Consider the following 225,292-nt stretch of genomic DNA (forward strand, 5'->3'; position numbering starts at 1 on the left):
ATTCATTTGATGTTTGACTTTCTCTAGTACGTTTATTAATAATAAATTAACTTAAGACAATTTTTTGTTACATCTGATATTACGTTTGGTATGCAGCTTCCTTAAAAACTACCTAGTTGAAACGTGGATTAAAAATCGAGTAAATTGTAATAAATTGTTCTTTGCAAACTACAGTAAAGTTTTCAACAAAAAAAAAAAAAAAATTATGGAATCTACCAAGATGAATAAATTTATATTTTAAAAAATCTCATGTAGACACTATATGACTTCCTTGAACGCCTATTAAATTATATACACACATTTTTTTTTTTTTTTTTTTTAATGAAAAGTGCATAAAATTTTATTTCATTAATAACTTCTGATAATTTTCCATTTTTTTTTTTTTTTTAATTATTGAATTATTATTTATCTTATTTTTTTTTTTTACAATCAGATTAATTATTAATAAATAAATATATTTAAATTTAAAAAGTTAAAAAAAAAGAAAAGGAAATTAAGTCTGATTCCAACCGATCCCCTTATAAGGTCCAGATATTTCATTAATTAAAATTTCATTTGGCTATAACTCTGGAACCAATGAAAATAAGTATCACTTATGATACACCGTTGAAAGGATCTCAACGAGGGCTTATTACTGCAGTTAAGAAAAAGTCCAAAATCCAATTTTTTTGTTTTTTGGACTTTTTTGGACACTTTTGTTTCAGTCGATTGCAATCAAAAGGGAAGGTGCGTAACTAGTTGTTGCAACAGTCCTAAACCAAATTTCAGCATTCTACGGCTAATCATTTTTGAGTTATGCGAGATACAGATGTCACGCCGAAACTAGTCAAAATGGATTCAGGGATGGTCAAAATTGATATTTCCGTTGAAATCAGAAAACCGAAATGTTTTGCGATCACAATACTTCTTTGGGTACTTTTTGTACAAGGAAGTAAAAATCATTATAAAAGTTGTAATAAAACTTTTATTAATTTCCTATAATGGTGTATATATTTTAAAAGCTAGGTTTCATTTATTTTTTTCTACGCAAAGGATATATTGTTTTAAAAAATTCATTTGTGTTGAGCATAAGTACAATATTATTATTGTTTCTTGCATAGCAACATAAAAAATCAGAATACTCGTAAATATAGGCTACATTCATAAGAATCACGTAAAAATATGTATTTATAATACAATAAGTATACTGATTAAAAAAATAACCAGATTAAGTAGCTGTGCTTCTTTTAATATTAGCCTCGATCTCTTTAGAGGACTGTACCATACTTCGCCTTACTTTAATCACCATACTGCAAATAAAAAAATTTATAAAATTCTAGTACATAAATAGTTTCGAATGATTTATGAACACATTGGCTTTTAAGTGTCATTCATTTTATAATTTATTCATTCTGGAACAGACTCAGGTCGATCACTCCTCAGATGTGTTGTTAATTGAAACCCAAAGAACCAAAGAACATCGGTATCCACAGTTTAGCATCCAAATCAATATAAAAGCAACTGCCTTTACAAGGACTCGAACCTTACCAACAATAGGATTAAAACAAGAATAATGAAATAAACAGTTCCGAACATCAAAATATAAATATTTACCAATTCATTTTATTCGTTTTATTTCATTGCTTGTGTATTTCTTTGAAAAAAAATTTGAACGAGAACTAAGCATTAGTAACGCCAACAAATCGCTCTCACATCACGGAACAAGAATGTTAATTAATAAAAGTTTATTTATTTGAGACTACATAGTTATGTATTAATGACTCAGAAAGTGTCACTGAGGTTTTTATTATTATTAATAACGAGAATTTATTATATATACTGGTTAACCTAAGTAAAGCGGAATTCATTTTAATCTCATAAACAACGCTTTATTTGAATAAAGGTATTTATTCGAAAATTTTTTTTTTTTTAATAAAAAACGACACCAATATTTTTCTTTTATTTAGAAGATTTTTTCAAGTTCACTGCAAGATTAACTTTTTTTTAATAAAAACCTATATTTTATTTTGTTACTTATTCTATGAAAAAAAACTTTTTTAAAAAGTTTAGATAAAATTATTTATAAGATCTTTTGTTTTGTCTCCCGTATTGAACATATTTTTGTAAAAATATAGCATGTATTAATGTATTACGAGCATACAATGATCATTAATGATAAGTAATATTTTCTGAAATTTTCTATTTGATGTAGAAAAATTCATAAGTTCTCTAAAAGAAAGTTCTTCTTTTATTATTGGAAGTATTTCACATAAAATAAATAAATCTGTAAAATTATTGTTATTAAGATAATAATTATTATATTTTCTGCTAAGAACACTATGATTTTCAGTAGAGTACTGTTTATATTTCTTAGCTTAATTCTTTTATTATACGTTGACGCGTTTCGGAGTAACTGCATTGCCAAAACTTATTGTTCCCTAAATCTTCATTTAAGTTCTTTTAAGTTTTTAATTATATGAATACATAAGTTTTGACAATGAAGTTATTCCGAAAAGTATCAATATATAATAAAAGAATGAAGTTATGAAAGGTAAACAGTACTCAACATAGAGATCTAGAAAGACTTTTATATCTAAACCGTTGGCACGTATTTTTAATTTATTAGTTAGTCTGAGAGTTTTCCTTCAATTTTTAAGAAATCTCTATAGACCCTTTTTTTAATAGCAGTGATAATGAAACATAACTGCTAATTATGTCAATAATTAGTTATGAGTAAGTAAGTGTTAAATAAGTCGTTAAGTAATGGTGTAAACATTGAAGGTAAAGTTCTATTATGTGTAATTTTCTTAGGTTATAAATAATTATTATATGAATCATTGTGTTTTTATTAGAGAAACTTGTTAGCATCCGACTCAAATGATTATTTCAAGAACTGATGCTGACCTCAACACAGATATGCGCTAAGGAGGCATCTATCCTTAGTACATATACTTTTATTTTTTAAGTAATTAACGATAATAAATAATAAAGCATTAATCTAAGTTTTTTGTTAGTCTCTTAAACTGTGTTATTTTGTTTTTCGATTTTTTTTATTAGATCAAATCTAAGAATTTAATGTTAATTTTTAAGAATTAATTTTTTTTTTTTTTTAATGAAAATTCATTTAACGCTACGTTTAATTAATTAAATTAGTTTAAATGTAGTAGTAATTAAAAACAAAATTAATGATATTATGATTAACTTAAGAGAAATTTTGTAAATTACTTTATTAATGTTAATTTTATATTTTTCAGTTATCATAGATATATGTTACTGTATATTGTAAAAAAATTCTTTTTTGTATATGTATTATGGAATAAAGAATTATTATTATTATTATTGTTCAATCATTTCGACATGTTCTTTTGTTAAGATTTTGTATAAACGTCATAAGAAAAGGTGAAATTTTTTAATTTGAATAATGTAATAATTTTAAATCAGTTTGGTTTTCGGAATGGTACAAGTACTGGAAATTCTCTCTTTAATTTCAAAACATGTTCTGAAATCTAGATTAAAAAATTTTTTTCCAGTATTTTTCCCATATTAATAAAAAAGTTTTTTATGTCTTAATCATTAGCTGAAAAAGTTAGAAAATTATTTTTATTTTTTATTTTTTTGAAAAAATTAGAAAATTATAAATTGATGGCTTTCTTTGCGTCCTCTTTAGTTTTATGATAATTGATAGTGTAAACACTGTGACAGTTAATGGTAAGCGTCATTTTTCTCAGAGTGTTTGATTCAATATGCCTCACATAACTGTCCTGGATCAGTTTTATTTTTATTGTACACAATGGATTATGCATAACAAAATTTTAAAAAAATGACATGTCGATAAAATACTGTTAGGTGAACAATTTGACTTAAGGAAATGGAAAGGAACCAGACTTGCTATTTGGCTACTAAGGATGATTGGAAAGAGATATTTAAAGAGAAGAAGAGGAATGAGTCTGTTTGTGTTTCATTGACATAGAGAAGTTATTTGAAATAGGAGTATCTAAGTCGAGATGTAATGCAAGGACATTGCCTCTCGCAGACACGTTCAATATTTGAATTGAAGATATGTGTTACGTTTTCACCCCTCTTGCCGTCAGGTACTGAAACCTAGTGGTGGTTAGGGTGCCCACAGCAAACTATGGTCACCAGACCATCACGCGACTCTACGTCACTAGCTGCTCCCTCGAGCACTGTACGTAGCGTCTTAAGCCAGTCTACACTCATACCTGACCCAAGGTGGTCGTGTTCGGATGGGCTCCTCAATTCTTGTTCGGATGAACATTATTTTAAGTTTTATTTAGCTTATGTTGCTATCTTTAAAGTTAAGTTATAAGTTACAAATATTATGTTACAAAATTATTTTAAACCGCCCAGATGGTGTACAATTAAACAATCCTTCAGTAATCAACAAGGTATTGTCTTCGTTCAACACCCATGAGCACATGGGTACTCTAAACTCTACCTCAATGCTGTTGACCAATGGCATCCCGTCGACGTCGCAACAATATGACAAGGGATACATTACAAGAAATAAGTATATGAGAACAAAAAATAAGATTTATACAGAGGAAGAAGTAAAAGAGTATGAATGGAGTACATAGGAAAACTAAAATAATAGAATTAAACAACAAATAGGATTTAGTGGTAAGAACAAATGACAGAAAAATAAAAAAATTAAAAAATTAGATACGTTTGGCTACTATGGTGACAGAGAACTCGAAGTACTCAATGGAAATAAAAGGAAGGATAGCGGTGGCAAAGGAAGCATTCACTAGGAAGGGGGATTTACTAATAGTAAAAGTCAGTATTTAAGAGTTAAGCAAAAAGTTAGAGATACGCTACATATGAAGTGTCTTTTATGAAAGTGAAGCATGGAGGATGAACAAGTGGAAATGGATTGAGGATTTTGAGATATGGATATGGAAAAGGATGGAGAAAGTAAGATGAATGGATAAAGTGTGCAATTAAGAGACGAGGAGGATTAAAGAATAAAGAGCACTTACGAAGAAAGTGCACTGAAGAAAAGAAACTGGTTAAGACAAGCGTTTCGAGGAAATGGGATCTTGTCAACTAGATTGGAAGGATCAGAAGAAGGAGAAAGTAAGCGAGAAAGAAGAAGGTTGAAGTTATTACTTAAGATGAAAATTCAAAACTTTGAGGGAACAAAAAAGAAAGCTTAGGACAGAGATGGATGAAGGTAGTGGTGGCCTAAGGGACCTGCCACTAGATAGAAAACCAGATGATGATGATGATGGTGATGAACTACTGCAAAAATTTATACGAGAAATTTTGTTGTTTAAAATCTTAAAATAGTTTTAATTAATAAATTAATATTATTTTGTATTTTTATTGCTATTATAATTTTTTATGTGTGACTATTTTTACCTTTATTCCAAACACAGCACTATTATTTTAAGTTTTTTCTTGTTGGCCGCTAGATTTAAGTTTAGTATCTTTAAGATTTAATCAATGATACTTGCAAATAATAATAATATGTGAGCGAGGGAAGCAGGCAAGTCAGTTTTCATGAATTACAAGAAATTTGGGTATAATAAATATATTCACTTCTTAAATATACTCAGATAATTTCAGATAAATGTACTCAAGATAACTTAGATAATTAATATAAACCTGCGCGCTAAATATATATTATATATATAATTATATATTATAATTATATTATAATTATTATATATTATAATTATTATATATTATAATTATATTATAATTATTATATATTATGTATTATAATTATATTTAATTGATTAAAAATAAATTATAAAGCAATTTCTTATTATTACTTATAAGTAATTGTGCATAAACTATTTGTGTGTGTGTGTGTGTGTGTGTGTGTGTGTGTGTGTGTGTGTGTGTGTGTGTGTGTGTGTGTGTGTGTGTGTATGTATGTGTGTGTAACGTGCGTTTACATGTTTGTAAATGTGAATGTATGAGAAATATGAAAAAAAACATGGAACGAGAATGAGAGAATATATATATATATATATATATACATTATATATATAAAACTTCTACGTACAACTTAAAATTTACATCAAAATTCATCAGTTGAAAATATTTCATTAGTTAGTGTTTATCACAAAAAATCAAATTCTTCACAAATTTTAAGGAAAATATTTTACTCTAATTATTTTTTTTTCAGATTAGTAATAAATATTCAGCAGTCGGAGATGACTACATCAATATCAATAGTTTCGCATTGGTTATGCTACGCAAATAGTGCAGTTAATCCTGTAATCTATAACTTCATGAGCGGTAAGTAGCATTTAAAATCAATTATTCTTTTAATTACTTTTTTTTGCATTTCAGAGAAATAATATTCATGCAATTTAAAAATATATTATGAATAGGCTTACCATATTTTTTTTGGGTCCAACCCAGATCATATTTTTTAAATTACTTAAAAATCTTAAGTTTACTGAAACATTAAACTTTATTTAATCAGATGTATTTTTCACTAGACATGACTTCTTTCAGAAACGGTTTGTTTGTTTTAATTACATCATAAAATTCACGTGTTCTGAATTAATTTTAACATTTAAAATATTTTTTTCAAATTTCATTTAAAATATTTCACATTTCAAATATGCTACAGTATTCCTCTGGTAAAATTGGTTCTAACCCAAAATACAGCACTTCCATTTGTTTTTTTTTTTTTAGTTAAATCTTTTTTTTAATTCAAGAATAAGGTGAATTTTATTGAGTATTAAAAATGTCATGCCAGATCAGAATATGAACCCGGAATCTTCCTGATAGGAAGAAGAAGCAACCTCAAAAACAGAAATCGATTTTTATACATTTTTCCCTCATGGTTGATGCTTCTATATTGAATATTATTCTAAGAGAAAATATGAATTCCATAAAAATTAACATAAAGATTGTAATAATCTCGACAGCTGTCTGAAACCCATGACTTTTCTTTGAAATTTAAAGTGGCTATGTATTTTCTTGCTCTATAATCTTAATTATTATTATTGTTCAGATGTTGAATATATTAACTGATATAAAAGATTTTTTTGGAGAAATAATGTTTCTTAATAATTAATATATATTCCAGTAATCTTTTAGGCTATGCCTCATTTCCCACTTCAGTAATATTTCGTAGTCAGCTCGATCTCTAAATAAGACCATAATTGTTTATTTTTGTTTATTTCTTTGATTCTCGGAAGTTATTTTTGTTTCAACAATGTAAATGAAAGTAAGCTGAGGATAATAACAAAAATATATTTTAAAATTTATGAATCATCAGAAGTCTTTGGTACAAGCACGGTCCAAATATGAAAAATTATTTTAAATAAAATAATTATTATAAAACAAATCCGACTACTTTATTTATATTTTCTGTTTAATATAAGCATAAAGTTACACTATTAAACTACATGGCAAACATAAACTCAGGAAGATGCTTGGAGTGATCGCATTCGATATTTCGAAAACTATTTTATTTATTGGTTTTTTTTTCATTATTTTATCCCTAACAAAAAAAAATTAATTAATCGATAATCAAGAACCCTTGTTTCAGTTGCAAATTGATTCCGCCAATTATTTACAATTCAAAATCCATTATATAATTACTCACTGGTAATTATTATACATTGATAATTATTTAACCGTATTAATAATTTTATTGTAGCATTGCACAAGATTGATTCAGATAAACAAGTCTAAAAATGTTATTTTTTAAATTGCAAAGATTGTCAGTAGATATTTTAAATTAAATACTCTTACTTTAAAAAATTCGTCATATAATCAAAATGACTATAAAGATATATCCAATAAATATTCAGTTCGTATCATTAATCTACAATTTTAGGGTTTAACGAACAAGTCTCGGTTTCGTCATATACTGCGAAATGTAATAATTTGAGCATCGTATTTATGTTATATACGGATTTTTTTCTTTATACTTGGGTAATACTAATATTGGAACAACTGCTTATTATGCAGGAAGTTCCTAGATTCCACCCTCGTCTGTAGACAGGAATTCTTTCATTATCACATATGGACAAATGAATTATTCGCATAGGTATAACTGAATATTTTTTTAAAGAAAATATACTTAAAATTCTTTTCATTTGTTAATATTTACGAAATTCTAATTTCATAAGTATGTTTTGGTCGAAGGGATGAAATTAAAAAAGTTTATAAATTCAAATTTTTTTTTCATCTAATTTGTTTATTTAATGAACTATTCAAAAATCAAAATTTATTACTTGCTTTATTTTAACTTACAATGTTTTTTCTGTTTTTTCCACGTTTGTCCTCAAATCTTGCATCCTTAATTTAACATACTTTCTGACATTGCCGATTGATGAAATTTTGCACAGTTACTAAGGTCGGGTGACAATACAATATTACACCATTACTTTTACAAACATCTCCCAGTACGGGGGTAAATTAAAGATGGAAATTAAGGGTGCGGGTGTAAATAATTGCAAAATCTGCAAAACGGCTATGCGGAGTTTTAAATCCAAATTAACCTACTAATTAAACTCGCGCGATATATGATAATAATTTGATTAAAGTATGACTAAAAAGTATAGAGCAAGTTTTTAAAATTTTTCTTAAATTTTGTAATATTATTTTTGTTGTATTATCACTTAAACAAACTAAAATTTATTAACTATTAAATATCGAGATACTTCTTTTAGAAAGGCAATCTATTTGTTGTAATACCATACTCCTAATCGTTTCGTGAAAAATAAAATAACATTTAAGAATTTCTTTATTACTGTGATCGTCACATTATAGATTATGAACCCTATTAATTATTAAATAAATGTCCTGTTATCTACCTTTACGTAAATTAACGTTGTTCAAAAATTAGTAGATACACTTTTGTCAAATATACATTTTCTAAACAACGTAATGCGACTAATTTAACATACGTATACGCTAATATCTGGTTTTTTATCAACCTACCTACATATCTTAATAATTTATTAATTTTTTGCATCTCCTTTACAGAAATAAAGAACATGCGATAAAAAAATGTAATATACAATTAATGTAACTTATACTTTGGTATTATTTACTCTAGAAACTAGAAAAATCTATTTCTGGATATGCAAATAGTAAAAATTCATGTTAAATAGAATCAGATTGAATTCTATATAAAATTTCTCATCTTTTGGTATGTTTGACATATTGATATCGGTCTGAGATGACAACAAGAAAAATAAATTTAACAATTTAACTAAGCACTCATAGTTAGTTATATAAACTTCTTATTTAATTTTTATTGACACAGATAATAAATGATGATTATAATTATACAAAAAAATAATTAAAATAATTTTTATTTAAAAAAATTAGAATTATGATATTCGAAATAAATAATTTATTAATATATCACAGTAGAAATTATGATATACGTATATAAACATACAAATACATATGTGTATTATATAGCAACTATCTTATATTGTACGAAATTTTCATTTAAGAATCGCTTTAATCAATTTTAAATGCCGCTACGTACCTTCAGTTACATGAAATATTAAGCTGCAACTGTTTCTCTATTTTCCTTTGTCAGTTTTAATTAAAATAATTTATCCCTTCGTTTTGGTTATCAGTTAATTAAATATATAATAATTTAAAAATTACATTTAAACTACATTTAGCAATAGAACAGTAGAACAGTAAACAGAATATAAAGCAGTTAACGTAGAACAGTTAACCAAAATATAAATTATTAGAGACTAGGCTTAAGAAAAAACAAAATTACTGTCACCTTCAGAAAAATATTACTACAGACCTAGGAAGAAAAATTGATAATTAATTAATACAATAAATATTCATCAAGAAGAAAATATTACTTTGTTTCAGATTAGAAGTAATTAATGAAGGATCAATTTTTTTCCCAAACAACATAAAATATGTTTTACTGGAAATTACATATCGTAATAACACCGTGCAGTAAAGAGTACGCTTAATCTGCAACTACTAATATAGAAAAGTTGGCAACACAGTTGTAGGGCTTCCCTTCACGCGGCTTTCTTCTGATGCACGGCTTATACACACAAGTTAATTAAAAATATTTATCATTTTATTTAAATATAACATTTTTTGTTTATTTAATTCAATGAATCTAACTAAAGCGCGCGCGCATGTCTTATTTCATTCACCCGAGGGTGGCGGTACTATCGGCCACTTTAAATACTTTTTGACACTTTAAATATTATTCATTTAATTCTACCACTTACCTGTGACGTCACAACATAGCAGTCGACTGCAAAAACTGTAGCTCAGTGCTACACTAGCGCTCCTTGTGGTGAGAGGGGGTACTAATGACACACTATTCCCACTTAGCCATTAATTTATTTAGAGCATTTTGGGGTGGGTATACGATTTTGCAAAAGTTTTTTTTGGGAATATTTTTTTTTTAATTGTTTTTTTTAATTGTCGCTAAGAGAAATGAGACCTTAATTAGGCAAAATATCGAAATACTGAGGGTGACTTTGAATTGGTTTCACCTATTTGATCTTTTAGGGTGAACATTTAACGGCATCAATACCCCATATATAGAAGTAATTTTCCTAAGTTTGGTCAAATTCGGTCCAGTAGTTCTGGAGATATAAGGTGATTTAGAGTGCGTCACCGAACACACTCATGCATACGAACATCCGGAAAATTTCCATCCGGCATCAAAACGTCAAGTTCCGGTGGAAAACCGCATATACTCAAATTGGACCGATTACAATACTTTACCCTCTAACGCTACATTTCTGCTGTAGCGCTAGACGGGAAAATAGAATGTTATTACATGCATCGTTTCCATAACAGTATTTCATTCAGAAATCAAACATTCTACAATTGTAATCCTAATTTTCCTTTAGAAACTAGCCAAAAGCTTATTCAATACTTGAAATTACTGAGCAATCTTTTCCATTGAAAAAAATACTTCTATTAGATTTGAGGTCATTTTTTTTTAAGTAGATTTTTGCATGATACGAATATTGAGAATAGATTTTTCCATTGTATTCATAGTAAACGTCGTTTAGATATTCCATTGTTATTGCAAGTTATATCTGATTATACTGGTAAACTCTTCTTATAAAAGTTGAAAAAATCATATTTATTATTTTTTTGGATCAGTTGTTTTTTATTTACACCTAGCAGACCTGGCAATGCTTCGCTATTGCTATATGTATATATATATATATATATATATATATAGAGAGAGAGAGAGAGAGAGAGAGAGATTGAGTGAGGGACAGTGGGAGAGAGAGAGTTTAAATGAACACAATTGAAAATTTGATAAAAGAATTAAAAAACTGAACTTCACAAATTTTACCTTTCACTTATTCTTCTTCCCCTTTTCCCTTTCCAACTTCTCCCTTTCACCCTTCTCCTTCACCCCTCTACCGGTTTCTTCTTACCCTTTCCCGTTTTCCCCTCTTCTCTTTCCACCTTTTCCCCCTTTTCCCTGCCCGCCCGTAAATCGGTCCATCAATTTTTTAGTCTTTATCGGACACACATACGAACATGCCTTTTATATATATATATATATATATATATATATATATAGAATAAAAAAGTCTGTTTGTATATTTGTTTGTTTCGTAAACATTTCGACACCGGTCCCGCCTAGCGGGTATAGTTTTTTGCAAAAATATTTATTTTCACGTAACTAATATTCATATTCTGAATATGAACCAAATCGATCCATAAATATAATTTTTCTAAATATCTCAACCCAAGCGCCATCTAGCCGGTTCACTTTTTGCAGAGATAATTCTTTCCATGTAATTAACATGTATTCTGAATATGAGGCAAATCGGACCATAAATACAATTTTTTCGAAATATCTCTACGCCAGCGCCATCTAGCGGGTCCAAACTAATTCAGAAACATTCCCTGGCATGCACCCAACCATTCCCCAAAGTTTCATCGCTATCGGATGAACGGTTTAGGAAGGCATAAGAGACATACAGATAGACAAACATTCATTTTTATATATATAGATTACTAACGGTTGAAAAATAATTCTATTTTTCAATTTTATGATTTATATAATTTTATATAAAAATTTATTTTTATATAAAATTCAATTTTATATTTTTATATAAAAATAGCGAATGTAAAATAAAAATAGCTTGCTTATTATATGTTTGATTAAAAAAAAATAATAAATACATTTTTTTTAATCACTTTAACTTCCATTTGGCGGTTTGAATTGTGATAAAATTTTGAGTAAATGATAAAAAAATATCGTTCTAACAAAACATTCTGTTTCATCTAAACAGTATTTTGTATTATATTATTATTTATACACCTTTATAAAACCAGACTGGGTTTGCTTTCCATAACATCATATTGAATAAATATAATCAAACAGGAGATTTTATTTAGTTTCTAAAATACTAATATATAGTATAGTATATAATTACTAATAATCAGAATGTGCACGACGAATGCACAAAAATCGAGTAAACAAGTAATATTGTATATCAAACGCACGCTATCTGATTAATCTTCAGAATTGTAAATCGAGTGAATAGTTCGTGTCTATTTATTTATTTTTACGTTTTTTATTTATTTTTTTTCTTAGCAGTAATAATAATAAAATGAACTTTTCAGTAACATTGATTACGCTTAGCAACATATTCAGAAAAAAAAGCAAAAATATAATATGTTTTCCGTACAAATAGACTGTTAAACAGCAGATTGCTGTATAATAATTTCAGAATTGTAAAAATTACTTTTTATAGGTTTGTCAATTTCAAAATATTGTTTTCATCACTACTTCCTTAAGATTCCAATATTCTAGACTATAATTTTTTGGTTTATTGATGTGCCTGTATAAATCAGATACATGTAACAGTACAAGTATGTTACAATATAGTAATCTATTACATTAATGTAAACAAATATGTTTTACCTTCTTCAATCATACGTACTTCAAATCAAAGCTACTTTTTTACTCTTTTTAAAGAAAAAACCGGATGTATGCACCAGTTAAAGATATTGTGTATTGTGAGAAATTTAGTCTGGTAATCAATACAAGTTTTCCGAAAAGCGAGGATTACACAATTCTACCCCTTTTTCATCATTTACATGGTCCTGGTTGTATTTATTCTTTCCCTTCTTTCACTGTTTTGATTAACAAATGTATGTTTGCGTTTCAATCTCAGTCATTCATTTGAGAATTTTCCAGTCCTCCATTGTGTTTAATTCACTGCCTTTGTCCATATTCAGTTTATTTCCATATCTTCGACGGACATAGTAAAAAAACTTCCAATCTTGTTCGTTGGGTACGTGCGCAGTAGGTTTTTGGAATGAACATCGATGTAGTCCATCAACCAACGTAACGCTTCGAACACTCTTGTAGGAGATATCGAAAATTCGCGTATTATATTTGCTCCCGTAAATATTTAAACATCGTACTAATAAAAAATATAAAATTAAAAACATAGATCTGTTTAAAAGCGTGTATTTTTTAGTCATATCTTGCTTCAGGAGCTATTGGGAGTTTTTGTAACTCCATCTCGCAAGTTACCCGTTGCATTTATAATGTAAGAATCTTAGTTTTTTGATACTCTTTAGTATTTCTTAAATAAATATGTATTTGCCAGAAAATTACAACTTTGTTTATTTAGAATTATGGCTGTAACTTTCTATTTTTAAACGATTAATTTTTTTTAAATTTATTATACCACAAGAATTATTTTCTTAAAAATAAATTTTACCAGAATGCTTCCCCTTGAATATGGAAGCCCCATAAACGAAATGTACTTACTAACATATATAATTATGTATCATAAAATTAGAAATAAATATTTTTATATAAAAATATGAAAGAAAGGATTCATAATTTTGGTTATTGTTTTTAAAAAAATTATGCAATCCATTGACGGTTTTTAAGCATACATTATTATAATAAAAAAAGTAATTACTACTGATAAAATATGCAATATTTTTTTTATTAAAAAAATAATGGAACACAAACAGTTGAAATGTATCAAAGTGTATTTATTTTTAATAAAGACTGACTAATTAATACTAAGAAGAATGTAATTTATAATCATTAAATTTCATTTATTTTTTATAAAAGGTTTATAAACCGAGATATGTTATCATGAATGTGCGTATTAATCTAAAATCGCTAATATATTGCTGCTCTTAGCATCATAGTTTAGGTATAATTGAAATAAATGAATATAAACTTTACGCGAATTACATTTAATTATTTTTGCCGGATTAAGTAGATTTAATATAAACATCACTATTACCCTTAAAATAAATCTAATTAACAGACTTCTTACTGGGATTTACTGAATTGTGTACAGTAATACTTAAATTAAAAGTACCCTACCTTTTATTCAACGGTGAATTAATTCTATGTGGGTAGGGTATACAGAGATTAATGATTATAATGTTGATCCCATGTAAGTCAATACGTTGAAAGTTAGTTGTACAACATTTGTTAACGAATTATAATTTTTTTTGTTTTGTTGTTTTTTCCTTAGTTTTACTCCTAACATACTCTAGGCATTATTACTTATTCTACTGGAGAGATTAAATCTTTATTTATGTCTGATTTTTTTAATTGTAATGTATTAATTTAGCGCATAATTTTGTTTAACTTATTTTGGATTCTGAATTTTATGCTATACCGAATCATTTGTGTCGTAATTTGTATCTTTCGTCATGGAAAATAAAAATTATTATTATATTTCTTCCACACAGAAAAATTAATTCTATAATATCACGATATGAATAAGTTTGGATAATTATAAAACTCGTAGCTATGCGTATATTCAATATAAATAAATAAATAAATAATAATAATAATAATAATAATAATAATAATAATAATAATAATAATAATAATAATAATAATAATAATAATAATAATAATAATAATAATAATAATAATAATAATAATAATAATAATAATAATAATAATAATAATAATAATAATAATAATAATAATAATAATAATAATAATAATAATAATAATAATAATAATAATAATAATAATAATAATAATAATAATAATAATAATAATAATAATAATAATAATAATAATAATAATAATAATAATAATAATAATAATAATAATAATAATAATAATAATAATAATAATAATAATAATAATAATAATAATAATAATAATAATAATAATAATAATAATAATAATAATAATAATAATAATAATAATAATAATAATAATAATAATAATAATAATAATAATAATAATAATAATAATAATAATAATAATAATAATAATAATAATAATAATAATAATAATAATAATAATAATAATAATAATAATAATAATAATAATAATAATAATAATAATAATAATAATAATAATAATAATAATAATAATAATAATAATAATAATAATAATAATAATAATAATAATAATAATAATAATAATAATAATAATAATAATAATAATAATAATAATAATAATAATAATAATAATAATAATAATAATAATAATAATAATAATAATAATAATAATAATAATAATAATAATAATAATAATAATAATAATAATAATAATAATAATAATAATAATAATAATAATAATAATAATAATAATAATAATAATAATAATAATAATAATAATAATAATAATAATAATAATAATAATAATAATAATAATAATAATAATAATAATAATAATAATAATAATAATAATAATAATAATAATAATAATAATAATAATAATAATAATAATAATAATAATAATAATAATAATAATGCCCTGAGGTAGATATTCCCCACGTCCGGAACACAACATCTACGTTCCACGTCCAGGGCGGTAACAGCTGTACTCAAGTACATTACATATAGCTGGCTAACGGGGTTCCGAGTGTTGTTTCTCGGATATACTTTTTTCGGTCGATTTACATCTATAGGCCGAATTACAGGACTGGACTTTACGGCCACCTGCAGATATGACATTATTAACGATTACGGAAATGGATTAATACCGCCGTTAGAGCTGGCGATGTGGCGGCCACGGTCAAAGTTATTTGCAGGTGTAACGGAGACCTTTCGTCGTCCACATGCCCCCTGCGATGGCAAGCATGTAGTTAAGGTGCCCATGTTCGGAGCATGGGAGCCCTGAAAGCTTCGGTGTGTAGGGGCCTGGAGTCAGTGCAGAGACTGCGCATCCGCTCTCTGCCAGGACATATGCCGGTTCCACCGGAGTACCGGAACGGACCTCCAGGGTTGGTAGCCCTGGAGTGGGGGTGTACCCCGGCGGCTAGCCTTACTACAGAAGGGATTACTTGTTCATGAATTTTCCTGAACAAACCAACGTGGCAGAGGGTGCACGTAAACACCCTCGTTTAGAGCCGGCTGTTTCGCCTGAAGCGAAACGCCGAAAGAGTACGGAGAGTAAGAAGATAGAAATTGAGGCTAGAAAAAGCTTACAAAAGGCTTTTTTTAAAAGTAGTAATGTACCGAAACCTAAATATTTGGTCATTACAAAGGAGGATGGAAATTTCTCGAGGGTGAGTCCTTTTCTCATCGCTCGAGAAATAAACAAATGTGCTGGAGGCCCTGTAAAGGAAATACGGAAAACTTTTACGGGACTCCATGTAGAGACTGTTAATGATATACAGTCTCAGAAGATTTTAGGGCTGAAGAAAATTGGAGAGCTAGCGGTACGCGTTGATCCCCACGGCACGCTCAACACCTCAAGGGGTGTTGTGGTCTGTCGGGATCTTTTAAACTGTTCGGAGCAAGAGATTGTAGAGGAGCTGGCAGCACAAGGAGTAATAGAGTGCCGTCGGTTGAACATGAGAAGGAACGGTGAGGTCTTACCCTCGGCTTCTCATGTCCTTACTTTCAACCGGCCTACTTTGCCAGAAAAGATAAGAGCGGGGATTCACCGTTTGGATGTGCGGGCATTTGTCCCACAGCCGATGAGGTGCTTCAAGTGCCAACGCTTTGGCCACACCGCTGTTAGATGCGAAAGACCGCAAATATGCGTGTGCGGTGAAGAGGTGCATGAGGGAGAGCCATGTAAAGAGCCTCCTACATGTATAAACTGCAAAGGAGCGCATTCTTGTAGATCAAGGAATTGTCCTGTCTACAAAGATGAGGTAGCTGTGCAGGAAGTAAAAACCCTGCAAAAAGTCAGCTACTTCGATGCAAAAAAAATAGTTAACGCCCGTAAGCCTAGAGCAGCAACATCTTATGCTCAGGCTGCGGCTACTGTTCCTGCTCCTGCTCCGATTGCTGTAGATGAGGTACAAATTATAAATAAACTTGCTCCCACTTTGGCTAACATGATTGAGAGGATCATAGAAAACAAGATGAAACCTCTTGGCAATAAAGAACTTGTTAAGCCAAAGATAGTGATACAGCCTGCTGAAGATAAGTCGATAAAAGTGAAAGTTGCTCCTCCAGAAAAGAAAACGGACAACAAACCTGAATGTCAAGTCCGTCTCAGCGAGATCCTCGATGAAAAGAAAAAGGCGATACCTACAGAGTCTGTTATGGAGGCTCCCAAGCCTCCTGTAACTGAAGTGGCCTCTAAGCCTCAGAGGCCACAAAAAATCACACAGGGGGGGCGAGTGTCCCCCCTCCCACAGGCGGTGACCGGTGCGACCCCCGTGTTGGGGAGCGGGCAGGTTGTCGCCTCTCAATCGGCGCCTGAAACCGGCGCCGATCCATGCCCGTCGTCGTCGGCGGCTTCGGTGGTCTCCGATACGGAGACCGGAAGCCTTACAGGCGACGACCTTCTCCGCGAACACGATGCTGTTCGCAGGATGGAGAAGAAAAGGAAAAAGGGATGGCCGAAAGGAAAACCCAGGCAATAATTTAATTAAAAATTAAAAATTAGCGAGTCGATTGTACAATGGAACATCAATGGATGTTTTTCAAACATCCATGAGCTCCAACGCTTGGTACATGACGTAGACCCGATTTGTATATGTCTGCAAGAAACGCATTTCCGCCGAAATGAAAATTTTAAATTAAAAGGATTTGATATATTTCGGCGAGATCAACCGCCAAATGTAAGAGTTAGAGGTGGAGTAGCTATATTAACATCGACTAGAGCTACCACCGAAGCGGTTGTTCTAAACACCAACCTACAAGCGGTCGCCGTTAGAATGAAGCGACCGCTTAAGATCACTGTGTGCAGCATATACTTACCGAATTACGATTGGAATAAGGATGACATAGAAAGATTAATTTCCGAGCTTCCCCCACCTGTTTTACTGGTGGGTGATTTTAACGCTCATAATTCTCTCTGGGGATCGGATCGAGTAGATCCCCGTGGAAGAGAACTGGAAGGGTTCCTGATGAATTCTGAACTTATTATTTTAAATGACGGATCAGGAACCTTTTTCAATGCCAGAGATGGATCGACGTCCTGTATAGATCTTGCACTTATAAGCGGATCGATAGCACCGAGGTACAGCTTCCATGTTATAGACGATCTGCATGGAAGCGATCATTTCCCGGTGCAAATTGTAACTGATGTTACTAGAACAATATATCCCATCCCTAAAAGATGGTTATTTGAAAAGGCAGACTGGACGAGCTTCACAGCTAGAACGATGCTCCCAGAAACAACCGGAGTTATCGGAGACGATGTCGACGCCATAACAAATGCAATAATCGAGTCGGCATCGAGATATATTCCCAAAACATCTGGGAAACTTACAAAGAAACCCGTTCCATGGTGGAACGATGAAATAAGTGAAGCTATAAAAAGAAAGAAAAGGGCGTATAATGCCTTTAAGAAGCGTCCTAGTATAGAAAATCTTGTTGCCTTTAAGAAATACAGGGCGTATGCAAAACGTCTTATGATAGATTCAAAGAAACGATCCTGGCAGCAATACGTGTCATCCATCGACAAAACCACTACTGTAGCAGATGTTTGGAGGAAAGTGAAGGCGATTTGTGGGCGTAATGATTTTGCTCCCATAACTAGCCTTCAAGATGAAGATGAAATAAAAGATACTCCATATGAAATTGCAGAGCTCTTATCCAATCATTTCGAAAAGGCCAGCAAAACGGCCAACTACGAGGAAGGTTTTCGAACCAAAAAAGAAGAACACGAAGGTCTACTAAATTTTGGAACTGAGTATAATTACTCATATAATGTACCATTTAAAATGGAAGAATTCACGAAAGCGTTGGAAAAATCAGGTAACACAGCTGCTGGTCCGGATGAAATCCACTACAATATGATCAGGCAGCTGAATACCACTGCAAAGTGTAGATTATTAGAACTTTATAATAAAATATGGCGGGATGGAACGTACCCGCAGCAGTGGAAAAAAGCTTATGTTGTTCCAGTACCTAAGAAAAATAAAAATTTAAGAGACCCCAATAGCTACCGTCCTATCTCTTTGACGTGTGCTATGGGAAAAATACTCGAAAAAATGATTAATAATCGACTCGTCTGGGTTTTGGAAAAAGAAAACTTGATATCACCGAATCAAGCAGGTTTTCGACAATACCATTCTACCACTGATCAAATGATCAGCTTAGAGGACATTATATATAACAGCTTTATTACAAGGAAACATTGTGTCGGAGTCTTCTTTGATCTTCAGAAGGCTTTCGATATGACCTGGCGTCATGGTATAATGCTCCAGTTACATGAATGGGGCATTCGTGGCAATTTTCCTACACTGCTCAGCAACTACATGAATGACCGTACCTTCCAAGTACGCGTCAACAACGAATATTCACGTGAAAGAATCATGGAAAATGGCATACCGCAAGGTTCGCCGTTGAGCGGTACCTTGTTTACCATTGCCATTAATAAATTGATATTAGCCATTCCGGTAGAAATCAGCAAAAGCGTCTATGTTGATGATCTGGCAATCATATATGCCAGCAACAAGACAGCTATAGTGAGGTACAAATTGCAACGAGCGATCAATGATCTAAATGAAGTTGCAAGGAATACAGGATTCCAATTTTCACCAGAAAAAACGTGCTGTGTACACTTTTGTAGGAAGAGAATTCCTCATCAAAGTCCTGCTCTGACAATTGATGATAATCCAATACAATATAAAGACAGCGTAAGGTATTTAGGACTAGTATTGGATAAATCCCTCACATGGGGATTACATATACAGGACTTGAGTGATAGATGCAAAAGAGCCCTAAACATTATAAAATGTTTATCGAACCTAAATTGGGGCTCAGAAAAAGAGACATTATTGAGATTGTATAAAGCATTGGTTCAATCTAAACTAGACTACGGATGTATCGTATATTCATCCGCTAGAAAGTCGCACTTAAGAAAGTTAGACGTAGTTCATAATAGCGGAATAAGATACGCAACAGGTGCTTTCCGCACAAGTCCGGCGGCTAGTCTGATGTCTGAAGCCGGAATAATGCCACTACATTATAGAAGAGAGATCCTCTTGTTAAGATATGCAGCAAATATATGGGCTTTCCCTGCCCATATAAATAATAAATTGTTTATGAATCATCCCATGGCTGCATTATACGAACGTCGTGCTACCTATTCCAGACCAGCCGGAATTAGGTACCACGAATTAAGAAGGAAATATGAAATTGCTATACCAGAGACACTAGCAATTTCTACTAGAGAAATACCGCCATGGCTCTTGCCAGCGGTAAATACAAGTTTGGATCTCTCTCAAGGAGAAATAAAAAAGAAACCAGCAGTGATCATCCAGCAAGATTTTTTAGCAACCGTCAGTAATTACGAAGAACATATTAGAATTTATACTGACGGTTCTAAAACTGAACATGGTGTTGGATGCTCGATATATGTAAATGAAGAAGCCCACTCTTGGAGACTGCCAGATGTGGCCAGTGTCTACACGGCAGAACTCACTGCGATTCAGCAAGCTCTTCGCTACACTGAACACTATTGCGAAGAGAGAGTGCTAATATGTTCCGATTCATTAAGTGCACTCGTTGCAATTCGGAACAAGAACATTAAGGATGTCCTAATTGCAAACATCCTGTCCATTTTATACGTTCTAAAACAACGAGGACAGCGATGCGTATTTGTATGGACTCCAGGGCATGCTGGTATTACAGGTAATGAAATCGCAGACGAAGCTGCCAGAAAGGCAACAGTCTGCGATGATTTGGATGCATTTCCTGTAAGAGTGGCAGATATTAAAAACCGTCTAACAAATATAGTAAGAAACAAGTGGAACGCTGAATGGAGGAGTTTAAATACAAAATTAAACTCAGTTAAAACTTCTCCTTATAAATGGAAAAGCGACTTTAAATTGACTCGCCGTGAACAAGTAGCGGTGACCAGACTTAGAATCGGTCACACGCGATTAACAAATTTATATTTGTTAACCGGCGAAGTGAGACCAATGTGCGGTGTTTGCAATAAAACACTGACAATCAAGCATCTAATAGAAGAGTGTACCATATATGAGGACCTCAGAAAGAGGTTCTGTTTTACAAATAATATTAGTGCTGATCTGGATAATGGAAATGAAGAAAATATAGTTGCATTTTTATACGCCAGTGGACTTCTTAAAAGTCTGTAAAATGGAAGTTTAAAGCTGTGGAAAAAGATACTCTAAGCGGTAGTTATATATATATATACATATAGAAGAAAGAGGAAAGATATGGTATTGAGAAGATTAATTATAATTTTAAGTTCATGGTCTTTTGAGAACCTATCTCAAATTTTAATATTGGGGCCCTTTACACCCCGTAAGTGTTTGTGATTGTCCTTGTCTTTCATGTTTTAATGTTTAATGTGAAGTTTGTGTTTTTAAATAAAATGTAAGGGCCCTTTACACCCTTACATATGACGATCCTGATGGAGATAATAATTTCTTTTAAAGAATGTGACGAGGGCTAATGACCTTAGCAGTCGATGCCCGTAAAAATTCAGATAAAAAAAAAAAAAAAAAAAAAAAAAAAATAATAATAATAATAATAATAATAATAATAATAATAATAATAATAATAATAATAATAATAATAATAATAACAATAATATAATAATAATAATAATAATAATAATAATAATAATAATAATAATAATAATAATAATAATAATAATAATAATAATAATAATAATAATAATAATAATAATAATAATAATAATAATAATAATAATAATAATAATAATAATAATAATAATAATAATAATAATAATAATAATAATAATTATAATAATAATTATAATAATAATAATAATAATAATAATAATAATAATAATAATAATAATAATAATAATAATAATAATAATAATAATAATAATAATAATAATACGCGACACCGCTCCCATCACCCGCTCAGCTCTGTCGAGCGGTTTCACCTGTCCAGGAATAGAGGAGGAAGAGGTGTTGTGGATTTGCGGGAGGTTCATGCAAAACAACTGCTGAATCTCCGGAAATACTTCCTAGAGAAGAGCCAATCCAGCTTGCTCCACGGGGTTATTGTAAAAAGTGACAGTAATCTAACCCCATTGCGCCTCGGGGATGAGAAATTTCAGCCCCTTGAGGATACCTTCTCCGAGATTAGTGTGATGGATAGGTGGCGTTCGAGGGAGTTGCATGGGAGGTACTATGCGGCGCTTATGGATGAAGCGGTTGATCGAGATGCGTCTGTGGCCTGGCTGAAGTATGCCGAGTTGTTTGCTGAGACGGAGGGCCTTGTATTTGCTATACAGGACAGGGTCATCAGCACACTCAGCTACAGAAAGCATGTCGTCAAGGATCCTGCTGTAACCGTTGACCTGTGCCGTCTCTGTGGATCGACCAACGAGTCCATCGAACATGTCGTTAGCGGGTGTCAGTTTTTAGCTCCAAGGGAATATACAGTCCGACATAACAACGTGGCGAAGATACTTCATCAGAGACTGGCTTTGGACCTGGGTCTTCTCTCCGTTTCAGTCCCGTATTTTAAGTATGCTCCTCAGTCTGTATTAGAGGACGATCAGTATAAACTGTACTACGATCGTACTGTTCTGACGGACAGGACAGTGGAGCATAATAGGCCAGACATCGTTCTGACCAAGAAGCAGGAAAAAATCACCTTCCTGATTGATGTCACAATCCCATTGTCCACCAACATAGTGAAGAAGTACACGGAAAAACTAGTGAAGTATAGGGATCTTGCAGAACAAGTCAGGGAGATTTGGGACCAGGAGAGCGTAACAGTGGTCCCGGTGGTTTTGGGCGCGATGGGAGAGATTCCACGTTCTCTGCATAGTTCATTAAGATCCGTTGGAGCACCAGCAAATCTGTTCCGACCAATGCAGAAGGCTGTGTTGCTGGATACATGCCGCTTGGTCCGTCGGTACATCACAAGCTCGAGCGATAAGATAACGCCTGTTCTTGAGGGGCCACCTGATCGTCATCAGATGGAACTGCAGACGGGGGACAATGGCCGTTAACATCTGGCAGTTCATAAGTTGTTATGTCTGGTATTTTATCTTTCATTCTTACATTTTACCCATAGTTTTTTTTTTTTTTTTTTTTCAATAGTTCATTCTACCATATACAATGCACGTCAGAACAATAGTTATAGCTCCTGCGCCTTGCCTATGGGCCGGACAGGATGCTTTTCACTGGGCTTGCCCAAGAGAATGATAATAATAATAATAATAATAATAATAATAATAATAATAATAATAATAATAATGCTGCCCTGAGGTAGATAATCCCCACGTCCGGAACACAACATCTATGTTCCACGTCCAGGGCGGCAACAGCTGTACCTTTGTACATCACATATAGCTGGCTAACGGGGTTCCGAGTAAATTCCTCGGTTATGCTTTGCTAAGTTTGACCTGGTTCCAACTTCAGGTCACTAAACGGACTGGATTTTTGGCTACCTGCAGGAAATGAAATAACAAACGATTTTGGAAATGGATTCATACCATTCTTAGAGCTGGCGATGTGGCGGCCAGGGTCAATGTTATTGCAGGTGTAACGGAGACCCTTCCGTTGTCCACATGCCCCCTGCGATGGCAAGCATGTAGTTAAGGTGCCCATGTTCGGAGCATGGGAGCCCTGAAAGCTTCGGTGTGTAGGGGCCTGGAGTCAGTGCAGAGACTGCGCATCCGCTCTCTGCCAGGACATATGCCGGTTCCACCGGAGTACCGGATAGGACCTCCAAGGTTAGTAGCCCTGGAGTGGGGGTGTACCCCGGCGGCTAGCCTTGCTACAGAAGGGATCCACTGTTCATGAACATTGAACATTCAAACGTGGCAGAGGGTGCACGTAAACACCCTCGTTTAGAAACCGCCGATTCGCCACAAGCGAAGCGGAAAAAAAGTAAGGAGAGTGATAAGATTAGAAAAGATGCTGATAAAATCAGTAAAGATTTGAGAAAAGCTTTGTTTGGTAATAATGTTCCCAAACCAAGATTTTTGGTCATTACAAAAGAGAATGGTAACTTCCAAAAGGTAAGTCCATTCTTAATTGCTAGAGAGATTACAAATTGTGCTGGTGGTCCTGTCAAGGAAATCCGTAAGAGGTTTAACGGATTACATGTCGAAACTATAAACGACATGCAAAGCCAGAAAGTCCAGGCGTTGAAGAAGATCGGTGAATTTGCGGTTACTGTCCAACCGCACAGTACACTTAATTCATCTAGAGGAGTTGTTGTTTGCCTTGATCTTCTTAACTGTACTGAAGAAGAAATAGTGCAGGAAATGTCTAGTCAGGGAGTGACACATTGTCGCAGACTTTCTATGAGACGAAATGGTGAGATTCTTCCTTCGGCCTCTCATGTATTGACATTCAATAGGCCAAGTCTTCCTGAAAAGGTACGAGCTGGCATCCATCGGCTTGATGTACGGGCATTTATTCCGCAGCCGATGAGATGTTTTAGATGTCAACGTTTCGGACACACTGCCGCTAGATGTGAAGCGCAGGAAATTTGTATATGCGGATTGAAGATACATGAGGGTGATCCATGTAAAAGACCCCCCAGTCTGCATTAACTGTAAAGGGCACCATAACTGTCGATCCAGGAACTGCCCAGTATACAAATCAGAAACAGCCATTCAGGAGGTTAAAACGCTTCAAAAAGTCAGCTACCCTGAAGCGAAGAAGATTGTAAACCTACGTACACCTAGACCAACGACTACATACGCAGAAGCAGCTGCTGCTCCCCCCACACATAAAATCAACGTGGAGCAGTTGCTTAATACGATGGCACCAAGTCTCGCGACAATGATAGAAAGAATCATTGATTCCAAGATCGAGTCAACTCATCAGATACAACAAAGTAAACATGAGAAGGCTCATTCCCGGACTGACGTCGCCGACAGAAGACCCGTACCAGCTCAGTTTAAAAAACCGGCAAAATCTTCGATTATAACTCCAGCAATAGACGTAATGAAGAAAAATCTTGATTTATCCGACAAAGATCTAAAGATCATCCCGACGACGAGTCATATAGCTAAGGATACTGTGACAAGAGTACAGGAAAAATCTGCGTCAACCAAAATGGAGGTGCAAGTAACTATCGAAAAAGCACCGGACACAGACGATATTAAAACTGTACCTACAGAGGCCCCAAAAGCTCAGAGAACAACTGTGGCGAGAGCATCTGTATCAGCCGGCCCAAGCACAGCCTTAGACATAGAATCGAGTTCATCAGCCGCCGAAAGTGCATCGGTTGCAAGTTTAGACTCAATTGCAACGATGCTCACAGCTCCATTGAAGCTTTCATCACCTGATGTAAGCCGGCGAACGTCATTGGCGTCAGAAAGAGAAGACGATGCCATGTCCGAAGCCTCAGACACTTTGTCGTCGGAAGTTGAGGCCGTTCGCAGAATGGAAAAACGGTGTAAAAAGGGTTGGCCGAAAGGAAAGCCTAGGCGGTAATTTGTGGATTTTAAATTAGAAGATTGAAATTTTGCTCACTTATTTTCTTCATGGAAATATGAATTAAAGAACCTTTTTTTTTATTTTTTTTTTTTGAAGTGGGATGGGGCTAATGACCAAAGTAGTCGATGCCCCTAAAAACCTCAAAAAAAAAAATAAAATAAAAAAAAAATAATAATAATAATAATAATAATAATAATGCTGCCCTGAGGTAGATAATCCCCACGTCCAGAACACAACATCTATGTTCCACGTCCAGGGCGGCAACAGCTGTACCTTTGTACATCACATATAGCTGGCTAACGGGGTTCCGAGTAAATTCCTCGGTTATGCTTTGCTAAGTTTGACCTGGTTCCAACTTCAGGTCACTAAACGGACTGGATTTTTGGCTACCTGCAGGAAATGGAATAACAAACGATTTTGGAAGAGAACTGGAAGGGTTCCTGATGAATTCAGAACTTATTATTTTAAACGACGGATCAGGAACCTTTTTCAATGCCAGAGATGGATCGACGTCCTGTATAGATCTTGCATTTATAAGCGGATCGATAGCACCGAGGTACATCTTCCATGTCATAGACGATCTGCATGGAAGCGATCATTTCCCGGTGCAAATTGTAACTGATGTTACAAGAAAAACATACCCCATCTCTAAAAGATGGTTATTTGAAAAGGCAGACTGGACGAGCTTCACAGCTAGAACGATACTCCCGGAAACAACTGGATTTATCGGAGACGATGTCGACGCCATAACAAATGCAATAATTGAGTCGGCATCGAGATATATTCCCAAAACATCTGGGAAACTTACAAAGAAACCCGTTCCATGGTGGAACGATGAAATAAGTGAAGCTATAAAAAGAAAGAAAAGGGCGTATAACGCCTTTAAGAAGCGTCCTAGTATAGAAAATCTTGTTGCCTTTAAGAAATACAGGGCGTATGCAAACCGTCTTATGATAGATTCGAAAAAACGATCCTGGCAGCAATACGTGTCATCCATCGACAAAACTACTACTGCAACAGATGTTTGGAGGAAAGTGAAGGCGATTTGTGGGCGTAATGATTTTGCTCCCATAACTAGCCTTCAAGATGAAGATGAAATAAAAGATACTCCATATGAAATTGCAGAGCTGTTATCCAATCATTTCGAAAAGGCCAGCAAAACGGCCAACTACGAGGAAGGTTTTCGAACCAAAAAAGAAGAACTCGAAGGTCTACTAAATTTTAGAACTGAGTATAATTACTCATATAATGTACCATTTAAAATGGAAGAATTCGCGAAAGCGTTGGAAAAAGCAGGTAACACAGCTGCTGGTCCGGATGGAATCCACTATAATATGATCAGGCAGCTGAATACCACTGCAAAGTGTAGATTATTAGAACTTTATAATAAAATATGGCGGGATGGAACGTACCCGCAGCAGTGGAAAAAGCTCATGTTGTTCCAGTACCAAAGAAAAATAAAAATTTAACAGACCCCAATAGCTACCGTCCTATATCTTTGACGTGTGCTATGGGGAAAATATTGGAAAAAATGATTAATAATCGACTCGTCTGGGTTTTGGAAAAAGAAAACCTGATATCACCGTATCAAGCAGGTTTTCGACAATACCATTCTACTACTGATTAAATGATCAGCTTAGAGGACATTATATATAACAGCTTTATTACAAGGAAACATTGTGTCGGAGTCTTCTTTGATCTTCAGAAGGCTTTCGATATGACCTGGCGTCATGGTATAATGCTCCAGTTACATGAATGGGGCATTCGTGGCAATCTGCCTATACTGCTCAGCAACTACATGAATGACCGTACCTTCCAAGTACGCGTCAACAATGAATATTCATGTGAAAGAATTTTGGAAAATGGCATACCGCAAGGTTCGCCGTTGAGCGGTACCTTGTTTACCATTGCCATTAATAAATTGATATTAGCCATTCCAGTAGAAATCAGCAAAAGCGTCTATGTTGATGATCTGGCAATCGTATATGCCAGCAACAAGACTGCTATGGTGAGGTACAAATTGCAACGAGCGATCAATGCTCTAAATGAAGTTGCAAGGAATAATGGATTCCAATTCTCACCAGAAAAAACGTGCTGTGTACACTTTTGTAGGAAGAGAATTCCTCATCAAAGTCCTGCGTTGACAATTGATGATATTCCAATACAATATAAAGACAGCGTAAGGTATTTAGAACTAGTATTGGATAAATCCCTTACATGGGGATTACATATACAGGACTTGAGTGATAGATGCAAAAGAGCCCTAAACATTATAAAATGTTTATCGAACTTAAATTGGGGCTCAGAAAAAGAGACATTATTGAGATTGTATAAAGCATTGGTTCAATCTAAACTAGACTACGGATGTATCGTATATTCATCCGCTAGAAAGTCGCCATTAAGAAAGTTAGACGTAGTTCATAATACCGGAATAAGATACGCAACAGGTGCTTTCCGCACAAGTCCGGCGGCTAGTCTGATGTCTGAAGCCGGAATAATGCCACTACATTATAGAAGAGAGATCATCTTGTTAAGATATGCAGCAAATATATGGGCTTTCCCTGCTCATATAAATAATAAATTGTTTACGAATCATCCCATGGCTGCATTATACGAACGTCGTGCTACCTATTCCAGACCAGCCGGAATTAGGTACCACGAATTAAGAAGAAAATATGAAATTGCTATACCAGAGACTCTAGCAATTTCTACTAGAGAAATACCGCCATGGCTCTTGCCAGCGGTAAATATAAGTTTGGATCTCTCTCAAGGAGAAATAAAAAAGAAACCAGCAGTGATCATCCAGCAGGAATTTTTGGCAACCGTCAGTAATTACGAAGAACAAATTAGAATTTATACTGACGGTTCTAAAACCGAACATGGTGTTGGATGCTCGATATATGTAAATGAAGAAGCCCACTTTTGGAGACTGCCAGATGTGGCCAGTGTCTACACGGCAGAACTCACTGCAATTCAGCAAGCTCTTCACTACACTGAACACTATTGCGAAGAGAGAGTGCTAATATGTTCCGATTCATTAAGTGCACTCGTTGCAATTCGGAACAAGAACATTAAGGATGTCCTAATTGCAAACATCCTGTCCATTTTATACGTACTAAAACAACGAGGACAGCGATGCGTATTTGTATGGACTCCGGGGCATGCTGGTATTACAGGTAATGAAATCGCAGACGAAGCTGCCAGAAAGGCAACAGTCTGCGATGATTTGGATGCATTTCCTGTAAGAGTGGCAGATGTTAAAAAACGTCTAACAAACATAGTAAGAAACAAGTGGAACTCTGAATGGAGGAGTTTAAATACAAAATTAAACTCGGTTAAAACTTCTCCTTATAAATGGAAAAGCGACTTTAAGTTGACTCGCCGTGAACAAGTAGCGGTGACCAGACTTAGAATCGGTCACACGCGATTAACAAATTTATATTTGTTAACCGGCGAAGTGAGACCAATGTGCGGTGTTTGTAATAAAACACTGACAATCAAGCATCTAATAGAAGAGTGTACCATATATGAGGACCTCAGAAAGAGGTTCCGTCTTACAAATAATATTAGTGCTGATCTGGATAATGGAAATGAAGAAAATATAGTTGCATTTTTACACGCCAGTGGACTTCTTAAAAGTCTATAAAATGGAAGTTTAAAGCTGTGGTAAAAGATACTCTAAGCGGTAGTTTTATATATACATATAAGGGAGTCTCGAAGCGTGGCACGTATAGTGACGGGAGGTAGCCCTCTTGCCTAGGCCATTTTGGCTCACATGTATTCAAGAGCAGTGAGTCGGGGTGTGTCCGATGATGGCATGGGGGACCCTCAAGGGTGGATTCAGGGCGCGAGGCTATGGGTGTACGCCGTGCATGCCTATAGCCTGATATAAGAAGGATTCAACTGCCACGGCACCCTGGCACGACTGATATACTGCCCAACGGCGGTTCTGGTCGCCCCGAGGGTGCTTAAACAAACTATAAATGAGACTTCGTAGAAAAAAGGAAGAAAGATATGGTATTGATAAGATTAATTTTAATTTTAAGTTCATGGTCTTTTGAGAACCTATCTCAAATTTTAATATTGGGGCCCTTTACACCCCGTAAGTGTTTGTGATTGTCCTTGTCTTTCATGTTTTAATGTTTATTGTGAAGTTTGTGTTTTTAAATAAAATGTAGGGGCCCTTTACACCCTTACATATGACGATCCTGATGGAGATAATAATTTCTTTTAAAGAATGTAACGAGGGCTAATGATCTTAGCAGTCGATGCCCGTAAAAAAATTCAGTTAAAAAAAAATAATAATAATAATAATAATAATGCTCCGAACAAAATGCAACCCCATCTTCAAGTAGTTACATCTTTACATCTGCGCACACGTCCAGGGCGGGCAATGACTTGGTACTTCGGTATTTTCACTTATGTCGAACAACACGCTAATGATTTTGCTCAGGAGCTCTCTGTGGAGTACGGTATCTACTTCCATACTTTCTGTGACAGAGGATCCCCATAAAAAACTTTCGTCCTGGAAAGCCTTTGTCTTCAAATGTGAAACAAAGGAAGAGTTTCGAGTCTAACAAAAAGGAAAAGTTGGAACGAACTAAGTTTCAAAGAACTGTCGGAATCAAAGAACTCCCACACGGTCCGACAAACCACACTGACTCGCCACTTATGAGTGGCCAATTTTCCCATTGACCTCTAAGTTCCAGGGTGGCCTGTGTTCTGACCCTCCCAAGAGCTGGACAGTCGAACATCATGTGTTCGTTCGACCGGACCTCCCCGCAGACGCACAGCTCATCAGCTGCCAGGCGGAATGGAAAAAAATATTGGTTCAAATTCGCGTGGTTGGAGAATACTTGGGCTCCCGTTGCCCTAAAAAACGTGTTCAGGAACTTATTAAACTACATAGAATAGGAAATAGTAGATGAACTTTACGAACAAGGAGTTGTAGCTTGCCGACGCAACGGAAATGTACCCTTCGCATTGCATGTGATTACCTTCAACAAACAAAAGTGTCCCGATAAAATAAAGACTGGTTTTCACAGAGTAGAAGCACATCTGTTTAATCCAACTCCATTGCGGTGCTGTCGATGTCAGAGATTTGGATACACGGCAGTACGTTGTATAAGGCAACAGGTCTGTGCTTGTGGAGACCCACTGCATCCGGATGAACGGTACAGTGATGCACCCGTCTCTGTTAATTGTCACGGGCATCATCTGACAAGATCGCAAAGTTTCCCAATGTACAAAGAAGTAGGAATCCAGAAGGTAGAGACCCTATAAAAACTCGGCTACTTCGAGGCGAGAAAGATAATTTATAGTAGGTCACCAAAATAAACTTTTTACTCCCAGGCTGCTCCAGTAGCTCCTGCAACTTCTATAAAATTAAATATGTTATATCCAAGTTAGCACTAGCCTTGCCGAATATGATCGAAATAATTATTTACGAGAAATTCAAAATTTGATCGTTCAAGTAAAATAGCTAAGAACCGGTGTAGAAAGTTACGGATGTCATTAAACAAAAGTGTTCTTCTTCAACTCAGGTACAACCTCCGGTTGGTATAACGTAAAAAATAGTAAAGAGAAAATACAGAAGTCTCAACGTAATTTAAAGCATTTCAAGGTTCAGATAGAAAATGTTCCCATTCAGTGAAATCGGAAAGTCGATGAGGTCTTTCCGACTTCCCTGAATGGAAGGACAGATGGCGAGAATTTTATCCGCCCCAAAAATTTCATTGGGAAACGCATCAAGTACGGACTTGGATGTAACACTTCCCGCTCCATCCGGATCGATATCATCCTAAAGCGGCCTCAAAACTTCTTCTCCACTATCATCAGTGGTATCGGAGGTGGATGACTAATGGAAGAAACTTACACCTCCGAGGCCTCAGACATTCTGTCTTCAGAGGTGAAGGCCTTCAGGAGAATGGAGAAAAGACAGAAAAAATTTGAAGTAAAGTAAAACCTATGCGACAAATATTATGTAATATGATCTGTATAAATGAGTCGATCTTGCAATGGAACATCAATCGATGTTGGTCGAATGTGAATGAGTTGCGGCTATTGATTACAGAATTAAATCCTTTATGCATTTGCTTACAACTTACATATTTTGAAAGGGTTCAACACAGTTAGGCTTCATCATGGTTAGGCCTAATCAAAGAACAAGAGGAGGAGTTGTCGTCATTTCAGCAACTCGTTGTGCCTTCAAAATTTCATTTGTGCACTGATTTACAAGTGGTAGTTAAACGCATACACCGACCAGTTAAAATAACCTTAAGTTAAACTCTTAATACAATTAAAAAGAAGATTAATACAATTTAATAGGACAATTGAATGTTCCTTTCAACTTTGTGGGGAATACCAATGCTCATAACCCCTTTTGGGGGTTTGAGCATTTGAACTCCGAAGGTAGATCGGTTGAAGACTTCGATACAAATTCAGATCTGGTATTACTAAATACTGGCACAAGAATCTTCTTTAACGCCAGGGATGGTTCTTCATTCTGCATTGATTTAGCTTTTTCCAGCGCCACCATAGCGCATAAATTAGATTAGAGATTTGTTGAATATTTACATGGATGTGATTACTTTCCAACCACAGTGTCATTACACATACCCGTCAAATTGTATCTCAAACGTAAGTTCTTGGCAAATTTGACTGAACTAGCTTCACTAAGCAGATGCAGATATTAAAAATTTAACTGCAGTCATCAACAGCGTTGTTGAAGATGTCGCAAATGTTCATCGCTACAGCAGCATCAAGACACATTCCTCAAAACTCACGATGAAGCAACGACGCTTATAGGCATATGTATAAAAATCTGTGGCTCGAAGATTTCAAAAACTAGATCATATTAACTGAAATTTAAATATGCTGTTGTAGTGTATCTGAAGTTGTGCATTTCAAAATGCGGTTAAGATTGGTTGAGTGGTTCTTGAGTGACGCTCTATTTAAGGTCGAAAAAATTTGAGCGAAGTAAGTTAGAAGCATGGTCGTTGCCGGTTGGAATTTTGTCGTTTCTTTATCTGCGTTATCTAGTTTTAATACTAAACCAAATTAAAAGAATATTAAAACCAAATTAAATTAACGAAAATCCGGTCTTCTTACGCAGAACTGCGCAGGAGTTTTTTTAATTAAAATCATATTTTAAATATGATTCTAATTTAATAAAAAACTATAGATTTTAATTCGCTTTTCTCTTCAACTTTTCTATGGCCTTGGTTTAAAATTTTGCTGTTTCATTACAAAATGTTGACGAAGAAATGGGAAGACTTTTGCTGCGCAAGGCTTGAACTGAGCGAAGCCGTGTATATAGGTTATTAAAATAAAATGTAAAATATATTACTTTTCTGAATATTTTATAAATGATTCGCCTGAATATTCCCCTTAACAGTTTTATAGACATTAGGATAGAAAATATCATCCGGATTTAATAGAACCCGAACTGATACAGCAACTGGTAATTGTCAATATGTCATAGTGAATCCGATGAAAAAATATAGTAGCGTTATCATCAATACTAATAAAAAGTTATTTGTCATCCTATAACGTATAACAACAGTTTTACACCTACCTCACATGTCATTTTTAACGAACATATCAACGTAAATTAATACAAAATATTGGATAATCATTAAACAAAACACGTACAAAAAATAAAATATATGTTCACGGTTATACTATAAAAAATAAATCAAAGATTAAACGGTTAATAATAAGAACGATTATAATACGAATTTCATTGGTTATACATTAAAACACTAATTAACGCAGAATACTACAATTTACGATAAAAAATACTACTGCAAAATATTCTACGCTGCAGTTCATATTTTTTGTTACAATAAGGAATTATTGTACCCTGCTAAACTGAACTGAGGGCCTTATTTCCATAAAACTAACGTCAAACGGTATTCATACATTCGTATTGATTTTTTAGAGTTAAAAAAGTTAGGGATAGCTCTCTGTGTCTAAAATATAATACTTACAAAGACCTTTTTTTATATTTAAGAATCAAATTTGAGAAATGATTACTTAACTGATAATTTAGCAGTTTATAACTAGAATACCCTTCTAAATCGTAAACAGTTAAGAATAATTATCACAAATCAAACGTCGAACCTCCGTAAAAAGTTAGATTTTCACCGGGTACGTGAAAAAAATACATAAAATAATGTGGTTTGCGGAAATAATATATTATTATTATTATCATCATTATTATCATTATTATCATTATTATCATTATTATCATTATTATTATGCTTTTACGGCCAACATGGGACCACTTCAGTCAATTTTAGTTAGATCTTTTCTGAGAAAAGCGTGTTATTTTACACTTCCGAGCTGCCCAGTATTTCTTCATCCGTTCAGATCTTGCTTTCTTTTCTTCATCTATAACACCCTCTTCGTTGTATTTTGTCGTTTGTCTGTCTTTTGTTTAGATCTAATGTTTTTGTCTTTTAGCTTTGTAATTTTTCCAGTTTTATTCTGTAGGTCAGTCAGGAAAATTCCCAATTCTTTCATATCTTCTCTAATTTCTTTGATCCATCCTACTTCTAGTTTTTGGAACCAGAGCTTTTCAATGATATTTCTTGACAGTCTTGCTTCCGGTGTCCTTATGAAAAAGAAAGAGATTCTTTTTTTTCGCATAGTATCAGTAACAGGCTCTATTTCTCGATATACACCTCATTTGGCACAATCCACCCAATGGTGGATTCTTTTTGGTGTCTTCTTTTTGGTGTTTTTTATTGATATACGTTTTGACAAATCTCCTCTCTATTTTCAGAATTTTATCAATTCAGTTTTCCTGAGCGATTTTGAAAAGGGTCTCGCTTCCGTGGTGACTTCTGGCTGAACTACAGTTTTATAATGTTTAAGTTTTCTCTTAGTCGAAAGGCATTTTTTGTTATATGTTGACCAAGTTAATTTTTGGGATTTAATCATTTTATTTGTCCTGTTTCGCAATATCACTTTTTCATTTAAATTATAATATATATATATATAAATATATATATACAACTGTACCCGCCACGCTTCGCTGTGGCGCATTGTGTTTGCATGGATGAGAAATGAGAAACAAAACAAAGTATACGTTTCATAGAAATTTAATTTTGTAATACTTGTGGATATACAATAATTTTTTGTTTTTCTACTGTTTCCGTAGATATAAAGGCTATCTGGTTTGCCGACTCGGGAACACGCAACATACAGTTGCCCATGTGAGAAGCAATCCGCATCTAAATCTAAGCCACACAATTCTAAAGATTGACCTTGAGCTATATTGATTGTGGTTGCAAATGCCAATCGAATTGGGAATTGCAATCTTTTAAATTAAAATGGTGTATCGGTCGGAATTATGGGTATTCGAGGAATGAGGACATCTTCACCTTTGAAAGGCCCCGTTAAAATCGTTGCTTCCACTACGTTATTCATCAATTTCTTAACTGCAAGTCGCGTGCCGTTGCAGAATTTTGGCTGATTAATATTCCGCAACAGGATAATTGGCACACCTATTTTCAATTTTAATATGTGTGCTGGCATCCCTGGCAGATCAAGTGAGTTTAAAAATTCCGTTGGATAATTAACTACTTCATCTGATTCCACAACGGTGTCTATCGACTTATATGTAATTTCCTCACTGTGAATGCTGGATTGAATATCATTATTAAGTTGATAGACATCTTTATTCTTTGCGGCAAGGATAGCTCGTTCACTGAACCAATCGTGATTTCTATGATTAATTTGAATATCGGGAAATACTTTTTCGATCGGTTCTTCTTTCGATGTTACTAAATTACAAAAATTATCAGGAAATGATATTCGTCTAGACGTCTCATCGACTGGTAGCTGTCCGTTTCCAATGTCCAGTAACTGTCGTTACAATACCTCAGCTGATGGATCATTCTGCAACTGGACACGCATATTCGTAGTCAACTGCAATGTACGTACGTGTCGCCACAGTGTTGAATATTTCAGGCAACCATTTATTTCATCTGCTGGTGTCGATCGAGAAATTACAGGCAATGTTTGCCTAAAATCTCCTGCGAGCAATATCAAAGCATTCCCAAATGGTTGAACGTTTCCACGCAAATCTCGTAACAATCGATCAAGAGCTTTAAGCGATTTTTTATGTGCCATCGTGCATTCATCCCAAACAATGAGTTTACATATTTGTAATATTTTTCCCATACAGAATGCTTTGAAGTATTGCACGTGGAAGTCTCGATGATTTGCATGTTTAATGGCAACTTCAGAGCTAAATACGCAGTCCTTCCACCTGGTAACAATGTCGCAGCTATTCCAGACGAAGCAAGAGCTAGGGCTATGTCATTTTTTGAACGAACCATTGCTAGAATCAATCTAATGAGGAATGTTTTTCCAGTTCCTCCTGGCGCATCCAAGAAGAAGGTCCCTCCCAACTCCGTCATTTATCATTTGCATTATGCGATCTTAAATGCCTTTCTGTTCACGCGTTAATTTGGGAATGTTTGATTGGACATATGACTGAAGATCACCAATGTCGTAACTCTGTTCACGGCGTAAATCCACATCAAATGAAGCAATCGCAGATCGGGTGGTCGGGTGGGTGCTGGCATTCCCAATTGACTAAGAACTTTATTTGCCTAGCTAAGCACTTGTCTTCAATATTTATCAATGCTTCGTTGTAAATGCCTGCTGTAAATTCCATGGTCATATTGGCATTTTCTAGGCGTACTCTATGCAAAATATCCTCAGCCATATGCGATCGATATCTTTCCCATAACTCTGTGGGTGATTAAGGGAAGCAAGCGGTCAATATAATTGCGAATAATGCGCGAATTTGGTTTGGATGTGCAGTGTTGCACGCGTCATTAATGCATATATCCCACTGTTGGTCGTTTTCTAATAAATTCAGAGCTTGGTGAAAGGCGCAGCTCAATTACGACACGATCACACAAAAGTATCTCGATTAAAGTGAATATTTAATTCAGATTGTATAATAATCTGAATCAGATGCAAGTGGATACGTTTTTTTTTTTGTTTTTTTTTTTGTTAATAAACAATGCAATTGGGAACAGGTGTTGTTTCAAATGTGACTGCGGTTGTCGTTAGCTTGTATGGCGAGTGTTCCCCTCGCTTCCGGCAGATGGCGCGATCACTGGTACACAGCTGACCGTTAAAAAAACTGTTTTCTCGCGGTCGCGGGTATGTCTGATGCGAAAAATGTATAAAAACAATCTTTGATGCGGGTTATATATCGTGCTAAAATTTTAGCTTAATCGGTGCAGAACATTTTGAGTTTTTGAAGCGTATACAAACGAACACAACATTTTTATATATAAAGATTAATATTTTTTATGACCATCTCTCATATAAAACATAACCTCTACTTACGATTTGATGAAAGGCGCAGCTCAATCACGACACGATCACACAAAAGTACTTCGATTAAAGTGAATATTTAATTCAGACAAAAGTGAATATTTAACCTAACAAAGGATTTTTTGGTCATTATGTAGAGATATTATTTTCCGTGTATTTGGTTATTTCGACTTTTTTTGTTTGCATAGTCTTAAGTCTATCTGGGCTATAAGAAAGTTGGGTGTTTTAATTTATTTACTGTAAGTCATCCTTCTTGATGGCTTTTCTTTTTGTTTTGGTGTTTTTTTTAAAATAAAATACAGATGTTTTAGCTGTTAAATATAATTCAAAGAAATTTGTTACTTAATCAGTTGTGATTTTGTTTACATTGGCAACGGCCATACGGACTCTTTGTGATTGGTCGTTGTGTTTGACAGCGGCCATCTTGCATTGATCTGATTGGTTTTCCTTTGTTTACATTTCCATCTGATTTATTAGCCTCTTATTTATTAAAAAACTTTACAAATTAAAAATAGATAGATAGATTTATTAAAAATAGATGAAAACAATCTTTGATGCGGGTTATATATCGTGCTAAATTTTTTTTTATCGTGTTTTTTTTTTAATAAAATACACAGATGTTTTAGCTGTTAAGTATAATTCAAAGAAATTTGGTCGTTGTGTTTGACAGCGGCCATCTTGCATTGATCTGATTGGTTTTCCTTTGTTTACATTTCCAAATTAAAAATAGATAGATAGATTTATTAAAAATAGATAAAACCAATCTTTGATTGGTTTCAAAAAACCAAATAGGGTTTCAAAAACCCTATTACTGTTACGACTATATCTGTTTTACCTCTATTTAATTTTAAATAATACTATTTCCCCTGTTTAGGTATTTTTAAGAAGACTGTCGCCAACCCATGTTATGTATGTATAGGCCTAATTGTGGTTAGGTTAGATTAGGTTAAGTGTGGGTTAGGTTTCATTTTCCACGGGGTAAACGTGTGCGTAATCTTTTCGGTGCACGTCTATTGTTATTTTACTTCGCCAGAAATAACAAAAGTTGTTTGTGACTTTAGCTACTGAATGGATATAAATTTTACCCGCCAATTAATTTCGCTTTTTATGTTATCCTTTGAAATTAACGATAAAAAAGGTGTTGTGTGGTACATACAACAATTTCAAATGTGTGAAATAAACACATTTCACGCTCTAATAGGCAGTGTCCTAGTGGATATGATTTGTCTCTTTCTTCGACGGATCGCTGGCGTATAATGTGCGAATCTGTGTATCAGGAAATACTTTTTCGATCAGTTCGTCTTTCTTTTCTTTACGGCAAGGAAGAGCTATCCTTGCCGCAAAGGAATCTTTATCTATTCTGTCGAATGGATAAAGATTATGAAAAGCACACGGTTGGAAATTTTGAAATTACATTAAGATGCCCTAATTTTGTTCATTTATTTGTGGGCAAAAGAATACGCAACTAAAAAGTTTTGATAAGGAACTAATAATGATTGCGCTTACTCTAATTACTGGAAAAAGAATGTGCCCGGTTAAGATTGGTGGTGTAGGATATACCGTTGTAACTGATAAATCTTGATTCTCTAAAAGAAAGCACAATGTTGGATATATCTATTCACAACATAAGGTTTTTGAGGAGATATGTGGAAAAAGAAGTGTCTTTTTCTGTACGTAGTACCTAACAGAACTTCTATTACCTTACCACAAATGACAATAATATCTCATCTATGGAACGCCTATAACGGTATCCCTGATTTGCTGGAAATACAGTTTAAACACTTAGCAGTTAGTCACAGTGAAAACTTGGCTGATCCGGTGACTATTACACACACCCAATCCATAGAATTGTTATGGGCATTTGCTAAACGAAGAAATAGGAAGGAATGTGGCTAATGGATTCATACTTTTGTGAATTCATAAAGAGATGCAAAAACAAAGATGAGATTCATTCGTAGGTGAGGTGAGTGTAACATTTGTTACGATTATTTAAATATATTTTTATCGTTTAACACTCAAACCAGTTATAATACTACTCTGCAGGTGAGATATGTAATATATCCAAAGCTTAATATTTACGGTGGAGGCTAACAACTAAAAGAAAAAAGAGGTGCCTTTCATAAAATTATAAAATTTGTAGCTTTCTTCTCGCAACTTCTTGAACTCGACTAACTCCGGCCATTGTACGTGCAGTGGATAAATGCTATTTATTAATATTTCAAACGGACTATAAATTGACGATTTGATTTTACCTCCTTTTTTCTCCGCGGATAGGGGACTTCAAGAACCGTGTAAATATTATTTCACGTAATTTCTTTCTTTTTCTTCCAGAATTTCTACATTCTTTCTAAATAGAAAGAATAGCTAAATAGCTATTCTTTCTTCAGTCCATTCTCCTCTGTTGAGTTTATCTTTTCACCTACCTTTAATTCAAAACATTTCTTTCTGTATTCTTTTCGATCTAGACAGATTTTTTCTGTAATGTTGAAATTTTTGAGCTCTTCTTTCATACATTTAAAATAGCCACCTTGACCTTTGTAGTTCCAGAGTTTATTGAAAATCTGTTGTTTAGCTTTATTTGAATCATTTGAATTATGTATCCATCGAATTTTTCTCGTCGTTTTCTTATTGTTACTTCCAAGTCATGAATTTTACCTTATAAAAACTATTATTAATAGTTTTTATTAAACTATTAATAATTATAAAATTTTGAACATAAAAATTATATCGACTTAGATTGGACATGAGCAGTTCCTTTAACAACAATAATCTGAAAAAAAAACTGACATCAAAGTTGTAATACTTTACTGGCACTGGTTTATATTCTTATATAGTGAAAAAATAATGATACATGAAAAAGTTACCAAGATCTATTTTTTGGGGTGGGGTAATTTATGATGAAGTTTTATTGTAAAATTATCAATATACGTATAAATAAACCAAAAATGTTTTAAAAATTAAAAAAATTTATATTTTTAAATTTTGATCGGCTTCCCCACCTCCAACATTACGCACAAAGTATTTTTTTTGTCACTTGCACTACTACTACGCTTAGGAAGACATTAAAGAAACTCAGGTAAAAAGATTAAATAAATAAAAATATATCTTTTTTCGATTTTTGAGGAAGGGAAGAATTTTGCGCAAATTTAAAAAAAGATATGCATACACTTATGTACTATCTTATACAAAGTAATAGTATGTTTACAAAATTTTGATAAAATTAAATCCAAAAAACTATTTGCCCCACTCCCGTGAGATATTGGCCCCAAAGTTTTACCAACAAATTGTCCTACATACACTAGTTTCTACTCAAAATTTTATCAAAATCACTTATCCAGTAAAATGTTATTAAGTTTCATACTCGCCAACGTGTACATACGTAAATAGATATTTACATTACCCACCCACTTTTTTGTGGTCCCTGGGTCGTGAAAAAAAAGATATATGAAAAAATTCATACCCAATTTTTTGAATGATTACCATACTTTCCTTCATAGCTCAGAGCTGTGAAGGCAGGAAAGCAAAAATTATTAGAAAATCTAAACATATTTTTGGTTTTTTATTTTTATTGAAGATCAATTAAATCTGCCCAAAATATGCTCAACAAACATAGTTATGAGTAAAAACTAAAACCACTAGTCGTTTGTCTTATATATTCATCAACAAAGGTTAATAATTAAACTGTGAACATTAATCAGAACTTACATTTATTTTTGTGAAAATACTTGTGTAATTTCCTATATGAGATACAAATTCATTTTGGAGACATCAATAATTCATCGTTTTTCCCCATAATATTGAAATAAAAATTTGTCCAAAAAATTTTTATATACTCGTATATCTATATTGTTTTGATTTTATTTCTATGTATAAAACTTAGTTATCCTATCATTATTAATGTATTCAGAGCCATGATGTTATCAGCTAAACAGTATTTTGTTTTATTTTATTTTTTTTTTAATGTGTTATTGTTGAAGTTTAAGGAAACGGTAACTTATTACAAATTACAACAGTTTATCTTAATTAATTTTTGTTTCGTAGTTAATTTTAATTCTTTGCTTTAGTTTATTTTTGTTTGCGGATAGACGAACAATCATTTTTATATGTTTTGTAAAAATAAAAAAAAAATTCTTTAACGATTTTTTTTTTTAAAAACATGAAACGAATGTTTAATTTTTGAAAATTTATATAAGATCTTCTGCGATTGTATGACCACAGGTATGAAAATGCAGAATACTTGAAAGCAACTTTCGTAACTACGGCGAACCAGCTCAGCTAAAATAAGATCTTTAATAAATCCTGCAATCTGTTGCAGACTATAGTCTACTATAATCTACACGTAAATCATTAGCGCACCCTAACGGATACCCTGAGCGCATCTGTACTATAGCACACAAACAAGCATCATACACCTGTGTGGTTTTAATTAGTTATGTACTACCTATTAAATCCTAATTACATTATAACAATAGCTTGCCAATCGATAGTGCAGTAATCTACACCTTCTAAAGGTGTAAATCAGTAGTCCCAGATACGACACCAACTGTCACATTTACAGATTATGGCTATTCTCTAACATATCGCAATTTGTTGTAGAACATGATTTAGTTCCCAACACCAACTCTCATTTGTTAATTAAAGTCGAGCACGTGTTCAATTTGTTCGCCCAATCGATGGGTCAATCAACCTTCGCCACACAGGAATGGTCGATCTGAGACTGTTCAAGGTACTTCATTTACATTCATAGGTATCATCCTCATTCATCCTCTGAAGTAATAACTTGCGGCGGTTGCGAAGGCTAAACAGAAAAAAATAAAGATTTGAATGGAATCCCGCCAAGAGCAGGTATTTCCATCAGAGCGAATCTAATTCACTGCCCATCATTAGCTAATAGGAGAGTCAACCCTATCTGATTGTCGTCATCCAGTTTCAGCTAATCAACAACATATACTAACCCACCCATAAACCACTCTAAGAGCGGCATGGAGAACAAGGTCCTGGCCTGTTGAGATATGGTGGAGAAGCTCCCGTTAAAGCAAAGTCAGGTTGAAATAGGGTCAACCCGAGCAGAACGGGTTTCAATGTGCTGCCTTTTTGTCATTATGAACGACGATAAGAACCACTATAGGAGGTTGACAGCTGGCCGTGGTACCAGAAACTCTAGTCAATTTTCTCACAGGCCAGTCTTAGTGCAGAATTCAATTGAGCTCCTTGAATTCAAAACTCTCAAAGACTAGGCATCGCTATTAGCAATTGTTTATCTATGTGTATCGTAGCTACATCTGGATGACGGTAATCTGAGTTGCTACAGCTCACTACACTGTTGTTCAAAAATAAATTTTGTGCTGCGTATTTTTATCATGCCACGCATATTTTTACTATAACCACAGCTATTAAATACATAACCTAAAACTTGGCTTTCTGGAGATAAAAAAACACGTTGTTATTTGACTTATTTTACCGAATTTTCTTTTACTGAAGATTTATTAATTCATGAATAAGTAACAAGATATCATTGATATCCCTTTATCGGTATGCGTATATCTCTTTAAAAAAATCCGGTCAATAAAACTAAAAATTCTATTTTGTAATTAATGTCACCGGTAAAATTATTTTCCTGCCTATAATAAGAAAATAATAATAAGAAGAAAGAGTAGTTTGAATTTATATAGCACAAAGACAAAATAGGAATGGTAATAGATAATTATGATTTTCCAAACACATCATTTCCTTATTAATATTATTTAATCAATTCAAAATTGTTTTATTAATATATAAAAACTGCTAGTTATTGTGTTGAACAGATAAGATATTTTTTTCTGCTGTATAAACCGTTTTATTTAAATCATATTGTCTGTGATAATTTGTTAGCTTAGACAATACATAATTTATTTATTCACTGTAGATGATTAAAAACATTATATGCAAATTGTTAAAAGAGGTCACCGGTCAACGGCTTTACAAAAATTATACCCGGAAAATATTGTACCATTACATAGACCTGTATCATATACCGTACATATCCTATGTTCATATTTAACTAAGTTAATATTTTAAATCCCTTATTTCCATATGAGGTTAAATATTACGAAACATTACTATACATATGATACTGTAACTGCTTTTACAAAATGAAAAACTGCACTGCAGTTTATAAATTTAGTAAAACCTGGTTATTTTATAAAGGCTAGTAATCGTTTTTTTTTTTTTTTTTAATGAAACTGCATACAGTACTATAAATATTTATCTTTATCACTTGTAATGATAATTGATTCTCTAGAATTACTGACTTGCATTTCTATAAATGGTAGACATACTGACCACACAAACTGTACAAATACTAAACAAATTATATCTTACTAACAAACAGAATTTCTTTACCTTCCAGTGTTCTAAATTAATTAGAATTATAATTTTTAAAAAATTTGACACAATATTTAGCTATTTTCTGACAATTTTTATCATAATTTATTGCTTTTTTCAACTGTTTTTCTTTCAAAGAAATATCCCTAAAATGGTGTAATTTTAAATTATTCAAAGGTTATTGGAGAATCAAATATGAAATTTCAAAATGACCAAGAACAAATTCGAACACCGTAATGGTATTTAAGACGTCAAACACCATTACGGTTGCCATGGTGTTGACATAACCTTGATTAAATTATTAAATGAAAGTATTAAAAATTAAATTTCTTTCGCAATACTTAGGTAAAAATTTATATTTCATAAAAATAAAACCAGTAGTATTATTAATTAAGGCCAACTGTTTTAAAAGTCTATTCTCATATTCTTTTTTTTTTTGTCTTCATTCATTTGACTGGTTTGATGCAGCTCTCCAAGATTCCCTATCTAGTGCTAGTCGTTTCATTTCAGTATACCCTCTACATCCTATATCCCTAACAATTTGTTTTACATATTCCAAACGTGGCCTGCCTACACAATGTTTCCCTTCTACCTCATATTCATCCACATAAATAGTTTATTATTTAATGTTAAAAATACAGAATCTTAATTATCATTTGAAGCTCTTAACAAATAGATTTTTATAACTACTCGTAATGCAACTTAGGGCTAGAGTATTTACAACATGCAGTACCGTTTTTTATTTTTAATTCAGATAGAGAAACAATTTTCGTTCTTAGATAAGTAATTAATGAAAATGGGATTATTAATAATGCTGCTTTTTATAATTTTTCCATATTTATAAATGCAAATAGTGTTCTTGTTTTAAATTACCCCTACCGAGGTTTAGTCGCGTATTACCTACCGTATCTATAACAGTTCATTAAGGTATTTATCCAACCCCATTAAAAAGGCAAACATTATTAATTTTCTGAACGTTATTTGTGATACTTAAATTGTAACCTAATTTTTAAATTTCTTTAAAAAAAAAGCTATTCCTCTCGATGTGTAGTTATGTTACTTCTTCCGTACTTAATAAAATTTCAAATCAATTTTACTCGTTCGAATCCAATACAAAGCCAACTTTTTTCCTTTTTTATTAATAATTAATAAATTATGGTTATATAAAATGTAACTCTTACAATTTTGTAACTCTTACAATTATATACAATATATGAAAACCTTTTACAAACCACCCCGATCATATTTTATTCAGATATTATCAGACGTACTCATAATATTTCGTATTTCGGTGATTTAATTAATCAGAAAGAGTTGAAATTTTATAATTAGGGCAATTTTTATTAAACTTTTTAATACAAAAATATTGCAAATAATGTATCGCTTATACATACAATTCTTTACTACCCTACTCTCTCTCTTTTTCTGTTTAGCCTCCGGAACCATCGTAAAAGGATCAATGAGGATGTTATGTATGAAAAATGTAAATGAAGTGTGTCTCAGGTCAACCATAATTGAGATGTGTGGTTAATGGAAACCCAACAACCACCAATGAACACCGATATCTACGATCTAGTATTCAAATCCAGTAAAGTAACTGTCTTTACTAGGATTTTAACCTTAGAAATCTCGATCTCGAAATCAACCGATTTACGATGACTTGTTTACCACTAGACCAACCCGGTTGGTTTACCTACGCCTACTGAGATTAGATTTCATAATATTTAACTTGACGATATTTTGTATCGGTTTACAGTTAATACCATGTAAACATACGGTGAACTTATGTATAAATATCGATAACCAGAAGCAATTATGGGATGATGTTTATTTTTTCCTCAATTTTATTTATTTATTTATTTTTATCCAGTAATAGCGGAAGGAATTATTAATAAATTTAAAGGAAACCTTAATACTTTTTAAGGAAAACTTATTATTTCTAAATGACGCGTACTGAATTTAGGTCTTACAATACCTTATTTTGCATCAATTTTATTAATTCAAATACTATAAAATGACAAAATTTTGATGATTGATTCAAAAAAAGCTGTTTCTTTTATTAATTAATTATAATTATTTGCTAGATATTTATTAACTATCCGAATATACCGTTTTACATCAGGATATGTTTAACTTCATTATTGGATGAAAATCAATTCTCATTAGAACTGCTTCTATAAGGGTAGAAATAAACAAAACCAAAAAAAAATGAAATTCGGTTTTTTATACCGGGTGATAATTTGAAAAGTTACCACGTTTATTATTAAATAGCTATCAGTCCCACCGTATTTCTGTTTGAAGATATGTATACAATTCTTGGGGGAACCTTTTTAAAATTATCTGCAAAGGTTGGAACCCACCCTCTCAGCTACACCTACCACAACTCAAAAATCTTAAATAACAATGATACCATTTAATTACATTAATTGACTACCCGAACCATTTGAAATAATCATAATCTCTGGATTAAAACTGTGAAAATTATTTTTTAAATTATCAACACAAAATTTTGCTCTTAATTGTTTTTTTTTTTAATTTTCAGAGGTTGAAAACTTAATTTTTTTTTAAATGTGACGATGTAGCTTGACAACTCATCGGATGACCCTTTGAATGACAAGTAATTTTGTACACATAAAATAAATATTGGTTTACTGGTACTGAAGTTTTGATTAAAAATGTGTTGATTTTTAGGTTATGATGGGATACAGTGTCACTGACCCAAAGCATTAGCTCTAAAATCGTCCGTTCTTGTTAAAAATATGGTAGAACAATAACACAAACCAAATGCCAAATTCAACTGAAGAACACAACAATTTAAATAAAACATGATGATGAAATAAATACAACAAATACTTTTTGCCACTAATTACATACGATATGAAAGAAAAAATTTACAAAAATTTACCGTAGAAACTAAGATCTCAATAATAGGCAGAAAATGATAACCTGTTATAACAAGTTAATCAATTTTTCAGCATGTTGCCAACAAAGACGTATTAATGGTTGGCAACCTGATTAATGGTTTTTCGTATGTTTAACTGATGTTGTAATGTTATGTTACTGGTACGTTTTTTCAATGCTGGAGAAACCTAAAACCATACTTTTAACAAGAACGGACGATTTTAGACCTAATGCTTTGGATCAGTAACACTGTATCCGAACATAACCTAAAAAAAATTTACTGTTCATTTAATCGTCTTTGAACTGCTATTACTAACAGAATTCCGAACTTTCATCCGGTCCTTTGCCAATTCCTTAGTCAATAGAGTATTCTACTTCTATATTGCTACTTGTGATCATGTACTATTCTTTTTCAATAAATAAATTATTTTATAACATGAGCCTACTGATTGGATTCCGATCTGAAGTTAAAGTTTCTAAAAAAAAAAATTCATATTCCTGCTACTTTGTAGTAGTGTATTGAAATTTTCGAAGCGAACAAAAAATAATTCGTATGTTATGTTTCTTGCCGATTATATAAATAAAAATTCATGTGACACCTAAATTCGCAGCAATCTACTAGGTAATACGATTTGTAGTTACATTATGTGAAGCGGAAAGAGGAGGTCGAAAATCGATTCTAAAAAACACTACACGTATAGAAGAAGAACAATATAATAAAGAGTTTCTGCTTTAGTATTGATAGAACAAGTTTCAAAATTATACAATTCCTGTTTATAAGCATTTTTTAAGGCCAACTCTTTCTTATAAACAAATTTTTAACCCATTTCTAGGTAATACTGAGCTTTATCCGATTGTTCAGGTGTTTTATAAATTCAGTGCGCTAAATTTTTCCCTAATTTAATTTCTATATTTCTTTTACTTTGTCCTACATGACATAATTAATCAGTTTATTTATAAATTGATTTAAGTAATGAACCCATTCTTTACGGATTTATTTAATTCTTAAGAGTTTCCGAGAAAAGTAGCCATAAAGTTAAAGTTGTGAATTTTTAAAATATATTTTACGTTACTTCATGATCCATAAAAATAATCTTGGTATATTGGTTCTTCCTCCATGTAGTCTTGATCTCATCCCTTCTTAATTGGTACACTCAACGAAATTTTAGGAGCCCGTCGAGTTATCCCAAATAAGAACTGAAGTACACAATGCATGTGTGACTCGTTTAGTTTTGAAACAAATGTACTGGAAAGCGTACATTACAAGTGTACAAGTTGCAAGCGTTATGGCAAGTGTATTACACTTCCCATTTACTTTTTGTTAAAGGGACGATTAAAAAAATGTAAAAACTAAGTTCCCCATTTAGAAATTAATTAAAGTAGATTGTGTATACCTGGGATTATTCAACTAAAATCAACATTAATTATCAGGTTTTAGGACCACCGTAAGGTAATAAAATAAAAGAAAACCTACAATTTACTTAAGAAAATGTATTGCTATTATTTTCCTTCTGGGGCAGGTAGAAAAATATAATAGTTTACGTTAAACAAAAATTAATACAAATTATAAAAGATTTCGATTATAATTTTAGAAATAGTTAATATAAGGTAAATTTATTTACATAAAAGTATAATTAAAGGTTACATCATTATTATTTATATCAGTTTTATAATTCAGGATATTTATTTATTTCAAACGCTGTACTTTTGATACTAAGTCATTGATTTCCATACCTGCCAATAGATCTTTCTAACTAACATTCCTTTACATTTCTTAAAATAATCACAATCATTCACTATATGTCCCAGTTCATAACACTGTTTTCTGCCTTATAAATGACATATCTAGACTTAGGTTATTTCAGGATATTTATGATTATCTTACTTTCAGTACATAATTTTTATTATATCATGTAAAAAACTGGAGTGTATGGCAGGAATATTGCAAAACAAACGATGAAGGTCAATATCCCATCGATCCGTTCTTTTATAGTTACAACCATAAAAGTGCTCGTGTTAAAAATGGGGTATTGAATTTTCTGTAAGTCTTATGTTTTACGATCCAACTACTTCATCTAGACTAAAAAAATATGTATGTATGTGCATACGTTTTTACGTATGCGTGTCGCACTGCTTTTGGCCTTATATCTCAGGATTGATCACATCAAATTTCTTCAAATTTGGTTCTATGGAGCATTTGATCATATTAATTTTCTTCAAAATTTGTTTAATGGGATACGCCCAAATAACCACTTTTGATTTTGTTCAGAGAAATTTTTATTAAGCAAATTTGTTACCTACAATGCTTATATAAATAATAAACAAAAATCTGTTTTAAAATAATCAACTTCCACCACATAAAATTTAAAAAATATTTTTTGCCTTTTGTCCTAACAGTTTACGTATTTTTTTTTAGATTTTTTTAATTTAAACTTCATATATAGAACTACCCAGAAATGTCTACAATTTTTTTTTTTTTAAGTTGTAGACCCTGGACCTAAAATGAAGAAAGGTCTTTTGAAAATTTTCTGTTTCTTATTTTAGCCTTTGTTAAAGGAAGTGTTGAATTTAAAAACGATTTTATTTAAGCGAAATTGTTAATCTTAACCTACATATGAATATTTTTAGAAAAACTTATTCCCTACCTCTAAATAATAAATATCTTTTTTTTGTTGTTTGGATCTAACGGTTTTTAATTTTTATTATTAATGAGAACACTTTACCGGTTTTTTAAATAAATATAAAAGAATATTTATTTACCTTTACTTCTATTTGAAGGGCCTTGTTATTAAAATTTTAATTTGGTATTTACAGTTTAATTATAATCACACTATTCAAAGATGGTAATCTGACTTTGATAAACATAAATTTTTAGCTTATCATTGAGCTAATAGATGCCTGTTTTGAGCCAGAATATTGTTAATCAAACCCAAATTTCTGTTACTGATATTAGAAAAAATTACAAGATAAAAATAAATAGCTCATCATAAAAAGTTTTTCTACTTTTTCTAGACTTATAGCGGAAGGTATTCAACGAGATATTTTTATGGCCGGATGCTCTTTCTGGCACCATTCTGCAAAGGAATCGTATTTTATGTATATAATAGCTTATCTATATTTGTAAAATAACGTTCGGTTGAGAACATAAGATAAAACATTCTATTCATACATTCTCTACCAAATGAGTTCTCTACATATATTATTCAAAAGATTATTTTAAAAAAAAAAATATTATGTATTAAGATCGAGGAGAACTTAATTTTTTTCTATATTTGTGCAGAGACTTTCATAAATTCAAGGTATTATTAATACATAATTCATGATTGTATCCGAATATATGTGTGCAATCCCTTATATGTTAATGGATAGACAGACTAATTCTCATTCTGTATACGTTAACGTTGATTATCTTTTTTATACTGTTATATTTTTCATATTTTCACTATTTTATTCTTGGAAAAGAATTTAAAATACTAAAAAATTCTACAAGCTAGCTAAATGTGTACAACATAAAATTGTAATATAAAACATTTGTAGATTAGAATCCAAATTCGTAATGTTTACTGTCTTTTTCAGTTTACCTTTACATATATTGCGGTTCGTTTACAGATGAAGGAATTTGCATTTTTCTGGCTGCTCAACTCATTTTCCATTTTCTCTTTTCCCTTTTTGACGTGTATGTTTTACTCTTTTACTCCATATTTTTATAACCATTCCCTATTACAGATAGTTTTATAAAATGCTTTGATGTTGGTTTTTGTAAATGGTGGTAAATGTGGTTGCATTTTCTTGAATTCAAACAGTAAATCCTATTTTTTACTGAACGTATATGTGTGTGGCGTGCTTCAGTGTTTGTGAAGGGATGAGTATCAGTATAAACATTAGTTAATGGAATTAATATGAGTAACATACAAGAAATCACCTAAAATAGTTTTTAATCAATCCAGAGCACTCTATTCGTGCAATGATGTGCTACATTTATTTCATTTTCGACAGTAATTTGATTATGAAAAGAAAGCCAACCTAATACTTTTCATTTGATAGAAACGTATAAGAAGATCTTCTTTAATTTTTTTTTTTCAACTAATAGCTAAAGAGTTTGGTTTAAAAAGAAGGAAAATTTAGATTCAATTACGTAGACCTGTAGAAAATATCTTCAAAATTTTGAATTTAACAACTTGTGAAGACGTTTAGCCCGTTACGTTACATTAATTAACATTAACTGGAATAAATTTACTGTTAAATTCAATTTATTATTTAAATTGAATAATTAGTATTATTATAATAACAGTAACCCTTAATATTAGTTAAAATTCAATTTTTATAATCATAATAACCAAGATATATTAATTTTTAATACAGAGTGTGTAAAAAATAATCATATGGAAGTTTTAAGACAATTTATTAGATTGGTTTTTGGTTGTTAATTCATTTTGATTTATTTATTTGGTTCTTTTATATATGTTATTAATTATCAATTAAGTTGGAGTTTGGGCTTAACTTTGACATAGTAGTAAATAACAAATAAAATGAAAGAATCATTCTTACAGTTTTTCCCTACAACTGTTCAATATAAGTATATTTCGTCACGCGGCACACATCCAATCGATGGTCGAGTTCTTCCTTCCTGTATTTAAATCAGCATGTTTGGGGCGTAATGGAAACGACAGACAGCTGCTTCAATCCTATACCTTAAATCGGGTATATCAGTAGAGAGGGGAGGTACTACACAACATCCTTTACAAAATTCCAAAGGGATTTTATAATGGAGTCAGATCAGACACATGGACTTCAGGTCCATGTGTTATCAGGTGACTTTAGTGACTATCGCAAATAAGCTTGTCATTGGAGATCCGACCCATCGATTGGGGAAACCGTCATTCCGCCGATCTCGTACACGTATAGAGTTATGCCAGTTAGAGGCGCACCATTTTTTCCAGATACAATTCTCTGGTCCTTCTTGCAGTTAAAAGAAAGTATATACGTACGCAACATACCCAAGTAACCAACTCCTGTTATGCTTGCTTCAGAAAAAAAGAACGGCTCGTCGAGATATTGCACAGAAAATATTTAATTCCGGGGAATCCCTTCTGCATTGTAAGAGTTCATGGAAATTTTCTGACCCCCCCCCCTTTTTTTATGTGGGTTAGCATTTCCACTAATATAAAATTTGGATCATCACTAAACATATTACGATCAAAAATGTCGTCGTCTTCATGCTGCAAAATTTCGATTGCGAATTCGGCACACACCGACACTGCTAATTCGTGGTTGACCTTGCTAAAAAATGTTTTAGGAAAGATTTTCTGAACGTTCAACATTTTCTTCAGACACCCCCGGTAATCACGATCTCTTCTTCTCTCTAGAGACATCTGGTCGTTTCAAGACGATTACGCCATTGGAAAATGTTATTACCGCACAAATATTGTTGTAGGATAACAATTAAACTTTCTACAGAACGCAGTTTAGTTGTTAATACAGATTCACGCTCAGCAAACTGGAAAACACAGAAGACGTTCTGTTCAGAGGTCGCCATCTTTGCAGTAGGTCTGTCAAGCGGTAGACAGGGAATCAATCTACGGCAAAGACGCAACTAATAGCTATTCTTTATGCTCTTTGATTATATACTACATCCTAAGTCAATACTATTAACGTTATCCAAGAGATATTAAAACAAATTAAAACCCCGACGTTTTTTTGTAGGTCTGGCATTATAAAAGGTACGTAATTGTAAATTGTATAATTAAGGATGTAGTGAAGTCTAATTAAATTAACTGTTTAGTTTGAATGTTATTACTTAAACTTTGCGCATTCATAATAGATTATTTTATAAGGACCTAAAATTACAAACAAAAAAACAGGCATAAATAAATGAAATTTAATTAAAAATTACAAAAATTTCTTTAATTTCAGTATTTCTGCAACGATAGATATTAGAGCAACATCTATTTTTATCTATTCTATTAACGTGATCGCTTATAATTTAACATGTATGGTGTTTATCTAATGTCTCAGGAGATGGATTGATGACACTTATTGCGTAATTTCAGATAAATTATGCTTAATAAAAATATTATAAACACAGGTTTATCCTATGTACGTTAAATTAATCACAAACGTAATAATATTACTGCAGTTTCAGAAGATTAGTAACAGAGTAGTAAAAGAAGAGTAGTAAATACGTTTCTATCGCGGAGTATCACACAAAAGAGTTACTATACTGTCTCATATTTAAGCGATTATTAATAATAGTAGAATTAAGTTTCCGAAGAACTTTAAACGTACTTCAGTTAATAAGTCTGTAAATAAAACTTTATTTAAATTTGTTAACAAAATTTTAGTTTGAACTCTGTCTAATGTACCAATAATAATACCTTTTCCATACTGATGCATATAAGAATAAAACACTGCATATTACCCTATCAAACATCATAACTCTAAAACCTTATACGTAGTACAATTACATTTTACTATTGTTGCTACATGCTGTGCTTTTTATCGGCTAGTGCGAGGCTAGCTGGTAGATGTTGAGGGAACTTGCAGTCCACCTATGCCCCTGCACACGCGTTCTTCCTCACCAAGCAAGCTGACCGCGCAACCTCCCGTTAAAGCCCATCAGGGCTATCAACGGGGGAAGGGGTGTGATGACGGGAATCGTCACAAGGTAGGTGTCTTCCGCTACGGGGGTTGGGATGACCTCGCAACTCTCCCGTTACAGCTGCGCTGCGACCCCGCCACTCGCAGGCGCCTATAAAAAACCGGTATCAGCACAGCGAAAGCTTATTTCGTCGCTGGCCTCTGGCCTCTACCAGGAGAAGAAGAATACCATGAAGAAATTCCCTGGCCGGCCCAACGTGCCACTTCCCGGAAGATACCCACATCTCCGCCGGAGAAGCAGGCCTGGCCGGCTTGCCGAGGGAGCCGTTGGTGCAGACCTTCCCGCCAAAGCTTGCCGGACTTTAAGCGGCCCAACGTGGGATTGCTCTGGAGAACCGGATCAGACGCGCCGGTGGAAGATGACCGACGCTCACCCAACACTGGGATTCTGAGGGCCATTACTGCCACGTTGTAATGGGGACCCAACTGCCGCTGAGAGGAAGCTCGGTCTGATTCCAACGGACAAACCGCAACTCCTCGATTACAGCCGAGCCGACATCGCCAAAGACCAGCTTCCGGACCCCGTAGCTCTTTTCAGGGCAACCAAAACACACCAACGGGCCTTTACAGGGCTATCACTTAAAAAACCTCAAACAGCGTTTTTAGGGATACCATAAGGTTCTAAGGAGCCAGGTACCGTCGAAACCACTCGGCAACCCTATGTATTTTAAGAAATGATGGATAAAAAATAATTAATTAAAATAAATAAAAAATATTTGTTAAGCTAAATAATAATTGATAAAAGTAATAAGATTACAATAATTTTGACAGCAAAAATAAATTTTTTTATTACTTTCATTACCAGTTTATACTGCACAAGAACTGAAGAAAATTAGAACTAATTTCTCTAAAAATTCCGTGTTTTTATTGATTTACTATTTCATTTTAAACTTACCTTCATTTGTGGAATAAAAAATCTAATACCTGTCTTGACAGGAGAAAAGGAAATATTATACTCGTTTGTTTTAGTTTATTTATTTTTTTTTTTTTTTAAGAAAAGAAAAACTTTTATATAAAGACAGGAACATATTTATTTTTATAAGGAAATACATCCGTACGTTGCCGTTTGAAGCAGCCTGTAGCTTACTTTAATTCCTTTTTCCTGATTTTTTTTGAGATTACGTTACGCATTTTATTGTAAGATTTTCCGTGAGGAAGAACTACTTTTTTTATTTTCTTTATTCAGTTTCTTTAGAATTCTTTTATTCTTTAAATTCGTTTAAAGAACGTGACATAAACCCCCAAAAAAACCAAATGATTTAAACTATTAATATTAATGCTTAATTTTGTGTAAATTATTTAATATTTTATCTTTATATATTATAATTCTAAAGAAATACGAGTATATAAAGCATAATGTTTGTAATGTATATGGGTATTGTTTTATATGAGTAGAATTCATCTGTAATGAATTATTTCCACCATATATCAAACCTACACAATACTATGATTTTATCTGGAGTTAGATTTACATATAAACGATTTTTAAGCTTAAATTTCCTAACACTGAATTTAAGTTTGCTTTGGTGATTAAATTATACTTTTTTTGAGTTTTTACATCTTAATTTAAAATTATTTTATTTCTGCCAAAATAAATTAGTACGGTTACTTATCTGATACATTCTTTTAATTTAAAATAACAGGAAAGTATATTTTAATTTAAATTAACTTTATTTAATTTAATGAAGTACGAATGAAATTTCAGATTTTTCATCGCATCTCTGGGAAATAAACAAAAAACGAATCACTACTTGCAGGTTTTTTAAATTCGTAACAGAACATTCTTATTTTAATGCCCGAGTATATTATATTTAATCATGAAAGTAAAAAATTAATCACAAACTAGGTTTGTCTCACGTACGTTAAATTAAACACAAACGTAAAAAATGATCACCAACAGTTTCAGAAGATTAGTAACAGATTAGTAAATACATTTCTGTCATGGACTATCACAGAAGAATTACTGTTCCTCTCGTATTTACGTGATTATTAATAGTAGTAGAATTAAGTTTCCGAAGAACTTTAAAGGTAATTCTGTTAATAATCACGTAAATAATATTATTTTTGAATAATTATAAGTATAAATAAATCATTTATATTTATTCAGAAAATTTTTATTTCATACTCTGCCTGATGTATTACAGTTTCGATACTAATGCCATACGAAAAGAAAACAGTGAGTATTATTACCCTACCAAACATTATAACTAAAACCTTGTACTTACTAGAATTATAATCTAATATACGTTGTAAACAACTGAAATATTTAGTTGTTCAGAAATTCATGTTGATCTTATCCACTATGAAATTTATATAAAATAAATATAAATGTGCATTTATTTATTTTCTATTTCTATGGGAATTATTGTAATGTAAAAAGGTTTTTTATGAGTACGTGTCTAGATAACGATACGTAAACTTAGCCAGTTTACTCTGGTTTCATGAAATTATTAGCCTGATAGCACTCCCTAAAGAATGTGTTTTTCATAGGGTGTCCGGGCTAAAGGCGTACAAAGTAACAATTTATATTAAGAGAACCATTTAAAATAATTTAATTTTTTTATAAACACAGCAACTCACCAAGTTTTAATGTAGGTTAGTCAAGTTCAATGTGTGCACCTTTGTAGCTCGGCAGACGTTCAGACGATAATCTAACTCTTTTCAGGTGTTTAGGAGCATCTGCGGCGTTATTAGACCAACAGCTTCAACAGTTCTCTGTTTAAATCGTCCAAATCTCGAACTTTTCTTTGGTACGCATAACTTTTAATAAATTCCCAAGCAAAAACGTCCAAAAGAGTGATAGCTGGAGACCTAGGTGGTCATTCAGTTTGACCTCCTCTCCCGATTCAACATCCGGGGAAAGTGTTGTTCAAGAACATGGTAACATTTCGATGAAAGTGTGCTGGAGAATACCATCTTGTTGAAAAACTAAATTCTCCAGGAATCTGATGAACAGCAATGTTCTCAAGCATGTCGATGTACAAATGTCCTTTCACATTCGGATCCATGAAAAAAAAACGGACGGATAACGCCGTTTTTGTAGAATCCTAACCAGACATTGAATTTCGTTGTATCGCTTTCATTTTCGATCACTGTATGGGAGTTTTCAGTACCCCAAACTCGACAATGCGCCCGTTAACTTTCCCGCACGCATAGAAGGTTACCTTACTAATAAATAACAACGTATCAAGATAATGAGGATTCATTTCGAGACGGTATATTACCTCTGTAACAAACTGATGTAGTAGGTGGTGATCATTTAGTTTAATGTGATGCAGGAGTTGTAACATGTACGGTCGCAAACGGAGCCGCTTATAAGCAATTTCGTGAACTATGGGGCGATAAATTTTCGGTTCATAATTAGCCTACCTAATTGACTATCCAGACTGGCAGTGAATGCATCGCGTACATGAACATAAGCTCGTCATTAACTGAAATTTTGGATAATTTCCAGTTTCTGAAACCAAGCTTCCAGTCTCTCTTAAAGTAGTATTCCACTGACTAAGAGACTTGGTTGTAGGAGAATCGATATCCCATTCAGTTTTTACACGCCGTTGAACTCACATAATTGATTGAAACTTCGTTAACCAAAGCACCCACTGAACCTTTTGTTGATGGGGGGGGGGGTCTAGATTTTGACTGACTTCTGCTAACTAAAATTTCATTGTGAGGTTACCTGCCTGGTTACGCGTATTCTGCTGGTCTTTAGTGTATACAGAATAAATCTTGGAAATATTTCCTTCGATTGAGCCTACATTATAGAAATTACAACAATGGTTTTCTAAATAGAGGCCATTACCTTTTGATATCTTTAGCTGAACATTCTGCAAATTTCCTAATTATATAATGCTTCAAATTCTATCAAAATCATGCATTTGAGTGTTTGTATCTCTATCACTTTCTAACTTAAAACCGTTAACTTAAACCGTTAAAAAAGTGATTCACTTGCTGTTGTTTAGATATCTTCTACAAATATTCTTCTTCAATCCATATCTTTGTGCATTTTTTTAAACATAAAATTTAGCAAATGATTATGCAACAATTGCGCTAACCGCCACCTAAAACTCCATCAGACTGAACACACCGAGAACGAAATGAAAACTAAATATTCAAAATGCATAGATTTATATATTGTATACATACTACTTCGAAATAAAGTATTGAAACTGTATATAGATAACGTTTCAGTATAATGTATTTGAGAGCGCAATAGGCTCAAAACACAGGAACGCGTGGCGAGCGGTGCACATACGCAACAGGCCCAACAACCAATTTGAGAGATAGATTGCACTGATTACAGCAGTAATGGATTCATAACTCCCTCTTGAATCTACTAATCTATGTAAGTATATTTTATCTGGCTGAACCGAGTAAACATAACTATTTTAAAGGGAGTCTCTTTCAGCAACTATTATTCAATTACGAAAATAGTTCGCCTTTAATTTTAACTATTTTAAAGACAAATAAATTATTAATTTCATTTTGTACACTGGATTATTTTCTAAAAGAAAGCTTTTTACTGGATTTTTTGAGTTTCTATGGATTTATTTTAAATGTGGGTAACTCACGCGTGCGCAAAGTATGAATTTTTTAATTCCACACTGATTAATGAATTATATTAACAATCAAATTATGTATTTGTGAATTACTGACAATAATATTCGAAAAATTAGCTTCCGATACATATTCTTCTCTTCCTTGCAATTTTTGCTAAATCATTTTCTTAAATTGAATTAATTCAGAGAGAAAAATTTCTTGTGTGACGGTGTAAGATATAGAAAGCTTATTTCTGTCAGTCAAAGGCAATTCTCATTTTTCTTTTTACATTTAATTTGTTTACTCAGAAAACTTAAATATTACGAAATATCATCAATTGATTACTACTACATACTCTTAAAATGTACAGTTTGTGATCCCTTATATATTTGCATAAAACATGTAAATTCTTGACAATCCTCAACTTAAATTTCATAGCTTTTTTTGTGAAACTATTTTTTGTTTTTCTTTATTGATTTTTTTTATCAATTAATGCCAAAAAAATATTATTTAATTTAGTAATTTAACATCAGTTAATCATTTTGAACCGTAACTGGTATTTTATACTTATTATTATACCTTACATAAATATTCACAGAAATAACTGTTGAATTTTTGTTCAATATACTATCATCAGCATAACAATAAAGTGGTAAAATAATGAAGTGTTATTACAAATTGGTGTATATTTATCAATTTATTTTAATAGTCCATTGGTAAACTTTCTTCAACGGACAAAACCAAAATCTGCAGAAACCACATTCTAACTGTGGTTTTCAAAGCCCACCATCCAGTTCCTGCCTAACTTTCAATTACTACATGGGAGTAAGCAAATTTTCTATCTTTTAGTTTTAATAACATCAGTTGTTTCTATTAACACAAAACGTTTATACTTTACTTTAATTTTAACTATTAATCCAGTATTTGTTTTTTTTTTTAATTCCAAAAATCACAATTGATTAGTTCCATCTAAATGTTTAATTTGTTTTGAGGTCCGAAAGGTTGTTTCAGGTAGATTTATATTGCAAGAATCAACAATATTACAGTTTCGTTTAATGCATATTATTTTAATTAAATATTTAGTAGTGTTATAGAAAGCATTATACTACATCGGCTAGATTTATGATTTATCGGATATTTTCTAAAATTGAAAGTAAATAATGAGACAAACAAGCGATGACTTACTAAAGGGAAATCTTATAAAGATTTTTATAAGAGTAATTTTAAATTCACCCACAATAAATAGGTTCCTACTGTAAGAATAATAAAGAGATTTAGTAAATTACTGTTCAATAGCAAAGTATAATTAATTTAGGAAATTATTTGGTAAATCTGTTTACCAAACTTTCTTGACCTTAATCAACTTTAGATATTTTAAAATAGTAATTGTTCCCTTTATTTTTATTTCAAAGGCTTTTAGTGTGATATTTGTTATTACTTATATAAAAATAAAAGTAATAAAAATGCGAACGGGTGTGTTTCTGTAAGTATACTTTCATGTTAATTTCGTTTCCTGCACTTTTCTATAATTTTTAAGAACATAGATAGTTTTGATCCAAACATCTGCAAAGACTCGTATGTTTACAGTTATAAAATTCAGTTACATATTCTTCCATATATGGTCTTAGTTCTAATATAATAAATTGTAACCTTTGAAAATAAAATTCAGATTCAATTTAATTATTTATCTGAATATATACCGAGTGTCCCACGAAGCGGTATACGCTTTTGATTTAGTATCACTTCCCCATTCCCGCATAAATTCTATTGAAACTTTATGAAGAAGTTCTAAAGATGTTCTGTGACGATTTCAACCTTCTAGGACTTATAGAAACAAAATTGCGGCTTTCAAATAAAAACATCAATTTCAGATAAACCACATTTTTTATTCATTACAAAAGAGCTGGTAAAAATCATTAAAACCAGATGATGTATTGTTAAACAGCTGTTCAAATTGAATAAAACTAGTTAATAATTAGTCGTAGTCTTGCTACACTTTCCTGCGTAAATTTAATAGTTAAAATAGGATTTACAACTGAACATAAATTTAAAATGTTATACATGGGCCATTGCATTTGACAATCTAACAGAGTCCATCCTACATTTCAGAGTTGAATTTCCTGATGCAGCTCCACCAACCAAAATGTCAATCTCTAACTGAAGTGTTTTTTGTTGGAAATTGGCAGTGTAGCTAAAAATTACTTCCGATCTACTGATGAAGGAAAAGAGGAAATGATTTGTGCTTCATTACTGTGATCTCCAAGTAAACCTAATTCAGTGTGAAAAGTTTCTTTACATACTGGTGCCAAAATCGACTGTCCAAACAATAGCAAAATAGAGTAAAGTAAATTTTTTTAAAAGCCACCTGTTTATAATCTTTTGAAAGAAGACCCAATAGGAGAGTGTAGTTTTGTTTGCTGATTGTTAGCAAACTTAGTTTAGATTGAGCATGAAGTCGATCCAGACTGGCATAAACTTGTATTCTCAGATGAATTTACTTTCTACTTAACGGTACGATAAGCAGGCACAACTGTATTTACTACAACACCGAAAACCGTCAGAAGCAGTTTAAATCGAAAGGTATTACTGTCTTGACATTACTTCTGTCAATGGAGTATTAGCCTACAACATAACAGACAACACAATGACTGCAAACAGATACCTAGAATTGTTAAAACAAATAATGCCTCGTTTTACTGTTCCAGAAATGAGATGTGCTATTTTTCAGTAAGATAGAGCCGAACCTCATTTTGCAAACCCGGTTAAACTGCTACTAAATACTCACCTTCAGAGTCGTTGGATCGATGATGCAAGTGAATTTTTGGATTGGCCACTAAGGTCAGACCTTACTGTCTGTGACGTTTTCTTGTGGGATTGTTTAAAGAAGCATGTGTACTCTCACAGCCTTAATACTAATGAAGAGGTGAAGAAGGTCATTGAAGAAGAAATTATACGAATTGCACGACATTTCTTTACGAATGCAAACAAAGAATTTATTAAACGATGTTACCAATTTGTCGCTATTGATGGATTTCAGTTTGAGTAAAGTATTTTCTGTATTAATTCATACAAAAATTTTTCATAATTTTCCAAGTTGTTTTCATTTTGTACTTCATCTGTTTTTAATGATATTTATCAGCTATTTTATAAAAAAAAGTAATCTATCTGAAATCGATAATTTTATTTGAAAGACTCCATTTTGTTTCTATAAATCCTAGAAGGTTGAAAATTTTACAGAACATTTTTAGAACGTTATTTAAAAGGTCTGTAATGTTTCTTTCAGTAGAATCGGTTGGGAAATGGGAGAGTGATACTAAATCAAAAGTGTATACCTCTTCGTGGGACACAAGGGTATATAACTTTTAGTTTCTTGTTTCAAAATACAATGTTAAAACTAAAAATTTCAACTAAAATTCCAAGAATGGTAGCGTTTTTTTTTTTTTGTTTTTTTTACAGTAATTGCATAACTCTTAATTCTAGTTATTTATTCAAAGTATATCACTCGTACAAGATATTAAATCATTTTAATGCATTTAAAATTCATCTTATAGTAGATCACTTATTTTTTTAACGTAGGATTTAATGCTTATATCTTTAAAATGATTTTTTTTGTGGAAAATTATAAAATTCCAGAATCTATCAAAGAAGTAATAAATCAAATGTTATTTACGTATTTTTCTGTGATATTTCTAATTCTTCTTTCAATAAAAATAAAGATTTTATAAAACATCACAAACTGAAATTCAAATTAGAAGGTTGATTTTAATTAACTGCCATTTGCTAAAAACATAACAGTATGTCGGTACTTAACAAGTTTGGACGTATGCTATTCAACTTTAGGGTAGATCTGTTTTTTCAAGATCGAGATGTTGAGCTCTTCTAAACAAAAACGCAAAGGAAAATATTTAACTCATTCCTAACAACTTTATTTATCAGTATTTTAAAAATTAATTCTCTCGATCATATATTATTTATATTTATTACTCTCGTTGCTTCAAGGATTAATGTATTTAATATTAATATTTACATGACATAAAACTATCATTGTTATCTTCCACTCATTTGACAAGGATATGAAAGCAGTAAAGAAAAGTAGCGTTAAACTAAAACAATTTGAAATGAATCTGCATTTTTTTGCTTGTAGGAGTAAATATTGCATCCTAAATTTTGAACAACTTAATAACGTTTTACTGTAGTAGTAATTTGCATTAAAGAAAAAATAATAATTAGTAGATAATAATCAATAATCTTTTTTCTGACTAGTATCACTTTTACTCTTGTGATTGCCCTTTACATTCAATCAGATCACGCTGTGCTGTCACAAAAAAATATCACTGTGATCTGTGTACGAACGGTTAGTTTACACTCTAACTATTTTTTCAAAATACAATACACACATAAATGTTGCACAATTATTTTAATCTTTTTTTTAAAATATTTATTTAATATATTCATACCTGTAAAAATAATAAAATTTTCATGATTACACAATTTTTTCTCTCTTTTTTTGCCAGCAATGCAATCACTTATCTTTCGAAGAGAGATAATGTTCTACGAGAGAAAAATAACTTAGCTCATTCACTGAAAATTAGTTTTGGGCTTTATTCCGTACTGATTGCAATGCTGGAAAACCAAAAGAATTTTTTTCTCCAAATAACGAAACTATAAGTAGATGGTTTAAAGCAATAATGACGTGAAATAGAGGTATCCAGCGATACCTCCCAAGACTACAGTAAAAACTGAACAAAGTATAATACAATTAAGTACAACAAATAAAATATAACTGCCAATACACACAAAGTCCGTAATAAAGTATACATAAATTTACGAGTAATGAAATAGAGCAAAAAAGATAAAAATGTCAATACAATAGTTCAATTGTCAATAAAACAAAGGATAACATTTACCGCACAACAGTCATAAGATCTAATATATGCAATCATTTCAGTCGTCTCACAACCATACTGCTATCCAATAGGTTAACAGCCTATAAAAATAGGCTGCTATAGGTTAATAGATGGTTTTCATACTGTTACTTAAATATGTATATTTGGCGATTAATCGGTGAATTTCTTCACGATTAAATGGCATCCCTACGTAATCTTGGATCTTGTTCTTTGCAAACCATGGCGCCTCCGATCTGTTCTTCAGCATTTTGTTTTGGACCTTTAGATGATGTCGATATTGATATTGCTTGCCGTACTCCAAAGTTTTACCCCCATAGTTCCGTACTGGCTTTAAAACGCCTTATACAAAAACAGTTTGTTACTTAACAACACAAACCTCCTCCCTAGTAACCAGTTCAACCGCGCAACCGTGATATTTATTTGCTTACTCTTCTCTCTCACGTACCTTTCCATGTTAAGCGCGATTCAAATGAAGTTCTAGGAATCTACATTGTCCTAATGAGGGATGTGAGTGAACACTATCTGGGCTATCTGGACTTCACCTCACTGCAAACGCCACATGATTCTAATTTGCAAGCACATGATAATACATTGCAATATTCATATGTACCTTCCATTCACTGTGAAGGTCTAAGTTTAATTTTAGTTTCTCCGAAGTTACTGTTGGGTCATCATCAACCGCCATAATTTATATCATCAGCAAAGGACGCAAGAGTGACATTTTCTGAACCAAGAAGATCAGAACAGTAAATTGAATACAAAATCGGTCCCTTGAATGAACTCAGCGGAATCCCTGATTTCGTATCAAATAAGCCTCATCTCTTGGCCAACGTAACCTATGAAATCCAACTATCAATGTAGTTGCGTAATACCAAATAATATTGTTGAGGTAAGCTCATCTTAAGATTGTAAGACCAGGCAACCATACCTTAACAAATGCTGGAGTGGCCCACTCCGGAAACTAAATTGGTAGTCAGGAATAACGACCCCTTCTAATAAAATAGTTCTAATTCGTCCGAGAAAGAGCCTCTCAAAGATCTAAGAGAGATTTGGCAAAAGGCTGATAGGTCTATACCAAGATACAGCACCTATTCTGTATCCTCTACCTTTTAACCCTCTTACCTCTTTCCTGTAGAGGTTTGCCCTGTTTTGAGACCATTGTTAATCTTTCCATTTTTTTCATTCCGTGGAAAAAGCGTCGGCCGAAATATACAATTGAAGAGGCATATTATGTACTCGGTAGTCCTAAATGACAATATAAACGACATCTTATGAGTTATTAAGTCATATCCAGAAGCCTTGTTTAAACCTCCTACGTTTCCGATCGCTTGCGATACTTCTGCACATGTGAAACTCAGTATAGGTATACATAGAGAAATCGGGCTATACGAGAAGTCATAAATCTTTCCATAATCTGTTCCCTCCATCGGCCGAAAGATTTTGGATAGGTGTATAGCAAATAGTTAGTGCCGTCACGACGAGCCCATCCAGTCGTTGTCCTTAAACTTGGAAATGAAAGGCGGAGGCTGAAGAAGTCTCCTCGTGGCCTTCAGAAACGAATGGTCATCTCTACTCGAAGGGAAAAGACTTTCCACGTACTGTTTGAACGTCTCATTTTTCATAATCTTTATCACCTTTCTTAACTTACGAGCAACCTGTTGATATCCGTCCTATCTTCCTCCCTTCAGGCCTCCTGTATAATCTTTATCTTCTCCGAAATCTTTTTAGTGACAATAAGTTTAATTTATTCTCTTGGATAGTCTGTCCATATCGAATTCAATGCCTCCAGAATCACCAAAATCGTTGTCTGCAACTGCGACATAAGAATGGGGAAGATTAGAAAAACGACCTTTACGACCTCCGATTCAAAGAGGGGAAGTTGCTTTTACTGATATCAAATGGTCCCTCTTCTGATCCTCCAGTAGGAAAATTTTTCCTCACATAAGTAGCTCTTTGCACTTCCCTCTTTTTCAAGGTCTGCTTGTTCACCCTACATCTCTTATAATTTGCATGATGATGCGAATAGCAAAGTGTTGCCGTAGTAGTATTATTCTTCTTGGCACAGTCCGCGGTTTTATGTCGACCTGCGCACTTTACGCATCTGTATGGTCGCATTCCTTTTCCTATTAAGCCTTATTCTCGGACCAAGTCAACAATTATCTTATAAACATCTATATCTTTGGAAACTACCCGAAACTGTTTACTAGTTATTATTCGCATACAGCAGTCAGATTTGTCTAATAACGTCTAAATAGTTCGTAGAGCTTTAATACGTCACTTATTCTGTAAAGGATTATTAGCGGTATTCTAACAACCTTTGTATGGTCGATTTTTCCGCTACTATCAACTATTGGTGCTATCAGTGCTCAAACTGATTCGATACAGGCGATTCATTCACAGAGGGGGCATGTGATGCTTTTGGTTTGCGTAAATTGAGATAGTCTGCCATGGGAACGAATTCTCTCCGAGACCGTAATATCCTTCCACATCTAGAGGCACTCGTCGTCGATAACGTCACTGATATTTTTTACAATGTTATCTCTTATAATCTTGCCCCGCAAAGATTTTCTAGGATCACTGTTGGAACTTATCAAAGATTTTCTTTTTCTGTTTGTTTGAACAATTGTACTCGAATTTAACAACGAATCGTTGTATTTAGTTGAATCTGTTGTTAGCTGATCTGTAACAACTCTCAAAGAGAGCAATTATAGATTAACCTAACTAGCCTACCAGAGGTGATAGAGTTTTATTTTTTTTTAATAGAGTCTTAACGGTAAAAAAAAATATTAATTGTAATTAGTATCTTTGGTTTCCTAATTACGAACTTTATTCACTGCAACATATAATTCAACAAAATAATATACATCACCAGAGCACTAAAAACAACCAAATTCAACAGCGGACCAAAAAAAGGTGTAGATTTTGTAAAACAAAAGTTAAAAAATATGTAATTGCCATATCTTTACTATAAAATCGTCAAATTTTCATCTGCTTGAACCTTTATATAAATTTTAACCATTTTTTTTATTTTTCACTTTTAAAATTATGTTAAATCGCAAAATTATATTAAACAGAATATTATATCAAAATCAGCAGTTAATTTCACAGAAAACAAGAAGTTTTATAAATCTTTTAGCACGAAAAAACAAAAGGTTTCAAAAATTACACCTTTTTCTCGCATATAAATAATAAAAATTAAGTTAATGTTTTTTCACCATAGTTAAAATAAATAAACCCCAATCTTTAATATAAGACAGAAAAGAAACATTTATTTGAGCAGATTAATAGGATCGTAAACAAACAAAAACGACTTTAATCTGGTGAGCGTTCAGATAATGTTATATTTCATAAGTTGTTACAAGGTGGCAACACATTTCAGAAATGTGTTATTTTTGTTTTTATAAGTAATAACTAAAACCTCAGTCGAATAAAGCGACGAAGGAGGAAAAATTAATGGCCTTGGCTGAATTAAGTGCTAAAGGAAGGAGATTTTGACAATTCAGCTGTAATAGAGTAAACAAGTGAAAGGGTTAAAATTTATCGGGTTATAGTAAATTATATCAGTTTATCTTGAACTATCATATGTTAATTAGGTTATGTTCATATTTTAATTAGGTAATTAATTGGGTTTTATGGAAAGAATTGAGAAAAAATTTATTAAAGATTTATGGTAATAAAAATTTACATATATAAATAAAAAAGCGTAATTACATAGAGAGAAAAAATATATTTTTAGAAACATTTGGTTTTGTAAGTATCAAAAAATAAATAAAAAACTGAAAACTTCTCAGAAATATCTCATCTTACTGATTACTCTCATTATATATCATTTTGATATACGAGTACTGCGAGTTCAATAAAAGGATATCTAGACAGAATTAGTAACATAAAAATAGTGATTATTATTAAAAGCGAAAAATCTGATTACAAATCATTTATATACTAATTAAAATTCATCTTTTATAAATTATTTCATTATCCAAAATCACACTAACTTTTATTCTGAATGCTTGCTTACGTATAAAGATAAATTAAAACTTAATTAAATTTTGTATAAGTAATGTTTCGTAAAAGTTCTTTTACGTAACAAAAATAAATACATATGCGTTAATTTAATATTCTATACCAAATACTTTTCTGGATTTTAGTTTGTTTATTTCATGAATTTATATGAAACTAATTGATTTATATAACTGAAGTATAATTTTCTTCGTTTGTTTTTTAAACTTAATTTATATTTCAAAGTTGTAATATTAACTGAAGTGTTAAGTATTATAACTTACATAACTTCCATTACCGCTTATGAAGTTGCCACCTTTTTGCTGCTTCCCGATTAGCTCCATAACTCCATAACAGCTCCATAATTCTGTAACAGTATATCATAATACTCAAAAACCGAAGAGTTGTCAACATTAATCTTCTACATCTCTTTACAAGTTTGAAATAAACTTTTCATTTTGTTATGCATACGATTCTATTCTTTCCCGTTCTTTATTTGTTCAATTTCTTTTGAAATTTGTCGTTAAGATGAGAGTAAAAATAACAACTTGATTTAACGTTCTTAGAACTGCAATTTATCTTTTGTTTTTAAGAAAAGAAATAATGTGTTAGCGTATGAACCGTGGTGGTAATATTTCATACTCATAATTATGGGTTTATTAGGACCACTTCCTATTTGAATATCGATTAATGATGCATAATTACATACTGTATTTATGAGCACAGATATATCTATTTTATTATTATTATTATTATTATTATTATTATTATTCATTTTTTTCCTTAAGGACATTGTTTGGACTAGAATGTTTCATGATTATGTGAGAAGTTGTTTTCTCCTTCTTTTTCTCTTCCCAAACTTTTTTCATTTTCTGATTGTTCCTGTTTCCTTTGTTCTGTCCACTTTGCTCCTGTTTACTTCTTTTCATTCATTACAAATTTCGTGTTCATAATTTTATTTTAAATTTCTTCTTTCTCTCATAAAAAAAATTATCATACTTTAATTTTTATTTTGAATGCTTGCTTACCTATAAAAATAAATTAAAACTTATAAAATGGGGTTCCCCTTTGAGTCCTGTCTCTTCTATTTCATGATGCCGCTCAGTTTTCCTGATTGAGCCGTTCACTACATCAAAGATCCTCTTCGTGAGTCTGTTGTTGTTCATTCGCTGTATGTGCTCGTAGAATGTAAATCTGCATTTTCTTATCAGGTCTGTGAGTGTTTCCGTTCAATCATATAATAATTCTTTGGTTGGTCTCTTCATTCATATGCCATTCATATAAACTGTTCCAAAACTTTTGCTAAGTATTTTCCGTTTTATTTACTTTTTTTTTTCTTTTTTGTTATATAGTCGTCGAATTCTACGGTCATTAGCCTCGCCAAACTCTTTAAAATAAAGTTTAAATCATCATCAGGTTCGTCATATGTAAGGGTGTAAAGAGCCCATACATTTTATTTAAAAACACTAAACCAGATAAGACAGAACAGTTAAACATTGAAAACTCTGCTTTATACAGCCTCAGTAGTATTTCTTTATCTGAGTCCCAGTTGATGTTGGATAAATATTTAATAATGTTTAGGGATTTTTTTGCATCTAACAGTCAAGTCCTGTATATATAATCCCCATGTAAGGGATTTATTCAGTAATAGACTTAAAAATCGTATATTGTCCTTATATAGTATACGATGGTCAAAACAGGACTTCGGTGTAGAATTCTCTTCCTACAGAAGTGTACACAACACGTTTTCTCCGGTAAAAATTTAAAACCATTATTTCCTCGCAACTTCGTTGAGGGCGTTTATCGCACATTGCAATTTGAACTTCACCATAGCTGTAGTGTTGCTGGCATATACAATTGCCAGATGATCAATATAAACAATTTTGTTGATTTCTACTGGAATAGCTAATATTAGTTTATCGATAGCGATCGTGAACAAGGTACCGCTCAACGGCGAGCCTTGTGGTATGCCATTTTCCAATCTTTTTTCTGATGAATATTTGCTGTTCACGCGTACTTGGAAAGTGCAGTCGTTCATATAAGTGCTGAGTAAAACTGGTAGATTGCCGCAAATATCCCATTCATGTATTTGAAGCATTATTCCTTGTCGCAAGGTCATATCAAATGCCTTCTGCAGATCAAAGAAGATTCCGACACAATGTTTACTTGTGATGAAGTTGTTATATATGATGTTCTCTAAGTTAATCATTTGATCAGTAATTGAATAGTATAGTCGAAAACCTGCTTCATGTGAGGATAAATGATTTTCTTTTTCAAAAATCCACACGAGTCGATTATTTACCATTCTTTCAAAAGTTTTTCCAATAGCGCACGTCAAAGAAATAAGACGGTAACTACTGGGTTCTATTATATTCTTATCTTTCTTTGAAACTAGAAAAATATATGCTTTTTCCACTGCTACGAGTGCATTCCATCCCGCCATATCTGATTATATAGTTTTAACAACCTACGTTTTGCAGTGGTATTCAGCTGCCTGATCATGACATAATGAATTTCATCCGACCAGCAGCTGTGTTGCCTTCTTTCTCTAATGCTTTCAAAAGTTCTTCTATTTTAAAGGGTACATTATATGAATAATTTATATTAGTTCCTAAATTTAGTACACCTTCAAGTTCTGTTTTCCGCGTTCTAAAATATTCATCGTAATTAGCCGTTTTGCTAGCTTTTCCGGAATGATTGGCAAGTAGCTCTGCAACTTCATTTCTATAACTTCATCTTCGTACTGAAGGCATGCTATCGGGGCAAAGTTTGTACGCCCACAAAAAGCCTTCATTTTCTTCCAAACGTCTGATGCAGTTATTTTTCTATTAACGGATGACACGTAGTGCTGCCAGGATCGTTTTTTAGAATCTATCATAAGTCTTTTTGCATACAGACTGTGTTTTTTAAAGGCAATTAGATTTTTTAACGTTGGACGTTTCTTAAAAGTGTTATACGCTTTTTTCTTTCGTTTAATAGCTTCATTTATTTCATCGTTCCACCACGAAACGGGTCACTTTTTGAGTTTCCGGGATGTATTGGGAATATATCATGATGCCGAGTCAAGTATGGCATTAGTTATACCGTCGACATCGGCTTCGATAACTCCAGTTGATTCAGGGAGTATTGTACTAGCTATGAAGCTCGTCTAATTTGCCTAATCAAACAGCCATCTTTTAAGTCGGGATATATTTTTCTTGTAACGTCAGTTACAATTTGCACCGGAAAATGATCGTTTCCATGTAAATCCTCTAAAACATGGAAAGTGTACCTCGGTGATATCGATCCAATTATAAGTGTTAGATCTATACCGGACGTCGATCCATCTGTGGCATTGAGAAACGTTCCTGAACCATCATTTAAAAATATGAAATCAGAATTCAAAACTTTTCCAATTTTCTTCCACGGGATTTACTCGATCCGACCCTCAAAGAGAATTATGTGCATTAAAGTCACCCACCAGTATTATAGGTGGGGCAAGCTGAGCAATTAATCGTGCTATGTTATCCTCCTTCCAATCAAAATTAGACAACTGTATGCTGCAGATAGTAATCTGCAGTGGACGCTTCATTCTGATTGCGACCGCTTGCAGATTTGTGTTTATTTCAGCCGCTTCAGTGGTAGCTCTATTCGATATTAATATAGGTACTCCAACTCTATCTCTTATATTTCGTGGTTGATCTCGCTGAAATATATTGTATCTTCTTAGTAAGAAATTTTCATTTCGACAAAACTTCGTTTCTTTCAGACATTTACAAATTTTTTTGATGTTCCATTGAAGAATCGACTCGCTCATTTTTAAATTCGTTAAACTCTATATTTGCATTTCGGCCAACCTTTTCTCCTCTTCTTTTCCATTTTGCGAACATCCTCGTGTTCGGTAAGCATATCGTCGCCCGTGTAGCTCCCGGCATCCGAATCAGAGGCCATCGAAGCCACGGACGACGACGGACATGGATCGGCGCCTGGTTTAGGCGCCGATTAAGACGCGGGAACCTGGGAGACCCCGTTACAGAAGCCGTTTCAGTTACTGCCTCAAGCAGGAGGGAAACAGGGGCTCCCTCTGTGTGGTTTTTGGTGGTCTCCTTTGTGATTTGGAGACCACCTCAGTTTTTGAAAGCTAAGGAGCTTCTATAGAAAACTTCAAAGCAACCACCTTTCTCGTACCGTCATCCAAAATGTTCTGTAGACTCACTGGAAACTCTGGTTTCGCAGCTGTCTTCTTCCGATCTGATATGCTTTTGCTCATTTTCGATTTATTCTCTGGAAGCTGTCTTTATCATAGGCTTTATAAATTCATTATGAGTGAAAGACTTTCTTCTATTGACCATTATTTTCTCAATTATAGTGGCCAATGTGGAAGCAAGTTTGTCGAGAAGCTGCTATCCACATCAGTTGGAGCAGGAACTGCAGTCACAGCCTGAGCATAAATTGCTGTTGCTCTAAGCTCGCGTGCGCTTACAATTTTCTTTGCTTCGAAGTAGCTGACTTTCTGCAGTATTTTGACTTCCTGTACAGCCATCTCGTCTATGTAAGCAGGGCCGTTTCTTGATCTACATGAATGCTGTCCTTTGCAGTTTACATAAGAAGGAGGATCCTTGCATGGTTCTCCTTCATGAACTTCCTCATTACACATACATATTTGTGACTTTTCACACCGAGCAGCGGTGTGGCCAAAACGCTGACACCTGGAACATCTCATTGGTTGTAGTAAAAAAGCTCGCACATCCAATCTGTGTATCCCTGCACGCACATTCACCGGCAGGGTTGGTTTGTTAAAAATAAGGACATAAGAGGCAGACGGAAGAACTACGCCGCTCCTTCTCATGTTCAACCTTTGGCATTCAATGACTCCTTCAGGCGTCACCTCTTCTACAAGCTTCTGCTCCGTACAATTGTATAGGTCCCGACAAACCACAACACCCTTTGAGGTATTGAGGGTGCTGTGAGGATCGACCCGAACAACAAACACACCTACCTATCTTCTTCAGAACAAGGATCTTCTGCGACTGGTTGCCATTAGTCGTCTCTTCATGGAGTCCATTGTAAGTTTTACGAATTTCCTTCACTGGGCCTTTAGCACAATTTTTTGTCTCTCGAGCAAGAAGGAACGGACTTATCCTCGAAAAATTGCCATCCTCTCTACTAACAACCAGATATTTTGGTTTACCAAAATTATTCTTGAATAGAGCTCTCTGTATGTTCTTTACCTTCTTCTCCATTCTTCCAACATTAGTACTCTTCCTCCTTTTTGCGTCAGGCGAAATGGTTGGTTCCAAACGAGGCTGTTTGCGTAAACCCTCTGTCACGTTTGTTGATTGTTCAATTTGCATGGCGTTCAATCCTTTCTGTAGCAAGGATAGCCGCGGGGGTACGCCCCCATTCCAGGGCTACCAATCCTAGAAGTCCGGTCCAGTACTCCGGTGGAACCGGCATATATCCTGGCAGAGAGTGGATGCGCAATCTCTCCACTGACTACAGGCCCCTACACATCGAAGTTTTCAGGGCTTCTATGCACAGACATACATTAGCACCTTACCTACATGCTTGTCATCGCGGGAGGCATGTGGAAAGCGGAAGGGCTTTCGTTATAGCTGCAAACACTTCGTCTCTGGTCACACACAGCGCCAGCTCTAAAAATGGTGTGAATCCATTTCCTTAATCATTAAAGTTCTTCATATCTGCAGGTGGCCAAAAATCAGTGTTTGTATTATGGCCCGAGGTGGTATCGGATCGAAGAAAATTCCATCTCTGAGGGAAAACACTCGAAGCCCCGTTAGCCGGCATTACGAATAGTACATATGTACAGCTGTTTCCATCCTGGACGAAAACATTAATAATGGATCATAATTATTATTATCTTTTCCATTCTCCGTCTCATATCGGAAGATATCTATCATGATAGGACTAGGAAGTTAAGATTGATTCACTGATTGTTTAGAAACTGTCTGACTATTCTACATGTTTTTAACACTATGGTTTTCTGAATTTTCAGTTTGTTTAGGTAGACTTTAAACTTTCTTGTGGCGATTCCTGCTGCAAATATGATCATTGAACTGTAGTGACTTGATTTTGTTTCCAGAGTTCCTTTATTTCTTCCTTTGAACTTATATATTTTGAAATTTTCTCGTCTTCCTTTTGTTGTAGGTTAGTCGTTAAGTATGGATACTTCTATGAAATAGCTGGTTTTATTTTTCTTATCTATTAAAATAGTACTCGGTCTTTGCCAATAACAGTTTTGTTGGTGAGTAGTGTCCTGTTCCAACATTTTTGCTATTTTATTCTCTAGAATTGATTCTGGGGTGTATTTGTAGTACGGAGTTTATGCGTTTCTCGACCAATTATTCTTTTATCCCTGCAATTACTTTCAATGATTTTTATTAAAGAACTACTACTATCCCTGTATCCTTAGAATATACAATAACCTTTTAAAAAATGTTTTTGGACGTAATTGATGTAATTATTGAAAATAGTATTTAAATTGCTTTTGCTGAATGTGTTTTTTTTTTTGTAGAAAAATTCCATCTACTATGTGAATAATGCGGTCAAAATAAGGTACTTCTTTTAAAGGAGTAGAACTAGAGTAATATTTAGATTTTACAATTTTTTGCACACCATCGTCATGGAAAAGAGCCAAAAGATACGGAGCGAGTTCATATGCAAAGCACTCTTTCACGTCCATTTTGATAATTCTGTCTTGTGTGTTGTGCATATTTTGGGTAAATCTAATTATTTTGTAAGAAAAAAATGTTTTTAAATTTTCTAATAATATTTTCTTTCTGCCATCCAGTTCTACAGTTGTACTGCAAAGAAAGTTTTGGGTCAATATCTCCAGGGGATGGGATAGATGGTTTATTTCGGTTCAATTTTCTTAAAATCTTGCAAAAATAACCCCCTTTTATCTAAAGCTCAGTATATGCGTACATCTTACCATTTAAAAAAAAGAAATCGCCCCAAAATCCCTCCCTTCCCCAAAAATCGAAAAAGCTACCTTTTTTATTTATTGCAAATTTCTTTAGCCGAATTATTTTTGTCTTCCTAGGCGTAGTAGTAGTAATAGTGCAAGTCACCCAAAAAAAAATACTTTGGGGCAATATTGGAAGGAAAAAAGTTTAGAAATATGGATTTTTTGAATATTTTAAAACTTTTAATTGTTTTTTTAAACTTTTAATAATATTAAAATATTCAGATTTAAAAAACTTTTTTTAATAATAAGCTCGAAGCTTATTGTAAGCTTGCATGGCATATGAAATTAAAATTTTATAGGGTGTGAAAAATGCCTGACCAAGATACGAACCCGAGACCTCCAGATGAAAGACCGAGACCCTACCGCTCTACCACAGAAATCGACAATAATAAAGTTTTAATAGTAATATTACAATAAAATTTCATCATTATTCACTCTCCACCTCCAAAAAAAGGAGTTTTTGGTAACGTTTTATTGGTTGTACATTTCTCACTGGAATTTTTTTTAGTTTTTTCTATTTAACAAAGTTGTTATACTGTATTTTATGTTGTTTATTATACTGTCACGTTTTTGGAAAAATCAAAAAGATTTCTTTGAAGGTGAGGGAGCAGAAAGAAGTAAAAAACACCGAAAAACGTTTTTAACTTTCTTTTGGTTTATTTAAACATACCAGTATAATGATAATTTTACAATAAAACGTCATCATAAATTATCCCCACCCCAAGAAAGAAATCATAGGTTACTTTTTTCATGTATCATTATTTTTCCACTATATAAGAATAAATAACCAATGCCAAGAAGTATTACAACTTTGTTTTCAAATTTTTTTTTAAATTAGACAAAAATTAAAATAAATTACAACAAAAAATGGATCGAACTTTTCCAAACTCCGGAAAAAAAAAGATTTTTAAGCATTATGAGACTGATGGTACTCTGTATAAATAATGTAGGCTTCACAAAGATAGCACACGTAACTTTCTGTTACATCCACTTCCTCTATTAACTTCATTAAATTTATATCCGTGAACGTTAAATATTATTTTTTCTGTTATTTTTTTTTAAAGTGCTTTATTCTATAATTTAAATAACTTTACATTACAGTAGTCTAACGTAATTTATTTAATGTGTAAACAATTCAGCTAATCTCCTTCCATTTATTTTTCAGTATTGTGACACGTCTGAGCACAGTTTAAAAGTAAAGTAAAACTTTTAATTTAAAATTAATGGATGAGTTTGTAAACGAATCACTGTTCTTACTTTCCTACAAAAATCAGTGAGCATTTACATCAAGTATTGTAGTATATTATAGATTTTTTTTGTTTTTTTCAACTTCTAACTAATTAATTTTACTAAAAATAAAAATAAATTGTTAAATTTTTTTTCGAACGTTCAAGATAAGCAACTAATTAAACGATTTTTTAAAATCAAGGTTGTCATTTTTTGGTTTAAATATATTATGATAACTTTATAATAAAACTTTAATAAATTACCCCTACCCCCAAGAAAGAGATCTTAGGTAGTTACCTGATCTTTTTCTTGAAATTTTAAAGGAAATTTATTAGATAATAAGTTTAATATCTAATAAATTTCCTTTAAAAATGTAAAAAAATGCAGAAAATGTAAAATGTTGATATTTGAGTTTTCATTTGCATGAGTTATGCACTTTTAGAATCAATTTATTACATATTTTTAATTACTATATTTCATTACAGATTATTATGTTTTCATAACAAATACATCACAACAAAAGTGGACTGTAGAGCTGTAAAAATTAGGATTTATTAAATATAATAATAATACGCATGAGCAATACTCTTAGAATTTCTAGACTAAGAATTTCTAGACTAGAATTTGTGGGGTGCTAAAATGAATCCAGTGTCCGGTTAAACTATATATATCTTACAGTGCGCTTCTATTTTTCACCTAAAAGATAATCGAAAAAGTTTTACCTGAATCGTTTTCTGTACCTTATTAATAATTTTAACTTTTATCTCATTAAATGTTGAAGTATGAGGAAGAAAAATAAAAGGTTGTATTCGTTGATTTAGGTTTCGTTATTTAGGAGCTAATATGGAAATTACTACTTTAAAATTTTCTTGGGTAAGAAGAAGTAAATTGTTAAATTTCAAGCAGTTTTTTAATTATTTCAACTTATTTCACTTTGCATCAATGGCAAATATCACCACATAAATTTCTGATATTGCGTCATCAAGTCGAACCACAGTTTATTACATTGTCATCATTACAACTGTTAAATCTCGTATTTTCAATGTAATAATTTAGGTCAACACTTACTTTTATTATTTACTGTCTATATATCAACAGTTGTTACAGCTCTACAGTCCTCTTTTGTTGTGATATATCTGTGATTAAAACATAAAAGACTGTAATGAAATCATAGTAATTAAAAAAACGCCGAAAACACAGTTGTTACCAGCCACGCGGTTTTTTTCTGAGCACAGCTTAACACACAACTTAATTTAAAATACAAACATAACATTTTTTGTTTGAAATCGACAGCTGACGTCGGCGAGATAGGTTGACTGCATAGAAGCTCTGTGATTATAGGTTATACTTTGGTATTTTTCGTTGTTATTTATGGTTTTTGAATTCTAGATTTATTTGTTCGGGGATTTATGTTTGCGTTAAGTTGTTTTAGTTTTTAGTTTAGTTATTGTTCTGTTTTGTTTAGATTACATTTTGGAATTTTAAACTTAGCCTAGCGGTGCTACGGGCTTCTTTATACAGCTGTAAGTTTGCTTGCATTTTTAAGTTTGTTTACATCGACTTATTTTCATTTATACATAGAAAATCTTTGATGTCATCATGGCCGGCCCCGCATCGGTCTAAGGAAATGGCCCCACCGGAGGCGGAGGGGTTCACTGCTATCTCTGATAGCAGTGGAGCTGAGAGTTTGCTGACATGGTTGTGGAATAGTTACAATGTGCGGACCGTTTAATCTCCAGGTGTTCTGGGAAGAAGGCGGGAAATCAAGTCGATTCGTCGACGGCGGGAGACTGTCAATCCAATAGTCTCGACCAGTGGAGACCTTGGGGAAGGCTTTCCGTCTCTCTTCACTAAATCTAATGGCGGTGTGGATGAACGGCGACGTTCTTTGCCAACTTTAGGGAAGTGACGGCTGCGTGGCTCCACGCCTACTGGTGAAGAGATGAAAAATCTAAGGCTGGTGGTTGGAGTCATCTTTTGTCGGGTGACCCCTTTTTTACTCGGAAGGGTGTGAATCCTTCACGAACGTCACTCACATGGAGGAGGATGTACTAGAGGGGGAAGTTGGTGCTGTAGGACTCGTAGGAACGCTTTCGTCACAGAAGAGATGCTTTCAACATCAAGAGATCAACATCAAGAGATGCTTCTCTTTCTTGTTGTTAAGGAGTTGAGTACTTTGGTTTAACATACGATTACCAAGGTAGAAATAAAAGAGTGCTCTTACCAACTGAACAGGAGTGCTCGTATTTTGATCTTATTTGTTTTGGATACCGTACCTCGGGAATCCCAGGGGAAATTTTCTACTCGGCTGACGAATTCGGAGAAGGCTACTCAAACGTACCATATAATCAGCGATGTGGCGTCGCAGATACCGGACGGAGGCTTGGAGCATCCCTTGTCCTGGACACTTGATGAACGTCGCCGGGCGGTTGAAAGTGGGGTAGCGGACGCGAATATTGAACGGCTGGTCTTGAAAGGCCGGCCGGAAGACGTTTCCAAACCATTACATTAGTATAGAACATTACTGATTTGGCAGAGGGAGTGGGGTCCGCGTGGATTTTGGATGTGGCTGCTGGTGTCGAACACTCGCGACATGTGCCGATTTATCGCAAGGTTCCGTGGATCCGGGCCTATGCAGGAAGGCTGAAGGCCGCTCAGGTCTTGACTTTGCAGTCTTCCGCTCGTTATTTATCTGGGGAAGACAGAGGCTGTATGATTAATAGGGACCAGACGGACTACACTATAGTAATTGATACGGCGGTTGGTGACCGAGGAGTGGCTTCGGTCTTATGCAGATCAAGTCCACGTGTGTTTCAGGAGGTACGAGGTTACCCGGTCTGTTTTTCTGAATCTTCGGAGCAAGCTGGTGAGATCTTAAGGCTTTCTGTAGAGTACGTGTCCTGAAAGATGGAGATGAAGCACTTTATTCATCTCTTCGGTTTGACATCAGCTCAGCCATCTAAAGGGAAGAAAATACCACCGGGTCCACCGACCACCCCGGTTGTAGTTAAGGCAGAAAGACGACCAATGCGGACCTCCTCCGTTCCTTAAAGGGTGCGGTGACGCCCTTTACAGGAGTTCTATCCGCAAGGCGGGTTCAGGGAGAACACTTGCATCTCCGGGTGCGTGTTGACAGTGGTGTTGCAGAACAACTCAGCAGAGACATTGTGGAGAAGGTCGAGGGCACCACTGCAGCATTAACTGGGAAGGGTGACAGAAGGACTCATGTAGTTGTCAAGGACTTAGACGTACTTACAATGAGGGATGAGTTCATGAAGGAACTCCGTAAGGTCATTGGGAAGTCAGTGTCTGTGGAAATTCTGTCTATGTGGCCGGCCTACGGGTCAACACATGGTCACTTTGGCCTTGCCACCTCTTCTTGCGGAGAAACTACTATCCGACTGGCGCATCCGCATTGACTGGGTGGCCTGCCGGATGACTCGACGTACCTCATATGACATTTGCTTTCGGTATTGGGATACAGGGAATAGGGCCAAGTTTTGTCTTGGCCCAGACCGAAGAGGTCATTGTTTTTCCTGTGGTATAGGTCTTCCCAACACCCGTAGGGGAAGACACCCACCTTGTGATAATTCCGGTCGTCACATCACCACCCCGTTTCTAGCCCTGATGGGCTTTAACAAGAGTCGTCTTCTGACCCTCTAACTGATTACAACTCACAGTAATAAGCGAGGCCTCGGTTGGGATGCCACCGATGTAAATGCCTCGGTAGACATTTACATCAGCGATTTTTAACTCAGCTTTTGCTTTCGCTGCAGGCCTCTTCTGGACATCTTGACTGTCCTACATCGTTGCTCTCTGAACTAGCTTACTGAGTTAGCGGAAGTACGAACCCCGCGCCTAGTTCTATATTTAAATAAGCTATTTGTGATTTTAAATGTCTCATATCGCGTGAAGAGGGACTCCTTCGGTGTCGGTCATATAGATCACACGGACATGTACCTGTTGGTCAAGGATGTAAGGTGGCCCCACCTGCATCAACGCCATGAATATGTGCACAGCTGGGAAAAATAAGACCGTAGTCCCAACGGAGAGATCCCTTTGGGGTTCCTCGTTAGAGGCGAGCCGTTAAGACCGGAGGCCCGGTGAGGGGAACGCTTTGGGATCCCCTCATTTGGGGCATGGCCAGCAAGGAAGAACTTAATCAGGCGAAATCTTGAGATACTGAGAGTGACCTGGCTCTACAGCTTCACCTTCTTGACCTTTTAAGTTGAAAATTTAATGGATCATATTTAGAAGTCCCATATTTAGAAGTAATTTGCTCAAGTTTGGAAAAAATCCGTCGCATAGTTCTGGAGATATAAGGTGATTGAAGGTGCGACACATAACACCAAACACACACACACGTGCACGCGCGCGCGTACACACGTACACACAAACATCCGTAAAATTTCCAATATCCATCATCTAGGCGGGAAAGTAATGCTTTTACAATAGATGTTAAAATGGATAAGTCATGTTAATTAAAACAAATAACAAAATTTTTACTTTTTCAAAAAAGAGATTTCACATTTTCTTTTAATGGAAAGAAAATTCTTTACACATATAAGGCTAACACATGTGTGGTAACAGCAAATACTATGTAAACAAAATCAGCTGGGAATTGAACTGAGACATCTTTGTTGGTATCTGATAAGCGCTAACTAATATTTTTATTTTAGGACCGGTGTACAAACTTATAATATAGTTTTTTAATTATTCCTACTCATTTACCTGGAAACACTTTGTATGTCATATCGCGCAATAATATGAAAGTTTCAGTCAAAATGTTTTGTAATAATAATTAACTTACATCAAGTTATTTTAGTCTAAGATACCAAGATAGACTAGAAAACACCAAGATTAAGGTCATAATTTTTTTTTTAATAATTACGATTATACTGGCTCAAACAGTTTAAAATAGTTCATCTTTTGTACTGTTATCAACTAATTTTTATCTATACGGTGAGTTTTTTGTAAGGGTTGATGATTATTAGTTCACTACATAAGCTTAAAGTTTGTGCACATGGAAATATGGAACTAAAATTTTGTAGCCTATAAAAAATGCCATGTCTGATGTGGATTCGAACCCGTTACCTTCAGAATGAAACGCTGAGACAATTCATCTCACAATTTTTGCTATTTTTTCTTGTAATTATTATGATATAATATTGCCATAATTATTTTTTTGTACATTATTGTTATGTCCGTTATTCTTATCTGATTATAATTTTATTTTTATTTGACAAAAAATTTGAAAAGAGTAAACACTGTTAAATAAAAAATTGAGTGGAATTGACGTAATTAAGATATATTAATTTGTTGTTTTTTTCAAGATCGCAAAAAAATGTGAAAGTTGTACTTTTTACCATGAGCATAATCTATGCGATTTAAATGTAATAGTTTTTCCTGGAAAACTACCAATAATGAAGTAATACAAGTATTGCTGTATATTTCTTGTATAAAATGAGTCATTTTTAAAAGTTCTTCAGTAAAAAGCTCTTTCTAATTGTTTTTTTTTTTTTAAATTAATACTCATTCCATGAAGTATAAGAAAATATTGATGTTGGTTGTGGCTTTATATGTTAATTATTTAGTAATTTATATATTTATTTACGTCAGTAATTTCAAACTGATTTCCATTGCTGTACTATCTTCCAATAACTTAACTTTATTTTCTTTTAACCGATGTTGAAAACTAGATTATGAAAAATATCAAGCCTGAGCGAAATTTCAGCCAAAAACCTTCCGAATGAAAGGCAGAGACGCAGTTCACCACACTTGTTGGAAAAGTAGTAATATACAACTTTCATACTTTTTAACAGAAAATCATTTTGCTTATGGATTATCATTATATAAAATTGCTGAATATTAAAAAAAAACCTGATACGTGAGTATACGGATTAGACAGACGTCTAATCTATATTTTTACATACTGATCCCTTTTTCTTTGTATTCGTAAAACAAAGAAAAAGTGAAATGCAGAATATTATCTCTTTAAAATTTTGTGTTTTAAGTAAAAAAAATTCAGCAGAAATATAATTTACCTTACCAGAAAATTTATATGGATTTATTTTTATTATAGAAATCGTTCTTCAGTAATTATGAATTTACAAACTTGATTAGAAAATCATCTCGTACCGGTCGAAAATTATAATTTAACAGCTTTTTCGGAAAATAAAACCTAAATTTTACCGTGTTATAATCTGTTTTTAAATTCAACATATAAAACTACTACATAATTTAAACCTAAATTATTGGAAAATAAATTATGTTTTGTATCACAGTATAAACCTTGTATATAGTATTAATATAAAAGTTTGTATTCGGATACTGAAATATTTAATGGCTATCGAATCAGAAAAGGTAAATTTTAAATTAAAAATATAAGTACAATAAATAGGGATCTAAGTGATTTATTACTGACACTGACCGTTCTCGTGAACTAATCATTTTCCAATACCAAACTCTGCAGGGCGTGGTTTTTTATAATTTTATACATACACCCAACTGTCAACATTTATTCATTTTTCATTCGTAATAGGAGCGTTTCTTAATATTAAAAACCTGTATGTAGCTAAAATTATAAAGTGAGGTTTTTTTTAACATATTGTTTTTTTTTAATTTTTATTATGATCTCGATGAAAATTAAATATTACTAAGATTAATAAATACGTATTAATTTTTACGCATTATATAATCAAAACTCTGCAAATTTACAAAACTTATAGCTTCTTGAGCTGCTTAGTTGTATAATCTTATTACAAATATGTTAGAGAAAACCTTTCCATTAATAAAACTTAGTGGTAGACAAGACAACCGTTTCACGCGGAATTGATTATTATTTTTTATTATCTTAACAATATTTGATAATTAGAATCGACAGAATATGATAAAAAATGTCAGGATTACAGAGGTGTAGAACCAAAAGTTATACCGTTTGATCTATTGCTAAAATTGGCTTGGAAAGGAAATAATCTGTTGTTTTGAACTGCTGAAATTCCTAAATCTCTTGTGCTACAAGAATGAAACTCGTGTAACTTAACTCTTCCGAATCATAATGAATCTACATATGCTACAAAATCTTTAGGACAAAATGTTAAAAAATGGGCTGAAAATCGAATAATATTTTCTTAAAAACAAGTGTAAAAGTTCTTCGTTATATTCATTGTAATCTATGAGATTTTAATCTTAAATAGTTTTTTTTCTAACGATTAACCGCGCAGTAGTAATCTGTCACATTGACCACCCAAGGGACTTACTGTTAGTGTAAAAAAAGAATGCTATTAGAATTTATACATTAAAGGTTCACTTTCACTTTAATTTACGCACTGCTGATTACGAATTGTATTTATTTTAATTAAAATTTTCAATTTTATTCTGGAATTCTTATTCAGTATATCACTCAAACATTTTTTTTTTATTCTTGTTTCCAACATATTTTTACTTTGTTCTGAAAATGAATTATTAAAATATCATATGTACGTAAAAAGAAAAGTTCTTTTTTCCTTATAAATAAAATATTCAGGATTATATTCAGTTATGTATTCATCCTAAAAGCAAGTTCTTCTGAATAAACGTTTTTTATTATTATTGTAACTGAAAGTTTTTTTGAGGAATATTAATTTATATTTAATTTTTATAGCAACCGTTAGTTTACTTATTAAATAAAAATTCAAATTCTGATTATGTTCAATAACCAATGCTTGCCGAGACTAAAATGCCATCCTGAGACTTGTTGAGAAAAATTATAGCCTTGATTTTAAAAATATATCATTTCATTACTCTACTAGTCATCTGGAACGTTAATGGGCTCATACATTCAGGTATAATATTATAATTATAAAAACAATTCTACTACAATACGTGATCTGAAAAGTTTACCCCTCGTCAGCTGCTGTTTCTAGTGTATAGTCGCCGCCAAATACGGCGAGCTTGGAGTGGCGACGACTACTACCCGATGTAAAAACATTTTCCTCGCTCTTAGCAATCCCCTAAACAAATAAATTTTTTATTTTTAATAAATAAATCCAACAATTTTGAAATGAAATACAGTCAGCTAATTCTGTACTGTACGTTGTAAAATGTAATAACGGATGACAGAACACTATCTATTACTAATTATACTGTAAATATTGTAATAGGTGGTTGTTACTTAACTTTAATTACTGAAAAATGTATTTTCAGTTTAATTCCTCAGCTAGAACGCTCTTCTCGCTGTCATCACTATCTTCAGTGTAAATATCACTGTCACCACATAAAGACAGAATGAATAATTCTATCAGAGAATCTATTAACGATTGCTGGCTCCATTATTCACCTTCGTGTTTTTTAACCCTTTCACATTAAGGTTTCCAGTGTTCGTCTTTCATCGAATTCATTTTATCTTAACACAGTTTCTGCAAATCTGACATCTTAAACGTTGTTTTGTGGGTCGCAACTTATCTTATCTCGATTATATACTATACCATCTCGATTGGATTTAAATCAGGATGGTAAGGTGGAAGCCGCAGAACTTGATGCCCACTTCATTCCAACAATTCGTCAAATTTGTATAGTTTTCTGTCACTTTTGTTCAACTTAATTAGTTCATACAGTTGGGGTTTAAGCATTTGAAAAGAAAACGGAATATGATGTTTCTGTACCCAAACAATCATGTATTTTCTCTTGCTTGAAGAAAATGGAAGTTTCTTAGAAAGCGTATTATGATACGAAGCGTTATCAATAATTAGTACAGACTCAGGAGAAAGGTTAGGAACTAATTTTTCTTTGGCCCATTTCAAATAATTTTTATTATTCATGCTATCATGGTAATCGCCACTCTTTGATTTGACTGTGCAAGTTAACATTGCGTTTGGAATAAAACCCATTTCACCTCCAACGAGAATTATAATTAAGCGTTCTCCTTTATTTATTTTTAAATGAAATCCCGCACCGCTATCGTCAGCTCATGATTTTTCCGTTGAATGAGATGATAAAATATAGGATTTATCTAAGTATACGATTGCCTGGTTACATTTTCTAGAATCGCTGATTACCAAATGTGAAATCCTTTTCTGCCTAACAACATGTTTTTCAACTAAAACTTCCCTTTAGTTTCTGTTTTGCGCCGCTTAAAACCTAATTCTTTCAAACTTCTTCGTCAACTAGTCTTACAACCGGTAAAAATAATTTTAATTATCAATTCTTTACTATTGGCAGTTCCCCTATCTTTGAATGAAATTCATTTACAGTTTGCTTAACCACACCTTTATCAAAATCATCTTATCTGGTAACTGATTTAAAACGTATATTTTTTTTCGGAGTGATTAACGAACGTTTTGGCCCTTCGGATCGAAGAAGTTCTATTTTTTATTTTCTCAGTTTTGAACCTGAGTCCTGAAAATGCCACAGGCACCTCCCGTTGTCTCTCTTCACAATTCTGTGTGGCAATTAAATACTTGTCATATTTTTATTTCCCTAGAGCTAAAGATCCTTTTTTCATGAAATCAAACACATTGTTTACAATTTCGCGCGCCTGACTTCAAAGTTTTTTACCTTTCACAACAGACTTAAATTCAGCATAAATGATCGCACATGAACGAACTACTTTAAACCACAATAAAATGTTTTAAAAAAATATCGTTTCATGCATTAATTGGCTATGTAAGAAAGGCCAAAAGAATCGAACCGAGAGTCAGAACCACAGAACTGAACTTTATATACGTGGAAAACTAAAAGAGAAAAAGTACAATAAAAATAACTGATTTATATTTGAAACATGATGTCACTTTCTTAATACTGTAAACACTTAAAAATACATTGCTTCGTAAACAACAATTGCATCATGTTTATGCTACTAAGAGATGACTAATCGTGTGTGCCAATGTTTTAGAGAACAATAGTAAAACAGTGACTTGCGGGCTGATCATCCACACTCGAAGTTACATGGCGGCTACTGTACTAGTCATTGTATTGTACTAGTCTGTCGTGTTTTATGTACAAATGTGTCATGTTATTAGTAATCGGATGATGTCTTCTAGTTAGATATTACAAAAACAAAACCGCTCACTTGCCCCGCCTAAGTCAACCCGGTTGACAGAGACGGGAGCAAACCTTCATCGAAAAAGTAAAAAAAGGAAATGCTGTGGATGATTACGGTCTTGATAAAAGAAACTTAAGATGGGGAGAACTTATTGAGTTTTTCATGTAGTACAATTTAGTAATTGCAAACACTCAGTTAGAAATCATAATAGAAGAATATACACATGGAAAAAGCCAGGCGATACTGCAAAGTATCAGATAGGATTACATCATAGTTAAGCAATGATTTAGAAATCAACTCGACTGCAAACCATTTCCAGGAGCAGAAATTGAGAGCGACCATAACTTAGTAATAATGAAATGTAGATTGGGGGTTTAAAAACCTGAAGAAAAGGTGTCAGATGAATCGGTAGAATAAAGAGAAGGTTTGTGGTAGAGGTAAAGAAGATTTTTGAGGACATCACAAGAGGTCTGAGTAACAAATATAAGGTAGAAAATGTAGAAGAAAAATGGGAGAATATTAAAAATGAAATTCTTAAATCAGCAGAAGCAAACTTTGGCGGAACAAAGAGAACTGGTAGAAAACCTTGGATATCAGAGGATATATTGCAGCTGATGGATGAGCGTAGAAAGTATAAGAATGCTAGTGACGAAAAACGTAAAAGGAAGTTTAGACAGTTAAGAAATAAATACCTTAAACAGGAAATGCAAATTAGCGAAAGAAGAGTGGATTAAAGAAAAGTGTTCAGAAATGGAAAGAGAAATGATAATTGGTAAAATAAACGGACCATACATGAATGTTAACGAGAATTTTGTAAGTACATAAGTTAAATCTAATAATGCGTTAAATAAAGATGTTACACTTTATAATACGAAAGAAGAGAGGTGGGTGGAATATATTGAAAAGTTATACGGAGCAAATGAATTAGAAACTAGTGTTATATAGGAAGAAGAGGAAGTTGAAGAAGATTAAAGGGGAGAAACAATACTGAGATCTGAATTTAAGAGAGCATTAAAAGATTTAAATGGCAAAAAGGCTCCTGGAATAAACGAAATACCCGTAGAATTACTGCGCAGTGCAGGTGAGGAAGCGACAGATAGATTATAAAAACTGGAGTGTAATATTTACAAAAAAGGGGAAGTTCCGTCAGACTTCAAAAAAAGTATTATTGTCATGATACCAAGGAAAGCAGGAGCAATAAATGTGAAGAATACAGAACAATTATCTTAACTATTCATACATACTCTAGAAAAAAGTTCTAGATAATTTTTTTTAATCTAGAACCCTGTACAGAATAGTTGCGAAGAGACTGGAAGTAGTGTCAGGAGAAGATCAGTTTGATTTCAGGAAAAGTATAAAAACTAGGAAAGCAATTTTAGCGCTCAGATGAATAGTAGAAGGAAGATTAGAGAAAAACAAACCAACATACTTGGCATTTATAGACTTGTAAAAGGCATCTGATAACATAGACTGGAATAATGTGTTCATTTTAAAAAATTTAGGTCTCAAGTATAGAGATAGAAGAACAATTGCTAACATTTACAGGAACCAAACTGCAACAGTAATAATTGAAGAACATAAGAAAGAAGCAGTAATAAAAAAGGGAGTCAGACAAGGATGCTCCCTATCCCAGTTACTTTTTAATCTTTACATGGAACTAGCAGTTAATGATGTAAAAGAACAATTTAGATCCGGAGTAACTGTTCGAGGTGAAAAGATAAAGATGCTACGATTTGCTAATGATATAATAGTTCTAGCTGATAGTAATAAAGAATTAGAAGAAACAATGAATGGCATGGTCAACGTCCTACGCAATAAATACCCCATGAAAGGAATAAACAAGAACAAAACGAAACTAATGAAATATAATACAAGTAAGTAGATGAACCATTGAATACAAAAACAGGAGAAAAAAGACTGTGGAAGTAGAAGAATTTTATTTGGGAATTAAAATTACTAAAGATGGACGAAGCAGGAGCGATATAAAATGCCGAATAGCACAGGCGAAACGAGCTTTCAATCAGAAATAAAGTTTTCTTACATTAAAAATTAATTTAAGCGTCAGAAAAACTTTTTGAAAGTATATATTTGGAGCGTAGCTTTATATGGAAGTGAAACTTGCACGATCGGAGTACCTGAGAAGTAGAAATTTTTTATATATGGTGCTATTGGAGAATGTTAAACATCAGATGAGTGGATAAAGTGACTAATGAAGAGGTTTTATGGAAAATTGATGAAGAATGAAGCATTTGGAAAAATCTAGCTAAAAGAAGAAACAGACTTACAGGCCACATCTTACGGCATTCTGGAACAGTCGCTTTGATATTTGAGGGACAGGTATATGGGAAAGATTGTGCAGGCAGACAACGTTTGGGATATGGAAAAAAACGTTGTCATGTAGGATATAGGGAGTATGCCGAAATGAAACGACTAGCAGTAGATAGGGAATCTTGCAGAGCAGCATCAAACCAATCAAATAACTGTAAACAAAACAAAAATCACGTTTAAAATTTATAATTAAAAAATCGTGTTTCAACTTAGGCATGCGTCATCGTCAATAAAATTAACAGGTTTTTAGAAAATCTATATTATTTTATTATTTAATTGCGTTACTATTGTATAATAGCAATACAAAAATGTTAATATTTTTAAATCTATTAATTTAACGGGCGATAACTCACGGGGTTTTTCGTCACAATAAAAAGGAATGTTGGAAATATAGCCTCAAATTTTGATCATTCATCTTAGAGTGACTAATAAATATACAAACTACTCCAAAACTACCAACGTTTGTTGTTGGTTAATTCAAAAATTACCCATCTTATAAGTGAACTCTTCCATCCGCACATTGAAATTCGATTATCTTTTCTTAAACAATATCAGCTACAGGTTTTCGGAATTCATTTCCTAATTTTGTAGTAGTGCCATTTAAAAAAAATTACTGGACCATCTCGTTTACATTAAATAATGCTTTATTATTTTCAAGCCAGGATAAAATTGTTTTAAAATTAGCAAAATTTAATATTACTATTAGTTTAACAATAAAAATTAAATATTATCATTAAAATATCAACTGTTAAATATAATATTTCATTTTTCTACTTCGTAATCTTTTTTTAATTTATTCAAAGTAACTGTTTTACATAGAGGAATCTTTCAGTTTTTCTAATATTTTAAAGTTTAAGATTTTATTCACATACATTATTTATTCATTTAAATTCGTCATTATTTTTAAGTAAGTTTTTAAGTTTAAGTTTTTCAAATAAGTAAGTTTTGTTAATATTAAGTAAATTTTATGCCAGCTCTTTGATTTGACTGCTTGTTAATTTTTAAAATTAATTGTTGCCTTTAGCTGTACAGGGACAAGGGAAGCAATTTTAGGCCTCAGATTAATAGTAGAAGGAAGATTAAAGAAAAACAAACATACATACTTGGCGTTTAAAACAAACATACTTGGCGTTTATAGACCTAGAAAAGGCATTCGATAACGTAGACTGGAATAAGATGTTCAGCATTTTTAAAAAATTAGGGTTCAAATACAGAGATAGAAGAACAATTGCTAACATGTACAGGAACCAAACAGCAACAGTAACAATTGAAGAACATAAGAAAGAAGCAGTAATAAAAAAGGGAGTCAGACAAGGATGCTCCCTAACCAAGTTACTTTTTAATCTTTACATGGAACTAGTAGTTAATGATGTAAAAGAACAATTTAGATCCGGAGTAACTGTTCGAGGTGAAAAGATAAAGATGCTACGATTTGCTGATGATATAATAGTTCTCGCTGATAGTAATAAAGAATTAGAAGAAACAATGAATGGCATGGACAACGTCCTACGCAATAAATACCCCATGAAAGGAATAAACAAGAACAAAACGAAACTAATGAAATATAATACAAGTAAGTAGATGAACCATTGAATATAAAAACAAAAGTAATGAAGTGTAGTAGAAATAACAAAGATGGACCACTGAATGTGAAATAGGAGGAGAAAAGATTATGGAGGTAGAAGAATTTTGTTATTTGGGAAGTAGAATTACTAAAGATGGACGAAGCAGGAGCGATATAAAATGCTGAATAGCACAAGCGAAACGAGCCTTCAGTAAGAAATATAATTTGTTTACATCAAAAATTAATTTAAATGTCAGGAAAAGATTTTTGAAAGTGTATGTTTGGAGTGTCGCTTTATATGGAAGTGAAACTTGGACGATCGGAGTATCTGAGAAGAAAAGGTTAGAAGCTTTTGAAATGTGGTGCTATAGGAGAATGTTAAAAATCAGATGGGTGACTAAAGTGACAAATGAAGAGGTATTGCGGCAAATAGATGAAGAAAGAAGCATTTGGAAAAATATAGTTAAAAGAAAAGACAGACTTATAGGCCACATACTAAGGCATCCTGGAATAGTCGCTTTAATATTGGAAGGACAGGTAGAAGGGAAAAATTGTGTAGGCAGGCCACGTTTGGAATATGTAAAACAAATTGTTAGGGATGTAGGATGTAGAGGGTATACTGAAATGAAACGACTAGCACTAGATAGGGAATCTTGCAGAGCTGCATCAAACCAGTCAAATGACTGAAGACAAAAAAAAACACTTTTAAAATTCTATAACGAATAAACTAAAATCATAAAAAAGTTAACCAAGATTTTCGCAGTTAAAATTTTCATTCTTACTTATATAAAAATTCAATTCAATAACCTTCTTAGTAAAATTATGATGATGATAATCTTATTAAAAAAGAAATTATAATAATAAGGCCTCATTTTAGTTCAAACCTAATATCTTTGCATGTACCATGTTGGTGATAATAAAATTTCTCGTTTTTCTTATACATCAGAGATGATAAATTATTCAATAAAAATATATAAAATGTAAAAGATACATCGAAGAAATAATTATGTAAAGTAGTGGATATTTTATTCAACATTCTTAGCACTTAATTTATCTACTTAATTTGATCTTCTTATCAAGTTCATTCAACAACCAGAAAGCATATTAAAATAATGACAACACAATATGGAGCATAATGTTGCACTACAATATATGACGTAATGCGAATAATATATGAAAGACAACTTCTCTCTAATTTAACCTACATCGTTTCAAACGGAAAAAAATGTTAAATGTAGATAAAATATCTAATTTTACTACAAAAAATATACGGTTGTTACGCAACGAAAATGTAGAATAGAGTATTGAGGAATCATTAAATCTGACAGCAAAGAAAATTCAAAAAGAACATTTTTATCGGACATCCATTTTGTAAAAAAAGGAAATCCGCCTTATAACAAAGTGCACAAGTAAATTCAACAAGCCTACAACAGAGATGACCGTAAGAAAAAAAAACGGAGCCATAAGGACTAATATATATATATAAGGATTATAGGAGTGTCTATACTTATATATATATAAAAACGTTTACTAATAGCTTACATTGTTAACTTCATGCCGGCTGCCGAGACGGTTGTATGCCTTTCAGGGTTTTGTTCCCCTGTAACTTTTCAATGAATAGATCAATTTCGGTGAAATTTTCTCGAAATGATTTGTTATTCCCTAAGGAATGTTTTATCATTTTAATTATCCAAAATCTAGTACTGCGTTTTAATTAGTTTTTTAAATGACTGAACTTTTATAAGAGCTCCCTACGGCTATCATAAACGTAGCGGCTAGCTGTTATTATCTTTACCAAGCGTTTTTTCACGCATGCGCTTAAATCAGCTCATATGCAACAACATTTTTTCAGTTGAGGGATTTAAAATTGTTAATTTTTCCATTTATAGATCCCTAACAATTTAAGTTTATCAGATTCACTTCATTATTTTTAAATTCCCTTTTTTATGGGTCTGTAAGATTCGCATGCCGGTATTAAAAAATAAAGTCTAAATATAATTTTAACCGACTTCGAAAAAATAGATCTTACATTTAAATTTTCTTTTTTATAGTTATGTTTTCTATGTTCAAGTCTTACTTTTTTACTATGAAAACTAATTTAGATTATTCTTTTTTATTTTGTAAAGGATCATCCTCTCTGGAAGTAAACGTTTACTTTTTAACTGAAGTAGAGTATATTTTTAAAGGACAAAAGTTAAATTAGTCTGAATTGACAATTTAAAAATATATTTAATATTTTCTCATCACTTATAACTAATATATCACACCATAATGATGTTATTTTGTCACAGTCTTTTTTGCGAAAGTTTAAGTTTAGTTTGAAAGTGTTTTTAATCGATTTAACAGGTGAGAGCCAATATTTTGTTTTGATTATTTTATTTTATTTAAAATGCCAAAAAAATATTTTATTAAACTAAATCTTAGCATAAACCGAACATAATATTTGATTTCACAGTAAAAGAAATTACCAATATTTTTATGACAAGCGCCTTTAACACAGTGCAACAGGTTTTTGTTAGAAAATATTTCAATAGTAAATTCTTTGAAAGAACAATTTCCGTTTAATGTGAAACCGAATCTTTTATTGGTTTTAATAACTTCAACTTTTACCAGATTTTATCATGTCGTTTAACAGATCTATGCAAATTGATAAGATTTTTAACGAAAACCCAAAAAATTAAAATTTTCACTAAAGATAAAAACGTTTTATTCTTTATTCTAGTAATAAAAATTATCATGTCACTTTTACATTAATAATAAAGAAAAGCGTACACATTCGTAGTGTATTTTTCAATTAAGATATTTTAGGTTGTTTTACGATAAAAAAAAATTTCTTTGTTTTTTTTTTACGGACGAGATACGTGAGTTTGAAGTCAGCCTTGATTTTTTTTTAACTCTTTATAACCGAGTGATTATCATCAGCTAATTTATTAACATTAAAATTTATTCAAGATTTGTAGAATATAAAGTTTCATACTAAGTTTCTCTTTCCTACTAAGAAGTCTATAGTTAAAGCAGGTTTAGAATTACATTTGAAAATTTTTTCTGTATTATTATTTTTAAACTGAAGACAAATTTTTATCAAATTTAAGTGGTTTATTCATTAACTGTATGTAAATATTCGTATAATATACATGCATAAAAATAGGACGAATGTGCAAATGTAATCATTGCTTTGTGTGTAACTATTTTAATGTGGAGATCCGCTGAACAGAAAAGCTCCACTGCTCGTTGACTAATTCTACAACCTACTGTATCCTACGAGAACTATCGATTTTGATGTATCCTCAATTACCTGGCCCAAAATCAAATATAGGAATTAGAACCGATACTCATTTTGGTTTAATTTGTATTATATATACCCTATTATTATTATTATTAAATATGTAGTCTGATTTGAACCGATGTGCCTTCCCCTCAGATCCAAATATTACATTAATTACGACTAAAATTTAGTTTGGGTATAACTCTGGAACCAATGAAAATTGTGATATATTGTTGAAAAGCTCTCAATGAGGGCTTATTACTGCAGTAAAGAAAAAGGTCCAAAATTCAGATTTTTGGGAGAGTTTGGGTGTTTTGGATACTTTTGGTTCAGACGATTGAAATCAAAAGTGGAGGTGAACAACTAGATATTACAATAGTCATAAATCCAAAATGTCAACATCTTACGGCTAATTGTTTTTGAGTTATGTGAGATACACATGTACATACATACATCTCTTTTTTTTTCTGTTTAGCCTCCGGTAACTACCGTTTAGATAATACTTCAGAGGATGATATGTATGAGAATAAATGAAGTGAAGTCTTCTACATTCTCAGTTCGACTATTCCTGAGATGTGTGGTTAATTGAAACCCAACCACCAAAGAACACCGGTATCCACGATCTAGTATTCAAATCCGTGTAAAAATAACTGGCTTTACTAGGACTTGAACGCTGGAACTCTCGGCTTCCAAATCGGCTGATTTGGGAAGACACGTTCACCACTAGACCAACCCGGTGGGTAACAAACATACATACGTACGTACAGACGTCACGCCGAAACTATTCAAAATGGATTCAGGGATGGTAAATGAATATTTCCGTTGAAATATGGAAATCGAAATTTTTCGTGATCACAATGCTTCGTACAAGGAAGTAAAAATAAAAGATTGGAATTAAAAAATATTTTATAAATAACTGCACTTAATGCGAAAAAATTGATGGTAAATGGATATTTCCGTTGAAATATGGAAACCGAAATTTGCATAATTCTAAAAATTCATTGTAATTATTACTTTTGTATATTAACACATATATGCGAATGTGCGTGCGCTCACACGCATATACCCATATATATTTTTTTTTAAGTTGTTACAAGAAGGTATCAGTAGTTAAAATAATTGTATAGTGTTTATACATATGCACATGTCATGGATCTGACTGACTGATTCATCATCGCCCAGCAAATACTTATGAAGATAAATTGATGAAAATTTGTGTATATGTTCTTCTTTGGTGTAACAGCACATTAAGAAAGGATTTAAATTCCTAGTTTAAAGGGATAAAATGAAGTAACAATGAAATTTACTTTCTTTTTTTAATTTATCGGTAACAAATGAAGGTATAAACTTGATTTTTGATGTGTACAACTTTCATTTGAATACCTAAAAATAAATATCTAGATTTTTTAAAATTCAGAGATTAAAGGGTTAAAATGGATTTTCAATTTTTTTTAAACCCGGCTATTTTTTTTTTTTTTTTTTTTTTTTTTTTTGCTAACAAATGAAGATATCAACGTGATTTTTGGTGTGAATAATTTTCATGTAAATATTTAAAAACTCAATTTCTAGATTTTTTGAAATCGAATCTTGAAAGGGGTGAAGAAAGTAAAAACTTTGAACAATGCTTGAAAATTTTTCCCATTTCCGACTGTACTAAACGAGATATTCACTAGTGGCGGAATAAAATTACTCCAAATAAATATCTAAAAACTGTTTCGGGTACAAATTTTGAATTTCAAATTTGTAAGGGGGTGCGACGTTGCACGGCGCGGCGACTCAACCAACTTAGCCACTGTTGTTTTATGTGTCATGCGATTGGCTGCATCTGCCTCCGGTAACTTGTCTAAAAAACATATAATAAAAGTAATTATAAAATAATTAGCATACGAAGCCCCTCCTCAAAAAATAAATGATGTTTAAAAGTATAAATGACAATTTTACTTTGTTCACCCGCAGGATCTGATCGTGTAATTATCATCATTACTTTTACAGAAAACAACTCTGACTTGCACCGCTTGTACTTCAAATGATTTACATGAATCGCAAGAAAGTTAGTTATTATTGTAGTTAATTACAGTATCAATAATAAGAACATTTTATACCGCCACTTCAACCGAATTTGTAAAAATAAAAAAACCTGTTAGTATAAGATAATTCCACAAAACGTAATTAATATATACGTATTTGACTGACAATTAAATTTATATATATTCTAGATTAGTTTTGCGGATAGGAAGTTAAAGAACAGATAATCTAACAAATTGTATTATGTCTTATTAAGAAAATTGATATTTCAAAGAATATTATTATTAAATCCCTCATTTTTTCAGATAGGATAAATACGCAAAATACCGATCAGTAAAATAATATCTTTTGTTTAATCAATTACACGCCAAAGACGTATAATGGTGTCTGGTCACCTACTATCGTGTTAGAGTAAAGGTAGTAAGTTTTATAAATTTATTCGTGACAGTATTTACACAAGTATGAAACTAAGTTTCAAGTTAATAGTAATTAACTGTACATTGGCAATTAATATTGATAACTATTTCTGGTCACTGTAAACATTTCTGTTCACTTTGTGAGGAAGTGGTAACAATGGAATTCCCTATCTACTTAGCCCGAACCAAAAAAAAATGGTCACTTTAAACAGATTTTCTCATTAATAAATTTTACCGTATTTAAATTAATTTAAGTGATATGGTTTTTGCTATAAAATATTCATATAAATAAAAAGTATGAAACAAATTTTTGCTGATCAAATTTTATGAACGAAAATTATTAAAACATTTTGAAAATCCATCTTAACAACATAAATAATGCAATTTACACTTGTAAGTAGATAAAATTTGATTCACGTTTGCTTATTTGCCTTTTAAAAACATATAAAAATAATTACTCATATAGACTTTTTACTACTCTTGAATAAATGAAAATATCAATTTACTGTTTTATACAGACAATAAATCGACCACATTCAAATGCAACCATAAAAGTTACTACTACTTTATAGCTTTACCGACTCCCTTATAAATGGAGGATTAAAATTATTATAAACTTCCTAACCGTTTAGCGTGTGATTGTTTGAAAGTTAGTTTATTGTAAATACCGACCACGATCTGTTATTCCTAAAATTTACTTCCATTAAAGTATTTTATCTACATTACTTTATCTTCCACTAAATTTGAATACGAATGATATAAAACCGTGAAATTTACAGTTTGTGTGATTTTCAAGTGGTTTCAATATATCTATAGTAAGCCTATGATTCGAGTAACGAAGTTACTCAAATTAATCAAAGTGAATTGTTTATTTCTTTTTTTTATCTATTAACTCATTAAATCTTCATCTTTTTTTATTTATTTTTATAATTTTTAATTGCATTAAATTTATTTTTTTTATTGTTTTAAAGCTTATTTACGATGGGTTACATAAACCTTTAGTAAATTGGTTCACATCCCATATCATATGATATGTAGTCCTCAGAGAAACTGTTCAAAAATTACACTAGTATAATTAAAATCTTATTTACAGTTGAATAGGCATGACTTTAACCAATTGTAAGCAGCTCCTTTAATACCATTGCTACTAAGTTTTTTCTTCAGTAAAAAATAAGAAACTAAATTAAATGCTTTACTGAAATCAAAGAAAATTGATTGTATGTGCTTGGCTAATATTTAATTAGCCAAGCACATACAATTAGCAATTATGAATGACATTCAACACCACTGGAACAATAGAAAACAAAATAAGATATTAAGTAGAAGTAAAGAAAAATGATGAATCTATGTAAAAAAATATATGTAACAGGTTTGAAATTAAGAGTCGAATAGATAATCCACAGTACTCACATCCAAGTTTATACTACAGACACATTAGGTCGCTATAAACAAGGACACTTAAGTCTAGCAAGTGCAGTCGGTTCAACCTTCTAATGTCATGCTCATTGTCTAGTAGGTTTACTGCCAAGCGATTTGAATGGTAGTTGAGCCGAAGTTCAAGTGTGATAGCTACATCCCCCGGATGAAAGGCCGAGACGCTACCACTCCGCCAAGGAAGTCAGTTAATTTCTTATATTAAAAGAAAAATAAATTTAATTAAATTAATAGCTGTTCTAAATCATGTCCAAATCGTATAAATAATTAGTGAAACGTAAAAATCGACCCTTTTAAAAGGTTCTCATCATTTAACATTATCGAACAATTTACAAAATAAACATAAATTTCTGTTTTTTCATGTTATTGAGGAATACAGATTTAAGATGTCTCAAATAATTGAAACTAATTTCTCTCTGACAGTAACCAAACATATGATAAAAAATGAACTGAAAAAATTAATTAAATATTCTGGAATATATATGTGTCTAGTAAACATAATAAAAAAATAGTATTATAAACGGGTAAAACATACCATTACGCACTGAACTAATAAATAACTTAAAAATTGTAATAATATAATTAGACCATTTGGCCTTAGATCAAAGCATCCCTTCGTAGTAATAATAACAATTTAATGGAAAAAATTAGTCCCAGGTCTTCCATGTGACCCTATCGATTTCAAAAATATTTTCTTATATTTGTGTTTGTAAACAATACTTTCTTTTGAAGCGTCTAATAACAAAAAAGCATGATACTGAAAAATGGCAACGCAGATTGTTACTAGACATAAGGCTTCCTCTATCACGATGATGTTGATGTATCTGTAGTAAATTGAGTTACATTACAGCATACGTTACCCGATATCATATTACGTGATTGATAGCATCACTCTGTCACTGTTGTTAAATGATGACAGAAAAACTTGTATGAACGGTATAAATAAGCTACAATATTATTAATAAACGAAAAAGATTATATATATAATAATAATTATTATACTAAATTTTTATTAACTATTAAACAGTTAGTTAACTGTGTTAACTCTTTGATTATTATTACATATAAAATCCCTTTGCGTAAAAGGAAAAGTTTTTATTGTGGAAACAGTAATCATTGTAACTGAATATGATAATTAAAAATGATGTTTTTTAGAATTTAAAAAACAAATCATAAAAATTTTATAACCCCAAATTTCAGATTTGAGGAGTAGCAAATTATTACAAAGCTTTCCTAAATTTCCACTTCAAAAGATTCCCAAAGAGATGTTAATTTCTCATATATTTGCATTAGTGTTTCGTTCAAACAGAATAAAACTAATCCTAGGCCTCTTTCATCTGCCCTAGAGAAAAAATTACTTAGTGATTTGAAAGTTACTAAATATTGCATTTTAGAAGGAATTCAGATTCCCGTTCGTTATGTGTCTAGTTTTTAAATAACATAAAAAATCAAAATGCCAGATACATATTTCAATGTTACGTAATCATATCACTTTTCAGAGAAGTAAGAATTTATATTTAATAATGTTTATTTTTAATATTGCATCAAGTAATAACTGAAGTACGTTCCTGATCATTATAAGAAACAGGAGGAATTCTGTATACGGAAAAATTACCACATGATGAAATACAAAAAAAGTATGTATAGAATGAATCACGAAGAATGTAAAAAACTTTTATTACATTTAATACAATCTTAAAATCTGCCACGTTTTGATATGTTTTGTTTTTAATAAACTTCAAAATCCTTACTTTGATTTTAGTTTCTGTAGACTTTATTCAAATCATTTTACTCGATTATCCATTTAACTAATATATTTTACGTCAAACATAATATTATGTATTTTTCGACACTAATATTTTGTCTTTTACCTCAGATTTCTCGAAAACTACTAAAAATATTCATTTTTAGGGATTATTGTTTCCAATTTTTCAGGAAAGATTTTATATAAAACCATCAAATTTATTCGTTAATTTGGGCCCCAGTAATTACAGTCTGGCTTTAATTTTATCGAAGGTGCAGAAATCTTTCATCAGCCGACACTCGCTAACGAAACACGTTTCTGAAACTATATACATGAACTTTCTTCTTTGTTTTCAAGAATTTTTATTTTTGTAGCGTAAGGAAAATATTCTATGCATACTACTGTTTCCATGTAGGTCAGCATGCCCGATTACACTTCAATATTAATCAGTGATAAAAAATAAATAAATATCTTCTAATTATTTATGTAAACATTGTAAGTTGTTGTTTAAAAATATCTCCTACTTAAGATTCTGGATAAAATTTATACAACGGAAAAACTAAAGGTATTTCCTATACAAAATGAAAAAAATCATCAAAATCAGCCCATTTTGTGGAGAATAAGGTGTGAATATTCATTTTAAAAAAATTCATAATACGGTATATAAATAGGTATGTATAGTTTTTAAGTAATTCTGACTTTTTTTTATTAAAATTTAACACATTATTATTATTTCTTTTTTTTCTTGGGGGAACAGCATCGACTACTATGGTCATTATCCCTTAACCGCAACAAAAAAAAAGAAAAAGAATATTCTTTCCTTCCTAATAAAAGCACAAGCGACTTAGTCAGAAGATCACACTATCTTGTCAAACAGAGTACAAGACTTATCAGGATATTAAAGCCCTGAAAGAAACACAAGATTAAAAGGGTGTAACGGACTCTTGCCACTTAAAAATCATATCGAATTTTTCAAAACCACCAGTTATATGATTATTTTAAGAAAAACTCATTTTTCATTAAATTCTCAAAATCTCATAAAACTATTTAAATTCTTATTTCCTATCGCCTAGGTTTGCCCTTAAACCATCCTTTCTTCTTTTTTCCATCATCCCGAAGACCTCAATGTCGAGTTCAAAGGTGCCTGAGGCCTCGGATATGGAATCTTCTGACCCTCCGCGCTATCAGATGATATTTCTGTAGATGGTGCGGTGAGCATTGCATCAGAGTCAAAACTCGATGCACTCGTGCTAAAGCGTGTGGGGGCGGCTTAACTGCCCTCCCACTCTTTCTGAGGCTCCATTGGTTGTTGATGGTACAAAATCTTCTTTATCTAATATTTTAATCTCTTCTTTACTGGTGTTGGCTGTTCAGCTTCACTTTCTCTGGTTGAAGGCAACCTAGGACAACCTTCATTCCTAGACAACCTAGGAATGAAGGTTGTGTAACAATTTTTGGTTCCAAGATATTTGTTTTCTTTTGTATCAGTTTTCGGCTACTTTCACTAAACAGGCGACTTTTTAATTTTTCATTGATCATACGTTCGATTATACTAGCCAGAGCCGATTGAAAGATTACTTCGTTTAGTTTAAAAGCAGCTGAAGGAGCTGCAGCAAACCTGTGCATAGAGCGCAATCCTTGGCGTTACGTCGAGCAAAATTTTCCTTGCTTCATAGTAGCTGACTTTTTGTATTGCTTTACCTCTTCAACAGTTACTTCTTGCTTATAGATAGGACAATCCCAAGATTTCGCCGAATGATGTCTATGACAATTGGCACAGACAGGTGGATCCCTCACAAGTCATCGGGATGTAACAGTTCTCCACACATACAAATCTGTTTCTTCGTACATCGTTATGTTTCGAATCTCTGACATCCAAAACACCGCAATGGAGTCTGGATAAACGGATGTACGTCAAATCTATGGGATCCAGTTTTTATTTTCATTGGACTCTTCGGTTTGTTGAAGATCATCAAATGCGACGCGGAGAGTGTAACTTCTCAGTTGCGTCGTGTCTTCAGTCGTCGACAAGCTACTGCTCTCTGTTCATGAAGTTCCTCGACGATTTTCCTCGACGAAAATCCACAATAACATAGCAATAACTATAATAATATTTTTATTATTATACGAAATATTAATAGTAATAATACTAATGTTGTCTCATCGCTTTAACTAGAAAACGAATTATCAAAATATAAAACTCTGTAGCGTAGATATTTTTTATTTTTACTTTTTATTTAACGTAATCCTTTTTCACAGTTAAATAAACTTGAGATATAATTGTCATAAACTTAAAGTATAAAATATGTTGGTACAACATTCTACGGAATGGCATTCCAATTTCTCGCCACTTTCTTCATCAATTGCCTTTCTTTAAAAGAAATACATGATTTTGATGATAAATCAAAGCTGGTTTTGGAAAAATAGAGATTTCTGTAAGAAAGTAAATAAACAAACGACTGTATAACTTTACTTCTGACCTACCACTGGTTTTTAATTTTATTAGTAGGAACAGGAAAGTGAAGACCAGTACCAATTCAAAACTTGTACGACAAAATTTATGGATTTTAGGGGATAACATACAATATGTTTAGTTTTCTGTGTTCTTGAATCGATTAAAAAAATTTCAATATGTGCAATGTTATAAGAACTAGCTACGATTTTTGGAAAAAATGACACTTGATAAATTTTTTTAAAATGTACTCATAAAACGTTTTGAATAAAAAAATATTGTTAAAATCAGCCCAGTAGAACTGTAAAAATTAAGTTATTTTTTTAATATAAATATCTAATCCTTTTATATGTTTAATAAGTTGTTTAATATAAAAATACTCAAGAATATGTCTCTTCTTATCTATAATGTAAATCATATTGTATTGTATAAAAATTAACTTTTACTCTTTTGTATCAAGTCGTGGAAGTAGATTGAGTTTGTAAGATTACGTACCATTAATGTAAATGGTGTAAAAGAAAACTGCTGTACGATTTAAATACCCTTGTTATGATTAATGAAGCACAACTGTTGGAAGTTGAATAGCCAGCACAGCGTGTTAAACTCTAAAAGAGCGAGACAAATGTAAATGTAAGACACTAAAACAGAGAGACGTAAATGTAAGATACAAGCATGATTCTACAGATGCGGTTGCTCAGTAACCGTTACCCAAATGTCTTAAAGTTTCATAATTTTAAACGTTTTATCTCTACCGCTTTTTTGTAGCTATCATTATCGGTGATTTATATTCAGTTTAGTGTAATGACTTCAAAACAAAATAATTATTGTGGCTTTATAAGTTACAGTAATTATCTATATAATATATATTTAACAGAGAAAGAAAAATTATTTTTATCCAGATTAGATTCACTCAAGATAATGATAGTAACCTTAAATTTCGCACATATTGTGCAGCTATGTCAATTTTAAATACTAACATTTCAATAATAGTATTTAATAACGTCAATGAATTAATATAAATAAAGATTTAACGGTTTTATTGAATTAATGCAAAAGAAAATTGACTACATCTACCGTATTTTCTCATTTTCAGGATTTTAATATTAATCTAAAAATCTTTTGCATTCTCTTATTTGTAGAAAACAGGTTTTTTTTAATTCACTAAATATTTTGTTGATATTATGAAATTCTAAACCTATTGCAGTTAGATAATTAAGAATAATTAAAAATACCCTATATTTATATAAACTCTATATATATATATATATATATATATATATATATATATATATATATATATATATATATATATATATATATATATGTCATATTCTGAAAACAATTAAAATTATAAAAAATAAAGTTTAATTTTCCGAAAAAATAATAACCATTCTCTGAAATTTCGTAGCATTTCTGTAGTAATAAGAAATCCTATTTTCCAGTTATGAAGTTAATGTGCGTTAATAATGTTTTCTTATCTTAACTTGTTTCCATTTTCAAAGAAAAATAATTTTTTTTTTTAATTCTATCAATAAAGGAAATAGTAAGGCTATAAATAATCCAGGATAAGAATGGATTTAACAAAAAGAGTAATTTACTTATTTCAACAATTCAACAAAATATTAAGATATGACCTCAAGAAGAGGTTATTAAAAACTTTTCTGTGGAATGCGTTTTTGTATGGAAGCGAGAAAAAAACTCGGAGTGAAGGAGAAAAGGAAAATTAAAGCATTTGAAATGTGGTGCTAGAGTAGAATGAAGAAACTTCTTCCTTATACAAAGTGACTAATGATGAGGTATCTAGAATTGTTTATTACATCGATAAACCTTGCCTCTTGATTGAGTTAAAACAAGGAAGAACCAACTGGATTGAATGAACTGAATTTGCTAAGACATGACGGGTTGACTAAAATGATATTAGAAGGTGCAGAGAAAGGAAGAAGTGCTAGAATGCTAGAGGAAGACCGAGGCTCAAGTATATCAACCGGATTACACAGATATGGAATAAGGTAGGGAGTTAAAAGATATCTGCTGAAAATCAGGAAGACAGGAGATCAACGAAAACCAACAAAAGATGAACAGTATCTATATAACACCATAGACAAACACAGCTGGAAACGTTTGTACTCATGTGTTCATAATATCAGATACAAGTAGATCTTCATATACATATACGGTATGTTAAATTATATTTCTTATTCTAGAATGTGGCTCCCCGATAACTAAACGAGTAAATCCCTACCTACCTAAACGTAATACCACTTAATTTCTCAACCGGATGAAGAAAAGTCGGCTAATTACATGTCCATCAATTTTTAATTTGAAGAGGACATACTAACATCGAAGATGATCAAAATTCAACGCGTGAATCTCAACAACATTAACGTGTAATATTTTACTGATAATATAATTATGCAAGAATTATTAATACGTCGAATGTTTATCGAGAACTTTACTTGGTTGGTTATAAAGATTGATGATTCGTATATTTTTAAACTTCAAAAGGGAGGATCCTTTTTTATCTCACATGATGTGAACGTTCTTCACGCGTTTCATTACCAATATTTTTATAAATCGACGAAAAATATCGATGTGATTTTTATTCTCGAGTCAGTTGAAAAGCGCTTGAGAATCATATCATGTTGAATTCCTTTCAAATTGCATTTCTTCTGACATCTTACATTTCATGTACTCCCGCATTTTAGACAGCCGCTATTCTTGACCAGATATCAGACCCTTGACTGCGTATCCTAAGAATCCTTTTTCCCGTATCTTTAAGTCGTTTTGTGAACCTGACTTGTATCAAGAGAAGGTTCTTCTCTCTTATGAGTAATCTCTTAAACAAATTACATAATTATGTAATTCATAAATGTTATTGCAAACATTTTTGAATATTGCTTTCAGTCACTGAATGATTTTATATTTATGTTTATGTAATAAAATGTAAATTATTAATTACATAATAAAAATACAGAATAAATAGAAATAAAATGTCAATAAATAATTTCAATTTTTTTTTAAATTAAGTTCTACATTAAAATCAATTCATTATTGCAGCATAGAAATTCAGTTCGCTGTATTGTTGTGATGGTCAAATTATAAAAATATATCACGTTGTTGTGTCATACGTGCTATTACTGTAATATACTAGTATAACCGATAGATAAACATTGGTCTGCGCATCCTCTAGAATACGGTAGACAGAAAGTTTGTCTTCCAGTTTAGCTATTAACTATTTTATTTCTGCTTAGCCTCTGGAATCACCATAAGGTTATTATTTCAGAGGATTAATGAGTTTGATATGTACGAATGTAAATAAAGTATGGTCTTGTACAGTTTAGTATTAGCAGACTGACATAAGTCACAATTGATTGTTTCATTCTTTTCTCTATATTCCATTTCTTCACCTTCATTTAGTTTAAATTCTTTTTAATCTTATTTTCATTTCTATCATAAAAGAATATGATCACTTCCTATGTCGGGTCCTGGAAACCATGAGTACATGAATGCCTTAACAGCATTCATGTACTTATTTTCAACCAAAAAATTATCTATCTGACTGATTTATCTGTTGGTCTTGTCCAATTATGTCTTATTCACTTATGATTCTTAAAAAATATATTCGTAATTAATAAATCCTTCTCTGGCAAAATTCAACCAACCAGCCTGTCTTCTCTTCAGTTTGTGTTCCCAATCCAAACTCATCCATTGTCTTTTCCTTTCACCCAATCTTTTCCTTCTCCCAACCACTGTATCCAATTCCCCATAATTATTTTACAGCAATCCTGTTCATTTTATAATAACTCCTCAATGTTATTGTAAATCTTTCCATTTATTCCTCTTTCAATTCCTTATTAGTATAATGTACTTCACCACTACTCAACTCTACTCTTCCCTCCCGTCTAAGCTCGCTCATCCCTACTATATCCATTTTATTTATTTTTACCTCTTCAAGTTTTCCAGCTTGCCTGATGACAATAATCTTTCTACATTACATGTACCTATTTTCTATGTTACTTTGTTTTTTCTATGACATTCCTTCTGCTATTACCCTGAAGATCCAAATGAAAAGTCATTTTACCTCTGGTATATTTAACAAAACAAGAAATCATCATGATGCTTTATTAAGAAAAAGTAATACAGTGGTATTCCCTTGCCCTCTATATCCTAATACCGTTGACTTCCTGTCGAATTCTTCCACCTTTAGGGGGCTATTTCTCATCCCTGGAATAATAGAGTGTCCCAAACCCCTACCGTTCAACTGCCCTCCAAAAAGATCATTGATAGTTCCTTATCCCGGTGTTTGGTCCCTTTACTTGTTAGCTGTTAGTATATTTCAACCAATTTTAATATTACAATTGTAGTCCCCCCCTCATATCACAAGAAGGTGAATTTCAGGATTTTCCCTCATGACATTTTAGGCATAATTGACATTTTTTATATTCTCTAATACTTTTAGAGAAGCTGAGTTTGATAAGACGATGAAAATTTCATCATTAAATAAATTAATATACATATAAATTATTGTAATTTAAATTATTTTAATGATGGAATATTAGAAATAAATGTATTTGTTTAATAATATTTGTAAAATAAATTATTTTTCAGTATTTAGAAATTATTTTGTTAATTTGATGAATTAAATCAGAGGCTCTTTAAATAAAAGACCCTCTGAATACGCTTGTAAACTGTTTATCATAAATCATAACAAATTTACACTTGTTGCTTGTTTTATTTATCATTCCCGGCTTTTGTGTCTTAATACTTATACAAACTATAATTTATTTTCATTACAAAATAAGTTACCTTGTGTATAGCTGACGTAGTTTAAACTTCTTATATATGTTTCACAATTCAAACAAAATTAAAAACTTTATAAGTTTAGAATACTTATTTCTCTTTAGAAAAACAACACAGTAAAATTCACTGAATATATTTTCATGTTACTGATTAATAGGTTTCATCTTTTTTATTATTGCTGTTACTCAAAATAATTTTCATAACAAAATAAATTGCTGCATTTTTTTATTATTATTACTTTTTTCCTGCACCCCTGGGTCAGATCGACATTCAAGCAATACTCAACCCAGGGGGGCAATAATTATTACACTGATAATGATGATTTAAACCTGATTTTAATCTGCTTTTGATGCTGAAAACGAATATGAACAGGGAACGGTCCTGGGGCCGCTGCTATGGTTGCTAGTTATAGATGATCTCCTGCACAGAATGTTCCCTGCTGGAGTTGAGGTTTTGGCATATGCAGATGATCTCGCTGTATTAGTTGATGGCAGGACGGTAATTGAGGTCCAAGAGAGGGCGAACGCGGCTACACAGATTATTAATGAGTGAATGATTTCTAGGGGTCTGCAGTTGTCATTGGAAAAATGTAGGTGTATCGCCTTCACTGGAAGAAGAGTACTGGATCCTATTACTATTTTCATTAATGGTAAAGTTATAGAAGAGGTGCATAGTTTGAAATACTTAGGAGTTACCTTCCAGAGGAATTGTAGATACACTGACCATATAAGTAACATATGTAGGAAGGCTGAAGCAATGGTAAAGAGTCTTAACATTATAATGGCAACGCAGAATGGCCCTAGACCATCAAAACGCAGATTGTTAGTGTCAACGATAGTATCCTCGTTGATGTATGCTGTTCCCACATGGAGTCACGCTATAGATATCAGGCGTAACAAGGAGAAATTAGCGAGGGTGCATAGGAGGACTCCTAGGTGTGGTGGCCGCGCATAGGACAGTGTCCTATGAAGCCCTTTGTGTTCTTGCCGGAGTACTGCCGATAGACCTCATCGCAAGATATAGAGTCGAAAGATCGAAGGGCAGAGCAGATCAAGAGGCCAAAGATGAAGTCAATACTACCTGGCTGAAGAGGTGGACTAATAGCGGTGTGGGTCGCCGGACAAGACAACTCATCCCGGAGATCGAACCATGGATAAGAAGAGGTTTTGGCGAGATGGATCACTTTTTAACACAATTTTTCACCGTGGTGTCTGAAAGGGGCATATAAAATAAAAGATTACTCTCAAATAGAGCATGGCCGACCTGCCATGCCAGTATATAGCTGGTAGGCGGGAAGGCCTATTTAAGTATAAAGACACTCCCCTGGGTGGCGTAATACCAACAAGTCGGTCCGGCCCAGGGGAGTTGAGAGAAAAAAAAAGGTCAAAACATGCAGCTGAAAACACAGCTGTGTTGTTTGTATTAAGCATTGGATTTAGGAATTAATTAATTTTATTCAGTCTTATAGCTGCCGTAAGTTTGTTAACAGTGTAGTGTCATAATGCCAACTAGGTAACAAGTTGATAAAACATGTCTTTTAAAATACTTTACTTAAAGTTGAAAAAAATTCGAAAGAAAATTATTTTAAAACATGTTTTTCCCGATTTCCATGGCGAATGGTAGCGTCTCAGCCTTTTATCCGGAGGTCCCAGGTTCAAATTCCAGTCAGGTATGGCATTAATTTTCATTTCATAAACTCATTGGTAGTTATACTCATTGTTAGTATAGATTCATTGTTACTTATTATGGTGAATTAATCATTAAAAAAGATTGTTTTAAAACATTTTCATGGTTTTTAATCATGGTTTTAATCCTTTCCGCATCCAAGATCAGTTAAGATCAAAGGAAAAACTTGTTTTAAAGCATGTTACATGTTACAGAACAGTTCACATTACATGATATTTTCAAGAAAAGCATGTTTAATCCCATGAAGGTTTTATTTTATTGTTGTTCACATTGCATCCTGTTCCCAGTGAATTCTTCATTGATGGTCACTGTTGTGCTAAATAGTCCTGAATTTTGTTTGTACTAAAATATCATGTGTTACTTATTGTGGTTTGTATTGAACTGTAAAATGAGAGTGGACAGAAGTTGATGTGTTCCATCTAGCTGTTATTTATAAGAGAGAAAAGATTCTGAAAACTTGAAAATATCTGAAAAAATTTAAGCATTTTAACATGATAATAAAGTAAGTCTCTCTCAATGTCTCTCAATTCTTAGTCCATTATTATTCAAGTTGAACAACATTATAAATATCTTCCATATGGCCTCTCTCTTCTTTGTTTTCAGACTCTTCTTCTGGAATCTGTTCATCATTCACAACACTTTTGTAAAAACTGAGTTTTGGTTTGTCCTCTCAATCGTTCCCGAAGTACAGTCGAAGCAGGTGCTTAACATTGATTTTCTTAGCAGAACTTACAATTATTCCAACTTTAATTTTTTCAATCAGATCACTATTTACATCCATTGTTGACTTGAAAACCTTTTTTGCAGATCCATAATCAATCATGTAGGCTGCTTCCCTTGAATAAGAGCTGAAGCTGTTGGAATATATCCTCGTGTGATTATGAATCGTTTGGTGGGAGTAAAACGAAAGAGCCAGTTACCTGAGGATTTCATTACAGTTTGGTGTGGAGTTTTCCAATCAAAAACTTTCAAGACATCTAGAAATTTTCAAAGCTGTTCCATGCTTTTCAAAAATATTATAGTATTCCTCAGGCTGTTTAACTGTTTCAATTTTGTTTAAGTCTCTTTAAAATAGTCCATATACTCGATCAGGTGGCACATATGAATGACCTGCGACTGGGAAAAATAACTTTAGTATTTTCCTTTTATCGTTTTCAGGAGAACGTTTTGTTAACCAATACATGAACATGAACATCAGACAAGGTTTATAACACAAACCTGGAAGGATACAATTTTGTTCGCCTCTTTGTGGACGGGCCGGTGGCCAGAACAAAAATTCAAATTCCAAATTTAAACCAAAGAAATGAAAATCATAAGTAAAGTAATAAGATTTTTTGAAATCATAAATCGATTTGAATTACTGTAAATTTACAATCAAGTGGATTCTAGACAATTTGTTTGATAGTAAGAGAACTTGTCTCATTAAAAGCAGTAAATATACCATTAGAAATAGTAGTTAGTTACTGTTGTTCAAAAATACAAATCCAGGTAAATTTATTGGAAATAATAAGTTCTCAAAGGTGTGATTCTTTACCTGAAATTGATACGTTTGTTCGTTATTTTACTGATAAATATGAAAAGAAAAATCCTTTACCTAGAATATCTGTTTTTTCTTTACTTATTATCATATATTGAATACCAATGGAGTATTATCTTACCTGATTATCTTTCTATTTTTGTTATGGTAAAATAAAGAGAAGCTATGAATAATGAATCAAAGGGAAACACTTTCTTCTACAGCAATCGGAAACGTAATAATCCAGACTTTTTGTATGTTACAAGCATTTCAGTTTGTTTTTTTCTCTATCTCCTTCTTTTCCTTAGTATGTCCGCTATACTTTCATCTTCGTTTTCTTTTTCTACACGACTTTCCTTCTAAAACAAGAAAACGCGACAGCCTTGTTGCTGAAATTTTCCTTTAACTTACTTAGAGCTTGTAATGCAAAAATTTCACCGTACTAAAAAATTAATACTAATAAAAATTCTAATTTTTCCTAAAAAAAATAAAATAAAAAATGTAGAATGATCTGTTTAAATAGTAAACACTCTATGCAGTAGGATGTTAAAAATTAATCGACTATAAAAAATACCCAAATTAATGTTTCTCTTTAAAACAAATACTCCTACCTAAACTGTAAATAGATTTTTATATGAGAGAAAATAATTAATTATTTTAATTTAAATAATTAAATTTTTAAATTAATTTTCAATATCGGTCGGGTGTAGGCGGGGTCCTCTTCGTCTTGGAGTCTTCGATCGGGTGCGAGCCGGATCCTCTTCCTCCTGGAGCCATCAATCGGACGCAATTTTTTTCAATTGGTGAACCGGGTCCTCTTCGTCCTGGAGTCTTCGATCGGTATGGGTCGATTCCTCTTCCAGACGGGTCGGGTGTGACCTGGGTCCTCTTCCGGATGGGTGCCAACAATACCCTCTGAAAATAAACCACATTAAAACATGAATGCTAAATATTCCGTTTTATCAAAATTTTTGTACAAACGGTTAATCATAATTTTTATTTCATATTAAACCAAAACTTTCTTATAATTAAAAACGAAACGTTACAGTTACGTTTCGATGGTATTTAACATTTGATCCTGCTTTTGTATTGAATTTACCTTAATGTATATTTATATAAAATTATTTACAAAATAAATCTTAAGGAAGATTGGTTTAAGAACATTAATAATTTATGTGTAAACCCTGAACACATTTTACAAAATAAAATGAAATATAGACGACTAAAAATATGACTGACATGCAGATATAAAAAAGCAGCCCGATTCAGTTTTTAAAAAAATATAATTTTTTTTATTTTACTTTAAAGTATTCTCTTTCCATTTGTAATTGTTGTAAATCTCAATACAAAGATTCTAAATAAAATATAGTTTACATTTTATTTTTAAATTATAGCCTCGGGCTGATCTAGTTGTGAAGTCATCGAAAATCAGTTATATTTAACACCTGATTTTCGAAGTCGAAGGTTCTGAGTTCCAAATAAAGGTTAGTTGGTTTTATAAGGATTTGAATACTACACAGTAGATAACGGTGTATTTTGGTGGTTGGGATTCAATTAACCACACATCTCAAAAATAGTCGGCCTAAATCTGTACAAGACTACACACCTCATTTACATATATGATCGCATATGATTGCTACGTACACATTAGGAAAATAAAAAATTATAGCCTAAAAAAAAAATTATTATAAAATCCCAGAAAAACAATTTTTTTACTAGATCGTGGATACCAGTGTTCTTTGGTGGTTGGGTTTCAATTAACCACACATATCAGGAATCGTCGACCTGAGACTGTGCAAGACAACGCTTCATTTACATTCATACATATCCTCATTCATCCTCTGAAGTAATACCTTACGGTGGTTCCGGAGGCTAAACAGAAAAAGAGAGAGGAAATCAAATTGAATGAAAAACATTGGATGTGTAAAAGAAAAATAATTAATATAATATTTTTATAATAAAATAAATAGTTAAAATATTCATGTAAATTATTAAAAATTGATTTAATTTGTAATAGTTTTTAAAATATAGTGTTAATATTAATTAATCTATATACTTAGAAATTGAATATGTAAATATTAATTTGTTTAACTCATCATGAGATATCAAATTTTTGAGTATTGAAATGCTAACAAACAATTGATTATATGCCAACAGTTTGTTTTTTCTGTAATATTCCCATTTCAACTTTTATAAATATATATATATTAAATAAAAAAGAATTTATAATAAATAATATTATTTCAAAAATATAATATTAAAACAAAAAAAAAATGAATAAACATTAATTCAGGAACAACAAAGTAAACAAAATAAATATAACTGAAATGGTAATTATGATTTTTTTAACAAAATAATATGCATTTAAAATATTTAGCGCCTAAAACGGTTTCATTTTCATTTTCTACAGATTCAAAATACTTTTCTGTTAAATTTTGTTCTGTTTGTTTTTAATAAAAATTCATTTGTGTTTTGTTTTTCATAGACTTTATTATATCGGTTCTCAGAATTAAATTCTCTAAAAGTTTTGATAATAAAATTTTCCCACTAATTATTGTACTTCGAACCTCTAAAAAAACGTTTTTCTTCACCGAATTTTTCTGTTTTACTTTGGATATCATGAAAACTATATAAAAGATACAGTTTTGAGACAGGATTTATTCGATTTTTTTCACATGAGAAAACAGATGAAATTATCAAGTTTACTCATATAACGCCGTCAAGATTTCAGTATGTTCTCATATCACCGGTGGAACTGTAATCCGGGCGAAATTTGTCGCTAGCCGGTTACTCAATGAAAAACGTTTTTTGATATATGTGAATAAACCTTTTTCCTTATCTCAAACCCTAAAATTAGTTCTCAAAATCATTTCCTATCCTCCTGGATCTCTGCATAATAAAATTATTAAATCTCTTACTTCATATTTCCATTTAATTATAATTGTATATATAGTAAATGCATATATGGTTGTATATATGTAATATATATATATATATATATTATATTGTGTGTGTGTGTGTGTGTGTGTGTGTGTGCGCGCCTGGTTGTTTTATTTTTAAATGATAATTCAATGTACAATTAAAGCCTGAAAAATGTTCAAAATAGCCTTTATAAGCCTTTTTATATAGCGTTTTATATAGCCTTTTGGCTTTTTATATAGCCTTATGGCTTTTTATATAGCCTTTTTTCATTTTTCTCTATTTTATAATTTACTATTTTTATTAGATGATATATTTTAACAGTTTATTAGTAGTAAAGTTTAGTATAATTTTTAAGTATATGCAGATACCTTTTTTAATAACATTTTTCATTATCCGTCATAATTAATCTTTCCATTATTTTTATCATTGTTAGTAACTTTTTGATGAATATTTATAAATATTTAAATCATATTCCATTTATAGTTTCCCCTAAAAGAAAAACCAAAAAATATTACCCTAAAACATAGCTTTTACCTTAAGAAACTTGCTTACAAGAATTTTTTTTTTTTTTAAGGCGAAACCGGCTACTAATTGTAAACATTTAGCTAGAATTATGAAAAACGAACAAAGAATAGTTAAACAGGTTTTCTTTTTTTACAAGCATTTTTTTCAGGATACAGTAAAAGTTAGTCAGTGATGTGGAATTTAATATTTCTTATACATTTTATGTTGGGTGCCTGCGTAGGCTATATGAAATTGTGACTTTAATGGTCTTCTCTTTGTTAAGACTAACTGGCACCCCAGTACAACATAAAATGTAAAAGTAACATTAAATTTCACATCCCTGACTAAAAATATCCGTAAGAAGAGTACGTAAAAGTTGTTTAACTATTTTTTGTTAGTTTTTCATAATTATTCTAGGCAGATGTGTACAATAGCCGCGATGCATTCCTGCTCCCTTTTGCTGAGCACATTTTTCTCTTTTATCTGGATAACGATGAATTTAAAAAAAAAATCACAAAAGGTAAAAGATGTTTCTGTGTAGTTTTATGGAATACCATCTTTAAAATTTGAAAACAGCGTAATGTATGTGGTAAGACCCCCCCCCCCCCCCCACCGTTCTAATAAACATTTAAGATAGCCTATGTTAGTCTACTTCCAAACCGAAGACCTGTTAGTACCCAAAGGATGGATTATAATTGATTGGATCCATGAAGCTACAGAAGGGAACAAACAAACATAACAGTTAAATACATTACCACTTCTCCTATGGACGTAGTCGGGTAAAAAAACGGCAATTACTCTTTATATATACATAGGATAATTAGTATTCTTTATAATTTTCTTCTTTTTTTAATTGAACATCAACTATTTATTTTGCATCTGAAAAACAAAACAAAATGTTTTATAACTGAAATTAAAATGTTGGTTATATATAACATAAATATTACTCAAATACCTTTTTACAATGTTTTTCCTTTCAAATTTTGTAAAATTTAAATACTACCACTTCCAATATACATTTTTTTAAAATGTTTTTAATTTTTAATTCGGTTAAGAATTTTTACTGCTGCTCAACATATTTAATACCTGGAAAAAACTTTTTAATAAATCCTACTACGCGAAAATAAAAATATACATCTATAGTTAAGTAGCATGTCTCCTATCTTATAATTCAGTAACAATAAAATAACAGTAAATAATAGTAATACATAAATAAAATGATAGTACTCGTAATAATATTTATTGACTGTTTACATCATTATTTATCCCCCCTGAAGCTGGATTCGCAGCTTTTATAGTTTCAAGTTTTTACAACCAAACGAAATTTCATATTGAAATCAATTTACGTTTATATAATGTTTTTAAATCATAATTATGTACATAACACATGGAAAAGATTATTTCAAAAATAGCCTGAAAAAGTTTGTTTATTGAGAAATGAATTGTTTTATTATCTATAAAGTAATATAGATTTAATCTTTAAATATTTTGTAAATGATATAAAAACTACAAACAAAATTCATAAAATAAAATTGAAGAGTAATTTTCATATTCTTACTAATATTTTTACATTATTTTTTTTTATCCTGCCATCGTGGTCATTATTTTTATATTATTCTTTATAAATTTGGATTATAATTTTATATCAATTTTATTTAACAGTAAATATATGCTTTGTACCTAAAAAACCTTTTAAAAAATTATTATACATTAACTAATCACTATTTTTTTCTTTTCGATTTTGGTCTCTGAAAGGGCACGTTCCAATGCTCTTACAAAGAAAAATAATCTTCGTTTTTTCACTATTTTAATATATACGTTATTAAATATTTTAAGCTATCCTAAAATTTTGAAAAATGTTGAAAAATATAAAATAAGCATACACCTTTATTTACTGTTACTCATTATATTGAGTAACTCATTATAATTGAGCCTTTTAAATGAAAAACATCTACTGTTAACAAGATGGCTGATAACGTATGTGGTATTTAATTCGATAGAATAAATACACATAAATTTATAATTTCATAAATTCAAGAATTTATGTCTATGATTACTTTCTTACTGATTTTTCGAAGGAAACTACGGTATTTTTTCGGTCTTGCATGGTGGGAGTGGAAAGTTGAAAATGGAATTTATTTACATTTTGAGATATGAGAAGTAGGAAAATACCATTCACTGATATTTAAGTTTCCTTATACATTTACAGTATACATATACATAGGCCTATGCATAAAATGTTGTGACGTGAAAATTTCCAAAACTACTAGATCAATTTTCTTGAAATTTATTTATACTGTAGTCGTTTATGTAAAGTTGTATATTTAAAGGTCTTATAAAGATTGGTTGAGTCGTTCTTGAGTTATGCTTAATTTAATTCTCCAATTTCGTGGCTCAAAAATCTCCGAAACTACTTAACCAGTTTCGTTGAAATTTATGTATGCTGTAGTAGTATATCTGAAGTTGTGCATGTGAAAATGCGATAAAGATAGGTTGAGTCGTTCTTCAGTTACGCTCATTTTAAGGTAAATTTGAGCGCGGCAAGTTAGAAATGTGGGGTTCGTTTTGATGCTACAGGTTTGAACGTCAAGTTTAATTTTATAAATGTTTTAAGTATTTACAATAGACAGCAGCACAAGAGTTTTAATTGACTAAAACTAAAATATAAACATAAATATTTGAATAAATCATTTTAAAAATCGTATTTATTTTATATAGAAAATAGAATAATATTTTTTTTTAATTATTTCATTAAATTACGGTTGTAATAATTTAATTTTGATTATAAACAGAAAATATATTTTAATATTAAAATAAATTATACCTTTTAGTTTTTCATTTTTTGTAAAAGTTTAGATTAGAATTACTTTCAAAGGAAAAATAAAATTACGAAAAGTCGGTCTTCTTGAACAAAACTGGGCAAGAATTGTTTTAAATTCTTTCATCGATTTGAATCTTTATTCCCCCACTCTTTTTTAAATTTATGTTCAAAATATTTCCCATCTATAGGAAATATTTTTAAGTTTTGGAATCTTTCAGTAAAATAGGAGAAAAAGAATGAAAATGCTAATTAAAGTTTATTACACGTATGGAACATGTTCAGCGTTCGTATTTTTTTATATAATATATAAAATTTCCAATCAAATACGTATTTATTTATTCTTTTTCCAGCATATAACAGTCCCTACACCCAATTAAAAATACCCTAATTTTTTTTATGAAGGATGAAAGTGAGAAAACGCCAAGTTTGATTGGTATTCAAACCCAGAACCTTTGAAATGAAAAATAATGACGATATTTTTATACATCTCCATAAATAGATATATATATATATATATATATATATATATATATACATATATATAAAATCAATATGAATGCACGTACGATCTTAATCAATTATCCAGTAAATCTGCTCGTTTGAACCGGTTCTGTTTAGTACTAATGGGTCAGCATAACGATCATCTTTGTATTCAATACATCTACGCGAACCCAAGCGGCTATCCAAGAATAGTCCACCAATCAAACTGGAACTGCCCAGACATTAAAGTACAGTCGAATCAGATTAACCGTGATACTCGATAAAGTGCAACAGTTACTAAGTGCAACCGTTCGGTTGCACTTAGAATTACAAAAGTAGTATAAAATAGACCGTCCTTACCGAGTCAAACTTAATATCCCCGAATTCATCAATTAAACTATACTACGTAAATGAATGGAGAGGCTAAAAAAGCATTGTTAACAGTATCGTCAAAACCAATAAGAGAGTTCTGTACCTACGCATTCAGAAGCAGAAAACATAATTTGCACGATCCCAAATACCTCCATCTTCACTGTAACCGATTTTTATGAAATGAAAATATTTTTGTAAAAAAAGGATCAAGATATTAAATTTTTTTTTAACTACATCCCAAAATTATTTATTTATTATCAAACATGACAAAGTAGAGTCTAATTTATGTCAGACAAGAGAAAAATATCAAAAATGGAAAAGCAAATCTAGTAATATGTATCTTTTAAAACAATTTTGTGAAAATCACAGAATTGTAAAATATTCTATAAGCCCAAGGATCAACAATCACCGTAAGCGTCTATGCGAAATTTTAGAAAACTTCCTCGATTTTTATATTTTGGTTAACCTACAATGCAGTAAGTAAAATTATTTTCATTCATCCTCTTCAAGGAGTGTTATACAATTTTCATGAAAATAATACCCGTTCTGTTTCCTTAAAGAGTATTCATACTCGTTTTCACCTTTTCATGAACTAGCTAGCAGACAATTAATATTTATAGTGTGTTGATATTCAGTGCGTTTTAATTATTTCCAGGAATACGTAAAAAAATAAAACTTTAATAATGAAAATGTTTAAGGAGATGATTTTAAGGGATGTTACAGTATTTTGTGTGAAGTTTTTTCTTTTTAAACCCAGTAAAACTTCATTTTCCTTAAATGAATAACTTTAGGTTTTTGATTTTTAAATTACCTGACACGTTTAATTTTAATAATAATCATACTGTTTCTTCTTTAAAGATACATTATACTAAACACCTAAATCAAACAATATAAATTTTATATGCTTTTTTTTAATTTGTACGTTGAATAAAGAGGATACATTTTGGAATTTTATATTATTTTCCTATATCATATAAAATATTCTCGCGTGTTCGCGGTTCGACAAGGATATTGAGAGACTATCAAACGTAAAAATTTCTTACAAGTCCAATTTGTAACCCTAAAGACATATAAGCAGAATCAATAATAATAATAATAATCATAAAATAATGACAATACGTATGTATAACATAAAAATAGTAATTCAAATAAAAATAACAAGATTTTTTTTAACGACAGTTAAATTATAAATATCAGAATACAGTGCGATTTACTAAAGACTTATAATGACAGATAGAAACTAATATTGGATTAACAAGATAACATTAGAAATCTAAATTTCATACAATTCAGTTTTTGCACGTATAATTACTTTTACTATTTACACGAGTATCAGAACTACCTTATGAATGAATATAATACTGTCACTTTCACTACTGTTTATCCATAACTCACCGAACAACTTCCTGTATTCATCCACTTTCCACGCTGGAATACACGCTCAGTGATATCGCAGTCACCGCAACCGGGTCGAACTCAGGCTTGAGAAACTATACCGTTATCTCTTGTTATCACGACTACATCGAACATGGCCTCGCAGAACTACTCATCATCTCCGCTGGTCCCTGACAGTATTTATATCCCCTGGCCTGCAGAACCAGTACCCGCCTCATCTCTTTAACTGTTGAAGCGTAATAATTCTCATCGTTCGCGTCCTTACGTTTTTTCTGTAGGTTCTCATTCTGGTCCGTAACCCGTCTGGTCAAATAATAGCTTTAGGAGATGCCATTGTCTGCATTACAAAGAACAGACTGTTAAACGGACCTGTTAGTCTGAAAGAAGAATCCCTTTCAGTTCCTTCTGGATTCTTCTTATTATTTTTTTCTCTTTATATCTTTTCTTTCATTATTATTTTCCTTCTTAATTGTAAGAAATCCGTTACCCTCATTCGTTACACTGGTTCTGTTATAATACTATGATTTCATAAATTAGGTTCTTTTTTATAATAAAATATGTGCGGTGTTGAAAAGTAATCTTTTTCTTTAAACATGAGTGATTATAAAATAAAAATTTGCAATAAAATATGACAATACTTATTAACATTTATGGAAAAGATGAAATATGAGCAGGAAAATTTTGATACAGTAAAAGTTTGAAAGTTTGATCCAATAAAATAATCTTTCGCCTAAGTAAATTGACACAATTTTCTTTCACCGCTTACAACAGATTTTCAAAATATTTTTGGCATATATAATTATATAAAGTGTTTTTATTTGAAGAAGATGAAGTGAATAATATATATGTATATATACGTAAAATTGTTAATAGTTTTTAAGAGTATTGCAATATGATTTCCTTAAAATATATTCATAATAGCAATTTACAAGACAGTTAAAAGGATTTTGATGCGAGAGAAATTTAATTCGATTTGTATCAGCTTGAAAGGAAGTGTGGTAATATTATTTTAATGAAGGTAAAAGTACTTTTTAATAAAATTTTCAAAGTAACAAAATCTATCGCTAAAGTTGATTTTACGCTTTTATAATTCACTTACAAATGAAGAATAGGTAATACTAACATTAAAACTTTGCTTTTTTGATCAGCCATCAATTATTTATTTCATTAACTTAGACGCAGAATTTAATCAAATATTAAGGCGTATCCTCTATGTAATTTTACTTATTTTTTGGAATATTTTTACGTTCTCATCTGCTTTAATATATTACAAAATATTCCTCGCTCAGTTTCTGACCTTCTCACGAATATATGTTTACTTTCAAGACTCTGAAATTCTCTGATTCAAAACTATTAAAATTCTGACTACTGTAGGTCACTTGATTTCAGCATCCTCCTTATTATGATGAATATTATTGATTTTTTTTTTAAATTAGACAATTTAGTGCAGTCCTAAGTTTTGGTAAGGAACATGTAATATTTTGAAAATTTTTTAAATGAAAAGTATTGAGAATTGCCTTTTGCATTTGATTCTCCACTAATAACGGTTAAAGTGCTGGACTATCCTCTTTAAGAGTTCAGAATTGAAGAAAACACACGTTTACAAGGCACAATAGTAAGATAGAGTATTAAATCAATTTCAAGTATAGTACAAGTATTATATCTCGGCTACACAAAAAAAGGGGGATAAAGGTTATACGTGAAACCACAGAGTTCTTTTTTGATACAATTATGAAAAGTATAAGTTGAAGAAATTACTAGTATAATGAATAATTTCCAGATTTAGATAAGAGATCAAATACTCTTACAACTAAGTAAATACATATACAATAAATTGGATATGAAGCGGGTTTCCGCAAAGTTTATAATACTGTTGATAATATTTTTAATTTGATAAATAAGTTAAGTTAAGAACGGTAAGAAGGAGCAGGAGACTCTATTGTGTATTTCTGTTCAACTTTTGATTCGCTGATCAGATATTCTTGTATTAAAAATTACACAATGTCGGTATTTAGATAAAGTTTATAAGCATTTTGAAAAGGTTGTATAATGACACGTGATTGTCGGTTTGGGGTAAGCAAGGATTAACTGGTAGTTTTCGTGATCTCACTAATTATTTAGGTGTTGGGTTTGGATAGATATTGTAAATCTAAAATGTTTATTATTTGCCGAGATGTCTTTATTATTGTAGCAGAACCAAAATCATTTCATAATTTGGTTAAAAGGCTTGACGAGTACAATAAAATTTGAGATATGAATGTAATGAAAGTAATTGTTTTTAGGAAGGGTCGGAAAATTTCAATAAATGAACGATAATATTATAAGGGGAAATTGATTTAAGTTGTTAACTATTACCAAATTTGATAGTTAGACTTATTCCTCAGCTGAGTTTTAAATAAAATTTAAGAGATAAGATAAAAAGGGAGAGATTTATTAAACACATCTTGTGAGACGTGTCCAGCAAGTTAAAATCTTAAAATAGATTAAAAAACCCTGTTTTTTTTTAAATAAAAGGAGATACTGTTTTCAGCTACGTATGTATTAACATTTTCCAAATAAAGCAGGGGCGTGTATGAATTATCCTACAAAGACCGGGAGGGGGGAGTGTATAAGACAATTTGATGAAGTGGAGCAATTTCAGAGGTTTTTTATAAAGAGACTGTATGCTCTTTTTCTATACATTCAAAATAATTATGTATCTGTTTAGTGACTGATAAAAAATTAATATTTTTGGGGATTCATTTATTATAATTAATTTTAGAATTACACGATTAGTCTATGAAGATTGACTACTTACTGACATGATGAAGTTACTTAAGGACTTTTCATTCTTCAGTTATCCATGTACGCTCACGCGCTCGTGTGTGTGTGTGTGTGTGTGTGTGTGTGTGTGTGTGTTTGGTTTTTTAAATATGTTACAGCAAGCGTAATAAAATTATTACTTAATTATTATTTAGAGTTATAATAAAAAAGGAGAATATTTTAAATATGTTTTTACGAATTAATATAATTTTCACACCTGATAATGTTCGTTTATTAATTTCTGACGACGTAAAGTGCTCATATTATCGTAATATAAATGCATTTAAGTAAAATATCTCTGAAGATTTCATTTATCCTTGATCTTCCGAAACGGAAGGTTTAGCATGTCAAGGATAAACGACACAGATTTAAATGCCCATGAAGATAAGTTCTAAAAAATACGAAAGTTTATTCCGTAAAGAAGAAAAATACCCATTATTAAAAAAATATATTTCTACGAGTGGTGACAGTATATGTAATTGATTCTTTCCCAAAAAATGAGATACATTAATCTGTTCTTTTGATGTATGTTTTCCAGTCTTTCTATGAGTATGACGCTTGGAATAAATCTGATATATAATTAGCATAAATCAGTTTAATTCCTTTCTTCGGCAGTAATGATTTTATAATCGTTGGTGAGCATAGTGAAGCTGGTGCTTTTAAGACTGAATATTTCCTTTAGCTCAAAATGCTGTGTATGCTGATATGCATCAATATATTTGACTTATTGAAGAAACAAAAGCAATTACATCATTATTGATTTTCTTTAATAAGGCTAATATGGAATGTTTTTATTCTTGCTAATGATTGTGCCATCTTCGTGACTGATGCTTGGTAACCGCCAACCGGTTGATGTGGCTCCAAGCAAAATTAAAAAAAAAGCGAAAAACCGTGTGTTTTCTCTGTAAATAAACCGTCGTTTTTTCGAGCGTCTAACGTGTTGTAAATTTCTTATTGATTTAAAAAAAGATTTCATAAAGGTAATAGTTTTTTTGAAAAATCTTTATAAGTCATTAAATTTTATACACTATGAATATCTATTCCGTAATTAGTAACTCCTGTGTTGTCACCAAGCATTAGTAATTACAAAGATGTTATCTAAATAATTGTAATAATTGATGAATTATTTGATCAAATATTACTTGATGAAAATCCATTTTGACAAAAGAAAACGAGCAAATATACATATTTGTTCATTTTAAATAATTGTAGCTCAAATAATGTAGGATTACCCGTCACCTAAAAACTACCTACGTATCTCTCTCCGGAACTTTGGTGCAATATGGAAGAAAAAAGATACTTATCAGACCGAGTTAAATTAATTGTATCACTAACTGTTTAGTTTATGTTAATTTATATTCATATTTATATGTTAATTATTTATAATTCAGCTTTTTAACGTTTACGGTATGAAATTTACACCTTTGGAAAAGTAAAATTACTTCCAAAACTACAAAATTTAATTTTTCCGTGTTACGTCATCCACTGGGTGGTAACTTCAATTATTCTTGCTGTAAACGAATTTGAATTTAGTCTTGTAACGTCATTAAAATCGTTAAAGAATTCTTGAATAAAATTTTAGTTCTTATAATTTAGATTTATTGACAAAAATATGAATAGATCTTTAATTCTAATGAGCGGAATAGCGTACACTTCACATGAATCAAGATCTAGCAGTGTAATTGCTTTGAATATTAATACAGTTAGAAAGAGTATTATCATATTAAGCTGTTCATTCTAAGAGATACTTATGAAAAGGCTTAATTCAATAAGCAGTAAGATATTGAGCATCAAACTAAATCTGCTTTTATATTTCGTTCAAATTAACTTGAAGAATAATATTAGAACTACGTAAAATGTTTTGAAGTGTGCTTAGCAAGTTTTATTATACGTATACCTCAGATTAATTGGATGAATTAATTTCTTTCTATTTTGTATTTTATCCGGACCAACGATAAACAAGTATAATAATCAGAACTTCGTCTTCTATAACTTACATAATAAGTAAATAACAAACTATATTACTGATCAAACAAAGAACAACTACTCTAACCAAAACTTCGATTAGAATTAACTCCCTCTCAGTTAACAACATCCTCTTTTGATAAGGTATGAATTGAATGCATCTCAGTATCGTTACATTCATTCATTTATACGCGGTAATCTATTTAAAATAAGTGAATGCAAGCACTTATTCCTTAATTACTCTATTAGAACCAATTTATAATTTAAATCTATCAAATATTTACAAGTAGATTATAATTACGTACACTTGAATTTTAAGAAATTTAACTAAATAACAAATTCGACTTACGATGTAATTTTGTAAATTTTTATGGATAGAAAAAATAACAATAAATTTGTCTAGAAATTTATATACTGAAAATTTTCTGCAACACAATATAGTCCAAAAAATTTTTAAAATTACGATAAACTTTGGTAGGTAAGACAAATACTTAACTTATATATGCTTAACTAATAAATAATTGTACGAAAAACAGATTTATTTTTTAACTTAGAATATATTATCGTGTAATTGAGTAAGGTAATCTAATAAGAAGCGTCATGAAGTGGCAGATAAAAAAAGACTGGCAAGTTTTTTTTAGTTTTAGCGGGATTTATAGGCACCCTTGAAACTTAAATTTTGATACCAGAAATTTTATAGCCTTTAGAATCCGAGACAGCTCGAAAATTTCAAAATCTTTTCGCTAATTGGGAGGTATTTGTGAAACTCAGGAAGTAAAATGCAAAGAGAACTGTCGCCGGAGAGTTTCAATTCACAATAGCTTCCGACCCAATGGCGAAACCCAAAATTTGGACCTTTCTCTAAATTTAATTTACTGTACTTTGTACAGTAAATACCTACGACGAAATTTGACTCAAATGGGAAAATTTTACCGCCAAAAGAATATCGACCGATGATTTATTTAAAATTTCAGTGTAAATTAAGGTGTAACCAAATTTTAAATTAACTAATATTTAGTTTAAAACAAAGGAAGATTAGTTCAATTCGGATTATTTAGTCCTGATATGACGAGTTTTATTTCTAGTATAAGTCTAAAATGAACGTCTTTTATAGTGTTAAAGAAAGGGTAGATGAATATACAAAATGTTCGTATATCAGTTGCTGGTTCTTTTCCGTGAGTATAACAACTGCGAATCAACTAGAAAACTTTTTGATAATTAGTAAATCATCTTCAAATGTAGAGTAAGGAAGTAATTTTGGTCACTAATAAATTAGACTGTATAGCCTTGTGTAAATAATCATTTGTAAATAAATAGTGTGTAAATATAAAAATACAATATGAAGTGTGTTTATAGATACCTGTACCTTGTTTTATTATTGTTAATTTTCTGTAATCACTAGGTCATGGTAAAGGTCCTCGGCAAGTGGTTCCCCTCAAATTTACGTATTGTTCTAACTTAGGTAATGGGTCATGTTTATTCTTGAATCGTATCGTATTGTATTTACAGAAATGCCGAACGGAATATTGTGGTGAGAGGAAGAGTCGTAAGTTGTCATGGACACGCGGCAGGAGTACTGTATATTTGCACGAAGTGCAAATAACAAGAGTCACACAAATCTTGACGTTTACCTAGAGCGCTTGAATAAATATGACACCTTTGGATATCCACCCGAGGTCCATACAGTGATAAGAGGTTTATTCGACTTAAAATTACAAATTGTGTGCAAAACGTTTATGCGACATATTGAAAAATCGGTTTTAACATTATGCGAATTATTTTTAGTTACCAGAAACCAATTATTAGTATAACGAAAAGTAACTGAATGTAGATGAAAAGCTAGATAAATACAAATCAAAAAAATTAGTTTATTTTTATATTTCACAATATATACTATGGTTTTTCTTTTTATTTTATAGAAATTTTTATTTTTACTGTTTTGTAATATTCAAAACTATTTCCAAAATTAATCATAGGTTTTCAATAAGTTTATTTGGTTAAGTAAAACTGCATTTGTTTTGTATTTCGTTGAGCATTCTACTAAAATAATCACGCTTTAAATAATTTTATTTTTAATGTTCTATTTACTCTATCAAAAAAAAGAAAAAGTTTTATACTTCTAAATTTTATAATAAAAATGTTTTTTCAACCCTTATCAAGCAACATGTTTACGGTAAATGCTAATAAATAGTGAAAAAATGAATGCCAGTAAATTAGTTGGACACAAAACTAAGTGCAGTTTCATTCACACTCACCAGCAATGAATTGTGTAGGTTTTGTTACTGTGTTCTCTTATCTAGACTATGAATCTGAACAAAATATTAGCCTATTTTTTCCCCTTTTAACTATTTATAATTTAATTTATTAATTGTAGTGGACGTTGACCTCCTGGTATGTTTATACTTTCTCGTAGGGTGTTACCTTGTAAGCCGTAAAGAATACAATGATTCCTCAGCTAAGCTTTAACATTAATCTTTCTATCTCTTTATTAGCCTTTAGTATATTTTAATCTTGATTATTGTACACAAATAAAATTTATGGACATTTTTGTAAGCTTGTAACATTTTTTGAAAGATATCAGAAACTTACTTTTATGACTGCTTTTCAAGTAACAGATTTTTAGTCAGAGGCCTAATTTTGACAGATTTAGTAAATTTGTAGTAAGTTAATTACAAACCGTCTTAGAAGACAAAAAAGCTGAGTATTGCTTTGGAGCTGCTACTGGAGTATAAGGTCGTGCAGGAGCCCATACGACTACTAAATTTGTGTCTATAACTGTTATAAGTTGTTAAATTTACCCTATAGTCGCTCTATAGTTGTTATTTAATATAAAATATTTCCTACGCAAATATTGTGTTTAATATATAGCCATAAAAAGTGAAAATATAAATATACAAAATATATGCACTTAAATTACAAAAAATCTTGTGTGTACTTATGTACGCAAGTAAGAAGTTATACTTCTTTGGCGTGATTAAAAAAAGATTTTTTTTATGCATTCAAACAAATTTAAACTGAGTCAACCGATCGATATACGTTGTAAACTATTGTTGTCATATAACAAAGTTCATCGAATATATTTCGGTTAGTTTAGTTCCCCATTAATTCTTCGGATGACGATTGAATAGGCACGAGGTTTATCAGCGGCTTATGATATGAAAAATATGATACAAATAGTTTTATTTTATAATAGTGTATTTTATCAAAAATGTTGTTTTTGGTAAATCTGATGTACATTATTTTCTCGTTATTAAAAAATATAACTTTACTCATAAAAAATAATGCTTACATAAATATAACCTCAAATCTTGATACACAATTTCACAAAAAGATAAATATAAGCTGCAATATAAATAAAGTTTTATGAATATGAACAATAATATTCACAATTTAAAATATCCGTGTTCAGAAATTCGTGTATATTAATACATATATAAACATATATATTTATTACGGCTCAATATCTGTTATGTTTACAACACGTGCTAATCACTTAATTGCATTGAAGGACTGACTAAATTAGACACTACACGCATGTGGGTCCAAACTGATCCAACTGGGCCTGCGCAAATCTTCATGGTGTGTTACATCGGCGCGCGCAACTTCCGTAACTTGCTGAAAATACACTCTGATCAGTTTCTCCTAACGCGCCAAAAGAAGTATAACTTCAAAAATAAAATTAAAATAAAAAAATGTAAAAACAAGGGGAAAAAATAAATATTAGTGAGAAGTAAAAAAATTATATAAAATACAGCAAAAATGAAGTAAGATAAAACTAATAGAAATATTAAACAAATGAAACAATTTTTTGTATGCGATATCGCCGGTAATCTTATTTACATAATTAATACATCTATTATCAGTATGCCATGAATATCATCGGTTTCTCTTTTTTTTTATTAATTAATACAGGTTTTAAACATAAATCAAGTATTCATAAAAAAATTTCAAACAATATTTCATGGTTTTTTTTTTTTTTTATGTCTCTAGGGTCTAGGAAATGATTACCTGCATAACTGTCAGCATGTTTTACTGTGTACAGTTAACCTCGTTTCACTGTTTACCCCATGACTAGTAACTTCCTACGAATTTAAAAAATGTCTAGGGAAATTAAAACGTTTAAAAATATGTGTGAGTTCGTACTTGCGTGTGTGCTTATTCGTTCGTTGGTTTATTTGGTTGTTTGTATAATAAAATTAATTTTAATGTAAAAGACACGCAAGACAATGACAAGAGCTAACATTCCACAAAATAAAATTTCCCCGTACGTATCGCATTTTCTTACAAAATATGCCTACATTACTGTACTTTTCCGGCTATTGAAAAGATCTTAAAATTTGGCCCTTCCTAAAAAATAAAATTAAACTTTTTTTTTTTTTATACTTCAACTTCTTATTTTTTTTTTTTATTTTTTAATCCAAAGAAAAATAATAATAATAATAACGATTCAATAATTATCTGTTAAACCAATAAAAAGTTGTAAAACAATAAAGAAATTTCATGGTCGTAGGCGAGTAGGAACCTCCAACCGCTGTTGACTTATAAAGTAACATAGAGAGAATTACACACATGCGCGCGCGCGCACACAACACACAACACACACACATACACACAAATTTTCTTAACAAGATTTTAGTAATGTTTAATCAAAATTTCAGTATTGCTCATTTTAATACTATTGACCTCAAAATATCGAGAAACAAAAATGAGGAGATGTCAATCTCTACCAATGGTTTTTTTTTTAGGTTGTAAATGTTATACTATAGTTTAAAACCAAGAGCTTGCTGAAAATAGTGTAAATGTTTGTTTATTGAAAGGAAATTCAGTAATTTAGGCTACATAGATACTGGAGAAATTATACAACGGTAAAGAAATTTGTTTATAAAAAAAAGAAAATTTAAACAGATTTAATATTCGTAAATGCAGTTCTTAATATCATCACTGTAATTATTATCAGCTATTCTTATAAAATTAGCATTCAAAAGAATTGTGCAGATACTGAATGACTTGTACAATTAAGGAAAAATTTTAATTAACAAACATATGAAGCTTATTAAACATTGCAGCGGAGGTAATCAGAATAATTAACTAGTTGGTTAATTAGACAGTGCCTAATTGCTTTAGTTACCCTGAGAAAAAGTACAGTAATTAGACCTTTTATAACTGTTCTAATCTAAAAAATACTAAACTCCATATGGTTTTTTAAACAATGTTAAGACGTTAGTTTAGTATGATTGAATTGTTGAAACCATTATTTTTTTTTTTTTTTTTACTTTTGAAATTAGAATTCATGACATAAACTCTAATCTGGTGCGTAGGAATAAGATGTGGAATTGTTTTAACAAAAGAAAAATGCAATGCTAGATTGAGAATCGACCTAGGACCCTCCAGGTAAAATGCAGAGACGCAACCATTATTTTAACGTAAACACTTCGCCACTGTGATCGGCAAATTATGATTGAGATGGTTTCAAGGAAATATTTTCTCTTTAAGTCAATTTTATGAAGTCAAGAAAAGTAATAAATGTTGGGAAAACATTCAAAAATATTTCACGCTTGACGTTATAATTTAGATATTAAATCTTCCTTGGCCTGCCTCCTTTCACTCTTGCCAGTTTCCTTATTCTCGTTTGTTGAGGACTGATGTTAGACGTAAATAAAAATTAGTATATAGTGTAATTTGAACATATTAACGAGATTTGATTAAATGTGTATTAAATTGTTAATTTTGGAGTGATTTTTTTTTGCAGTTTTACCATTTATTTTTCAACAAAAGTTTTGAGTCCCAATCAAAATAAAAATTTCTATGTCAAAAAATATGATTTTTTTTTAAACAAATAAACTATTTTCTAATTAAAAGCAATATTTTTTTGTTTTAATTTCAATATTATTTAATTATTAATTATTAATTTTTAATTATTTATTATTAATTTCAATATTTTTTTGTTTAAAAAAATATTTGTCGTTAATGTTTTAATTATTTAAATTCACCATCGTCCAAAATAACATTTCAGTTATACACCAAAAAACATTTTTTTTTTACCAAAAAAATAAATCTTTTGAGTCAAAATCAACACACAATAGTTCTTTATTTACAATAAACCTGTTAATTGCAACTTTAAAAACCGATGAAACATTTCTAGTAAGAACCTTTTTAGCGCATTAACCATAGCTCTTCCAGTACTGCTCAATATTTTTGTCAGAATAATAGAACTTACATAATTAGTTACACTTTCTTTAAGAAGATAAATTGGATTAAGATTTTGTTTTAACCAAGAATTGCACTCAGTAAAATTGTGAAGGATATTTTACGCTCACTGAATACTGAAAAAATTAACTGCAGATATATTACATAAATCGTGCTTCAGTCATTATCAAATAATGATTTTATAAGGGTAAAGATTACTGTAATATTTTAACCAATATTACACGGTACACATAGAAGTACATCCGTTACCCATTTCAACATGGAATTATAACTGAAAGATACATAATGTTAACAATCTCTCTAAGTTAAAGTTGTATAAAATATAACATTTATGATGCTATTCCTAATTAATTTTGAAATTTGTATATATTTTAATTTGTAATTTAGTCGGTTTGACGATATTCTCTATTCCTTTATATTTGACGTAAAACTTTTAACTCAATTTTAATATTCAACATCCTCATTCTGAATTATGATATCACTTACATTACAATTTTTCTTTTCCCTTACGTTTTTCTACGCTGTATACATTCAACTAATACCAAATTAACTAAACCTAGATCTATCTACCTAGTTCTTTCTAAAGGATTCTACCACCACCTATTTAAGGCGGTGGTTTAACGAACCGCCAAAAACATTCTTCTTAAAATATATAAATGAATATATACATATTACATATATATATAAAAGAATATGTGAATTATAACTGGAATACAGTTATAATTACTTAAGCTATAATATAACCCAACACGGGTTGAAAAACCATAAATAATGACAAAAAACCCAACCTAGAAAAACCCTCCCTTTTGGGCTACTCAAAGACCAAATGGAAAGGTTTTAAACCATCCAAACAAGAAAACAATTCTTTGGCTAAATAATCTGTCCATTTTACAGATTATTCTGTTGCTTTTTTTACTTGTAGCATCAAATATCTCTTTGAGGATAGGCTGTGTTTTTCTGTCATAATCTTATTTTTCTTATTCCCGTGAGTGGTTTATAATCAACACCCAGCACAAATTACTGGAAATAAACTGATGAAAATTTGTATACACGTTCTTCTTACATTTTAAGTACGGTTTAAACCTAAGAATTGATTTTTGAAATTCGAGTTTAAAGGGTTAAAATCGAGTAACAATGAAATTTACTACTTCTTTTTTTTAATTTCTCTGTAACAAATGTAGATATCTACTTGTGTAGATTTTTGGTGTGTGTAATCTTCATGTGAATATCTAAAAATCTATTTTTAAATTGTATAAATCCGAGTTTAAATAGTTAAAATGAGGTAACATTAGATGTTTAATTTTTGTAATTTCTCTGTAACATCCTCGTTACTGGTGGGTGTAATCTTCATGTAAATATTTTAATAGCAATTTCCAGATTTTTGAAATTCGACCTTGAAAGGGGTGAAGAAGATAAAAAAATTTCGAACAATGACTGCAAATTTTTTCCATTTCCGACTATTTTATCCGTGAGATTCTCTCGATTGAGCTTTCAATACTCTTCAGATAAATATCAAGAGCCATTTTCGGGTTTTTTTCATTTTAATTTTTTAAAGACTAAAAAACATAAATTGTTTATGTACATTTTTATCATTTTATGCTACCACTATTAAATCAGTCTTTATTAAATTTCTTAACATAGTGTTGGCAATTTGTGTTTATAATACTGATTATGTATTTCACAAGTGAAGCCAATTAGCGGGTCTTGTACCAACCAAACTGTTGCTCTAAAGAAATCACAATAATGATAGTTTTATAAAGCGATCAGGCTTTAATTTTTATTTATCATTATTATCCTCACAAGCATGAGTTTAATGAACTTATGCTTTAATGAACTTACACTGAGGAATCCAGGGGGCAGAGCCTCCTGGCTAGACGAGAAGGGCAAGCTAAACAAGTCCTGACCGGCTAAACATCTCCTGACCGCAAACCATCCCCAGGCGGGAAATGCAAGTAACCATATAGCCCTAGCGAAGCCACGACGGGGATGATAGTGTATTATAGTTATATATGCAAGGTATTCACGAAGAATGAAACAAGTTCTATTGGTAAAAGTAAAGAAAATATTCTCATAAACGTAGGTTCGGGAACGCTTCGTTAGCGAATGTCGTTTGGCGAAAGATTTCAACCCTTCAGAAAAGATTTTATCCTGATTTCTGCGCCTTCGGTAAAATTAAACCAGCCTGTAATTCTTGGGACCCAAATTAAGAAGTTAATTTAGTTATTTTATATGAAATCTGACCTGAAAATTGAAAAATGATAGGTCCTTAACTGAATCATTAGCAGCTTTGAGAAATCTGCGATAAAAGACAAAAGATTGGGGTTGAAAAACATACTATTTTATGTTTAGCTTAAGATAAGTAACTTTTTTAAATGGGTAATAAATACATAAAAATGTTAAATAAAGCTAATAGAAAATTTGATTTTGAGTTACATGGTATGATTAATATCTACAGGAACTAAATATATAATCGTAAGAATTTCGAAGTTTATTAAAAACCTAACATATCAAAATTTGGCAGATTTTAACGAAAACATAACGAAATTTCCAGTATTACAAATTAAAAGATCTGAATATTTTTGATGCGGCATACGTAGAAATTTCAATTAATATCGAGTTTAAATAAAAGGAATGAATATCGAGTTTTAAGGAATGGCAATTATTTCGTGCATTATTACACAAGAAGCGAAGCGGGATAGTGAAGGACGTTTGATCGATCAAAGTAACAGAGGTCCATAGGAATACTAATAGAGAAGATTGGGAAACAGGTATTGCAGTTTTCTATTGCATACAACCGTGAAGTGATTTTTAAGCGTAATTTGTTATGACTCGAACACTAACATACGCTACCTGGGTTAAGATAAATATAAAAATATATAAAATATTAAGGGAAAACCCTTAATATTATATGAAATCTGGATGGGAAATCGTTGATGATTGCCTACTCAGCACCAAAGAAGCAAAAATGTTGACTTCAAGACTCTTTGAATATTCTTTATAGCATTAGCGCAGGATTTTGTGCTGTATCCAGGACCGAATTCAACGTCACAACTACCGTTTTTAACGTCTGATCCCAAAGTTTACAACTTCTCCATTTGTGAACGATTAACAATTATTGAAACAATTCAATTGGAGAAAAGTTAGGACATAAATTTTTTTTTATTCATTTGATTTTTCATATTTCTAAATGCTGTAATAATATTGGAAGCATTAACTTCCACACACTTCCAAAATTATCCTAGGGATTCACGATTTTTCAGTTGATCATCTGAAGAGAGAGAGATTTTCAGTTGGTCATCTGACAAATCTCGAGCTACTGTCTCCATTATACAAAATATTTGTTTATATATTCGATAGAGAATGTTTCTTCCTTAACAATGAACATAGAATAAAGCTGGGTTGACTGAGTTTTTGCCCTCCACAAGGCTTGTTTCCAGTCTCCTTTCATTAATCGCATTATTTCGAACGATCTTGTTTGTTTTCTCAAGAAGGGGGTTCATAATGAATGTAAAAGTAAATGAATGCTACCATCAACAATCAATTTCGCCCAGTTCAGAACACTATGTCATCGTGAAGCTCCTCATGCAGGAATAACCGTCGAGAGGAGGTTATTATTCGCGAATAGGGCATACTAGGCTCACTAATGGATATCTGACGACTCAAACAGATGCACCCGTTTGTGCTCGCTATGTCTGCCAACAAACTGTATACGACATCCTAGTAGATTATGTCTGCTATGCGGCATTACGTCACAAGTTTAAACTAGGGCTAACATGCGAAATATTTTTTCCTGTTTAGCCTCCGGGAATCACCGTCAGGTATTACTTCAGAGGATGAATGAGGATGTTATGTAAGAGTGTAAGTGATGTATAGTCTTCTATAGTCTCAGGTCGACCATTTCTGAGATGCGTGATTAATTGAAACCCAGCCACCAAAGAACACCGGTATCCACGATCTAGTATTCAAATCCGTAAAAAGTAACTATCTTTCCTAGGATTTCAACGTTAGAACTCCCCACTTCGAAATCAGCTGATTTGTGAAGACGCGTTCACCACTAGACCAACCGGTCTAGTGGTGTACGCGTGGATACTAGTGGTGGATTATAATAAATATGCTAGGAACAATGTAATGATATTATTTAATGTCTTACGATTAGTAAAGACTGTGTGTGTGTGTGATCTTAATTCAAAAACTTGATTATTCATATAATTTTTAATATCTATCTATAAAATTTGGCGTATGCCGAATGGAATTTTTGTTCTTTTAGTAAAATTTTAATTATTGTATTTAACTGTGGTTTTATTTCGCTTTTAACATACGTCATGGGCTTCTTCCATCTACGCTGTTTTTTTTTCAGCTTTTTTTTGAGATGACGGACATTGACTACTTTGGTGGTTTTACTGTGTGAGAATGGAAATTTGTAGCGTATGAAAAATGCCATGTCTGACCGGGACTTGAACCGGGGAAAGGCTGAGAATCATGCTATGTTTTATATTAATGTTATTTAATTTTTAAATTAATTATTAATTGTTTCTTTTCAATGTTTGTATTTTACTTTATAAATATCGTATACGGGTCCTGACAACGGTGCTTTGAGGTGCGCTCAGAAAAAAATTGCCCTCTACCACGCAGATAGTAATCGGCAGTTAAAATTTTAGCTGATAAAACGCGAACCGGTGAAGGAATGAAATTCATTGTTAATTCAATGGATTATAAGCCAATTTCCATCACCAACACCAGAAAAATTAAGCTGAAAAGCGAAAAGATCAAGAGAATGTGAAAATATAAATTGGCATAAATGGAAAAGAATTTCAAAAGAAAAATTACTCGAGAAATTAAAATAAATAACAAATGAAACAAAAGATTTACGAGTGCAGAAAAATAAAGAATCCTGAGGATAGGAAGAAAGCAAATTAAAAATTGATGAAATTTCAAGGTCGAAGTCCCCTTGTATTACTTATAAGAACTGAAAACTAAGTTATTCTATTATTTTTTTTTTTTTTAATTAAATATTTAGTTCCATGTGGGTCAAGTTCCTTGACGATGCCAAATACAATAAATAAAATTTGTTGATAGAAGGAAGAAGTTAAGGTAGAAAGGAACTAGAATGAAGGTCTAAGGTGTGGGTTTGTCGATATAAACGGAGGAGGACGTATTCAAGCCCAGGCTAGGAGTTGTAATACTCCAGAAGTACAGAGTAAAGAAGAGGACTGCTGACTAAATCCCATTGCTATTGCTAGACTTTTGTCGATCAGGTGAGAAGAGATATCGGATTATTTCACGTTAGTCGCTTCGATGCATCTACAGAAGACTTAATACTTTCTTTATCTTGGTCAACTCTGCTTGATAATCTGTTGTCTCCTTTTCAACTCCGCTGTAAAAATTAAAATTCTTCTTAATGTTAAACTAAGACACAAGTATCGTGTTAGATTGTTTGAAAAAAGAAACTGTTTATACTATGAAAAAATTATTTTTCAGTAGGAAAGAGTTAATTTATTTATGCTAATATTATATTGATCCAATAATATTTAAATTATATAAAATAAATATTAATGATTTTTTTTTTAAATTTCATTGCCAACCGTATTTAAAAAAAAAACTACTGTATTTATGAGTTACATGTTATTACAAATGTTATTTGTTAACATATAACAGTTTTGTATTTACATGTTATAAGTTATTATTAAATAATTATCTGAAGAATTCTTTCTGTTAATAAAACTCACCTCCACTTCTAAATTAATTTTAAAATTTAATACCAGCGATTTTTTTAGTACATTTTACTAACCAGTAGTTTAAAAAAAGCAGATATAATTTTAATTCTCGACAAAACGTAGATGTTAGTTTTTAATTTAAAAATATACCATTTAAATAAACAAATTACAAAATACCTAAAGTATATTATATTTAATGTTTTTATTTGTATTTGGAATAAAAAACTAGTCTTTTTAAGATAAAAATTGATTAAATACAAGAAAATAATAATTGCGAGTACGTTGTTACCCAATAATGTGCTTTTTGTACGAGCAGGCAAAAATCTTATTTAAGATTTGATCTGAACAGATTATTGTTACACTTTAAATGATTATTCTTTTTCCTTTACGTTCGTAATAGAAATGCATTTTCATAATCTCATTACAGAAAAATTAAATGAAAATTTAATACAGTAAAAATCTTTTCTTTGTAATTCTTATATTTTTCATGCTCTACATAAAAAATCTGAATCGTGGACACCACATGACTTTCTTATACGCCTATTAAATTACATATACACAATTTTAAAAGTACATAAAATTTGATTTCACTAATAACTTCTAATTTTGTTCATTTTCTTTTTTTTATTGTTATTGAATTATTATTTATTGTATTTTTTTACAATCAGAGATAAATAATTATTAATAAATAAAAACGTTAAAAAAATTAATTTAAGAAAATAAAAGTTAAAGAAAAGTTAAAAAAAGGAAATGAAGTCGAATTCGAACCGTTGTGACTTTCGCTTGTAATATCCAAATATTTAACTAATTAAAATGTTATTTGGCTATAACTCTGGAACCAATGAAAATAAGTATCACTTATGATATATCGTTGAAAAGCTCTCAATGAGGGCCTATTACTGCAGTTAAGAAAAAGTCCAAAATCCAATTTTATTTTGAGGTCTGACTTTATAAACATTTTTGGTCCACTTGATTGCAATCAAAAGGGGCGGTGCAAAACTAGATGTTACAAAAGTCCTAAATAAAAAATGTCCACATTCTATGGCTAATTTATGCGAGATATATACTATGTACGTACAGACGTCACGCCGAAACTAGTCAAAATGGGTTCAGGGATCGTCAAAATGGATATTTCCGTTGAAATCTAATAAACAAAATTTTTCGCGATCACAATACTTCCTTTACTTTGTACAAGAAAGTAATTATCTATTTATTCTGCCATTTCTGTAATGACTACTGCTTCTTAAAAATTATTATGAAGCAATTGTGCTAATTCTTATTTTTGTTTCGTTAATTGTTTTTTTATTGTTTCTGTTCATCATCTATTACACTTGTCTGTGCATTTCAAATTAATTCTTATTTTTCTCTTCAAAATGTCAATTGTTTACTTTTATTTACGTATTTTTTTTTTATCTTTTAAGATTTTCATCATTTCATTCAATTTATTTTATTAGGCTTAAATAAAGTTTGTAATTTAATGGACAATAACAAAAATAAATTCTTTTCCTTGATTATTGGCAAATAGCAGAATGCTCAAGACATCTACAAATTTATTTTAAATTAATACGTCACAAAATCTTTAAATTAGCGTCAGGCATTCCGAATTTATTTTTCCAATAAATGTATTATTTCTTCTCCGGCCGATCATAATTGCTGGTGTCAATGTTATCGACGTACACAAAAAAAAATTAGAATATTAATCCATTCTCAACACAAGACCCACATTATTTTTCTATTTTCTTAATTTACGTTAAGTTTATTATTACTTTGACTCATAAAGTCTGTAACTGCTGCTGTAAATTAGCCCTGGATTTGAATTTTAAACGTTTCAATCTATCACTTTAATTACACTTCTTTTTTAAAATTAATATTGATTATTTTGTTGTAAAGAGATATGTAATGACATGCTACTGACATTTTAAAAGTAATCCGTAATAATAAATGTATTAATGAAATTTATCATAGTTCTCTGGTTATAAAGTATATTCTTCTATAATTTGCGAAAGTTTTAACAAAAAAAAAAAAAAAAAAACAAGACAAAATGTTAAAAATGTTCTTTTATTACAGTATTTGTATGAAATATGATGCTAGTTGTGCTGTCAAATCTTTCAGATCAAATAGCACAATATTAATTTTTAATTATTAGAGACAATTTTGTTAATGGCATTTTGTACACCACAACATAAGCCGTAGTTATTAAAAAACAAATTTTTCATCAACAATGAGAAGCAGCCCACACGCAAAATATAAAGAAGATTTTAGATAAAAGGAAATTAAAAATATAAAACTTAATAACAGAAATTACAATGTATTATACTTTATACTGAGTGATTCAAAATTCTCAATAATTTGGGAGCTGATTGTGGACATTAGTATAAGAAAAAATCTTTGATTAAAATATGTAGTGAAGTTTTTTCGATTTATGGCTAGCTAAATATTTCGTCTGATTTCAATATACATTCTTGAAATTCAAATTGAGAAACAAATTTGGTAGTTTTAGATGTCTCTGGACCTGGAATTCTTTTAATTTAAAAGTTAAAATAGGTCTTAGAACTGCACCTAGTAATTTTTGGGAAAATTGTTGCAATACCAGTAATGTTTCGTAATGCGCGCGTGTGTGTGTGCTGGACGCATTCCAACAGACCGCCCTCAATACAATTTATAAAACTTATCTTTTATTAGCTTGCTAGAATTAATAGGTAATCTCAACGATTTTAATGACGTTTCGTGTTTTTTCCTTTATTAAAAAAAACATTATCCAGGACCTAATGTTGGGTATTCAATGAAGTCTGTGGTGACATAAAACTTCATTTATTTTTCTCATAAGAACACTAACGATTTACCAGAAGACTAGTCTTGTCAAACAGATCATCCCAAAATAGGCTTGTCAAAGGATATTAAAAAAAAAATTCAAAAAACGAAACACAAGATGACAAAGGTGTAAAGGGTCATTGCCACTTAAAAACACACAAAACATTTCTGACGAAATGTCAAAAGAAAACAACTTCGTCATACAAAAATGAAAAATTCATCCTTTCCTCAAAAATTCTTCATAAATTCGTAAAAGTTATCTCATTCTTAAATACTATTGTCTAGATTTATCCTTAGACCATCCTTTTCTTATTTTTTTTTCATCTTTCTGAACATCTCGATGTCGAATTTCAAGCTGTCTGAGGCCTCTGAGGTGGACTATTCTGATCCTCCATAGTAAATTACAGGATGTTTTACTAATGGCATCAGATGATACCGGCTATGATGGTGCGATATGCAATATATCAGAGTCGGAAATCAATGCACTTCCCGCTAAAGAGTGGGTGGCTGAAGTTCTCATCCTCTTATTAAAAGGTCTTTGCATTTTTGGAGCCTCTAATGATGGTGTTTCGAAATCCTTTTCTTCTAGCATCTTTATTTTGGGCTTCTCATATCCCTGAATGGGGATTTTCTCTATCTGAACTTTGACTTGCAATATATTTGGCTCAGGCTTTCGCTTCAACTTGCTTTACACTAGTATTAGTCGAAGACTCAATCCTTGATAGAAAATAAATCTTTGTTTTAATAACATCTACTACCTTCTGTAGCGATTTTAGACTGGTTTCTTTAACTGGTCGACTTTTCTTCAATTTGTCGTTTATGATTCGTTCAACCATATTAACTAGGGCTGGTGTCAGTTCAAATATTATGTCTCCTGTTTTAAAGGGAGCTGCGGCCACCTGAACATAAGACGCAATCTTCGGTGATCTGCTAAACACAATTTACCTTCTGTATGCTCTTCACCTTCTGGATTTCTACTTCTTGTTTTTAAATAAGATAGTTTGATTATTTTTATTTTTATTTTTTCTTAAGGATTAAGAGCATCGACTACTATGGTCATTAACCTTTTTCCACAAAAGAAAAGAAAATAGATCTTTTCCTTCCTAATAAAATCACTAGCGACATAGTCTAAAGACTAGTCTTGTCCACATAGATCATCTACTAGTAGAAAAAGACATGTCAGAAGATATTAAAACCCTAAAATAACAGAAGATAACAAGGGTATAAAAGGCACTTGCCATTTAAAAAAACACACATCATCTCTAATGAAATGTTGAATCTATCGAAACAGCTTCAAAATCAAACAATAATTATAAAAAGCTCACCCTTTCATTAGACTCGTCAAAATTCGTAAAACTATTTACATTATTGGCAGCACAAAAAATGTAATAAGAATGATTTCCTGGAGTCTTATGTTTTTAGACTATTAATTTTTTTTTATAAACGGTGTAATAAATATACAATAACGCATTCATCTGTCAAGATTAATTTAGGTAGGAATGATAAATTTGTGTTACCTTTACCAAAATTGGAACTGTATACACATTTTTATTCATTTGTGGATCCAAAGTTTTACAATTTTTTTACGTAGTAACATAAAGAAATCAAGAAACTCGATAACAGAGAATATAATGCTACGTTATTTGTATAGTAACTAGAAATCTATGGAATTGAAAAGATACTTAAAAATTTGTTAATAGAAATTACTATTTTAGGATTACAATAATTATAAATTGTTATTACTATTTTAAGGTGCTGGCAATATATCTCTGTTTCACTTAATAAAATGTAATTGTGATAGATGGTAACCCTCAACACGGAATTATCTACAGAGGGTACCTAAATTTTCACACAAATTTCACATTTCATGTTGTATCACATTTTATGTTGTATTGCAGAAATTGTTTTTAGAATTTTCTTTTTATCATTATTTTTATTATTATTCTTTTTTTTAGTTTTAGGGACATCGACTGCTATGGTCATTAGCCACTTCCACATAAAAAAAAACTTACTTTTCCCTCCCAGTAAAACATGATTGAGATAATCAGTAGACTACTCTTGTCAATAGAGATCATCTAAAAAAACAAGCTTATATGGGATTAAAATCCCAAAGGAAACACAAAATGACAAGGGTGTAAAGGTTCTTGCCACATAAAAACAAAAACCATTTCTTACCAAACGTTGTCAAACAATCAATATACATCAAGTAAACACTGTTCAAACAAGCATACAAAATATTAAAAATACTAAAATTAAAAAAATATAATGTTAAACACGTAATGACAAGGATGTAAAGGGTCCTTGCCGCTTAATATCACTTATTAAGCTCCTATCACTTATTGTATTCAGAGAATATCGAAAACAGATCTTAAAACTGTAGTTTTAAATAAAAAACAAAATTATATTCAAATAAATTCTTCATAGAAATATAAAATCGATCTCTTGTTAAATTCTATCGCCTCGGTTTCCCTTTCAGCCATCATTTTCTACTTCTTCTTTTCATCTTCCGAAGGACCTGGATGTCGGTATCCATTGTATCAGAGTCCTCAGAGATGAAGTCTTCAGTTCCTCCGCCGTAAGTCTCGGAGGATCTCCTGGTGTCGTTATCGGATGACGCCGGCTCTGATGGTGCAGTCAGAAGTACATCGCAGTCCAGACTAGATGTGCTCACCGCTAAAACATGTGGGGCAACTTTGTGTCTTGCCCTCTCAGTGAATGGCCTCCGTGATTTTGGAGGCTCCATTGTTGTTTTTTTCTAAATCTTCCTTTTCCAAAATCAGTATTTCCCGTTTCGCAGGTCCCGGAGTTGGGATGTTTTCAATCTGAACTTTAACTTCAGGTTCCTTCCTCATCTTCGTCTCAATTAGCTTCTCTTTTGAATTAGTCGAAGGCTCATTCTTCGGAGGAGTAGGACACTTTTGTTTTGTCATATTTACTTCTATTCTTGATGACTTTGGACTGCTGTCCCTAATTGTACGACTCTTCAATTTTTTATCAATAATTTTTTCTATTAAGATTGCTAAGGCTGGCGCCAGTTCTGTTACCACGTCCTTTGGTTTGAGGGTCGCTGCAGGAGCAGCAGTAACACGTGCATAAGACGTGACCTTTGGCGTTCTGCTATGCACGATTTTATTAGCTTCAAAATAACTAACCTTCTGAACGGTCTTTACCTGCTGTATCGCAATTTCCTCTTTATATTTTGGACAATTTCTTGATTTTTCACTATGTTGTTTATTACAGTTAACACATATCGGCGGGTCCCTGCACGGATCATCCGGGTGCAACCGATTGCCACATGTGCAAATCTGTTTCCTCGTGCATCTCGCTGCCGTGTATCCAAATTGTTTGACATCCGAAGCTCCGCAATGGTGTTGGGATGAACGGGCACACATTTAGCCTATGAAATCCTGCCTTTATTTTCTCCTGACATGTAGGTTTATTGAACATTAGCACATGCCACATGGAGGGTAAGACTTCTCCGTTTCTTCGAGTGTTCAGCCCTCGCCATGCAATAACTCCTTCTCCATAAAGCTCATGTAAAATTATATCTTCAGCGCACTTAAGCTAATCTCTGCACAAAATTACTCCTTTAGAGGTATTTAATGTACCGTGTAGCACAACCTCGACATCGATAAGTCCAATCACCTAGTCTTCATTAATCGTGACGATTTTATGTTGTTGACGGTCTCAATAAATAATCCTGCCGCAGTCTTTCTTTAACCGGTCCTCCAGCTTCTTCCGTGATGCCTCGAGCTATCACGAAGAGGCGATCTTAGAAAAATCATCTTCCTTTTTCTTGATAATTAAATACTTAGGAATAGGCCCTCCAGCTTAAGGTCGAATCTTGGTTCGATCCTTCTTTTCTAGAACAATAAACTCTTCTTTTTCACTAAACTCGACACTCTTCCTCCTCTTTGCTTCCAAAGAAAGATGTTCTCCTGGACGAGGGTTTTTACATGGATCCTCTGCTCCGAAAGTTTTGGAATTTGTTGTTTCCATAAACTTATATTTACGCCAGTCATGATGTCGTAAGGTGAGGGTGGAAAGACGGTTGAGCGTGCCCCGAATCAATGATCACGTAATGCCTGCCTGGGTTCCCCCAGTCAGCCCCCTCCCACAAATTTAACCCGGGCCGGGGAGTCAGGTACTACACAATACCGACATCCCAGGACTCCCACGTAGCAGTAAGGGCTCCGATACACTTACCCATGGGACTCGGCAGAGCAAGTTCACAGCAGCCCACCCGATTCCACAACCGAGAAGACAGATGGGCACTTCCCGTCCGCACTCCGCCCAGCGTCGGTAAACAGATCACGGTCATGTCTCCCACCCCAGCTGCAAACTGCAAAACCGAGAAGCACAACCGCAACCAGCTCGGGACCGCCAATTCCGTACTCCATAAGGGTGCTCCTGAGCAAGACCATTACCCCATTAACCGAAATAAGTAGAAATACCGTAATACTACATCACTGCCCGCCTCCGACGTGTGTGTAAATGTTATTGCACGGACGTGCGGTTGGATTTATCCGGGGCATTATTATTGTTATTTCTATATTATGAAAAATGATATATGTAATAAAAAAAAATATATTAAAATAAATAATTATTTCAAATTAAAAAAATTACTCTTGTTTTAAAGAAATAACAGGTTATCTGAGAAATTTTTTAATTCGTAAGCTAACAATAATAGTTGATCAAGAGTTATGTTTTGCATATTGTATGGACGAAATATTTCGCGAAACGTAATTTGAAAAAAAACATTTCCGGTCTCACGATTGCAGGAACATCTTTTCTTAAATTTATGTCACAAATAGGCTCCCTCATTACTTCGTTCAGTTTTTGATGACCCGTATAAATATATAAAATATATGTATATTTTTCTCATATATGTTTTTTATTATAGTTTTTGATACAATTCAAAATAAGAAAAAAAAAATGGGGGAAAAGATTTTTTTAAAGGAGAGATAGCTCTGACCCTGACGCAGAAGCACATAATATGAAAGTTTTTTAAGTTGTTTCAAACTGTTTGAGCTTCAAATTCTGTTCCTCGAGGTTTTTTACAAGTGTAAATATACGAAAAAATTTCAAACAATCGTTTTTCGTAAGATTTTTCAGATGATTAAAAATATCAACGGAAACATATTAAAATATTCCGACCTCCATGGTGGAGTGAGCATCCAGTCTTTCTCCGGAAACATTCAGTTCATATTTTGGTCAGGCTTCGGATTTTTTATCCGCTTCGAAATTTCCATTCCATATTTTCATGCACAATCATCAATAATCAACCTACCTGATAGATTAGTAATTTAAATAAATTAATAAATAGACTCCCTCATTGTAGGTAGAAATGTTACTCAGTCAAATACGAAAATATGAATTATCAGGATTGATTGGAATAAATATTGATTTTTTTTGTGATTTATTCTTCGCTCGATAAAGAAATATTTAAGAAAATAATTCCTAGGGGAAAAAATAAACAGGAACAATTTTCTTAAAAAACATTTTCATGGATTTTGAATGGAGGCTTCGATTCGTGAAATTTTCGATTTTATGCCTTTCTTTTTTTCTATTTAACCTCCGGGACCATCGCAAGGTATTAGTTTAGACGGTGAATGAGGATGATATGTATGAAAGCAAATGAGTTGTACTCTTATACAGACTCAGACCGACCATTCCTGAGGTGCTATTATACTTATGTATGGATTTCACTGCAGTTGTAAGCTACTTAAAACTACCTTTAATGGATTCATTAAATTAAATTAAAAAATAAAACTAGTTTTAGAAACTTTTTTTAAGAATATTTATTTCACGGAATCAGAAGTATAAGTTAGTATTTTTATCTATTCCTTTTGATCTTTCAAGAAGATATTTCAAAGAATTTTTTTAACACTTCTTTCATATGCTAAGTCAAAGATTTTTCCCCTTCCTTCTTCTTTCCAATCACATCTATTGGGGCATTTTCGCCGTTCGTTGATTTTAACTTTGTAGCTTCGTTTCTGTGACAGGAAGTTTCTTTGTAACTAAGAAACATTCGATAAAATAGTGGATCAAAAATTCATTTTTGGAAACTTTTTTCCATATTATGCCAAATTTTTATAAAAAAAAATAATGAAATAGGTAAATATATTTGATGATATATTGTTATACATCAAGAATAAAATGTATTAATAATCTTAGAATTCTGATTTTTTCAGAATAAAAGTCTGATATATATATATATATCAGACTTTTATTCTATATATATATATATATATATATATATATATATATATATATAATTTAAACGGTCTTTATTGAGTTCAAAATAATTGTCATGCTTTTTCTTTCAATTCATCTGGTGAATATTCATGTGGCCTAGTTTAATTCATGTATGGTGACATACGCCGAATAAAATTTTTATACAGTCTGAATAAATTTTCAACTCGTTAGAATTTACAGACATACTGTTCTTTCAACCGAGTGAATTTATTTCTGTAAATTAATTTCATAATCCATCTGAATTAATGAAGGGCAGTCTAAAAGTAAGATTATAAACAAAAAGATACAATAGAAGAAATGATTTTCTTTTAATTAGAAAATTTCAAAAGTTAAAATAATAAAATAACATATCCCATAACACTTGTTAGCTTAACGATTTCAGTATTGTAAAATTTTAACCCAGTTCTATAACAAAATTTTAAAAACATTCATTTTGTTTCTAAAACATTAAGAATAAATTATTTTAACTGAATAATAATTCAGGTATTAAAAAAATCTAAATAAAATATGATTTGAACATAAATTTTTATTTTTTTATACTATTTCATTTTATTCCTTGATAGGAATGAATAAAAATGACAAAATATTAACGGTTTCAAATTTACAACGGTACATTGAGAATCTTAGTTTGGGGAAGCTCGTTAATTTTCTAACTACCTGCTACAGATGTCGTCCTAATTGCAAACAGTCCAAATTGCGAACAAGGGTGTATCTTGTAGACTTAATTAGGAACAATCCAGATTGTAAACAAGAAGGTACCTGGATGGGATTATTTTTTTTACATACGATAAGAACTCCAGTTCACAATCATGCTACACTCTATAAACCACATAATCCATGGTAATCTTTAAACCTACTTAAAAATGTTATTGACAAATCATATTTATGATACTAAACATCACAACAATCAATAAATTTTTATTATTTTGTAAAATAACTGGATTTTTTTTTTATTTGTAGTGTAATTAACTTTCCCGGCAAGTATAGCTAGAATCGCAACACTATAAAGGGGAAAGTATGGTGATCATGTCAAAAATGGGGTATCGGGTTTTTGTAATCTTTAAGTTTTAAGACCAACTAGTTCATCTAGAACAACAAAACAAATATATGTTTGTGAGTACATACTACGTATTTTGCGTGTCGCATTTCTTTTGGCCTTATACCTAAGACTGACTAAATCCTTTGTCTTCAAATTTGCCTCAATTACTTCTATATATGTAGCACTGATCATACTCGTATTTTTTCAAACTTGTTTGAGGGGAATATCGCGAAAAAGCCAATTTCGGTTTTCTTCAGAGTCATTTTAGAGAAAACTAAGCTAATTTGTTACCTACAATGCATTTATAAACAATCCAAAACTCTTTTCAGAAATCAACCCCCACCTCTTAGAATTTAAATATATGTTTTTTGCGCTTTTGCTCCAACTTAAGTATTTTTCATACATTTTTTAAAGTGTATATTTCATTTATAGAAGTATCCAAAAATGTATACAGTTTTTTAAGTTATTGACTCCGGACCTGAAATAGAGAAAGGTATTTGAACATTTTTTTTTCTTATTTTAGCTTAAGGTGGTGTTAGATTTAGAGAAAACTTGACTTAGAAATTTTTTAAGCTTAATCTTATTTGAATATTTTAATAAGATTTTTTCTTAAAATTTATCCCCCCCCCCCCTATAATAAATATATATTTTTTTTTTTCCTCTTTTAATTGTTGTTAGAAAATTATTTTTGTATTTTTCATTCTTACTTAAAGAGTTATTAAAATTAAAATAGGTTTTATATGGATTTGAATATTAGATCGTGGATACCGGTGTTCTTTGGTGGTCGGGTTTCAATTAACCACACTCTCAGGAATGGTCGAACTGAGACTGTACAAGACTGCACTTCATTTGCACTCGTATATATCATCCTCTGAATTAATACCTTAACGGTAATTCCCGAAGCCTAAGGAAAGAAGCTTTCCTTTCCTGATAATATAGGTAATATTTACCTATATTATCTTCCGGACACAAAATGAGAAGCATGTTTTTTCATTACTTTCATAAAATTATACTTCATTTCTCATTATTTTTAAACAATTTTTTTCTTTTAAATTATTTTTTTTTTGTTAGGGACACTTCTTTATAAATTTTCCCAACAGAGTAAGAACGCCCCTAAAATCAAAAATCTTTTATTCGAGATTTTGGAATATTGATGCTTAAATTTTATTTTGATAATCATGATTTGACCGGCTTAGCAGGGAAAGTCATTTTTACTATTTTTTTACTATCTCTTTTAAAGTAAAGAGAATATTATAGAAATAATGAAGGTTTAGAAAAGTTCTTTACATTAATCATACGAACGACATTTATTTACATTACAATTTAAAATAAGGTCTGATTTTTCTAACCCTCTCTATCTTTTAATCCAACGAAAAACGTCTGGTTGGCGCTGCCAGCAGCTACTTTCATTCTCGACAGCCGATGTCGGGTGAATAATTCTCAGCAACAAAAATATAATTTTATCCCTCCTGTTAACTTTTACACGTTGTACAATTTAAGTATGTAGCCAGCTCCAACAAGAATACTGTGTTTTTGTTGTTTGGACTGTTCATAATCAGAGCCACAACCTGTTATATAGCCCATTACTCAGCGGCTATACTTATTCTGTTACAGTACTTTTAAAAGAAAAATTAATTAATTTGATTGTCTATATGGAATTACGTTAATTTTTTATAAACGAAATAGAATTCTATAACTGAGGAAAAAAGTTGAAATCAAAAGGAAAGACTGTCCTTACAAAGCAATTGTTTTTAATAATTATGGCAAGTTGAATAAATATTTTACGTATTTATTTACTTAAAATAAACGCGATTTGTTCGATTATAAGATATATTTTTCATCTTTTAAATATTTGCTTATTAAATTTTTAGTACAATGATGTTTTTATTTATAACAATGATATGCACGAATTTATAAACATGAAAAAATTTGCAGTATCATCCATAAAGTTAAGGTTACAAAAATTATCTTTTGTCAGAAACCGTAGAGAGATTATTTACCAACTGAAATTACAATATTAATTACAAGTAAAATAATTTCAATATTTTAAGAATGCTGTAAAGATTTTTTTCGCAGAACTACATAAAATGCTATGTACTCCTGTTTTTTACTTCAACAAGTCTCGTAACTTGATAACAATACATCTTTTTACGTATTAATTCTACTTTTATTTTAATAACTTAATGAACGTATACAAATATATATTTTTTTTAGAAGTAATAAATTAAATGAGCTTTTAATACATCCTGATTCTTGTGAGGGGAAGACACCCGCCTTGTGACGATCCCGGTCGCCACACTACCTCCTTCGTTCCTAGCCCTGATGGGCTTTACCGGAGGTCATCTTTTAGATCTTCTTAACTTCATAACACAATACTGTCATCAATTCGGTCTCTATCAGGATGCCACCGATGCAAATGGCTAGGCAAACATTTCCATCAGTGTATTTACACAACCTGATATCGTCTTCGTACGGCCTTTTCCAACCACGACCACCGTAACACACAACCCTTAACCAAATTAACCGATTCGCAGAAGCGTGATCCCCGTGCCACCATAACACCGAAGGTTTCACACAAAAATTCTTCCCATATCTAACTTCAATTAGACTGTGCACTGAAATCATTACATGATTGTATCTTTAAACGCCAAAAATACTTTCCTCATACCACATACCTAACTTTCTAATTAAACTGTAGCAAAACCTCGATGTATATAAGCTCTCCCAATCACTGTTACAGTTTCTATTTTCTCATTTTGTCAAGCACAAAGATTCAGTGGTGCAGTGATTAGTAACCCTGATCATGATATCGCGAATTCATTTCCCAAAATAAAGAATAACATGATTAGTTTACCAGAGATAATAATTCCGTCTAGTGGGTGATTTCCGTATATCAGTTACCTTAAAAATTGTATTCAGTACCTGCATAAAATCTTTAGTAATGAGTATACATGTGTAGACGTTAAAAAAAAATTTCCTGCTGGTTATAAAGTACATTTTATACGGGAAGGTTACCCGTAGGAAAAGATCCTGATGAAACACATTATTTGTAAATTTTTTCTATCGTCCAATTAGACTACAAGATTCAAATTCATTCGTATCAGAATTTGTTTTACGTTTTTTCTAAAATATCCTTTCATATTAAGAATCCTATTTATTTATTTATTTATTTATTTTTTTTTTATAAAACAAGGAAAAATTATTTTTGGCAGTTTCATAAGTATTGTTCATATATTTGTTATTAATATTTTTTTATTCGTTTATTTTAATCTTTTTAATGTTTCTTTTTACCAATTCCTATTTGTTTACCGTTTTAACAATGGAAATTTAGTTAAAGATTTTTTTTTCTTTATATGATTCACGATTGTTTTCTCTTAAAATTTTTATTTCACTGTTAATCAAAAAAAAAAATCGATTCCACAAAAACATATTTAGATTATTTAGTTTCAAGAGATAAAATCATAATTAAATACATTATACAAGCCATCAATATGCGAACATTACCATTAATATATTTTTATTCATCCTATCTTTAATGTATTATTTATCAAAATTATTTCCCATTTTCGGGATCTACCATAAACAGATCTACTTGCTCGTAGAGTAAGGCATCCAGATCTTACGTTCCGGGTTTTTTTACTATAACACTAGCATATATGGGCGTATTGTACACGCTACCCTGCAAATAACACTGAATATAAGTTCGTGCATTGGTCATTAGTGTAATTAACTCGTAAATTATTTTGGAATTTTTTTTACCTTTAAGTATATTCAGAAATTAATCAATAAAATGAGAAAAAGCTGACAGCAGAGCTGTTATATTTTCCTGGCACTGGAAGAAATTTTTAAAAATTCCACTGAAAAATGTACATACAATCAATAAAAAATTACCTAAGATTTCTTTTTTCGGGGTGAAGGTGAATTATAATGAAATTTTATTGTAATATAAATTAATTGTTTAGCTTAATCGTAATATTAGGTTATTATAATATTAGGTTACAATATAATCGTAATATTAGGTAAATTATTAAAAGTTTAAATAAACTAAAAAGAGTTTTAAAAAATTCGAAAATTTACTTTTTTAAATTTTGATCCGCTCCACCACCCCCAAATAGTTCCTAAAGTATTTTTTTAAACGGTAAGATAAGCATGTACGCATGCACTGAGCTTAATATAAAAGAATTTTATTTTTGCAAAATTTTGAGAAAATTAACACCAAAGAAATTATCTATCCCATCCCTGGAGATTTTTACCACAAAATTTCACGAACAAGTTGCCACATACACAGGAGATTGTTGAAAATTTCATCAAAATCGGTTATTCCAGTCAAAAGTTATCAAGTTTCAAACACGTCAACATGTACATATGTATGCACGAATATTACCCCCTTTTTTATTGTTGGGGTCCATGGGTCATGAAACCCCGAGAAATGCAAAATAAACCGTACCCATTTTTCTCTTCTTTTTTTCTTGCATTATAGCTCTAGAGCTATCTTGCCAGGAAAGTAAAATTCAGTAAGGATAATTATTACATAAAAACCTTTTCTTAGATTTTAAAACGTTCGAGTTAAATGTTTCAAAATCTGTTTTAATTAAAACTAGACCACAAATAATATGTAGGAAATTTAAATATTAATAAGGTTGAGTAATTCGGTAAATATTATAAAATCTAATGCGTCTTTATGTGTAATTAATCAAGTTGGGAAGTTTTCCATTAGTACTTTGAGTTGGTGACGTGTGTTTAGAACAAGGGAGAGTTTAAAGAGAAGAAGAAAGGGATAGTATAGTAACGGAACCGTTCTCTCTTAAAGCCCATTGAATTAAAGGATGGTCCATCCATCAAGGGTTTATAAAACAAGTTCTATTATCAAAATAATGAATAATGTGACCAAAGACTTTAATTCCTTTACTTTAATTCTACTTAGCGGCATCATTTTATTATCGTTTAATCGTTAAGTTATTTTATGTTTTTCATACATAAAAAATTTTTACTCATCAATAAAATACAGCTCTTGGTGAAAAATTAAAAAACTTTTGAAAGAAAAATGTTAACTTAAATGTTAATGTTGAATTAAACATTTATTTCATTTTATGGTTTGTTAAATAATGCTGGAAACTGATTAGAAATTTAATTTTAATACGTTACTCTTGTTAAAAATGTCTCATTTCTTAAACAATATAGTGATTTGTTTTTTATAATACATATGTATATAACTCATATGTAGTGAGCAACGACCAAGCAATACAAACCAGCAAAAACAAGTGAAGATAAAGATGAAAATTTGTATTCACGTTCTTCTTACGGCGTAAGTGCACTCTAAGAAAGAATTATTTTTCAATTCTGAATTTAAAGGATTAAAATGGAGTAACAATGAAATTTACTATTTTTTTTTCTTGGTAACAAATGAAGATATCAACTTTATTTTTGGTGCCTGTAATCTTCATGTGAATATTTAAATTTCTAGATTATTGAAATTCAGAGTTTAAAGAATCAAAATGGTGTTTTGAATTTTTTTCGAAACCCGGCTATATTTTTAAATCTCTTGGTAACAATGAAGATATCAAAGTGATATTTGGTTTGTGTAACCTTAATGTGAATAAACATGAAGGTTCTAGATGTTTTAAATTCGACCTTCAAAGGGGGGAAGAAAGGTAAAAAAATATTGAACAATTATTATAAATTTTCCCCATTTTCGACTAAACGAGGTTTCAGGATATTTGGGCTTGCAAATACTACAGATATATACAGATATATACAGATATATACTACAGATAAATATTTAAAAATTATTTTCAGGTTTTTTTAATTTCGATTTTTTTTAATAGGTACGTCGGTGTACAACGCGGTCGCCCAACACAGTCACTACCACTGTTACTGAATGTGCAACGCGACTTACTGCACCTACCTGCAGTTACTTGACTAAAAAGCATGCAATAAAAAAGCTGACTGCGGCGAGAAACGCAAATAACTATATAGAGCGGGGGAAGCCGTGACAGGGATGCTAGTTTACAATATATAATGTTACTTCTCTTACCACTTTTTTTAATTTCCTAATATTAAATTATGTATATCACAGAGTTATTAAAACTACATGGAAAATATTTTTAAATTAAATATTGTTACAAATAATAACTGTAAATAAGTTTGAAAACAAATTCGTTTTCTACTTCTTAAAACCATTAATTCAATTTTGATTGGTTGTTATTTAATTCACATCTACTTAAATTTTTTTTTAAATTGTAACTTATATAAGAAATCGATTATTTTGTAGAAACTTTTATCATCATACAAGGTAAGAAAAAAGGTACACATTAATATTTAATAATGAAACCTGGAATGCCAATTACCGTATACAGTAAAGTATGAGTTCAATATTAGAATGAGATTAAAAAAGATTTAACATAATCCTTTTTTTTTCTAAAGGATCGGTAAAACATCCAAAGCTTAACTTTTCATTGTTATTTGTTTTATTTTAATAGAATAGCGTATTATTACCAAATCCAAAAGTAAATATATTTTAACTCTGTTTTAAGATAATAATTATGTTTTTATTTGCTTCGGAAATAAGTCTTGATTATTGTAATTTCTTTTTAGAAATATTTTAGTGTTTGGGTGGGCCACTGCAATAAAATATAGGATCTTGTTCGAAAAAAATAATGGTTCTTTGAAAATTATAATTATTAATTTGCTGTCAGTTGGTATTATAATGCATTTAAAAGTAAACTGCTTTTACCCTATTGAAATCAAACATTTTTATTCATACATTTCTTCAAATTATGAATTACTTACTAATTGTCGACTACGACAACGGTTTCAAAACTGCAGCTTATAATGGCTTTCAATGAATTGTTTGTTTCGGTTTCTTTTTTTTTAAATATTATAAGCCTGTCAACTGTTTACGGCATGACATGCATCACAAATCATTCCCGAAAATGCCACAACAATTTTTAAGATTAACCAGCATTTCATATCGGCTAACTAACCGGTATTAAATGCTGGTTCCGTCTCTCTTAAAGTCCATTGAATTAAAGGATGGTCCGTCCATCAAAGGTTTATAAAACAAGCTCTATTATCAAAATAATGAATAATGCTATCAAATACTTTAATTCATTTTTATATTTTTAGAAAAATATATTCAAATAAACTTTCAACTTCATTGGCATGTATTTTTGCCAATTTAAAAAAAAATGTTAAGTGAAAAGTGGAATGGTTTCCAGATGACTTCTTTACCAAGTTGATGGTAATGTTACATTTACAAAGAGTTCTGTACAAATTCATCGAAATGCATGAGATACTTACCTATAAAAGAGGTATTGTGACTCTGTTCCCTACAGGACTAGCTATTTAATCATCAGAATTACTTGAAAAAAAAAACAGCGATTAGTACCAGTAGATCTTTAAATGTTTAATAATTACAACAGCTAAAGACACTGGCATATGTTATAAAAACAACATATTAATCTGCTCTTTTCTGTTGTAAAACAATACCTAATACCCTGCCATTTGTCAGTGTCAGTCTGAAAAAATATACAGGTATTACATTGCGCATTTATATCTGACACCTTCAAATTTAGAAGATATGTATTTCTAATTGAAGTTTTGAAAACCATTTTTTGTGTCTCCAATTATATTTTATCATAGTTTTTGCAAAATTTATCACTATTACAGTGATTAATAAATTTTTGAATATTATTAACTAAATGTTTTCAGGTGATTTTATTAACTAAATGTCATTCAGGTGATTTACCCTTACACCCTGTCCACACCATATTTTTTTCAGATTCTTCTTGTTATTGAAAATTAAAAACTTAAAATTAGAAATAATTATAATGCTTATGCCATTACTATTAAAATGATTCTGAAATCTGTTTACGAATACATATGTGAACAGTTATAACTTGAATTTTTTGTTGTAGAACTAAAGTTTTGGTTGACTTATGACCGGTTTATGGAGTTTAATTGATTCAAAACATTAAATAAGATGAAATCCTTGTTTAGAGCTTTCAAAAAATAAAATTCTTAAGTATTTGTAGTAAAAATCTGCATACATAAGTTTCAAAATAGTTGTTTATAACACTGAAAAAGTATTAAAAAAGTTTATAATATTTTTTTTTAAATGTTTAAATGATTAAATCAGTTCCTTTATACTCTTTAGAAAAACCTTTAATCAGAAAATTCCTGTGTGTACGTACGTCATATCTCATGTCATCCACATATGACAGAATGATATTAAATTATTTTAAATTTTAAACTTTTCTTAACCGCGTGCATAGGTTATAACTAATAAGTTTTCATGTAATATCTTAATAAAGTGAGTAATAAATAAATAACTTCATGACAATTCTGTAAATACAAACTAATATTGTCTTCAACAGACTATTATAATTAAGAGAGACGTATTGAAGTGAGATTACTAAAGAGACAAGGAAGGGTTGTAGGAGAAAAACCAAATTGAGAACTTCCATCGCTGGAACTGATAATTATTAAATAATAACGTTGGAAATAGAGAAATAGAAAACTACCAAACATATGAAATTGTTAAAATGATAAAAGTCAAGAATTTGTAGGAAGATTTATTTGTGTATTTTTTTTTTTTTTTTTTTGTCTTCAGTCATTTGACTGGTTTGATGCAGCTCTCCAAGATTCCCTATCTAGTGCTAGTCGTTTCATTTCAGTATACCCTCTACATCCTACATCCCCAACAATTTGTTTTACATACTCCAAACGTGGCCTGCCTACACAATTTTTCCCTTCTACCTGTCCTTCCAATATTAAAGCGACTATTCCAGGATGCCTTAGTATGTGGCCTATAAGTCTGTCTCTTCTTTTAACTATATTTTTCCAAATGCTTCTTTCTTCATCTATTTGCCGCAATACCTCTTCATTTGTCACTTTATCCACCCATCTGATTTTTAACATTCTCCTATAGCACCACATTTCAAAAGCTTCTAATCTTTTCTTCTCAGATACTCCGATTGTCCAAGTTTCACTTCCATATAAAGCGACACTCCAAACATACACTTTCAAAAATCTTTTCCTGACGTTTAAATTAATTTTTGATGTAAACAAATTATATTTCTTACTGAAGGCTCGTTTAGCTTGTGCTATTCGGCATTTTATATCGCTCCTGCTTCGTCCATCTTTAGTAATTTTACTTCCCAAATAACAAAATTCTTCTATCTCCATAATCTTTTCTCCTCCTATTTTCACATTCAGCGGTCCATCTTTGTTATTTCTACTACATTTCATTACTTTTGCTTTGTTCTTGTTTATTTCCATGCGATAGTTCTTGCGTAGGACTTCATCTATGCCGTTCATTGTTTCTTCTAAATCCTTTTTACTCTCGGCTAGAATTACTATATCATCAGCAAATCGTAGCATCTTTATCTTTTCACCTTGTACTGTTACTCCGAATCTAAATTGTTCTTTAACATCATTAACTGCTAGTTCCATGTAAAGATTATAAAGTAACGGAGAAAGGGAACATCCTTGTCGGACCCCCTTTCTTATTAGGGCTTCTTTCTTATGTTCTTCAATTGTTATTGTTGCTGTTTGGTTCCTGTACATGTTAGCAATTGTTCTTCTATCTCTGTATTTGAACACTAATTTTTTTTAAATGCTGAACATTTTATTCCAGTCTACGTTATCGAAAGCCTTTTCTAGGTCTATAAACGCCAAGTATGTTGGTTTGTTTTTCTTTAATCTTCCTTCTACTATTAATCTGAGGCCTAAAATTGCTTCCCTTGTCCCTATACTTTTCCTGAAACCAAATTGGTCTTCTCCTAACACTTCTTCCACTCTCCTCTCAATTCTTCTGTATAAAATTCTAGTTAAGATTTTTGATGCATGACTAGTTAAACTAATTGTTCTATATTCTTCACATTTATCTGCCCCTGCTTTCTTTGGTATCATAACTATAACACTTTTTTTGAAGTCTGATGGAAATTCCCCATTTTCATAAATATTACACACCAGTTTGTATAATCTATCAATCGCTTCCTCCCCTGCACTGCGCAGTAATTCTACAGGTATTCCGTCTATTCCAGGAGCCTTTCTGCCATTTAAATCTTTTAATGCTCTCTTAAATTCAGATCTCAGTATTGTTTCTCCCATTTCATCCTCCTCAACTTCCTCTTCTTCCTCTATAACACCATTTTCTAATTCATTTCCTCCGTATAACTCTTCAATATATTCCACCCATCTATCGACTTTACCTTTCGTATTATATATTGGTGTACCATCTTTGTTTAACACATTATTAGATTTTAATTTATGTACTTAATTTATGATTTTAATTTGTGTATTAATATTATCAAAAAAGATAAACTTATAAAGAAAGAGAGAGAGTCAATTAATAAAATATAAATTCCCTATAATGTTACAAATTATTCATTTTTAAACAGACGATGTAAAACATATATTTTTCCCTTTATTTGACCTAATTAATTATTTTTAATTACATGTATTATAGAAAAATATTATTTTGATGTAAAAGCTTTTAAGATATCTCTTGAAATGCTTTTTTGTGTATGATACAGATAACATAAATTTTTTGATTTTTTTTTTTAGTTGTAATTTTATTTTTCTATCATTTTTTTGTTCCTTTTATATCGTATAAAAGTATATTCAATGGCATTACATGTGTACAAGTATATATATGTGCAGAGTAATTATAAAAGAACTTCTCGGTTTCAAGTATGATTTAGACAGCATTATATTTAAAGTATTACTTATATGTGTATATATTCTGAAAGGGTAAATTCTGAAGTTTTTTTGGCATTTAATACACTACAATATGTGCACCATTCGTTGCCCTGCACACGTCCAGACGGTAATCCAGCTTTTCCCACGTACTCGCCAACCTGTCGAGTGTAATGGATGCTACTTGCGCAACAATTCTCTCCCGTAGATGTCACGAATTTTCTCCGAATAAACAATATTTTTCACGTGCTCCCACAAAAATAAATCTAGTGGGTTCATGTGTGGGCTCCTTGGTGGCCATGTAATCGGCTCTCCTCTTCTAATCCACCTGCTTTGAAACCGAATGGTCAATGCAGCACGGACACGGTTATTAAATGAGGCGGAGCGCCATCTATCTAATAGAATATTAATTCTTCTTCTTCAACATCGTCAGTCTGTGGAAAAACATAAAGTTCGAGCATATTACAGAAAATATCCCCATTAATTGTCCTTTCTACAAATATTAACGGACCCACAATACGGTCATTTATAAATCCACGCCAAACATTGACTTTGGGATTTTTGATGTTCAAAAATTATATGCAGTGGTTCTTGAAGCAATTGTAACGATTTACTGACTCACTAACATGGATGTCTCCTCATCTGAAAACATGAAATTTTTCAGGTAGTCCTCATTTTCATCAATATTGTTAAGCATTAAAACTACTAACTCTAATCTTTTCACTTTGTCACCGGATGTGATCTCATGTAAACATTGTATCTTACACGCAAGTTGTCTGAACCTATTACGCACCACTTTGTACACTGTACATTTAGGTATTCGTAACTCTAAACTGCTCCTTGATAATGACTTTTACGGGCTACGCGTATAAGATGCTTGGATCCGTTCCACATCCTGTTCCGATACGGACGTCCTGCCTGGAGACTTCCCCTTAAAGTGCCTTAGATGACTGACTGTTTCCTTAAACTGATTAAACTAATGGAGTATTGTTTTATTCGCAGGCGCGGCACCGCCATATTTACGTCGGTAACTACATTGAACTGATAAACGACCTTGTTTCGATAAACCAAATCACACACTGAGCTTTCTGCTGCGGTGTCGTCATGACTGAGACTGGCCGAATACGTAATGGTGCCAATCCGACGAATATTTTCGATGAAAATTTTAATAATATAACGAAAACCGGATGATTTTAAATAATTCTATTATTTCATTACGATTTTTGGAACCATAGAGTACTTTTATAAACACTCGATATACATATAATGTAAATGATTCGATAAACAGTTCACATATTACATCACTAACAAGGGAATAGTGTATGGCATTGATATAACGTTTGTTTACATTAACGTTTACTTTCATTTAGCAATCACAATCGGATTATGAAAGGAGTCACTTATTAGAGGAGTTTTATAGCATATAAAACTTCAAGCCTTTTCAATTAAGATATTATTTATTTTCTTGTAATTTTTTATGTTTTTGGAATCTATATTAATATTTTTAAGGAAAGTTTGTACATAAATATTTAAAAAAAAGGTTTTTGTCACCTTTTTTACACTTTTATATTTAATTATGGATAATCACTTCTGTCAAATAACGTAATTTTTGTGTTTAGTAAGATAAATAAGAATATTTTTTTCCAAGAATCCATTTATATTTTGAACTTTATTCACATTCAGTACAACAATATATTAAAAGTAATAAAGTAACAATAAATTGTGGCAAATTCTACGATCTTCAAATAGTACATAAAACAAGGACAAAAGTTTACGTTATTTTTGTTTATTTTTATTTTTTTTTATCATGACAAAAACGAGTTTTATTGTATTTTGTTAAATATACAGTAACAATTTATTAATAGAATTATTATTTTAATCACGTAATTTAGGAAAGTGACAATTTTGTAACCCCAATAAGGTGGATTGTTCTCCAGGAACTAAACGCTTAGTATAAAAGGATTAATTTTTTTTATTAATTTATATAGATTAAAGAAAAGTTGTTTTAAGAAAAAAAAACGTGTAGATGAATTCATTTTTGTTTAATTCGAAATTTTGGATAAACGATTATAATAATTTTGCTAAATGTAACTCAAAATTTTATTTAAAACGATATTACATATATAGCCTTGCATAAAAATACAAGTTTTCTGCAAGTGCTTCAGTCTTAAAAGAATAAATTAAAATTTTTTTATAAAAAATTAGATGTGAACACCACATGACTTCCTTTTACGCCTATTAAATTACATATACATACTTTTTTATAACCAGAGGCTAATTATTAATAAATCAATATATTTAAATTTAAAAAAAGAGTTAAAAAAAAGGAAACTAAGTCGGATTCGTACCGATGTGCCTTCCCCTTGTACGGTCCAAATATTTCATTAATTAAAATTTTATTTGGCTATAACTCTGGAACCAATGAAAATAAGTACCACTTATATCGTTGAAAGGTTCTCAATGAGGGCTGATTACTGCAGTTAAGAAAAAGTGCGAAATCCAATTATTTTTGGATTTTGGGCTTTTTCGGACAATTTTGGTCCAGTCTATTGCAATTAAAAGGAGAGGTGCACAACTAGATGTTACAACAGTCATAAATCCAAAATGTCAACATTCTACGGCTAATCGTTTTTGGTTTATGCGAGATAAATACTTACGTACATACGTACAGACGTCATGCCGAAACTAGTCAAAGTGAGTTCAGGGTTGGTCAAAATGGATATTTCCGTTGAAATCTGAAAAACGAAATTTTTCGTGATCATAATAATTCCTTTACTTCGTACAAGGAAGTGAAAACATTTTATATCTAAAAACAAATAATAGTAAGAACGTTGTTCAAATAGAAATTTTTTTATCATTATTCAGTAGCTTATTGACATAATTACTAAAGTCGTTTATAAACTTCGCGCGCACCAATTCAAAGTTCAGTGAAACAACTTTCGTTTGAATTCATCAATATAACAAAAGATTATTCTACTTGGTATCCCAAAAGTTTCTAGGGGATTTCAAAACCTTTTTAAGAATTTTAATTTTCAAAAACGGTTCGCAAAGAAAGTTAGTATAACTTATGGAGTTTTTTTTTTTTTTAATTAGTCCGAAAAACAATATTCCGCAAACAATGACATTCTGTCATTTCCAGCCTCGCAATTCTTTCTCTTTCTAAGGCGTTTTTTCAACTACAGATGTTAAAATATCTTCATTTAAAACCCTGATTTCAGCTCGGATGTTCTCTTTTACCTGTTCACGAGTTCTGAGTTTACTAATGTAAACTCTCTTCTTGAGGTAATCCCACAGGAAAACGTTGGGACTATCTTATCAGGTGACCGTGGCGGATATGGAATTTCCGAACCTCTGGAAACGATCTGTTCACCGAATATCTCTGTTAAGGGATCCATTGTTGACTTGGTCTGGCTCCATCCAAGCGAAACCACATCTCTGGCTAATTTTGTAACGCAGGTGTAGAAAGAGTTTTGGAACATGGCTCTACTCAGTTCATTAGAAACAGTCACAGCATTTCCATCTTTGCCTTCAAAAAAATAAAGTTGAAGTAAAGTTTACTGAGGTAAAGTTATTTTTTCTGGGGTAAATCCCTCAGTAAACGTTGAAGATTTGATGGGGATAACCTCTGTTGAGTAGAACGCTATCTGATCGATGTTTCTGTATCTTCTTCCAGGCTGGCCTGTACGCATCAAATATTCTGCTCTGCAATAGCAAAATGTGGTCTACCTGTTCGGAGCAAGTCTATTACAGACCCCTGTTATCGGCAACGTGTAATCATGTAGGGTATAGTCATCTCCGAGAGTGCGTTTCTTATACTGAAACGTCTGCAAGAGGCTCTTCGATTCGTAGTAACTGATCGTTGGTTTCTAAATAAAGTTTCATAATAGTGATTTTTTGATCAAAGCTGAATTTCTTCATATTAAATCTTCAAAGTTTCTAGTTGTTCAAGTCTGAAAAGAATAGGAAAAACTAGTTTTGTCAAAATTATTAATTTTTAAAATCACCTAGGAACTTTTAAGAAAGTAAAGGACACTCCTGTACTTTCTTATATAGTATTTCCGTTTCAAATTGTTATTTAATTTTTGAATTAATGATTAATTTTAGAATATAAACTAATATTTTTAAAATAATATTATTTTTTCAACAAATATTTTCTAGACGGTAATTTTTTTTTAAGATCCATGACTTAAATTCGATTGATTGACCACAGTGTAAGAACTATTGCGTAAAACCATAGCGAGAAATTCATCAATATTTGTTTCAAACCAGAATCTCTAATTTGTTTTCTTTTTGAAAAACCATATATGCGTTTAACTTCTTGATCGTGTTATAATTTTGTATTATTCAAAAATATAAACATAATTTATCAATTCCGTATTTGCTTGAATAAGTAACCTCTTTTTATGCTCTACTTTAGATCTATGTAAAATTCTAATTAGATATGTTATATATGTTTTAATATTATTCTCCAAAGAAACTGCGAAATCAAAAATTATTAATAAATTGTAGATTTTTTGAGAAGAAACGGTTGAATTGTTTTATAAAACAGAATCGAAATAAAATATTTAATTTGTTCCGAATTCATCTGATTTACTTTGTTGATTAAGAACTTAGATTCAAAATTAAATTACGTAAAAAAAAATCACCGTAAGTTTTTACTTTTAAAGAACTATAAAACTTCTATAAATTTCAGAAAATAATTAACATTCTTGATCACAAAATATAAGATGCGGTAACATTTAAACAGGCTATTTCATTTCAACCGAAATTTTTTTAAGAAAAGTTAATTATGTTTAAGAAAAATTAAGTTCTTTCTGAATAAATTAAGAAGTAGATTTGAACTGAAAATTTTGTTCGAATAATTTCCTTTGAAAAATATTTTCTATCCCGTTAGAAGATTAGCATAAATGTAGAATACACAGCTTAAGCTTGCGTTCAACCAAAAAATATGCCTTGACAAATTGTAAAAGAATTTTCCCGGTTGAATCGATGGAATATTTTCTGAAAATCTTATTTACTATAAAATCGAAATTTTTTATCTAATAATATTGTAACACTGAATGAAAGTAATCACTCCGATCAGAGAAATCGGCTATTACATATACACTTAGAAATACGTGTGATAGCTGCAAATATATGAACGCTGCCACAAGAAACATGAAAAACAAGAAGAGAAGCCTTTGAAATATCCATTTGAAGAAAATTTCATAAATGATAGCCAGAAAGGCTAGAAATTTACGGCATTGATTAAGATTTTCCAAACATTGAGAAATACATGTAATACATAAGTATAAGTTTATTTTTAATTGTCAATTTAATATTATGAATTATCTTCCATGAACAATCTATGTGGATAACATATATCAACCTAAAAATGTCTATCATTCACTTTATTCGCTTATGGGTTGTCTCTCTTTGTGTAGGAAAATTCCGGCAAGCATTCAAGAGGGCTGTATTGGAGTGGTGTGGTTGCGACTGGGAAAGCGGTGATAAGAGAGATTTCCTAGGACCGAAACCCTGACACCGTCTTGCGCCGTCGTCAGACAGGCACATCAGCTGGGCAACTGACACACGGCGAACTAGAACTGTTGTTCTGCATGAAAATAGTAACTTTTAGTGTTACATTAAAAAGTGAATAATTGACGGTATTTTCATACTTTCAATGAAGAAATTACTTAAAAATAACGGATACTGCATATATTTATATACATACATATGTAATTTAACATGATACTGAATTATGTAAAAATATAATTTATCGAAAATGTTAATACTAGTAAATATATATATATATATATATTAAGCGTATATATTTTTATCACTCTTTTTTAATTTTTAAAGAGTAAATAATTTATAAACTGAATCTATTGCGAACAAAATTAACTCAAATATACGTTTTTGAATAATTATTAATACAGAAGTAAAAAAAATATACAAAAAATTTAATGATTTTTTTTTTAATGTAGGCTATGAACAGCATTCTCTGTATTGATGAAATTTCGAAAACGTTAAGCTTACATCCCTTATACACGAGCTATTTTATTTTCGCTTATATCTGCAAAAAAATGTAACAAAAAACAAAATATAATTATTTTTAATATATCCTTATCGCACAGAGTGATCATTTTATAACAATGACAAAAAAAAGATAGTTCCGTGAACAATTTCTCAAGCTATTACGGGCTAAAGAAATGACGCAGCATCTTCAGTGTATAGTTTAGTTATGAAAGCGATACATTTCAATGAGTCACTGTACATTGAGATATAAACACTTTTATTGAATAATTTTTGTGATTAGCAAATTAATGTTTTTCATTTTAATTCAGCAGATATGCAAAATTAAATTCACACACAACAAATATATTTTATTACATTAGACTAACCTAAAATAATATATTACAAGAAGGGAAATTTTAATAACAAAAATGTAACGGAATAGTAACACATTATCAACAAACAAAGAAGAGAAAAAATTGTATTACATAAAATGCTAAGTAATTAATTTAATATACTTAAAGATCATGATTAATAAAACGATTAAAACATAATCACAGTTTAATATCGATTAAAAATACAAAAATTTGTTAATTTAATTACTTTTCTCCCTTTTTAATTATTTGTTGCTTTATTATTAATAAATAGTATAGCTTAAAAAATAAATTATTCGTCTTTATAATGTTTTAATAAATTAATTTCTAGGTTCAAAGATAAACTAAAACATCTAGATGGACCTCATTTAATCTCAATCATCTTTATATAAGCTTCCCGTCACAGCTTTGTCCGCGTTAAAATCGAATAGAACTTCAAAAATTGGAAATAGGTTTTAAATAATTATGTGTGGGTAGTTGCTACTGAGTTATCGCTATTAACAAGTTACCGGATAATTAGATTAATTTGGATGAATAACAACTTTTAAGTTGTTAAATATGTAAATAGTTGTTATTCCCTTTAATTTTATTACCAAACCAATTTGTTTTTACGTTCATTACGATAATATCACTAGTCAATCTTTTATAAACAACAACATAAATTTAGTAATTCACATAAACCCTCCGGGTTGGTCTAGTGGTGAACTCGTCATCGCAACTCAGCTGATTTCAAAGTCGAGAATTCTAAGGTCAAATCCTAGTAAAGCCAGTTACTTTTATGCGGATTTGAATACTAGATCGTGGATACTGGTGTTCTTTGTTGGTGGATTTCAATTAACCACACATCTCGGGAACGGTCGACCTCTCACTCACTCTCTCTCTCTCTCTCTCTCTCTCTTTTCTGTGTAGCCTGCGGAACCATCGTAGGGCATTATTTCAGAGGATGATATGTATGGATGTAAATAAAACGTACTCTTGTACAATCTCAGGTTAATCATTCCTGAGATGTGCGGTTGATTGAAACTCAACCACCAAAGAACACTGGTATCCACGATCTACTATTCAAAAGGAGCAGTCGATCTGAGACTGTACAAGACTACACACTTTACATTCATGCATTTCATCCTCCTCATTAATCCTCTGAAGTAACACCTTACGGTGGTTCCGGAGGCTAAACAGAAAAAGAAAGGAGTAACTCACATAATACTGTTTGAAGAATCGATTTGTCGTAAACTATGATCGATATAGACGATGACAATCAATATTGACAATATCTGTCGGTATAGACAAATGACAAAATTACTAAAATAAGCTCTATGGTCATTTATTTGTACGTATTTTATTTATAATTTATGTAGTAGTGAGATCGGTAAGATTTGAACTGTGGTAAACATTCCGGGGATTATAAGAAAGGTACAGTTAAACTTTCGTAATGACTGTATGTTCTTTAAAAGGAAACTTCTTTCAAACAGCACCTGTTTTCTCTTACATGTTCAAAGAAAAATGTATCTACGAAAAAGTCTGTAAAATCAGATAGATTTAACTAACCTTTATTATTTTAATTTATTTTAAAATCGTCTTAAAAGTCTAATAATTCTATAAAAAATAACATTTAAATAAAAATATTTTTTTTTATTTTATCCAGTAAAGTTTAATTTTAATCTAACCGTGAAATAGTTATTTAAAAATTTATCAAAATTCTGATTTACTAAAATTAAAATAAAAAGCTAATATAGTGCTTCATACTGAATTTCGTTATCAGCAGAGACAAAATTTCTTCTACATTCCAGTGATACTGTTTCAAGACTAAAAGCATAATTAATAAGTATAGAATCTCGTTTACGTATTGATAGATACGTTCTTTCCATTTCATTGTGATAAAGTTCTCGGCTTTTAAGTGTCTATTTATAAGTTGTGGCTGAAATACAGTAAAATGGTACATTTATTTTCTGTCGAAAAATACTAACTGAAAACTGGTTATCTGGACTAGTGACGAGTTCCTAACATTATCATCGAAAAATTATCATACCGTGTGACGTAATTCCCAATTAAATGTGTCCCTTCATCCAACATCGTACAATACTTCATAGATCTATCATTTCTTCATAGATCATCTATTTCATAGATTTTTAGTTAGCTTCATTTATTCCCATAAAAATGATCTTATCTTGTATCATGATAAGAGCTTGAAGAGAGAGAATTCTGTATCCATTTAATCTTAACCAAATTTGAATTATTTTTTTTTTTAAACTAAGTTCTCATTATGGTCTTACAATTTTTCTCAGAAGTCATATATTTTTTTATATAAATCTTCATAAAAAATGTATGTTACTCCTTTAAATTTTGCTAATATTTATGGAAAATAATTTTTGTGTGTAGTGTGTGTGTGTGTGTGTGTGTGTGTGTGTGTGTGTGTGTGTGTGTGTGTAAATTTTAATTACATGAAATCTGAAATTTTTTATCTTTTAATTATTATCTTACAATTGACTTTTTAAAGTTCAGTTCATTTTAACCAAAAGCAATATTTCTGAAATTTCAGACGGATGATTTCACCTCCACCCTTCCCTTGGTGAGATATTTTTCATTATTTTACTAGATCAAAAACATTTTAGAAAAAATTACAAGGTAAAATATAATGCGATTATAATTTTCTACAGTTTACTTGCAAAATAATTATAAAATTTAGAATAATGTTCGCCCCAACTTTACTAACTTAGTTTTCTTTGTTTAATTTGCTTGCACCTTAAGGATGGACTTTGAAAAAAGTATTCAATGAAAAAAATAAATGAAACAATAATTTTAAATGTTCTGTGGGAATTACTTTATATTAATAATTTTGAACAGGAATGCAAAACTTCAAGTTAATTTATAACTTCCGACAATCAAAGTAACGTCGAGTGTTTACTTATTAATAACAAAATAATTTTTTTTTTATCTATCATTTGGTGGTTAGTTGGCTTTTTTTTGTATCCAATACTTACGATTTGGATATTATGGTAATTAGTGATAACAATTTTTTTTTTTTTTTTTTTTTTAGAATCTGTTTTAATGACATAAAATTTAAATTCATAACATTGAACATTTTATTTCCTACTTATATTCTGCCAGTATTCGTATATCTAATTCAATAAAATGTAATAATTATAAAAAATGGAGATTTTATACCTTATTCTCCTTGCTTTTATACTTTTATTGGTCACCTGATCCTAGCAATACGCAATTTAACAACGGCTGAGTAAATGAAACAAGAAAAAATACTTGGATAGAACTTTACATTGATTTAAGTATTTTATATTAAACAATAGAAAAATACCTGACAATGTTTGACAAATTCACAATAAATCTAAAAAATAATTTTTCAAGCAATCTACTGTAGCTTTGTGAAACTTGCCCTCATACTGCGAATACCAGCAGTAATATTATACCAGCTACAGAAATGTCGTTCATTAGCGCTAAAATCTACCATGATAAAGTTACATCAAGCGACAAAAAAATAGCTCATGTACGAGATGGATATGTAAGAACAATTTCACATATGAACTCGATTCAGTGTTATTAGATCAGAATATGAGATAAGTAATTATTGTATCATTATTAAACATACCTTATGCGAACACAATTTATATTGCTAATTATTTTCTTACTCATAAATAAATTTTAAGAATTCCTGAGTAGGCTATATAGCCTTATTATATTAATAAATTAGAATAACTTAATAACTATGTTGCCACTATAAATGCGTTGTTCTACCCGCCGCGATCGAACCCGAGAAACCGTCCTTATAAACTTCACTATTTACTGTTTACCCTAACTTAACAAAATCCATAATTAATTAATGTTTAAATGATTATTAGATGTTAAATATAATTGTACTAAAACAATATTAAAATTTCAGTTTATAATTATTTTGTGGTTAAGATCTAAGTGTAATACAACTATTTATCTATTATACGTTAAGTGTTTTATATAAAGTTTTTATTTGTTCTCTTATGAATAAAACTAATCACTGCATCTGTGAACGGATGTAATCTCAAAACATTATTTGTTTTGTAATAAAATAGTTAATAATATTTTCATATTCACAAGTTGTAACCTAACTATATTTAAAATGGGCAAGGTGTTTTTGTTTTCAAATCCGAAACTGATCCTCATTAGATCTGTTGTCATAATCTTTATTCATATTAAAAGCGGTTCTCTGGTCGAATTTTTTTTTTAAGAAAATTAGCAATTTTTTTTTTTAATAAAAATGGTGATAGTAAATTAGTAATAATAATAATCCTTCATCTTATTAATTATGCGTTTTCTAAGTTTTCTCATGTAATGAGACGTGTAATATGTCCAGTGGCGGCTCGCACCCCCCCCCCCCCCCCCCCGCCCAATTTCCACTTGATATTATCGACGTTTAATATAATGAGTCCTTTTTTCTTTAACTCTTTCTTTATACGTTTACAATATATAATTCTTAAGCTTAATGTCAGGTCAGTAACCATCCCCCAGTTTATGAAGAATATATAAATTATAAAAGATATAATATCCTTTGTATAGAACTGTGCGCTTCACAGTTCCAACAGCGTGGTGTTTGGCTGTTGTGCGCATGCCCATATAGGAAGCTGCACGCGAGGCTGCGAGGAAGAGAGAGCACTGTTGCTCTCGTAGTGCCGACCCTGACGTGCTGATGGAAGATAGTTTTTCATCTTTACTCCGCGTGTGTATGGAACTTTCCTTGTTCGTTCTCTTTTCTATATTAGTCGGTAGAAGAAATATGAAAGTGGTTTAGTTGTTTTTTCAGTAGTGATCAGAAGATGGCGGAAAGCAAGGATTCTTTGATTGCCAAATCTATTAAAAAAACACGCTGAAAAGGCGAAAGAGAAGGTAGTTAGTAAAAACTAATTATGTATTTGTTTCTGTGTACATAGAAATTTAAATTAAGTACCGTTGGACTATAGTCTTTTTAAGCGCACATTTTATTAAGTTATTATCTAATAATACTAAAAAATATTATTTGTATCGCCAATTTATTATTTAGTGGGTTAAACCGAATACAGTTTTTAAGCACAATGTGCTTAAAAAACGAGTACCATATTCTAGTGCAGAATTAGATTATTATCCTGCTTCCAGCTATTCTATTTGATTCATTTTTTATGGTTCTTTTATTTTACAGAAAACTTTAGCCACAGTCTTGAAAAGGCCCACAAAAAAAATTTCTGGAGCAGCACCCACCACTAATTTTACCTACGAGCTGCCACTGATAGTGAGAATCATTACTCTCAGAAAAAGAAACTGTAACTGATACTACTTGTACCTCAAGTGCTTTACGTACATCACAACCGTAGGAAAGACTTGAAAAGATTGTGCAATACAAGATAATCTGCCCCTTTAAAATGAAACAATCTGTCACATACCCTCACCACTTCATCTTAGCAGGAGACATTACATCTTTAGAAAAAGTTCTTTCAAAAATTTTGCATTACTATTATTTTGCTTTAGATTTTTCTTATTTTTAATTTCATACTGGAAACAAGAGTATGAGAAGAAATTTAGAATTGCATATTAGAATGAACGATCTAAATTTTGAATATTTTAACAATAAAATTCAACATGTTTTAAAGTTTATACTTTTATTGAAAATGTAGCATTTGCATTCATTTGAAAATTGAGTTACATTAGAGAATTCTGTTATTATATCAATAAAATCAATTGATAATTTTATTATATTAGGAGAATATCAATCAGCATCCACTTAAATAATATCTTAGTGCTAATTACTACTATAATTAGTGTAATAATTACAGTAATTAGTGATAATGCTAAATATTACTGTTATAAGTAGAATAATTTCAATATTTTGAATTAATAAAAATAATTATCTTAATATTAAATAAGTGAACAGGTGGCCAAAAAAACAAAACACTCTATATGATATTATATTTCATGTAAAGCAATGGGGGTTTATTTAAGTGGTTATTAGAGAATATGACCATATTTGATGTACGCATAATAATTTTTTGTCTACTTTAGTAGTAATTTGATGCCAAACACAGGATAAAATATATCGAACATAAATAAAGATAATTTTTTATAAACAGTAAATGAATTTATTATTATACTGAACTATAAAATGGAATAAAAATTAGTTACATAATGCATATTCTACACAGAAATTAAGATTTTGTGAAATGTACTGTATTTTTTTATTTGTAATTTTTGTATTTCCATTCACTTTAATTTTATATGTTTTTAATATTTAAATGATCTTGATATTTTAGAGAAAACATTTAATCATGGTTATTGGAAACTTCATATTAGCATGATGTATGCAGTAAATCACAGTTGTAATACGCTTCTCAATCGCAGTAAAACACTGCTGACAGATGGAATATGAAATATGTATCATTCTTCCAAATAAATACTGACATCAAAAGCAGCTATGAATAACTGTTAAGTCAGCTGTTTGGAATCTATCAGTTAAATAACTATGATAACAGGACAGTTCACATACACAATTTCAGTTATAAGATTTTTTTTTATTGCTATGTAGAATATTTTTCTAACCTACATTTCAATTAATAATTCAAAAAAGACAACTTTTAATACCATTAAAAATGCCAACCACATAAATACTTCATTAAACCAACAGCAAAATCTTAGAAATGATATTCTAATCTTTTTTATATTCTATTAGAAAAAACAATAAACAACAAAATTTAGTAGTTCGTTCAATGCATATTTATGATTTACAGTGTAATTGTCAGTTTTCAAAGTATTACAAACATTGGAAACTGCTTTGCACAAGTGTCTAATAAGGTTTTAGTCTTGACCATAAACCAGAAATGAATTATAATATATAATTTCACTGTCATTAAATTTTCTTTTGGTAACTAACTACTGTTCAATTGTAATAGTATGACAATGCCCAAATTCCTTTTACTGATCATTTATAATAACTATACAGTTCATTTAAATTTTAATAGATTTGCATTTGTTAGATAGTACTATATTTCAGGAAGAAAAAGAGTACCAAAAAGAATTTAACAACTTCTGAAGTTCTTTGTGGCTTAGCAACTTTTTTAAATTAAAAAGTTATAATTTAATAAAAAAATCATCACTATTTTGAGTTGTCTTTTTTTTTATTTTAACACATAATCAATATTAAGTTATACAAACTATATTACTACTCTAATCCTAATGCCAAGCTAATATTTATGTAATTTGGAATAACCAGTAAAAATGTTTTTGGATTGTTATCATGTTTAGTTGATTCATATGATATTCTAGAAGTCTCTAGATTTCTAGTGCAGCTTTCTAAATTCAGACCCAAAAGACCCTAATAAAAAAATAATTAAAAGAGACGTTGCTCTTGTAGTGAATGTCCTATAATTTTTTGCTTCTGAAGATCACCAGACCAGAATTGTCATTAATTTGGTCCTAACAATAAAATGGTGGCCAGAAGACAGTAACAGGAAGTTAGTGTTAAAATATAATTGGTCTGCCCATGTTGTGACCTGTCAACTGCATACACAGGAAGGCAAACATTAATCTTTTGTATTACTCTCTAAATACTGTCATGCTATTTGAATATGATTTTATTTGGAATTAATTTTGTACTTTTTTTTGTTTGTAGTTCATATTCTTGGCTCTTTTGTCTTGTTTCTAATAAGTTTAGTTTAATTCATTGCAATTTAATTTAATTTTAAATTATTTAATTTTATTATTTAAGCTAATGAGTACTACAATTCAATAAAATTTTGTATACTGACATATTATTTGTTAATATTTTTGTTGAGATATTAAAAAAATATGTATTTTGAAAATTATTTAACTAAATGACAGTTTAATTTTTTACTAATTTCATAATAAATGTGTTACTGTAATTTTTTTAATTTATAATAATTTTTTGGAAAATATTTACAAAACTTTCAATGCGTATTATTTTCAAAAAAATAAATATAAATTATCACAACAATTTCAGTGTAAATATTGCACACATACCAAACGAGAAGCATCTATTAATCTTTAAATTATCTTCAGCCTTATACAACACAATTTACATCTATTAATAATGCAATAATAATGTATTTATAAAAAAAAAAAATTCACTTATCTCTTTGTATTTAAAAATATATTTATCCATATCTGGACAGCCAGCCCACATTTACATAGTATGTCAGTGAAGCTGATAAAATTCCTTGGAAAATTAAAAATTTCTGCATTTAAGTAAATAAGTTTTTATTTTAATATGAATTTTTTACAGTTTTCTGTTCAGTAAGACTTATCATTTTATTACTTTCCCAGTTAGCGCTATATCAAAGCTATAGCTGTAGAAAGGAAAGTATTATAATCGATCCAATATGGGCATATGCGATTTTCCCTGTATCTTGATGTTTTGACACCTAATGAACCCAAAAAATCAAGAAACAAGATGGAAATTTTGCAGATGTTCATATGTATTGTGTAGTTCAATGTGTCTCACCTTATATCTTAAGAACTACTGGACCAATTTTAACTAAACTTGGTCAGATTACTTCTGTATATGGAGCATTGATGCCATTAAATTTTCAACTAAGAAGGTCAAGGGGGTGAGGCTATAGAGCAAGGTCAAACTAGTGGCTAAGTGGGTATACTGCATCAATAGTACCCCTGTCACCACAAGAAGCGCTAGTGTAGCACTGACGTATAACGATACAAAAAATATTATATTTAAACAAAATTATAAATATTTTAAAATTAAGTTGTTTGTGTAAGTGTTTTTTTGTGTAGGGGTGAGGCTGTAGAGCAAGATCACCCTCAGTATCTTGATATTTCATCTAATTAAGGTGTTATTTTTCTTAGGCACATTTGTTATCAATTAAAAATAATAATATTTCCAAAATAAATTTTTGCAAAATCGCACCTGTATCCCATAAAATGCTCTAAGCAGTTGATGTAAGCCATGCATCAGAAAAAAGCCGCCTGATGGCAACTGAAAATTTTCCAGTTCTCACCATAAAATAACCAGTCTGATCCATGCAATTTCTTGAATTTTAATTTTAGTTCCACTAACTTTTGCAGTCACATGACTTACACCATTCTCTTGAGAAAACCCCAAAGAAAAACATCACATCCGGATAAGTAAGAAGATCTTGCTGGCCAAATAACATTCCCAATTAAGCATATGATCTGGTTTGGAAAGAGCTCTCTTAAAGCAGCAATAGACACATGAGCAGCATGACATTGAACTCAATCTTGCTGAAACCAGGTAATTTGCAGAAATCGAACTAATTCTTGCTTCAAAAATGTAGAGATCATGTTTGTATAATGTGCCGCAGTAACAGTTGTAGAATTTCCTTGATCATCTTGAAAAAAGAATGGTCCAATTATGCCAGATTATAAAAGTGTACACAACGCTGTGGCCTTTGGACTATTAAATGGTTATTCATGTAACTGAAGTAGGTTTTCAGCACTTTAGTATTGACTATTCTGCTTATTTGGTGGATTAAGTTTACATCACCATCCAAATGCTGCAACATTTATGAAAAAAATCAATGAGAGCAAACAAATCTGCATCTTTTAATTACTGAACAATTTGAATTTAATTGGGGTGAAAACATAAGTCTTTATTTAAGATTTGATGGATCAATGATTTGCTGATATTCAGTGTTAATCCACTTTTAAATGCAGAACATTTTGGATTGTGAGTCATGGCAGTTCAAATTCTTGTCAATGTTTTCTAGCATTCTAATACTTTTTGTTGAACTGCTTTTTCCACAAAAATATTATTGCTACGAAGAACATGATCTAAGAAACAAAAGGCAATTTTCATTTTATGAGTACCCACATGCACATATATATACATAACTGTAATAAACTGATAAACTAACTGAAAAGATGTGAATCTATTGAAATGGATGAAACCTATCTATATGGACAAGATGGAAAAGAGCTGCAGCCTCAGTATGTTATGGAAACTTCAGTCAGTATATAATATATTAATTAAAAGTAATATTGTTCTATAATAAATGAATATTGTAATAAATTTCTTTAAAAAAAAGTGATATTTGTTCTCTGAAAATGAAAATTAATATTCAGGAAAATCAGACAACTCAGGAAAATGAAATCTGCCTATAAGAAATTCATAATATTATTATTATTAATACTGATCATTGGTCTTATTAATACCTTCACTTTCATTACCAGGATAGATGGAAATTCAGAAGAAGATAAGGAAGTAAACTTCCCTGCATTTGTATGAATAAAGAAAAAGATATCCTAATTACTTGCTGTTTTCATACAAGCGATATTAGCCAAATTAATGAATTTTGTGAACAATTAACTAAAAAACTCTGGTTAACTAGATTTTCTTTAGAATATCATAAGTAATTATCAAAAGACAGATTTTTGTTTTAATATAATACAAATTAACTGAAAAATAAACAACATAATTATAGAAAAGTTTTTAAATCTCTGTAGATAGTTAATATTTGTCAAGTTATTCTGTTAAATTTTATTTCATTGTTTATTTAATGCATTAAGATTGGGTATATAATATATCCATTTTTCATTGAACAGCACAATGAAACTCTATTTTTTTAAATATCAAATTACTCTCTTTCGAAATATTAAACCTTTACTTCTGTAGACCTTTCAGAATTAACTGGGTTCTTCCTCAAAGGAATATTTAGAAAATGACTTTAGAAATCATCTTAAAAACCATCTAAAAAAAGAATAATTTAATTTTGTTTTATATTTAGTCTGTGTTGCATTTGTTCATTTGATATATTGTTTTTGACAAATTCTGTGCACTTGTAAATTTCTCATTGTTCAAGTGTGTTGAAATATTGGTTTTCATTGATATATTTAAAATTTGCCTGTTGTAAATTAATGTCTTTCTGTATGTGAACTGCCTCAATAAAGTGATTTGGAAAATGTGATTCTGTTGTGTGTACGATTCAGTATGTAGTCTTTCTTCCTGTTGGTAAATATAAAATTCTGTGCAATTACTGCAGTTTAATTTGTATATTCCTTTATTGCTGTACATGCCAGTGTGTATTTTGTTTGTTGTTTTAATAGTAACACACTGACTTTCCTGAAAATGTTGGCAGTTTTATAAAACTGTATTGGCTGATGTGTGTTAGTGTTTTATATATATATATATATATACATACATATATATAATTTGGTTTTTGTTCTGTATGTTATATACTTTAGTTTATTATGCCAGCAATAAAACATTATTTTACAAATTTCTAAAAATTAAATTTTTGTAATTGCTCTTCTCCATTGTGATTGTAAAGATGACATAACATGAGCAAGAAAGCTGTAATTTTGTGCTGTGTGAAGGTGGTTAAATATATTGCAATTAAATGAGTCAATTGTAATAAGTTTTCTGTTGATGTTCAAATTGTGTTTATCAACTCTGAATGTGATAGATCAAAAAATTAAGTGATTTCATATGATCTGCAATGAAACGTTAATTAAGTAGTAATTTGATGATGGTTGTGAGGAATGTCCTTCGACATTTTTATAGCAGTAACATTACAGTATTTGTCTTCACGTTTCTTGTTGTATAATGTGTGAATTTCTCAAAATTTTGTAAATTATTTAAGCAAGGATACTGGAAATGAATAAGCACATTGTTAAGTCTGGATAAGAATAGCAGCTGCAATTACATGAGGTAATTTTGTTCTGTAGTAGAATAACAAACAAATAATCATTTTACTTCATTGAAGATCATGATGAAATGAAGTTTATACTCACCACAAACAGTCACAAACTAAAAATGTACCTTTAATAATGAAAATTCTAAACATATTATATTTAATAAGATAGTTTATTAAATTAAACAAGAAGACTACATTATTTAATCTTATATTAAAGGGTTATGAAGACTCCTAATCAACTCAAATCTGTAATCATTAATACGACTTGTGAACTTCCAAAAGTGAATAGAATTTACTAAAACATTATGTGGAAGAATATTTCCCTTCTCATTTGCAAAAAAAAAGCTATGAAGTTTTTTTTGTAGATAACTGTAAATAACAACTGGCAGATATATGGGTTGATTGATGTTACATTATAACTGCACTACTCCCAGTTGTATTTTTTTAAGATCAATATTATTAATTAGTGTAAGATATATGTTTACTTATATTTTACATTGAAATTTGTCTGCTAAAATTAAAAATTAAAAAACGTTTTTGGATATTATTGGAATGCCATCATACAGAAATACAACTCTGCTGTTTTTCCATTTCAGTTGCACCTTACTCAGTTTTACACTGTTCAATTTTCTTCTGTAATTTTTCTTAACTATAACAGCTAACATAACTTTCTTAAAATTTATGAAGACAACACTGAAAGTAGGTTAATGTTATAACACCTGACTTGACTTTAACAAAGTTTTGCATAATAAATAGATAGAAGGTTAAGGTTAAGTTCGTGGATTTAAAAATGATTTTTAGACACACACAAACATGCTCTCTCTCAATCTTTCTCTCTCTTGTACGCACACATGTGCTCACACATTTATATTTTTACAAATACAGAATCGTGATATAGGACAAATAAATTACTTAGGCATCATGACCCCCCATAGGAAGACCCAGCTTATGATAATCCTGGTCATCACACCACCCCCTCTGTTTACAGCCTAGATGGACTTTACCAGAGGTTGTTTTTTAGATCCTCTAAATCTGATTATATATATATCACATTCATCAGTATTGGCTCTGTCAGGATGCCACTAATGCAATTGCCTCAGCAGACATTTCCATCAGTATATTTACTTAACTCTACTGTATGCTTCTTCCAATCTCACCCACCTACTCTAATTTGTAGCCCTCTCAACTAACATTACGCGGAAGTGCAATCCCTGTGCTTATCTCTAACACCGAAGGACTCAAAATAACCATATCCTATAACTAAAATTCAAACAATATTGTACTAACAAACATTTATTCGTTTGAATCTACTAGAAACATTTAAATTCTATTCTCATACCCATTAAACAAGTGTTCGTTGCAACAAAGACAATTTTGTCCTACAGATAACCAATCCATCTCTGACAAAAAGCATACACTTATTCTCTCATTTGGCCCACTTTTGGAAGTGAGGTCGATGTCCCTTCACTCTCCCACACTCCAACCTACTTCCATCCTAAAAAAAAATCACAAATAGTTCAGCTAACTGAGGTTCAATGCCAAAATGCCTACCTTGGTGAAGCAAACACCCAAGCAATATCCTAACACCCAGATTGTTACTCTTATCTATTAGAACATCAAAACCCTTCAGCCATCCTCTGCAGGGCCAGAAACCTAAAGAAGTCAGCAACTATATTCAACTCCCTTTGGGTTTTCCAATTAATTTGTAACTCTAAATCAGAATTAGTTTTTCTCTAACTATTCTAGTACTTTCATCCTCGTAATTTGGACAGATATACAGGACATGGTATATTATCAATGTACATGTTTTACGTTGTTAGTAATACTGCATTCCAGCCATAGACCTTGTTTTTTTTTTACCCTTCCTTTTGAGGCTGGTCCTGCATTCCTGCATAACTTGGCCATTGCCTCTAACCGAACAGGCAGTAATGCTAGGTGAAAGTAACATGTTAATAATGTACAATATGTTAATATGTACATAATAGGTGGGACTAGATCTTTTATTACCATGCCTCTAGCTAGGAGACCCTGAGAGATGTCTCCCCACTGGGACTATGGTCTTTTACTTTACCCTCCTATGTCGCCAGGCATCCCCATTCACTCATCAAGGGTGGGGGGGGGGAACGCTCCAGCATTCCACCCCTCCTGAACAGAACTGCCCGCCTGGCCCTGACCTACGCACAGGTAGCTGTGCTACCTGTGCAGTAGAAACCTGTGCAGTTTGTTGGGGCATGGTAGCTTCAGCTACCAACAAAAACTGAATCAACTCAAATGTTAGCTCACCATGTCTTCATCTTAGCCCAAGACCTAATATCAGGGATTAATTTCCTTTTCCATAGGCCTACCTTCATTCTGGACCATCTATCAGGCCATTGTTTAATTACCTCCCTTCTGGCCATACCCTTTGGCACCTCTTCCACTCTTCTCACTTGCTCTTCCACAAATAACTCCAACAGGGTGTGCGATCCAATCACCAGGATAGCTTCAGTGGAGACTGTTTTGTAGGCACTCACAACCCCGATCACCAATCGCCATTGCAAGCCCTCAAGCCTCCGAATAGGCACCTTCTTGCCGAGAGCCCTCTTCCATACTGACACAGCATACAGTGCAACAGACCAAACAGCAGCCACCAACATCCTCCTCTTGGATGAGTTCAGTCCACCAACCCTGCTCATGAATCTAGAGACAGCTGACAAGGTGTTATGGGCCTTGTCAACTGTCTCCATAACATGCAGGCAGAACTCTCTCAACTATCCAGCCACACACCTAAGTAACCTTACTAACCGGCTCTATTTCTGTACCTTTAACCATCAGCTTGATGGTGCAAGATGCCTCCTCCCTGCCATAACTACTAATCTAGTTTCTCCAGCACTAAGCTCTGGGCATAGACCTGAGGTAGTTAAACCCAAACGAAATAGGATGCAAGTAAAAATATCAAAACATTCACAATGTTGTTAAAGAAGATCCTGACAACTAGGTCCAGAAGACATTTTGAGAAGTTGTATGTTTATAATGACTTAGAAAACTTGTATTCTTCATCATGCTGTTTGAGCAACCATATTTTTTTATTGGAATAATTTTCCTTTAATTATTTTTTTAATTTCTGTAACAGTATCTATTTCAAATTTGTTGAGCTTACTACAATTCATTTTTTCATACAATTAATCATTTAACTGTAATATTAGCAATGATTTGTTTCTGTCTTTATGTATTGATAATAAGTAAGCAGAGAATAAACTTTTATGAACCAACAAATTTCTTTTGTTGCATTGTAGACTATTCAAACAAAATAGTATTTTAATTAATTGATTAATCATAGGCTCTTCTCTGAGTGGGTTGTCATTCAGTTTATGTTGTAATTTGTGTATTTAATATTCTAATTATAATGTAACATTGTATGTCATATTTTTGTATCTACTTAATTAGTAAGGAATACTTGTCATTGTTTTTGTTTTAAAAAGTATTGTGTATAAATATAAATTGTTGATCTTTTCATATATTTTGTGTGCATAAATTATTATGTATTTATTTTCATATAAACTAAAAATATGGCTGTGTTCTATATAAATAATACAGTATTTTCTTCGTAATATGTTATGTAAATATTAATTTTTTCAACATGTTTCCAATGCACTTTATATTATTATCTGTTTAAATAAACAAATTACTCACTATTAGCATACCATTCTGGTATTCCTAAAACACATTCCAAAAAAACTGAGAAGTGGATTTCTTAAAAAACTAAGTAAAACAGTTATTGTAATGTATGTTTGGAAGTAATTATTTTCTTTCTGTTTTTTATACTTTTTCATTATAAATTTGTAATTTAAGAACAGGTTGGGATACTTTAAAATTTAGTATGAAAGTTTAAACTGATTTTCTATTTAAAAAACACAATAATAAATTAAACAAAAAAATGAGACTTAAATCATTAATATTTCGTTTATTTATTTTATCATCTAAAATCTTAAGCAATTTATTGTTATAAAATGACATTGTACTTGTTTAAATATGATTTCTTGAATAACCTTGAGTTACAGCAAAAATATTTAATAGTACATAAAGATTAAAATTCTGAAATGCAAAGATTATTTCAGTCTAAAGATTTATTAACAGTCTAGGTTTTTTTCATTTCCTTCACTTGGAATTTCAATTGGTTAACTAAAGATAAAGATTTATAACCACTAATGTCAATAAAATATGATTTCTATTTCAATAAATAAATTCATTGTACATTAATAATAGCCAGATGCTTTTAAAAAATGTGTTTTTATAACAGTGACCATAATTGATGAGTGTTAATTAACCTGTAAACAGTCTATCACTCATTTCTCACGACAGACAACATTTGATATTTTCAGTAAGGAAATGATATTATGTAACAAATCTAACTGCAAAGATAAGAAAATAACTGAGTACATTTTTGCTTATTTTTTTTTTTAAATCTACTCCTTAAGTTTTTCAACAAATTTCTGGGTTATTTGTATGACAGGAAGCAGGAAATCAATGAATTTAGTTCAAAGTAAACATTTACATGATTATTTTGTAAATCACTGTTCTTTTTTTTATATTAATTCACTACATACTTAAAGATTATTTAAAAGGATATAAAATATCCTTATTAATATAAAATGGACATTTTATAGTCTAACAAAAAAATGGCAAGCATGATCAAGATACAAAACCCAGACTATAACCAGAAATGCTGATCACTACATTTTGGAAGTCTCTTTCTTAATGCATAAAAGATAAATCACTTGCCTGCTGTTTTTTTTAAATTCTATTAGCAAGTAATTTTCATTAGGCTTTCACACATTAACACATTCTCAGTCTCGTGAACCAAATGTGGCTTACACAATGTAATCTAGCCTTGCTCATGAACCACATGTGGCTGACAACCATATACAACTACTAAAGCAAATAATTTTATGAAACTTGCATGGACTGCATAGTTTTGGGGTTGAACCAATTTGGACAGTTATAAAATTCAGAAATACAACACAGGACATATGGAAAAATATCTTTATCCTTGAGAAAAATGACAAACTTCAAAAAATTTTAGACAAGAAAAGTTTTCTATTGTGTTTCATTTATGTTTTCCTTGAAAAAAAGATAGAAAATATGGTTTTTACACAGTACACACTTCATATCAATTTGTTTCACTTTTTGCAGCATTTTCCCGACTTCCACCATTTATTTGTAGGAAGTCATAGCAGCCTGAGCTACACTTCCTTACAATTTTATTATCTTCTTTCCACTCAATTTTAGTCAGAAAATGCATTGTTGTAACCAAATTAGATGTACTTGGATTGACAATATTCTATGTACTCCACCAGGTAGATTTTCTATTTGTAGGAATTCCTGTACTATTTTTTGTTTTGCCGGCAGCACCATCATTTCTGATTTTCTGTTTTCGGCTTGGTACAATATTTGCGGCATTTGTCTCTGATCCACATATAAACATACAAAGTGTGATTTTTTGTACTTTTTTTTTGTTTGGGGGCGAAAAACACCTGTGCGTTATCATCACTCAAAATTTTCTTTAATAAAAAGGTAAAATAACATTAAAATAACAAAATTAAATAAGGTTTGAAATTAATATAAATTATATAATAAAAAATTGATTAAAACAAAATTTAAAAAAGTGAAATAAAACTAAAAACTAATATCACAGACAGAGTCTTAAAAATATAAAAGCTAAAATAATATTTCTATACTAAGTGAGTGACTTTCTCTTAGGGTAGTAGTAGCTTGAAAGCTGGCCAGATACATCTATGCTTTCCTTTCATTTGTTGTAGGCATGCACAGCCTTTGGTTTAGGTTTTGGCTAATATCCCGCTGACATTTTCATCAACAGTTATTTCAAGTTGAGATCATGACAACATCTCATTTGCCTTTACACTTCAAGACAGTTATATTTTCTATCTGACGTGCAGAAACTTTGCCTTTTTTGGCAGCCATCTTCTTCAGTTTTATTGGTTATGGAAGGTTTGCTCTATTTGCGCAAATAGTGCCACTCAAATCTGTATTTCTCTGTGATAGATATTTTGCTAGTCCACAACTATTGTAGAAATTATTACAAACATTAATCTGTTCTTCTTGCCATAAATCATCTCACAAAAGAGCTACTACACTTACTGGCTTATCCAAATTGTAGATATCAGAGTCACGTCCTACCAAAATAACACAGTTCCATATATACCCATCTTGTGTGCACAGTTTATAAATCTTGAGACCATGTTTGTGGGCTTTAGATGGATTATATTGGTAAAGAAAAGGTATTCTGCCCCTAAAAGGTTTCATTAACTCATCAATGATGACACCTTTTCCAGGAGTCAGTAGATTCTCCTATAAATTTTAGCATTTCTTGTTGTGTCACATCTGTCCATCTATTTATGCGGCTAAACCTTGTCAGGTTAGCATTTTGCTTCAGTTGGGCTAGGTAAAAATTAGTCTGAATGACCATAAGGTCAAATATTTTATCAGTCAAAATTTGACAATAAATAGATACAATGGATTGCTCCCCTTGGATGTAAAGGATTCGCCTTTCATCATAGTACTGATGCACCACTGGAAGTATTACAGGACTCCACCCATTTTCTTCATCTATGGAATTTATTTATTGTGGAGTAAGTTGCATGACTTCTCCTTAGCTTTCCACTTTTTGGATACAGCTGTTTGAATGATAAATGTTGTAGATGGTCCCACATCACTATAATGCCCATGAGCCATATATGTTTCACAGAAATAATACCTACTTCTCAACGTCTAATTTGTTTTTTATTATTTAGCCTGTGAGTCTATGTAAAAGCCCATTTTATTAAAAAATCATTTGGACTTGCGGGGAATGTTTTTTTGTTTTCTTTGGGACTAGAAATCTGTTATAATGGTTGGTACTGAAGTCAGTGCCATATTATTCCACCAAGAGTTCTTTGTTTCTACTCGTAGTATTGACAACTTGAGCAATGTAAAGAGGAATAAAGTGAATCAACTGATTTAAAAACCGTATATGTGGTTTACTAAATTTTTTTTACGTTAACATTTAAAATACATTATTCACTGGTTATTGTTGTTTTATATAACTTATTTCTAAAAATTTCAAATCTGAGTGAGATTGTTTTTTTCATAAGATGTTTTGTTTCATTAGATGCTTTAAAGTTATAAAAAATAAATACATTTGAAAAGAAAAATTTATTGATTTTATGGCTAAAATTTGCAATTAATAAATTTTTTGTACATAACATTGATTCAATGAGTTTTAATTAAAAATTAACTACAGAATTTACTAAAAATTAATTTAAAAAAAAAATAAATACGAATATATAATGTTCTCAAGAGGTTGTGAAGAATAATAACACATTGATTTATTTGTTGTTCAATATAAACTTTTTCACAAATAAGAAGACTGAAAGTGATCTCAAAGTAGTCTTCAGATTTACGAACAATCTTGCTTCCTGTTATGTACTGCGCTGGTGTTGAATATTTCATTTATTTGAATATAAAAAAATAGTCTAATTATATGTACAGTATTATTATTTTATGTACCAAGACTTATTTGATATACTAATGAATTAACTAAAAAGACTACTAATTATTTCCTTACAGTTTTATGTTTCTTTAATACCCAATATTTTTCTGTAGCTATTCAGAATACGATGGTTTTTGGTAGTTATTCAAAGTGACACCAATTAATAATAATATAAAGATTACAGATTTTGAGGTTGAATATCTCTATTATATGACATTCAGTAATAATAGAAAGGAGAAATTCTTTTATACAAATCTATTTATAATGACTGCAGATTTATCCAGTTAGTATTGCAAATTTGTCCCATTTTATTCTGTAACTTGAGTTTTGAAATGACTAGGTACATGACAACTACTATAACCAGTGAAACAAACTATTTGTTTCAATTTAAATGATAAAAATATTTAATAAATTTTTCCTTCCATAAAATTAATTTAAAAATATGATTGTTTATATTTCTGACTCCAGTAGCATTTCAGGAAGGAAAAGAAAGTCAAAATACAGATATATCTGCTTAATTTTATTTGCCATTTGAACAAAACATGTTTTTTTACAAGGATGTCGTCTATATATAATACAGTTCTATTTCCAAAAGATTTTATAGTTAACTGCATTTATCTCTCGCTTTGATTTTAAACTGCTTTATTGTTTAAATATACTATTTTAAAAAGTAAAAAATGGGTAGCGAAGTTCTGTACAAGTAATTGATAAACTGTGAAATATTCTTTCATCAAATTATTCATCCTAGCATTGTTTAATTCATGAATATTTAATGAAATATGATTTGTTTGTGTTTTATTTGATTCAATTAACTTTCAAATTAAAAGTTTATTTAACTTGTACAGAATTTTTAGCAGATTTATCCAGACATTTTAGGTAGATGTGGATATCACCACTGTGTACCTCATTGGGCAATGAGGCACTCAACTTGTTTACCAGTAACCATGAATATGTAATCTTATCTTACAATGATATAACTGATATTATTTCTTTAATTTTATTGGTTGACTAGAATTTATCTCACTTAGTGTTTCCAATAGATCTTATTGCACACTTATCCTAATTCAACAGATTAACTGATCACTGAGTGTGTGTATACTTGTAAATAACTGATAGCTGACATACTGCACTAATAACTTATTTATTTAAGTTTATTTACAAGCACTTTATATATTATTAATGTATAGATTTACTTCCATCATATCTAGGTGAATGAAATAATTACTACTTGCAAAGAATTAATTATTAATTCTTGACTGCAAGCAGTAGTATACAATATTTCTTATTAAATGATGGGTATGTTATTTTATTCATGGGTATAAATTGTTGTTTTTAAAAATATTTAGACAGGTTAACTCAAACTGAGCTAACAGTTCATTTATTACAAGAATAGAATTTTCTAGAAAGTTAACATTCAGATCGCCTCACACACTGACATGGAATTTATCAGGAATTTTAAAAAGTTTCCAAGATTTTATATAAAAACTTTCAAAAGAACTAGAAGATCTATAAAATTATCATTAATATCAACTTTAGACTAGAACAATCGTTCTCAAAATGAGTGGATAACTTGTGGGTATTGGAAGCCTTCAAGGGAGCGATAGAAGACCGACAGTGTTCAGGCGGTCTAGGAAGGCGATGATTGATTAAAAAAAAGGCGAAAATTATGTTTTCCTGATATTTTAAATGTAAGCTCTCATTTAAAATGTAAGTTTTAACTCAGAAATAGGATTTACCACATTTAAAAACAATAATTGCAATTGCTGTTTTTAAGAGCACATCTTAAAAACAACAATTGCAATTATTATTTTTAACACACAGTAACTTTAAAAATTTTGGGAGGCGCTAGAAAAGTTTTGATTCCCAAGTGGGCTGAGGGCAAAAAGGTTTGATAACCAATGGACTAGACTAGAGCATTGAATTGCAGACCATTCAAAACTAATTTCTTCTTCCTATATATGGCAATTCTCAACTTTATTATAAAGGTAGTCTATAACAAAACTTGAGGCTCCTTTATTTTTATGAGAATTTCTATAAATAGCTTCGACCAACTTGAAATTACAGAGTTCAGAACTGGTTTCTGTGTTGGTCAGTTATAGTACTTAAAATATCTTCTGGAAGCATATTTCCAGGTGTTCATAAAATGAGCAGTTTTTATAAAAAATGTACATCACATTTCATTACTGATCTACATCTAATTTTACATTTATTTTATCCAAAGGAATGATAATAAACACTTAGAAATAAATAAAATAAGTTGTATTCATTTTTGAGAGAAACTGAAATTTGTGAACAATGATGGGGAGCTAGATTTCTATATTTTAGTTTTTTACATCTGTTAGAGATCGGTAGATTTTATTTGCAAAATTGTAAAGAATTATTTAAAAGTTAGTCCATTTCTCCCCAGAAAATTAAATAAATAAAGAAGCATATTTTCAGTCATACATATTTTTACATTATATACAAATAAAAAAGTTGCCTACCCCACAAACTTCAAGGCCCATCTGAACCACCTTTGATTTTTGTACTCTAATATATACATATGGGTGATAGCGTTATACAGAGATAGTGTTACACCAGTTACACATTATATTTATATTTCAGGCCATTTATCTTGCAAACTACAGTCTTAGATCAACTATTCCTGAGGAATGTGGTTAATTGAAATCCAACCATCAAATAACAGTGGTATCCACAATCTAATATTCAAATCCATATAAAAGTACCTTTACATACATCCCACCTAGGAATTACTGAACTTTGATGTTAGTAGTTAGGCTGTTGAGCTAGATTGATTGTGAGAGCTATATTGCCGAAAGCTTTTGTACTGTTAGACACTTCCTAATCAGAAAATGGTTGAAGAATAGCAGCAAAAGAAGTGATTTAGACGTCTGTCTGTTACCCATATTTGGGGTGGCTTCGAAGCAGCATCTTTTTTTTATGTAAAAGTAGCTGTAATCAATATCTGTCCAGTAGTTCAGGACATCTGATCCTTAAGCAGAAAGTAACAGAACACCACTACCAATCAGTAAAGTTAGAAAATTAAAAAAGAAAAATGAAAATATACAGAATGAATACGATTAAGGTAAATGAATTAAGATAGGAAAGAAAATGGTCAAATTTTCCTTCATCATTAACAGCCATGATCTTTTATTATTCAGAAAGAAAAAATGTTAAAGAGAAATAATGTTGAAACCATTTAAATAAAGTAAGACATATATAAAGAGCAATTCTTACTAATGATAGGGTAATTTCTGTCAGGACACGAATCAAGCAAAAGGATTTGCTTCTAATAGAATTGTACATGTTTACAGTAAATATCTAGTTGAAATAATGTATGAGCAGAGAAAATTATGAAGATAAAGGTTGTTATAGAATAATAATGGGAAATTGAAATAATGTGATAAGGGAAAAAAAGGAGAATAAGTCATGCAAAAATAAGAGCAGGTACATGGAATAAAAAGGGAGAAAGGCTTATAGGGTTTTGAATAGAAAATAAAATATTAATATTAAATTCTTGATTTAAAAGCCATAAAAGAAGATTTATACACAAATAGAAAATAGGAGAAAAAAAGAGTTATCAAACTGATTATTAACTGCAGAAAAAAGTTTCATAAAAGAAAAAACAAATGGGTTGTCAGGAGCTGGCAATGATAGTGATGATATATAATGAGGTCTGTTCAAGAAATACGTAGACTGTTTGATTTGCTCAGGTCCTGTTGGTTCCAGTCAAATCCGCTTGGCGTTGCCATGTTCATACAGATCAACTGATTGCAATGCAGTTTTTTGATTGCAAATGTCATTATTGGTTGCTTAGCTACGCGGTTGTTTGTGAAGTGTGTGTTTTTTTCGTTTGGCGGATATTAGAATGAGTGATTTGAACGAGCAAAGAGTTGCTGTGAAATTTTGTGTTAAACTCGGAAAATCTGCGAGTGAAATTTTTGCTATGCTCAAGATGGCTTACAGCAACGTTGCTGTGAAGCGTGTGACATGTTTTAAGTGGCATGGATGTTTTAAAGATGGTCGTCAGTTGATTGTTGAAGACTATGACCGTTCTGGACATCCTTCTACGTCAACTGATGACTCACACGTAGACAAAATCAACACCCTGGTTAGGGCAAATCAACATCTGACCATCAGAGAGCTTGCTGAAGAGTGTGGGATATCAGTTGGATCATGTAACAAGATTTTGACAGAAAAATTGAAGATGCACTGCGTTGCTGAGAAATTTGTTCCACACCTGATGACGGACGACCAAAAAGCCCATCACATCCAAGCTTTCAAGAATTGCTTGAACGTTCAGAAGAAGATCTAAAGTTCTTGTCGAGGATCATAACAGGTGATGAATCTTGAGTGATTGAAACAAAGGTTCAATTGTCCCACTGGGTGGATGAAACATCTCCCAGGCCAAAAATAGCTCGCCAAGTTTGTCCCAATGTGAAGGTGATGTTGACAGTTTTTTTGATACTCAGGGCATAGTCCACCACAAGTACCTCCCCCTAGGCTTCACAGTGAACCAGACTTACTACATTGAAGTTCTCAAACATCTGCGGGACGCTATTCGGCGGAAAAGGCCAGAAATGTGGAAGAGTGGTAACTGGTTTTTTCATCACTACAACGCTCCAGCTCATTCAGCCCTCAGAACCCGTGAGTTTTTGGCCAAACACTTGATCACTGTTCTTTCCCACCCACCCAATTCACCGAACTTGCTCCTTGTGACTTCTTCTTGTTCCCCAAACTCAAAAGACCTTTGAAAGGAAGTAGATTTGAGACGATTCCCAAGATTGAGGCAAATGCGACAAAGGAACTGAAGAACATCACAAAAGAAGCATTCCAGGACTTTCCATAAGTGGAAACACCGTTTGGATAAGTGTATGTGTGTCGGGGAGGAGAGTACTTTGAATGGGACCCAGACAAGTAACTTCTAAATAAAGTAGATTTTGTTTTATGACATTAGGCTATGTAGTTTTTGAACAGACCTCGTGTGTGAGTGTGTATATATATATATATACACACACACACACATATATATATATATATATATCTGGTGCAGAAATAAAATTAGTATTAAAATTAATATTAATATTATAGTTAAAAATAAAAGAACAAAAAAAAATAAATAAAAAGAATCTGCAGAGATTAATAATTGTAAAGCAGGTACTTAAAGAGAAAAAGTCAATTCTGACAATTTATGAACTCCAATTAATTTATTTTTAGTTAATTTTTAGAAAAAAGCTTTCCATTTCCCCCAGCCATTTCCCAGAAAAATAACACTGCACTTCTTGACAGGTAATATAGACTATTTGCTGCTAGGGTTCAACAGGATTTAGCCTGAGACACTGGATATTTTCTAATTAAATCAGACTAAGGCCAGGCTTTGAATACTGTTAGCTGTGTTTATTAAATTGATCTATAATTAATTTTTATGAGTAATTAATAATACAACTTAATAGTACAACTCAATAATAATTATAATTACCACAATTTGTTGAAACATTGTCAGACATAATTTTTATGATTCGTAGGTCTTGATTAATAACAATTTTACCATTTTAAAGCATTCTTCTGCAAAAGATTCTTTATATACATTAAAAATGTATAGCATTTGAAGAAAAAAGTAAACAATACTTGCAAGTGATGTATGTAAAATGTTATGTGAGCTGATCATATGTATAAATAAAAATCTTATGTGGACAACTCATGCGTGACTTCCTTGTACGCCTATTAAATTACATTTACACATTTTTTTTAAATGAAAAGTACATAAAATTTTATTTCATTAAAAACTTCTGATAATTTTTCATTTTTTTTGTTACTGAATTATTATTCATCATATTTTTTTTTTTACAATAACAGGTTAATAATTATTAAAAATCAATATTTTAATTTAAAAAAAAGTTAAAAAAAAGGAGTTGAAGTCTGATTCAAACCAATTTGCCTTCCCCTAAGATACAAATAATTCATTAATTAAAATTTTATTTGACTATAACTATGGAACCAATGAAAATAAGTACCAGTTATGATATGCCATTTAAAAACTCTGAATGAGAGCTTATTACTGCAGTTAAGAAAAAGTCCAAAACCCAAACTCTTTTTGATTTCAGGCTTCTTTTGGACACTTTCAGTTCAGTCGATTGCAATCAATAGGGGAGGTGCAAAACTAGATGTTACAACAATCCTACAACCAAAATCTCAACATCCTATGGCTAATTGTTTTTGAGTTATGTGAGATACATATGTACATACATGCATAAAAATTAAAAACATTAAATTTCACATTAAAAAATGTATATATTAACAATTAAAATTATTTCACTATACTGTAAAATATGTAGTCAAAAATTAAAATTAAATATTCTTAATAGCATCTTTAAATTATTTATGAAACCAATTATTGTAAGTATAATTTGCGATACAAAAAAATTTTAATTTAAAAATTTTTTTTAAATTATTTATTTGACATAACTCATACATACATGCATGTATATATACATACAGATGTCATGCCGAAACTAGTCAAAATGGATTTAGGGATGGTGAAAATGGATATTCAGTTGGAATCTAGAAACCAGAATTTTTTACTTTAACATGACATGGATTGTACATTACTGAAAATGACAGAATAATGTCAGTAAAGTGGTTAGTACTATCTCATGTAAAGCTCTTTGCTCCTTGTCATGACAAGGAGCAAAGAAAATGAAAATGACAAAGAGCAAATGAAAATGACACAGTCATTTTCATAAGATATCTGGAAAAATCTTTAAATAAGCAAGTAATTTGTAATTAGGGAAAAACTCTATTTTGTAAGATACAAAAACATACCTCAGGCTAGAATCTGAGAATATAATTCAAATAATAATAATTGAGGTTAACAACTTTAAAATATAATAAAATAACAGATTACATTGTAAATAAACATCCTAATCATAATTCAACAGGAAATTAATGACTAAAATATTAACACAAAAGTAAGCTGTGATGATCATATCACTTTAAAAGAAATCAGATTCATAAGCAATGTTTTTGTCCAAGATGGTCAACAGTAAAAATTATGGAAATTATAATTTGTTAATGATAACTGAAAAATGTATAAAATCCTCAAATCATTATCATGCATATTAATAAATCTTTAAACAACTTTAAAATAAATTTACTTTGATTTGACATTAAAAAGAAATAGTTTTGTAAAATTTCTTCATCACAGACTTAAAAATACTAGTGAATGGGTTGCATCATGCAAAAGTTGGCATAAAAAAATTAATGAAATATATGGAATGATATAATCTATATATACCTTGTATATTATATACATGTTCTATATACATAAATATATATATATATATATATATATATATATATATACAAAACATGCCATGATTGAATCATAATCAACACCCAGTAAAAACTCCAGAAGGTAAACTGATTAAAATTTTTATATATGTTCTTCTTATGGTGTAATTTCACATCAAGAAAGGATTTTTTTGAAATTCTGAGTTTAAAGAATTAAAATGGAGTAACAATGAAATTTAGTATTTTTTTTTTTTACTTTCCCGCCTAGCACTGTAGCAGAGCTGTACATATAGGAGGAAAAGTATGGTAATCGGTCCAATTTAGATATATACTATTTTCAGTGTAAACATTAAGTTTACCATAAACATAAAGATCGACTGAAAACTGGATTTTCACATTTTGACACCTAAGAAACCCAAATAACCAGATGGAAGTTTTCCAGATGTTCATATGTATGTGTGTGTTCAGTAATAGATGTCGCACCCTAAATCGCTTTATATCTCCAGAACTACTGACCAACTGATATTGAGTAAATTTGGATGGATAATCACTACCCAAAAGTAGTGATTAGTATTGTAGGCAACATAATGTCACAGGTGAGCGGTAGAATTAAATAAATGAATAATATTTAGTGTAAAAAAGTATTTAAAGTGTCTGCTAGTACCATCACACACATGCAAATAAAATACGGTATGCGCTCACGCTTTAGTTAGAATCATTGAATTAAATAAACAAAAAATATTATATTTAAAAAAATTATAAATATTTTAAATTAAGTTGTCTGTATAAGCCATGCTTCAGAAAAAACCACAGGAAAGTCCTACAACTGTGTTGTCAGATTTTTTTTAATTTCTTTGTAACAAACAAAGATATCAACATGATTTTTCATGTGTGTAATATTCATGTGAATATCTAAAAACCAATTTCTAAATTTTTCAAAATTCAACCTTGAAAGGGGTGAAGAAAGGTAAAAATATTTTAAACAATGATTGAAAATATTTCCCACTACACTAAACAGGATATTCAGTAGATTTAGGCTTGTAAATTACTTTTCGAATAAATATCTAAAAATATTTTCCGGTGGTTATAATTTTGATTTTTTAAGGGGTGTGACAGTGTACAGTGTAGTAGCTCAACCAACATATCCATTGTCTCTTTTACTATATGTGCAACTTGACTGGGACTGGCTGCACCTGCTTCCGATTACTTGACTAAAAAACATAAAATAAAAAAAATTGTAAGTGACAGGAAATACAAGTAACCATATAACACAGGCGAAGTCACGACAAGGATTCTAGTTATTAGATAAATTAAGAAACATTATTTTTAAATTTGCTTTACTATTCAATGTGCATTGTTCTCATGTACCAGAGTACTCTTTCTTGCACACTTTACAATGCTTCAATGCTTTACAATGCTTCTTAATTATAAGAAAGGTCACACAGACTATATACTATTTAAATCAATGTACCAACTCATTATTTTTACAAATTAGAATATTTCCACACAATGTGATAATTGTGGTCGTAATGATACAGAATTTCCAAAAATGTGAGGAAATGACAGCAGATTTAGGTTTCCTTATCTCTTTGTACTTGTAATTCATTATTCCAGTGCAACTCAAAATGTTCTCTAAGGTTGTAAACAAATTAAATTTTTGTATGTTAACTTAATAAAATATTGGGAAAAGGATCACTTTTTGTAATAAAAGTTCTCTTTTAATTCCGTAGGTAAATATAGAAAAGAATTTCAACGCACTTTTGGTTCTTGCCTGCATCAACCTCCAGCACAGCGATCCAGGATAAGAGCAGACAGCACTTTAGTTTGTCGTTTTACCACTGTAACTGATAGAAGTTTCACACAGAGAACTGAAATAGTACCTCTGGGAACAACTAGTATTGCAGATGTTGACTGAATCATCAATAAGGTCAATATAAAATAATTCTTATAATAAATTTTGCAATTTCTCTTACAACTATATAATTTTCATAAATCCACACTTGATTTCAGATGTTTCATTAACTAGAGAATACTTATTACAGTACATTAATGTTACTGAGAACTTGTTTTCTAGTAGAACAGATGCATTTCACTCTAAATTAAATATTTTTGGTTGAAGAGGAGGATAATTTTGAGTCTAGTAATTTTATCATGGAATTCAGTACAAGGTGATGTTCAAGCTATTGCTGATCATTAAGGTTATATCAGCTATTGCTGATCATTAAGGTTATATCAGCTATTGCTGATCATTAAGGTTATATCAGCTATTGCTGATCATTGTTTAGTTATACTTCAAAAACGGTTTGTTAGGTCAATCATTACAGACTGCAGTAGTTACTATGGAATCAATTAAAGATGTTCAAATTACTTCCTGAACCAAAGCTTTCCTCTTGAGACATGGTATGATGGAGAAGCAATTGCATCACCTTATTTTATGGCTACCAGTAGACAATGATTGACTGACATTATAACTATCAGTTTAAGATAATTCTTATAGCAAAACAGCTACATTAGGAATTTTCTAGATAGAAAATAAACACTTCATTTCAATTGGTACATCCATGTTCCACTTTTGGTTAGTTTTCTGATTTATCTTAAGTTATTTTCTGAAATAGTTAAGATATTCATTATAAATATAGTTCCCTTTGGTAAACACAAATGATGGTGTCTCTTGTAACTTTGTATATTACCTGCACTTTGCTAATGTGCAAGTACATATTTGTCTCAGTGAAGAGACCAAACCATTTCATTTCTCACTTTCCTAGTAAGCTCGGCATCGGCATGTGTACTTGTTAATCTTGAGACAGCTTTGCCATTTTTAATAGTGATTAGTATTGTAGGCAGCTATACATACATCCAAGATACAAAAATATAACAAAAACCAATATTTCTTAATTTAAAATTATGTAACCTTTAGTATCAGAATTATTTTATATGAAATTGTTAGTGAATTAATCAATCAAATTTTAGATTTTCACAACTGATTTATTAATTTAAGATAATATAATTAAGATAATAATAATAATAATTAAGATAATAATAATAATTAAGATAATATAATTTACTTTTTTTAAACAAAAAAGATTATCTTTTCTTAAGTATTTTAGTACCATACACTTATTTTAATATTATTCTTCTTGTAAATGCTTGTCATAGTTGACCCAAAAAAGAATTTTATTTAATTCATCTTATCCTCTATGTTTCAGCATCTTGAAGAAACTCTCACACTTCTGAAAGATTGTTTTTGTGTAAACTGAGTAATCAATTACAGATTTAGAGCAAGACCATTCTCTGATACTTCAAAGCAGTACATTAAGCAGAGTTTCTAGGGTTTCAGAGCTTAGTTTCATTATACATCATTGTGGTTTCCCTCTACCAGAAAAATTTCTGTAAGTAGCACCATGGAACTAAGAGAGACACATCCTTTAGATGTGAAAACATCATAAGTGTGCTAAAATGAGTGTACGATATTGAAATAGTTAAGAAAAAATAATATTTTTTTATTTTAAAAAAGTAAATGCATTCTTAAGTTAATAAATCAGTTGTGAAAATCTAAAATTTGATTAATTCACTAATAATTTTGGTACAAGGGTTAGATAATTTTAATTTCAGAAATATTGATTTTTGTGTATTTTTAAATCTTGGATATGTAGTTATCTACAATACGAATCACTACTAAAAATGGCAAAGCCGTCTCAAGATTAACAAGCACACATGCCGAGTTTCATATGTGAAAACATCCTTAGTCACAAAGAGATAAAATAATAGTTCTTCTTTAGATTACACCATTTTAAGCATTCTCCAAATGTTAAATGAAGCTGAGAATTCTTTTATATTTTAATGAGTGTTTACATGTATGTTAAAAATATGTGCTGTTGTAACAAATACTTATAACATTCATTGCTACAAAAATTTAATTATTAAATAATGAGCAATTACAGTACACAAAAAGATTTTAGTGATTAAATAGGACTACCTTATCTCATATTCTTTATTTTTTTTAAATTCTTTTAATTTTTATTTTTTTTTAAATTATACATTTTTTAAATATTTATTTTTTTTTAAATATTTAGTCTTCTCTGATGCTGTTTAGTAATAATTCAGAAACACATCATATTTCATTTACTTACATTTGGACTAGTTTAACTGAATAGATATTTTAAAATATTCATTCTATGTAAAATAGTAAAGATTTATTTTATGATTAACTCGCCCTTATTAGATTAACAGTATTTCAAACCCAGACACAGGCTTACAGTTAGTTTAATTTATATGTCTCTCTTTCTTTTCCCATTCAGCCTCCAGAACCACCATAAGGTATTACTTCAGAGGATGAATGAGAATGATATGTATGAATGTAAATAAAGTGTAGTCTTGAACAGACTCAGGTCAAACATTCCTGAGATGTGTGGTTAATTGCAACCCAACCATCAAAGAACACTAATATCAACTATCTAATATTCAAATCCGTATAAAAGTAACTTCCTTTACTAGGGTTTGAATTTTCTAGTTCTGCCTTTTCTTTCATATCGGTCAATGTTAAAAACATTTCTTCTTTAGAATCCAACACAATTAACAAAAGAATAAACAGCGTAATATAAAAACTTAGGTGTACTTTCACTTTAACCTCTGCTTGCTAACTACTAAACTGGATTAAAATCAAAGTAAAAAAACAGCTGATACATTGAAAAATACTCACTTCTTATTAGCCAGTGGTTGTAAAGAGCAGACTTTTGATTGGTTGAACACATGTTATCATATTGAAAATCTGTTTCATAATGACCATCATTATGAAACTCACCAGACCAGCCTGGTGAGCTTAATTTATATAGTTATAATTACTTTATGTAACTGCAAAATCAGATTTTATTGAAAATTATATTAAAACTCAACTTTTCACATTTTAATGTGGAAATTTTAAATTTTAAATTTCTGGCATCATTTCCAAAATTAAGGAACTAAAAGACATATTTAATTGTTCATTGTGTTTCACATTTGATAAATGATTAGTTTTCAAATAACATTCTTCCACACAATAATTGTTTGTATTTACGATTTAGTGTATGGTTCATAAACTACAACAATTCAATAAATAAAAAACACACCTCAAGTGAAATGATTACAACCTTTTGAACTGACCAGAATATAAATATAAGCCAAATGAAAAAGGTTGTGTAATCATAAACTAAAACAATTCAATGATTATAAAGCACACCCAAAAAACATTCTTATACATCACAATAAATATTTGCTCATTACTTTTTTAAATTGCAAAAAAGCGATCAAAATTCACTAAATCAACGAAAAAACTTTACAAAGGTAATACCTCACAATAATACAACAGTCCTAGGATAATCATTTTCATGAATAAAAACAGTAATATAGCATAGTAAATATTTTGTATATATATATATATATATATATATATATATTTACAGTGTGTTACTAAAACAAAGAACATGTACTTAATTTTAATTAAACCAAAATTTCAAAATATATTAATGCCCAAAAAAAGAGATTACTCAAAATTACGAAGAATATTACAATTTTTTTTTTAATGAGTTTACTTTTTCATTATTTTTCTTCTTTTTTTTGTTATGAAAGAGCTGGTATCAACAGCTACAGTCATTAGCCCAGTGCAAATTGGTAACATATGAAAAGATGCGGAATATTACTTTTTAAACAGTTTAGAGGGTTTTTTAATTTATTTTTCATCTTATATCACCTTTATATTATTTGATAAACTGTTTAAGAGAATAATTGATGGGTTTTCCTGACCTATGTTAGTCTACAGACTAGAATATGAAATGTAATTTACTAATGTGCTACAACTGCTATGACTTATCTTATTTTGTATTAATATTTATTTTTTCTATGACTGTATTATAATGTTTGGATTATCTGGCTAGAACCTGTATCATAAAGAGGGTCATTATGAAACAAATTTTTATTATGATACATGTGTTTAACCATTCAAAAGTCTACTCTTTTCAACCATTGGCTAATAAGAAGTTAGTATTGTTCAATTTTTCAGCTGTCTTTTTTACTTTGATTTTAATCCAATTTAGTAGTTCACAAACAGAGGTTAAATTGAAATACACCAATAGGTAACTAAGTTTTTATATTGTAATGTTTATCCTTTAGTTAACTGTGTTGGATTTTGAAGAAGAAATGTTTTGAGCATCAATTGATATTAAAGAAAAGGCAGAACTTATGACCTATTGCCACAGAAATGTATTGTTTAATGTACTTTTTGAAAATTTTTTTACGAATATTTCATAAACAATGTATTCTATCATTGATTTAAATCAATAATCCCAATATTTTCTCAGCTGTAGAAAGAATATGGTATGCAACTCTTTATAATGGCCATTAATACACTCTTATGAAGTTTATGATATTTGACATGGCTTGTATCATAATTACTGTGCAGTCATGCATTGATGGCATTATAGACTCACTGTGTAACGTACTATTGAGAAGTTTAAGAGTGAGAAAAATCTATTAAAAGTCTGCTTCCATATTAAAAAAAAATGAGTGGATACTACTTTGAGGTTTAATCAAACATGGTAGCAAAGACAGCTGAAAATACTTGAACTACGTTTTTAAAAATACTTCATTATACAATTTGGCATCATATCAACAATTTAAATTTCATATTAATATTATCACATTAATATTAACACCGAGAAATAAATAGTACTCATATTTTCCTACATTCTTGTTAGAAATTAATTTTCTGTATGAATTTATGTTTCGTCCATCTGTCTCTTTACAAAGCCCCTACATTTGTACCAAGTCTGTCCATTCAGTTTTGTTAGGATTTAATAGAGGATACCTAATGCTCTAGGTTGAAGAGCTGGTTATGCAGTCTTAATGGAGTAATAGCCTGTTCATCATTGTATCTCACCAGCAACCATGAAATCAAATATATGCAATTACTCATTATTTTAGGTAATTGATACTCTAAAACATTACTTTGCCATTTCTTTCAGTACCAAAATTTCAATTGACAAAAATTGTAATAATCTTTTGGATTTACTTGTTTTTTTTTTTTTAATTTTTAGGTTCTGAAAAAAAATTGTTTCAACCATAGCCATCAAATATGACATCAGAAGGATGGAGGAAATCAGTGCAAGAATGATAAATCAGTAATCCTAATGAAGAATGAAAATCAAAGAGTATTTTTCCAGTACTCATATCTTTTATCATGGATATGAATTCCTAATCTGTTCATTGTAGAATTTATGGAATAGTTTTCTACTTTGAATTATTAAGTAATTATGACTAAATTATTCTCATTTACAGTAATGAGAATGTTAACTGATTTATAACTAAACATTGATGTTCATTTTGCTGTAAACTGTGTTACAATCATCAGTATTATAAAATTTTTATTTACTATATTCATTTAATAATATGTAGAATGATTTACAATTACTCAGTTATTATTTGATTAACAGTGGTATGTACAGCATTACAAGCATTAAAAATGAAGATAAAAAAGCTTAGTAAAAAAAAAAATAATTTTAATTAATATAAGTAACTACATTTTTAAGGACAATCTGATCATATATAAACCTGATAGTTTATTATAAATATCTTAAAACACGGCAAGCAGAAGTGTAGAGTCAATGAACAAAAATGTTGGCTACAAGTACTGAAATGCATAACTGAATAATTTGTAGCCTTTAAATATAGATATAGGTACATTCAGGTTTTGCAGTACCCTGCAGTTTGAAGGAAATTCTGCTGATGAATACAAAATATTAAAACCATTCTTTCATAAAAATTGGAAAAGACAGATATAGATGTAACAGGTACAGTCTATAACTGATTAAACATATTAAGAGTATTCAATTCTAATTGGTTGAAATATTAGTTGAAGTATTTCAGAGTTCAATACCAGGTTCATTTATATGCACATTAATGATGTAATATCACTGGTTAAGTAGAGTCATGGAACAGTTTATGCAGATGATAACACAATGGTATTTTATTCAGTCCTAATATAAATGTTTTTTGAGTATCCATCTGATATGCATCATTCTTGTATATTATCATGTTACATAAATATTCTAAATGTAATTTCTAAATATACTATATATTGTTACACAATTGTACCTATTAACTGGCTAATTAAAAAATATTGAGTGGTTATTATTGTAGGGAACAATTTATTTATTAATGGTAGTAACAGATAAATGCAAAACTGCTCCCTTGACATAATCATTCCTAGTAACATTATTTTTAGGAGCTAAAAAGCTACTAAAAATATTAAAAAAAAAAAAAAATTTATTTACGGCCTACATAGGGGACACTTTTATAAAATGCAAGTTAATGGACCATAATAATAATTCTCAATATGTCTTATGTTTACATTGTACATCTGAAAACAGTCATCAATATTGTTCATTAAATGAACAACAAAACCATACAATTCGTCGTTTATTAATGACCAAAAATTCGATTCCGATTTTTTTTTCAAATTCGATTCCGATTTTTCTTTGGAAGAGATATATTTACATATTCTTTTTAATATGTTAGCAAAGAGTCTTGTTGTGCAAGGGGTTCTAGCGTTTAATTTTTATTTTACGTTATTTTCGTTCACAAACCAGTTAGCGAGATATGGCTCAATGTTATCTTATTGGTAAGAAAGTAAAGAAAAACTGGACAAAACATAGCAGATTCGTAGGTCTTCCGGTAAATAAGAGTGAACCGTTAAAAAATAGAACGATTCCTTGAAAGTTTCTAGAACAAGCAAAGGCATTTACACAACACAGTGACAGGAACATACGAAGGTTTTCAATAATTAAACAGACAAACATTTTTAGTGAAGAAAACGCTTAATGCTGGCAGTTGAAACATTTGTAAGTGTTAGTAGGCAACCTTGCTAAGAGAGATGAGAGAGTACTTTTGAAGAACAGCGTTCTGTGATCCGATATTTACTTTCGGAAATGTATAATCATCATAAGTATTCTCTAGAATGAACAAACAATATGGTAGTCGTTGCATGAACCGTGCAAGTTTTTACACATGGGAGGAAAAGTTTATAAGTGACCGCAAAAGCGTGAACGACTAGCACCGCCCCGGGCATCCGGTAACAGTCTCCACCTCGGCGTTAGTTTCTCGTATTGATTCACTTATCCAAGAAGACCGACGACTTACAGTTAAACAAACTGCTGAAAAATGTCGAGTGTTGGCACAACTCATTCCATCATTCAAAACAAACTGAACTACCTTAAGATTTGTGCAAGTTGGGTTCCCAAAGAAAATACCGTTCATTAAAAAGCCGAGAGATTTCGCATTTCCACCGAACTCAAAAATTGTTTCAATTACGAAGGGGACGCATTTTTGGACAGGATTTTAACCTGTGATGAAACCTGGATACATCATTTTGAGTCGGGGTCCAAGCGTCAAAAGCATGCAGTGGAAACACACTGAATCGCCTGTCCGTAAGAAATTCAAAACGCAACCATCGGCTGGTAAGGTCATACTGACCATCTTTTGGAGAGTCCAAGGTCCGATTTTCTGTGAAGGAACAATGCACTATCAACAGCCTACACTACTCAGCCATGATTAAGAACAAAGTCAAGTCCACGTTGAAGAGGAAATGTCCGGGATGGCAGAGGAAAAGCGTGCTTTTTCTTAAAGACATCAATCGACCTCATACAGAAATACTGATGCTGGAAACTATTGGCAAAGTGGTTGGGAGGTCCTATCTCATCATCCTTACAGCCCTGAACTTGCCCCTTTGGATTTTTATCTGTTTTGTCGAATGAAAGTATCTTTGCGTGGCATCTAGTTAAACGGTAACAAAGAGGAAAAATAAAAGTACAAAACTAGCTTCGAGATCAAGGTAAAGAATTCTTCGCTGAATAGATAAGAAGACTCGTAAAAAGGTGGGACAAGTGCAGAGAAATTGGTGGGGATTACATGGAAAAATAGACAAAAAAATTGTACTTATATAATAAATTATTTTGGCTGTACAGCTTTATCTATTTAATTATTAAATGACTGTCGTGTATTTATAGTTTTTTATTACTGACAACAGCATTCACAACAGTTTTTTTTTTCATTCCGTTGTAAATGGCAGTTCATAATAATATTAAAACGTCTGATTATGCCGATTGATTTATATAAAACTTGATTTATTTTGTGTTTATTTTAAAATAATGGTACCACAAACATTTAACTGGTTTGAAAGGAAATTTCTTTGAGAAATTACCTTTACATCAAGTTCTGAAACGTCCACCCCAAAATGCATCTGTATAATTATTTTATTATTAATTTTTTTTTTCGTATATTATTAATTTTATTTATTATTATGAAGGATGTTATTATTAATATTTGGTCCAATTAATTCAATACCATTGTTTAAAGTTTGTTATTGGATGTAATTCTGAAAAAAATGTTGATTCAATACAGTGAAATAAGACGACGGGCAAAAATTTCAAATACACTATAGAGTAGAATTTTGTTTATCCACACTTGTTTCTAACTTCTAGTATCCCTCAGTTTTGAAATATAAGACCGTTTAAATATTTCAATATTACTCTGTATTTGCATTATATATGTTTTTATCATTGAAAAATTATAATTTTTCAAAAAATCTTTTTTGAATTGTTTCAGCTGCAAATAGCAAGGGATTATTGTAATCCCTTTATGTAAGTTATTAAGTTCTTTACGATTGTATTTTAAACATTACACAATGTAAGTAATATCTGGACTTCATACTATATTCCTTACAAAATAAGTATAAATTATTCATAAGTAAAAAATTCTAAGATTTATATAGCTCATACTATCAGCCTGTAGAATGGTAAAAAAACAGCACAATATGTTGCTAATTACTAAAGATTACTTTACACATTACAACAATGTTATAATAATATTCCAGATTATACAGATATGAGTATAATTAGATCACTTTTAAATACTAAATTATAAGAAATTTTTTTTTTAAATTGACAGAATTCAATAATGTCTGATAATTCAAAAATGTAACGTAAGAGCACTTTGTACTTGACCATATTCTGTGATTACCTCTGTTGTCAGAGCTTATATGCTGTGATTTGTTATACTGCTTGTGCAATTAGACTTGTGCAGTCATTTACTGAAAAATTTTGAATGATTTAATATGTCATCTGACATTTCTTTAACATCTAATATAAGGAACTACATCTCAAAACACCTTTGAAATAGAAATTATAATTTTTTAAAAACTTCTCTAACTACTGAATCCTTGCACAGTAGAGCTGAAACTACATTATAGTTTCAGCAAAGTATATACTACAAAAATATGACAATATTTGTTTGGAAGAAAATTTTTTTGTTTCAAAATCAATCTACATGAAGAAGTGGTAAAAATATTATGGTTTATTTTATTTAAAACCTGTAAAGTAGCCAAGTCGATTTTTTTATGGATACTAAATATCAATTAATTTTTGTAATTAAAGTTTGTTATTTTTGTAATTACAAACTTTAAAACTGACATGGATTGAATTTTTGTAACCTCTAACCGATAAGTGACATCAAAGGTAACCTTCATCTTTCATTTTGCATATCACAGTGAAGTACTTAGGCATAATGGTAGATTACAACCTCTCTTCGGATGACCATATACATAATGTTTTCAAGAAGAAAACAAAAGCTCATATATCTTTACTTTAAAATTAATATGTGAACATAGTGATTTTTTTTTTTTGGGGGCGGGCGAAAAACGCCTGTGCGTTATCATCGCCCGGAATTTTCTTTAATAAAAGGTAAAATAACTTTGAAATAATAAAACTTATAAGGTTTAGAATTAATACAAATCATATAATAAAAATTTATTAAAACAAAAGTCACAAAAGTGAAATGAAACTCAAAACTATAATCGCAGACGGAGTCTTTAAAATATAAAAGCTAAAATAATAGAGAAAAGAAATTATATAAAACTTACCTAATTCCGATAGATTGTGCAGAAGGTTTCCTTCTCGGATAATAAAATTAAAGACATAGAAACAAAAAATCAAAATTGAAAGTAAAGGAAAAATTATCAAAAACTCTTCTAGCATAAAAAAATATAGATGATAATATTAAATTTTTTGCAGTAACCTAGTACTACGCAAAAACAGAAACATCCGGTTCAAGATTTCGTTATTATTGTACAAGATACCACGGATGTTTCTGGGTAGATTAAATTTAAGACCGAACGCCGCATAACATATGCAGTCTATGAGAATATGGTGCACATTCATGCGGCAGTTGCATCATGTGCATAGGGGTGCGTGTCCTCCTGACATTAGGTACTCGTCTGTGATCCTCGTATATCCTATCGGCTGAGGACTACTTCCTCACGACGAGTTTTTCTCCAAGAGGAGTCCTATGCCAACACAGAATCTTTAATCTGCCGGAGTTTATTATCGATGGTAGCCGTCCAGTCACCTTGCCACCTTGCTGTCAGTGATTGTTTTACACGATTAATAAAATCAAAGGTAGTAACTCGGGTGGTGAAAGGAGGCTGAATACATGCTTCTTTGGCAGCATAATCTGCTTGTTCATTACCTGGAATCCCTACGTGGCTAGGAACCCAGCAAAAACTTACTTCTATGTTGCGATTATTCAACTCACCATTGCATTGTAAATTTCAATGACGACAGGATCTTTGGAATAAAATTTTTCTAACGCCTGGAGAGCACCACGCGAGTCACTGCAAATAAGAATGTTTCTATGTTTAGGGTTAATGATATTTAGAGCCTTATTTATAGCGAGTAGTTCAGCGATGAACGCACTCGTAATACCGGGTAGGACAAACATATAAGTTCTTTCATTGATAACAAAAGCACAACCAACGGTATCGTCTTGTTTTGATCCATCAGTGTATATCACCGCGTCTGGGTTCGGCTTGGTGAGAATACACTGAAACATTTGCCGGAAAACAACAGGTGGTGTTGATTCTTTATCGTATGTTGTTAGGTCAAATGTAAAATTTACAGGGTTTATTCTCCGCGGAGGATATGAACACAGACATGATGGAAAGTATGATGGAATGTCAACATTTATATGCTGTAGCAGACGTCGGGTACGGACACCTACAGGTGCAGTACATCGTGGACGGTCCTCATACTTTCTTAACTTAGTGATGATAAATTATTGAAAGCAGAATATGGATTTATTTGAAAATTGTTTTTATTTTCTTGAAGAATTCCTTTTCCTTCCTAATAATAAATAGTTAAGATTAAATTGTAGATATGGGGTTGGATATAAGGATATTAGTTAAACTTAAAAATTATTGACACTTACTATCAAAATACTGGAACTTTTTCTTCCATTAATGGAAGAAAATTTTGTTGAACTTTCAAGGTTACATTAACAGAAGGAAAAATTAATATATTTTAAAATGATTAATTTAGTTATTCAATAACTAAGTGTTATCATGTTTTATGATGTTCAACGTTTAGGTTACAATGTTCTGATTGCAGACTTTAATAATTGAGCATGATAGTGTATGTTTTATGATTATGATCTAAGTTTGAGTGTCAGTAGTATTTATTTATTGATCACTTCCTAAGATGGATCGAACTGAAATTATGAAATTTATTCACCTGCTTAAACAAATACACAGACGCACCCATATGTAAGAAAAACACACAAGTGAATTTTACTGATGTGTGAATATTTTTTTCTAATCATAATAGGCAAGTACCTTATTTTTGTAATAAATTTTTATGTAAATTACATCACTTGTATTACGTGAATAATTAGTTGTAAGTAAATTACAAATATTATGATTATAAACATTCATAATTACATTATTATATACACAGTAGGTCTGAAAAGTTACCGAACTATATTTCTGTGGTTGATACATATAACGCCATCTCTTGGACAATCAAGGAACTATGTAGTACGATGTCTGACGAGTGTGTGTAAAAAAATTCATCACATTTCGTCACTCTAGTCTCGAGTTATACTTGGCCGCTTACGTTGTGTTCATTTGACCTTGTGCGAGCTCCCGACATGGAACAGAGAAGCGCGATAAAATTTTGTGTTTGACTTCAAAAATATTTCGTGAAACTTATTCTGTGAAACAGCAAGCATTCGGTGAGGAAGCCGCATCTCGTACTACAACATACACGTGGTGGAAGCAGTTTAAAGACGATAGAGAGTCGTTGGATAACGACGAACGAAGCGGGAGGCCGTCAACAGCTGTTCACGATGAAAAGGTTGCGAAAGTGCGCGCGGTGCTGCTCGAACAACTTAATATTACCCTCCGAGTCATAGCAGAAGAGCTAAACATCGGTAAATCCGCGGTACATAAAATTCTAACAGAAAAAATGGACCACCGAAAGGTGTGCTCTAGTTTCGTCCCACACTTGACCAAAAAACAAAAACAGGTACGTCTTTCTCGCGCTCAAAACTTCGTTGAAACTAACAAAAGCAATTAAATTTTTTTGCAAACAATTGTAACTGTGATGAAAGCTGGTGGGTGCTTCAGGTATGATCCGCAAACGAAGCGTCAATCCGCTGCTTGGTTGAATCCTGTAGCACAATGGCCGGCGAAAGTCAGACAGCAAAAATCAAGAGTGAAAACGATGTTGACTGCATTCTTCGACCCAAAGGACCTGATTCATCAGAATCTGTCCCAGCTGTTCAACGGTCTAAAATTCTAAATTCTATTTGGAAATAAGGAAACGCCTGATCCGTCGCATCGTCTAATCTGGACCGAGAACCTGGATCCGCGCAGTGGACTCTCTTGCATGACAATGCCCCAGCACACATGGCAACAGTTTTAACACGTTATTACGTCGCAAATCAAATCACCGTCTTATCCCACCCACCCTGTTCACACAACTTGGCTCCAGCAGACTATTTTCTGTTCCCGAAACTCAAGTTGAAGATGAAAGGCAACTTTTTCAGTGACATTCCAAAGGTCTTGCAGCGAGCAGTTGAAGGTGATCCCACAAAGTGATTTCTCTAGACCGTTTGATAGGCTCTACTGGCGCTGTAATGAGTGTATAACTAGAGAAGGGTTCTATCTAGAGGGCTGATGTGAATAAATTCGTTGATGACTTCATCATACCATGATGAAGTTATGGTGAACAGTGTAAAGTTATTATGTTGCATCATAGTTAAACATCATTTAACCAAGTATTTTATGGTATTAGATTAATTTTAAATCTAATTAAAAAAATTACTTCACCCTCCATGGCAGAGTGGTAGCATCCCTCTGCTGTAAACCTTTGTCCAGAAAGTTCTAAGCTTAAATCCTAGTTAGGTTTGTAACACTTCTTTGTTGAAGTGAACATTTTTTTTTATTTCTTAGGTGTCATAACTTTAATGGTTTTAAAGTTTAAATGGTTTAAAGTTTTCCATTTCCTTTTTTTTTCTCTGCTACACATCAACATGGCATCTCCAAAGAAATAAACGTGATGTTTAACCCTCAAGATACACATTTACACTCCTCAACAAAAACTAACCTATTCACAGTAAGGGAAGATGAGCATAATTACTATCACAGAAAGCAACATAACAATTGCTGCATTTACCTCAGATATTTTTACGAAGAGTAATAACCTAAGACATAATGTAAATCATTAAATTGATTAGTCATTTTTTTTCATTATAAAACAATCTCAATTCAATAGGGTAATGTTATACTAATGTAAAGATTAATTTTATATCAATAAATGTATACCAGTTAACTTTATAACAATATAAAGATTTAACATGAAATTTAAAGAAAAATTGAAAATGTATCATTTTTGGTGTTTACAATTTTTTTAAGTTGGTTTATTTTATTTTGAAATATGGATGACCATAAAAGATGCTCTTCACCAGCAAGAAAAAGACAAGAAGCTTGTATCTTCAAAAATAAGATAGATAATATAGAAAAACAAAACAAAAATACTACAATAGTGCAAGAGCTAAAGCTCTTCAGAATGCAGTTATAAATCTTAACTTTCTACCTTAAGTTATACAATTAATCTTGTTGAATTTTTATATGAAAATATTTTAAAAATCAGAATGACTTCAAGGTATATCATTTTTTCTTCTTGTAGTAATCAATCCTAGGATAGGTTTGCAGCAGTCTTCCTCCTCCAGGCAGTTCTATTGTGTACTAATCTCTTTGTTTCCATGAACAATTGTACGTACATAGCATTACACATAACATAATATCCAGTACTAAGTAATGATAGAAAACAAAGAGAAAAATACGTATAATATTTCCAATTTAATAACTCTTTCCCTTCAATTAAACAGAAACAACCACTGGGACTAATAGAGAAAATTTCCAAAAAAATATTTTTTAAAAACCACTTGTTTTAGAGTAAGACATAAACATAATGAGAGAAAAAAAAAAAAATATATATATAAAGCATATAAATATGTATGTAGATTCAGTTGAGAACCTCTTTTCTTTTTTGAAGTAATTTAAAATCACTTAATGCAGAAGTTATTTGAAATTAATACTTTATAGATGTTGCTTGTTTCATTCATAACTTAATAATGTAATAATTTCATCCAAAACACTGGCAAAGACTACATACATACAAGGTGTGATCAAAAAATATCCAACCTTCTTTCATAAAAACAAAAATACTTAACCTAAAGTATTTAGGTCAATGACTTGTACCTTCTAATGTAACACTTATCCCAGAGATATTTCCATCATTAGAAGCATTTTTCAAAGTCATTTTTTGTTAGCACTATACGTCTTTTTGTCGCACTTTTTTTGTTCTCTTCTCTATATTTAAGTATCTTTCCTTCAAGCAGTATGAATTTTAAGCTTAGGAAAGAGCCAAAACTTTAATATTAGGGTCGGGGAAACTGTCTGGTGAGTAAGAAGCCTGCTGAATTTATTCAATTCCATTTTTGGACAAGAATCTCTGGATATGTAATACTGCACTGGCTGAAGCATTGTTGTGATGAATTTTTTAATCATCACTTTTCCAAACCTGTGGTTTCTTGTGTTAAACAATATCTCTTAGCTGACGAAGGACAGCAGTAATTAAGAAATACTGACAGTATGATATTTACATTGCTTAATTATTGCCTGGTTTTCTTTTACTACTGAAAGTGTGGATTTTTATAGTGGGATGACTGTGCCCTTGTCTTGTGGTCGTAGCCATAGACCCATTTTTCATCTCCAGTTATTATTTTTTCCATAAAATCAGTATCACTATTAGTGCATAACAGCAAGTCTTTGCTGTTTTCCTTTTTGCAACCTGCAATCAGTTTTCCTTTTGTTTATGAGTGAACAGAATTTGGGACAAAGTTTGGTATTAGGCGCCCAAGATCTTCCATTAAAACAATTGCACTGAACCAGACAAAATTCCTACTTATCTTTAAGATCTCTAATTGTTATTCATCTCCATCTGTCAAACTCCCTCAATTTGTTTGGAATTTCTGTACTTGGAAGCTCTGCTAGAGCATTCATCACTTTTGACAGACTCAGCCATCTTGGAAGCACTGATACTATTTTTTTTATTTATGCAAAACCCATAGTTTGATCACCAAAAGCTGTTGGAATCTTCCTCATTGTCTGTACTGACATGACACCAAGTTTCTGAAAAAATTTAATGCAGATTCTCTGCTCAACCCATTCATCATTTTGAATGGCAATGAAACCACAACAAGCACTACTCAAACATTTTACATTTACTTGCTGCAGTGGCAACAGATCAGTGAATCATAGCCAACCAATACGAGTCAATGACATTCCACATCAACTTATCCCCCTCCCACATTACAATAGTTACCACAATAAAAAATATATTAAGATAATGTTTTATCATACCTCATACAAAAATCTCTTTCTACATTTCCCACATTCTTTAATTTTAATCTGTATCCAATTAAAAGACTAAACTAACTCTAAATATTTAGTATGGTAATAACAAAAAATCTTTATTAAGAACATCAAAATTATCTCAATCCTGTTTCTGCAGAGGTTGGTTCAGTCATGGGACTTGTTATGCATATCTAATAGTTTAATTTCACAGGTCAACATTATTTTTGTCTCATGAGTACCAATAGGTGTAGTCAATGCAGTTTTTTATCTTGTTTTCAAATATGTATTCGGAATTTCTGCATCACCCACAGTTTTTTTGTTATTTTAATTTTTTTTAATATTTTAAAACGTTTTTTCATCCGTTAGTCCATTGTCAAGAATAAGTTCCTAGGGAATTGTAAATATAATGAAACCAAATGAACTAACTCAAAGGGTAGCGTTGCTACTGTTACCGAGATTCAGACATGTACAAATATGATCTAGTGTAGCACATATTCATCAGAACGATGCCAGTTGTGAGATAGTAGTGAACCAGTAAACACATAATTGTGAGTGCTTTGTGTGTCTGAATTATTGTGTATTACATATTAACAACTTTGTTTCTTTTAATTATCATTAGTTACAAAATGCCTATAATTTGTTTAAATCATCCTAACAATTTTTGTTGCATATGTGGTGAAGTGACGCTCAAGTCCCAAAGGCAAAACCTTACTTCATTAGTAAAAAGGTGTTATTTTTTTTGGGGCAAAAAGGTATTATGAACTTTATTTTGGGTGTGAAATCAGGAACCAAACAAAGGCCTGGGCTCCACATATTTGTTGTTTATCATGTTTTAGGCTTCTCACTGCATGGAAAAATGGCACATTCCACATGTCATTTGCTACCCTTACGATTTGGAGGGAACCCAAAGATCACTCTTCTGACTGTTATTTCTGCTTAACAAGCATTAAAGGGATTATGTCAAAATCAAAACATACAGTGGTGTATACCCTAGCTTGCAATTTACAATGAGAGCAGTTCCACGCTGCGAAGAATTGCCCATACCAAAACCTCCAAAACATGTGACATTAGATGAAGAGAGCTCAGAGTCTGATGGAAGTAAGGAAGAAAAAGAAACAAATTCCAGAGATACTGCTTTTAAACAAAGCAGTCCATTTGATCATCATTTACTGACTCAAGAAAATCTTATGATCTTTAACAAAATCATACGAGATTTATACATCAAGAAAATCTTAATGATCTCATACAAGATTTAAGTTATCCAAAAACAGTCTGAAATGCTTGTTTGCTGGCTAAAAGGATGGAATCTTCTTCAAAAGAATACAAAGATATGTCCTTATCGTAATCATCATTGTGAATTTAAAGACTATTTTTCTGAAGAAAATGGCTTAGTGTTTTGTAATGACATTTCTTCACTTATGGAGATACTTAGTAATGAACATAACCCAACAGAATGGTGCTTGTTCAATGATTCCTCAAAAGCTGTCCTTCTGCATAATGGCAATAAATTGTCATCAGTACATATGGCTCACTCTGCTAGCATGAAATTAAATTTATATTGGAAAAGTTCAATATGCAGTATGTGAATGGAATATTTATGATGATTTGAAGGTAACTGCACTTATTCTTGGTCTGTAGCTTGGTTTCACAAAGAACTATTGTTTTTTTTTAGTGAATGGGATAGTAGGGACAGACAAAACCATTTCATTAAAAAATAATGGCTTAACCGTGAATCACTCATTCCTGAACAAAAAAATGTGAAACATGACCCATTGTATAATCCTAAAAATGTGTATTTACCTCCATTGCATATCAAACTAGGATTAATGAAGAATTTTGTCTAGGCCATGAACATATTCCTGGTTTCATGTACTTAAAACAGAAGTTTCCTAAAATTAGTGATGCAAAAATTAAAGATGAAATATTTGTGGGTTCATAAATACAATCACTATTGCATTACGAAAAGTTTCTGGAACTATTGAATCCACTGGAGAAAGTAGCTTGGCAAGCATTCAAAAATGTTACTCAGAGTTTTTTGGGAAATCAAAAGACGGAAAATTACCATGATATTGTCAACAATCTTATATCATAAAAATTTGGGTTGTAAAATGTCCTTAAAAGTACACTTCCTGCACTCGCATCTAGATTTCTTTCCAGAAAACCTTGGCTCAGTGAACAATGAGCATGAGGAACACTTTCATCAGGAGATTTCAGCTATGGAAAAGAGGTATCAAGGCAAATGGAATCCTAATATGCTGGCCAATTTTTGTTGAACCATCAAGAGGGATGCTCCATAGGTGAAATATAGCAGAAAATCATCATTTCTTACTTTCTAGGCGAGTCAAATGTTTGAATATTATGTAGTTAAGAAGGCAGAAAGGATTAAAATATTTGAAATTATACATGTCTATCTCTCAGAAACCTTGCGTGATGAGAAAAAACTTAAATCATACTTGAATTCGGAGTAAAAATACTATCAGAATCACATATTTTTCTTCCTGAGACAAAAAAAAAATTCTTTTTTGGTCCCCAGTGATTTACTGAAGTACTTTATTACATAAATTCCTACATTGTTATGGCTGAATAAATTGATTCCTGCATTTATACACTGAGATAAATTTTATGAAAGTATATTAAAACTTTACCTTATTAATATGCTTACTCTTAAGTAAATAATACTTTTATTTCAACTCTATTTTATCATTTTTTTTTAGATTCCTTATTATGAAAAGGACATTTTAAATAGATATTTATAATAGTATTTAACAATAGTATTACAATTAAGTAATTTGTAAAATGAATTAAATATATTTCTTTTGATATAACATGATCTATACAAAAATAAAGTCTTAGAGCTTCATATGTTCTACTTATTAATTAGTTGTGTACTTAAACAAAATTTACAGAACATAACAACACAGCAATAAAGTAAAAAAAATTAAATTTCCTCAAGTTTCTCCAAATTCATACATTCATAAGGATATACTTATACATTCAATATGACAAGCTGCTACTTCTGATATTCTTTCGCTTTGTCATTCATATAGCATATACTAAATTCTTTACATACACCGTTATTATTTTAGTCTAATCAATTATGGCTCGCCAACAACTTCAGGAATCTTATCTCTTAACTTTAATGAATTTAAAATGTTAAGGTCCACATTTCAATTTCAAACATTTACATAACTTTATAAAAAATGTAAAAAAATATATTTGATGCTTTATTCTTCAAAGTTCAGTTAATTAAATTATACATTTAGTTGAAACTCCCAGTTTTATTGTGCACTTCTATTTACTGCGGCAATATTAAATATGCAAACCAAAAACTGAAGACAAGTTTCTTACTCAATACATTGATTCTCCAAAAAAATCTGGGAGATTATAAACTCCATTCACTTAAAGACCATTGCCGTAATTTTTTCTTTACAAATTTTGAAATTATATTCAGAAAAAATTCAATTTTAGAAAAAGATTTAAAGTCACTTTATGTATTTATTATGAGATATGATGCCTTAGTTATCTGTAAATAAAACTAAAAAGATTCTCTTTCTTTCCTCAAACCAAAACCATAAAAAGCCAAATAACTTATCCATTTTCAAATAATATCAATACAGTTTTAAAAATGTAACAAAAAGACTATGCTTCTATATTAAACAAAATCAAAATAATTTGAAAATTGAAATTTTTTCTATTTTATAATGCTTGCTTGAATTATTTTGGCTAATTGTGACAACAGCTATTTACTTGTAACAATTTTTTTATGTTGCATTCCTGACAGATAGCAAAAGAAACAAGGAGCTAATAAAAACCTGAGTTATTTAATGATAAATTAACTAATAATAAATGTTTTGTCACTAAATGGGAGATTTTAGTCAAGAATTACAGTAACTTTAAACAATATATAAAAAAACTAATATGATAGCTTCCTGCTCAATTCCCATATTTACCTGGTTTCAGAAGTAAAATAATTTTGGTCTTTTTGGTGAATATTCAACGATCAAAACATGGGAAGTCAATTAGCTTCCAATTATTCCAATTTAGCTTCCAATTTCAAAACTACATTATTAAATAACTGTAGAGTACAATATAAAAATTTCAATAACAGTTGACTTTCTAGATTTTCAAAAAAATCAAAAAATAACTTTGAACATTTGTCACAAGAAAAGAAATATGATTTTAGGCCATCAAAAATGGAAAGAATTCTTTCTATTGCAGGTAACAAACTAAGGAAACTTGTGCTGCACTATAAGATTATACTTTTTTGTAATCTGTTTCCACAAATTCACAGAACATAGAAGTCTCATTACTCGTACTGTATATATGTGAAAATATTTATAAATTTTTATAACAGTAACTTCTATGTCCAGGGATAGAGAATCATATGCTGTTTATACTGAATTGTGCACAATGTGGGCTGAATAGCCAATTCCTAAAATAGATTTATCTAAATCACTTTGAACTTTTCTGAACACATTTTCGTTCCCCTTTCTCTTCACACCACCAAAATTACTGTTAGTGTTATCAACAGTATAACAAACCAATTTGTCTTCGAGTTTGTATTTTTTCACCTACTGTAAAAGATACTGAATCAAAATTTGAGTAGTTTCACCTGACAGTTCATCAAAATTTTAAAGTTTAACTTTAATTCCCCCTCCAGACTGAAATATCTTACAACAATCGGAACAAGTTTTACTTCACTTCTGTTTGACTCCCTTTTTCTGTTTAGCCTTCAGGAATTACCATCAGGTATTACTTCAGAGGATGAATGAAAATGAAATGTATAAGTGTAAGAGAAGTGTAGTCTTGTACAGTCTCAGGTCAACCATTTCTGAGATGTGTGGTGAATTGAAACCTAACCATCAAAGAACATCGATATCCAGGATCTGGTATTCAAATCTGTATAAAAATAATTGCTTTTACTAGGGCTTAAACGCTGGAACTCTCAACTTCCAAATTAGCTGATTTGCAAAGACGCATTAACCACTAAACCAACCTGATGGGAACTTCTGTTTGAGCTATCTATCATTACTGCTACATAATTAATGTTTTCTAAAGAATGCAACACATCAAATATAAATGGTGAAACAACATTAACAGTAATTACTTTGGTTTTGGTTTTAGCAGATGAAAATTTTGGGACATATAACTTTTTAACCAGTTCAGATGTGCAGTCTAATGTTTTGAAACTGAGTTCATGTCTAGTAGTGTAGTATGAAAATGCAGCTTCTTTAGCAGCACACTCCAGATCACTGTTATTGTTATTCCCATCTTTGGTTTTAAAAAAAGTCTCTTATGTTTGCTGAAGCAGTAGCATTAATAGCACTCCTATGTTCAGCTGTCTCCACGTGGTCTTCAATATCACACTTTCCTTTATGTACAACAGAAAATTCACCAGTACGTAGAATGCAAAAAATACGTTCATTGTTACTGTCTTTACATGATTTCAAAAATTTGTATTCCTGTTACAGGTTTATATTAAGCACACATTTTCTTTCCCCCATTGCTAAACAATGAGACAAAAACCAACTACAGATAAAATGATCAAACACATGTAGACAAGTTACTTCACACACGAAAACAACATAAATAAATTGAACCTGTTGTGTTGCCAAATGATTAAGTAAAAAGTTGTGGCGATTCCAGAAGCCACGCTTCCGTCAAAACTGAAATCAGCGCTTGCTCTGGGTCGGATGAAAGATGCACAGCTGTAAGAAAATGTTTAAAAATGCAATGTTGAACATATAGGTCTAAAATTTAAAAAAATCCTCATGTCATAAAATTCTCAAACCCTGGACATTACCATGGACAGGATTAATATTAATATCTCAAATTTTTCAAACATTTTATCTCTCTTTTTTTAAATTTTTTATTAGATACACAATATTTTCATTGGCATTTATTTCATCATAACTTTATTGACAAATAAATATAAAAAAATAGTTATGGCCTGATAAAGAAGGTGCTTATTCTAATGGTGAAGGAAATTTTCCAGAAGGGGATCGAACAATTTGGATGAAAATTTTTATCAAAACAATAAAAAAGAGAAAAGAAACAATATTTTCATGGCTAAAAGAAACTACTAACAATGTAATTAATTAAGGTTTTGCAATCAACCAAATTTTAATCAGTGAAATCAGATTGTGAAATGTAATATATATATATATATATATATATATATATATATGTGTGTGTGTGTGTGTGTGTGTGTGTGTATATGTGTGTGTGTGTGTGTGTGTGTGTGTGTGTGTGTGTGTGTGTGTGTGTGTATGTGTGTGTTCATTAATTTCTAATAATCATTAGACATTAATAAACACACATGACATTTGTACTGATAAAAATTACTTTTATATCTTAAAAATTTTTTTATTCTTTATAAATAAATTGAATAATAATAAATTGCAAAATGGAAGCACAATTTCAGTATAATATTAGTATTTTTTCTTATTTTAAAATACACACTTTTATTATAATAAACTTAGTCTTATTCTACATCTTCTTGAAACGGCATACAAATCATAAAATTTAAAAAATAAGTAAGGTAAAAGAAAATAAATCGAATTAATAAGTCAGAAAATTTCACAAGCTCAGATGAAGGATAACATAATAAAAAATTATTATGAAAATAATAAAATTTGATTTCATTTGGCTTTACTGTAAAGTATAGATTTAGCAAATATACCCTTTTTAATAAATTAACCTTGATTTGTTTATAGGTGGTACACCATCAAAAGAAGTTAGGATGAAGTCTAGGTTTATTCTGACAGGTATCATAAAAGTAAGCTTTTCTTAACTCTTCCACTTTCCTTATTGACCAAATTGCAAATTTTCTGTGTTTATCGGTTCCCATTTTCATTATTACACAAAATATTCCATCCTCCAATCTTTTGTTTTGTACAACATTAACTGTCACTGGTCTACAAAGTTCCATGTATAGACTGCTTATAAAGTCATTTATTATGATCAACAATACACAAAATATAACAGTGCTATTATTAATTAAAAACAGCTGCTGGAGCATCAATAATAAATAGCAGTAAAGTATAAATAATTTTAAATGACTGAGAATTGCATTTTTAATGGTTAATATAACTTGACTTAAGAGTGAAATGGAAACAATACTATACTATGCTGAATAAACTAAAGAGTTAAAGGTTAATATATTATTATAAGGAGTGTATCAGGAAAATGTCCATTGGCTTGGTCTAGGGATAAAATTATTGTTGAAAAAAGTTGTTTAACAGGTATTTTCAAAGTTGAAGGTTCTGCGAGTTCAAACTAGTAAAGGTAAGTTACTTTTACACATATTTGAATACTAGACAATGGATACTGATGCACTTTGGTGATTGGGGGACAATTAATCACATACATCTCAGGAATATTGGCCTTAATCTACACCTCATTTACATGTCATCTTCATATAATAGTGCTATGGGATCCAAAGTTGCTTATTTTTCTAAAGTTGAACAGATTGTAACATACACATTAGGAATAGAAAATAAAATAAGTAAGTGAAAATAGCAAAATGAAAATATCAAAGTAGAATGACGGTTTACAATTTCTTCATCAGGTATTGAGTTCCCTAAAAATTCATCAACAATTCTGCATAAATCATAACACAAAACCTAATCTATCACAAGCTCTACTATTGTTCAGTAGCCAAAAATGTTGACAGAGTTTCACAAAACCAAGCAATTAAATTCTGCTCAACCTTTTCTTACCATCCTAACCCTGTAGGACTGGTTACTACCCTGGTGGGTAGTAACACCACCCCATCCATTCCAAGCCCTGAGGGGCTTCACCGGAGGTCGTCTTTAGACCCTCTAACTGATTACATCTCACAGTCATCAGGGAGACCTCGGTCAGGATGCCACCAATGTAAATGCCTCGGTAGACATTTCCATCAGTAAAATACATATCAAATTTCGCCTTCACGTAAGCCTCAAACAGACATCTTCAAATCCAACCTAACATGATTCCCTCAAACTAACTGACCGAAACCATGGAAGCGCGAACCCCGCGCCTAGTCCAGATTTGAAAGCGCTGTTCGTAACTGTAAATGCCTCAGAAAACGAACGAGTTCAAAGTTAAATCAGTGCTGCACTCATACCAGTCAAAATTATGTCTTACGCAACATAGAAATTCAGACCTACACCAAAATAAATCGACCAATTTAGGTCACCTAACAAGGGAAACGCAACCTCATTCTGGTCCGCGCAGAAGCCGGATACAAACCCCGCACCACCACCCGGTCCCATCATGGTGTCTCACGTGGCATTACCAAATCACGATCAGGACCGCCACCGGTGGAGGGAAGCCACACCCACGGAGCACACGGGTTAACGTACCCCGGCGGCGCGGCCAGCCCTACCAGCGGGAGCCTCAAATCGAATCACAAACAATACCAATATAACTGTGGCACGATGCCAATACTCCTACCTTCAACCAATCCAATGTCTAAGCCGGAAACCTAGCCACCCAATATCCTACCACGGTCGAGTAGCTCGATTAAACTCCCTCTGCAAACCTACACACCGCAAGAGCGCGAGAAAAACCAGCCACTATAAACTACTCCTCGCGGATCATCCAGTTAATACGGAAATCCAGACAGGATTGAAAGGAACGTTCACAGCTCATAAACATTCGACCTCGTATCGGGGACAGACGTAGAGGACGTGGTCCACTGTAACATCGGTTCCACTATACGGCTATTGACTCGAAACCACCAAAAGAAATCTAGCCAAACACACCCGAAAGGCACTATGCCCGGAGAGAAACTGCGTGATATACCGATTGGGGGAGACCCATCCAATCGCACCTAAATCAGATACTATAAAAAATATACCATGCGTGTAACGACTTGTGGGGGATTCGTCCAACTGACCTGCCAAGACGCAAGGCTCCGATCTTCAATCTCCTGCTTTCGTTCTGACATCAATAGGTTATTTACCTTGGAAATCTAGCGTTCCTTACGCTCATTACCCAATATTTCTATTGGTTTGTTTCCGGCTATAACACAGACTGCCTCCCGCGAGACTGTTCTACAACCGCCTATAACAGCCAGCGACTCTTCTCGCTGGCTGTTTTACCATGCGGTGACCCCAGACAAGAGCAGCATACAGAATAATAGCTTCGCTAATACCTTTGTAAAGAATACGCATGGTACGGTAATTCAACCCCCAATCGCGATGAATGACTACGGATTCCATAAAAAGCATCAGCCGTCTTTTTTGCTACATACTGTAGATGTAACTTGAACCGAAAATTCTCATCAAGGATAACACCCAGGTATTTTTCAGTCGTAGCTTACCTAATGGGGATAGCAGCCATCCGGACCCGGATTTGTAGCAGCTAATCGGCCCTTAAGCAACATCATTGTGGTTTTCTCTGAGCTGAAAATCAACTTAAGTTGTTGACTCCACAGTCGGAGTGTCTCACAAGCACGAGCAGCTCGGAACGTTGCGCAAATCTCCTTCAATCAGTAGCAGCGCATCGTAACATAAGCGACGACACGACAACCATATGTGAACCTTAAACGCAACATCGAATCGAATTCTACGATTCAAAGAAGGGAAATCAGAACACTTCCCTGAGGGCATCCTTTAGTTAAAGTCATACGAACCTCCGAGTCGCAATCAAGCAGGAAAACGGTCCGATGGCTGAAATAACTTAAGAGCACTTCTAATTCATTTCGGCTCTATACACAACACCCCAAGGGTCTCTATTCCCTTGCTCCTGAATGAAGGAGCGCCAGGAATTACCTAATGGAGGACCTAATGCTATGAAATACCTAGCCCTCGCTCTGCGGTAATCTGCAGTTAGGGCCGCACGCCGATCTGGATCACCCTCTCGTAGCGCAGCCCTTCTGAGTCGATTCACAGACCGCTTCATTGCTGTCAGATTCCGAGACCACCAATCAGATATACGTTCCCGGCCAGTTCCTCTAGGAATGGCGGCTTCAGCCGCCGCCACCACCGCAGAAGTGAAAGTTTCTCCCAGGACATCTAATGGCAGGCCGTCAAGGTCTCAAGAAAAAATCTCCAGTCTGGACTCCAACAAAGAGGAAAATTTCGGCAGTCCGCCTTCATATGCAGGAAGCGTTCCCGGTAAACAGGAAAGTGTCCTTCATGGCCATCGTCGGTCTTCCGATATTTCAAAAAGAATCAACCGATGGTCGCTAGAATATTCGTTGACCACAGACCAGTCAACGACCCTGCCTCTCTTGCTACTAATAAAATAGTGAGCTCCAAGCCTGTTCCTTCATTTTGCCCATTCACCTATCAACAGATTCACTAATCTTGAGGTCTAATGGTGGCACCTCGGCAACCATAAGCACCACCTCAGTTGAGACATTCCTACATGCATAAGCGATTCAAAACACCATCCTCCTCTGAACATTGTTGAGCACTTCCTGCACCTCTTGTATTGCAAGAACTAGCATATAGAGCGATGGCCCCACAACTGTCACCAGCAACCTCCTTATGGATGCTCATGAGCCTCCTAACTTCTTCATAAATTTGGAGAGCGTCATCGCCACTTTTCCTGCCCTTTTGTGGATAACCACTAAGAATCTCACTCTTCTGTCCACCCACATATTTAACAGACGAAACCGGGTGTATAACTGACTCTATCATTTGGGTAGTTATTTAGGAGAGCTTCTTCCAGCCATTTGAGATAAGGACCTATGTCAGTCTCAACCTCTTACCTCCAGCAGTTTGGTCTTGATCATTTGTATCTTACCTATCACTACCATAGCTAAATTGTTGGCGAACCATACCAGTTTGACAGCCTCTGGCCAATTCCTCCTGAGGAGTTCATTGAATGTTTCATAGCAGGGGTCCCAGCAGTGATCCTTGTGGCACTTCTCTCTCAATGAGGAACTACACAGGCCCATCTTCTGTAGATGCAATAATAATCCAGTCTAAAAGATAGGTCTACAACATTCTTCTAAGATATGCTGGGCTATCCCTCCTCTCCAACTCTAGAGAATCACTGACCCCCTTATGCTGAAGGCATTCCAGATATCCAGAACACGATCATTTGTAATCTCCTGGTGCAAACCTCCTCTTCAATCAGCATGGAAACCCTCCATGCTGGGAAGGTTCACAGAGGATGCACTGTGAACCTTCCCATCAAAAACCATATTAGCGATCAGATCACCTGCCAAATTTGTCAGCTGTACCTGTAGCCTCCTAACTAATAATGCCTGTAGCAATTTGCCATAAGATTTCAGGAGACGGAGTGTCCTGAACCCAGTTGCATCACCATCATTGCATCAGCCACACGCAGTTATTCCACAATAAAGAGTGGAAGCTCTTCCGCTATAATCTCACTCTATGTAAAGGCTCATCACAAGGGAACAAGGCTCTGATTGCCATTATCAACTTGTCGCAACTTATAACTGGGGTAGTACTGCCAAACATTTTGGTTATGATCTTATAAGCATTGTCCCGCAGAGGGTTTAGAGTATTCAGAATGCATGAAATGTTTAATATCGTAGATCTTGTATTTATCTTTTTCTGTTTACTTTTTGTTGTAAACAATTGCATTAACAATTGCATTTTTACTAAAATCTGAGAACACTTTCCTTTCCTTATACTTAAATACCCACATACTTTAACTTGAACAGCCTACTTATGTAGTAAGATTATGTGTACTTCACCAAAACATAATAATTCTGAATGTATTCTTATTTACACATTTTATCATCTACCACCTTGTTAAACTATAACTTTGAAATATTTATTGTCTGGCATTTATAGAACAAAATATTTGTTATATGTTTGCACATTACATGGGTGGTTCAAATAACTGCTAATGGTAGTACAGTAAAATGAAAGACTATTAAAAAGTAATAAATGTGAGATTAACATTCATATTAATATTCATAGAATATTACAATTATATTATAATAATTACATGAATATTATAATAATATTCATCGACAGTGAATGCCTGTCTAATAACACACACATGATACTGTAACAAGACTAACTTAAATTTTTTTTCTTCTGCATGTACAAACAATAGAATAAAATAACTAAAATTTTTCTTTTGTTCTTCATGTTTGAATTAAATAGTTAATGAAATAAACAATCAATAAACATACGCCCCACCTTAGTGTATTCAATTAATCTCAATGTATTCAATTAATCCCACCTTAGTGTATTCAATTAATAAACATATGTACCCAGGACTGGATTTACATGTTTCGCGCCCATAAACCAGGAAAAATTGCCACCCCTACAACCCCCCCAAACCTATCTCGTCCCACCCCCTCGGCAGTTCTCCAAAATCCAATTTTTAACCAACACTATTCCAACCTTCATAAATTATAAAAGTTTGTAATAATCTTTTCCAATATTTTGAAACAACATGGGCAACTACACCAATATATCTGATTGAATAAGTTATACTATAACTTTTTACTACCGTAATTGCAAAGGTGAGAATCAACCTTTCAAGACATGTTATCAAAGATATTAACAGATAACAACTGTCAAATATAAAATAGAGATTATATTACCTAAAAAACTAACTTACAAATGTGAAATTTTTAAAACAAGTGAAACTGAAGTACATCAAAACTGCTTACATCTTGCTTTGATATGAGCAAAATCATTAATAACAAAAATCAAATTTCATAGTCAAGTCTTTTTCAATTGCTAAAATAGTTAGATGATCCAGACTCTTCTGAGTAACATAGATCTCAAATAATTTTTGATTCTTGAGAATGTGGAAAATAATCTTTCAGCTGCACAGTTTGTTGCTGGAGTACACAAATACACTAAGGCAGATATTTATGTTAGGATATAAGTCCTGAAGATTTTTCAATATTAGAAACCTGTTAAGTTGTGATAATGACATTTCTTCAGCACTGGCATTGTCTAATTTGTCTTGAGTTAAAAGTCCTTTTAAATGAAGACACTCAACAACAAATGAAGATTTTTCAATGTCAGATGCATAAATTTTCTGCAAAGAAGGCACTGCTGTGGTGATTTCCTCGGCATTCATGCTGCATAGATTTATTAAGAAGGAGAATCTGCTGAGAAACTCAATATAGACAATGATTCTCTTGTTCAAATCAGAAAGAGGCTTATAATGATCATATAAAAGCTTTCTTGAAAACTGCGGCCTGTGTTTTCTTCTTCTCCTCTTGGATCAAATGGTCAGATTCATCAAAGAATTCTTCCTTTCTCTTGAAAAACGATTCTAGCATCAATTTCATTAACTTGTAACGAGTCATCTAGATCATTCGTTAGAATGATCTAGAAAGATTACAGCATTCTGTTGCAATAGATCTAACAAAATTAAGGAAATGGGCAAAGCATTGCATATAAAATATCAATGGATTTGCTTCTTTTAATTTAGTTTGTAATCCAGAATAGACCTCAGACATATTTGAAGCGTTACATTTGAAGGTATTTGACTGTCTGTGACAATTCTAAAAGTAAAAGCCATGAGCCTTAAGAAATTCAAAAACTGAATCAACAAGTTCTTTTCCTGTATGGCTTTGGTTTTTAAAAAAAAAATCTACAGAGTTCTTCAAGATATCTGGACTCATTCATATATCTTAGGATGAAAGGTCATTATGTATATCAGGATTTCAATCAATGATTATTGAAAAGTATTTTGAGTTTTTTACTTCTTTTGAGATAATCTCTGTAATAACACTTATATCCATTATCTCAATCAACTCGTTACAAATTGTGGATGAAAGATAAGATGATTTACCTTGACCAGGGTTTCCATGCTTATCAATGTGGGCTTTTAAAAAGAGGTCAAACTCTACATTCAGTTCTAGGCACACCATGTAGTTTCCATTATTAGTGGAACCAAACAGTTCATATTCTCCTCTAAAGGTAAGGCCACGTAATACTTGATAACGGCAACCACCCTTTGAAGTATAGCCCTCCAGCTTTTTACTTCTTCAATTTGAGTTTGTAACTGGTTGTCAATCTTTTCCATTTCAGCAGCTCTCTGTTTGTAGGGTAATAATACTCTTGTCGAAAAAGTGGTGCTGATTCTTATAATAAATTAAGTCTTTGAGTTCTTGGGTTTATAATTACTTTATTATAAATATAATTTATATGTATACATTAATTATAATTATTTTATTGTTTTCATAAATGTAAATGAGTGAAATAAGACTTGATGAGTACTTAGAGATTTGTAGTAGTCTCATTGAAGACTGGAATAGGATTGACTGAATGAAGTGAGGAGCTTGTTCATATATTGTGTATGGAGCCACTTGAATAATCAGGACCTGAGTGCATCTGAAAGGAGCTGTGTGAATTGTAAAGAGCCGAGTGAATTTGAAAGGAGCTGTATGACTGTTCTGCTGAATCAGCTGAATTGTCAGGAGCCGAGTGTGAATCCGGCTGAAACTGAAGATCTTTAAATTTTAAAATTCCTAATTTAAATGAAAATTAATGTTTCTCATTAATTTTATATAACTCTATCAAGGTTAGCAGCATATGAGTTCTCATGTTCTGTAACCTGCTGATAACCATGTTTCCAATCATTAAATCCTCTGTCACTGAATTGACCTGAAGTTAGTTACTTAGTTAGTTTGTTTGTCAAAACAGTTTGACAGAGCCGCTAAACAAAGATTCCTAGCTGGGAGAATAAACTAGGTAATCCCTATTCACTAAATCTGTATTAGCAAGTTTGCTGTCAATGCTTTGTTCAAAAATCTGTTATCAACTTACATTCTTCTGGATTGTTCAAAATCACCATCTTTATCTTGATTGAAACCATTTCTAACAAAATAGTCTCTTGTAGTGTCTTTAATTTTCCACAATACTGGATCCACTACTTGGCTTCAATTTTGCTAATACTAATAATTTTAATACTAGTAATTTTGCTAATGGTAGTAGTAAGAGTATCAGGTTTTAAAAGGACATCTTCATTTTCTTCAGCGTCAGATGCAACTTTATTTGGACCACCATTTGGCTCGGTTGACAACGATATGAGACTAGGTTATCATTAACTCCAGCCTCTTTTTTGGCAGTAGACATAACAGGATTAACTAAAGTCATTTCAACTCCTTATGCTTTTCCATCGACCCTTAATCTTGTGAAGGTGTTCAGATTAAGAAGTGTCCCCTGTAGTAGGATTAATTTTTTAAAACTATCTAATTTTACAGTTTCACTTATTATTTCATTCACTTTAATTTTCCTCCCGCCTGCAACCTTTTGGTAATTTGGACTGCTAATCCTTTTACATCTATCCATTCTTTTTGGTTAAAAAATAATATAACTACACTTAACTTTAAACCAAAAATATAAAGAATAATGGGAAAATTGTTAACGGCACAAACAACAACAACAAGACCCCAGACATCTGACAATCAGCTTCAACAGACAACAAACTGGACCGCTTGTGACAGATGGCACTAAGCATTCTGATTGTTCGAGAAGCTTGGTTTGTCGAATATAAACAATTACCCTCAAAGAGGTAGCCTGTACAGGCGCAAGCACTCATGCACTTGAAAGAACATTATTCTCAATGTATGGCGCTGCACTGCCTACACAGTACATCACCTGCTACTGCCTTCTCCAACAAATGTACATATAGTTGACTGTACAATTACTGACTTGGACATATTTGCTGACAAATGACAACATTGTGCTACAATTCATCTAACAGAATTATCGTGCTTTAGCCTACTTTGAAAAGGACATGTTTCCCATATTTTATTTCTGTCTGATTTTCCTTCTGTAGTAAATATGTGTATTTTTTTTTTTAAATTCACATTTTTACTCAAATTTGCCACCTTGAGTTGAGTCTATGTGGCCCATACCTAAATCCAACAGTGTATGTAACCAATTAGTAAACATACTGTTCAATAAATAAGCAACATAATCCCCACCTAAATGTATTATTAATACATTGAAAATCTGGGAAGCAACTTGAATTAATAATAAAGAAATGAATTATAATGAATTGTTCACATAAAATAAAAATAGTCTTACTAAGGCAATAGACTTGTCTTGGTTTTGGGGTATTTTAGAGTAACAATGAGAATCCTTAATGTGATCACTTGCTGTTGTAAAGTATCAGAACAATGATGAACTTCCTGGACCAGACTTATCGACCACTGGACCAAAGCAAGTTGTCATCCTTAAAGAGAACAGGAGCACATGGCTCTTGCCCTCAGTTTAGAATCTGAGAACTCCACTTTTTCCATTTTTAAAGATTATGTTGGTAGTCAGTTGATCATCTCCACTACAAGATCTGCATTATTTGTTGAACACATTGCCATCCTATAACCTGTTAACAACTAAGTCTACAAGATTAGAATCAAGAAGGGAAGTTAAATTTTCACCAACAAGAAAATGAGCTGGTGTGAGAAATGAGTACTCATTAGGTTCACTGGATAAAGGACATAAAGGTCTTGAATTTAAACATGACTCGATTTGACATAACTAGGTGGCCATTTCTTCCAAGTGTAAATTTTTGATCTCCTGAAATTTGTCAAAGGTGATATTTCATGGATCACAAAGTGGCTTCCCACAGACCTCCAAAGTGAGGAGAATTGGGAGGGATGAAGTACCACTTGAATTCTTCATTAGTAGCATATGTACTCAACCTTTCTTCTTGCTTTTGAAAATGTAGAAACTTTTCTAACATCTTCAACTTGTGTGCTCCTATGAAACTGTTCTATTATCACTGTGTGAATTAATACACTTCCCTTTTCGTTCAACAAATTTTTTAAAGGCTGCAATAAATGCATGTGAGGTTAGGCTACTAATTAATTCTATATGAACAGCCTTGTTCATACGCAACGATATACCATCTTGACCCCTTTCTGAGGGGAAGACACTCACCTTGTGATAAACCCAGTGACCAGATCACCTCCTCTGTTTCTAGCCCTGATGGGGTTTACCAGAGGTCATCTTTTAGTCCCTCTAAACCTGATAACACAACACAGTCATCAGTTTGATCTCTGTCAGGATGCCACTGATGCAAATGCCTCAGCAGCCATTTCCATCAGTATATTTATTACACAACTTACTATTTTCCTTTGTATGGCCTCTTCCAACCATAACCCTCAGCTATCAAATTAACCAATTTGCAGAGGTGCAATCCCCACGCCTTCCTCAAACACTGAAGGTTTCACATAAAAACCCTTCCTATATCTAACTTCAATTAGACTATGCACTTAGATCATTACTTTATTGAGTCTTTAAACACCAAAAATTCTATATGAGCAACTATCACGACTAAGCAAATAAAGATGGTGATATATACCTTTGCTTAACATTAGTGTTAAACCCGTTTTTAAGTATAATGGCCTAGCATAATCCACACCGGAATTAAGGAATACTTGGTTGTACACAATGTTAGGTGCTGTGACATCACCACATAATTTGAAGCATATATTATATTAATGTTTAATTCTTTTGATGATATAAAAAATCTAATACCATTGTTTGAGTGATGAAATTAACAATTGTGGTCCTGCATGATGCAACCTTTTATGTTCAGTTGAAAATCATGAATGTTAAATGATGTTGTGGAGGTAAAATTAACTGAAACTTTTCCTCATATGGGAGACATGAGTTTTGCAAGTGTCCACAAACATGCAGCAATTCAATTTTTATCTATAAGGGGATGAGAGATTGATGTTGACTCTTATTCAGAAGTTGTGATGATGAAATTAAAGAATTGATATTTACTGTAAAATAATGATGTTGAACATGTTTTATGACAGAATTATAAAATTCTATACTTGACAGAGAGAGAGTATTTTTGTTTTTCTCACCAGCACGGCAATTCTGCATGAACCTTAGACAGTCGGCTTAAACATATAATCTACAAGTATTTAGCGATGAAAATTTATGTAGTACATTCCATTCTTTTTCTCCCTTTTCCTTAGTAACGAACAAGATAACAGCTGAATGTTAAACAGAAACTTGAACTGTTACATCAACATGAAAATTACATAGAAAATCTAGTGTTGATTCACGAAGCTAACTCTGACCACTCCACCAAAGTTGGTTGTCCTTAAGTTGCAAAGGTGGTAGACCTCTTAAAAATAAGATCTGCTAGATTATCATGGGATAGTACATGATTGCATCTAGATTCTTGAATCTTAGTGACATGGTTGACGACAAATGTCATCCACTATTCAAGAGGTGCTGAGATCTGCATCTCTGTACTGTTCAGGAGATCAGCACAAAAAAATTGTTCAGTCAAAACCATGAGTACATCTGATTTATAATGAGACCAATTATGTCACAAACTTTCTTAAATAACTGGCTTAAAAGGAGATTTGCACACAGTTCCAAACATGGTAAAGAAATTTTCTGAACAGGGGCTATTCTTGATTTGGAACATAAAAATTTCACCTTAATACAAGTGCATCCATTTATATCTGTTAAGAGTAAATAAAGGCACGCTCCATAAGCTTGTTCAGACACATCAGCAAATCCATGTAGTTGAATCTCCTTTAATCCTTTATTTGCAGTATTTTTGAGTGCTAAACTATCAATACAAAGAATTTTAGTGTCAGATAATTGACAATAAAATGACTCCATGTCTTCTGCAATGCCACTCCTTCCCTAATTGTCAGGAAGTTCACCATCCCATTGGAGGTTTTCCTTCCACAAACAATGTATAAAGATTTAATATAACACTGATTATAAATAAGAGATCAAAAATAAAGACAATCGCTGACAACACATTTCTCTTTGTGCAATGCTTTTTGCTCATATCATGAAACGCTATTTGGAATTTGTCTGAAGCAGGATGCCAAAGTAAACTTTGAGTCCTAATAGGACTCACTTTAGCAAACTTGAGAGGATATTGCAATTCCCAAATTTCAATTTTCAATAATAACTCAGTCTTGTTTGAGCACCATTTACAGAGATGAAGTCCACCTCCTTTAAGTAAAGCAATAAGATCCTGTAACTCAATAGCCTCATCAATAATAGCAGCAACACAATCATCTACATACATGTCATGCAATAAAATCTGTGACCCTCTAAAAATAAATTACCATCATCTTGAATTAACTGTTGAATACACCTATTGACCTGAAAGGGAGGAGATGATGTTCCTTATGTCACAGTCTTCAGTTTGAATTCCTTGATAGGCTCATGTGATAATTGTGTTCCAAGAAATCGTTGTAAATTAGAGTCAATCATTAATCATGATTGGTCAGTATATCTTGGCAATATCTGTAGTTGTGTTTAAATTACGAGTGAGTTTACCTAACTATATGCTATAAATAAGGCTCTAAATATCATTAACCCTAAATATGGAAACATTCTTATTTGCAGTGACTCGTGTAGTGCTCTCCAAGACTTAAAAAACTTTTATTCCAAACATCCTATTCATTGAAATTTACAATGCAGTTGCTGAGTTGAACAATTGCAACAGAGAAGCAAGTTTTTGTTAGGTCCCTAGCCATGTAGGGATTCTAGGAAATGAAAGTGCAGATTCTGCTGCCAAAGAAGCATGTAATCAGCCTCCTTTCACTATCAGAGTTGCTACTTCTGATTTTATCAATTATATAAAACAATCACTAAGAGCAAGGTGGCAAGGTGATTGGACAGCTACCGTTGATAATAAACTCCAGCAGATTAATGATTCTGCCATGGGACTCCTCATGCAGAAAAACTCAGCGTGAGGAGGTAGTTCTCTGTCGATTGCAAATAGGACATACGAGGATCACACACGAGTACCTGATGCCAGGAAGACACGCACCCCTATGCGCACGATACAACTGCCGCATGACTGTGCACCACATACTCAGAGATTGCATACGTTATGCGGTGTTGCGTCGTAAATTTAATCTACCCAGAAACATCCATGGTGTCTTGTTCAATAATAATGAAATTTTAAACCAGATGTTTCTATTTCTGTATAGTACTGGGTTAATACAAAAAGTTTAATATTGTCATGTATATTTTTTAAGTTAGATCTTTTATAGTTTTTATTTTTCCTTTTAGTCTTTTTGTTATCTGAGAATTACTTTTCTCGGATAAAGTTTATAACTGTATTACTAGCAATTTTTTTTAATAAATGAACATCTAACAGTACAGTTATAAGAATTAACATTTATTGTAACACAGTAATTAGTGCTAGCTTTAACATCATTAATTCTATGAATAAGTTGTTTTGGTAAGCTCAAGCTCTGGGCAAAATTTGATTCCAAAGCACTGCCAAGTAAAGCCCTACATTTATGAAGTTGTCTGACACAATCACGTATGAACAATTGCATTGGACAGAAACACAGAATGTTAAAACTTCCTTGAATGAGCAAAAATTATTTGAAATTTCCTTATTACCAACATCAGGTGGTTTATATGCATTTGATGTCTTATTTTCTATAATAGATTTATCTTTAAACCTGTGAATTAACTATGATCTTGTATACCACACTTATGAAAAGATTGTTTTGAATCAAATTTAGGTGATAAATGATTAGGATGCAAACAGTTAAAACAATTGATTCCATTGAATGGCTCCCTCATTGAATAAAATTCATTTCTAATTTTTTTTAATTTTTAATGGTTTGGTTTTAATTTTTTTAATAGCTAAGTGGGATTTTCTTACCTACTTAAATTCTAGTTTGAAAATTTGCTTACTAGAAATTACATCATTGGCTTGCAGAGTTGCAATGACTTGACACCTCCTTTACAAAAACAACAATAATTCTGCTAATCTGGAAGGATCTGTTCCTGAACGATTATGTTCCCATCCTCCTTACAGGACACATCTACATTAACTTACAATAT

General features: G+C 31.4%; 1 protein-coding gene across 1 annotated transcript; it reads left to right on the top strand.

Moving 5' to 3' along the window:
• Positions 1-6,160: 6,160 nt before the first annotated feature.
• On the top strand, positions 6,161-193,915 carry LOC142318333 (neuropeptide FF receptor 2-like). The gene is made up of 3 exons (XM_075354915.1): positions 6,161-6,246; positions 188,494-188,690; positions 193,831-193,915. Exons 1-2 carry the CDS (start codon positions 6,162-6,164, stop codon positions 188,676-188,678), a joined length of 270 nt encoding a protein of 89 aa, XP_075211030.1. The 5' UTR covers position 6,161; the 3' UTR covers positions 188,679-188,690; positions 193,831-193,915.
• The last annotated feature ends 31,377 nt before the right edge of the window (positions 193,916-225,292 follow it).

The sequence above is a fragment of the Lycorma delicatula genome, chromosome 1 (assembly GCF_047948215.1).
Source record: "Lycorma delicatula isolate Av1 chromosome 1, ASM4794821v1, whole genome shotgun sequence".
In the NCBI taxonomy this organism is placed as follows: Eukaryota; Metazoa; Arthropoda; class Insecta; order Hemiptera; family Fulgoridae; genus Lycorma; species Lycorma delicatula.

What these genes read in the sequence shown, in the direction of transcription:
- LOC142318333 (XM_075354915.1), top strand. Translation starts at nt 6,162, where the DNA reads ATGACTACATCAATATCAATAGTTTCGCATTGGTTATGCTACGCAAAT. An exon ending in AATCTATAACTTCATGAGCG is followed by an intron (nt 6,247 to 188,493) that starts GTAAGTAGCATT and finishes TTAATTCCGTAG; the next exon opens with GTAAATATAGAAAAGAATTT.